Genomic DNA, 284,416 nt, shown 5'->3' with positions numbered 1-284,416 from the left:
CAATGACTGACTCACTGTTTGTATGTGTTTGGAGGACGGCATATGTGCATGACTATATGGATGGATGAGTGTGTATATGTGTGTGTTAGTAAGTGAATGACTGTCTCACTAGTGTCTTTATCAGTAACTACATATGTTTTAATCTAGTATATGTGCGTATTGATGTATATAAGTGAGTATATGTGAGGGTGAGAGATTGAAAGAGTTCTTGTTTAAATAAGTATGTGTTTCTATAAGTGATTGTTTAAGAGAGTAAGTATGTGTAAGTTTCCTTACAAGTAAGGTGGTAGTGTGTATATAGCTTTATATGCAAATAACTGGATGTTCAATAGTTTATTTGCATGTGTGAGTATGTGCGTGAGCAACTTTTGGAAGACTATCGGTGTGTTACAGGATGTATAGGTGTATCACTACATATGATGAGTGAGTATATGTATGAGTGACTATATAGAACTGTTGGTGAATGAGTGGATGTGTATATAAATGATGGAATTTCTGAATTGGTTGTAACTGGTATGGGTATCTCCACTTTTTTGAAAATGTTAGTTTCTATTTTTGAATATGTGTTTCAAGGGTTACTTTACAGTGAAAGGAGGTCTGTCACTCTGTCACAAGGATGGTGTCATCAGTGATGTCATGAGTGATGTCACTGACCATGTCATGAGTGATGTAATATGTTATGTCATCAGCAGTGCATTACACGCGCAAGTTATAGTGAGTCCAACGAACTATAACGTGGGAATTTCAATGGTTTTATGTCAGTAAAATTTCCAGCTAACTATAACTGGTGTCAAACCTATGGTTTTTTCAGTGAATTTAATAGGTTTTTTAAATGCTAATTCCTAACTATAACTGGTGTGAAACCTATGGTTTTTTCAGTGAATTTGAATGGTTTTTTAATAGCATTTCTCTATAGGTATAAAAAGTAAAACATTTTATAACGAATTTTATATTGTATAATTATGTAATATTTATTTATTTATTTATTGCCCCGGAGCGCTCCCGGGGCGCGTACCGGTGAACGCACGGGTAAGCGCAGTGCTTTGGCGCGCCCCGGGGCGCGTACCGGTGAGCGTCCCGTTAGTGCTATTCTCGCGTACGAAATCAACATCGACGCGGAAGCGCGTCGGGTCATGTGACCTGAAAATAAAACTTTTTATTGGTTCATTTAACTTTTGGTTCCCTAATGATGTAAGGCCAGGTCATGTGACCTAAAAATAACACTTTTCATTGGTTCAGAACAGTTTTCTTTTCCAAATGATGAAAGACCCCACCTTTTTTCCTCATTCTACCTTTGTGCTTTGAGAGAGGGAGACCTGCAGTTATTTCAGTAGAAAATGTCTACATTAGCTGCAGCTGCTGGATTTTCTGGACCACCACCACCACCACCACAAGGACCACCACAACTTCACAGTGGTGGAGATCAAGAAGAGGAGGAGGAGGAGGAGAGGAGATTCGTCCGAGAGGACAATATTACCTACAAACCTAAAGAGCACATCATCTGGCAGTTTTTTTCAATCCCCAACGACAAAAAAAAGTAAATGCGCCTAAGGCAACCTGCTTAATAAGTCATCAGGAGCTGTCATGGGGGAATCCCAACAAAAAATACTCCTTTGGCAACCACACCATGATCAGACATATGCAACGGAAGCATCCAAATAACTATGCTAGGGCAGAGGTCAGGGAACTGGCCAGGAACCCTGTCCAATCTTCTGCCAGCACCTCCCAAACTAATGTTTCCACCCCATCGGGACCGGAAGTTAGGGAGATGTGCTCCACCATACAAACAAAGTTTTCCAATTTTAAAATGGTTTGTATTTTTTGTGGACAAACAATATGCTATGGAGAGAAATGCAGCACACTTATTAATCGTGCTTGGGATAACCACAAGTGTCCAAGGAAACATACATTTTTTCCGCTTTTTTTTTTTTTTGCTCCTGTTGAGCCTTTTAGAATTCCTTGTTTTTTGTTTCTCCCCTTAAAAAATACAACAAAAAAATGTTCAGAAAAGTCAAAAAAAGTAAACAATGTTCAAAAAAACAATAAAAAAATATAAAACAACAAAAAGAATAACAACAACAGTTCTTTTTAGAACTACCTCTAATGTATAAAAATAAAGCAACTTTTTTGGGAAACTCTGTCATGCTTTTTTCTCCACGGTACGCTCCCCGGTACGCGTACCAGGGCACGTACCGGTCGCTCCCCCCGCGAAAATCGATTTTTTTGGTGTTTTTTTTTCAGCGCCGGGGCCCTTTTATGTCCCCCACATCAAACCTAGGGGATCAGGGGGGGGTCTACCCTGCCCCCTTTTGGTTATTTCCCCCTTTGTTTTTGGCCCCTCTTGTGTCTCTATCCTACCGAGACACAAGATGGCGGCCGCTCCGGACTGTTTCGAATGTTTACAGACACCCGAGAGCCAATCAGCTTTCCGTGCGCAGATCATGTGGCGCGCCCGGTGCGCGGCCATAGATATATATTCTTTTTTTGAACCTAAATTACTCAAAATCCACTGGAGCACATATCTTGAGACATAGCAAAGGCACATCGGGCTACCAGTCCCTACAATTTTGCCAAGTTTGGTGGAAATCCATTCAGCCGTTCGGGCTAAAAGTGAGTTCGACCGCCCTATGGAAATTAACATGGAGAAAACACGTTTTGGGACCCCCCTTTTATCTCGGCCCCCGCTTGACGAATCCCCCCCCACATTTTCAGGGAAGGAGCGGGCCACCTACTTTGAGAAATTCGCGAAGATTCGTCCACCGGCGCCAAAGTTATTCCCAATAGAATGTTGCGGATTTCCTATGGAAAGTAGATCCTAACTATAACTACCTACTGGCGACCGCCAGTAGGTTATATATATATATATATATATATATATATTCGCTCAATCCCCTGCAGGCTCAAACGCAATAGCTCCAGGGATTCAGATTTTAAAATTGCAGCATCATTATGTATCAGTAGATTTCAAAAGAGAGGCTATGCAATGGGCACCCTACAAAGTGCTTATCATAAAGTCAATGCATTGCAGAGACAAAATCTACTGACAGACAAGAATTGTACTTCCATTGATGAGAAAACCGAAGTGGGTACATTCCGGCTGGTAACTCCATATTCGGCGGAAGCGAATTTTTTGAAATGTTAGCTTAGAAAGAATTGGCATATATTAAAGACTGACAGTTGCATCAAAGATGACATTCCTGATTATCCTTTGGTAACCTTCAAGAAATCCAGGTCTCTAAAAGATATGTTGGTCCAGAGCCATTTACAGAAAATCGAAAGGAAATCCAACACACTCGCTGATTTGAAGGGTTTTCATCCATGTCACCACTGCAAAGCCTGTGCACACAGCAAAAGAGTGAAAAACTATGAGGTACCAAATACAGGAGTAACAAAAACAATCAATAAATACCTTACCTGCAACACTTCCTATGCAGTATACTGTCTCAAATGTCCGTGCGGACTGATGTACATCGGGAGTACGATTAAATCCTTAGTTTTAAGGGCAATAGACAAAAATGACCAATCGTATCCCGTCACCCGACATTTCCAGGATAAACACTCCAGTACTAGACATCAACTTCAATATTATGGACTGGATTACATACCAGAGAACCCCAGGGGGGGAGACAGATTACATATGCTAAGAAGACTTGAGTCCCGATACATCATAGACTTAATGACTAAACATCCCAATGGTTTGAATGCAGGGGAAGAATTGGCATCTCATATTGGATTTTAAGCAAGAAACAGAAGTATAATGAACTGATGCAGACTTGTATCTCAGTAGAAAAATATAATGACCTCAACCAACATATGAATTTCTAAATTGTATGTTAAAAAATCTCATGCGAAGTAACTTATAGAGATATTGGACAAGGTTGCCGAGAACAAAAATATTTGTGCAGTTTTTCCTAATTCCTCTAATATCTTGAAATATATGTTTAATTGAAGTATAACATTAAGGTAAACCTCTGATAGTGAAAGTTCTTGAACCTACGATATATGTTTATGATGATTGACAATTAAGGTAGTGGTAAAACATGTGTAAGTCAAGGGAGAATTGCCGATCCACGGCTTGATTACTTTAAAACATCACTGGAACTGTTAAAGTACAATGGTTACGCCAGCACATGGCTAAACGGCTCATTCTAAGATTGTGTTGCAGTTTTAAGATGGCGAAAAAATTGTCATTGGAAAAGATATTGTACAAACCCTAACTATGCCGAAATAATTTAGCCGATACACGGCGTAGAAATGTTATTGTGGTAATATGCGCGCGATTGACATTTTCATTCCTTGCGCAAAATAAATTTGAGTATATTGTGCTTATGATTGATTGAGCCTGAATAGTGGCGAAATTAAAAAGAAAAGTTACCATAGTATCATCAATGTACTGAAACAATACCTGATGTGTACTCTGAACAACATCCAATATGGCGTATAATTTAGTCCCTTGTTTGTTTCTACCACGTAATCACACGAGAACGCTATTAAAAACATGGCGCCTACCATCAATGTTTGTAACATTGAGGAAGGCGGAGCGCCGAAACGCGTCTGTTGCGAATTCTGAAATAAACAACATCGGAGAACTACCCCCGGAGTGCGTGGTTTCTTGGGCAAATCTGGTGGAAACCCTGAGCTGCATATATATATATATATATATATATACATACACATACACATATATATGTGGCGCACACTCGAGTAAGGTATGTTGAAATTACTTTATTGTAGTCCCTTAGCTAGAAAAACGCGTTTCATCCATGCCGGCCTTCGTCAATTTCAGCACGGCAATGGATTCATAAAGTTTAAATATGTTAATGATAATGTTAATATTACTTGTAAAGCGCAACATTCATCCCAACAGGATATCATGGCGCTAAGATTGAAAGTGTGTACAATGAATTGGTGCGTGTCACTTGAAAGATTAGGGTTTTCAATTTCCTTCTAAAGGTGAGGTAGCAATCCGTGAGCCTTAGATCCATTGGTAGATCATTCCAGATATTTGCAGCCAGATGGGAAAAAGCACGTCCACCCATCCTAGATTTCCTTATTCGAGTGGTGGTGGCTCTTGCAATGAATTGAGAACGGAGATTCCTGGTTGGCGCATAAAATTGAATCCTGTTTTTTAGGATATTAGGGCCTGTCTTATGCAGTGCCCTATGGGCCATGCATAACATTTTAAAGGAAGCTCTTTGCCTCATTGGGAGCCAATGCAAAGCTCTCAGGCAGCTCTTGGCTGAGAAAAATTTATTTTTGTTACAGACTGCTTTTGCTGCAGCATTCTGGACAAGCTGCAGCTTTGTGAACAGGTAGTCTGCCATTCCCATGAACAGTGAGTTTCCATAGTCCAGCCTGCTTAACAGCAGTGACTGAACTAGTATCTTTCTACATTCTATGGGGATCCAAGGAAAGACACGTCACAACATTTTTAACTGAGCAAAACCCTTACCACAAATTGTTTTAACATGCTTTTTCATTGACAAAGTCCTGTCAATCTGCACTCCCAGGTTTCTTGCAAACTCAGTTGGATTGGGGTGTGTGCCCAGAGTGATAGGCCACCAAGTGTTATCCCATAACTGTTGAACTCCCCCAAAAAGAAGAATTTCCGACTTGTCGGCGTTCAATTTTAAGCAATGATTGTACATCCAGTTCGCTAGTTCCGTGAGGCAGCTAAGCAGCCAGTTTTTGGTATCCTTCACCGTTTAGGCTTACCATTAGCTGCGTATCATCTGCGTATGAGCAGATATTAATGCCCCATTTCCTGGCTATGGTTGCAAGGGATGATACGTATACATTGAATAGTGTTGGACTCAATGACTCCCCCTGCGGTACTCCGTACTTGATCTTCCGAGGGGTGGAGATGAAATTACCTAGGCGAACAGTTTGTGATCTATCTGATAGGAAAGATTCCAACCAGCTCAGTGCTTTTGCCTGTATGCCTTTTGCGGCTAGCATTTTTAGTAGTAGTTTATGGGACACGGTATCAAATGCCGCTGATAAGTCCAACAATATTAAAGCGACTGTTTTACCTTGATCCACCTGTAGTCTGTCATCTAGTACGGCCAAAAGTGTTGTTTCCGTACTGTTGTTTATCCTAAAACCGTCTGCGATTTGTCCAGCAGATTGTTAGTCTCCAAAAAGCTGGACAGCAGCCTATTTACCAGTTTTTTCAAAACTTTTGATAAATAAGGCAGCTCTGAGATGGGCCGGTAATTAGCAGGGTCGTTTATATCCGCACCTGCTTTCTTCAATAGGGGGGTGACAACTGCGTTTTTCCAGGTGGATGGAAATTCGGCACGGTCCAGTGATCGATTTAGTACTTGTGTTACTGCCGAACAGTTTACAGGCGTGAGCTGTGAAAAGATATGATATGGACAAGGGTCCAAGGGAGATCCCGATTTAATTTCTAACATAACCTTGTTTACTTCCTCTTCGGAAAAAGGGCCAAAGGTAGGACAGTTAACTGACAGAATGGAGTTTAAATGGTCCTCGATTTGTTCTTGGTTATTGTTGGTAAAGGAGGTATAGATTTTATCTATTTTCTAACAGAAGAACTTGCTTATTTTATTACATCCCTCTTGTGAGGGAGTCAGGTTTGAAGTAAGGCTGGGAGGACTACTGAGTTCTTTAACTTTTTTAAAGAGTTCTTTAGTCGAATTTCTGTTTTCTGATATCCGCCGCGAAAAAAATATTCTTTTTTTTGTTTTCCTTATGGCTGCATTATAGGCTTTCAATTCCCTTTTGTAAACTAGTCTATCGTCCGTAGCTTTACTTAGCCTCCATTTATGCTCTAATGTGGTACATTTCCTTTTGAGAGTTTTTAGGTGTGAGCCATACCATTTTTCAGACAACGTTCGTCTGGGTTTATGGTTGGAGCAAAGTGTTGAGCTATGTTCAAGTGCCTTCCCAATGTCTTTATACAAGAAATGTAGTTCCTGCTCACTGGAGGATCCTGGGTCATAATTGTAGTGAAAATGCTGTTAGAATTTCTCCACAGAGAAATTCTTCCAGCTTCTAGCTTTAGCTGAAGTCTGGGCAGTTGGTCTCGAGTTCTTCATGGGTACATTAATGGTAAGCTCAATCATATAATGGTCAGTCCAAATCAGTGGCTTTATATCATTAACAGTGGTATTTATGATATTAGTGAAAATGAGATCCAACATGTGTCCTGCTCTGTGAGTAGATTGCTCAACTTTCTGTGATAGTTGAACAATGTCCATATCGTCGGTCTGCTGTTGTGGATTATTACTCAAGTCGTAGTGAATATTAAAATCACCTAACACGAGAAAGTTTTTGTGTTTGAGACAGCCCGGAAGAATTTGAGAAAGGAGCTGAGTACTGAATTCCGCCGTACAGCCCGGGGGGTTATAAATGACCGCGCCCCCCAACACTGCCTGGGTATTTAGGAACACAGAGAAGCTCAAAACTTCATGTTTGCCTATTGATGTGGGTACTTCCTCCCGGATACATGAGAAGCTTTCTTTGAATAATAGGGCCACTCCTCCTCCCCTCTTGTTTATTCTATTCAGGTTCAATTTTTTGTACCCTAAGGGGAGTGCAGCTGCTATATCCGGAGCGCTATGATCATCTAACCAAGTCTCAGTGAGAAAGGCCAGATCCGGTTTGTTTTCATATAGAATGTCCCATATTTCAGTAGATTGCTTAGGAAGAGATCTCGCATTAAGGTAAATGCAGGACAATTCAAGATTGAAGGGGCTCTTATACAAGGGGAAGCCTCTAAGGTTACTTTCCCATCTACATTTCCGACAGCCAACGGGGCCCATGGTATTGGCTGGCCCAACCCTTGCACATGTAGAGTAATCATGAGGAACTTTAATATTGAGTTTCATGAGGTAATCTCTGGAATATGTTAATCTAGATGTATTTGTCTCAGTGTTCGCAGGGGTTGTGGCCCCTGGCCCTGGTCGGTCGCGGACGGGCGCAGACGGGCTCGCCTTTGTAGCGCCTTCGGCGCGCCCGTCCGCTGCGCTTCCTAGGTGGGGGATCCATTTTATATCCTACACCGGCGGGAGGGGCCGAGCACTAGTCTGCTTGCCCTAGTCCTCACCCAAGATGGTGGCCGCTAAAGTACAAGCCACCAGGCAGCAGCTAATCGATTGCAAGGAGGTAGAAAACCGGGAATCAGGTCAAGAATAGGCAGGTTAGTGCTGCGCTTTGACTATGGACAGTATTAACAGTTTAGCAGATATTTAAAAACGAGATCTGTGCAAATTGGCAAAAGTGCAAGTATTTAACAAGCATTGGAAATGCAATAGGTCTCGCATTAGAAAAGTTGGAGCTATTGGTCTTGTAAATGAAAAATATTTTATTTATTTGTTGGTTTTTAAAATAGCTAAATTGATAGCTTTGTCATTTACAATGCCAATAGTTATAACTTTCGCGAATGTGACGCCTATATCATTTGGAATGCAACATGTTTTGTATTTACGTGACTTAGATGGCAGCTCTGGTCGTTAGGCCACATCTTTATAGAGCAGGAGAGTGCAGCAGGGGAGAGAAGCACAGCAATGCAATAGTTCTCGCAATAGGAAAGTTTGAGCTATTGGTATTGTAAAGGACACATTTTTTATTTATGTGCTTGTTTAGAAAATAGCCAAATTAATAGCGTTGTTATTTACAATGCCAATAGTTTTATCTTTCGCAAATGTGACACCTATTGCAACACAATATGTGTTGTAGCACTGAGTGGGGTGAGGGGTGTGAGGGTGAGGAGGTGTGAGGGTGAGGATGAGTGGGTGTTTGAGTGTGTGAAGGTGAGGGTGAGTGAGGGGGTATGAGGGTGTGTGAGGGTGAGTGTGTGAGGCTGAGTGAGGGTGATAGGGTTGTGAGGGGGGTGAGGGTGTGAGGGTGAGTGAGGGTGTGTGAGGATGAGGGGGTGAGGATGAGTGAGGGTGGGTGAGGGTGTGAGGGTGGGTGAGGGTGTGAGGGTGGGTGAGGGTGAGAGGATGTGAGGGTGTGTGATGGTGAGGAAGTGTGAGTGTGAGGGTGACTGAGGGTGTGTGAGGGTGAGGTAAAGGACTGCAAAGGTCTGAACCCGACTGTGCGAAGCGCAAGTATAACTGCAAAAATATCTCGTACACAGACATTATAGAAAGTCTTTTTTTAACGATTCTTCAGTTTGTATATTTTATTTATAAATCATATGTTTCTTCTCTTTTTTATATGAACAATATTGTAAAGGTTTTAATTAACTATATACAATAAAAATGAACTACTCTAAGAGTACTCCCGAGCAGGGCTCTTTATAGGTCTACTGGGTTGGTAGTATTAAATTCTTCAGAACTGGCATTCTTTCCATTGAAAATTTTTCAGTCTTCACATTTAAGTGTAGTATATCTCAATTATGATTTTAGCAGCCACTGTTTCTTGAGCACTAGGGCGACATGAGAAGTGTGGACAGTGCATCACTCAAAGAGCAACAGCCGTGGCGAGGAACACAAAATGAGTGGCGACGCAGACTTGTCGTGCATGGTAAAAGGTACAGGAGCCCTTCAATACTCCAATGGTTTTAAATGGGCCACCCACTTGCTTGTTAGGAGGACTGCTGCACTGTGAAACGAGCAATACTGGCAGCTCTGCTCATATCCAGCAGAGCTTCCCATCGGACTTATACGCTGTTTGGTGGGGGAACCAGCACGTACAGGTTAGGTTACTTGCGAGTACCGGCCCTGTCCGGACTCACATCCGTGCACACCCGGTCAAGCAGTATGTTTTAGACACCCAAAAGCCAAAAAACCACAGCGGCAAAATCAGCAACAGTATCAAGTAGACATGTAAGACGGACACGCTCCCTAGCGTTCTACCGATCCGCATATGGCAGATAGCGGGAGCCATCTTAGAGGGGTACCGCATCTTCATATACTACAACAAATTGAGAATGTGCGTACCGCAGGTTTCATAATAGTTTTAACTGTACCCACCATGTGTTGCCGGTAAATAGCCACTGTCAGTTCCATTCAATTCAGAAAGAGCGGAGACCAGTGCTTCGGGTGTTGCCGGACAGGAAGCGTCAGTCCCGGGTAGAGAGCGAAGGACCAAGGCGTCGGGGGAGGGCAAGAAGTGAGCAGATGTGCAGCGGCGGCAGTGTGCAAATTTCCTCTCGGAGGTGCAGCAGCAAGGAAGCAAAGAAACAATTCAGGCGTCCGCGCGCTCAGTGCCTCTCAACCTTGGCAACAGCACTCCCCCTGCTTAGCGCACAGCGCTTCCTAGAACGGAGACAGTGCGATCGATGACGATAACACGTATAGGATAAGGCAGACATACGGCAGAATCAGGGCATGTCCAGAACGTATTAAAATCCCAAGATACTGTGTTACTGTGGAAAGAAAAGAAGTAAAGTAAAATACTCTTCTCACTTCGTACCTCTGGGTTTCTGGTTGTGATTTCCTGGTATTGCTTCAACAATAATTTCCGGTTTCCTGTTCCGGCAACTGTATTAGGAGGACTATTGGCCCATGACAATGAACACAAGACGGAGGGAAGGAAGATAAGGGGAGGGGGGAGGAGAAATGCGACACGGTGGGCAGGGGAGGGGGCGGAGCGGGGCGAGGTGCGACACGGCAGGCAGGGGAGGAGAGTAGGAGGAGGAGGGGGGAGGAGAGTAGGAGGAGGAGGGGGGAGGAGAGTAGGGGAGGCACGGCCTAGCGGCCGTGCAATCAGGAAGTGAGGGGGCGGAGCTGGGGGAGGCTGTGACACAGAGAGTAGGCAAGGCAGGCGGCTGGGGGCATGTGCACGCGCTTTTAAGCTCAATGCGCATGCGCATTGAGCTTAAATTTCTCGTGCACTGCAAGGAATCGCCACGATTCCTTGCAAGTTGGTTCAAGAGTGGATAAGCCCCCATAGTCTCGCAAGCTCGATGCGCATGCGCATCGACAGGCGAGACCTAAAAATGACACAGTTTAAAATAGGCACACGCACACAAGTCCAGGCTTTCCGCCTCAGGACCGTCACGGGCACACACTCAAAATACACGTCAATTGGTTAATTTAAGACCAATATGGAAAACGAACTTGCTTAAAAACATGTTATTTCATGGTAACAGTTGCGGCCATCTTAAGAAGCATAATAGAGAGAGCCTATTTCACCCAAATCATAGGTATTCATCTCCTTGAACCATACATATTACATCATGGCTGTATCGAGATCGATCACTGTCAATAAATAGCCATAAATATAAATGGTTATCAATGCATATCAAAAGTATCAAAATGATGAATAAATATTAATAAATATTGATAATCAGTTACAATCTAAAATACTTTGAATATAATATAATAGCTATCTTGCCAGTCCAAATTTGCGCCCGGAATGGTCAAAAACAATACATCCATTGATAAGATCTTTACAAGAAATGGCCAGCCAATTGATAGCCTCAATCATGCCCTTGATGGGCTAAATTGAGTCCATTTTTGACACCTGTTAAGCATAATCTTTGATAGTAACATTTCCATGTTAATCCATTTCCGACGTGTCAACCATAAATCATATAAAAGAAGATTTCAGATTAAGAAAAAGAGAGCTAATACAAAGCTAATAGAAATGGAGAAAAAAGAAAACTTTTAGCAAATCATTTTTTGCGTATTTTTTTTACAATTTTGTTGAATTCTTTTACAGCATTTTTACAGTTTGTTGCATTTTTATATATATATGATGTTTTCTTCTTTAGTCAATTGATTAGAGACAGTGTTGGGAAATATGAGGGAAAAATGAGGGAAAAGACAGGGGGACGTGTAAGAAAAACTCTTTAACGGGAGGAAGGAGAACTTTTAGAACTGATTAAGTGTGAGATTACATGACAAAATCATAGGGCTATTCCAATTTTGATTATGCCTCCTTTTGTTACATGTCTCCAGTTCACACTATTATTACTTCACTATTGCCTTCTTATTCTAGTGACATTAGTGGCAGGCTCATATAGCATTCACTGAAATAGAATCACACTATACATTCATCAAGTGTTACCCTACATGCACCAATAATTATTCTTCGCAGTTCAGGCCATAGGGGGTAAGGGTAAGCAGATCCACTGTGTATTTTGACTCCCAACTGTCAACATTTTTACTCGGTCCCCTCCTCTTTTTGGCGGGGGAACCTCATCTAGACAGAAAAATTTCAACTGTTGGCTGTTACTATTGTGGTGTTATGCAAAATGCCTTGCAACGGGATAACTATTCTTTTTTTAGTTATGGCACGCATGTGCTCCAAAATCCTCTTTTTAGTCTGTATGTATATATATATATATATTGCCAAAGAAGCTTTAGTTTCCCAAAGCAGAGAGGGTCGCACTCACCAAGGATGTTCAGTTTCAAAATTTTTTTATTTCATGTAGTATTCCATTATTATGCTCCAAACCAGACAGCAAAACAAAGCGCCGACGCGTTTCGCAGCAGCCGCTGCTTGATCACGGCAATACCAATACTTTTCAGTTACTTGCATATAACATGTTTGAAAAAACCAAAAACATTACATCACTTCCTGACATGTGATCCACACACCCCTTGGGCTTATGGGACTTGTAGTCAAAATTATTTTCATAGTCTGTTATGTATTACACCATACACTTTAGGGGATTTTTTCTGTGATTGGCAACAAACCCATCCGACACATAACTATTTCTGATATCTCAGTGTATTACATCGTGCATTATCTTATTATATCCTATTAATACATATTTTTAATTTATGCAATTGTTGTTTATCATGCTCTTATATGTCTCTATTTGAGTCTTGGATTATTTGATATGCACATATAATTCTTCGGACTGATTCAGCCCAAACGGGGTCATAGTCCTGAAATTTAAAATGTGTCGGGATTCTTTTTGACGAAGTATTCTCTCCAGATTTCCTCCTCGTTTGTTCTCTGATACCTGGTCAATGCCATAGAACTTTAATAGTTTCCAGTCCCCGTTGTGGCTTGTTTCCATATGTTTGGCAATGGCATTATTTTTGTCTTTATTAGTGGTTGCACGTGTATGTTCAAGGATCCTTTTCTTTAATTCACATGTTGTGCTCCCTATGTATTTTTTCTTACAGGGGCATTCAACCACGTACACCACATATCTGCTCTTGCATGTGATTAATTTCTCAATTTTCCACATTTTATTGTTTGCCATTTGGACCTCAGATGTTGGCTTTGCTATTTGGCACGTCTTGCAATTATAGCATTTTACAAATCCCTTTGTTTTCAACCAGTCACTGTTTTTATTTTCAGGATTGAAATGGCTTTGTATGAGCCGGTCTTTTAGGTTTGTAGCACGACGATATGTTATTGTGGGGTGATCCCCCACTAAAGTACCAATGCTGCAATCTAATTTTAGGATTTTCCAATTCTTTTTCAGGATTGAGTTTATTTCTTGATAATTTTGAGTGTAGTCTGTTATGAATCTTATTTCCTGTGGGTGCGTTATTTCTTTTTCTTTCACCATTAGACAGTCTTTTCTGGTTTTTTCATTCGCTCTTTTCCAGCAATTGCCCACAGTGCTGGCACTATATTTTCGATTTTGGAGTCTTTGTATTGAATCTTTGCTGTTTTTCAACCATTCATTTTCTTCGCTGCATATTCTGCGTATCCGCAGGAATTCCCCATACGGGATACTCTCAATCAGCGATTTTTGATGGAAACTGTCAGCTTGCAGAGTGGCGTTTGTAGATGTTGATTTACGGTGTAAAGTGGTCTCCAGTTTGTTGTCCTTCACGTATATTCTTAGATCCAGAAAGATAGCTTCACTTTTGTTCATCTGATAAGTGAATTTGATGGTTTCCATACTTGTATTCAGTATGTTGAAATATTCCTGGAATTCCGATGAAGTACCTTTCCATATGATGAATAAATCATCAATAAACCTTGTCCATTGGACTATTTTGGTCACATATTTTTTGTTCGTTGTCTTCCACGCCACTTCTCTTTCCCACCATCCCATGGTGAGGCAGGCATAGCTAGGGCTACAAGAAAAGCCCATTGCAGTTCCATTGCATTGTTTATATATTTCGTCTCCAAATAGAAAAATGTTGCCAGTCAAACATATTTCCAACATTTCAATTATCATGCGATTGTGATTGCATAGATGAATGTCTCTCTCCTGTAAAAAGTATTTGCATGCATTTATTCCTACATCATTAGCTATGGTCGTGTACAATGAAATCACATCCATTGTGATTAAGGAATATGAGTCATCCCATGCAATTGATTCAATTTTGCGTAGCATATCGCTGGTATCTTTGATGTAAGAATCGAGTTTTTCCACAAAGGGTTGCAAGAAGTGATCCACATAGTTTGCCATTGGTTCTAACAATGATCCATTTGCGGAAACAATGGGTCTTCCCGGGGGGTGCACCGCATCTTTGTGCACTTTTGGGAGGAAATATATTGTGGCCATTGTTGGATGATCCACCACCAAATATTTCCTTTCGTCTTCATCTATTAGTTTTTGTGCTGTCCATTGATTTATTTTACGATCAACCTCTTGTTTTAGTTTATTTGTAGGGTTTGTTTGCAATTTTTCATAGTAAGAGGTATCTCTTAACTGTCGGTGAGCTTCTTCAACATATGCTTGTTTGTCTAAAATGACGATATTGCCGCCTTTATCGGCCATTTTTATTATTATGTCTTTGTCATTAGATAAGTTTTGAAGTGCCACTTTTTCCTCTTTAGTCAGATTATCTTTCAGTCTTTGTTGTTTCATTTTATATAGATCGTGTATGACAGCCTCTTGAAAAAGGTCTATTTTATTCCCCGGTGGTAATTGGGGATAAAATCTTGAAGTTGGGTGTTTTTTACTTAGGCCTGCTCCTATTTGATCAAAAGCATCTTGGAGCCTTATTTCTTCATCTTCCAATGCGTTGAGATTCAACAATGTCAGGTAAGCAGTTTCGTCTTTTGCTTGTAAGTTAGATTGGGGGATTGGGTTTTCTTTGCATTCTTTTTTTGGATGTTCAATAAAGAATTTTGAGAGTTTTAATTTCCTTACATAAAGATACAAATCTATCCTTGTTTGTGCGATATCTATAGATTTGGTTGGGCAGAAATTGATGCCTTTTTTGAGGAGATTTATTTCTGATTCATTTAGTTGTCTTTTTGATAAGTTGACTATTTGTAGTTCCGTTGTTGTTGGCATCTCATTTGAGTTAGTATTTAAATTGTTTTCATCCATATTGATATTTATTCTCGTTCCTTCCGTTGGGCCATGCTTCTGGTTGTTGCACCAGTTTTTTCCGTTGAAACACTTGTTCCTTCTGCCTCTCCGCCGCGGTTTTTTCCTTTTGTTTGCCAGGAGCGTCCTCTGCCCCTTCCTCTTGTTTGATTTTGTGCGCCGCGGCTCTGTTCCCATTCCCTTTGGTGAAGAACCAGGCGCAGGTCCCCTAAAAAATCCTGTTTTTCCCGTTCTGCCTGGTTGTCAGATTCCTCTCCACTTAGCAGTCCTGTGGAGGTTAATGAGGAGACACTGCTGGAAGTACTTGCTCTCTCATAGCCTGGAGCATTCTTTCTGAATGAATCAAATTTTCGGGCGAAGGTGAATATGCGCCCTTCTGCATAGTCCACTGTGTCTCTAATGAATTTAGAGTGCTTTCGTTGTCTTACTGCTTCCTCATGTTTTTGTACATGGCCTTCAATTTCATTTTTATATTTCGTCATTTCTGGATTTAATTTCAATGTTGCCAAATCTTTCTCCATTTCACATAACTCTTCCTTTATTTTACTCAATGCCACATCAATATGTTTTACAAGAATCTCCATTAAGCCTAGTGAAGATTTCAGCAAAAAATTGCCCCAGTCCTCCAATAAATCATTTGTTGCGTCTTGGTAGTTAGGCATTAGCATGATTCGAAGGCCTCTAGGTACTCTGCGTACCTCCAGATATTTGTTCAGAGCCAACAACTCCCAAGATTTATTTATTTCCTTTTTACTTAATTTTTCCCAAAGTCGAAGTTTGCCTTTCACATCCAATTTCCCCATTGTGTTTTGTGTTTCCACATCTTTCTGTATTTGGTCTTTTTCAAACATAGAGGAGAAGAACTCCTGTCTATTTTCCTCTCTTTTTTCCATTTTTGCTGTGTTGCTTAGAGTACACTTTCTGATGCCCTTATTTTGATCGTTGTTTTGTTAATTTTGTCTTCTTTGAACACTCTTGTTCGAGATATTTATTTGCATGTCATTCCCCTGTGTTAACTTGCTTGTGTGTATTTTTTTGACACGTTTGCGTTTATTTTTACAGGTTACATGCACAGTCTCGACGGAGAAATGAAGCGTTTCTGTAACGTTAATTTTTGTAGCTTGTTGCGAGTGTGTTACAATGTTGCACGCTGATCCGTGAAAAACAGAGTCGGCTGTGTAGCCGCTTACCTCCGTCAGGAGAGATACAATGTTGCCAGGCGTTGGGTATATATATATATATATCAAAACACAGAAAGGTTGCCCTTGTGGAAACGCCGACACAGTTGGTAAGTAACTCCATGATTTATTCCAGGCAGCAAGCACAGCGTACTTTCTCTCCCAAACAGAAATTGCCAAATGCATTTCGGGCTCCCGGCCTTGTTCACTGGCTGATCACAAGAAAATCAGCAGCTGTGTAGATTAAATATTATTACACCCCGCCCTAGTGGGACTCAATGCTTTCTGGGTGTGGTAGTCCTTATAAACTCCATAGTTAGTGCCGCTGGATATTCGAGCAAAGTTCAGTATTCCCCCAGTGGGTTCCTTGGGAGAGACGCACCACAGTACTTGCCAATGTCAGTCCAGAAATACTGGATTCACCATTCAAGTGCCAAGGTCCGTTATGTAAAGCGGCAGGGCGTTTCCGCGACGAGGCGCGCCGCAAATATATTGGCAAGTACTGAGGCTACAACATCAGCATTGGATTTGAGCTCAGCTTTGGAAAGAGAGCCGGAAATAAACTAAGAAAGAGTCAGCCAATTTAAACTTAAATTATCCTTAGCTGAGGAACTTGATTTTTTACGACAAGACAGAAGAGAAACTCTACACCTGAAAAACAGCAAACCCGGCGTAGGCGTAATAAAAGATGACGGACGGGGAAAATCCAGTCGAAAACGTAAACAACAAGAAAATGATGTTAGAGACGTGAGGATCTCAAAAGCAACAAGATACCAACACAATAATTAATTTGGCGCAAGTCGACTTAAAGGTAGCTGAATTGCAACTGCTATCATTGGGACTATCATTCTGCCCCAAGAGCAATTTCAACTACACACAGACCAGAACCAACGTTTTTAAATTCATACGTAAACTGAAGTTGAGAAAATGTCATTTACTTCAGAAAACCAACCATGATACCAATACTGAGCAGGAAGATAACACATCCTTAATTACAATGAACTTGACGATAGGGGGACCTTCCATTGCTTAAAGATCTCAATGATTTGCAAGGGGAAAGCATCAGCCAAGACTGTGCTGATGAGGCAAGTACACAGCCAACCACCTCAGTTTCATCACTCCAAGAAATATTTGCCAGACCATACACACCTTTCAAGAAGAAATCTATCTTAAATCCAATTATGCCCCGCGATTCTCTAGACATCTTTAACGAACAAGTAGTGGCTCAAATAAAGAAACTACATTTCATTCTCCAGAAAACCAAGCCAACATCTACGAATCAAGAGTGGAGATATCGCCAATTGATTTCCAAACTACAAAATGACAAGCAAATTGTAATCAGAAACTCAGACACAGGTGGGAATATTGCCCTCTGGTCTAGAAAATATTACATGGAGTAGGCACTTTCCCTTCTAAATGACATTGAGTGTTACAAAAGCAATTCCATGCAAGAGGCCAGATGTACATACAACGAGTTCTATACTAAACGTCTGGCCTTGAAAAGTGCTGGATTGCAGAGCCTAGAGGAGAATAAATATTTGAAAGGGAATATCCAGTTATGCCAGTAATCTACTTCATACTTAAGTCCACAAAATATGCGGAGACCTACCGGTAGGCCAATAATATCGTAGGGGGTGCTACTCCACGAGCACCACCTAACCGAATGGACATTTAGGTAACATTCTGCACTGGTGTGCGTTTCCTACAAGCCGCTTTTTGGATATCTCAGGCCAATAATATCGGCATGTGATGGCCTATTGGAAGATCCATCCCGATATATAGATTATTTTCTTCAGGATCATGTCAAAACTCTCCAGTGCTATATTCAGGACCCCAGTGACTTTTTGCAGAAGATACAAGGAAAAGAGTGGCATAACGATAATGATGGCACTTGATGTCACATCTCTATACACTAGCATCAGACACAAAGATGACATCCGTCAATTGGAAAATTTTCTCAGCAACAGATCTCAGGGATTTGCCCAGCACAGTAAAATGCTGGTCAACATGACTTTGTTTTATTTGGAGAACAATCTATTCATGTTCCAGAATCAGATCTACCAACAACTTTGGGTGGTGGCCATGAGGGTCAGCTTCTCTCCCAGCTATGCCTGCTTACGCATGTGCTGGTGGGAGGAGCTTGTCCTCACCAACAAGTCTGCCCATGAGTTAAAGGAACATGTAGCAACAAAGCTTAGATATATAGATGCTTTATTTGTTATATGGCTTGGGACAAAACAGAGTGATTTGGATTTTGTATTTAAGATCAATGAGAATGACATCAACCTCAATTTCCCAGCCACAGTCAGTCCAGAGACAGTTAATTTCTTAGAGGACCAGGTTCATATTGTTAACAACAGATTAGAGACTTCATTACACCATGAGGAAATGGCAGGAAACTCTGTACTGCATGCCACCAGTTCCCATCCTGTGCATCTTATAGAAAGTATACCATACAGTGAGATGCTTAGGCTGAGGAGAATATGCAGCAAGGAGGCAGTCTTGGCTGTGAAACAGACTGAAAGCAAAGAGAGATTTCAAGAAAGTTCCACTAAATGAAATTGATGTAGCAATAGCTAAATCTAAATCACACAAGAGGTGTGAGCTATTACTTGGTAAAAGAAGAGATAAGACCAGAGATGCTGACGTTCAAACTAGTCAGGTAACAGAACCTATAAGATTGATTTTAACATACAACAGACAAGAGAAACAGCTGAGGGGTATCCTCAAACGCAATTGCCCAATAATTTTAGATGATCCCACTATAGGTCACCTTTTACCTCAGACACCCTCAATTACATATAGAATGACAGCATCCATGAATAATTCTCTGGTTAAGAGTAGTCCTGAAACAGAAGAACTAGGGACTTGGCATTCGGCAAGAAATGGTTTCTGTAAATGCACAATATGCAAAGCTTGCAAATTTGGGGTAAACAAAACTACATATTTGACTCCATTTAGTGACGGAGTGCAGATAATCAGTAAACATCTCACCTGTAAGACGGACTATGTAATCTACAAACAGGAGTGCACGTGACCTTCAATATGTTGGAAGTACCAAATTACAAGCTCATAAACACATACTCCAACATATCAGGGCCATTACTAACTCGGACCCAACTTACCCTGTAGCACGCCATTCTAAAGAAACCCACAATGGCAACTTGAACCATCTCCAATATTTCTTAGTAGATGTTGTCCCCAAACACAAATGAGGAGGCAATAGGGAAGTCAAACTTAGGAGGTTGGAAACACGTTTAATCTTAGATTTTGACACCAAAACTCCGGGTAGACTGAACAGTAGCGAAGATCTATATACTTGCTTATAACGGTACTGTATGATTGGAAAGGAATCCAGTTTTGTACTAGATTTTAGTCCTCTATCAATGACTTTTAACAATAATTGTGATACAGCTTTAAATAGATTTTTAAATCTAGAAATTGCACTTTCGCCTGCTGAAAGCTCATTGATGAATTTATTCTAGAATTCATTCTAGCATTGTGAGAACCTGTTCAAAAAGAGAATATACATTTTCTGAGTTTTTAGAGGATTTTCTTCTGCTGCTTGTATTAGGTTAGGTACGGTATAGCACTTTTGCACTTAATTAGTAATTTAATGGTTTCGAGGGTGAAGATGCACATTGGCACTTTCTACTTTAGGCAATTTTATGGAAACTATTGCAGACAGGACAGATCTACAGGGTATTTAACCACAATTGAAATGCTAATTGAACTGATTACAATATACAGTTACACATTTATGTATTTATTTGACTAACATTGCCCGGGATAGCTGAGAGCCAAATAAATATATTTGTATATAATTATTGCATAACTACTGGCATTGTAGCAACGTAAGTCTCTTATCTGTATCCAACAAATTACCATTACGTGTCACTTTAAATTGGTCGATCCTGAATGACAGCGTTGTCATGTGATCAACGCCGTGGGCGGCCGAAACGCGTTATGGCGATATTTATCTATACCTTTTAACCCTAGATGAGTTTGCACCAAAATTACCAGATGCTTTCTATGGTCAGCTAAGGTCTGGCAAACCAGATTTGTGAAGATCCATTCAGGGGTGTAAAAAATAAAAAGTTCAACTGGCGAGCAAAAAACGCTGAACTGGTTTACGCCAAACTGGTGACAATAGTGGAGCTTTACTGTGATCTCATGGGTTTGGTGAAAATTCGTTCAGTAGTTAGGGAGATAAAAGATTTTAAAACAGGTGCACATTGTGCTTTAAAGTGGTAATACCTTTGTATATATGTGCCGTACCATACTTCAGGACATCACATATCTTGTCAGTCACAGTTCCATTTGCTTATCAAATGTGTTTGACTGAAGTAGGGGATTATGTTTTTTCCATCTATCTTGAAATTTTCAAAACATTTTTTAATGAATTCTGTGCTGTGGAAAAAATCGTCCACAGCCATGCAGTGGCCCATGAGATGTGCCCAATCCCAGGGGAGTGTTGGTGTGCACCAGGAGACCTACTAAAATGCACCAAAAAAAACCAAAAGCTGATTTGCTGCAATGAAATAGGGATTTTAATGAGAAGCGCAATCTTCTTGCCATCATTTTGTGAGTAGCAAGATAGGATTTACAATAAAAAATAAATATTTATTTTTCAGTAAAATAAAAAAAGGGAAAATAATTTTCCCATTTAAAATTAAAGAAAAGAAAGAAAAAAACCTGCTGTCCACAGGCTGGCAACCATGTTAACACCAGCAATTTGGATGCTAGAGACCCCCATTTCAATGCAGTGTTATGGAGGATATGTTGGACCTCCTATTTTAACATGTCATGAAGAGTGTGTGAGCATGTCACTTCCCCTAGTATGCACCTCATGTTCTGGCCCACCAGGAATTGTAAATTGTGGTTTTATTGCCAGGAACTCCTTTGCAAGCCATGTGGGTTGAATATATGTATACGCATTTATCTGGATATTGTTAGGTGGCCTGTAAAAAATATAAACAAAAAATAATAAGTATTAAAAATGTTGGCAAGGGTGGATTCAAGAAAACTGCAGAAGAGGATATCTGTTTTACACAAATGTATTTCTGTTATTGCCACCTTTTTTGTAGCACTTAATTAGCATAACCTTACCCTTGATTCCCAAGCATTGTGATACTAAGCAAAACTTTAAATGCAAGATGCTGTTTTCAAGTTATTTGCAAATGTTTGCTAAGGGACATGCACCTCTGGTCAACTAGCCGGAATTCTCTCTTTCTATCAAGGGCCTCAGGTCATTGGACATATAGCACATACGAGATTAACCGCATCCTTTGATCCGCCTCAGAGTTCATCTCTATGTGAAAGTAGCAAAGCATCAGCTTAGTAATTGCAAAGGAATCTGTTTGTTTTCATCTTCATTAGGTATCTAGACTAGCAAAGCAGAATATGCATTGGAGACAGACCACTAAAAATGCCGTAACCTCTCTGTGGCGCCATAAAGAAAACATTCAGTCCAATAGCTGAAACCCAATACCACATACCCGTCTGCTTTGTCTTGGTGAGCTTGGTACTCAAACCAACTCGGGGGATTTCTAGCTGTTAGTCACATGTTTTTCATCTTAAGAGCGTTTGACCCCAGGGTGCAAGTTTTCACATCCAGCGCAGCAAAGGTTTTACACATTGACCTATAAAAGATGAAGGCCATCATTCTGATTCTAAAAACATTCCTCCTGATTTTGATTAGGTAAATATGTCCTCTTCTACAGAAATTCCACTGTGCTGTCTAAACAAAACCAAGGACCAATGCCCTTCTGCCCTCAGGCAGTTGACATATAAGTATCATCTCTGAGTCCTAGCATCTCTTCTGTTAAAGTCCACAAGATGCAAATGATGGTTGTCGCGTCGGCAGATGCTGCTGGCTCATTACTACCAGACACAGCTGCAGATATCGGCAATATCTCTTTTGCAGTTCGCTGGGTAAAAGATCATTAGTGGAGTGCACTACCGATAAGCAAGTTAGGGGGTTTCTTTACTGATTGCTCCTTTTGCTCTGATCCACAAAACAATTAGCTACCTCTGCTTCTGATTCTAATAACTACAAATACATTCACTGTTTCAAATACCCCCATCTCTCTTTCAAGGCCAGGGACATGATACTTAGCTTTCCTTAATAATGTAATATTGTATTATAGTAGGAAGCAAATTTGTGCTCTGTCTTTCTTTCGTTGTACAAATTATGGAAGCAGGAATGTTGAGCGCTCCATTGAAAACAGTGGAATGCTCTGGGCTTCTAATGGCTGGTAGAAGCCCGCAGAATCAACATTCCAATGTTAAACAAAGGCCTTGCGAAGCCCGAGTAGATTTCAACCCCCACGGGCTCCATGAGGCCTTTGTTTTACAAATTATAACATTCTGTCCTCTGAGGATGGAATGTCCTAAAAGCCTTAGAGCCCTCCGTGACTGTCTCTACTGGCCATTGAAGACCTACTCCCTCATTAAAGGCCCTCACCTTCGGCTCTGGCCTTTAATGCTGGAGGGGGCCTTTAATGGCCAGTAGAGCCCGCTACGGCAGGCTCTAAGGCTATAGTAGTTACTGAAGAACTCGCTTTCGATCAAGGTAATATCTATTGCTAATCTTGAAGGCAATGGGGGCAATGAAGGACAAGCTATGGGGGGAGGGGTGGTCGGTATTAGTTGTCTTGCTGATAAAACCTCTTACTCTTAGTTCTACAGGGTCTTGTCCGAAAGTGGTTTATTGGATGGGTTGGTTGGGTGTCCACCACAAATAAAGTCACTGTCTTGTTAGGTCCAGTCGAAGGCTTCAGTAATTTAAACCTGAGTTGAACCCCTGATTGCTGAGCAGACAGGCTTAACTTATAGAAAATATGTAAAGCATTTAGAAGTACCAAAACAGGTAAAAAGTTGAAAACACAATACAATAAAAAAACTCTTCATTATTTTATTTATTTATTTTACCCCAAAGTTAAAAAATGAATAACTAAAATGACACCAAAACAACCAAAATCCAATAAGGGGAACATTAGATTTGATTTTTTTTTTTTTATATTTAAGTGGAAAGAGCACAAGGAAGTGCAAAGTGCCAATGGTAGTCAATGAGTGTGGTAAATCAGGTACAATTTAAGGCTGAGCACGGTAGGATGCACTAAGTATATTGGCCCCGCTCGGGCCTGGAAATAGAGAAGCTCCAACAAGTTTCTAAGTTCAAATCTGAAAAGGAACTTTGGGCCTGATGCATCAACAATCCATTTTGCGAGTTTCTAATTGCGAATTATTGCGATTTGCAATTTGAATATTGAAAAATGGAATGCATGAAAATGTGTTTGAAACTTTGTGCGATTCCTAGGGGATCGCAAATGACCTACCCCATGAATATTAATGATGTAGGTGCAATTTGCGACCCCCTAGGAATCGCAAAAGTCATGGGTATGGTGGCCTGCTGGGGTCAGCTGACCAACATGCCTGTGATTTCTTTTAAATAAAGCAATCTTTTTTTTTGTAATGCATCCCGTTTTCCTCAAAGGAAAACAGGATGCTTTACAAAAGAGAAAATTAAAACTTTTCCTGGCATTTTCTAAGAGCAGGCAGTGGACTGTGGGACCACTGCCTGCTCTTAGAAAATGCATTTACAGTCACTCACAAAGGGGAAGTGGTCCCTTGGGGACCCCTTCCGATTTGCGAATTGGTTACCACTTACTTCAAGTAGGTGGTAAAATGCGAATGTTTTGCGACCGCATTTCGGTCGCAAAATATTCATGCATACCTATGCGATTTGGTTTTCGGAAGCTACGCCCTAAACACGCCCCTTTCTAATGGCAAATCGCAGACCCATTTCATGATTCAGTAACAGGTTATCAAATCACAAAATAGAATTTGCTGCATCAGAATGCGAATCGGCTGTTGGCGAAGGCAAAAAATGCTTGATGCATATGGCCCTTTGTTGTTTTTCTGAGAAACTCTTCTTCATGCGGGGTTAACCTGAAATTCAGTTCCAACACTGTGGAACTGCCTGTTGGGTACTTGCTGTCGTCTGTCCCCTTCAAGCTGTGGAGCAAATGTTTTGAAAAAGTTCCCAAGCTTCTTTTGGTGCCCAAACACCACAGGAGAATAAAGTCCACTTCCCCCCCAAAGCCTTACAAGGAACACCTAGAGACTCTCAGGGTATCAGGCAGGGGGGGAACAGCAAAGCCCATTCCTACTCCAGTTGCCACTAGTTAGCTGGGATTCTTCGCAGTATTGTCCTCTTCAGGTTTTTATGTTCCTGGAGCCACACGGGGAATAAACCTTATTCTCCTTAGATATCTCTGTCCTTGGATTTCAAGAGGAGGGGGTTGCAACCTCCTTAGGTCTTTCTCACAGGTCAGAAAAATGAAATTCAGCAGATTCAGTCCACCTGGTATCCATTTGAAAGTCCAGTAGTGTTCTGAGGCTGGTTGAGGGTCCAGCTCTAGTTTCTCTCTTATCAATGAAGTAGCTTTGTATGATTCTCCAGACTGTGGGTGGGGGGACACCCTGAGAGCCTCCTAGTTCCTCTCTGATCAATGAAGTAAAGTTTACCAGGTCTTGATCTACCTATGTTTGCAGTAGTTCCTGTTTGCTTTACTGCAAACAGGCCCACAGAGCAGTGTGTCAGTACAAATTCAAGTTGGCGAAGATTTTTGGGTATGCTAAACTTGGATTCTGTGGTTGGCTGTGTGAGTGGGGGCTGTAGAGCATGGTAATCAAGTACCCTCCCACATCTAACACCAAAGTCCAGTTTGAAGCAGGCACTGTACCCACAAAAAACAGAGACAGATGTCCAGTAGGACAAAAGCAGGGTCCTTCAGCAACCAGACGGGATATGCAAGAATTGCCCTGTCACCCAGTTTGCTCCTTTTGAGGGGGGCAAAGTATTTACATGTGCTTTATACAGATATGTCAAGAAGTATTTGACACTTTGGTGCCAACAATAGGGGCAAAGTCCCCATCGCACATATTCTGTTGAGCTCAGAGTGGAGTTTTATCAACTAGTAGAAAGTGGCTTAATTGATTTCTAGCTAGTTCATTCCTGAGATACAAAATTTGTATTTTAATCTGTACTCTGCTTTTCTTCATAGGGAGAGCTAGGGCTGCCACAGAGAAAGTTTCCTCTACTTACAGTCCCCTTTTATTGTTTCTTCTATTTGTCAAAAGGTTGTTTGATTGAATCCTAGACTTGAAGACACTTGTCACAGAATAACACGTGTCAGCTGTATCTCAGTACTATTTAAGCCATTTTGGTAATAACCCATTTTAAAACCAAAGCATTGTGCGATTTATAATGACATGAAAGTCAGGCAACCCAATTAACACGATGTATAACTTACATCAGGAAATGATCTTTCAAAGATGAAAAGTTGTTCTCTTGATTCTGTGGAAACTTTTTTGATGCGTTCTAAACTAGAATATGAGTTCCTGCTCTCCTTTTCTAGGCTCTCGAGTGTACAAAAATGTCCTTAATATGAAATAATGTCACTTCTGAGCTTTTGCGCCAGTAGTCTGTTTTTGCTACCCTGTTCATTAGCACTTCAGAAATAGACTGTGTAGTCTTTCAGGTTTCATCCAGTCACCTCACTGCTTCTTACATCTACTTCTTCTATGAAAGCCAAAGTCTATTCATCCAGAGGCTCTCCATGTTCATTTTTCCAGATAGAACACAACAATATATTCTGTATTGTACGTCCATAACGCATTTGTGATTTGACGCGTGTTCCATGCATGCTTTACTTATCCGTTCTCACCAGATGGTTTACGTGGACAACAGTAGAGGAGTTTAGGGAAAAAGGCTTCTTTTTTTAGCTCTGTATTCTGTCTAGATGTTTCTTATAACCAGTGCTCATTCTCCTTAGCTTCTGCTTTGGCTTTAATTTGGGTCTACAATGAGAAAGGGTAGACAGATGTGATTGGTGTGTGCTCGGACCGGGCCCCAGAGATTAAACACAGTCGTCCTTTGTGGCAGATTGCAGTGGGTGGTGCTATGACGCACCCTGCCCTGTCACGTTGCTAGGGTAAGTACAATTTGCATAGATTGATTCCGCTTCACTGAGCAGGAGGAGGAGGAGTCCCGTATTGCCGTCGCTGCAGCTGTCCCTGCTTACCGGTTCCTCTCCCGCGGCTCCCGGCTGTCAACGCTGCTCCCCCCGCATGAGATCGGGAACAGTCCGCCAAGCGGCAACAGGCAAAAAAACAAACAAAAAACAAAATACAAAAAATCTAACGAAGAGATCTCACACTTTAACAAAACAGAGGAAACAGGTTCAAGGGAGAGGCTGGTCTCAGCACCAACCCCGACAACAACAACGCCAAGCCCGAAAAACAAAACAGGGATCCGTAAATTATTTTTCTTAAAGGATCCAATGGTGGCAATATACGCTCCAACAGTTGAAGCCGCTCAGCTACCAAGCCCAATTCTCCCTGGTAATCCAAGAGCTCCCCCTTTACAGACACCCGCAAACTCGAATAATGCATCACAATGGGATCTACTCCTGCAAAAAAACATGGCAGGCTTATATGCGGGAAAGCTTGTAACTACAACAGCCAAGGTGTATCAGACAACGCCCATTACGCCCGCCTCAACACTCACAAACAAATTCGAAGTGACTACCAAAATTTCTAACTCTTATGCACTCGAGCGAGTTAATAACATTGTTCAAGAGTGGGGGTCTGACACTCCCATGGAGGAAATGAGAGAATGGAAAAAATATAACAGCAGCGCTGCAGCTCTCAGATAACTGTCACAGGACCAAAGAAGGAAAAACCTTTAGTAGACCCAAATGAAGAAGGTATTCAGCATAAAAGGGACAAAGGACGAAAACTCAATTTCAATAAAACCTGTAACCCAGGCAGCGCCAACGAAAGAAGCTCCCGCCAAATCATTTTCTATGTTAAATGACTCCAACTTGGTGGAAATCCTGGAAATATTGGAATCCAACAGTCAGGAAAAAATACTCCCAGGAAAGGATCCACAACTAGACTCAAGCAAAAAAACTCCACTGAATAGACCCAAAATAGCGGCATCCACTCCCCTAAGCTCATTATGCAAGCCAGCTCACCAGTATTCTGTATCAGTGGAGGACATGCATAGCTCTATAAGAGCCAAGCAACCAAATGTTTCACCACCAATAACCATCTCATCAGTCAGTAGGATAGACCTTGGGTCAGAGGTCTCGGCGAAGCTTAACGAAGACTATTCCAACACACAATGGACCCAAACCCCGATAAACACCTTGGAACAAGCAATAAGGTTTCTGAATTTCCAGTCAGACAAAATGGACGTCCAAATAGACCTCGTAAATCTTATCGCCGGCCACATATCGGGCATAAATAGTAAAATGGACTTAATAACATCCCTACTAACATGCCGGGGAAATATGGACCAGCAAACAGAATACAACAAACAACCTTCAAATTGTGGCTGCGGCTCAATTATAGAGAAATTGGTAACCCTCCCTGAAATCCTAAAGGATATCCTGGGGGTAGTAAAACAATCCTGTAACAGCAAGCAGCATAATAACTTGCAAAAAACAGCCAATCCAGAGGAAAAAACAAATCCCACTAAATTAGTAACAGAGGAAACCAGTAGCGTCAACAACGAAACAAAGAAAGTGGAGCCCCAAGTCCAACTGGATATAACAGACCACCAAACAGACACCTCACAGCCCACTCCGAAGCCAGAGGTGGTTGCAAAACCTACAAAACGGGAAAGAAAGCGCGCAAGGAAGGCCCGGCTCAAATATAACAGCCAAGTCCAGCTCTGGAGAAAATTTTCCCGCTATTTACTACAAAACTATGGCAAGGGAAAAAGAATAACTCCCCTTCCTGTGGCGCCGCACACTTGGAAATAGATCACTCTAAAGCCCTGCAGGCCTCCAGTGCATCACAACAAAGTACTACGCCCCCCCCCCCCCCGATACTCCCAAAGCTAGGTCAAATCTTCCACACGGACACAGGATCCTCTCCGGAGGGCAAAACAGGCCAGAAAACTACTCAGGAAGCGCCGCAACTAGAAAGCAATGAAGTACAAGAAAAAGGAGAGGGGCGAGGAAAACAATTCACTTGTCTAACAAAAGAGAACCCAGGTGTAATAGAGATCCAAGAATAGATGCACAGGATCGCCCCCAAGAGGAAAGGAAAAAAGGGCTAGATCTGGTAAACCGAAAAGTCTCCCCAGCTAAGAAGTTTCAGGCATTAACAACCTCTCAGGCTGAAATCTTTATCAATCCAATAGAGATCACAATAATTGATACAGCTCGTCATTGCAAATTCCAACATCAGGATTTACAGCCGGTGCAAAAAGGGAAAAAAGCTATCAAAAAATCAGGAATGAAGGAATGGAACACGAGGGAGATAAATGCACCCCCCACGGAGCGCACCATGACCCGAAAAGGTCACCCCATCAACAATAACCAGTGAAACCGGAAGCAAGGAAACTTTATCCCCCAGCCACAGTGACCATAACCAGTCAGAGGGGTTTGAATCGAAACGGTCATTCGTTCACGAATATAAGACCAAAGGAAAACAAGGCATCCTAAATAGAGGGAACCTGTTGAAGCTATTTAATGAAATTCCGGAACTAAAAGGAATCCGTTCTCAAGATCTAATCGCAGTAGAATTCAAACAATCCCCAAGGACGGGAGTCGAAGAGACCCTGACAACCTGGTCCTCAAAGGACGTGGTGGATAAAATATACTCAACAAGCGCAAGGTTTGGAGCCTGGGGAATTATGCTGAAGGTTCATGAACCTCCCAGGTATCCGCACCCCCTCCTTAAAAATCTAAAAGATTTGGGCTCACCAGGGAAAAATCATTACACATGCGTGCACTGCGCCCACTCCAATTCGAACAAAAAGGGAAGTCCTGGAAAAACGGAGGGAAGTTCTCAGGAAAACAGGGATTGGTCCTGGGTCTCAAAAACATTAAACAATAAGTATACCTAATGCAGAAAAAAAAGTGTATCAGGAGAATGGAGGCGGGCCCCCAACATGGAAGAAGTGCGTCCAGCTTACATCACGTTCTGCTCATGGAATGTCCATGGCTTTAAAGATATGGGGCAGGACCATGAAACATAAGCGTTCCTTATTCATCATGACATAGTCCTGCTCCAGGAAACTTTGAATCTGACTCCAACTTCAATCCCCGGATTCATAGAATTCCACATTTTGGCAGAAATATTCTCAAGCTTTGGGCACCCAAGAGGGGGCCTTTCAACTTACGTAACACAAAATCTGGACTGGTCAACAGAAGAATTGGACACGGGGACTAACTGGGTCCAAGTGACCAAATTAAGCTGCAAACAATCGTCTGATGAAAGTAAGTGGCAACTCTTAGTAATCAACGTCTATATCCATCCAGAAAGAAAAAAGCAGAACGAAAAATACACAATTCTAACGAATTTAATAAAATCATTGCAGAAAAGTCATCAGCACTGCCAAATGGTTATTTCAGGTGACTTTAATTGCAACCTCATAGCGAACTCCCTGCACGAAAGTAAAAGGCAAGATAATCTGGGAGCCAGAACACAAGTGGACGAACTAGAACCTCTCGGTCTGACAATCCTGAACGGGAAAATCACGGGTGACATTCATTCTAGCGTCTGCTACATTTTTGAACGGAAAAGTGTCTTCAACAATAGATTTTACCATCATCAGTAACAATTTGCTTTCGCAAATCGACACTTTTTTAAAATTACAGCACGAGTCGAAAGTGATCATCTGCCTCTTATTGCAAGAATGACCATCAAAGTAAAGCTTGCCCAAAAAATTAAGTCCATAGCACAATACCTTGAAAAGTTCAGCCTTCGAAAACTAAAATGGCAGGGAGTAGTGTCACAAGCCATTCAGGAGGCAGCTATGGAATACTTGGGCAAACAGGGCCCACAAGCAGAAGCCGATTGCATCAAAACTTGGGAACAGCTCGCCCAGTTATTAGTCCAAAGATTCCCAGCTACATTAGGTCGGACTTCAAGGATGGCGACTAAGAGAGCCCTGGTTCAATCATGAGCTACTAGATCAAAAAAGAGGGCTTGCAAGAGAGGTGCGACAACAATCATGGGCAGCAAACACGGCAAGAAAAATAAAAAATTGGAAGCTGTGCCAATTTAGGATCAATTATAGGAGGAACCTGAGGAGAGTAAAAATAGCATACAAGGGGGCCATCTGGACACAATTATTGTCCGCAAGCAAAAAGCCCAACAGTAGCGACTTCTGGGGCATAAGAAACAAACTGTCAACTGGCCCAACATTACAGCAAGAAGCGGGATTCGGTCAAGAAACGTGGGTTCACCATGTGAAAACCCTGTACAGCAACATAGTATCAGGCCCTGCAGAACGGCCTAGTGGGCAGCATCCTGATCAAGAGGAAATACAATCAGTTCCCAACCCAGATTATGCGGGAGGCAGAGTAACAAGTTCAGAGGCAGTTAGTAAAGAACCGAACAATTTGACGAACGCAAAGGAACTAAGAGGTCATATTTTAAAACTCAAGTCCAAGGGTGCGGCAGGTCCAAATGGCCTTCCCATCTTTAAGAACGACCTAGACTTCTGGTCCTCCTACCTTACTCCCATCTTCAACAAAATCTACATACAGTCCAATGTCCTGGCTTTTTGGAAAGGGAACATCATCCACCCTATATATAAAAAGGGTGACCACCGTAAGCCGGGTAATTACAGACTGATCTCACTGATAGACGTGGAGGCCAAGCTTTATGCTTCTTGTCTGTTAGCCCAGCTCCAATATTGGATGGAGGAGAAGAACATAATCCCCAAGTTCCAGACGGGCTTCAGGCAAGGGATGGGCACCTCAACCAACCTGGCCACCCAAGCACTCCTAATTGAAAAAGCGTTAAGAAAGAAATCCCGACTCTTTGCATGTTTTGTGGACATCAAATCCGCTTTCGATCGAGTAAGCAGGAGTCATCTCTGGAAGAAACTCAAGGCCTGGGGCTTGCCAGGAGTAATGCTTAACGCCATAACTGCCTTATACACGGATAACTGGGCTATACTAAAGCTGGGTGATGGGTGCAGCACAACCCCGAGCATTCTTACGCAGCGAGGATTGAAATATGGATGCTTTCTAGCTCCCAGCCTCTTTAATTTTTTTCTTTCAGATATAGCACAGCATATTGAAAAAGCCGATTGTCACCCTCCGAACATGGCCGAGGCAGTCGCCATCTTACAATATGCAGACGATATTGTTTTGTTGAGTCAAACTCCTATTGGCTTACAGAGATCAATAAACAATTTAGCATCCTACTTGGATCAGGAACAACTGGAGCTAAACAAAGAAAAAACTAAAATTGTTTGTTTAGTGGATCCCAAAAAAACCAAGTTTAAATGGTCGGCAAAAGGGGCAATTGTGGAAGAGCAGCGCTCATATAAATATCTTGGCATAATAATTGAGCTGGGTGCATTTCACAAGGAACACAAATTGGCTCTAAAAGCTAAAGCCCAATCACTAATTTATGCTTATAGACTACTACGTAAAAAACTAGACTGCCCGAACTACACTCATCTGCTAAAAGTCATGGTTTCACAAATCCAGCCCAGCCTATCGTATGGTTTAGTCACCTGGTGCGGAAAAGATGCAAACTTATTGAATGAGCTCCAGACTAGGATTTACAAGGCCGTTTTTGAGCTGCCAAAATCTGCCTATTCTTCTCAGGTTCAACTGGAATTTGGCTTACAGCATCAGAAATTCCGGGTGATGAGCAGCTTCGTCAAACTTGGTCATAAATTCCGCTGTTCCAACCCTGACACCCTGAACAAATTTATGCTGGGACGAAATTAAGCACCAGATGAACCTAGAAACACCGAGTTCATGAGGAAGCTTCCTGAGAACATCTTTGACTGAGCTGGAACTAAAAATAGCGTGGCAAAACGGGGAATATAGAGTAAGCTTCGGCAAAGCCGCAAACAAAAAGAAATCCTTGTTGGCTGACAAAAAAGCAATCACCAAGCGCCGGGACGGGTGGACAGTCATCAACTCATACACAACCCTAAGGTCCCAAACTTATCTATCCGCTCAATTCAGCTTGCAGTTAAAAAAGAGGTTTACAAACTTCCGCATGGGCTTGCACGACTAAAAAGACCTGCATCCAACCTGGAAAAAGTCTTACCAATCCGCGAATTGTTGACTATGTGGTTTTAAATCAGAATCTGTAACCCACTTATGTGCTTGTCCAGCAGTCCTGGAAATGAGGAGACCGCATTTAAAATTAATCTTCAACTGTTTGAACATTCGTTCAAGCAGACAAGCGGTGATATGCTGGCTGGAAGGCGCTTCCATCATCTTGGGGGTCAAATTCATGACAAAGGTCAATAACCTCTTACGGCAAGCTGATGAAGAGCAAACAAAATAAACAGGATCAATGTCACTTTTCAACAGCCGACCAAATGAACGGTCAGCACGCTTACCTGCGTCTAGCAGCAGGCCGCAAATAGTTGGTCATGAACATTAAAATTTGGAACACTGGGGCTTACTCAATACAATCCTCTTTTCTAAAAGGTCCCCATATTTTTAATTATGCTGCTCCAAGTTTCAAATTGTAGCCCCTTACAAGTTTTTAATGAAAAGCAACAATACCTTTTTTTAAACAATTATGGAACCATGTTAAAATCAGGTGTATTTATAAATGTAATATTTTTACTATGCTTCTATGGACATTGGGGGGGTTTGTAATGATTTTAATTAATCGAACAATAAACTTACTTACTTAGTATTGCGCCATTGTTGTAAATCTTTTTGCTCTCAGGCGACCTCAACCTGATTTGAGCTAATTCTCTAAGGTAAACTATGCGTCAAACAGCTATATCTCAATACGCAGATCTATTTTTTTTTTTAAATCTTTTTTTTAGTCTTCATTTGTCAGTTGTTATTTTTTAGGTGTCAGAAATATCTCGTCAGCTGTAACAAGAGAACAACGCTGGTGCTTGTGAGGTGTGCGGTCTGCCTGTTTGACTGCTGTGCGCCCTCTTAGCAGAGCAGCCTCTGAGTGCGGCACGGCCGGCAGCAGTCTTTTGACTTGCAGGACTGTTTCTCCCTGCCCCCGTTACCTGTTATCCGCAGAGGCAGTCCTAATAGTCAAAAATTGAAAGGTGCGCTGGAGTCTGGCCCCCCCTGCTTTGCCTTGCCTGGAAACGTGCGAGCAGAGCTGTGGTGCGAGATGCAAGCCGCGAGCCGGAGGAGCTGAGGCAGCGAGGGGGCCGAGGGGGCAGTAAGAGCGGTAAGAGCGGTTGCCTGAGGCATCAGGAGGAGAAGGGGAGCGAACCTAGAGCGCAGAGTGACCGCGAAACGCCCAGGAGGACCAGCAGCCAGCTGCAGAGGCAAGCGTAAACAGCGGAATGGACTGGAGTGGATCGGAGCTGAGGTAACCTCGAGAGAGGCTCAGAATTAAAAGAAGGACTGGAGGAACATTTTATCAGAGTTAATAGGCAGTTGCTGCAACTATCTTTCACTTTAGTATCAGCTCGTGCTCTACCAAGTTGCCTTATACTTACTGTTTTTTCCCTTCGTACATCCCTCAGTCTCTCTGTTAAATTCAACCGCAGCTGCCCAGAAGCCACAAAGCAGCCTCAGAACCCACCCGGCTGGGTGCGGCACCGAGTCCACTGTGGCGAAAGAACTGAGAGCAAAGAGAGGCGACTTGTGGAGCACCGGGAGGTAGGAGATAATAAGGAAAAGGAAAACAAGGAAAAGGCAAGACAAACAGGCTGTGAGCAGTGGGCAGTGAAGCAGAGCATGTAACACCCGCCTGCTCACAAACAAACAACATTTATTATTACCCAAAGCTCAATAGTCTAAATTTGGAACTTGGGAAGCTGTCACAGAGTTACTTTAAAAACAGAATCCGAACAGTCTAATAAGGTCTAGTAAAGTCAATCAGGCAATCATGGTCACCTTCGGTTCCAAGGAATATCACAGGACTGGCCCGGTCAGGACTGGTCTGGTCTGACACAGGATCTTTTTCTACCACTTTTGGACAGACCCTGGGACAGACCTTGTTTAAAAACCTGGCTTTTACTGCCCAAGCCGCCACCATCCAAACGCCATTTTCCAGCTGTAGTCCTCCTGCCGCCGCTCCCTACATCAGCGGCCGAGTGGAGGACTACATTTCCCTGGAAGCATAGCGGCAGGAGTCGCCAACGTCATCTCCCGGCCCCGGAGGCGCTACAAAAAGCGCGCACTACCACCTGAGCGGGACACGGGGTGAAGCCCGGGCAAAGGGCGGGCCGTCCGTGGTCGTAAGAGGCTGGGCTCGGACGGTCCACTAACATCCACACCTCGGACTGTATAAGTAACAACCCAGTAAGCCGTTTGTGCCAAACTATATGTGTCTACGCAGTCTGTGTACCGTTTTGTTTGTTACATTTTCTTAAGGTTTAGCAAGGCCTTTTTTACGTTTCCCTTTGTAATTAGTATGCAATATGACCCTGAAGGGAAAAACCGTATCGGCAGGAAGGGAAAACAGAGGAACATTGGATAACTATGTAATTAGAACCTCCTCTGACCTAGATAGGGAATTCTCTCTTGCTGAGCGACGGCTGATCGACGTCGCTCCGTCGAGCTTATTAAGAACAAGCGCTCATCCCTGGGCTCAATGCAGTTAGCCATCTCGCCACAAAATGGGAATCAGACCGAAAGAACGGCCTCTGAACCATCTAGAAATGATAGCATTCCATTGCTTTTGCGGGATAGAACTTCCTTAATAGATACAATCAGTGAACTAAGCGTAATTGTCTCAGCTTCCCTCTGTAACTCGCCACCAGTCGTAGAAATTCAAGCGGCCACGTCATCACCCCTATTAGAGACTGCTCAAAAAAGTGATAAAAACCCCAAGCACACTTGTGACCAAGGTCCGCCACCAAAAAAACGGAGAAAGGGGGGGAGTGGAACACCGATGAGGAAAAAAAGTAAAAACGCTACTGGTAAACCCTCCAAAGGCCCTGCACCAAATGCACCTACGACACCGGTCCTGCTTACACCTCAGCATCACCCAACAAAGGAAAATTCTAACCCCGATATAGTGGGAAGTATTGAACAAATAGTTAGGGCCCTCATCTTACCTTTAATTGAGAGGCTGAAGAGGATAGCTCTTCAGTTGGGGACCCTGGAACAGGTAGTTAGGGAAAACCAAGAAATAACAAAGGCACAATCAAAGCCCGTACCAGCACCCTCAATCATTGTTCCCTCCTTAATTTCCACCACCCAAAAGGAAGGGGCTCCCGTACCCTCAATTATTGTTCCATCTCAAACTGCCTCTACCCTAATGGAAGGAGGAAAAAGTAATAACCATACTAAGCCGAAACCATTAAAACCAAGTGCTCCAAACATACCTCGGCAAAAACCTCTTCATAGGGTAAACAAGGCTCAGGAGGGAGGGAAACAACTACCTTAGGTATTGCTCAAAATCAAGAGGCCGGGGGAGTTTCTGCTAAGGCAATACAGCATAAGAGCCACCAGGTAGAACTGCCCCCAGAAGCGGTTCCGTACGTGGTGGTTCTTACAGGCGTCCCAACACTAGAGGAAGGCAAAAGAGAAACATTTTCTCAGCTTAAAAACAAAGTTGTCTTCTGGCTCAAACACAACCGTCCGCTTCCCCGTACATAAATGGTGAAATTTTATATGTTAGGCGCCTTTCGTGGTTGGGCTGTAGAAGAAAAGATATAACGGGGGATATTATTATTATTAATTTTAGAGACCGTAGAGCTGTTAAATATATTCTAGGTGAGCTCCAGGATAATGGGAGTAACGCCATCACATCACGTGAACTAACCTATGTTTACCCTAGATCCATAACGGCAATCATTCCCAATCCTAGACCATTAACCAGTTACCAAAATGAACGTCTTGTGCCCATCTATAATCGCCACATGGCCCGCAGTAATACCTATGATCCGTACTTCTGGTATCAACCCTTCCAGTTAAATAATAGATTTACTCCTCTGTCCGGTTTAGACGAGAACGACTGACTGGTCACAACAGACCACCATCCAGGGTGTGTGTCTGATACTTTTTCTGATTTCATCAAAACAAATGTAAATTCAAAAACTCAGTCTCTCTCTACTGGTATGGTATCTCAGCAACTCCAACCATTAATGGCGAGCAATTTTCCAACCCAATTAGATACATCTATTACAAATGCGGATTCCTCTGTGCTTTACAATAGCGGAATTATGGCCAGAGCCCAAGCTGTTGTCTCTGATAATATGGTTATGGGAGGTTTGGAAAAAGCCGAATTACATCTCAAACTGATTTTCTGGAATGTTGCAGGTCTGCGCTCAAAGGTAGACCTTCCTTCATGGCTTTCTGGTATCAGACAATATAATATTCTATGTCTGCAAGAAACCTGGCTGACTGCCCCTATCCATTTTCAAGGCTATAAAACTTTTAAGTCTTCTGCCCAACCCTCAGTTTGCGGCAGAGCAAAAGGTGGACTAGCGATATATATTTCCAATGAACTTCCAATCGCAGGAATAAAAGAACTTATTAATGCCCCAAACTTTCAGATCCTTAAACTAATACTTAGCAAAACACACACGTACTATATAGTCAACTTTTACAATAACTTACCCTCTCAAGACGTACTCCCAGTCCTGGAAACTATTTCCCTTTTCCTAATGGAGGAACGGCATAAACATCCCACTACTAGCGTAAATATAGCCTGGGGAGGGTATTTCAACTTAACCCTTTGTAAGGAAAGTGACACCAATAAATGTGGAATTGTAGATGAGGCGGGGTTAAATTTAACACATTTTCCACACACCATGACGGAGAATTGTTCAACTGAGATAATATTTAACCTGGGCTTTGCAAATGAGCTTGTATCCCCATCAGTTGCTTTCTTACCCACGTTTAATGGCAGGGGTCTATCCAGCCTAATTGATTTTATCCTAGTCTCACAAACTATTAAAGATCAACTGTCTAGCTTCAGCACTGGAAATGATCCAATTAGCGATCATTTCCCTAATACTATGACCATCATCATTCCTGCTACCCCTAAACGGCGCAGTATACCGACGCTGTTAACGCAAGAAACACTAAGGGTGAATAAATTGAATGGATACACCATTAAGTGGGACAAAATAGATCCTGCAGAAATTACAGCAAAAGTACTGAGACGCACTCTTCCGCAAGTAGAGGTGTGTCTCAGTCTACATTCTGCACCAGATCAAATATTGGCTAGCTTCTCTGCTATTACTGACGTAATCAAGAACGAACTTCTACGTAAAGATTAAAGGCACCAAACAGACAAAAAAGGGCTGGTTTAACCCCGCAACCAGGAGAGCCCATTCCCTCTTAAAGAAAGCTCTGTCCAGTTCCGTTAGGGATAAAGACGAAGTAGCAAGATTAAGAAAGAACTACAACCAGGAACTTAAACTCTGCAAGAAGGCTATTAAGAAGGGATTATGGGCAAAACTCCACCAGAGTTGCGCCCTCAAGGATTCTACCACCTTCTGGCAAATTGTAAGAACTCCCTTTTTAATTGACCAACAATCCATTCCCCAAATTGAGGTGGCAGTGGGCGAAGCAGCTTGGGTCAGCCACTTCTCTAAGATGTTTGGTATTACAAAGGGTCCCATTCCACAGTCTACCACAGATTCTTTGGGGAAGAGTTACTCGCAAAACTTCTCAAGCCCAACCCCAGGCCTTAATTTTGATCACGAGGAAGTAGTTGCCGCCTTGTTAGCATCCAAATGTGGAAAAGCCCCAGGCCCCGATGTGGTTCCAGTGGACCTTTTCAAATATAATTTAGAACTTTGGTCCCCAATTCTTACTAGGGTTTTTGAAGCAGTCACCAAAATAGGCCCAATCAAGTCATGGACAACCTCCATTTTTCTCCCCATCTTTAAGAAAGGTGACCGTAACAACCCTGCCTGCTATAGACCCATCTCCCTACTAGATGGGGTAGGTAAGGTGGCCGGCCGTCTAGTCCTCCAAAGATTCCAAAACTGGGCGGCAAGCAATCAAATAATATCTGACTTGCAGTACGGTTTTCGTGAGGGTCTGGGGACCGTGGAGCAGGCACTAAACCTTTCATTGCGAACAGGAAAATATGTTGGGGCTCAAAAAGGGAGGTTGCACCTAGCTTACGTCGACCTGTCGGCAGCGTTCGACCGTGTCTCCCATAGCAAACTATGGAAAATTCTTCTGACTATGGGTGTTGACCCGCCTCTAGTAAACCTTATGCAAGACCTCTACTCAGGTGCCTCAGCTAAAGTAAGGTACGGTCTGGGGGGGGAAACTTACAACATCATTCGCTGTGGTTAAGGGAGTCAGGCAGGGTTGTGTACTGGCTCCCTTTCTATTTAATCTCTACACAAATGGTTTGGAGGCTTCTACGTTAGAAGGGAGCCAGGACCTGCCCATGATAGATCGCCGTCGAATTCCCACGTTGCTCTACGCGGGCGATGCGGTCATCATGGCCAGGACGCCTCGCCAATTGCAAACTCTTCTTAATAGATATTGCAATTTTATGGTGAGTATAGACCTAAATGTCAACATCAAGAAAACCTATGTTATGCACTTAGGGAAACGTCTAAAGCAACCAGGAGGTATTTACATTAATAACACCAAGTTGGAATGTGTAAACTCCTACCCCTACCTAGGAATCCTGATAGACGATAAGTCTAGCTGGCGTCCAGCCGTCCTAGCAAGAAAATTGGCGTTCCTAAGAGCAACTACAGGTCTGGTAACGTTTGCACAAAAACTGGGTCAGCGCCCCACACGGGAGTTGCTCCAGATTTATAATGCAAAATGCTGTCAGTGGCTACTTATGGGGCGGGGGTTTGGGGTTTTGTCACCACTGATGTCATCCAAAAAATAGAAAACTGGTTCATACGATACCTCCTGGCTGTTCCCAAAAGCTCCCCGATATACAGTTGTCATTTGGAGTTGGGTTTGGAGCACATATCTGACATCATTGCCGTCCAACCAATACTGCTATGGCACCGTATTTGGCAAACAAGTGAATGCAAATTGACCCGCTCTTTAATCAATGACTGTCTAGCCTTAGAAAACTGGAAAAACATTCATTGGTTGGCATATGTTCACAATTTTTTGATGGATGCAAATCTAGAGTCTTTCTTTAAGATCCCTGAGACCATAGTCGAAGTACCCCGGAAACACCTGAAAACTCTGTGCTTATCACACTTGCATGAGCTTCGATTAACTAAGGAGATCTCTAAGCCCTCAAATCTTCATCTCCTGACAGTGCAAGTTTCATTTGCGATCCAGCCTTACTTATTGTTTACCACCAATGATTATGAAAAATATTTACTGACACGGTTTCGGTTTAACATCTACCATCGGTTACTAACATTTCCGAAGAAAAATGACTGGTCTTTTAATCTTATTCCTTGCCTTTGTGATGGGCAGTCTGAGCAATCACTTTTGCACATAGTCTTTTTCTGCAGTCTCTATGAATACCCCCGTAGGCAGTGGATTATCCCCTTGGTAAAACACATGGGCCTCGACCGCTGCCGCCCAGCACTTCTCGCCTTACAATGTTTAGACATTGAGTACCGTGTTAACCCCATAGTCTGTTTTTTAAAAGCATGCACTAAATATCGTACAAATTATGATTGAAATTCTAAAAAGACTAACAACTGTTTGGTTGTCTATCTTAAAGCTGTTGCCCCATGAGTGTGCCCCTACCTTATTTGTATATTATGGTGGTGGTAAATTGTTTATGACTGTCCTATGTCTATTCTTGCTGCTATTGTTCAGAAAACGTTTTGCACTAGGCTTTTAACAATATTGTATCACCTATTTTCTTTTTATCATGTATGTATTAGTGTATAAAAACTCTCTCCTTTGATGTATACTATGAATTTTTATAATATTTTAAAATTCTTCTTTTTAAGAAAAAATGTGCATTTTATTGACATTTGTGTACTTTTATGAATATAATTTCTCTATCCGAATAAAGTTTTTATTGAATTGAATTGAATTGAACAACTCTGTCTCGCCTTAGAGAAGGGATGTTTTAGCATCCCGAGTTTAGGTCTACACCCGATAAGAAACTGACTCCACTATACAGGTGTGAAAATATGGACCACAAACAGGATGGAAGGAAACACGGCTCCCCCAGCCTTGCTACCTGTATATCAACCTGTTAATCATTGGACCAGTGTTTTAACACAACAGAAAAATATTGAAAATAGACAACAAAAGAAAGGGAAAATAATATAAGAGTAAAAGGGAGAGAATCAAAAAGTCAGTGCCATGCAGTTTTAATCCAATTTTTCCAGAGTTCCCAAAACCTTGTTCTCTCAGTGTTGACTGTGGCGAAATCAAGATTTGCTATTTTTTGTATTGAGCTCTACCTCTGTGGGGAAGTTGGGCGATATCCACTTAATGCACAACTCCCTGCGCGCACAATGGATTAGGGTGAATACAAGTGCTTTATGTATTTTTGTGAAAGCCCTATTACCCTCCCAATCTAGCATCCCCCAAAAATTACTACTACAATTACTATTACCAGGCTCACCTTGATTTCTTGACCCAGAATTCCCAATAAAGTCATATTCACTTTGTGCCAAAAAGTCTGGATTGAGGGACACTGTCAAAACATGTGAACTTCCTTTGTGTTGACATTGCCACACTTAGGACACTTCTTCACCGCCTGGGTTCCCAGTTTGGAGAGTCTGTGTGGTGTCCAATAGGCCCTATGGACAGTAAAGAGATGATTCTTTCTAAGTGTGGCAGACTTCACAAATAGCCTCAAAGGGGACATAGCTACTTGCCATAGCAGATCGAGGTTGTGAGCCAGCAGTTCCCTCCTCAAGATCTCTCTCAACAGAACTTGAACCTCTTCGGTGGCCTGGATCAACATCCAGTACCATTCTGACACTTCTTTCCGCAGAAGGGGACATGAGCATATCCTGGACTCCCAAAACTGATTCCCCCTTCCCATCCTTTCCCAGCGTTTTTGTCCAGCTTGTTAACTGATAATATATAAATTTGGATACCGAACCCCCAGAGAGCTCTAACATATGCTGCCATGAAATTAGTTGAGCATCTTCTAAGAGTAGGCCCCATCTAAGGTTACCACACTCCCTAAGAGGAGTTGCAACTGAGTTGAGAAGACAGGCTGGGGTGCCGGGTGAACTCCAAATAGGTGCATAATCACTAAAGTATGGTATTTGTAAAGATGATTTTATTTAGTACCGAACCTTGCATGCACCCAGCAAGATCTTAAGCGTAATTTAAAAAAAATAATAATTTTGGTGGCCAGGAAGAAGTCGGTGTGGTCTGATGGGCCAACCGTGAGGTCTCTGAACAATGGAGACAGAACAGAGGTGGCCTTCAACAGCGGTCGGAAAATCTTCAAGTGGAAAACACAATAATATTGAAAAAGGTCTGGGCTGGCAATACCGCCACATTCCTTTATCTCTTAAAGGTTCTTCCAGGCAATTCTAGACCTTTTATTTCCCCAAATAAAACTAGTGAATTCCCCTTGTACCTTCTTAAACCACTCCTTCTTAAATTCGAAGGGATTGTCTTAAACAAAAAAGTAAATTTAGGAAGGATTAACATTCTCAGAAGGTTGGATTTGCCTAAAAAAGATAGAGGAAGGTCTCCCCAGGCCTGTAACTGTTTTCTCACACTTGATGCTATATTATCAAAATTCAATTGTGCTAATTTTTCCAAATTGTGCACTACTTGAATGCCTAGATATCTTATACTTTACTATATGGCATACCCGGATACCATGCCAAAACTCTCAAGCGTTTCCCAGATTGCGGGGAGAGACAAAGGCAAGTCTCCTGTAAAAATCATCAAATCGTCCGAGTGTAGCCTGATCTTTTTCTCCCAGCTGTTACAAACAAATGAGAAAATGATCTTGCATTCCAAAGGCTCAATATATATGTTAAAAAGGAGTGGGGATAAGGGGCATCCATGTCTTGTCCCCCTGCCGATATTAAAGGATTTGAAAAGATTCCCATTAACCAACACACTGGCTGAAGGATTTTATACAGGGCTTTAACTTCTATTAAGAAAGTCTCTCCTAGATTAAAGCAGCGATTTATCTCATACAGGAAAGACCAGCTGACCCTATCAAAGGCCATCAAAGGATTCCTGAATTCCTTGGCTAGGTCAGTTACCCCTATCAACTCATGGGTTAATTCATGCAACTGCCTCCCTTTTATAAAGCCTTTCTGATCAGTATGGATCAGGGACCCTACTATCTTATTCAGTCGTTTGGTTAATATATGCAAATAGATTTTATAATCACTATTGAGAAGTGAAATAGGTCTATATGACTCACAACCCCTAGGGTTTTTATTTGGTTTGAGAGGTATAGTTATTGTGGCAGCATCCCAAGAGCGTGGAAAATCTTGGTTGGAGATAAAAGCTGAGTTGAAAAGTTGAAGCAAGATGGGAGCAAGCTCCTCTTTTAATAACATAAATCTCATTAGGGAGAGCATCAGGGCCAGCAGCCTTCCCTTTTTTTAGACTACTTCTAGCTTCAGCAATCTCCTAGATGCGGATGGGACTGTTAAGGTCATCTCCTGAGACCCCCTGGAGAGATGGAAAATACAAATCTTTAAGAAAGGCCTCAATTTGTTCCCCGCTTATAATCATGTCTTTTGTGTATAAATCTTGAAAAAACTGTACAAAGGCATTTTTGATCTCAGTATCATCTGAGATTGTTACCCGAGTTTTGGCATCTAAGGTTTTTAATCAAGTTCCTTGACTGATTGGCTTTGGTCTTTGAGGAAAGCAGTTTGCAGCACCCCTCCCCATACTCATAATGAGCTAGCCTGCTAGCCTCCCATTTCCGTCTGACTATAGCCTCCAGGTAAAGGGCAAGCTTGGATTTTACCGATTGCAATTTCCGTTTGATTTGGGCTATATTAGAAGGAGTGGAGGCCTGCTCTAAGGCTCTCTGAAGAATGTTAGCAGAGGCTTCAAGAGTGTTAATTTCCTCTCTCACCTTCCTATTTTGTGTCGCATTTAGACTAGTTACAATATCTCTTAGGAACGCCTTGTAAGTGTCTCAAATGATGTTCGGGGGGCTGACTCAAGATTAGAGAGAAAGTGCCCTTTTATAGCAGTTTTTAGGTTCTCCACTTCTAAAGGGTCTAAAAGCAAAGTGTGGTTTAAAGTCCATTGCCTCAGGGGAACTCTATTTCTAAGAATAATCTCAAGAGTGACTGCTGAATGGTCAGATAGGTGTTTAGGAACGTGTGTAACTTTGCTGGTATTTTCACTGGTAACTGAATCTACAAGGAAAAGGTCTATCCTAGAACAGTGACCATGTTTTTTGTTATAAAAGGTGAAGTTTTCCCCTTCTGTCCTGTCCCTATCTCCCATGAATTTCCAGATATCAATAAGGCCTATATCTGCTATTAGTTGTTTCAAGGCTATTCTCATGTTGGGAGTTGCCGCAGCTGCCCTCTTGGAAGTTGTCTTGGGACAGGGTCTATGACGACATTAACCCCTTCGATGCTCAAGACGAGCTCAGCTCGTCATGAGGTACACCTCTCGTACACGCATGACGAGCTGAGCTCGTCATGAACAATGGGATATCACCATTATCAGCAATGGAGGAGGATATCATCCGCATCCATGGTGTTAAAGTCACCTCCCAGTATGATTGGTACACTCATATCGACTAACTGCAGAAATAAGGTGCGTAAGGGATCGGGATTGTCTAAGTTGGGGCCATAGTATCGAGCAGAAGTCAGCCTAGGACCGTAGATTTTAACCTTGGCTATTGCCCATCTACCCAAAGATCTACCACATACTCCCCTAATGTGGCTTGGATAGATTTCTTAAAAAGGAAGGCAACCCCCTTCACTGTACAAGACTTGGAAGTACATACACAATGCTCAACCATTTGTAGCCCTTTTAATAGTTCATGCCATTCCTATTTGAGCAAGTGGGATTCCTGAATAAGAAAAACATCGGTCAATAAGCCTCAGATATTTCAGAATTGTCTTCCTTCTTGAGACAACCTTGAGGCCATTAACATTCCAAATTAACATTTTCAAGGGACTAGGCTTATCTAGACTTGCCATATAATAAGATAATACATGTGTGGTGACTTCAAACGTCTAGACAGGCCCTGGGGCCTAAAATAGTTGAAATAATGTCTTGGCCCACATTAACAAACAAGGACAGTTTCTTTTCCGCACATGCTCCCCCACCCAGTGAAAAAGTGTTCTATGAATTTTTCCTTGATATTCTTTTTTTCTTGCGTTTGTCCCTCTACACCTCGGGGGAACCCTCCCTACAAACTGAAGGTAATCTAATGTCTAACTCAAATTGCGCTCTCACGCTACATTACAGCAGTAAACATCAGGTTATTTTTGGTGTACCCTGATCTGTTCAATCAACTCACTGACTTCATTGGGGTCTCTGAAATTGTGCATTTTGTTATTTCGCATTACCCTCAGGGAAGCAGGGAATCGAGTGTTTGTGGTGGACCCCAACCCCCTCAATTCTTGAAGGAATTTCCTTAATTTCCACTGCCTATCATGGGTGGCACGTGAGATGTCTGACCTAATGCGGAAGGACCAGTCCTATTTTTTATATATACTCCTGCTTTAAGGGCCCCAGCAAGAATTTTCTCTTTTAGAGTATAAGACTCAAAGTTCACTAGGATCCTTCTTCGGTTTTTCTTTCCTGGCTTCCTCGTATGTGTTGCGATGGATTCTTTGTATGTCCTCCTCTAAACTACGTTGTTCAATTTCCATATTGAATTCCCTAAAGAGGTTAATCACAAAATCCCTTACGTCTTCCCCTCAAGACCCTCAGGGACATTCAGGATTAGAATATTGTTCCTTCTTTTACTCTTCTCAAGGGCTTCCAGATTGACTCCCAAGATCTTTATAGCCATGTTTAAGCCTCTGAATCTCCTCCTTGTTTGCATTAAATTCTTTTGAGAGATCATCTAAGACCTCTATGGCCCCAACTCTTTCTACCAAGTTGTTTATCTTTTCCTCCAAGGCCTCACATGAACCCTGGATCTTCTGTTGATTCAATTCGTAGTTTGCAAACTTCTCCCTAACCTCACTTAGCAGAGTAGATAAAAGCCCTTCCATATCTAAATTCTTGGGCTGATCTATAACTACAATGGGTGACCCTTCCTGGGCCTGGGAAATATTCTCCGAAATCATGGAGCTAGATCTAGCTTGTTCCGGTGGTAGATTATCTTCTGCTAGGAGGCCAAATCTGTTTTCTAGTCGTAGTTTGTCTCCCCCTATTTTAGAAATAACAGAGTGCTCCATGGCTTTTGGGAGTTATGTATATTCAGAAACCTGAGATGAAACTGCGGGTGAAGGGGTAGCCAGAGTTCCCTGGGCTTAAACTTTAAAATAGAAGCGGAACAAGGGTGTTATTTTAACACTGTCCATTTTCTTTTTAGAGCCTCTGCTCCCTGACCTTTCCGGTGGCTTGTCTGCAGTTGGTCTTTTGACTGTGGAGTAGGGATCTTCCACATGAATTCCTCACCTGGGGGGGTGGGAATGGGGAGGCGGAGGTCGCTCGGGAACGTGATGGCAGCCTGAGCCTGGAACTCTCCCGAGTCATCAAACAAAACATCAATTATCCTGCAGCTATAGTGGCCCCTGTAACCCCTAACACTGCCCCTGCAGCATTGGAGGGGGCGCGGAGCCGAACGGAGGGTCTGGCCCCGAGATTGCCTCACTGCGGATTGCGCCCCGATTACTGAAGTGTTTGCTGCGTCTGGGCCGCGGATCCCTGGCCCACAGTGGTGGCGGTTGCAGAGTAGCGCCACTCGACGGCTAGTTCAACACCTTGTACCCTGGTCGGCGGAGGGCAGCCGTAAGAAGAGCTGAGGGGGGCACCGCTTACACTGGCGATCTGCGGAGGTGGAACGGAGATCTGCTGAGCCCTTACTGGATTTACTGGAGGCCCTGGAAGCTCTCCGGAGGAGCCGTGGTGAGCGCTGTGGGCTGTGAGGCCCGGTTGCGAGACTACAGCGTGTGCAGCCAAAGGCCTGACCGGTGAGACTATTCCGGGCCTACTATGTTTGAGCAGAGGCATTATAATCATATCTTTGGGGCCCTCCCTGTGTGCTGTCTGCGTGAGAAGTGTTCTGTAAACCATTGCACACTGGTGACATAGGCAACCCTCTTCTTTGGCTGAGCTGCTGACACCCTGGACAGCGGGTGTGTGCGACAGGATTGCGCATGGCAGTGGCCTTGACTGTGCATCCCAATATTGGAGCATATCCTTATAAGCCACTGCAAATAGTGCGAAGGCTAGAACGAAAATGGCGTAAGCACTACAATAATGATGATCAGGAAGTTTTTAAGACAGCCAGAAGAAAATACCTTGCACTAATCAAACGCACCAAAATGAACTATTTTAAAAATCGGATTGAAGCCTCACAGAACAATCAAAGGGAAATTTTCCGAATTGTAAATAATTTCCGAAATCCAAAATTTCTATCCCAGGAAATTCCACCCTCACAGACTTTTTGTAACGAGATTGCAAACTATTTCGAACAAAAAATTATAAGTCTTACCAAAGATTTTCCTCAAATCCCCCAAGATGATGAAGACACTGTACAAGACAATAAGCCTGGGTCAGCCAACTGGAACACCTTTGCTATGATTAGTCTTGCAGACTCTTCACAAACCATCTCAAAAATTAAATCTGGCTCGCCACTTGACCCCTGTCCCCCCTCATTGCTTCACGCAATTAAAGAAGAAGTAAACCTCGTGATTAATGCCATTCTCAACACATCACTCCATTCTGGAGATGTCCCTACCGCATGGAAGACTGCCATAGTCAAACCATTGCAAAAAAAGACTCTACATGATCCATCAGTTTTATCAAACGCGGCCCATCTCGCAACTCCCTGCCATATGTAAATGTGCTGAAACCCTTGTCAATAAGCAGCTTTCAACATTTTTGGAAGAAAATAACATCCTTCATCCAAATCTGGCAGGGTTTAGAGCAAGCCATTCCACAGAATCGGCACTTCTGTCAACGACGGAAACCATAAGAGCTGCACTGGATCTAGGCAAGAGGGCAGTTTTAATCCTCCTAGCTCTATCTGCAGCATTTGACACGGTGTCCCATGCCATCTTATTACATCGCCTTGCCAAGGCTGGCATAGGGGGCACCGTGTTAAAATGGTTTAAAAACTTCCTGTTGCACAGAAGACAGATAACCATGCTTGGACAATTCCATTCGGAAGAGAAGAAGATTGGTTCAGGGGTGCCACAGGGCTCAAGTTTGAGCCCTACCTTGTTTAATCTTTATATGGCTCCCCTGATCAACCTTATTGCCTCCTATGACATCAGTACTATAGCTTACGCAGACGACACTTAATTGGTCCTGGTTCTGGATGAAAACTCAGAAAAATCCGAACAGGTTCTGAAAGAGTGTCTGACCGCGACCTTCAACTGGATGCATGATAACCATCTCAAATGCAACTCTGCTAAAACAGAGATCTTACCATTTGGGAAAAACAATCTCTTTTCCCCACACACCTGTTGGCCATCTGATGCGGAAGCTCCACCAAACACCATTAGTGCAACACGAAATTTAGGAATAAAATTCGATGAGATGCTCTCTTTCAAACAACAAACTAGAGAAGTTGCTGCCCTTTGTTTTAATATCATAAAAGGCCTCAGAAAATTCTTTGATTTCCTGCCTCTATCAGCCCGCCGCACTGTCGCAATTGCATTAGTTACATCAAGAATAGATTACTGTAATAGTCTGTATGCAGGGGTGGCAAAATCTACCCTGCACAAACTACAGATGGTACAGAATTCGGTGGCGCGGCTGGTCCTAAGGTGGCCCAGAAAATCATCAGCATCGGCCGCTTTGGACATGCTGCACTGGCTTCCTATTCAGAAGCGTATTTTGTTCAAAGTCCTTGTGATCACCTTTAGGGCCTTTCACAAGCGTGGTCCACAATATCTGTATAACAAGTTCAACAGATATCACCCTACAAGAGAACTTAGGTCAGCTACTGCCAACTTGATGACTGTCCCCAAGTTTAGGCTTGCCACAAAGGAGGAAAATCTTTGGCAGTCTTAGGAGCTAAAGCATGGAACAAACTGCCCTCCCACCTTCGCACAATTACGTCAGAACAGACTTTGAAAAAATCCCTTAAAACATGGATCTATGGGCTAGCCGAATAAGTTTGCAAATCACTTGTCTGATCTTCCTGTGTACAAAACATCTACAATCAGTTAAAACATATCAATTCATTAGCAATGGAGTCGGAGCGCCAGGATGCTCCTTGGAGCGACAGCGCGCTATATAAATAACCCAACATAACATAACATATAACAGGTCGAGGAGCGAGTCCTACTGAACGCATCTGACAGGAGTAGGTGCTCCCTGGCACTATGGGCAAAGGAGATAAGACCCAGACCAAGCTGGCATTTGAACAGAAACGTGCCAAATCACAGGACCCAGCCCCGGATAGACGTGCCAGGGCACCGTCACAAGCACTAGAAGATGAGGAATCGGACATATGCAGCATTTTGAGGGCTATCGAAAAGTCTCTGCAGAGTGGCATTACATCCTTGAGCACAAAAATGGATGCCCTGACATATAGGATGGATGGAATGGCAGAACGCCTGGACAAGCACGCCGAACGGCTAGATATGTCTGAGAGGTGCTTCGGAGGCCGAGGAGGCCCATACCACCCTTGACGCCGACAATAAGCAGCTGGGAAAGGTCCTGCGTGTCCTACAAGACAAGACTGAAGACATTGAAGCACGTTCCCAGCGCTGCAACCTGCGACTCATTGGCCTTCCGGAAACGACAGCTACGGGGAATATGGAGCAGTTAGTCGAGAAGTTGCTGGTGAAATTACTGGGGGATGATGTCTTCTCAGCTATGTTTGTGGTGGAGAGGGCGCACAGAGCTCTGGGGCCTAGGCCTCCACCGGGAGCTGCGCCGCGCCCGATAATTGCAAAGCTACTTAACTACCGGGATCGAGATGCTGCCCTGCGTGTTGCTAGGGAGAAGAAAGTCCTGAGGTATGAGGGCTCGGAACTTGCATTGTATCCCGACTTCACTGCTCGAGTGCAGGAAGCACGCAGACACTTTGTTCCACTCAAGCGACAGCTGTGTGACATGGGTGTGGACTACGCCATGCTGTGTCCAGTGAAGCTGCGGGTAAATAGGCAGGGAAGATCGCATATTTTTACAGACCCTACGCTCTTGCAGCAAGCTGTCAAGAACTGGGCGAAGGAACGGAGGGGCAGCCCGGAGCAGTTACGACCGGAGGAGTCAGAGGGGTCGGCACTGGACAAGCAGGACTGAAAAACTGGACTGGATGATATCAGGGCGGTGAGAGGTCCAGGGGACAGAGGGGTGGGATGGTTTACTGCTTGCAGGTATTTGCCTTTGTGGTGTTGAACAAAGCTAATCCTAGGTATGATGGGCACACTGCGGTCTAACTCCTGGTACAAACGGGGTGGCTGTGGTCCTGGGAATTGGTCTTTGAGAGTGGACGGTTAGCACCCTGGGACAATTGAATCTACAATGTGGGACTGCAGCCTGAGACACTAATGGCCCTCTCTGAGGGTAAGCTGTGTTAGTTTCTTGCAGAGTACTACAGAGGTCGGTTTCTCTGCCTGTGTGGGGTTTGACGTAATAATTCTTAGCTGCTTTTATGGTTACAATGACACGTGGGAGCCGGTGCTGGTTCTCATTGTTGCTGGTCTTTGTTTCCGTTAGCCACGGGGGGCTACCTTCGCTCACGTGTGCCTGGCACTGTTGTTTCTCCCTCCTCCATGAAGGTTAAGGTATGGGGGTTTGGAGTGTTGGGGATCGGGACTGGGATACATGCGGCCATGTTGGGGGAGGTCTCCTGTGGGTGGGGGGTAGGGGGAAGACGAGGGGAGTTTCCCAGGTGGGGGATTTCTGGAAGTTTGTTGTTTCTTAAGCGGATGATGCATGATATGCTAGCTCAGACCAATTCTTGCTACATGATATGGTCTGTATGTGTAGTTATTGGCACATGAAACATTAGATTCCCGGTAGTGTATGGGCGGAATGCTTGTGTTATCCTGGAATGTCAGGGGACTCAATGATCACCGTAAGCTCCGAAGGTCATGAATTATCTCAATAGACAAAATGTGGATCTAACTATCTTACAGGAGACGCATCTTCCTAAAACAAGTCCTATGCTTAGGCGCAGAGCGCTGGAGGGTAACATTAACTCGGCTGGGTTCACTACACATGCCAGGGGCGTATTAAGTTGGATCAACCCCAGGTCATCACTCACACTCCCGATGCTCCGAGAAGATGGAGATGGCCGATATGTCATATCTGAATTCCGGGGTCGGGCTTGGATTTTCTCCTTGTTAATGTATACGGACCAAACTATGACTGCCCTGAATTCTTTGGGGAACTCGCTAAGATTATTTACCAGAATGAGGACACTCAGATCCTGTTGGGGGGGTGACTTTAATTTGATCAGAGACCCAGAACTGGATAGATCGGCGGGCCCTCCTAGATGCTCAGCGGCGGCTGCGAGAAAGTTGGAGGAAGTGGTGATGGTGTGCTTGGACATGTGTGATGTGTGGCGAAGGAGAAGTGGGGAGAGAGGGGGTTATACACATTACTCTGCGTACTATAAACTTGATTATTGGTTGGCATCTACTTCATTGATTAATCTTGTATGGCAATGTATGGTATTGCCGCGCACACTCTCGGACCATTGCTGCAGGTCTTGGACTCTCCTGGGAGGAGATTACCGCCATTCACGTGGAGATTCCCTCCATACTCCTTACTGGACCCGTTATTTCGGGAGGAGATGGCTGTAGCCATTGAAACCTATTTTGACACTAATATAGGCTCCGTAGATAGTTTCCAGACGATCTGGGAAACTTTTAAAGTGTATATTAGGGGTATAGCAATAGCTAAGCATTCGGGTGTGCTTAGGACGATTCGGAAGACCATCGCAGATCTGGAGGGTAATTTGAAAAGCCTAGAGCAGCACAGAATCATAGGGGGGGATGATAATATAGAAGGAGAAATTAAGGCACTGCTAGAGGAATATCATGATGCAGCTGATCGTGAAGTGAAGCACCTGGGCAAGTAGGCCACGGCACGCTCATATGGTGAGGGAGAGAAGCCGGGATCTGTCCTGGCACGACTGATGAAGGCTAGACGCGGTAGGACTAAGGTAAAATGAGATTAAGACGGAGAGTGGTGAGCTCTTGACTGAGCAGGTGGCTGTGGCCGAACGCTTCAGGCCGTATTATGCAGAACTATACAGATCCCGGTCTGAAGGGTCGGAATAGCAGATCGCGGAGTATCTGGAGTATATACAGCTCCCTTTTCTTCCAGATGCGCACAGGGAACTCCTAAGACGTCCGATAGAGAGGGATGAGATTATTGAAGCCTTGGGTAGCATGAAAGCTAGTAGTGCCCCTGGGCTAGATGGTTTACTGTTGCTTTCTGTAAGGCGTTTTCAGAGCAGTTGCTCCCACACCGTGCGGCTCTGTTTGAGGATATGTGTGAGATGGGCACATATCCCCCGTCGATGAGGAAGGCCATGCTGGTTGCCATCCCTAAGCCGGGTAAAGTATTGGATGAATGTAGTTTGTTCCGCCCTCTATCCCTTCTCAATGTGGACACTAAATTGTTCGCTAAAATATTAGCCACTAAACTGGCGCTGATGTCTCATATCCTAGTCGCTCCGGAACAGGCGGGATTCATTTCATTCAGAAACGTAACTTATAATATTCGAACTGTGTTTGGCACGATGCAGCATGTCCGCCAGGAAAATAAAGCAGTGGCTGTTTTCCTGAATATGGAAAAAGCATTTGATTCGGTGAAGTGGTCGTTTCTACGGCAAGTGTTGACGAGAATGGGGCTTGGGGGGGGGGGGGGGGTTACTCCTGCAACTGCTCGGTATTTTATATCATAAGCCCACAGCCCGAGTGCGAATTGGGGACCTGGTCACCGCCCCCTTTTGTATTACTAGAGGCACCAGACAGGGCTGCCCCCTATCCCCGCTCCTATGCGCCCTTGTGGCGGAACCTTTGGCTTGTGCCTTACGGGAGTATCATGGGAATGAGGGCATCGGAGTTCCTTTGTATAGAATAATTGTGTCAACCTATGCTGATGACACGCTCCTTTGTTAGGGAACCCGAAGATAACTTGGCAGCAGTTATTAGAGAGGTGGTCCGCTTTGGGGCGTTATCGAGCCCGAAGGTTAATTGGGAAAAATTGATGGATTCCCGCTTACGCCAGCAACCACAGAATTTGAGATGGAATACCCTTTACAATGGACTGAAGACTCAGTTCGATATTTGGGCATCCGACTACATACTGATGCTGACATTGTATTTTGAGAAAATTATGGCACGGCCATCTCTAAGCTAGAGGACGATGTGGAGCTGTGGTGTCGCCTCCCACTGTCATTTATGAAGATGGTTGTTCTGCCTAGACTCCTTTTCCTTTTCACGAATATTCCCTTGGTTCTGCCGCGCACCTTCTTTCATAGGCTCAGACAATCAATGCTAAAACTGGCTTGGGCGGGTAAGCAAGCTAGGGTACAGTGGGGAGTGCTCACGCTTTCATGCCATCTGGGGGGGGCTTGGCGTGCCAGATTTTGAATTGTATTATAGGGTGGCACAGGGAGCTCACCTCCATGCTTGGATCCACGGTGAAGCAGGCATCCCGTACCTTCGGATGAAGCGACTGTTTGCAGGTCCGATACCTTTGCCGGCAGTCATTATGGCACCTATTGACTGTAGGACTGGTATTGTGGACTCCTTAAACACTACTAGGCATGCTTGGCATTGGCTCCTGCAGAATCAGGCAGGCGCAATACTATATTCACCGGCTATGCCTATTGAGTGGATGAGATGGCTAGGACCTTGCACAGAAAGGGGTGTGATTCTGGCATTGCGCGCAGTGAAACTGAGGTGGCAGGCGACCTCTTTCAAGCGTGGACGGTCTACACTTCAGAGCAACTTATTGGGCCGCCAGTAGGTGGCACACCGTTAAATAAATTCCAATTTCATAAAGTGAGGGGGGCCTTGCGTGCACTGTTGGGTGAAGATATGGAAGAGCCCCCAGAGGTGCATGAGTTGACGCATGTTATTAAAGCTACATCCTCTCGCAAAATGATTACAGCTCTTTACAAGATAGCAATATCGCACAGGGTGCATAAATACACTGCAGCCAGGCTTGCATGGCAGCAAGACTTGAATGTTCAGCTGGATGATGATAAATGGTCCTACTGCTGTATGAATACTAGGAAAATATCCCTACATGGCAGACACAGGTTGGTCCACTTCAAGTACCTTAATAGGATATATTATGCCCCTGAAAGACTATGTAGATAAGGCCTGCGAGAGGATGCTGAATGTGAGAGATGCCACTCTGTTACAGCGGACTTCATGCACCTGGCATGGTTGTTCCCGGGAGTATACTCCTTCTGGGTGGGAGTATTCGAGGGGCTAGGAAGGGTGGTCGTAACTGAACTTACATTGGACCCACTAGTTGCACTCCTTGGGTACACCAAATTGCTCCCAAAGGCAATTCGCAGGTTGGTTGATATGGGTCTGCTTATGGCCAAGAGAAGAGTTGCTATGTGCTAGTTGAGGGGCCCTGTCCCGACGCTGCAGCAATGGTCCCGGGATATGCTGTACTGCTCTACATAGTCGGAGCTCTATAGTGGGCTGCTTCAGCCCAGAAGCCGACCTAAAAACATTTGGGGATTATATACTGTGCAGGGTGAGAAGAGTGACTGTGAGGAAGAGGCAACGAACGAGAGAGTCTCGGAAGTTACAAGTGCTCATGAACCTGCAGGAATTGGCTGATGACTTGCGCTGAAAGCTGGCATCCTCAGATAGATGGATTGATACTGACGTATGGGCTGTCTGGGGAGTTTTTGTGAGTGCTGAATTAGTTAGCATGGGGGAAAGGAGGATAAGTATTTGCTTTGAGAGCTTGGACTGGAGCAGGTTAGCGGAGGCGCACCTAGGAGTACCGCTTCACCACGATCCTGATGTGTGTTATTTGCTGCTGCCCCTATTGCACTGTTATTTAGAATGTACAGAATACCGCCGCCTGCCCACTCTGTGATGTTGGCGTAACTGCTGTGTTAGACAATTAGTGACTGTGCTAGGTACAATTTGTGATGTTGCCATTATGCGTTTTCGTCTGCTGTTACAATTCAATTTAATAAAAAGATTTAAAAAAAAAAAGAATTCCTCACCATGAGACTTTAACAGGTTGCTGAATAAACTCGAACCCAGACCAGGTGCGCAGTATAATTATCGACCGCAAACTGGATATAGCTGCTCAAGTTAATGCTGTCACTGCATCCTGCTTTCTCACCCTGAAGATGCAGAGGAAAATTTTGAAATGGGTCCCAAGCAACACTACAAGTTTCACTCACACCCTATTCTCAAGCAAGTTTGAATATGGGAACACCTTCTATGTCATGATCACCAAGTAGCTCACAGGAAGACTATAAACCATCCAGAACTTGGCAGCTAGACTCATTCTCAACGTTCCACATGGAATTTACATCACACCGAACCACAGGGAACTACAGTGACTCCCGATACACAAACGCGTTCAATCCAAGCTCATCACACGCACACACAAGGCACTACACAACTTAGGCTCCACCTAACTGAACAGTCGGATCTCCTTCCACCAACCACCCGGACACCTCTACTCTGCAGGACTCCTACTCGCATGCACAGAACCAGATCAGGAGGATGAACGTTTTTTTTACATTGCTCCTAAAGCATGTAACAACCTCACACTCCACATCAGAGCCTTCTCTTCTTGAATTTTGCAAGAAGCTGAAGGCATGGCTTTTCAATAAACCGATCTACTGTGAGCAGATGCTCAGCGCCAGATCATCCTTGCAGGTGATAGTGCGCTTTACAAATACACATAACAAAGACAAGTTTTATGTAAACTAAACTAGCTCGAGCGGAACATGTTTCCTCCACTATTTTAAAGGCACAGAATTGCTCACGCACTCTGTTTACTATGGTTAGGAAATTAGCAGGCTCGGACACGTACCCTATCTCTCCTATTCTGGATGAATTACAATGCAACACCCTTGCTAATTGTTTTATAAATAAAGTGGAGCAAATATATTTGTCATTGGATAAAGCCAGTTCAACTGCACCCTTTCAGTCAACTCTTCTTTCTGAGCCAATGTTGCTGCAGAATCTTTCATAAATTTGGAAAAGTGGGTGCCCCTTAACATTAACTCTTTACAAAAAATCTTAAGTAGCATTCAATCTGGATCTCCTTGTGATCTTCTCCCTGCTTCGGTACTCTTGCAATTCGAACAGCCTTCCTTGGAAATTGTTATGGAACTACTTAACTCCTCTCTCCAAGAAGCCTTGGTGCCGTCTGATTGGAAACACGCTATGGTCCTCCCATTGTTGATAAAGGCTAAAGCCGATCCGTCACAGCCATCCAACTTTAGGCCCATTTCGCTACTTCCTATCTTTTCCAAAATTTTGGAAAAATATGTAAATTCACAATTACCAAAGTTTATTGAATCTTCTAATGTTTTACATTTCTCCCAGTCTGGCTTCAGATCAGGTTTTTCAACCGAAACAACTCTTCTCGGGGTTACCAAAATGTTACGACAATGCTTAGATGCAGGTAACCCAGTGGCTCCCATATTATTAGATTTGAGTGCCGCATTTGACTCGGTTTCTCATACCGTGTTAATTAAATCCCTACAGTCTCTTGGCATTACCAGGACAGCACTTGGTTGGCTGTCCTCTTTCTTATCTAAGCGGACTTTTCAAGTTTTTTCATCAAAGGCTATGTCTAAAATCCACTCTTCTCCTTATAGGGTTCTGCAAGGGTCAATTTTAAGTCCTCTCCTGTTCAATGAATATGTTCAACCTTTAGCAGCATTCGCAGAAGAGGCGGGGTTGTCTCTCTTTTCCTATGTTGATGACACCCAAATCATCTTTTCCCTTTCTGCGGAAAAGCTGCCAGGACCTTCAACCGGGCTTGAGTAATATTGCATCTTGGATGCAATTCAATCTAGTCAAGCTCAACTGTGAAAAAACGGAGGTCCTTATTTTTGGGGAAAATACTGACCTTTGGGGTCCCTAACATTGGCCCACAGAAATGGGGCCTTTACCCTTGCCTACCTCTTAAGTCCGCAATTTGGGATTTATCAATGACAGCAAATTATCTATGAAGCAACATGTGGTAAAAAAAACGGCAGCCACCTGCTTCACCATTTTAAAATGGTTGAAGAAAATCATCTGGATGCTCCCGAATGCCACCCAAAGGACTATTGTCCAGGCACTTATAACATCTAGACTGGACTATGGGAACATTCTTTTTTGAGAGCCAATAAAGATGTATTACGTAAGCTCCAGGTGGTACAGAATTCTGCCGCTAGACTGCTTTGTAGAATACCAAGAATGTCCTCTACCTCCAGTGCCTTGAGAGATCTGCATTGGCTTTGAGTGGATAATCGGATAAAATTTAAAGCTCTGAACTACATGTTCAAGATCAAGACTTGTACCGCTCCTCAATACCTACAAAAGCTAGTCTGTCCTTATCAGCCTGCCCGTTTGTGACGTTCATCGACACAGGAAAAATGTGTGATTCCCAGGATCTAACTCACAAGAATGGGTGGCTGTTCCTTTTCTTATCTCGCACCACTTCTGTGGAATTCCCTCCCCACAGTGATCTGCAAAGAAACACTTTATTCCAATTTTCGCAAGCTACTAAAATCATGGTTGTTTAATCAATCATTTTTTTCTTTTCATTTTTCATGGTTCCTCCAGGTTGCGCCGGGAAACCCTTTTTGGGTAGATGTGCGCATTATAAAATTAATTTAACATAACAAACGTTGAAAATTTGCAAGAACTAATAAATACTTGCAAAGACATCCTACAAATTAAACTGAAAACATAAATAACTAAAACGTAGAAAAATGCAAACAGTGGGTGACTGCAGCTACTGCACTGCATCTTCACGTAGGGCAGTGAACGTTGCATGATACATCTTGGGAGCCATTTCACCTCATACAGTGCATGATGCAGTATGGCAGCCATCTTTAAAGTATAGTAAGCAGTGTTTCATTACTTTTCAATTCTTTTAAAGTGTCTGGCCAGACATTAGCGAAGCAAACCACGTCATTCCCTCAACAGTGGCAAAGCAATACTACTCAGCTTTGTATAACCTTGACTTTCAGGAACACTTGCAATTTCTTAATAGCCAACATTTTATCTTTTGACTTGATGTCCACATTAGCCATGAGAATATTTGCCTAGTTTTTTGCCACATGCAGCCTTTTTGGATCGCAGAAACTCTTTGAAACCTGACTTGAACCAGGCATGTGATAATATGCACTTGTCCCTTCAGGGACTCCCACCTTGCATTAGTGTGCCACGCTATTTTTAACTTGACTAGCCTGGCCACTAGCCATATCCTTAAAGCAACCAACAGTGAAAGGATGAGTGTTCGCAATGTCAGCATTTAAGATCAGAAATAATGTACCAACTAAAACACTGTGCAATCCAGCGTGTTCATTGATCGTAGAGGCAAATGCCTGAGGGTTTCTCTCGGCCCTACTTCTTTGGCCTGTTTGCAATCCAGGACCTACTTGGGTTGAAAAGTGCTCTAAATGCTCTGATATCCATTGAATGCATCTTCCAAAGCTACAAGATCGGTGCCTTTCCATAAGCAGGTCCCTGTCAAGAAGCTCCAGAGAGTGTAGACATGCATGTGTTAGGTTTGCACTGCAGTTTGAATGTCACCTCTTCAGCAGATGAGCCTCAGCCAACCCTTGCTTCGCAGGATGTTGTTTTGACGCCATAGGACACCACCGCCAAGTGCATGATCTGTTCCCAGAAGTTGAGAAAATAATGAGTAGCAGAGAAAATTTAGTTTATTTACCATAGTGTTAGCATTACTCGTCCATAGAGTCCAGTGTAATAAAAATATTTGCGATTCATTACTCAGTAAGACTTTTCGTTACAGCTTAAAGAGTCATTTAGGATACTGAAGTGTTAACATGAGTGCATTTCTTGAACATCGAAGGCCTTTAATTCCAAGCCCAGGAAGTAGCAAACGCACATTCAGTCCAATTTCCATACTTCTAAAGGTTCACAGAAATCGATATTAAGAGTTAATCCGGCCATGGACTGGGACCCCCCCCCCCCCCCCAAGGGTCCTTTAGAAGGAACTTCACTTTGCGTCAATTTATCTCCCTAACAGTTGATTGGACAATGAGATTTCCTGGTATAACTCTTAAAGAAAAATGCTAAATTTAGCTACCAATCATTGCGATTTAGTATTTGGCGGGTCCTTTTACCTCCACTATTAAAGTAAGGCATAATGTCCTAAAGTCATATATCGGAGAGCAGTTCCAAAGCACTTGTACTGCTGTACGTGAAAGCCCTATAATCCGAAATCTTTCTTCTTTCTATAATCCCCATAATACTTGCACTGATTGTGTTAGTTAATAATTTCAAATTGATAGTTGTGGCACCATAACCTTAAACCTTAACAATGTTCTGTGGAAACATTTAAAATGTACTTGTATTATTTGTATTTAGCATTCTCCTTTGCAGATACTTCCTAATGTATTGTCTCAAAAACAGAAACTTAACTGTAATTCAATCATTTGTAATCTTAGGAAATTCGTAATATCCACAGTGAAGAACTCATGGGTATCCGAAGAGAAGAGGAGATGGAGATGTCAGATGACGAGCTGGAAGATCCTTCACAGGCCAAAGAGACTGCTGAATCCGGTAAAATTATTTATCATTCAACTCACAAAAATAGAACGTCTGTGCTTCTTAAACTAGCATACTGGTTTATGGAGGCCTACAATGATGTATTGTGTTACAATTGAAGGTAGCCTTTAAAGCACATGTCTAATGGAAACTATTCCCTCTGTGAATGTTTTCTTCGAAGTATCCTAGCCACAGACTGGGACGCCAGCAGCTTCATTGTGCAGTGACAATGTTGGGGAATGTCACTTAGAACCCTGGGGACTGCTCCAATGACGCACGTGAAAAAACACTTGAACATAAATAAGTCGGCATCTAAAAAAGATTTAAAAAAATAAATAAGGCTGCATCTACCCACCCCTTCAGTCATTTAACGAACTTCGAACAACTTTGTGTTTTCATCCATTACCCTTATGCTGTTTAGAGTAAACATGTTGTACGAGGTCAGATTGGAACTTTCGCTGTGAGTATCTCTTGTAACCAGTGCTTAATTTGAGCTGGTAGTTTCCTGTGCTCTGCACCGGCACTTATTTGTAAACACCAGCGCTTGTGACAGTCTGACACAAGGTGGCGCTGTCTGGCTATTTTAGAGATGACCACAACAACAGGTAACTATTCATTCAATCTACATTAAAAATTACTATTTTTTGCCGCCCAAGCCATCCTTATAGTCTTAAAGGCCTGAAATATTTCAAATGGCCACACATGTAGGAGTGTGATGGTTAGTACTTGTGTTGTTACTATCACTGGCATCAAAGCAGTGGCAGTGTGTAGTGCAAGCTGCAGTGTCCTCCTGACCAGAGCGAAGGCACTTCTTTTTTACAAATTAACCACTGCTTGCAACATTCTTTTGACCCTCCTTGCTTTTTCGTCCCGCTTATTGAAAACTGGGATTGCATCACCAGCCTTTTTTTTCTTTTCAAAATGGCTTAAATAAGAGGGTGCTAATCACTTCAGATATAGTGCATCTACTGATGTCTATACTTATTCCAATCACTATGTCCGTGACTAACATTACTTAGACTACCATTACTTCAATCAATCAATCAGGGAATTGTGAGCGCACTACTCACCCGTGATGATCTCAAGGCGCTGGAGGGGGTGGGGGGGCAGCTCTGTTCAGTCGAACAGCCAGGGCTTAGGTGACTTCCTGAAGATGTTTAGGGAAGGGGTGCATCGGATGTCGATCGGGAGCTCGTTCCAGGTCCTGATCGTGATGTAGAAAAAGGCTCTTCCTCCTGTTGCGTGGGGTTTCGGTGCGAGCGAGGTTGGCGGACCTGAGGTTTCTCTTGGGTACATGGATGGGTATTGGGGTCCGGTGTTGTGGAGGCATTTGTAGGCAGGAGTGAGTATCTCCAAGGTGATTTATCGATGGGGAGCCAGTGCAGGTTCCGTAGGTGTTGGGTGATGTTTTCAAGGCGGGGGATGCCGAGGACGAGTCGGTCTGCAGTGTTCTGTATGGTCTGGAGCTTGCGGAGTAGAGACTTATTGATCCCGGAGTAGAGGGTGTTTCCGTAGTCCAGTCTGCTGGCTATAAATGCGTGGGTGACAATCTTTTTTACTCGGGTGGGGGGGGGCGGGGGGGGGAGATAACATTTGAAGTTCTTTCAGAGGATGCGGGGGGTGTTGAAGCAGCTGGAGGTGACGGCGTTGACCTGTCTATTCATAGAGAGGGAGAAGTCTAGTATGATGCCGAGGTTCCGTGCGTTGCCCGTCAGGGTTGGGGGGCTGCTTAGAGTGGTGGGCCACCAGGTGTTGTCCCATCCTGACGGGGAGGTTCCGAGGATGAGGACTTCTGTCTTCTCTAAGTTGAGCTTCAGGCAGCTGTTGCTCATCCAGGATGCAAAGTCTTGCATTCCTTCCTGGAAGTTGAGTCTGGTGGTGGTGGGGTCCTTGGCGAGGGAGAGGATGAGCTGGGTGTTGTCGGCGTTGGACACTATGCTGAAGCCGTGGTGTCTGACGATGAAGGCGAGGGGGGGCCATGTAGATGGTGAAAAAGGTTTGACTGAGCGAAGATCCCTGGGGCACTCCGCAGTGGATTTCTGTAGGTTCGGAGAGGAAGGGTGACAGTTTGACTCTTTAGGTTCTATCAGTGAGGAATGAGCAGATCCAGTCGAGGGCATTTCCTAGTTTGCCGGAGTGGTGGAGGAGTCTGGCAGCGAGCGTGCGGTGGGTGACAGTGTCGAAAGCTGCTGAGAGCTCGAGTAGGATCGAGGAGAGTGCAGATATCGTCTGTGGTGGCGAGTAGGGCGGTCTCGGTGCTGTGGTTGCTGCTGAATTCAGATTGGGAGGGGTCGAGGACGGAGTTGTCCTCGTTGAACCTTGTTAGTTGTGCGTTGATGATCTTCTCAGTGACTTTTGTTGCGAAGGGGAGAAGAAAAATGGGACAGTAGTTTTTTAGGTCTGTGGGGTCTGCTGAGGGCTTCTTGAGCAGGGGTCTGACATCTGCGCTTTTCCAGTCGTCTGGAAAGTGACGGTCTTGAAGGTGGTGTTGATGGTGCGACATAGTTCTGGTGCGATGACGGGGGTGGCTCTGTGGTAGATGTGCGGTGAGCAGTGGTCTGTGGAGGTCCCTGAGTGACTGCTTTTCATGGCCGAGGTCATTTCTTCAGTTGCGACCAGAGTCTAGGAGGAGATGGTGGCCTGGCTGTCGGCGGCGGGAGTGATGGGGGAGTCCGGTGTCTGGTCATTGAAGTTGTCGTACTTCATTCCCTGTGTGCTTAGACAGGTTTTTACTTCAAACTGGCTAATTTTGGCTCTAGAACTATATAGAAGTAAAGGGCAATCTAGATAATAAAGAGTAAAAAGTAAACAGGCTAAGTGATGGTGAGACACGGATTCTATATGTGTGCAGCCATCCCTACACACCCCCTGTCTGCCTTCCCCACAGCAGGCTTTCAGCTCCTAATTGTGTTTTTGCTGGGATGCGCCCTTTGTCTATGCTGGCGACTTGGTTAAATATTATAGGACTTTTGGGACATTTTCTGCGGAATTACCCAGATAAGCTTGGTTGAGACTTCACATTGAATCACTCAAGCAAGCTCCAGTTATAGACACAAATTTAGTTTGCATATAAAAAGGTCAGAATAAGCAGCTGGGGATTATTTTCAAGAGACAATACAATTTAAATGGGCTTTTTACAGTGCCTGCTTGACAAGCTGTCTGATAAGATGCACCCAGAGCAGAAGTACTGCTAAAGATTAGGATGAACATATAGAGCACATCTGAACCTCGTTTTCGGAATTTACAAACTCGCCTCATTAAAGTTTCATGAGTCAAAATGCTAACACGCTTTATGAAAGTACCGTAATAGGCTTTTACAATCCAGGCTGCTCTTTTAGCACATTTTTGTTACATATTACTTGCCATTGCTACGTTTAAATACGTATTAAAGAGAATTTCTCAACCGTGATGCAGAATAAAAAGCAAACCGCCTTCAATCCGCCACAGCACTTTGTCTTGTTCGCCACGTGTCTCCTAATTCGCATGCTATGGGCAAAAATACAAGCACCGAGATTAGCTAAACGATTAAAGTCTTCTGTTAAAGACTGGTCCGCCTCACACCCTTACGTCCCCCGTTTTCATTCTGCAGCAATCTCTGCTGTTAATTCTCTTAACGTACCTTTCACATGGCCAAATAATACACCTAATATTAAAGCACTGGCACAAATAACTGCTCCCACCGCCACCACTTGACCCAGTTAATACCTTCTTGTTTGATAGTCAGTGGTACATCCGCTAAAGGAAAGAGCTTTTAACAACAACCATAATAGATGTGAGGCTGTTCATCCACTGGGCAATTCTTTTTGTGTATGATGGACGTCAGAAGGTCTTTGCATTCTACGTTACTTGATACATAGCATTTGAGGAAATCACTGTATAATCGAAGATGTAAAAAAAAAGAACTATATTCAGATGTATTGCATGGTCTTCTTCCACAATTTGCAACTTTTGTGACATATTCTGGTAATCAAGTCCGAGTCACTAGCCCAGTACCTGAGCATTTGGACAGCCTCACAAACCAGCGTGTGCTATTACACAGTACAGAACTATGTACGGTAGATCTACTCCGTACCCGGGCCCCAGTGAATTGGAATGCCCTCTGCCCTAGCTCCTCCTAGCTTCATTATCTAACCTGGGGATTCAGTCCAGTTTGTTGCATATCTGAATTATTCTAGGCGACCCAGCAGTGCTTCCATTTACCACACAGTTCTAAAACATCTGTTAATTGGTGCCTGCCGTAATTGTCGATTTTCTCCTTTTCGGTGATGGATTACAATTTCCTTTATAATGTGAGGTTTATGATAGAAACTTTTTGTATACCTTGTAGCCCTGAGGAAGTCTAGGCGACGATGCTGCCTTGGGCATAGTTTTTTTTGGGAGGGGGTGGGGTTTGGGGAGGGGGGTTTACCAGGGATTTGAGATGTGAGGCCCCACAAATAAATGCATTCTTAGCTTGGTAGTTTGGTTTGGGAGCCTGGAGTCGAGTCTGCTATGTCTGAGTTGGTTTGCCACTCCCCCCTAAGAGATTTTAACGTGTAAATGTTTTGGTTCGAGAACTTGCATATAGTGACAGTCTTACCATGAAAGTAATAAATCTGCACCCATAGAAGCAATCCTTCTATTGGTGAAAATGTAAACATTTTTTGAAGTTCACAAATATTGGTAGTAGTAGGTTTGGAAAGCTTCATAAATCTCGGCTTTCGATGCGCACTACTGGCAATCGGACACCAAAAGAAGGGCGAGACGAATGCTTGGCCACTGTCCCACTCTAGGCAGAGGTATAATTAATGCTGCTTAGGACAGACCCTCATCCTAGTGGGAACAACCCTTCACACTGCTGCCCTCTGCCTCTTTAGTTGGTCCCCAATCTCATTGACTAAGTCACGCCCCTGGATGCCGGATTAAAAACGTGTTGGCTAAAAGCTCTTTGAAGTACTGGAAAATAAAAATAACTGGCTTGTAGAATTCTGTCTTATTTATGTCCTTTCGTGTGCTTTAAGGGACAATGGCATTTGGATTTTCCCTGAACTTGGGGGTGTTGGGGGGCGGGGGATTGGGGTGATAAATGTGGCTGCTCCCTTCTTTAAGAACCTTAAGGACTTCCGTAGATACTGTTTACCTTGGGAATGAGTTTGTGCTGACACAGCTCTGGCCACCTGTACTAATTTGACTCATCTGTAGTAGTGACTTCTTATGGTGACCATGTTGTAGAACTGAGAATGTGCTGTAACCACGAGAGCCAGATAACTCTGCCTCTTGCTAGCAAGTCTTCGAGGGTTTTGTATTCATTATTGGACCTTGGTCTGGCGTGACTCTGGCCATGAATAACAAAGATATCCTGGCTTGTCATTAATGCTGCTGACTCATAACCCGGCTCTTGAAGTCACATTCAGTGTTGATCGCTGAAGTCCAAGAAGTAAATTATAGAACCTTTTCAGTAGTGGCCAATTCGGAAATGTCAGTGCCACCCCACTTTTCTGTCCCAAACAGATGCATTTTGCAGTGTATGCCTCAGTTGGCACTTCCAGAAAGCACCTACCCAAAGTCACATTAAAATACGTAATGAAAGTAAAGCAAAGTTGCCTTTCTTTGGGTCCCGGACTAGCGTGCTACTCGCCGAAAAAGCGCTTTGACGCCTCGTCAGGGGTAGTAAGCGCTATAAAAATGCAATTACAATACAATATAATTATTTGTGAACTTCCCCATTCCCATTTTTTGGAAGTTAATTCCCTGATAATCATGAAAGAGACCTGTTGCAAACCACTGCGTTCAGTTGAGTATCTCATTCGGAGATTTTATCTTTCTGATGTTAAATGTATCATCATGTGGGAATAAATCATTTGAAGAGCAGGAGTTTATAAAGGTTATTGATAGTTTAAGTACACTATTCTCTGTTCTAATTGCTGTAGCTGTGGCATATTTGTAAAGTCGGACTATTAATGTTCATATCCTAACACAACATCTTCATCAAGGTTCATCAAAGGTGGGCCAAGAGTACATCAGGATGGTATGCTACACTCACATCGCACACGTTACGTTGCAGGTATGTTTTTCCTGTATATGATCGGTAGTACATTGCATTTAAGTTATTATTAAGATGTAAGATCTGTGTGTGTGTGTGTGTGTATATATATATATATATATATATAGAGAGAGAGAGAGAGAGAGAGATATATATATATATATATATATATATATATATATATATATATATATATATATATATATATATATATATATATATATATTCATTCAAAATTCCTTACTCCCGAATATGCAGCCGCCTCCAAAACAGCGGGTGTGCTGTCGTCAAAAAAGACCTCCACAGTCAGGTCTTCAGTATTTCAGCTCTCTCACTTAGCAAAGCAACACGAGTTGACAACACCTTGTGCTGGCCAAAGTAGTTTATTTAAATCGGCCTTTCGGACGCGTTTCGCCTGACCCGCAGACTTGTTCAAAAGCCTGCGGGTCCGACGAAACGCGTCCGAAGGGCTGACCTAAATAAACTACTTTGGCCAGCACAAGGTGTTGTCAACTCGTGTTGCTTTGCTACGTGAGAGAGCTGAAATATATATATAGTTCGCAACTGGGTAGTTTGTTAGCACCGTGTTTCCTTAGGAACAGCATTTTTTGGTTTGCCTATCACTTTGGCACAATTTGACAAGTCTTCACAAAACTTTCCCCCCAAAAACTTTTATCCACCTCTACTCCTTCCTGGAAAGTTCAGAGTAATCTTTCAAGCAAAGGCAAAGAAAAACGGGAGGTCCCAAAACATGTTTTTCCCTTTACAATTTTCCAAAGGAGATTGAAGAACAAACCGCAAACATTTGTAAGATTCATCAAACGGTTTCAAAATTATAAGCAAACCAAAAAAGGTTTTCCTGTAAAAATGCAGCAGTTGTTTCTTGTTCTTGTCTTATGCTCTCCACCAGTCTACATATCATCCCTCGATATTCTTTCCACTTACCCCCCAAAAAATTAATTTTTGTGGGCAGCCTCTTCTCATAAATTTCTCTCTCTGCAAGCATACACCAATCAATAGCGGCCTTTCATTCATTCACCATTGGAGCAAACACTGCTCTCCACATTTGTGCGATATTATGTTTTGCTCCCATGAATCCTAGCGCTACCCATAGACGTTCTCTATTGGTGAGGTCTGAGCTCCCACCATATGTTCAGCAGACACCATCTTGGCGACTTGGTCCCCTCAGCCTTACATACTTCTCTCATGTTTGCCGGTATCATCTCCCAGTATTCTTGGAGGAGTGGGCAACCCCTTATCATGTGGAAGAAAGTGGCGTCCTGTCCGCACCCCCTAGGGTAGACCGGTGAGTCCATCTTCTTCATCCTCATCAGGGTGGTGCAAGCGAAGTAGGCTCTGTGTAGGACCTTTAGTTGCACCAACCTGAAATGCAAGCGTATGGCTACCTCTTTGTGAGAGGCCATTGCCTCCAACCATTCCTCATCTTAAAGGCAACCTCCCAGCGAGTTGGGAGAACTGACAAGTCTTCCGGGCATTATAATTTTACGGTACACCAGGGAGATCACCTTCTTGTCTAAATAGTCATCTAATAATCTATCCTCCAGTGGGGAAGATTCAGCTAGTACTGTCCCCTTGGGTATTGCTGCTTTCAGCGCATGGATAATCAGGAGGTACCTGAAGGTCTCCAACTGTGCCATCTAGTGTTCTTTTTGCAGAGTCTAGAAAGTTTTAATGTCTCCTCTTTCCCACAGGTCGCCCACCATGGAAATTCCAATCAAGTCCAATTTGTCAAACCCTTTCTGTTGCACCAGTAGATCCAATCTCGCGGAGTCCCACAGCTCGGTCATTTGGGAGATCCTATTTTGCAAGCCCTGTGCTTTTGTTCCCTCTTGCCAGATTTGCAGTATGGTCGAGGTCGGCTCGTGGACTGAGCCTGTCTTTTTCCCCCATAGATTGCTCTGAGGTAGCCTCTTGGCTGCATATTGTGACAGTCCATTCTGTACGCAGGATCACCCTGGGGTCTGTGTACCCAGTGATTGATCACAGTAAATTTAGCCACCCAGTAATATCTTAGAAGGGAGGGTAGCGCTAGCCCTCCGTCATACCAATCACTGGTCAATTTTGGAAGTGAGATTCATGATGCTCCTCCTTCCCACAATAGCTGTCTCACTGCAGCATCCATCTGCTAAAAGCAGGGTGGGGAGTACCACATAGGATGTATTATGAAGTGCATATAAAAATCTAGGCAATGCCATCATTTTGAAAAGCGCTGCTCTATCTAGGAGGGAAAGTTGTAATGACTGCCAGTGCTGGATGTCTTTCTGTAGACGCTCCATTGGGGGGATGCTAAATTTAATTCATAGAAAGTTGTAGGTACTCTAGATAACGGGACCTGTTTGCATCTATCTGTATCGTGCATCGTCTGGGGAGGTCTCCTGTCAGAACATACATCAACGACTCCTCCCATTTGATGGTGTAACCCGAGTATTTGTGGAACAGGTCGAATATGTGTAACATCCTATGGATCGTAGTATTGGGGCTTGCCACATACATTAAAATGTCGTTGGCATATAGGGAAATTCTGTCTTCCCACTCTTTGGTCCAACACAGTCCCCCAATTCATGGGATCACTATGTATCCATACCGCCAGGGTCTCTAACACCAGCTTGAGTAACAGCAGGGAAAGAGGGCATTCTTGCCTCGTTCCTCTCTGCTGCGTAAAGACCCTGGACACATTCCCATCCACCAAGGCCTGTGCTAGGGGTTCCAAATATAAGACCTTAATCCAGGCTAGGAATCGTTGCCCAAAGCCCAGTTTCCTCAAAACTGCACATAGAAATGGCCATTACACTGTGTCAAATGCCATACGGACATCCAAAGACACTACCACTGCCTCTTCACAGATATTAGCCGCCCTACTTATAACCCCATGTAGCCTTCTGAGATTGAGTGCTGTGCTTCGTCCATACATAAAGCCAGACTTATCAGGGAGCAACTAATGTTTACACCACATGGGTCAGGCGAGTTCCGAATAACTTGGCCAAGATTTCTATTTCTGCATTCAGTAGTGAGCTAGGTCTGTATGAGCGGCATTTGTTGGGGGTTTACCTTCCTTCTGAATTACCACGATGTTAGCTATTCTTTGATCCCTTGGGAGTATCACTTAGTCACAGCTTTTGTTAAACATTTGCCTTAAAGGGGGCGTGGCCTGCTGTGCAGCGGAATGGGCGCTTCTTGAGCGTGCTCCGCCGGTCGGAGAAATATCCTGCCATTATCCTTGAAGTAGGAGTGCCCTCCCCTCGCACCACCCGGACCACATGCTGGGCTAGTGGGTCGTGTCGTGTCCACTCTGTGCCATCCTGAGTCCCCTGTGTATCGTGGGGCTGTTATCGGAGGGGACAAAGCGCTACTCCGGGCTGCCGCGAGCAAGTGTGGAGACCCGCGGCCAGCCTGATTTACTAATTGAGCCCGCGGCCCCGGAGGCCCTCGCATGTTGCGGGGGAGGGGCTGGTTCCCATCTCTGTGGCGGAGCTGCCGATACCCAACTGTTGGTCTGCAGTGGACGTGAGGGGATGAGGGGCCACCAACACTAGTGCTTTGTGCGACCCCCGGAGACACAGCGGCCGCGACCCGATCCCGACTGTTGGCCTATATACGCCGGAGCTGCCTTGACACAAACTGGTAACGTTGGGTCGCTTGCGCCTATGTGACCTTGCAGTTGATGCCCCGGAATGCACTGCTGAATGCGGGTGGAGGGATTCGAGGCTGTCGAGCACTGGAGCTGCGTCTTGGCGTTGAAGACTGGCAGAATATCGCGACGGCTGCCATTTTGTGTGGTCCCTTCTGCGGCGCCCGGGTAGGTGAGGCGGGAAATCAAGCGCCCGGCCCTGTACATATCTGTGCTAGACCTGCGAGCCGATGATATTCTCCCTTTGGCCCCCTGGAGCAATCTAGACTCCTCTGTGCTTCTTGGAGCGCCTATTAACCTGCCCGCCTGACCTACATCACAGCCCACCAGATTGCGCGCTGAACTTGAGGCCCGCCTGCTGATACTGGGGCCCGGGGACTCTGGGGGAGCCCGCTCTGTAGTGGCGTGGTCCAGAGGGCGGCAGTGCTTGGCTGCCCGGATTGTGTCCCACTGGGTTTGAAGGTGTGGGTGCTGTCTGATACCGGAGGTTTGATGTGCTGGAGCAATCCCTCCTCGCCCTGGGCCTAACTGGTAAGAGGCTACGAGTTCCTCTCTGGCCCGCCACCCCCCCCCCCCCGCGGCGCGGTCATCATGGGGCGGAATGACGCCAAGCAGCCTAAACTTACTTTTGAAAACGAACGTTCCGCTAAGCAGAGAGAAACTGAGTCTGAATCACGGACGGACGACCCAGGGGCCAGGCTGCAGGTGACCAGAGCCCGGATCTTCGGACTCTTATGCTGAACATGCGCTCCAGTCTTCGGACCATAGACGCTAAGCTCGATAACTTAACATCTCAACTGGACGCGGTTAAGTCGCAGGTCACATCGCACGAGGCACGCTTAGATGTCCTTGAAAACCGCCACACAGAATGTCATGAATTCCAAGTTGAGTCCAAAGAGCAACTGCTTCAAATGGACAAGCTCCTAGGTATCATACGAGGCAAAAATGAGGACTTGGAAGCGCGGTCGAGACGCAACAACCTACGCGTCACAGGCGTGCCCGAGACTACCGCCATCACTAAGGTGGAAACATTCATTACAGACCTGCTCCACGAGTTGTTTGACCCGCATCTTTCTGCGGTGTTTGTGGTCGAAAGGGCGCACAGGTCGCTTGGTCCGAGGCCTCTGGTGGGAACGGCACCCAGACCCATCATTGCCAAATTATTGAACTATCAGGACAGGGATCTCATCCTGCGACTAGCTCGGGAGAAAGGCCAAATCACTCACAAGGGAAATACGTTATCGTTCTACCCTTATTTTACACCAGCGGTGCAGGCGGCGAGACGGGAATTTCTACCTGCGAAGCGCATCTTACTGCAAGCACAGATCCCCTATTCTCTACTGTACCATGCGAAGCTGAAGGTGTCTGTGGATGGGAAGCCTCATTTATTCACGGACGCCAAATCAGCAATCAAGTTTGCAAAACATGTAGGGGGGGAAGCCGTCAAAGAAAAAGCAGGCAGAAGCGGGGGCGGCTGGAGGCACTCTGAGTGACAATGACTGATCTGGGTATCGTATGAGCCTTGTGTGTTCTATGTCTTGACTCCCACTTAGGGGACCACCATTGACTGTCTGTACTGTTTTGAGTGGTCCTGCACCTAATTCCCACGAAGTCCCTCATTGTTATTGTATATTGTTATAGTTAGGAGAGTGCTGAGGTCTCCTTAGTCCTTCCGACCTCCTTGTGAAATGCAAAGTAGTTTTCCCATACTGCTACGCCTCCGAGGGAAGGTTCCCAACTTTGATGTTAATGCCATATGGTTTGCATTTGGGGGGGTAATTCACAACCTAATTGGGGTGTTGGAGTGGGTTGGGGGGATGGAGTTGTTTGGTTTTTACCAACAGTAATTTTTCAGCTGGGTACATGGCTGTGGTTTGTTCTATGCAGGTGGTACTTCGTGTCCTGGGTCAATGCTATCAAACACTATATTGTAGACATGCATACATAATGAGCCAACGCTTAATTTTATAACTTGGAATGTGCGAGGCCTCAATGATAACAGGAAAGCGAGATTGGTACATGCCTACCTGACTGGTCATAATGTAGATCTATGCCTCCTACAGGAAACACATTTAAAGAGCGCTCCATCCCCCAGGCTTCGCCACGCTAGATAGGGACATGCTTACTCATCCATATATTCTAACTATGCCTGGGGAGCTGCTCTGCTACTTAAGAAAGGCCTGGATTGGAGGGAGGGTTTTGTACAGGGGGATCCGGAGGGGCGGTTTGTCCTGGTGCAGGGGCTCCTATGTGGTAGATTCATCCTAATTGTAGCTGTATATGGCCCAAATACTGACTCTCCTGACTTCTTCATTGATTTATGGTCCAGAATCAGAGCAACTGGTTGTGACTCGGTCATATGGGGAGGAGACTTTAATTCAGCACTAGATGATGTAGTAGACCGGAAAGGTACAGCCAGGGCCCTGCACCCCGCGGCCACCGCGGCACTCACGGGCTTAATAGCTGAAGGTGACTTGGTGGATATCTGGAGAAATAGACACAAATTGTTGAAGGAAGGCACTTGTATCTCAGATCACCACAATGCATGGTCCCGCTTGGATTTCTGGCTCCTGTCCAGGGACATGGCTGCCTACACTGTGTCGGTCGAGCACCTGCCGAGATCCCTGTCGGATCATGCCCCATGCCTGTTGAAACTGTCTCCCAGATGTGCCGAGATGCGCCTTTTCATGGCGTCTTCCTCCGCATGCCCTACTAGATGGAGCCTTCAAGGAGGAGAGAAGACATGACATTGAGGAATACTTCCAGATCAACACAGGGTCTGTCGATACCGAAAGTGGGAGGCCTTTAAACTGGTAATCCGTGGTAAATGCATAGCTCGGCAACCGGGGGTGTTAAAGGCTATTCGTGGGACCATGGCGTCCCTGGAGTCGGACATCAAAACCATACAGACGCAATACTACACCGGGGGAGACCGCACAACTGCGGGCCTGCTTAAGGATAAATTGCTAGAAAATGCTGAAGAGGCGCATCGGGAGGCTAAATTCCTCGGAAAATATGTAGAGGCCAGGAGGTACGGTGAGGTTGACAGACCGGGACGTACCCTAGCAGCTATGATCAGACCATCTAGAACTGCGACCTTTATACACGAGATACATGACATGGATGGTGTTGTAGTCAGGGGCCAGAGGGAGATCCTACAGGTTTTTCGGGCTTTTATTCTACCCTGTAAATTGCCACTCAGAGCGCTTGCCCAGAGGGATTAGAGTCCTTTCTCGACTCTATTAGCCTAGCCTGGTTTAACAACACATACAGGAAATATATGGACCTCCCGGTATCCGTTGAGGATGTAGCCCAAGTTATCAGAAGTCTGCCACTGGACAAAGCCCCTGGCCCAGATGGCCTCACTACCGCCTTTTACAAGGCTTACACGGAGGAGCTGGCGGTATTCGAGGAAGCGCTAGAGATTGGGAAATTACCCGACACGATGCGCGAGGCCATGATAGTAATGCTGCTAAAGCCGGGCAAATCGAAAGACGACCTGAACTCTTACAGGCCCCTCTTGTTGATTAACATCAATGTTAAAATTCTGCCTAAATTAATTCCTAACCGGTTGCCGCTTCATTTGCCCCTGATAGCCTTGCTCGATCAGTCGGGTTTCATTCCGGGGCGCTCAACGTCACACAGCCTGCGTACTATTTTTTCGACGTTGCACTATCTGCACCCCAGTGTCCACGCTGCTGTGTTTTTTTGGATGAAACAAAGGCTTTTGACACTTTGGAATGGCCTTATTTATTTGTTATATTAACCAGAATGGGGCTCAGTCCGCTTTTCATTAGCAGAATTAAACTGTTGTACACAGCTCCGAGCGCCCGGATCAAGGTGAATGGTCTGATTTCTGACCCATTTTTTATATCACAGGGCACGAGACAGGGTTGCCCCTTGTCCCCGTTGCTCTTTGCTATCGCAATGGAGCCGCTGGCGGATCGCATCAGACAACACCACAATGCACGGGGAATAGGGTTCAGCTCCAGGAGCCTGTTGATCTCATTATATGCAGATGATGTGACCCTCTACCTCGTCAACCCTGAACAAAACCTGGACCCAGTACTACGCGAATTTATTCGCTTTGGGGGTCTGGCCGGTGTCTGTATAAACTGGTCCAAGTCGGTCGTGTTTCCCTTTACGGACAGCACCCCACAAGTGCACTCGGAATTCCCCTTGAAATGGGAAGCTGAAGAGGTTAAATATTTGGGCATTTGGATTAGTAGATCTATCCAAGAAATCTGGAACCTGAATTTCGGTCGAGCAATGACATGGCTTGAGGGCTAAGTGAAAATATGGACGCAGCTACCTGTGTCGCTTACAGGGCGGGTTGCCTTAGCAAAAATGATGGTCTTGCCTAAGTTCCTTTACCTTTTTGTAAATATCCCAATCCCACTCACGTCTCACTTTTTTGCCACGTTGAAATCACAACTTGTGACTCTGGCCTGGGCGGGAGGGCAGGCAAGGATCGCCTGGGTTATACTAACATTGCCCTTAAAGCGGGGAGGACTGGGAGCCCCATACATGCACCTGTATGCGCTATGCGCTCAGGCTCAATTTCTCCATTTTTGGATACATCCAACCCCATTCCAGCCGCACTTTGCTGTGGAGATGGACGCTGTAGCGCCGGTTCCGCTACGGGTCGCTGTGTGCACGAAGGCGAAACGCCCCAGGGAGGATGTGGACACTGCCGACACTCTGCGCTGGGTGTGGGATGAATTGCGGAAGAGGGCAGGTGTTCCATTGATGTATGCCCCCTCACTAGCTTTGGCACATAACCCTCTACTGCCGTGCATTGCGGGGTTTATCGGGCAGTCATTGTAGCGTAAGCTGGGCATCCAAACGTTCGCAGACTTATTCCCAAATGATGAATTCCTCCCCCCGCCAGTGGCCACTGAGGGCCAAGAACCGCCTTTTTCGGAGCTCTTTCTCTACCATAAACTAAAATCAGCATGCCTTGACCTATGTGGCGGCTTCCCGAGTGCTCCCCCGACCTTTCTGGCCCTTGAGTATATTGTGAGCTTCTCATCCCCTAAGAAACTGGTAACTTGTTTATATAAACAACTGCTTTACAGCGGTGCAATGAAAAATTGTCTGCTGCAATTTCTGAAGACCAGTGGGACTTCTGCTGCGGATAACTCACTGAACTGTCCCCCAATTACAAATTGCACCTAATTCATTTTAAGTATTTACACAGGATGTATCGAACACCGATCAGTCTTTACAGAATGGGGCTCCGAGAGGGAGATGGATGTTGGAGGTGCGGTTACTCTCCCGCATCATTCCTCCATACGGCATGGTCTTGCACTAAACTAGAGGACTATTGGCCCTTCATCTTTACAGCTGTAAACCAAATTGTGGGACGCGCTGACGTCCCATCTCCCGTGTTAGGTATTTTGGGATATGTTAAAGACACGCCACCCAAACTCAGGAAATTGCATGCACTGCTACTATTATATGCAAAAAGAAGGATAGCCATACACTGGGGGAGACGTAAGGTGCCTACGATAAAGGAATGGATTACAGATGTTACTTATTGGGAAAGTCTGTTTTCGTCATCTGTATGTTTTTTCTGCGCCTGGGGGGGGTTATTATGGAGACATGTCGAGATGGGAAAGGGGTACTATGGGCTTTTTTGTGTAATGGTCCGCCTGGAACCGTAAACTGTTGATTTGAGGCCTTGATGCAACTGTAATTATTCAATTGTATGTATTCTATTTGACGACAAGAACGCGCTGCTCCCTATCATTGAATTCTCTTCTTCTTTGTTACATGTACCCTACTTTTGAATAAGGCTTCTGATTCTATGTGACATTTTGTGACTGATGGGAGCTGTTACTACAATGTTTCTTGCATGTCGTTTGAAAATGCTAATAAACAGAATTAAAAACTTTTTTTTAAAAAGCATTTGCCTTAGAAGGGGTGCTAATTTTGTAGCGGTTAATTTATACAGGTCAATTGGCAGGCCTTTAGGACCGCTCTCTTTCCCAGACCTTGGGTCTTGGATTGCTCGAGTTATCTCTGCCTCATCAGCTCCTGTTCAAGGAGGTCCCTATCCTCTGGGCCAATGCATGGCATCTGGAGAGTAGTGAGTAACTCCTGAGGCTGTAGAGGTCAATGTGTACAGTCACTCATAATGATCAGAAAATGCTTCTGCTATATTTCCCCCATCACGAACAACAGCACAGTCCCTCCCCTTTACTTCAAACACCCATCTCGATGCTGTTGTCCTCTTGTCTAGCCAAGGCAAGACCTTGTCTGCTCTGTCCCGTACCTTATAGAGGTTGTGCTGTGTTGCACAATATTTGTCTTTTTCTGTCTCCTCAGTCCCCCTGTAAACTCCTCCCATTTGGTGTCTCACCTGAGCACTGTTGTCTATGATCAAGAGAGTCTCCAACTCCTGGAGTTTCCGTTCTAGTGCGTCTAGCTGTGAGCTCTTCTCTCTTTTTTGGCTTGCTATTAGTGAAATGCCATGCCCTCTAATTACTGTTTTATACGCTTCCCAGAGAGTGCAGGTTGAGTCTACCATTCCTTTATTTTCGGAGATATAATGGTTTGTTGCTTCTTAAATTTTTGACTTAATGAGGGGTATTTTGAGATACCAGGGGCTTATCCCACCCATACGTGTTTGACGCGTTTCATCCAGCTCGCAAAAGACACATACCAGAGAATGGTCGGAAACACCTTGGGCGAGGTGATGGGCATCGGGTAGCTGGAGATCCAGGGTGAAAATGTAGTCAACACATGATAGACTACTATGCACCCCAGGGAGGTATGTGTATTACTTTGTAGTGGAGTTAAGGACCCTTCAAATGTCCTGTAGACCCATCACTGATAAGAAATCTTTCAGTACAGTGCCCGTATGGTCATGTTGGCATAGGGCAGTCGGTAAATCATTGAAGACAGGGCCGGATTACAATCCCCTCCTATCACCACCCAGTAGTAGGGCCTCCACCTCCGGCAACACCAGGGACTGCTTTCTGAGAGGGATGTAAAGCGAGATTATATGAAAAGGTTGGACTTCCCAACAGCCAGAGACTGCTGGGAAACATCACTGCGGGTCATTTGTAACCTTTCGGCTTGTGAAGAGGAAGGAGGAGCGCTTCAAGATCTGGCTCCCCTAGAGTCCCTGGTGTAGCCGGAATGCGCCCCACCTATTAGGCGCTCCATATTGTGTTACCTGGATATGTATCTCCTACAGGAGGAGTATGTCTGGTGCATGTCGCTTCAAGTATTTTACTACCCCTCTCTTTATTCTGTCACCTAAACCATTTACATTCCAGGAAAGCATCTTAGACCTTTTATTCGTATTTGGGGTAACATAATATCTGGTGTTATAGAGCTGACTAAGGATAAAATACATCTCTCCCTATTTCTTAAGGCATCAGTGGGTATAGGGCCAGCATTACCAACCTCTGGGTTTTGAGGAATCGTGAATGTATGGGCTCAGGTATCTGGGTAGCCAATTGCTGGTCCCAATGTGTCATCTGAAAAAGTCAACATAACTGGCAGTAAAACACACAAACACCTCACACTTACTCCCATTACACTCCCCCTCTACCTGCACAACAGACTTTAAACTGTCTGCCCCCCAACTATGCAGAGCGCGTTCAAACCCATTTTGATACCTTAACATGTGAGAAGCATGGAGCCCAATCGGCTCCCATCCGCTGCCCCTTCAAACCAAGAACATAACTCCACTGCCATATCTGTTATTCCTTAGTCGAATATCTGGCCTTAGCAGAATCTTTAAAATGTCTCTGTATCGTATCATGTTGTGAGAACCCTCAGATATGTACGCCCCATGGGACTCTCCTTAGAATCTGAATGTTCCGCGTTTCCACCTCCGAACGACTATCTGCACCAACGACTCGGAGACGTTCGCTCAAGGGGCCCCCCTCCCTGTTCCTTCCCACCCATCTATTCTCTGTGGAGTCTGCCATGTTGTGGACCAGATTTCTCTTTATTTCTTCTTCCTGAGGCTCTCCCCCTCTGACCGTGTGCCACCAACTGTCAACCTGGCTGGGAATAGCATTGCATATTTCCCTTTTTTCTCCCTCAAGACCTTCTTCACTTCCAGGAATGAGCATTTTATTTTCTGTACTCAGAAAGTAAAATCGGGGAAGAATGTGATGGTGCGGTTACCGCAGGTGACCGGCGGGGTGCTGCGTGCTGTTTGTAAAATAACTGCAAAAACCACCGTTGATGGACAGAATGCAGAACAATGTCATACATTCACCCCAGTACAGAGATCTGGGCCTAAATCCATCGTTTTTTTGCACTCCACACCACCCCAGTTCAGACTTGGCCATATGCAAATCAGTCTGACCCTGTGCCTCATGGGAACAGTCCAGCCCGAACTGCCAAGCCATGCCTTCCCTGGACCGGAAACAAGCTTCCGAGGACCGGTTTCTGGCATTCCAGCCGTCTTCAGCCCGGCGTGCTTGAATCCAGTGGTGTGGAGAGCATGGGACTCACGTCTAAGTATTTTGCGTTTGTAAAATAACGTCACTGTCCCAATAATTAAAGATGCAGAATATGATTGGGCGTGGGGAGCGCCCTGTTTTGGGGCCACCCCCGCACCCGATGGGCGCGCTCCACCGAAAAATATTTTGTCAGGCTTCTGGGATGGAGGTGTTTAACCCCTTCGCTGCTGATGACGAGCTCAGCTCGTCATCAGCCACGGTGGTCGTGTGCGGATGACGAGCTGAGCTCGTCATGTAATGCGGCTTTTGGAAAAAAGCCGCACAGCGCAAAAATAACGCATGTGCTTAAGCATTAGGTCCTTGACAAACACACCAACTGCAAGGCATTCTGCTCTTTCCGGTATACCAATGATGTGAGCGCTATTTTGCCAGGCTCGTCCTATGGCGTCCTCCAATCTAGTTTCCAAAACCTTTACCACCTCTTTCATCTCTCTGACTTGAGTTGGGAGTGATTTTGTCTCAGTCTGGAAAGCTATGATAGAATCTTCGGTCTCTTTAACCAGTTGGCCAATGTTCCGTAGATCAGTCCGCATTGATGTCATCTCTGTGGTCACTGAGTCATTCTTGCCCTCCAGGGAGGTCTTTACGTTCTGTATTGCCGACATTATGATTATGTCTTGCGATATCAGGGACTCCTCATTTTTCGAACTTTGTTTTATTGCAGGTGGTGGTGGATCCTCAGTTCCCACAGAGGGTGCCTCCACTCTTGAGTGGACATATTTATCCATTTTTGTCTGGAGGGCTGTTCAGTGCCCTTTCACCACCATTGTGTTTGGTATGGTTCCTTCTTATCTCGTTTCCTCCTGGTGGCACACCTATGCCTAAGCTGAGGGGGAGCTTTCTCTGCTGCCTACAAAGGGGTATAGCAACCCCTGTGGCCTGTCGGGTCAGTGCCCCCCACACCTCCGTTGCTGCGCCTGGTCAAGGTCCTGCTGCTTGTTCCACCAGCTTTGCTTTCCCCCTCTGTCATTCAGGGTGTGTCATTAGCTTTGGTATTCAGTGTAAGTGCCCACTTGATACGTCCTGCGCACTTGTGTCCTGGGCGGGGGGTAGGTTTGGTTCTGGTCCATGTAGCAGTACGCCCCTATGTTGTGCAAGAGTCACCAATGCATTAATGTGGCCAACCCGTCCTTATTGTTAGAGCCTGTGTGCAGTAACGAGTTCCCTTAGTGCTGTGGGAGCACTGATCTTCTTGACTATTGGGCGGGCACAGTCCTATGGTATTGTTCTGCCACCACGTCCCCGCTGACCACTCTGTCTATCGGTTTCTGTGTGCGTCACCCCATCTCCATCGCCAAAGCCTGCTGTCTCTGTAACGGACCGGGTTCGCACTTTCAAGTCCACTACCCCGATCTATAAGACAGTGGCTCTCCCTGGGCTCAGGCGGTGTGTGTGGAGTCTCTCCCAGGACCTTGATTCTACTGATCCGCGTTTCCCAAGTTCCTTCTCACCTTACGGTCACCAGGGTTGCTGTGGGCATAGATCTTTTCATCTGGGCTGTGGTCCGGTCCTCAGGGTTCGTAGCCGGCTGCAACGCCTCGTCCAGATCGCAGTCTCCTTTCTCAGCAATCCTTAATTCAGTACTTAGGGGCCACAGCTTCTCGGTCTTCCATCCAGCCACCATCGCATCACACCTCTCCAGCTCACCCAACCGCTTCTCTGTGGTTCTCACCTTCCACGTAGGCCGTTGGGACTCTGTCACTTCCAGTACTGCCCCTTCGGATAATGGCTCCCCTTCAGGCACTCTTGGGATCGTACCCGCTGCTGCAGTCTTGATTGGCAGTTTTTTCTGATAGTTTTGCAGATGTACGGGGGTTTTCCTCTGTGGATAGTCGGAGCTCTACTAAGCTGCGGCTATTACGGTCGACAGTTTGCCACGCCCCCTCATCTCTTTGGTATTGTTGGTAAACGTGCAAACATTACATTGAATGCATTTGTGGTAGGCCCAACATGATTTGTACATTTCTTTTTCTATTGTCAATCATGGACGCTCTTACCAAAAGTTGATTTGGTATTTTACGTTTCTTGAAAGCAAACAATGGTGTGGGGAGTTAGAATTTTTCTAGTATTTTTCAGTTTTTTGTATAGTTCTTTTGATTTTATTTGGTCTGGGGCTATATTTAAAGACGCCCATGAGTAGTGTGCTGATGTTTTTGCTGATAGGTTCTAGTAAGCCTTACCTAGGTATAAGCCATCTTTTAGGTACCCTCGGTTGTTCACATTAATGTATAAGTTCTTAGTATTGACAAAATAATCAATCAGTATTTTTTCTTTCTACAGTGGGTCTAATCACCAGGGGGGGTGGGGGTTTGGGGTATCCTGGCGCTGAGGTTTTGTGGATCTGTTAAGCAGGGTATTGAGTCCCTTCCTGAAGTCTGCCAGTGTGGGTGCTGTTTGTAGGTGAAGGTCGTTCCAAGATTTGGTGACAAGGTAGTAGAATGAGCAACCGCTGCTGTGGGTCTGACGGAAGCGGCGAATGTGTGGGCAGTGGAGCACAGCTGTCTGTTGGGCTGGTAAGTCAGGCGGTGTTTTTTTTTTTTTTTTTTAGTTTTCAAAAACCTTTATTAGCCTCTGAAGGTGATTACACAGCTCATCGCCTACAACCAGATACTGGCCGGCAGCCCCATATTCATAGTTCCAGCACTTAGTGATCGCTCTCAGGAGTAACTCAGTTTAATACAGCATGCCGCCTACAACCACTTCGGGCCGGCCGCGTTTCAAGTCACAAATAATTATATAAATACAGTCTGTGGAGCGTTAGGCCTAGCAGGTACATTTCAATATGTAACAGGAGAACAGACAATAAATGGCATATGCCAATGAAGAGTTACAAGTGACTGTGCACGTGGGGGTCATGTCTATTGTAGGCTTAGCAGACTCATTTAAATGAAAACTTCTCTAACAATGGAGAACTCAAACCAAACCAATACAGCATAGCTATATTAAGAACCAGCATAGGCAGATGTATCCCCTTACAGCCCAACCAGGGGGCATCTATCGAACTGGCGCATGTCTTCTTAATAGTACCCAGTAGCACGTCTTATTGCGCATCTAACTGTCCGTGGCGTGTGCTTGCGGGTGGTAGGTAACCTTCCGATGGCAGAAGGTATGAATATGCCTCAGATCGTCACCCGTACAATAGTGTGGATCCCCAGAATGAGGGAGGGGGGGGAGGAGCAGCTGAAAGAACAGAAAGGGGGGGAAGTAAGCCACCTCCCCACTACAACACCCTTGGGTCTCCAGCAGATCTCTCGTCAGTCAGTCATCTCTCACTGTCCATCTATTGCAGTTACCGCTCCATCTGAAGCGGGAGATGCCGCCCTAGCACGAGCCCATTGGAGAAAGGGCTCCCAGATATCTCGGGGCTGGGATGCAGCAGGCATCAATTCCCAGTATGTACCTAACTGTGTATGGTCATATGTCACATCTGCCAGCCAAGCACTGAAGGCAGGAAATTTCCGTCGCCCCCATCTAAGAGCAATTTGTCGTCGTGCGTACAGCAGTAACAAGGCGTGCAGTTTCCTATTTTTTGGCTCTGTATCGCTAACTATACCTAACAGACCTAAATGTGGGGAAGGGTCATCCGACCTTCCGACTATTTGGTTTACGGTCTCGAATATTTCCAGCCAGTAGCTAGCCAGTCGTGGACAGCTTCAGGCTATATGTAGAAAGGTAGCATTCTCGCTACTGCACCTCCAGACCCAGCGTCCTCACGCAGGCGCATTCGGAACAGACTCATTGGGGTTCGATAGTATCGATGCAGGAATTTAAAATGAATGAGATGCAGCTTGTAATTGGGGGATAGCTCTAACAACTGTTTACAGCAAAACAACCATTGGACGTCGGATAACGGAGGGTCGAGGTCCTCATTCCAGAGTAGCATAGACTTAGGCTTCACAATCGGAGCTTGTTCTTGCATCTCGTTGTATAATCTAATCACCAGCTTCTTGTGGGAAGCACGGGACAGCACGTTCTGTAAGGCATTCAACGTGGGGGGGCCTCTGGAAATCCCTCCCACAGGGACCTGCATGCCGCCTTCAACTGGTGGAAGGCAAAAACCTCTCCAAATGGAATTGTTGTCCCCTCCACCGCCGCCTGTGGGCCCCTGAACTGCCCATCCGGATATAGATCAGCGAAAGTGTTGATCTGGGTGCCACCCAACACCAACTGTCCTCCACAACTCTCCAGGCAGGCTAGCATCGGGTTGTTTTTTAAATGGTATGGCCGAAGCATAGAGAAGCGGGAGCCGTGCCCGCCTCTGTGATTCGCGCCACGCCCATCGTAGAGTGTTGGCGGAGTCTACGTCGGCGGAGGGTCGGGGGCTCTTTCGATAGAGTGCAACCGCCAGGGGCAAGGGTGCTAGCGAGTCCTGTTCGACCGCCACATGCGGTTGGTACGGTGTGGGATACGTCCAGAAGTGCAGATATTGGGCCTGTGCACATAGAGCATACAACTGCATATCCGGAGCGGCCAGCCCACCCTGTCTTAGCGGCAAGGTCAGCAAGGCCAAAGAAACTCGGGCCTGTCCGCCCGACCAAACCAGAGATATCAATTGGGATCGAAGGCAATTAAAAAATTGCTTGGTCAGTGGAATCGGAATGTTCGAAAATAAATAAAGACATTTTGACAAGACTACCATTTTAGACAAAGCCACCTTTCCGGCCACAGATAGGGGCAATTTAGACCATATCACCACTTTACTCTCTAGCCAATCAACCGCTCGTCCAAAATTTAAAGTCCAAATGTCTTGGAGATTACGAATCGGCCAGATCCCCAAGTACTTGACTTCATCAGCCGTCCAGCGCAAAGGAAACTCCGACCGCACCTCAGGGGTGCCGTCCGTCAATGGAAAAATCACGAATTTAGCCCAATTGATCAATATTCCCGATATTCCGCCGAATTTTACGAATTCCCTCAGCAAAGGATCTAGATTAGCTGAGGGCGCCAATAGGTACAGGGTGACATCATCCGCGTAGATAGATATTAGCAAGCTACGGGAGCTGAACCCAATCCCCCTGGCAGTGTGGTGTTGCCTTACTCTCGCTGCAAGAGGTTCCATCGCAATAGCGAAGAGCAGTGGAGATAGCGGGCAGCCCTGTCTCGTTCCCCTAGTTACCTCAAATGGTTCCGATATCATGCCGTTCACGCTCACTCGCGCAGTCGGGCTTGTGTAGAGTAGTCGGATTTGGGCAATAAATAACGGGCTAAAGCCCATGCGTACCATTATCCGGAACATGTAGGGCCATTCAAGGGAATCGAACGCCTTTGTGGCGTCTAGGAATATGGCTGCAGCTTGCACTGACGGGTGGAGGTAGTGCAGCACCGAAAAAAGTGTCCTGAGGTTATGGGACGTGGAACAGCCGGGTATGAATCCTGATTGGTCCAGGAGGGCCACCATCGGAAGAAGAGGCTGGAGGCGTTTAGCCGCGAGTTTAGCATAGATTTTGACGTCAACATTTATCAAGGACAGTGGCCTGTAAGAATAGAATGTTCATCTTTGTCCGGCTTGAGCAATGTCATGATTAAGGCCTCCCTCATGGACGCAGGTAGGATCCCGGTCTCTAAAGATTCGGCATATACTGCCTGTGATCTAGGCGCCAGCTCCTCAGAGTAGGCTTTGTAGAAGGCTGTCGTCAGGCCGTCCGGCCCGGGGGCTTTGTTCAGGGGCAGGCCATTTATTACTTTTCTGATGTCCTCTACTGTGACCGGAAGGTCCATATACTTACGGTGGGCGTCATTAAACCATACTAGTGCGATGGAGTCAAGGAAGTCTTCTAAATGTTCTGGAGCCTCAAGTTGTGTGGCAGTGTATAGGTTGGAGTAGAAGTTCTTAAACTCCTGTAGTATTTCCTCTTGTCCCATAACAGTATCCCCCCCAGATGTATGAATCGTGTGAATACAGGCCGTAGTCCTAGTTTTCCTAATGAGTCCTGCCAGCGTCCGACTTGGCCTATCCCCTTCTCCGTACCTTCTAGCCTCCGCGTGCTTTCCTAGGAATTTTAATTCCTGTTGCGTCTCCTCTGCAAATTCTAGTAACTTCTCTTTAATTGCGGCAGAATTCTCGAGGTTAGGGCCGGTGCAGTAGTCCCGTTCGAGGTCTTTATTTTGCCCCTCCAGTACACTCAGAGTGCCTCTTATGGCCTTTAGCACGCCAGCCTGTCTCGCTATACATTGCCCCCGGATCACGACTTTAAATGCCTCCCATAGTGCCGCCTCCGTAAGCACTGAGCCAGTGTTTAGGTTGAAATAGTTAATAATCTCCGCTCTGATCTCCTCTTTAAAGGCAGCATCCAGTAGTGCATGTGGGGGTAGCCTCCAACTAAACGCCCGTTGGACTGTGCTTGGAGGCGTCAACTCCAGGAGGCACGGGGCGTGATCCGATAAGGACCTGGCAAGGTGGCTAACCTCCGTGGCCCAGGTAGCAATGTCGGAGGACATCAGCCAGAAGTCCAGTCTGGACCGGATGTATGACGGTACAACGCGTACCGTTACAAAGCGCCCCTTTACGACGCAGTTTTAGCAATGCAAGTCGTTACAACGGCTTGCGTTGGGGGAGCGCTGGTATTGAATAGTTTAATTTACTATTCCAACACCACTCCCCGTGGATAGTAGGGAAGGTGTTGGATAGTAAATTAAACTATCCCCTATCCTAGAGCGCCCTCCAGCGAAAGTCGTAACGACTTTCGTTGTTAAAGCTGCGTCGTCAAGGTACCACGTTGTACCAGTCACATTGTAAAGGATGTTTCCCGTCTGGACCAGGCCGCGTGCTGGCTGGAAATGCATGTTCCCTCACGAGAACTTGGGTTACGCGCCCTCCAGATATCAATAAGATTCAGTTCCAGCATTATGTCCCTGAGTGCGAGGCTAGCATGGGGGTGTAACTGTCTAGCGGTCCCCTTTCGATCAAGTGAATCGTTCAGTACTACATTAAAGTCACCCCCCCAAAGAATCGTGGAACAAACCATTGCCTCAACTCGAGCCCAAACCTCCCTGAAAAAATCTGTCGTGTCCGTATTCGGGCCATACACATTTACTAATGTCACCGATCTGCCACATAACTGTCCATGAGCCACGACATACCTCCCCTCTGGGTCTACATATATAAGGCGTTCCCTCCAGTTCAACCCCTTTCGTATCATAATGGCAACCCCCCTGGCGTAGTTGGAGTATATTGCGGAGTAGATCTCCCCCCCATCTACTGTGCCTCAACCTTGCGGACGGTTTAGAATTCAGATGTGTTTCCTGTAGGAGGCAGATACCTATTTTGTGCCTTAGTAGATAGGCATGCATCAATCTTGCCTTTCTGCCATCATTCATTCCCCTAATGTTCCATGAAATTAGCTTAATCACCTCCCTAGTTGCACCCATGGACTTTTTGACATCATCTCTCGTACTTCCCCTAGGGACATTCAGACATATGATTTCGTAGTGTTAATATTAACTCAGCTTGTAGCAACCTATGCCATAACAAACCCTCAATCAACCCCCCCACCCCGACTCCAACCCCCCAATCAGGTTGTGTGATAATCCCCCCGCAAACACGCAATGCGCATGTGTAACTTAACATTGGGATACACCCCCGGTGGGCGAGGATCCCCAGACATACACCCCTATTTGCACAGGGTGGCCATGGAGGGATTATGTGTAGCTCCTTTCGCCGGCGCCCAATATTCCAACATTATACTATATCATTCTGCCCAACTTTGTCCGCCCGGCTTCAGGAAAGCAATCCACATTTGGACAATTAAGTAGCACCAAAAATTATAAACACTCCCTGTGGTATACATGGACATCTACCTCCCCCCCTCCATCCCCCCCCCCGGTCCAATCGAGGAACCAACCCCAACACCATGCAGTATCATCACAATAGTATTTCAGTCATTATCACTTAGCTGTACTTCTTCTGGACTCTGCTTCGCATTTGGAGTTTTATTTCTTGTGCCGCAGATATGTTTGGCAAACTTGAGGGCAGATTTGGCGTCCGTGAAGAAATGTGCCGAACCCTTGTGCATTACCTTCAACTTGGCCGGGTATAGGAGCGCATATTGCTTTTGTGCCTGCAGCAGCAAACGTTTAGCAGGCAAAAAGTCCCTCCTCGCAGCTTGTACCATAGGTGTGAAATCCGGGTAAAAGGAGATGTTATTGCCCTTGTGAGATATTTGGCCTTTCTCACGCGCCAGCTTCAGTATGAGGTCCCTATCCTGATAGTTGAGGATCTTTGCAAGAATCGGCCTCGGTGTACCACTCACCGGCGGTTTCGGGCCCAGCGACCTATGTGCCCGCTCTACCACAAATACTTGGAACAAGTTCGGGTCGAATAGTTCATGGAGCAGGTCAGTTACATACGCCTCCATCTTCCCTATGTTGGTCGTCTCTGCAATTCCCGTAATTCGGAGGTTGTTCCTTCGAGAACGCGCCTCCAAATCATCGTTCTTTGCCTTAGACCATAAGCAGCTTGTCCATGTGGAGTAGTTGTTCCTTCGTGTCGCGTTGGAACTCCACGCACTCTGTGTGTTTATTTTCAAGTCCATCTAGTCTGGTCTCATGTGTAGAGACTTGCGTCTTGACCTGATCCATCTGGGCGGTCAACGTATCCAATTTCGCATCTATGTTCTTTAGACTTGAGCGTACATCCAACATTAATGTGCGAAGGTACTCTTCCCGATCCACGCCAATGTCCCCCCCCCCCCAGTAGCCCCAGTCTCCGCTATTGTTGGCTCCTTAGGTTTCGCAGGACGGGCGTTGTCAAAAGACATCTTGGCCTGTCTCGCGTCGTTTCGTACCATGTTGGTCGTTTGGTGAGACAATCCCAGATCAAGCCGCTATCTGCGTCTCACGTAACTGTCCGCTGCCGCAGCTCTGTCTGCACAAACACCCCCTAGAGCGCCTGAGCAACGAGGCCCAAGGAAACACCGACTCTCTTCAAAGAATGAAACCTCTACCTCCTCTTTAATGACGGAGAAGCAGGGTAGTAATGTGGCTTGCCGCTGGTAACGCAGGGTGGGAGGGGGGACTTCTAGTAGTGCTGGCTATTCGTCCCCAAATCAACAGACGTCCCTCCACCTCCACACCCAGCCCCTCTGCAAAGGGTACAGTTGTGATATGACGCTTGTGTATTCTCCTCTGGTCGGGCAGGAATGATGGAGGCGCTAGTCCCTGCTGGTCGGCGCGAGGGGAGTGCGAACCATGATATTGCGTGACTGCGTCTCTCGCTGCAATTATGCCAACCCCCCTTGCATTCCCTCAGTTGTCGGGTGCAATGTAGAAGTGCTGCCCCAACCACGCGACACCTAAAGCGCATCCGGGAGGAGCGCCCCCAGTTTGTTTCACAGAGGGGGGGACGAGTCGCGTCGCTCCCCCAACAGTCCAGCTCCCCACCCTCCTACCTTCGGCTGGCTGCAGTGTGTTGTGGTATGTAGAGCTCCGTCCCCAGCTCGCCCGGCCCGAAGCCGGAGTCCTCGCTGCAAATCAAGATGGCGCCTCCGGTCTCCTCGGGCCGCCTAAGTCTTCCTCTCGTGTTCTCCCCTGCACTTACGGGTTATGTGTCTATCCGCCGCTCTTTCTCTTGAGGGACATTATTTTACTGGTCTTGTGATGTGACGGGGCAGTTCTCGGTGTCGCACCCGAGGCCCGGTGGAGGGCCTGCAATACCGCAGGCTTTATTTTAAGGCCGTCCGGAGGAAGGGGGTTCCCTGCTCCGGCCGCCATCAGGGGTTTGTTCGGGTGCTGTCTTCTCAGGCCGCTATGCCGCTGAAATTCACCGCCAAGGAACCAGGAAACGCCCGCCACATTCACCAGGCGGACGGGCATCACAGGCTCCGACTTCAGTCCCCGGAGCTCACAGATTGAAGGATTTTGACAGGATTTTAGTCCATGGCCGGCGGAGCTCGCTCTAATGGCGGCCATCTCGCAGTCCGGCTAGCCACTCCCCCAAGTCAGGCGGTGGTTGATGTAGACTGGTCCCTGGTCTTGAAGGTCTTTGTAGACGAGGGTCAGCATCTTGAACTGGCATCTCTCTTCTGTACGGGGAACCTGGGGAGGTTCCTGAGGTGGGGTGTGATGCGGAACCATTTGAGGAGGTTGAGGGTGAGTCTGCTAGCTTTATTTTGGATGGTCTGGAGTCACTTCAGGAGATGGGTGGTAATCCTCTTGTAGAGTGCATTTCTGTAGTCCAGCCGGCTGGTAATGAGGACCTCTGTGACTGTTTTCCTCGTGTTGATGGGGATCCATCTGAAGATCTTGCGTAGCATGCGGAGGGTGTGGAAGCACGTAGAGAAGGTTGCGTTGACTTGTCGTTTCATGGTGAGTTTGCTTTCCAGCATGATTCTGATGTTGCGGGCGTGGTCCATGGGAGGGGGGGGGGGAGTTGGAAGTGGGTCTGAGGTCCAGAGGCCACCAGGTGTCTCCATGGTGAGGTGTTCTTTCTGAAGAGCAGCACTTCTGTTTTGTCTGTGTTGAGCTTCAGGCAGTTGGTCCTCATTCAGTTGGCGATGTTCATCATGGCAATTTCAGGTGTTTTTCCTGGTTCTGGTGGGGTCTTCTGTCAGTGAGAGGATGATTTAGGTGTCATCCGCATAGGAGACTGCAGAGAGTCCATTGGTTCTGGCAATGTCAGCCAGTGGAGTCATGTAGGTGTTGAACAGGGTGGGGCTGAGTGATGATCCTTCGGGGACGTCACAGATGATGTTCTTGGGATCGGAGGTGAAGGGCCGTAGTCAGAATCTCTGTGTCCATCCAGTTGGGAAGGATGCGATCCATTTGATGGTGCCTCCCTGGATGCCGATGTGGTGGAGTCTTTTGATGAGAGTGTGTGGTGGGATATGGTGTCGAACGCCGCTGAGACGTCGGGGAGGATCAGGACTGCTGTTTCACCTCAGTCAAGAAGGGTTCTGGTGTCGTTGGTTGTGGCAATCAGGGCATTTTCGGTGCTGTGGTTGGCGTGGAAACCGGATTGGGAGGTGTCAAATATGTTGTTTCTTTCTAGGTATTTGGTGAGCTGGTGGTTGATGGCTTTCTCGCCTTGGCAGGGAGCTGGAGCAACGAGATGGGTCTGTAATTTGTTTGTTCTCTGGGGTCAATCGAGAGTGTCTTCAGTAGGGGTGTGACCTATGCGTGATTCCATGCTTCGGGAATACGGCTGTGGTGATGGATTTGTTGATGATAGTGGCCAATGCACTGTTGATTTCTTCACGCCTGAGGTTGATGGTGTGGTGAGGTAGGGGTCCAGTGGTGCTCCGGAGTGGGTTGATGTCATGGTGGTGGTTCAGCCAGGTTTCGGTCATGAAGGTCACGTAGGGGTGGTGATGGTGTCTCTGATTGCTGTGGTTTGTTTACAGAGGGATCTGACATTGAGCAGGATACACTGGAGCTTTGTTGGAGTGTTTGAGGGCTGATGGGAGGGTGTGGTGTGCTGTCCTGTAGGTCAGGTGTTGCATGTGAAGTGGCAGCTAAAGCTGGAGAAAGGTCCTTCCATTGATTGAGGAATTAAGATGCAGCAGCTGTTGTTGAGGCGACCAGCGGTCAGGTCCCAGAGCTCAGCGGTGGAGTACCGGTGGGTGGTCGTGGGACCAGGGTTCTTGGCGCTGGGCTAGGGCAAGGCCAGTTGGATTTGCCTTTGGCACGCCTATGGTGCGACAGCGGCGCTGCCGAGCTGCAGCCTCAATTATACAAGTCCTGGGGTGGGAATGGCACTGGACAAATACAGTAGACAGATGAAATCGGTTATAAACAGGTGTGCCCAATTTTCTAGGACCTCTATCCAGGGGCCTGCCATGGGATGCCGTCTCAGTCGTCGAGCATCCTCCCTAGCCAAAGCCCATTCCCCTGCTCTAGCCCAATGTGCCACATCTCTTTTCCAGTCCGTTATAGTTGGCCCTAGTGATGATTTCCATGCTAATGCTATTCTCCTTTTAGCTAGGATTGAAGCCTAATCTGCAAATGTGGAGCCTACCTTCCGTTTGGATGGTTTAGGGAATAATCCCAATATGCAGGTCTCCATTGTGGGTTTGAGCATACGCCTTACTGTTGGCCCCACTCGTTCTACCATTTCATTCCAGAATCTGTTTACTATTGTACAGCCTCATACTATATGAGTGAAATCAGCATTGTGTTTCTCCCCCAAATGTGACCCAAATCCGGTGTGGTGTCATGTACGTCATTTGTGTGTAATTTAACTGTATATATTTGAATCTGGTGTTTCGGGAGAACTGTTTATGATACGCCAATACCTTTTTTCATTCCCAGTCTGTCAATTCCCTGTTCAGGGCAGTCATCCATTTGTCTCGTAACTTTTGAAGTGGGGCATGTGACAGCTGTTGCAGTGCAATATAGAACCATTTCACTTGGCGAAATGCCCCGCCCTGCCTGAGTATGGATTGTAACAAACCATGTGTCTCGGGCTCCTCCTGACCACAATTCCTCAGTTTACAGAATGTGTGTATCAGGGCTTCACATAGAGGGAATTGTCCCGGTCACAGTCCAGTTCTGTCAACCAAGTCCTCACTGGGGCCAGCACTGATTGGTGGTAGCAGTCCCCTACAGTCTCCAGCCCCGCCACAGTCCAGTGAGACAGTTGTTCAGGGGTGAATATCCTCCTAGGGACTCCATGCGGTAGGCCTATCGGGGGCAGGGCAGGTGCATATAGGGGATCTTCATCCGTGTGGCCATGCTGCATCTCCAGCATTGTAATAGTGATTTGAGCAGAATCACCACAGTCGGCTCCAGCATTTTAGCTAATAGCAAGGGGGTGTGGTCCCCTGTATCAGTCAAATCGGTGTTCTCGGTGCCCACGTCCTCTATCCATTGTGTTAGCCACTGTAGTTGAGAGGCCAAATAGTAGTGCTCGAAGTTCAGCACTTCCAGTCCCCCTTCCTCAACTGGGCACATTAGTGTTATAAAGACACTCTCCAGCAGCTCTTCTCCCGGATGAGATCTCGAAGTAGAGTATCTAGTTGTCTAAACCAGCCAGGGGGCACTACTAATGGTAGGTTAGCAAAGAAATACAGTAAGCGTGGTAGCATGACCATTTTTGATAGGGAGAGTCTCGCCATGACCTGGCGACACAAGGAGCACAAAAAAGGTACACAAGTTTTAAGGGAATGCAGTGGGCGTCCAAGGTTTCCTTCTCTCATATATTCTCCAGGGAGTGAAATATCTGGATCCCCAGATATTTGAAGGTGCAGGGAGCCCAATTAAGATCTATAGGCAGGTCCGCTGGGCGGATTGCATCCGGCAACAGCGGAAACAGGTAGGTCTTACTTTTATTGGCACGTAGTCCGGAAACCCGCTCATTTTATCCAGGATATTGAGTGCTGATGTGGCATCACATCCTGTATCTTCCCGGTATATCAGGAGGTCATCCGCATCTAGCAATATAATATGCGAGTGTCCGCCAACTGTTATCCGCAACCCAACACCTCCCTGGCGGAAAAATGCCGACTGACAAGGACCATCTCATAGCTCTCTCTTTTTGTTATTGTTTCTTTCTGAGTTACATTAGCATTTGGTGATTTATAGTTCATTGTATTCTATGTCTACAAATGTATCTATAAGGTCCATGGCATCTCTAATGTAGTCCTTAGTAGACAGAACAAACTTTTTGAGAAAAAAGTCTACATGTTGTCATCCCATCCCTGTTGCAGTCCTTCGTCTGTGATAGAGGCTATTAGATTCTTTAGAGCTATTGTGGGATCCTGGTCTCTTTTCTGTAATGTAAGGGATTCTTAATAATGAATGTTGTTTTTGAAAGGGCTTCTACTGCTTCCTTTTCATAAGAGAAAATATTGGGGTGGAAGTGATTCTGTTGTATTTTGTCAGTGTCTCTTGTCTCATGTCTATGCATGATGGCAAAAGTGTAATTATTCCATAGTCCTATAGTCACTTACATCATGAACTGAATCATTAAGTGATGAGGGCACGAATAGGAAACCCTTATTCAGTACGCTTATTTCTGAGTCAGTCGATGTATTTTGGTAGATATTATAGACAGGTATATTATCCTGACCCATCATCGGTATGTTCTCCATTTTCTTCTGATCCCTCCAGGTTGGGCTAGTGTGCCCAACTTCCTCCTCCCCCTCTTCTCTGCCCCTTCCTCAAATGGTTGTGCTAGGTGAGTTTTGTTATTTGAACCCCCATTGCTGGTGCTCTCTAGGCTGGTTTCTGATGATCTTTCTAAGAATATAATGAAACAATGTCTAGTTCGTCCCATCAATTAGAATTGTGAGTAATTATGAGTGTTGGTAGCAAATAATTTCTTTTTTAACTAATGTTTCGCTGTTATAGTCTTTTATATCTTTCTGAAGCTTGGTGGTTTTCTGATTGATTGTGAATGATTTACGGGCTGAAATTTGTGTATTTGTTTCTTCTAGGAGTTTCTTAGCATCCTGAATGTTTAACCGCATCGCTGCGGCGGCTTTTCCCGCTGTGTGCGACAATTTTCAAAAAGCCGCGTTACATGACGAGCTCAGCTCGTCATCAGCACACGACCGCCATAGCTGATGACGAGCTGAGCTCGTCATCAGCAGCGAAGAGGTTAAATCTCCTAGTATTTCCTTTTCCAGAGATTCTAATTCTTTAAATTCCTGCTCGCTTGTGCGTATGTCAGGTTCTAGATGTCACCGGCTCTCCCACTAGCACACCATCAGGCCCCACGGAGCCGCAGGGTCACCCAGTTGGACTTCTGCTGCCAATCTTTACACCAATGCTGACTGACCTGTTACCGTGCCCATACCAACTCAGGCATTCAAGATTCACGCCTTTTCCTTCTGTGGAGGCACAGCCAGATTCTAATACTCAGTCTCTCCCTTCAAATCACCTATTGTAATGCTTTTTCTCAACGTGCTTACTCTCATATCCCCCACAGCCATTTGTGATGGTGCAGTTTGATTTGAATCTATTCTTGACATTTAACTTCTGTTTTTTGAGTTTTACAACTTTAACAACCACTTAAATCGTGATAACTATGCTGCATCAGCACATTAGTTCTCATGCACCCTACATTGCTAATGATCAGATCCGACAGTTGTGTAATGAACAAATACCTGAATTGGGAACAATAAACAAGCTCCTCATACCTTTGTCCCATATTATACCCCTAGAGCGTATCTTACCCAATTATTTTGTTGAGGTGGAGCCATAAACTCTTAACATTTCTTATGTGCACGCTGTTCGAGCCAGTGTATAGTTGCTCACTATAGCTGCGACAATAAAAACAGTGTTCCATAATGCCATTACCTAAGCACATCCCATAAGTGAACTTTAGGTGTTGGCTGTCAATTTAACCTCCCTCCATCACCACCTTTCCATACAAATTGGTGATGTGACCTAAGACCCTCGTACCCAAGGTAGTATATCCATTTTTCATCAGCCAGTCAATCACTGTGCTTTCATTTTGTGCTTTCCCCCATCTTTCACAAGAAGAGAGGCTCTACCGGTTCAACCCTAAGTGGACTTTAAGCTCTTGCATTGACTGGCCGAAACATCACACATCACTATGTTGGTGAACAGCTCTTTGTGGGCTTCTGAAGCAAAGACAAGGAAGGTGGTGCAAAAGACAACCCTCTCAAGGAGGATTGATTTTTGATTCAGAATCAGGTACACACTGGCTAAAAGCAAACCCCCAGAAGACCTTTGAGCTCATTCCACTCGGTGAAGGTCGCTACAACAACATTTGCAAGAGAGTGGCTGTGGGTTCATGACATTTGTAAGGCCATAATGGGGTCACCTATGCATCCTTGACATCCAGATGCAATGTAGGGCCATTTTTCCCACTCAATCTTGTAGGACTTTTATGATCTAAATCCACTCCTCAGACACTTTACCTTTGGAAGTGGAGAATTTGCAGTTAGAAGTATCCATTAGAAGAACACGTTACTTACGTTCAGTAATGCTCTTACAGATTCCACCTTGCTCTTCCACCACCCAGTTTTCTGGAGTGAACGCCTGAGCGTAATACTTACTAAAAAGGTTCCAAGCTAGAATTCGGCATACTGTGACCTGAATTTTTTGGGAAGGCTCCACGTATCATGGTGCAGAAGGAGAAAGCTGAGAAACTGGCGTCATCCTGCAAGAGTGGCCCTTGTATGGAGCTGCACTATTTCACTTCTGCACAGTTTTTGTTGTTGTTTTTTTAAAATTATTTTTACTGCACAAACTCAAATCACACAGCTGCAGGCCTACAACCTCACGGGCCGGCCGTGTCATATGCATACCAGACAGGTCTTAGACATTGTGTTACACAGCCTGTCGGCCGACAACCCGGGGGTCCGGCGGCGTTTTTCAAGTGGCAGTTATTCAATATCCAGAAGTATTCCCCAGTCGTGTCTGATGCATTCCTCGTGTGCATTTTCTAGCTTTTTCGCCCTCTGTGCTTCCCACTATTCCCCTGCACCATATCGTACCAGTCGAGCAGCGAGGCCTGTAAGCTCATGTCTAAGCAAACTTACTTCAACCCTTAGTGCAATCAATATCCCATCCCCCCCCACCCCTTCCCTCAGGTGATCATCCTGTGCTTCGCCTTTGAGTCCGAAGTTGTGTTAACCTGACCTGTCTCATTGCCACTTCAACTACTCGTGTGCCCCTCAGTAGGGTACGTGTCCCTCCTGTGTTCGGCCTACCTACATGTCTGTGCCTAAGGAAGTGTCTCAACCTAGCTGTGCATGTATTATGTTCCCGATGGTGACATCCCACTTCCCTGCTCCTCACTCGGTCTGCTTCCCCTTTACCTCCCTCTCCAATAGAGATACCCTCACTCCTGCATTCGCACAGCCAGTTTTTTGTGTCAGCATGTTATAGAGTCGAGTTTCCATCCGCCTCCTATCCCAGAGACTCATTGTCTGAGTTGCTACGGTGCTCACGCTGCTGCTCCTGTAAGTAAGATTGGTATAGAGCCCAGAAATTCTTTGGGCGGCTTTTTGGGGGTAGCAATTTGCTGTATGTTTCCGCCTGTGTACTACAGTACAGCATATCTCACGCCCATCTAGTCTTGGTTGGTAACGGACCTCTCATCCAACATTGGGCTACTACTCTCCTGGCCATTAGCATCCCCATGTCCGTGAGCCTGCGAAGCGCAACTGGGAGCCCCCTAGAATTGCCAATGAGTGCCATGCCTGGATCCAGGGCTATATCCACCTCCAGAATTTTGCTCATTTCCGCAAAGATTTCACACCAGAATCCCTGTATGCCTGGGCAATTCCAAGCTAAGTGCATGAAGTCTGCATCTACCATGTGGCAGCGTTCACAATTCGCCGCAGGCCGTATCTATGAAGCCTCTCTGGGGTGTTGTACACCCTTTGTAGGAACTTGTAGTGGATTAGCCAATGCTTTCCATTGAGGGAGATTCGCTTCGTGTTCTCACAGCAATACCGCCATGTCGCGTCATCTTTCGTGGCATTTAGGTCTCTTTGCCAAGCTAATCTAGCTTTCATGAGTTGGTGCTCGCCGTGCGACCTGGCCACTCTATGGAGGTTTGTGAGGAGCTTCTGAGGCTCCTTACGTTTAATAACATATGTCAATTCAGGGATGTCCGGGGATTCCGCCATGTCCGGGCCCAGTATCTCCATGAGAGCACTCCGGGTCCTATGAAAGTGAAAGCTTTGAAGAAGTGGGGGTTCACTACTATCCCCTTGCACCTGTTCCCAGGTTTTGACTACTCCGTCCTGAAATAGATCGCCTGCTTTGCTTAGCCCAAGCTTCGCTAGTTCGCTTGTGACCGCCCTTTCGGCCATGGTGGAAGCCAAAGCATCCATTCTAGCGGCATCTCAGGCGAATATAGTGACGCCCCTCCCTGCCGGAGCAGCTGAGAGTGCCAAGCATGGTTGGTAGAGGTGATGGAGTCTAAAATTCCTGTTCGACAATCCTGCGGCTTGCAAATCGTTGCCGGGAGTGGCAACGGATGTGCAAATAGTCGCTCCATGCGGACTTGTGGGATCAGCCTGTCTCCGTGTATCCAGGTGTGGAGGTGCGATGCCTGGGCCGCTCTTTAGTACAGTTCAAGGTCCGGAGCCGCTAAGCCCCCATACTGTAAGGCTGAGTGAGCATCGTCCATTTGACTCTTGGCTGTTTCCCCGCCCACGCCAGGTTTATCATGAGGCTAGTCAGGCGATGGAAGAAGGCCCTAGTGAGCACTATTGGCAGAGCATTGAAAAGGAACAAGAACCTCGGTAGCACTACCATCTTCGTAATGGCTATGCAGCCCATGAGTGTAAGCGGCAGTTTGCTCCAGATCTCTGTCGTCGTCCAGTTTGCTGACCGCTCTGCCATAGTTCTGACTAATGAGCAGGTCCGGGTTCACGTGAATTTGTATCCCAAGTACCTGATCGGGTCTTCGGTCCACTTTAGAAGAAACTCAGTCTCTACCTGTGTGGTCACCGAAGTCAGGGGCAGCACCATCGATTTTGCCCAGTAAACTTTAAGACCGGATAGCGCGCCAAATTGTACCACCTCTCTCAGAAGTGGGGGAAGTGTAGTAGCAGGGTCGTGCGCATACAACAGCGTATCATCCGCATACATTGACACTACTATTTTGTACGTCGGGAAACGTATACCCTCGTGGCTGTGGTATTCTATTCTGCGGCTAGTGCGTATAGCAGGGGGGATAAGGGGCATCCCTGCCGGGTGCCCCTACCTATGTAAAGGGGTTTCGAGATCGCGTTGCCCACTCGCACTCTAGCCGAAGGACCCTCGTAGAGAGCGCCCACCATTTGTAGGAAGGGCTCACCAAGTCCCATACGTCGCAGCACCTGAAGTAGGAACGGCCATGTCACAGAGTCAAATGCCTTCTCCATATCTAGAAAAAGCGCCACAGCCGGTACATCCTGCTTTACATGTTGGATGGTTCCTAACCCCGTTCTGATATTGTATGTCAGGTTTCTGGTTGGTATGAACCCCGCTTGTTCTGGGGCCACTAAGTCAGGGGCCAGCAGTGCCAGTCTAGTTGCCAGGACTTTAGCATATAGCTTAGTGTCAATGTTTAGCAGCGATAGTGGTCGGTATGATCCGCAGTCGGCGTGTGTTTTACCCGGCTTTAGAATGGTGACAATCATAGCTTCTCTCATTGAGCTAGGCATGCTGCCCTCCAGAAGTGTGTGTATATGCGGCAGTAGCTGTTCCTGAAAGGTTTTGTAGAAGTCAACTGTCAGTCCGTCTATACCCGGCGCACTGCCCGATCGCATTGAGGCTAGGGCATCTCTGATTTCATCTAGCTGTATAGGGCACATGAGGAATTCCCTCTGAGAGTTTGGAAGGAACGGAAGCTTTATGTGATCCAGGTAGTCTAGTATTTCAGCCGACATGTCTCCACTTTTGGAAGAGTAAAGCTCTGAATAGTAGTCTCTAAAGACAGAGGCAATATCTGCCTCGTCTGTAACTCTGTCACCGTCTGCCTTTCTCAGCTCTGAGACCAGCTGCTTCCCCATTCGGCCCTTGAGGAAGTTAGCCAATGCCGAGCCAGGCCTCTCCCCCTCACCGTATGTTCGGGCCGTTGCATATTTGCCCAGGTGCTGAACCTCTCTGTCTGCTACTTCATGGAACTCCACCAGAAGGCGCTTGATCTCCTCCTCAGTGGCGTCGTCTGGTCTAGTACGTCTCTACTCCTAAAGGGCTTGAAGCTGATGTTCCAGCTCTGCTAGCCTACTGCTTGTCGCCTTCAGGACACTGGAGTGTTTAGACATCGCAATACCCCGTAAATAGACTTTAAAAGCCTCCCATGCAGTCTGGAAGTCCTCCACCGATCCTACATTCTTTTCAAAGAATACGTCAATCGACTCCGCTAATTCCCCGCGGAAGATCGGATCTAGGAGCGAGTACAGTGGGAAGCGCCATGTGAAAGGAGTGATCCTTCTCGCCGGGGTCTCTATGACTATTAGTATGGGGGAATGATTCGACAGTGTGCGTGGAAGTACTTTGCATTGCTTAACAGTTCGATTGATCCCCGCAGTGGCAAACCAGTAGTCGATTCTAGTGTGTATCTCGTGATAAGCAGAGTAGTGTGTTAAGCAGTCACGTCCAGCATTCATACTCCTCCACACATCATCCATATCTCACACTATTAGCTTTGCAGTGAGCGACTGTGCGGCCGCCGAGGGCCTTCGAGGGGGGCCCGAGGACCTGTCCATATCCGGGTTAAGCGTTAAATTGAAGTCCCCTCCCCATAGTATGTGAGGGTGACCGTGTCCACCGATCTCACTAGCCAGTGTGTCGTAGAATTCAGGGGAGTCATAGTTGGGGCCGTATATATTGACAACTAGCAGGTCCATCCCCAGACCCCTACAGGACGCGATAACATACCTGCCTTCCGAGTCCACCCTAAGCGTCTGTATTTGAATGTTCGTTTTTGGGTTTACCCATGTAATAACTCCCCTTGCATGAGTGGTGAACCCAGCTACAGCTACATGTCCTTCTAGGCCTCTATTGTATAGCATTCTACTCATGAGTGGTAAGTGCGTTTCCAGCAAAAGTGCTATATCTATATTATGACGTTTGAGGTAGCTTAACACCTTTCTGAGCTTGCTGTCGTTGTTCAACCCTCTGACATTCCTTGTAAGGGCGCTGAGCGAGGTAGGCTGTGCATTTGACTGTACTCTTGTTACATCAGCCATAAGGGCGTGTCGTGTAGTGTGGGAGTGCGGCTCGGTTTACAAGGGTTAGCTGTGACAGCGTGGCACATCCGCGAGTTGGATGCAGTTTGGGCATGTGGTAGTTTATAGCAAGCACTTTGAGACCTCTGAGGAAAAATATACAGTGAATCAACAACCAAACAATAACATTCCCTGTTTCCCTTGAAACCCCCTCCCCCCACCCACAGCAGACCAGCCCCAACACAGCCTAGCATGAGAAAAATGTCCCCCCTCCCCCCTATGACCCAAGTAATCCCAAGCGGGACTTATTTGTGCGAACAGCGCGAGGGCAGAGGTCGCCAAAATCAGTACAGGTAGCAATTGCATACTACATGTCCGCATTGAGAGCCTCTTAGCTCCGTCACCCCTTCAGTGTCTTTGGACTCAAGCCCCCGACCATGAGCCATCGCCCGCCGCCCAGGAAATCCCCAATAACAGCAATGCGGCAACCCATTTCGCCCCCACCCCCCGCCCCAGGGTCAACACGTTTTGGCCGCTCACAACCAGAGGCCGCAAGCCGTCACTTTGTCCAAACATTTCTGAGTGTATTTGCATTAAGACAAAAAAATAACTTGGAGTGATCTCACCAGGACTCGGCAGCACCGCAGCCCTCATATTCCTGTAGGGAGCAGGCTCCATCCGGACCCCAGCCCGCCGGGGGCCTTACCCGACACTGTTCTGTTCTCCCTCGGGAGCCCACTCCCGGCTGATTTCAGGAGTCAGGTGGGCTATAGCAACGTTTTAAAGGCTCTATTCCTGATCTTCCAACCCGCTGGCTGGTTCTTGTTCTCCATCCTGGCTTCTAGGACTGTTCCTCCGTTCCTTAGACCATGTTTTCAGCGCCTTCTGCAGTTCCTTTGGATCGGTGAAAAAATTAGAATGCCCCTGTCGGTTGATGCGTAGCTTTGCCGGATACAGCATAGCGTAGTCCAGCCCTAGGTCTCGGATTTGCTGTTTGTATGGGGAAAAATGACGACGTTCCTCCTGTACCTTTGCCGTGAAGTCCAGGTATAATGAGATTGATGATCCCTCATATTGCAGTTTTCCCTTTTCTCTGGCCAGTCGAAGAGCAGTGTCCCTGTCCCTGTAATTCAGGAGCTTTGCAATGATTGGTCTCGGGGGGGGCGCCCGGGCGCGGTCGTGGGCCCAGCGTGCGATGCGCCCTTTCCACTATAAACATAGTCGAGAAAAGATCGTCTCCTAGTAGCCTGATGAGTAATTTCTCTACGAACAGCTCCATTTTTCCAACTTGCGTCGATTCCGATACGCCCGTAATACGTATATTAGAGCTCCGAGAGCGGGCCTCCAAATCTTCTGATTTATCTTGTATGACCTGGAGGAGCTTCCCAATCTGTTAGCGATCTTTATCTAGGTCCATTTGGGCCTCTTCCATTTCAGTCAGGCGCCTCTCGGACATGTCTAGTCTCTCCGCATGTTTGTCTACTCTGTCAGGCATCCGGTCCATACGATAAGTGAGGGCGTCAATTTTCGTACCTATCGCCGCCATGCTGTCCTGAAGGCCCTTCTCCATGATGACTAGGAGCCCCTTGATGTCCGCATAAAACGAGCTCTCCGGGCCCTTGCTCTGCTGTGTAGGCGAGGATTCCTGTGTTTCCGGGGGTCTCGTTTTGCGCTGCTCGAACGCAAGCTTGGACTGCATCTTATCTCCTTTGCCCATGTTGTCTTTTTCAGTGACTACGATACAGGTTTTCGCCGTGAGCTTTCTAGTTGCTTTGACCAGCCCAGGCTTTGCGCAGCCGGTCTCCCGTTCGCACACTGCTCCTTCCTCAACTGGACTCCTTCCCTGCCCAATCATCCGAGTCACTCACACGCCCCAAGGGTCCTCAGCCAATGTCCACTGTCTGCTGCCACCCAGGGCTCACGATCCAGGGTACCGGAGCAATCCCTCCAGGCCGCAGGTCTAGTCGGCGGATGGGGGGGGGGCCGCGTATCAGATCCCCTCCAATTCCGTAGGTTGTGCGCAGCTCCTGCGTGGGCCCAGAGCCGGATCCCGGGGATCAGAAGGGACACCCGCACCTCTGCGTCTCTCGTTCTGTGCAGTTGCCCGTCCACTCAGAGGGGCCCAACGCAGCATCGCCCCCCCCGGAGCTCTTCAGTGGCCCCCGCGCCGGCAGATAACTTCCACAGTTCCCCAGTGATCCCCGGGCTCATCCGATCTCGCCAAGAGTGTACCGCAGATGAGCTCGAGGCTTTCTCACAGTTGTGGCGCAGCGTCACCAACTGTTGGGTTCGGGCTTCGAATATGTAGAACACTCCGCTGTTCCCTTCTTCACGCCCTCCTGCGCTATAAAGTCAGAGGTTTACTCTGACGAGTTCAGGTGTCAGTCATCTGCATGCCCGCTGAGGCCGCCGCCTCGTCCCTCCGGTCGACCGGTAACCTCAGTGAAGTCCCTCCCAAGTGAAGGATGAAATGGCACCGCGCCGTAATCAGTCGCTTCTCCCCGCGAGTTGTTGCAACGCAGCGGGAGCAGGCAGGCAGGAGTCCCCATCGCACTCGTGGGGGGGGGGGGGTAGGGTTAACAGCACCTACTATGATCCGCTTCTCTCTCGCGGTCCAAACCAAAGGTCCGGACCCTACGCGGTATGGGCCGTCCAGCAGGCCGCACGTCGTGCTACGCACTCCGGAGTGGGAACTAGGCGAGGACCCGGCTTAGCGGCCCAGTCCGCCGCAGCCTCTGCCCGCGTTCGTTCTCCACTCTGGCGGCTCGAAATTGTTCCGCGGCTTCGCTCCAACTGTCAGGCGTCCCCGGGGGCCAGCCAACAGCGTCGCTGCCCTTGGTGCTCGGTTAGATCAGGATTAATGAAGGATTATTGGGAGTGACGGCGCGGAGCTCTCACTTTAGGTGTCCGCCATCGTTGCCGGCAAGTACCGCCCCCCACTTCTGCACAGTTAATAGTCACTACGAAGCCTAAGGAGCTCCTTGGCGATGAGCAGTAAAATTGCTGAATTGACCTGTGGATCCAGTCTGGCACCTAGAAATATTTAAATTTGAGGAATCCACCATGGCCCCTGTTTTTGCCACACCTGCATTCCTAAAATGTATGTTTTTTCTTTAGGGGCCAATATCAATAGCTGTGAACCGGTTTCAGGAGGGACACCAGTGATCCATGACCTGGCGGGCTCAAACACATTTTGCTGATGTGATACCCTCCAAAAACCCTTACTTTAGCCTTTTTCAGTGGTATGTCCGATATGCCTCAAAGTTTTTGATCCCGTTATGTTGGAGGGGATCATTTGGTTTGACCTCCGTTTTACCACAGTGTCCCGAGGGAGCTTTTTTGAACCTCTTAATAGACTGACAAGGGCCATGGACCTGAATGCTAACTGTAATTATAGCGTTTAGTGGTCAGGAGAAATATACTGTTGGGAAGGTATAACTGTTTTCTGGCTTTTTTTACAAATTTTGTGTGCAGTAGTTAATGCTTATATTGGTTGAAGACGGTTTCTTTTCGCAATAAATTACTGATATTGACCTTAATTACTGTTACTGCTGTGTAACCTGCGTTACGAGTGTCTAAAATCACACCACCTCCTTAAGTAACCTTTGGCTGTGATACATTGTTAAAGTCAAATGCTTAAGGTGAGTACCTTAGTAATACAGTGGCTCTAGTCGATTGCACCCCCATTGCTAGCCCAGCCTAACACGGTACATCTGTCTCCTGATTCCTACTCTTCTCTTGTGGTTGAACCCAGCTCCCACTTGTTGCAGGATGCAGCTGACAAAGAGAGCACCAAATTAGCTCATTGAAAGAGAACACAGAAGAAGCTTGCTGCCACTATGCTTGTTTGTCATATTCCCATTCATAGTGACACAAGAGGCTGGAAAAATTGTAGGCAATGGGACATATTAATTCCAATTGAGTCTGTCGTGTCACTCCACCACTGGATAAAGTCTTGTTTGGAGATCGCTAAGCAAAGAAGCAGTACTTGATCCAGTAGTAGGGCAAAGCTCTGACCCAAGTCTCCACTACAATCTCAGCGGGTCATTGCTGGTACTGGTTCCCTTTTGACTCAGTCCACCTCTCTGTGAAGGTGAACTCAATAGCGGACAGACCTGACACCTATATTTCAAACTTATGTGGCCATTACCCTCTCATCCAAATTTAAGACTCATAAATATATTGGGAATGTACTGACGGCTATTATTGTCCCTATTTTTAAAAAGGGCAACAGGGATGACCCCCAGTGCTATCGCCCGATATCATTGATTGATGTATCTGCTAAACTTTTGGATAGGGGGATCCTAAACCGTTTGGCTGAGTGGACCGAGGAAAATAACATCATCTCGGACACTCAGTACGGCTTTAGGACAGGGAGGTCCACAAGTGACCAGTGCTTGAACCTTTACATGCTGACTGCCAAATATACCAAGGCTAGTAATGAATCCATTTACATGGGGTTCATGGATTTGACAGCTGCCTTTGATCACTTGAATAGGGACAAGCTTTGGGACATGATGACTGTAATGGGGATTGAGGTTGGTCTAATCAACATTTTAAGGGAGCTTCATAGCGACACCTCAGCGAAAGTCTGATACAATGTAGAGGGTGGGTTGTCTTAGTCATTCCCTTGTAGAAGTGGGGTACGCCAAGGCTGCATTCTTGCGCCTTTTTTATTTTCACTTTATATAAATAACCTAGAGCAGTTCCTGTTAAAGTTGGGAACAGATTGTCCACGAGTAGGGTCCCAGCATATTCCTGTGTTACTTTACGCGGATATATCGGTATCTACTGTTCCACTCAAACTGGTAAATGAGAGCAGCAAGCGGACCCGCATGATTTAGACGGCGGGACTCCTCGCGGCAGAAGCAACGTGGGAAGCACCTGCTCAGAGTGCCAATCCATCCAGAGACACACGGACCCTCGAAATGAAGACGGTGGTGCCAGACCGTGACCAAGGGCTGGTCACTATTATGTTGAATGCAGATTACCCCTGGATTCACTCCTCTGCACAGGTAGAACCCTGGGTGTGCCGACCATCTTAGGGGTAATCTGCACTCAACATAATAGTGACCAGCCCTTGGTCACGGTCTGTCACCACCGTCTGCATTGCAGGGGTCTGAGTGTCTCTGGATGGATGGGTATACAGAGTGAATCAAACAGCTGGTTTGAAGTGACTCTCTAATCCCTTGATGATTGTTTTTAACGTGTCTTTGATGGCGCCCATTGTGGTGGAATATTAGCACTACCAGTCCCAGAATGCTTTGGTGTATGAATTACATGCAGATTGTTTAAATTAAAGGGATCATGCTGGAAACTGCTTCTGTTTGTCGTCACTTCATGTTAGCTCATGATGAAGGGCGTTCTTTGCCAAAACGCGTTGCCTGAGGTTTGATGAGGATTGTCCTTTACCTACCTGTGCTAACAACATCTTTTTATTTGGTACTGATCTTTACAGAGAGGTACGGCAATGGGCACCTGATTCGCCCCCGGCTATGCAAATTTGCATATGGGCCGGTGGGAGGAGCAGGTGCCACCCGCCAGATGTCCTGAAGAGATGGTTAATAATGTAATTTTATGGTCTCGTTTTATCGATGACCTTATTGTTATCTGGCAAGGTTCAATGAGTTCAGCTGAGAAATTTGTGGAAAAGATCAATGATAATTCCCTCAATCTTAATTTTACTGCCCACTTGAGTCAGCAGTCTGTAGAATTTTTAGATCTGAAAGTATATATAAAACATAGTAAACTGCACACAGTTTTATTTAGGAAGAGTACAGGAGGCAATGCGATTTTGCATACTCCAAGCTTCCATCCTACTAGTTTAAAATATAGTATACTGTATGCAGAAAACTTGAGTGTGTAGAAACTGCAGTGAGGGGGCTGAGCTGGAGGCTGCACAGTGTGAATTGGAACAAAGGTTTTCAGCGAGAGGGTACAACAAGAAAACATTGTGGGAAGCTGGCGAAATAAAATAGAGGGTCAAACTTCTATCCTCAAAGAAGGAACAGAGTGGCTTGGGAAAAGATCTCTGGTTTATCACAAGTTTTAATGATAGACACAGGGAGTTGAGGCCGATCTTACAAAATAACTGGCATCTATTAAGTAGTGACCCTGTCATAGGTCAATAAATAAGTAAGAGGCTGTTGTTGACAATTCATAGGGCCAGATCAATGAGGGATGGTTTAGTAGTCAGTAGCCCAGCGATGTTGGTGGGAGGGACGTAGCTGGGGGCAGAGAAGGTTTCACCAAATGCCACAGATGCAGGCATGCAGATATGGAATTAATAGCAGAATAGATACAGTACCCGGCACGGACCAGTAATGGACAATCTGGCACTCCTTGCATTGTAAGAGTGATCATGTAGTATATGTCTTAAAATGCACATGCCAGAAGATGTTTATAGGAAGTACGATTCTGAGTGTGCATCTGAGGATTTTACAGCACATTAGGGCAATTGTGAACAAGGACCCCTTGTAGCCAGTGACCAAACATTTCAAACAAGTACATAATAGCAAACTTGATAACTTACAGTACTTTTCTATCGATTGGGTACCAGTTTGCAGCAGGGGAGGCAATAGGGAGCGATGTTTAAGACTTGGAGACAAATTATATATTGTGATTTTATCCGAAGGTCCCAATCGGTCTCCATATTGAAGAAGACCCATAATGTGCACTTACAATGGATTATGGCTTTTTTCAACTGCATGTATTATAATTTTGTAACCAGTCTGTGTTTTATATAGATGTAAGCGTGTATGGAATTTTAGTTTTCACATTGAGCACAGAGCACTTTATTTGGAAGATGTAGATGAAATTAGTGAGGATAAGTAAATCAAATACACCGCACCTGAAGGGCACTTGCCCGGTATGGTAGATCGGTAGAAGATATGTATGTGGCACTTTATTTTCAGAAAGTTGAAATATTCATCCAGATTGAGATACCGTTGCCCTGCATGCAGCACTTTAATGTGCAATATAACATTAGGCATGTTGCACTTTACTTGCCTTAATTTATTGTATTTTTAGGGACAAAGGATAATTAAATATGTCTGCATGGGGTTGAATGAAGCAGGTTTGCATTTTATTTTTACCAGTCATTTACACTGAGGAATTGCATTGTTGCACTATGCACTTTGCACTTTAGTTCCCCAAATAATTTAGTCTCTGGGGAAGTAAGTGGGCAATCTCACTTGGATGAGTAGCGAACTGCACCATTATAAACTAGTATAAATGTAAAAGAATAACATGACTGTGTTTGGAGCCACAGGAGGATTTGTTTAACTAGGTTGCGAGACCTGTAGAAATGTAGGTTATGACCAATACGGGCTTTGCGCATAAATAGTGTGAATGATTAAGCAGAATCACGCAGATGGAGCACTGTCTCCTGTTTAGAAATGATAAAATTATATAATTTATAAATTACAATTGATCAATTATTACTGAGTATTTGAATGGTGGCGAAGGGGCAGAGAACAAGAGCATTGGGCTGTTCATATGGGAGGAGAACCAGCACCAATTAGATGCTATAGTGTCTGCATTGGGCAGTGAGTTCAATACCCCATTAATTAGTTAATATCATTATTAAAAGTATTAAGCTGCATGAGCCAATTTGTAAAGGGATCACCCCGGAAGTAAAAATGCTGTGCCAGTGACCTTGCGCATGAAGTCCTGGAGAGGTTTTAAAGAAACGAAATTTAAGAAAACAAAATTTAAAAAACAAAATAAAGACTGACACCCTCACATTGGGAAAGGGGTTAATAAATGAAACAGTACACTGGAATTACAAGTAGTGTGCTCATTGTTTGGTTCTGGAGTTGAACTGAGCGTTGCAAAGAGTTGTGTAATGTACATAAAGCAACAAAGTACTTTGATGAAAACTTTATTGAACATATTTGTTTGTGTAAACTTTATTGTTCAAAGACGTTTTTGAACACGAAATGCACTGGCTCTTTAATAGGTGGGATATGTATTTAAAGCACAAAAAGGCGAAATATAACTGTTGTGAAAGACCATGTGGGCGGTCGAAACGCATTACCAGTTGCCACATTAAAACCGCTGGATAAAAAACCGAGCGTGTCGAGTCATGTTTTTGAGGAGAAACGGGATATTGATTGATATATATTCTTTTCAGGGAGAGACCGCCCGATTTCTCCCGCCCCCACACCCCCGGTCTTAAAAAAATATATAGCTTTTTTAGGGGGGGGACACCACCCCAAGCCTCCTTTTATTAACTACCCTTACCACCCAATGCCTCTACCCACCCCTAAATCCTAACAATCAATTATTGTCCTATACCTCTACCCACCCCATCCCTAAAAATACCTTTACCACCCTATACCTCTACCCACCCGAAATCCTAACAATACCCTTACTACACTATACCCCTACTTTCCCCTAAACACTAACAATACCCCTACCACCCTTTGCTCCTACTCACCCAGACCCTATAAATACCCCTTACCACCCTATACCCCTACCCACCCGTAAACCATGAAAATACCCTTACCATCCCTGAAAAACTTTTATCACTCCATGCTCCTACCCACCCGAAACCCCCACAATACCCTTACCACTCTATATTCCACCCACACCTAAACTACCCTTACCCCTACCCTCCGCTAAACCTTAGAAATACCCTAACCACCCTATACCCCAACTCATCCCGAAACCCTAAAAATTCCATAACCACCCCTTACCCCTACCCACCCCTTAAAAATACCCTTACCACCCTATCCACCTCAAACCCTAAAATATCCTTACCACCCAGTACCCCTTCATCCCCTAAAACACTCTTACCTTACCCACTCCTAAACAAAACCTTACTCCCTATACTTATAATCACCCCTAAACCCACATATACTTACCATAACTAAATATTGCCTGGTAAAGGCATACACATGGTAAATGTTTATGTGGTAAAGGCATTGTGCGGTAACGCCTACGTTGTAAAGGCTGTATCCCGGTTGTAAAGTAGTCCTTCATGTTGGTCAATGCAACCACTCAAATGGAGGCAAAAGGATACACCTAAACAGCCAAGGTGAACACTCACGTGGGCTGAACCATGGCGTGACTAACGGTCTCAAGCCAATGACTGAAAGAGGCTGGTAAAAGAAAGCCAGTGTTTGAATTGAGCGGACCCAAAGCACTCTCTGTGTATATTGTTAGCAGTATTGTCACATGTTTGGCAGCTGCTTTGTGAAAACCCAGACCTAAAAGGAAAATATTATTGTAGCAATAGATGTGATACGTCTTGCTTTGCTACCTTATCAAACAGAAATCTGTTAAAAAGCAAACAAGATGCGCAAGCGCGTAATCCAGCATGGCAGCCGTAGCTTGAGCTCCGTCGTTCGACAGCCCGTTTTTACAGAAAACTACGATTTTTCTGTCACAAACACGGCGCAAATAAGGTCGCTTTGGCAGTAAGGAGGATTCCTACATTGTTCTGGCATTTTGAGGCGTTTGTGTTCACTGGAACTGCCGTTTCATGCCCCCTGCTCCCAGCCTTACAGTTAGGTGCTGCCTGTTTTGTGTGTCCAGGGGGAGGAGTGTTCACCAGGAAAGGGCCTGGCTTGGGCCTAGCCACACCCACAATCCTGTATAGCTGCTGCACCAGTGCTTTTGAACAGTTTTTCATTGCTGTTGTCTTTTCATTGCATTTATCTTACATATTTGCCTTTTAATTCTGTTTAATTGTGGGTTTTACCTCCTCAAAATGGAAAATAAGAATCCAGTCAACAATAAAAGGAGACAGCAAGTGTCACCCCCCCCCCCCAGTTAAATCAAAGGTAGTGGAGTCCTCTGAACCTTCTCTTTCATTAATTCTGGAAGAAATTCAAGCACTTCGCGTTAATACTGAAAATGTTGCGTCAGAAATTAAAAGTGTGCGTAAAGACATGGCTTGTTTGTCTATGAAAATTTCTGATAATTCCACCAAAATTCAAGATAATAAAACTAAACTGGATGCTTTTACACCATTGGTGGAGAAAATACTCTTTATGCATTCTCAGCTTTTGGATATGGAAAATCTTAATAGACAGTACAACCTTCGCATTTTTAATTTGCCTGAAGAAGTTGAGGGTTCCAATTGTCGTTTATATTTGGAAAATTTGATTCCTGGTCTTTTAAATATCAAGTTTCCAGAAAAATTTGAAGTGGATAAAGCTCATAGAATCCCTCCTCATCGCAACCTTCGCAATACTAAACCTAGGCAAATCATATTTAAAGTCCTTTGTGATCATCACCTAGTGTTGATAAGAAAAGCTGCAAGAGAAGTTCCCTCACTGATGGTAAATGGCAATAAAAATTTTATTCGTCAAGACTTTGCCAAAGAAACTGTTGCAGTACGTAAGGATTTTGCTGCCCTTCGTCTACAGTTAAGAAGCCTTGGATTCAAATATGGAGTTTTTGACCCATCTACAATGCGCATATGGAAAGATAACTTCTCCAAATCCTTTCATCGACCGGAAGAATTGCGACACTTTCTTGATCAACAAGTTCAACACTCAATGGATACTCACAACCCTACTACCTGACTCTTTCTAGTGTGATTTTTGCTGACAGATTTATGAGAATTTTTTACATTTTTGGGTTCCAGCGGTTCTGAAAAAGCAAAGATTTTCCCCTGAAACACTTTTGTACAAGCTTGACATGCAGAAATACACCTGTCGACTATATGTTCTCTTTGAATAAAAAACTTTTTATTTATACATCATCCCCTAAAAAGCATTGCATGATTAAAAAAACTACTAGTCGAGTACCTATATTGCTACAGGCTACTAATAGTACATACAATCACATATGACCAGCATAGTGCAGACAACACAACATGTAGGACCTAAACACTTGTCAGTTACAAATTGCACATCAAATTAATCCAATGCAGATACGTTTGTCAACACATTGTAAACCTCAGTATTTAACCAGTTGCGTATCGTCGGTTTGATTGTGCCTGAAACAAGAGCTTCGACGCGTTTCGATGGCTTTCAAACAATTCTATCCATCTTTATCAAGACTGTTGATTTTCGTTGTCTTTAAACTGAGGGAGGTGTGGTAAATCTTCTCCCTGTCGTAGTTGGAAATGCTTCTCTATGCCAGATTATATTCTGTTATGCTGCCGAGCACAACCGCATCTTACCCAGTTGTCGTGGCATCCTTCCCCCACATATATCCGTTGTTTATATGGTATGGCCTGACAATAGTACTAATTCTTTTCATGAGTTTTGGTCGAAAAGCGGCGACGGACCTCTTTGTGGAGGATCTGATAAAGACCCATTTGTCACCATCTGGCCTCAGTAACTTTTTCTCTGTGGAGCGTGCCCACCGGGTGCCGGGCGGCCAGCCAAAGTCGGGCATGGCGCCTAGACCCATCGTAGCACGGCTTCTCAACTTTCGAGACCGAGATGCGGTCCTGCAGGCTTCCAGACGGCATGGTCCGCTTCAGTACCAGAACGCTGAAATACACTTCTACCCCGACTTTACCAGGACTGTTCAGCGACAACGCCAGAGCTATGCGGGTGTAAAACGGCGATTGCGAGATATGGGATATAAATACTCCATGATGTTCCCTGCCAAACTTCGGGTTGAACACGAGGGCCGTGCCCTGTTTTTTGACTTCGCCGAGAATGTTAGTGAATGGTTGGACACTTTGTCGCCGCGTCGAGATGAACAAGAAGGGGATGCAGCTGGTGGCTCGGATCTATGAGACTTGGCTCTACTGTGTAACGTTGGCGTATGGTGACCCGCTTCATGGGACTATCGGTATAGTTTTTAAGTGACTTTGTTGACTTTCCTGATATTACACGGAGGGTGGCGGGAGGTGTTCGCGGAGATTCCTTACTCCTCTGGGACTTTTTGTAGAGTAGTTTATGGGGCGACAGGCACACTGCTGGTTGGGGGGGGCTTTTTAGTCTGATGCAGGGGTGCAGGGTGGGGGGTGAAGTTGTACCGGTTTATTTGTTTGTTCGTTCTCTTTCTCTTCTTCCTTTCTTTAGGCAATGGAATGTATGTACTGATGTTTTTCACTTGACGGCTGGGTTGGCTGGGGTTGGGTGGGACGTGTTGCGGGACGATGGGGGGTAGGAAATTAAAAGTGATCAGTTGGAATGTTAATGGGTTGGGTGACCGTGTCAAGAGAGGGGTGGTGATCCAACTGCTTAAGAGACATATGCCCGATGTTGTGCTTCTACAGGAGACGCATTTGATTGGAAACTCTTGCAAGGCTCTTAACCGCAGAGGCTACAAGATGGTGGCCCACTCTGGTTTCTCCTCGGGTTCCAGGGGGGCGGGGATCCTGGTGCGTGCGTCCCTTCCCCTTGAGATAGACGTCACTGTGATTGATGAAAGGGGACGCTACGCTGCAGTGGCGGGAAGATGGGAGGGGCGTTCCCTTACGCTGCTTTCGGTTTATGTTCCCCCGGGCCTACAATCCAGTACTTTCCAGGATCTTGGTGGCGCCATTTTGTCCTTGCCCAGTGGTCTGTTGGTAGTGGGGGGTGACTTCAATTCAGTCTGCTCTGGTTCCCTAGACCGCCAACCGCCGAGAGACCTCCGCAGCTCTCAACTGTGGCTGCCCTCCTTTCTTGCCTCCTTGGGGTTGGTGGACAGTTGGCGATTGTTACATCCCACGCTCCGCCACTTCTCCTTCCTCTCGATTGCCCATGGCAGTCTTTCCCGCATAGACTACGTCCTTACCTTGGCTGCGCATGCGTCTGCCGTGTCTGAGGCCCGTTTTTTGGCACGGGGTATCTCTGATCACTCCCCGCTGTGGGTCTCGTTTGATTTTAACATCGTCCTCTCTGACCGTCCGGTGGCGGTCAACCCCTGGTATTTCCGTAACTTTAAGTCTCGTGCGCTCCTTGCTAAGGCCATTGATCTCTACTTCTCGGAGAATGTGGGCTCGGTTGGCTCGGCCATTACCTTGTGGGAGGCGTTCAAGACTGTGTTGAGGGGTGAGGCTCTCGCTATCATTGCGGGGACCAGGCGAGTCCGGGATGCCGACCTTGCATATATTGAGGACGAGATTTTGCGCCTCGAGTCCCGACTGGGGCCCGAGCCCGATCCCTCCCTTTTACATGACCTTTCCCTCAAACAGACGGAATACCATGATCTCGCCACAAATGCTGCTCTTACCCTGGCCAAGGAACAGCAAGGTCGTATCTACGACGTTGGGGATAAAGCTGGGAAATTGCTGGCCTGGCTGGACAGGCGTGAGATGGCCAGTCGCGTGGTGCCTGAAATACTGGGTGACGACGGAGTAGCCGTCACGGACCCAAGTGCTATTGCCGAGTCCTTTGCTGATTATTTCCGGGGTGTCTACACTTCCAACTCAGACCGCTCCGAGGCTGACTCGGCTGAGTTCCTCTCGACGATTGACCTTCCCTGTCTTTCTGAGGAGGACCGTGGCGACTTAGATCGAGACATATCCGCGGACGAGATCGCCTTGGCGATTCGTGCACTAAGATCGGGTAAAGCGGCTGGCCCGAATGGTATTCCGGTCGAGTTATACAAAATTCGGCCGGATTTGGTATCCACGCACCTCCGGACTATGTTTCTGAAGGCACTGAGCGAGGGCCTCCTCCCCTTGGATCAGAGACTGGCCACCATTGTGGTTATCCACAAAGAGGGTAAACCGAGAGACGTGTGCCGATCCTATCGCCCTATCTCTCTCCTTAATGTGGAGCCCAAAATCCTAGCCAAACTGCTTGCTACCCGATTGGTAGGAGTCATCGGTGACTTGGTGCACCCGGACCAGTCGGGGTTCATTCCCCGCCGTAACACTGCCCTTAACTTGCGACGACTCCATGGTGTGATGGCCAGAGCCCATACCCTCGAGGAACCGGCGGTGCTTGCCTCTCTTGACGCCACGATGGCTTTCGACTCTCTTGAGTGGAGCTATCTGTGGGCGGTGCTGGCGAAGCTAGGTTTCGGACCGATCTTTGTGAGCTGGGTGAAACTCCTTTACGCTTGCCCGCTGGCTAATGTCGCGGTTAACGGCCGCGTGTCGGCGTCCTTTGCCCTCCACCGTGGTACCAGGCAGGGTTGCCCCCTGTCGCCTCTCCTATTTGCCCTGGCTCTGGAGCCGCTTGCGGCCATGCTACGAACACACCCGGATCTACATGGCATAACCTGGGCTCCGGGCTTTGAGGATAGAGTTTCTCTGTACGCAGACGATATTCTCCTCTACCTTACCTCCCCCTGCAAGTCGCTCATTGTGGCATGCGACGTGCTTAGGCTTTTTGGACGCTACTCTGGCCTGGTTATCAACTGGGCCAAGTCGTCTCTTTACATCCTAAAGGGAGACACACCGCGCCTCCCAAGAGGCTGCAATATCCAGCTGGCAGCACAGGGCTTTAAGTACCTGGGGATATACATTTCCGGCAGTCCCAAGGCGCGTTATGACCACAATCTGCTCCCCCCTCTCCAGCGGCTGCGGAGCGACGTGGACAGCTGGCGCCAGCTCCCGCTTTCTCTCCTGGGCCGGGCTGCCCTGTTCAAAATGATGTCCTTGCCTAGGTTCCTTTATGCCTTGCAGAACACTCAGGACCCGGTTCCGGCCCGCTATTTTCGGGAGATTGAGAGTTTGCAACGAGCCTTGATATGGGATGGTCGACCTCGTGTCGCTATCCAGAAGCTCACATTACCATGGTATGACGGAGGCATAGCCTTACCAGATATACGTCGGTACTACTGGTCTCCTCAGCTCACTGCCATCAACCATGGCTTCTATGGCCCTATTGATAGCCCAGGCTATGCAATGGACAGATGGCTCTTGCGCGGTGGGAATTACTATTGTGCCCTGTATTCTAGATCCTTTGATCGGCGCCTGTCAGGCCCGACCAAGGCGGCGGTTCATGTTTGGCGGACGATCACTAAAGCGCAAGGTTGGCAGGGCAGACTGACTAGGTTTACCCCACTATACGACTCTGATATCTTGGGCAGGCTGTGGCACACCAAGGGCTTCGACAAATGGGATCTCATAGGCATCTCCAGGGTAGACGATATGGTTACCAAAGGCGAAGTCAAGTCCTTTCCTCAACTACAGGCCGAATTCCGTTTGGGTAATACGGAGTTTTTCCGCTACGATCAACTTAGACATGCGTTGCTCTCTGCCAAGCCGATGGAGGGAGAGATTCCCAAAAGCTCCCCTTTGGAGGACAGGATACTGGACGGCCATGTGCCTGATAGTGCTATTTCCCTGTCCTATAAGAAATTGACTAATGTTCGAATTGATCTCCTCCTGGGCTTGCGAGACCAATGGACGGCGGACGGCCTGGAACTTGACGACGAGGACTGGCAAAGTGCGGTGTCCTCCCCTAAGGAGGTCGCTATCTCCTCACGCCTCCGACTGGTGCAATTCAAAATCCTTCACCGGGTATATGTCACCGGCCCTCGGCTTTTGCATATGGGGTTCTCGCCCGATGGACTTTGTCGTCGAGGTTGTGGTGCCCTTGCCACCTTTCTACATATTCTGTGGGAATGCCCCGTCATTGCCCCATACTGGGCGAGAGTGCACCGTATTATGGGAGAGGTGACTGGTGTGGTGTTGGCAGCGGAGGCGAGGAGGTGTCTCCTTAATGTCTGGGAACCGACTGACCATAACACTGCGCAGACCCGTTGGGTGACATTGGGCAATATGATTGCTAAGCGTGATATTGCTCAGAAGTGGGGTGCTGCTACAGCCCCATTAGTAGTACAATGGAAAGCCAACATAGATTGGTGTATGTTCCGAGAAAAGACGGTCTATGCCGCCAGGGGGAGGCCTCAGACATGGAATAAGGTGTGGGGGGCATGGAATGCGTACAGAGGCGATGTGTGCCTGCCACCGGACCCTGTCCATTTGGATGAACACTTATCACCGTAACCTGTGACACCAACTGCTCTATGCTGTTTGTACTTCTCCTGTTTTCCCTCCCCCCCCCCCGTTTTCATCCTACTATTCATCCTGCTCTTTGATACTCTACCTGTCCTCCTCCGCCTTTTGCCGACTCCTTACCGTCTCTGCTGCTCCATTGCCACTCTTATGAGCCTTTTGGCTTTCCTACTTGGTTAGTTCTCTTTCTTTTGTAAAAAACATAAAAACAACCTGCAGAGTCCTGCTGTGAATTATCTTGCACTTTTCTCCTTCTGATTATATGCTGCCCTGCCTCCGGGATGTTGGGCTGAATAGCTGTGTGCTCTTTTATAAATAAAGGTTTTAAAAAATTAAAAAAAAAAAAAAAAAGAACTACCGCCCCATCTCGCTGCTCCCGTTTCCTGCAAAAGTCATCGAGAAGACAGTCAACAAGCAGCTGGCCGCCTTCCTCGAGACGAACGGATCCCTCGACCTCTCGCAGTCTGGCTTCCGAGCCAACCACAGCACCGAGACCGCCCTGATCGCAGCCACCGATGACATCCGAGCACTGCTTGACAACGGAGAAACAGCGGCCCTCATCCTCCTAGACCTCTCCGCGGCCTTCGACACTGTCTGCCACCGTACACTAGTGCAGCGACTCAGCAACGTCGGAATCCAGGAGAAGGCACTGGAATGGATCATCTCCTTCCTCGCCGGAAGGACACAGAGAGTCCGCCTCCCCCCCGTTCAGATCTGAAGCCACCGAAGTCATCTGCGGCGTTCCTCAAGGGTCCTCCCTCAGTCCAACCCTCTTCAACATCTACATGAGCCCCCTCGCAGACATCGCACGCCAGAATAACCTCAACATCATCTCCTACGCCGACGACACCCAGCTGATCCTCTCCCTCACCAACGACCCCGCCACCGCCAGAGCCAACCTTCACGAAGGGATGAAAGAAGTAGCCGAATGGATGAAGAACAGTCGCCTGAGACTGAACTCGGACAAGACGGAAGTCCTCATCCTGGGATCCTCACCCTCCGCCTGGGACGACTCCTGGTGGCCCCCTGCCCTAGGCAGCGCACCCCAACCAACAGACCACGCACGCAACCTGGGCTTCATCCTGGACTCCTCCCTCTCCATGACCAGACAAGTCAACGCCGTCTCCTCGTCGTGCTTCAACATCCTGCGCATGCTACGTAAGATCTTCCGGTGGATCCCCACCGAGACCAGGAAGACGGTTACCCAGGCCCTCGTCACCAGCCGGCTGGACTACGGCAACTCCCTCTACGCCGGAACCACCGCCAAACTCCAGAAGAGACTACAGCGGATCCAGAACGCCTCAGCACGACTCATCCTGGACATCCCCCGTCGCAGCCACATCTCCTGACACCTGAGAGACCTGCACTGGCTCCCGGTCAACAAGAGAATCACCTTCCCCCTCCTCACCCACGCACACAAAGCCCTACACAACCAAGGCCCAGGATACCTCAACACCCGCCTCAACTTCTACGCTCCCAAACGCCAGCTTCGATCGACCGGCCACGCCCTCACCACCATCCCCCGCATCCGAAGAGCCACCACAGGGGGACGGTCCTTCTCCTACCTCGCCGCCAAGACATGGAACTCCCTCCCGACCCACCTCCGCCAGACCCAGGACCACCTCGCCTTCAGGAAACAACTCAAGACCTGGCTGTTCGAGCAGTAGCGGACCCCCCTCCTCTAGCGCCTTGAGACCCTCTGGGTGAGTAGTGCGCTATACAAATGCCTTGATTGATTGATTGATGGTTAACAGATGGAATGCTTTTATAGCGTTTATTAGAGGAACTACTATTTCTATTATGGCCCATGAAAATAAGACTTTTAATGCTAATATTAAATGTTTAGAGAAACAAATAGCGAAATACGAAAGACTCTTTATTTCATCTAGTGATCCACAATACAGAGTTAAGTTACAAAAGCTCTGTTATGAATTTAACACCATTCTTAGTAAGAGGGCCGGCATTCAACTCTCTAAAGCAAACGCTAAATTTAGTTTTAATGCAAACAAATCTGGGAGACTCTTAGCGAATTATCTCCGTATTAAGAAAGATAAAACTCAAATCACTTCTATTCGTAACCCCAATGGTAAAATTGCTTTGTCTATAAGGATATTGTTAATGAATTTTAGATTTCTACTCTAAATCGTATAATAAACCTAATTTTAATGATGATTCTTTGGTAGATTCCTTCCTATCTTCCTGTAATCTGCCTAAGATTTCTCATTCAGACAAACTTTTTTTTTTGTTGTTTTTTTGGTGTTCAACCGTTTATTACCATTTACACATTGTACACAGCTATCGCACCTACAACCCGGGGGCCGGTAGCAGTCAAGGAATGGCAACGATTAGGCGTGTGATGGGAGGACACAGCCATGATACCGACAGCCCGGGGGCCCGGTGGCGTTCAGTATTTACGTACATAGCATATAGTGCACAGTTTGTAAGGCAGAATTAACCCATCTGGACAGTTGAACCTTTTTTGTCAGGAATGGTTTGAGGAAACATGCAAAGCGGATAGGGACATTTTCCAAAAAGAAATAGCAAATAAACAATAAGTGGACAATTGCAATATAACATGGCGGTTCATAAGGTGTCACTTTTAGTCACAGTCAGTTATGGTATCAGCCATCAATCCTACACCAGATGCATGACTAGTAAAGAGATGAGAACCCTCGTCCTGGGTCGATGCCAACCGTGGTCACTCAGGGCCGCACATCCACTCTGCATCAGCAACCATGTGCGTATGTAGGGCACTCCGTGGGTAACAAGACACCCAACCAGAAAAAAAAAGGAGGGAAAATGGGGGGTGGGGAAGAGTGGACATATCCTTCATTCAGACAAACTTGATTTGGAGTTACCTATTACTCAGGATGAAACTTTTTCTGCTATAACATCTCTTAAACTAAATAAGTCCCCGAGTTCTGATGGCCTGCCTGCAGAGTTTTATAAAGAATTTCAATCTCAACTCTCTCCTTTTTTGCTTCAACTTTTTACATCGTTTGGATCCTCAGGTATTTCATCTGGTTCTTTTACTGAGGCTTTAATTATTGTTCTTCCTAAACCAGACAAAAGACCGTTGCCTTGTTTCTAATTATCGTCCTATTTCTTTAATAAATCAAGATTGTAAATGATATGCTAAAATATTAGCCACACGATTATCCCCTGTATTAGATTCTATCATACATCCAGATCAATCTGGATTTCTGAAAAATAGATATTCAGCTAATAACACCAGAACATTGTTACATGTCATTGAACAAAGACATACGTTGACTTGCCCTTCAGGAGTCATAGCTTTGGATGCAGAAAAAGCCTTTGATAAAATTGATTGTCAATATTTATTTCATACTTTACTGTCCTTTAATTTTGGGGATGCTTTTATCCGCATGATTTCAGCTTTATATTGTGCCCCTACTGCTCGTTTGTTTATTAATGGGCAAGTTTCGAATCAATTCTCCCTTTTTAGAGGTACTCGTCAGGGGTGACCCCTTTCCCCACTATTGTTTTTACTTGGTATTGAACCCTTTCTTATATAAGAAATTGCGATGCTATTAAAGGAATTATTTTTAATGATGTTCGTGTGAAGACCTTAGCTTATGCTGATGATGTACTTTTATTTATAAGTGACCCTTCCTCTTCGTTTCCATCATTAGTTGAAATACTAAAACATTACTCTATGGTGTGGATATACATTAAACACTAACAAAACTGAATTTTTTCCTTTAAATGTCCATTGTACTCATGATATGATTCCCATGAATGGCATTATTTCGAAAAAGGACAAATTGAAATATCTAGGTATTTTATTATCTTCTTCTTTAAAATCAACATTAACTTTAAATAGTAATTTTGTTTTAAATTATATTAAAGACAAAACATCTAAATGGTCTTCATTACATTTGTCCTGGTGGGGTAGAATGGAATCTATTAAAATGAATGTGACTCCTAAGATCTTTTACACCCTTTCCTTGATTCCTACTCAATTTACTTAAAAATTTTATAAAGATGTTGATAAACTTCTTTCCAAATTTCAATGTTATCCTAAGTTAAAAATGTCTACACATAATGCTGGTTTTGGCATCCCTGATTTCCTTACTTATCACAAAGCGTTTATTTTAAAACAGAGTGCCATATGGTTTAATCAATTATTTTTTCATAACCCACCTATATAGTTCCTCATTGAAAAATCTATTGTGGCACCTTTTCCATTGCCCACTTTATTAACGGTCTAATAAATCTACCTTTTTTCATAAATCTGCTATCCTCAAATCTACTAAAATGATCTTCAATGACTTAGATTCATTATTTCAATCCCCTATGTGTAGTACTGTCGAATTATCTCTTTGGCATAGCACTGTCATTAAACTGAATAGAAATGTTAGCTTTTGGCTCTCATGGATAAATGCTAGTATTTTTTATCTTGAAGATGTTTATTCTAATAATACTTTGTGCCATTTGAAAATTTGCAGGCAAGGTTTGGACTTGCTCATTCTGAACTTATTAAATATGAATTTTTATGTAATTCAATTTTAGACTCTTTTTCAGTAACTTTCCCCACTAATATTCCAGCTGATTTGTCTATTTATATTCAAACTATATCAATGAATGCACATGGCATCTCTCTTTTATACAAAAAGTTGTCCAATAATTTAGGAAGTAATATACCTAGGATTTCAGCGTTTTGGAATAATGAACTGTTGCTTTCCTTGTCTTCTGATATTTGGGAACAGATATAGCTTAGTAATATATCTGGATGGCTTCCTATTTCCTTATTTCAAACCGATTTGTATATTTTATTTAATTGCTTATGGACTCCACAACGCTTATTTAAAGCTAAACTCCTTCAATCTGATCTATGTTGGCATTGTGATTCCCATACTGGATCACTTCAACATATGCTCTTTTCTTGTCCTTTAATTTGTAAATTTTGGTTAGAGGTTTGGAATGTTATTAAGAAAATTATAAATATTCAAGAAAACTTATCTTATCAAATGTTAATATGTAAATCTGTTGTGTTATCAAAGGATTTAACTGATCTAGAATGTAAGTTTTTTAATTTCTTAATTTCAGCTGCAATAAAATCCATTACTTCTTGTTGGAAAGACGTTTCAAAATTATCAGTTCATGCATGGTGGTCTTGGGTTATTTTTACAAGAAGAGGTGCTCAATTATCTTTATCTGGGGTCTCTAATAATTCTATTTCTCATCATTCTTTTTGGATTCCTGTTGATATTTATATAAGTCATGGTATATGTATTGCTTATTTTCGTTTTTTTGCTCCTTTAATGTTAGAATTGTTAATACAAAGGAGCTCATTTGTACACATTTAGTTTACTTAGATATGTCTTGATTCCCCTTCCTCCCTCTCCCCCTATTTATATATATGTTTACGTCAAATTGTATCCATACTAAATTGAATTCGACTATGTACTCTCATTCATAATGTTTTTTGGATTTTGATATGAATATTCTTTTTTGTATGTCTTGCTTATTGTTTTGTTTATTATAATGATCTTCAATAAAATATTTTGAACTTAAACAAAAAAGGAAAAACACTGACTGGTGATTAAAGGACTTTTCTTTATAAATCTTGTGTGACATTTTAACCCTGTTAATATTTTAAAAATAACCTTATTCCAGGATCAGTTTATTTTTATACAGTTACTAGCTTTAAGAACGCTTACTTGACCTTGCTGGGGCTAATCATATATGCATGTATGGAGCCCTGGTAAGTGTTCAGTATCAAGGATGTTTTCATTTAAAAAGTATCACTTTTAATAACTAAAGTCTGTGACATTTTAATATGAACAGCTTAAACTTGTAATGTTTAAATGTTGTTATTGCCTCCCTGTTAATAAGTTTTGTACCGAATAAACACCATAATCTACCTGTCTTCTAAAACAATTCTTGTTTTTTCTCTTTTGTATCCCAATAGCACTACAGGCTCAGGCAGATGCCCTTAAGGAAGAAAATGATAGCTTACGATGGCAGCTGGATGCGTATAGGAATGAAGTGGACCTTTTAAAACAAGAGCAGGGAAAAGCCACAAGCACTGATGAGGAGCCGAGCAGCGAGCAACAGCTGCAAATCTTGCAGCAGGCACTACAGGGAATGCAACAGGTGAGAGGAGCTGAGCGAACTAGATGAAATGTAGATGCTGCCAGTGTTTATGAAGAGCAATTCAACTTCAGTCATTGCTCTGCTTAAACACTTATTTTCACTAGTTTCACTCAAAATCATGAATTTCTCTAGAGTAAATGCTCATCCACAGTGTGGTCCTGAATCAGGCTCTTAGGCACATAGAGCTGTGTATTCTCTCATTCTACAAAATATACATATAGTTAAATGACCTCATTAGTTTAAAATATTTTAAATCTGCTGGACTGTAAATTGCTGTTGGAAGCTAAATCTGAAAGGTCTGAAAAATACAACTCTTATTTCTCGTAAACATAAGTTGAAGTAGTCAAAGCAGCCTCTTTATAATGTCGGCGCTTTTAGACCCATCATCCATAACTTGTATACCTCCTGAGGAAAGGTAGTACAAGGAGTTGTAGGTAAACACGTTTATATGCACACTTGAGAGGCTTTTAGTGAAAAATCTATAAATTTGCACTTTTTCTGTATTGAATACAAGCCTAATAATTAGCTACAACTGACCGTCTTTGACCTTTGCGCCATCCTTCAAGATAAATGGATCGAGAATATGTATACTAACCTACAAATAGTGACAATGCCATATATAGACCCTCAAACTTATAAGTATGAATGTGATATTTTATGTGTTTGTTGATATATATATTTATTTTTGCGAAGCTCACTCTGGGATTTTAGGCAACTACTTGGAGGCTATAAAAATGCTAGAAGGGCATAAGTGTAACTACGTGTTTTTCACTCAGGCTTTCTATATCCAACATGCACACAGAGATGAATGTGGATTCTAGTGTACACGTAGAGAGGAATGTGGAGTCTAGTGTACACGTAGAGTGGAATGTGGAATCTAGTGTACACCGAGAAGAATGTGGAGTCTAGTGTACGCAGAGAGGAATGTGAAGCCCAGTGTACACACAGAGAGGAATGTTGAGCCTAGTGTACACAGAGAGAGGAATGTGGAGTCTAGTGTACACGTAGAGTGGAATGTGGAATCTAGTGTACACCGAGAGGAATGTGGAGTCTAGTATACACAGAGAGGAATGTGGAGCCCAGTGTACACACAGCGAGGAATGTGGAGCCAGTGTACACAGAGAGAGGAATGTGGAGCCCAGTATACATGTAGAGAGGAATGTGGAGCCCAGTGTACACAGAGAGAGAGGAATGTGGAGCCCAGTATACATGTAGAGAGGAATGTGGAGCCCAGTGTACACAGAGAGAGAGGAATGTGGAGCCCAGTGTACACATAGAGAGGAATGTGGAGTCTAGTGTACACAGAGAGGAATATGGAGCCCAATGTACACAGAGGAATGTGGAGTCTAGTATACATGTAGAGAGGAATGTGGATCCCTGTGTACACAGAGAGAGGAATGTGGAGCCCAGTGTACATGTAGAGAAGAATGTGGAGTATTGTGTACACAGAGAGGAATGTGGAGCCCAGTGTACACAGAGAGGGGAATGTGGAGCCCAGTGCACATGTAGAGAGGAATGTGGTGCAAAGTGTTCACATAGAGAGGAATGTGGAGTCGAGTGTACCTTGAGAGAGAAATGTGGAGCCCAGTGTACACAGAGGCATGTGGAGCCCAGTGTACATGTAGAGAGGAATGTGGAGCCCAGTGTACACAGAGGAATGTGGTGTCTAGTATGTACGTAGAGAGGAATGTGGAGTACTGTGTACACAGAGAGAGGAATGTGGTAGAGTCTAGTGTACATTTTGCAACAGCAGTGAGAATATAATGATGTTTTTCACAGTTCTAATAGAAATGGTTTATAGTCCAGCAACAGTCAGAGGAAAAGAAAGCTCAGTTGAATTTAGCTCTTGTAAAAGTATACTGCGTGTTACCCTGAAAAAGGTCCCAGGATGCTTGTTTCTGGTCCATGGAAACCTGGCTTGGCAGTTCGGGCTGAACTGTTCCCATCAGGAACAGCATGAAGACTGATTTACATATGGCTGGGTTTGAACTGGGGTGGCCAAGTGAGCTAAAGAACGATAATGGATTCAACCCAAATCTGTGACTGGGGGTGATGCCTGAAAAGTTTCTGCGCTCTGTCCAACATCTCCTTGTGTTTGTATCGTGTTATAGCTTCGCCTCTCAATGCTTTGCCTGCCATCATATTCTCAATTGAGTGAGCTTTGGTATTGATTGAGATCAGACTGCGTGACTAAAGTGGTCCAATTATCCGGAGATCTACCAGACAGCTGAAAGTAATAATTGTGGTGTCTGCTAGCAGAAGAGAATTTCAACCACATCTTTCTTTAGATATTCATCCAATTAGACGAAATGTTGGGACCACGAGTAAAATCAAAAGATGGAGCTTCAAAAAAGAATGAATGTACCAGCAAACTAGTCACCTTCACCTCTCAGCCAAGGCTTGTAACCTTAATCAAGCTACAATACATGCAGTTTTTGTAAACAGAGAGTAACTTTCAAGGGTTTCTTCAACATTTATACATCTGCTGTGGCTGAGCTCTCCATGCCCTTCTACGAGAGCTAATGTACTTTTAAGAACTATACCCTCAAAGGATGCCCACTGTTACATCATCTAAACAAGCTAAAAGATTCAATGTGAATATTCACCTTTTCAGAACTCAAGTGCTTACAGTGGAGTAACGTCAAGCAGAACTACAGCTTAATTATTCTGTTGCCTGGGAGCTTTTGTTCTCTCTCCTCCTATCCTGCTTTAATGTTCTTGAGTGCCCAATGGCAATAATATAATATAGAAATACTTGCTCTCTATCAGTGTCCCTGAATTAGCCGCCTAGCTTGGTTTCGAGTGATAGTTTGTTCCATAAATGGGATGCCTACATGAATACTGTTTCTGTTGTTAAATTTCATATATCCCATTGCCTGATCACTGTGGGCCTTCTTGCAAGTGCCCAGTCAAATCACCATCCCTGCGCATGGAACTGTTCCTGCAGGGATCCGAGTTAAAATCGTGCAGGTATCCGAGTTACAAGTGGTGCGATATCTATTGCACCCGGTAATTTCCAGGTAGAATAAAGTTTGCACCCCCGTTACAGTTCAGTCGGTCAAAACTGCTGGAATTTAATGGGTGAAAAATGCAGATAAACAGTAGGACACGTGGATTTTAGTGCAGTAAGCATGTCATGTTATGATGCATTTTCAGGACGCGTATCGGAATAGTCAGTAATTATCGGACCAGAAAAATTCCCACCACCACAGTGAAGGATTGTATTGGGTACCGCAATTATTGACTGAGCACTCGTAATAAGTCTCTCGGCGTTTGTAATGCTCTGCCTGATGTTTCCATATAACAGCCATGAATAATTTATCATTGTTAACGAAGGGCTATCTGAGATAGGTCGGTATTGATTAATTACAAACCCCATGCTGCCCTCTAGTGGAGATGTGGTCTGTCTCCAACATATGGTGGATAATGTTAGCTATAACTTCAAATAACTTGGGCCAGTAGTCTCGTGTTTGCATTGATGACCATGATAATGACGATCCCTTCAGCACAACACAAGTGGGGAGAACTTCAGAATTACTTTGTACCTATGGGTTGGATGTTGGTTTGTTACTTCCCTTTTTTTTAAATCTACCCTTCTACAGAATCCATCAGAAACGTGCTAGCCAGGTTCTTTGAAGCTGGGGCACTGGTAAGGTGTAATAGCTTGATTGGGGATGTGCCAGTTCTTGGCTAGAACCTTCTGTAGGTAGCAGTGATTGCTATTTCTACAGGAAGCCCAGAACAGAGTCACAAGAACTTTATGCGAGTTAGGAGACTTATGTGGTGTACTTCAGATCCGGTAGACTATGGTTTACACAAGAGTAATTAATGACTAGAACAGACAGATGGTAGCAGGTGGTAAGAAGGGCAGCTGATCTGAGCATAAGAAGCTGGACCCAAAGAAAGCAACAGAGAGTTGAACTTAGTAATGCAGGTGATTGGGAACAGTTGTGAAATCGGGAATGATGAAGCAGGTTTCAATACAACAGAGCTGGAAAGATCCTTTGTACACGCTATGTTGGAGCAGTGCATCTCAGTGCATGTGCCTGCCATCTCACATTCAAGTTTGGGATTGGAATACCGAGCAGATTTATACCGGAACACTGCACAATGAGATGGGTGCTATCATGGATACTTATATTGATTTGCAGATGGCTATCCCTAGAAGATCTGTCAGTATGCAATTGTATTTATATAGCGCTTACTACCCCTGATGAGGCATTAAAGTGCTTTTCAGCAAGTAGCATGCTACTCCAGATCCCAGAAAGGATAAGTGGTGGATTAGTAAAGGGAAATTTGAGTTAATTTGAGAGGTGGACATGTCTGTTAGTTGGATTGAAAAGGATAAATGGGGTATAGAAGGGGGAAGCGTCTAGAAAGTGTTTATTGGAAGATCATAGTAATAATATGAGGTTTGGGATGAGTATAAGGAGCGATAGAGGAGAGAAGAATCTCTAGAAATGTATTAGGGAGATCAAAGTATTAAAATGAGGTTTGGGGTGATCCAAGGAGGGAAGAGTCTAGAAAGAGAGTTATTTTGGAGGTGGTAGTAGAATGAGGTTTAGGATGTGTCAGATAGTGGAGATAGAGGATACATTGAGAGAGGTATAAGGTGAAATATAGGGTATTGTATTGGGGAGAGTAAAAAAATTTCGTTTTTTTTACAGCAGGAGTAAAGCAATAAATATATAGATACATAAGTACATATTCATATCAGAAATACACATGTCTTGTTATATAAAATCTAATTAAATGTTTATATACACAGGGATACACTGTACATTTGTGTTTGTGTAGGATGGTTCTGTAGGAACGAGCCAACTCTTGAGTAGTCTTCTAAAGATAAGCTGGTTATGTGTAGATCTTACGGTTGGAGATAATTAATTCCATAGTTTAACGCCTTAACCGTAGCTGTTTTTCTGCCACAGTGCGGGCGTTCTATAGGGTGGGCGGGGCTTCGTCGGCCATTGGCCAACGGCAGCACTTAGGAGGGAGTGCTCCCGTCGGCCAACGGAAGGGGAAGGGGTTAACTGCTTGAACAGCGAAAGATGTGCCACCTATGGTTTTTCTTGTCTTGTAGGAATTTGAGAGGAGCCACCAATCTGGAGTGGAGGTTGCTTTGTTGAATGTATTTGGTGGTTTTATTCCTGATGAAAAGCGGGCCTGTTCTATGTATTGCATTGTGGGTGATACAAATATGGAGTTGATGTGGGCGTTTTTAAAAAGAAAGGTATTTAAAGTCATTGTATCCTTTGCATCTACCTTCTTCAGAAAATCTGGAAAAGTCTATGTAAAGTTGATTCCTCAGCTTTGAGATCAATGGCCATATTATGGATATGGTGCATTGTCTTACTCCGTGCTGCAGCGCATTCCTACGTCTGTGCTCTGGTTACAAAGTGGGGTAGTGCATCCAATTTCAACCAATCCACTGTTCCCAGTGCAGTTGAGAATCTGTGCATGCACTGGCAACTGCACATTAGTGAAAGACAGACGAGCTATCTGAGGCCACCTGTCTGTGTTTCATCGTGCAGGCAGCAACATACCCGGTGTTTGAAAGGAAAGCAGAGGTCCCCCTGCAGGGGGGTGCAGTGAGTGATGACTGGAGGGGTCTTTGGCATCTACTTGCTAGGGGGCTCAATCACTGGCCGCAACCTCAGTGTGTCACAGTCTGTGCGCTCCTTAACACCTTCTTTGTCTCTGAATTTCTTCCGAGATACGGTGCTGGCAAAGAGGCAGAGTATTTACTCATTTACTTTGGGCCATGACCTTATGCAGTTGAGGTAACGCCCCCTTGAAATTGCACAAGTGCAAATAATAGTGCGGGAGTGATCTATATATCATGAAGGGCTGCTCATGTGTCCATGGCCCATTCTGTAATAACGAACTGCCCAGTGACAGAGAAAAAGAGCAAGTACGTCCATTCCGCCCAGGGGCACTTAGTGTAAAACAGCTACCAGATTCTTAAAGATCTAGAGTAGTAATTCATAACATTTTAAATCTGTGGACCCCGACTGAATCACTACTACAAGCCTAACCAATTTCTACTATTTGAACCTCAATACAATACCTAAAAATACAGAAATAAGTATATGTCAAATACAAAATTATACAAATATTTTATATAATTCACAAACCAAAAAATTAAATAATTTTATTTAAAATTCTGTAGATTTCCAAAATTTGGCTTCATGTTTTTTAAAGGCAAAGCAATTTACGTGACATATCTCTTTGTCTACTTTGCTCCTAATGTGTGCTCTCATTTTGTCAAAGCATACCAGTTCTTCACTTGAGGCCACATTTGTCCATATAACCGGTTTTTTTTTTTGTAATTGTGCTGCTCCAACAAATCAAGCAAATGATGCCAACTTATTCTTTAGCCTTTAATTTCAAATTACATCACATATTCAAAGCGGTTTTAAAATATTCAGATTTACATTTTGCTTTTTTATGTATATATATGCTAATATTGACCATTTACCATATAACCTATATTTAGCACCTATAAAATAACTCCCATTCCGCTATTATAAATATATCTGGATGGGTCTTCTCTTTGCACATAGTACTCTGGTAAGGCTACTAAAGATGCCTCCAGTTTGAGGTGAAATAACACCTTCATTTGGCATAAGTTTCTCTCCTCTGGTGTCACCTTGGACCTGTGTCAAAAGACATGCTTAAGTTACCTTTATATATTTTGTATCATATTGAGCACAACAGCATAATTGCATCTAGCTAAAATATGAGCCATGACTAAAAAGTAAAAAAAAAAAAAAAATGAAGATGGTTTGTTAAATTTGTGATTATACCTTTTTTTGAAAGTCATATCATAGGATAGATATCGATCGGAACGGAGTTTGTTTTTGAGCAGGCACATTCATTCAGCCTGTGTGAATTTTGGCAGTCAACACAGCTAATACTATTTGTTGGGACAGATTTTAGGTTATTCTTGGGGAATGTATGCAAAGGTTAATCGGCTGTCTTCTGGCAACCACTGCACCGTCCTTCTGAGATCAAACACAGAGACCATTTCCGCGAGCCAGTTATACGGTCCTCCGTTCTATTCATGTTGTAGTTGTTTTCAAAGATGTGCAGGACGGACCCGAGTACAGGTCAGTTTTGAGTGTCTGTATTTGCGAACTGCTGAACGGTGTAAATGACGAGCAATACAAGGATTGCCAAAGCCAATAGATCTTACTTTAATGTGCCAACAAATGTAAATGAGGTCATTTATAAATGCTATTTAAATGCATTGCTTGCATAAATGCTATTTACCATATTAAAACCTCTTACACTGGCTTTGCCAGTGCTGTGAAAAACTAGCAGAAAGGATTGCTTTCTCTATGGTATCTGTAACATAACGGGTATTTGTAAAGCTCACATTCACCCAAAAATGTATCCTGCTGCTTAATAATAGATGTTTATTTTTACCCAACTCAACTCAATGCTACTTATTTTATCGACATATGAAGGGCGAAAAGCGGAGTGTACCCTCTGAGATTTGAACTTTCTGGCAATGTGGTCAAACAGAGGTCCCTGCAGTTGATGCATCAATCCACTGAGTAAAACCAGTAGGAGAGAAAAAATTGAACAATGCGGAGCGTGATGATTGTGTGTACAATGCTTGATTATCCATTCCGATAGAAACTCGTCCTGGAAGGCAGAATGATACACCAAAAACATTTCCTTCCAACTTGACTTTTGCATTGTTCCTAGAGATAGTCAGTTTTTTCTTTCATTTCTGTTTTTCAGCATCTACTGAAAATACAAGATGAATATAAGAAAAAAGAGGCTGAACTGCTGAAAGTAAGAGAACAACATGTGCTATCCCAACAGCGACTAGCAATGATAACGGTAAGCACAATAGGGGAGAGGAGGTGGTAAGCCTGCTCACATACATTTGAGTCAAAAACACCATAAACTGGTGCAATGGCTAAAACAAGCCAAGCCGTTGTTAGACCTGGCATCCTTGATGTGGTTTCCCCAGTCTTTGCTTCTGCCTCCTGTATTTTTGACTGTATGCTGGGCTTCGTTTTTGCTGTTTTTTTTAACTCTAGGCACCTTTCGACTGCTGATCAGAGCTAAAGTGCAAGTGTCCCGTGTAAATTATGGTTATGATTGGTTATCCATTATTGGCATATTTGATTTACTGGTAAAAACCTAGTAAAGTGCACTGTGCACCCAGGGCCTGCATAGGCTACCAGTGGGCCTGCAGTATTGATTGTTCACGCATGAGTGGCTCTGCAAACCTGTCTCAGGCCTGCCACTGCAGGGTCTGTGACTGCAGATTCACACTGCTATATCGACCTGGCAAGTGCACCTACTTGCCAGGCCCAAATGTTCCCTTTTATTACATATAATGCGCCCCTAAGGTAGGTCTAGGTAGCTCCATGGGCAGGGTGCAGTGTATGTAATCAAGAGGAGATTCTGCCAAGAAGCAGAGCTGGAGGAGCTGTAGGCGGGGAACTGCCACTCTACATGCTGCTGTGTTGTGCTGGCCTGCTGCTTCTGTCTTGAGCAGTAGAAGGATTGGACTTTACTTTCTTATCCTGCTTGTCACAGTTCTTCAAGGGTTTATGTTTGCTTGCCTCCTGTTGGAAGTTTCAGGGCAGTCAAAGGCTTCATCTGCTGCTCCCCTGAAATCCTAGACTGGGAGTTCTAACCTGCCAAGTGGTGCCAACCCCAGTTCTGGCCCTTGGAGGTGGTTTTGCTGCTTCTAGTACTGAAAATCCACGCATCGCCCTTCAGCGTCTGTTTTTCTCGCCTCAGCAATGCCGTGCAGTTGAAAAACCAGCGCATAGCCTCAGTGAGGCTAAAGACTCTACGCACCGCCTGTTGTGCGGCTGAGAGATTGTCGGAGTCCCAGTCCTGGGCACCGTTTTCCTGATTCCAATGCAGGCCCTGCTGTGCAGTTGAAGGAATCAACGCATCACCTTCCTGCGGCTGGGAGAATCAACCGCGTTCGTGGCTTTTTCATGCATCACACCTATGTGTCAAGTCTCCAACTGCGTCATCTTGTAGTAAGGAGCCGAAGCTGCATGTCTGTAATTCGACACAACGCTTCACCTCACGGGAAGGAGTTGACGCATCACTACTCCTGTTGTGCAGCAAAACTTACACCTCCATTCCCCTGGGACTCAAGAATAGACGCATCACTTGTGTTTTCTGATGCTTCCCTCCTCTGCTGATGTTTTATGTCTCAGATTTTGCCGCATCACAGGTACTTTGCACTAAAATCAACACACCCATAGAGTTCTTTGGACTAAACTTGTAAAACCTTTAAAAAGTGATATCTCTGCTTATGTATGTTGGATTTTTGTCGTTTTGTTCTTGATTAGATAAAGATTGTTTATCTTTCCAACTGATGTGGTGTCAATTGGTAGTGTTTTCTCTGTGTTACTGTTAGTTTTATATTCAAATACTTTACACATTTCCTCTGAGATAAGCCTGACTGCTCGTGCCAAGCTACCAAGGGGGTGAACAGGGGTTATCTTGTGTTTGTAACTCCCTTAACCTGACTAGAATAAGGGTCCCTACTTGGACAGTGCGCAAACCACTGCCAACTAGAGACTCCCATTTCTAATAGCCAATTTGGTTAATACCTTGATGGTAGTCTTAGTTAGGCATTAGGAAATGTCCTAGCAAGATACCAATCTTATTGGAAAAGAAAACCTCACCCACTTTTTGTGGCATGCTTCATCATAGGCAACCTCTCCCCACCCTAGTTGTATGATATCAACGGGGTGGACTCAACCTCAGACTCAATCTCAGAAAAAAGGGGGAGGGAGTTATTAAATAAACTTTTACTGTACAGAGCAGGATCTAGACAGCTAGAAATACCTAGAGGTATTTCAGACTATCACCTTTCCACTTCTGGATTCTCTTAGGGGTGTGTTAATGCCTAAGTAATTGCATGTCTCTATTGCCATTTTTTATGGAAGAGACTCAGTCATGTCCGGGTCTTGTCCGCTACCAGGAACCTCCGCCCCCGTAAAAGGAATCTGCAATGGCTTATGTTGTGGCAAGTTAACTTTTGGGTGGGTTATGTATTGCAAAATCTTTATCTTTAAGACCCTAACTACAGCTTTTAGGGCGCTTCACAGTTTCGGCGCTGAATATCTGCAGAGAAGGGTCAATTTCTATCTTCCATCTAGACCTCTGAGATCTGCTGCCCAGGCCAAGGCTATCGTTCCAGCAGTGAAGCGTGCTCGCTGTGGAGGTCGCTCCTTTAGTTACCTTGCACCCCGCCTCTGGAACACACTGCCCTTGACGTTGCGGGTGTGCACCAATCTCTCGGTTTTTAGGAAAGGACTTAAAACCTATCTGTTTGCTTTGTAATGCTGTTATGGTCAATTCTGGTTATGCTTTCTGTTATGGCTGTTTGTTTGCTGCTGGTATTTGGTGTGATGATCTTTAGCGCCGGGACGCTCTTTGGAGCAGCTGAGCGCTCTACAAAACAAACAGTAACATAACATAACATAACATAAAGGGAAAAATGGAGTTCTGTGCTTTTCCCATACCTTTTTTCACCATTATTGTGATGGTCTGGATGTTCTATATGATAGGGCTGTGGGGCCTTATCGTTAAGTACACTCGCAGGTACCCAAAGAAGTTAGTGTGAAGCATTTAACAGCACCAGACAGCAAAATAAGAAATTGGCACACAAAAAAGAAAGACCCAAAAGCAATTTAGAATAGAGCACATTTTTATTAATATTTTGAGACCTTGATCATTAAAATCCACTCGAGGGTTCTGGAGACACGGATTTTAGAACTTTGTAGCACTTTTATGCAACCCGCAACAAGCACTGGCACCATAAAGTTTAAAACTTTTGAAAAGTTTGAAAGAGTTAGTGCGAGTAATCAGCCAGTTTTGGGCGACCAAATCGAGCGGGGATAAGATCTACGGGGGCCAGAAAGGATACTTTGAACAGTTACCCAGCCACCAGAGCGTTTTTTACAGCAAGTTCCAAACTTTACAGGACAACCGCCATAGAAGTCAAAGGAGGGGTCCTGATGCTGAGAGATGCAGGAAAAGACGCTCAGAAGGATGCTCCAGTTGTGGTGCATTCAACAGGTGTGGATCGCTGGTGGTTCCTTGGACCACAGGTGAGGAGGATCAACTTTGGATATTGAGATCAGGGTCTCTTGAAGTACTCTACGCTGCAGTAGTTAGGCGATCCTGCACTACTAATCATGCAGCACCGCTGTTGGATGCAAACTCTTTGGTGGGGGCTGGTGTCCTTTGCATGTGACAAATCCAAACTTGGACAGCACTCCTCGGTCTGTCAGACTCTGGTGCAGGTTTTGGCTATTTCAGACTTTTCCTTTGTGATGCCCGGCGACTGGTAGCTGCAAAACATCTGTGGTGCAACAGCTTGTATGTTTAGGCTCTTTGAGCATTTATTGACCTGGAGCTGGTCTGGGAAAATCACCATTTCCCCGGGTCAAGAGCCGCAGACACAGTCCCGGTCTCACTAGCCCAAATGTGCAGCATGTGCAATCCTCTTGATGGTGCAGCCTTTCCTTGCGCGGTTCAAGGGCAGCAGGGCAGTCCTTCTTCAGTCTTCTTTTCTTCGCCAACATGAGCTGAGGGGAAGAGTCCCAGGGGTGCCCTACTTATCCCAAGAAAGTGCCCCAAGGAGACCATGTGGCCACTGGCCAATGGTATACTGGATTCCCTCCTCATAGTGACAAAGTTCCTGTGATGTATAGAATCTGGCTATCCTAGAGTGCCCCAATCTTGCCCCTTCAGGACGGCACAACTCTTCCTCGATCGTCGGGAGCAGGGTGCCCCACCATATAGGTGTAGATACCAGTGGGCTACACACCCTCTGCAAAACAGTTTGGTCACCGTTTTTCTTCCCATAGTTCTGTCTTTTAATTGTCTGCAGGAACAAAAGGCATCCTGCTCCGGGATGTTGTCACACGCGACCCTTTAAAGGGGGCTTCACCTTTAAAGTCTGCCTTTAGCACTAACACCCTGAGTGACCATCCTGCGAGATGAGGGGACACCTCACTCTGAAGAAACTGTCTTTGTTCCCTGACCTGGGAGTCGTTCACACATCTACCAAGGTGGACAGAACCCGGTCTGTGTTGGTGCCTTTGTGAGGCTACAGGACTAGCTGAAGTGCAGAGTGGCAACTTTGTGAAAGTTGCTTAACTTTAATAGTGACTTAAGTCTGGCCTGGCCTGGCCATCAGGTCGGGTTCATCATTTCAATTAATTTTATACCTTACTTGACTTTTTTTTTGCTGGTCCCATTTAGAAGTTAGCTGGGCAGGGATGCTAGTCGGTAACCCTGTGTTAGCCAATGGAGCTCCTAACCTTTCCACTGTAATACAACAATTTGAAAGTGTTACTGCTAAGACGTCTAGAAAATAATATGTCTTTCCTAGTGAAATACAGCTCCCTGCCATAGGCCTAAGGCCTTCCTTATTGTAGACGTACATACATTACTCAAGGGAAGTGGTGGCTTTGCCATTAGGTGTAATGACAAAGTCGAACTGGCAATGTCATACACTGCCCTGTCAGTCTTCCGTAACCGGCTGGGCTCCATTTTGTCTGTCACACGCAGGGAGGCACAATCAGTGCTGCAGCCCTGGGTTAAGGCTATCTTACATGCCTTGGGTACCTGGGGTACCATACACTAGGGACTTATAAGTGAGCCAGTACTTGCCAATTGGGTGTACCCAATTCAACATAACTTGGTATATGGTTAGAACGCTAGCACTGGGATCAGGTTAGCTCAATCAGTCCAAAAATGTGGGGGTGAATATGCAAAAAGAGGCATGTATCATAGATGCTAGTGACTAAAAGAACCGTGCAAACATCAGTGGAGATCACAGGCATCATATCCATGTTTCCCTTTCATAGAAGACACCTCAGTTGCGTGCGATTCACAAGATGTTTCAACTTTTTTTGCTTTGATTGAAACTTTGGGTGACACTGCTGCTTCCACAGAAACACTACTCACTAAATCCGCCCCATAGCCAGTCTCCCCTTTTTAGCCAAGGTAGTGGAAAAGGCTATGAACTCACAACTCTCAGAGTTCATAGAAAAACTCAACTACTGGACAACACCCAATTTGGTTTCCGCAAGTTCCACGGAACCGAAACTGCCTTAATAAAAGCTACAGAGGACATAAGAGTGATCCGGGACCAGGGAGGTACAGCAATACTCGTACTGCTCGATCTGTCGGCGGCCTTCGACACGGTCGACCATAAGATCCTGGTCGACCGTGCCGAAAACCTGGGCATCCGCCACATGGCTAGAAATCTGCTTTCCTCCTTCTTGGCCGGTAGATCACAGGTGGTCACACTGGGGCCCTTCCAATCGCACAAGCTGTCACTACCGTGTGGGGTTCCCCAAGGCTCATCCCTTAGTCCGACACTATTCAATATCTACGCGTCGGACCTGGCCTCTGTCATCAAGGCCTATGGGATGAGCCTTACCTCGTACGCGGATGACACCCAGCTTGTGTTGGCCATCAACGGGAATGGAGACAAGGTAGCTGAAAACTTCCAAGAGGGCATGCGGGCGATCGGTGAGTGGATGGCCTCTAACTGCCTAAAGTTAAATGCTGAAAAAACGGAGGTCGTCATATTTGGACATCTCTCCCCCGGATGGTCAAACACCTGGTGGCCCCCTACGCACGGAACACCACCTACACCAGCCATCACCGTCAGAAATCTGGGGGTGATTTTTGACGATAAATTAAATTTCATGGCCCACTCAAATAAAATATCAGCAACAGCCCATCACAAACTTCGGCTGATCAAGAAAATCATGCAGTTTCTACCAACCTCAGCAGGTAAGACGCTGGTAAGCGCCCTCGTGCTGTCTTCTCTTGACTATTGTAACGGCTTATTCATCAACGCCAAACCAAGAGTGACCAATAAAATGCAGACCATCCAGAATGCTGCAGCCCGCCTCTTGTCTGGAATCCCAAAGTTCTCACCAATCTCTGAGACTATAAGAGACCTGCATTGGCTCAAGATTCGAAACAGGATCAAGTTTAAAACGCTGTGCATACTCTATAAAGCACTGCACAAGTGTGGTCCACATTTCCCGAAATCCCATCTCAGATACCAGTCCTCCATAAGATCGCTCCGATCTAACAACCTTAAAATCCTTCAAATACCACAAACAAAAACAGTTAACTGGGGCGATAGACGCTTCCTTGTGGCAGCTCCCAGGTTATGGAACTCCCTGCCAGCTTCCATCAAAGACAGCCCATCCCTGATGCATTTCCGCAGAAAGATAAAGACCTGGCTGTTTGATCAAGAATAGTTACCGGCCTAACCTCGGGAATACATTCAAAGTTTCTAGCGCCGAGACGCCTACGGGCAATTGTACGCGCTGTATAAATCTCAAAAATAAATAAATAAATCTGATGTTCCTGCAATCCAAAGTGGCTATGGTGAGAGCCAGTCCTCTCAGCCGCCTCCCTTCAATCACATTATTAAGATACCATAGGTTGTAAGAAGTGGATTTGGCAAAGATTAATCCTGTCTGGTTGTGGTGCCCTAAATTGGTCATGTAATGGTGGCAACATTTGCTAAACTTTTACAGTCATTGTTTACAATAGACCACGGTTAGTAGAGGTAGGATCTACATTGGTTAGAGTCTTTTTTGAGGAGGAGATGTCTTTCTGTGCTCACCTCTTGCTACAACTAATAAACTAGAGAAACTCTTTGTGACATTCATTTCAAAACTTGATGGAATTCACTGTACAGCTTATCTGGACCTAGGACAGGCCCTAAATTGAGCATGAAGATAGACACCTTTATTTCTTCTAAGGTCAACAGGTCATCAGTCTCAGCCACCTCTTTACAACACAAATTTATTAAAAGCATATGTAACCTTATTTGCACAAATTTGGTTAGAGGGTGTGTGCTTCTGGGTGGGTGCATGTGTGGGTGCATGTGTGAGACAGCCACATTACATCTTGAGCGATATACCTTGGGAGTCATTGCAGTGTAGTCAACACATTTCAGATAAGCTTTCATACAAATACTATGGAAATCACTTTCAACATTACATCGCAGGTTAATATCACTATTTAAAATATGTTTATGTTCTGACCCTTAACCCATATGTATATTCAGCAATTCATATATATATAAATTGGCTTTAGGTGTGAAGTATGTTTTTGTTTTCATTGCTGATTATGTATTTTTGTCTACAGGGAATTGAGCCCGGTTTGTCTTTAGAAAGACTCTGTCTGAGCTGAAACACATTGACCGCCACACTGTGTGCATAAGGCGGTGAATTCAGTTACTTAGTGTTTGCTTATTTGTATGTGGAGAAGTTCAGTTGAAGTTGATAGCAAGGTCTTGCGCTCACTAACCAGCACTGACACCATCTGGTGGTGGATGCATCTACTTCTAAACGAGAACCAGACTTTTAAGAATAAGTTAACACACACATTCCCCCAAGAGTTTAAAACTGAGTTTCTAGCTCAAATGCACAAAACCACTGAAGTTTACATTTATGACCCGCAGCACGTCGCAACTCGAATCGCCTACCATGTTAGCCTATTTAACTTTCCAGTGCCGTTTCAAATTGATGTTTTGTGCATGACAGGCGAGTTACGTCATATGTTGTGCATGTTGCACACCATAAGTCGTGAATTTCAGTTGTTTTGTGTGTTTGGGACACAACCATAACTAAATTTGTAACTGTCTTTTTTCCAGTAACTTTGCATGTTTTTTTAAGAACAAACTTTTATACAACCCCTGGTATGCATGGTGGTGGGCTGTGTGCAGCGGGTAAGGGTTGCTGACCTGCACCCAAGCCACCACAAGCCCTCAGCACTCACTGTGCATGCCCACAGGCTTTGCTCTGCAGTGGTTGGCCACATTGCCTGGCCTGAGGCTGAGACGTATATTCAACCCACTGGAGACATCCAACCACAAATGCCCATGGCCATGAGCAGCTAGGATTATTGACAGGGCATCGTCTGTAGCCAATCCCGGCTCTGTCTGCCACGGGCTCACAAGCCCTGCTGCACAAAACCCCCTCTGCGCAAAACATTTGGATCTCCCCTTCTCTGTAATTTTTTTGTTTCTGCCTCTCCCCCTATGTCTTACCCAATATTTTGCAGCCTTTTAAAAATTCACATATCAGATTATCGATTTTTTTGTCTTTTTCTTTAAGAAAACGATAGATGAATCTACTACTTAAAATGATGGCTTGCTTGCACAATTGACTTTTGACTCGTGAATCATCCACTCTTTTCGCCATTTTTCCCTGGCTTTCATAGATTCCTATGCTTTGTATCATTCCCCGTCGTCAGCCTGGGAGCCTCGGTAAACAGAAAGTACCATAGCAGTATGTACAAAAGAGAAAGTAAGGCCTAGGCCTCATATCATTGTGTAGCCTATCTACCTCTTTTTGTAAAAGAGACCAAAAAATTGCGACAACCAATCAGATCAGCCTCACCCCATAGAACCCTCCTGAGAGAGCCTCGGAGCCTCAGATTTTCTCAGCCGGTGTGTAACAGTAACCACCTTTGCTGAAGGCTGAGCTTTCCAAGGGGAGGAGAGTGGACGCATGGGAATCTATGAAAGTTACCAATACTGGGGAACCAAAGTTACAGGTAAGTAACTTGTTTTCTTGCCCCAGTATTGGAACTTTATTAGATTCCCATGCTTTGTATCAGAGTAGCTAGCAGTAAGCCACAAGTGCACATTTTGTTACATGAGTATTAAAATATCTCCGTATAGCCATCTTCATATGACAATCATATACCTTGTAACAATACATTGGAAAATTATGTGATACAAAATGTGCAATCATAGGAAGGAGGGATAGAAGGGAAAGCTCACCTCTCAATGGAAAAGATTCCTCAGGACTGCTTGACCTACTGCTGTTTCGCTTCTTATGAAAGAGTCAAGGCAGTAATGCTTTGTGAATGTATGGGCACTGCTCCATGTAGCCGCCCTACAAATGTCTTTTATAGGAACTCCAGCAAAGAGAGCTGAAGATGAAACTGATCTTGTGGAGTGAGCTCGTACATGTCTCTCCAGCGGTTTTCCTGCCGCTTTGTGGCAATGAATTACACTTGAGATCCAGCGTGAGATTCCTTGTTCTGAGAGAGGAAGTCCTTTTCGAGGGGCACTAAAAGCCACAAAAAGTTGTGAAGATTTTCTAAAATCCTTTGTGCTTTCAAGATAAAATTTGAGACACCTCTGGACATCCAAGGAATGTAGAGACCGTTATGCAGGAGACGTAGGTCGAGGGAAGAAAGACTTTATAACCACTGGTTCGTTCAAATGGAAATCCGAAGGGACTTTTGGAATAAATTTCAGATTGGTCCTTTAAAACAAAGTGTCCTTTTTGAACTGTAGAAAAGGTTCTAAAATGGAGAGAGCTTGCAACTCACCTACTCTCCTAGCTGAAGTGAGGGCTAAAAGGAGAGCTAACTTCCAAGACAAAAATTTTAAGTCCACCTTGTGGATTGGCTCGAACGGAGGTGATACAGAACCAGATTGACATTCCAAGCCGGAGGTGGAGGCCGCACTGGAGGGAAGACCCTGAAAAGACCTTTCAGGAATTGCATGATAATTCTAGCAGACCATGGGAAGGACCAGAAGCGGTTCTTCTGAATCTTGAAATAGCCGCCAGATGTACTTTGATGGAAGAATGAGAAAGGCCTGACTTTGCCAGCGACAGAATGTAAGGCAGTATCTGATGAGGAGCTGAAGAGAACGGATGGATGTTTTCACGGTGACACCACAGGCAGAAGCGCTTTCATTTAGCACAATAGGTTTTATTTGTACTTGGTGCGCGAGCTTGAGTTAAAATCCCCCCCCCCCCCCCCCGACCCCCCAGCACTGCATGAGGTAATACACCTCTCTCGGTGCATCCCCTCCACTGGTAATTTTATTTCCATAGCATTAAAGCCCATTTACAAGTTGGTGGAAAAAAAGTCTACAGAGCTCTTCGCCAGCCAGTCGGTGTTTAAAAAAATTATAGTATGATTCTCAGGAGTAGCGAATCACTGAAAATTAACTTTAAACACCAGAGATATAAAAAAGCCCAAACAGCACCTTTTTAGAATGCTTATTGCTCAAAACTCACTGATCAAATTCGTGCCTAACCAGAGAAGGCGCGTTTTCTGAGTACATTTTTTCCTTCAAAGCCATAGTTGAGGTAATTCCATTCTGCAGCTTTGGCTTCATGTAGAAGCAAAATGAAGGCTAAAATAAGGAGAAAAAACACACCACCAAACCTCCCCACCCACCCTGCGGTGTCAAGGAGTTAACCACCTGCCTCGTATCATCATATGCTGAACTCCGAACCAGTTATTGTTGAGGAGCCTGCACACCAAAAAGCCTTTCCGGGAATCCTCTTTTTAATAAGTGTAGGAGTAGAGCAGGACACATGGCTTCTGTATTGATCATGGATGAGTGATTTGTAAATGTCATCATAACCCAAGAAAGCAATAGAGGAATTTTTAGATTGCTGATTTATTTTGGGTAACTAACACTTTTTTCTTAAAAGTGCAACTTATAATGGCATTGATTAGAATTAGAATATTTAGCTTTTGATTACCTTTCTTGAAGAAATTGTTGTTTAAAAACAAATACAGGCAATGGTGAGGTCTGTGGATTTATGCAGTTCTTTCACTCCAGCATTTACTACATAGTTATGTTTTACTGCATATGCCATGTAATATTTCACATAAATTGATAATTGCATTGTTTCGCCAAAAATATTGTTTCTGTAGTAGGGGATCTCTGTGTATAGGAGGGTCCTTAGGTAACGGAGGCGGTGTAGGTGACCTCGGCTTGGCGGGGAAATAAACTTGTGAGTGCCCAAGCCCGGAGCCTCTTCCCCTCTCTTCGCCTGACCTGAAAGGTAGCCAACCGTGGACTTGTAGTGACCGAAGACACAGTCCTGGCCTTGGAACGCCTCCTGGAGGGCGATGCTCTCCTCCTCGACGCTGAGCGCCTTTTTGACGCCGTTGATCTCCGTCTCGACGCCGTTGATCTCCTTCTCGACGCCGTTGATCTCCTTCTCGACGTCGATGATCTCCATCTTGACGTCGATGATCTTCTCGACGTCGAACGTCGAGTCGAACGACGGCGGCGCCTCGACGTTGACCGCCTGCGCGAACCCTGTCGATGACGACTCGACGAAGAAGCCATTCTCGACGTCTATCTCGTCGGAGGTCTCGACGTCAATCCCCTCGACGTTGCTTCGACCCAGAGCCCTGGGGAGACGGGGAGCAGACGTGGTCATTCCTCTCGACGCCGAGGCTATCGGCGGAGACCAGTGGTGTTTTCTGGCCTTCTTCTTACTGTGGAGTCCCCCAGAGGCCCCAGCACGGGCAGAGGAAGAAGCCCCTCGCTGCCCAGACCCACCTTGACCTTGCTGTCTTCTTTGCTCCAGTCCTTGGAGCTCTGTCCTTCAGGGTCCCACTTGAAAACTGCAGGCAGATCTCACAAGTCCCAGGAACATGAGAAGAAGGGAGACAAAGGACAGGATACAGATCCTGTGTGGATCAGATCTTGCCTTCTTCCTGGCACACTCTGGACATTTCTCAAATGAGGCAGGCATATTTGATAAAAGAGTGGCCAAATCACCAAAAAAGTGAAGAAGAGGCAAAAATACATCAATTGAACACAAAGTTAACAATTTACCCAAAAAGGGAGAGCTCAATGCTCCAGGGTCCTGCTAGCAGGAGCAGGAAAAAAGAACTGAAAGTAAAAGGAAGGGGCTGAGCATGCTGGGATACCGAGGGTCTCTAGAGAGTTCCTTAAAGGCACGGTATCCCTTTTCCAGACACATAATGGCAGCCTATGGAGGCTTGTCTGTCCTTACCTTCCTCTCTATCAGTCCAAGGATTTGGTGAGGGTAGGAAAGTTTCTCTATGGGTGAAACTTGACAGATTGTGTTGAATGTGTTATTGGTGTTATATCCTTGGCATTTCTAGGTGAAGTACTGGACAGTGTAGCCTTGTTGATACAGGCTGCATTATTGTCTTTAATTTTCTCTTAAGTGTCTATGCAGGACTGCAATCAAGACAGCTTAAGAGATTATTTTTGATTGCTCTGGGGTCCACACACATGGGTGGGACTATTCACTAGATTATGACTATAACAGAGATACCCCGACTACAGAAGTGGAGTTACAGGTAAGAAACTACTCCTTCTAGCTCACATGAGTGACACCAATAATTTAGATAACATTACTGTATAATTTGGTCCTCCGTGCCCATAACCTTAGTAGCCCTGACAATGTTAATGCTCGGCATAGTGGTTTGGGGGCTATCATTATGGTGAAGAAATCATTGTTCCGTAAGCAACTTTAAAATATTTTCCATATTTTACAGTTCCCAGTATATGTTTTTAACCACCGCATTTTGTGCAGTAAAAGCACCAAACATGTTATATATATATATATATACACATACACACACACACACATGCATACATAGAATTGAGAAGTAAAATATTCATCCTGAGAAAAACAAAATAAACATATATGTGTGTGTGTATATATTAAGACACTAAAGACATTAAGACATTAAAAATAAATATTAACTAAGTAATGGCACTCTCGATGTAGTGACTCTAGATGTTATTGTATGGAATGTTTGGGCAGTTATCCCTTTAACCCCTTCGAGGCTAATGACGAGCTGGCCTCGTCATGGCGCTTACCTGCCGTGCGCGGATGACAAGGCCAGCTCGTCATAAAACAATGAAAAAGAATAAAACCCAGCGCAGGACGGGAAAACGCCTAGCAGCCATGGGGTTAAGAAGATCTCTATGTTAATGTTGGCATCTTCTTTGCTTTATACCGAATCTCCTTCCTTGTAATTGAGCATTCAGAGCTTTTCCTAACTTCATCTCCATGCATATTTGAGGATCTTTAGTGAGCTTATTTTATTGGTTAGATTGTGTTCTATTTTATTTTATCAGATCCCTGTGACAAGTGGTCTAACATTGCTGTTCGAATTTGTCCACTGTCATTTCTGTTTGAGCTATTTTGTTATCTGTAGACATAGCCCTTTAACTTTGGCTGTTGGCCGTCGCGAGCACTACCTCACTGGTCCTGCGAACGGCCAACGCGGCCCCGCCCACTACACTGAACCGCCACACTGCTGTGACAAAAGGGCCGCGTCTAAAGTGTGAAGATCACCGTTGTTGTTAAATGTTTGTTCCCTATCTTAAGTTGTTCAAGATTTTACAACTGTAGTAAATGTTGCTTTTCTGTTTTTTGTTAGACTTTATCTACCAACTATGTTTGAAGAACCATTTAAATGTCAAGTTATTGGGTCAACTGGTTCATACCAATATGGTTGGTTGAAGGTTTTATTAAATTAGCACAGTTAATTAAAACCATTGCTACAGAGTATCATCATTGCGCAGTTACCACGTTAAAAGCAAAAACTAAAAAAAAAACATCAAGGTTTAAGTTCATATACATATAACTAAACAGACAATCTTGTAGTTACCATTATAACCACATAACAGGATTCCAAGGCCAAGAATAAAATAGATTAGTGCAGGAAAACTAGGATAGGGGACGAAAAAAGTCTGTGATAAATTTTTTGGGGGGGAGGAACTGGAAGAGCAGGGGCCACAGAGGGTAAAAAGAGATTGTCCAGGAGTCTCACATATTTTCCAGTTCTTACAAGCACTTGAGTGTCTAAGGAAGTAAAGCAAAGGGCCAATGCCTCCCAACATGTTCTAATGCCCCATTTTAAATATAAGGGTTTTAAAAGAAGTCTTCTGGGAGCGTCAAGGGACGGGACAACAGCACAGAAGATGCAACCATGATTCGGACCTGTAGTTGCACAGTCTGCAGGCCCCCTACTCACTTGTTGGAGCCCATCGGTTGAAGGCAGTGGAGCGCAGACCTAAGAGACGCATAAACATTATGTTCTTCCGGGCCACTGCGTTCAGATTTTCCAGGAGGTACATTTGAGGTACCCCTGGGAGGAATGAGATATTCAAAGGAAGCAGGATAGTCGATGTTTTTAAAACCTGGGTGTCCATCAGATGGGAAATTTGTCTGACCTGCTTATTGATAACCTTTTTCCAGACTGTGTATGAATAGTGCCTGCGGTTAGTAATGAGTTATCGATGTCCAGCGTTCTTATGGCCTTTATGATTTGATTCCACGGATTCCCAGGGCTGGCACGAGTTTCTTTTAACCAGGCTTTTAGGGTGTTGTCTGCAGCTTTTAGTGTCCATATAAAGTATTTCAGGGTATCAGCCTCACAGAAAATAGATTGTCTTTGAAGTCCCAGCTCCAGTCGTAGTCTTGCCCTGTGGATGAAATTCGGAAGATGGAAGATTTTTTTGTGAATGAAAACTTGGGCGGGGTCGAGACTGGCCGAGCATGTGCCGGGGAAGGTCTGATGCCAGTAGTTTAAGGCGGGGAGAAGAGTTCCTTTAATGGGTTCTGCAGAAGGACTACTCAGGGACTGGTTAAGTCGGATCAAAGAGTATGTTATCGCTCCAGCTCTCTTTTTCAAGGCGGCTAGGTGAGATGATGGTCTAGAGGACTCGCTAAACCAGACCCCCAGGTAATTGTATTTTGATGTTGTTTTGATCTTTGCGGGCCCAATGTTCCACCTTAAACTTTTCTTGTTCTTACAACAGCCGAATATCAAAACCTTTGTCTTTTCCTGGTTGAATTTTAGAGCGATAGCAGTATTATATTTGTGGAGCATGCTTAAAGCTTGTTGAAGGCCAGATTTTGCCTGGTCCATTATAACAATATCGTCGGCATATTGCAAAATGAGCAGGTCCGTTTTTTGGGGGCCCAGTTTTGGTGGAAGGAGATTGCTTTTCTCCAGGAATCTTCCCAGGTCGGCGGTGTAAAGGTTGAACAAGAGGCGGGCAAGAACGCAACCTTGCTTTAGGCCGTCTGAGGTTGGAATTTTTGCAGAGACTGTCGTTGGGCCAGTTCTAACTCTTACCCATGTGTTCTTTTGCAAGGAGATAAGGGCTCCTAGTAGACTCTGAGGTATCCCCCACTTGTCTAATTTCCTCCATAAGGTGTTGTGAGACACTTTATCAAAGGCAGCGCTGTAGTCTATAAAGCAGCAATAAAGAGGGAGATGATTTTTTTGTGCTGCTTGGAGTACTGATGTTGTCTATTGTGGAGGCCGAGGATCGAAACCCAGTTTGAAAGTATGGTAGAATGTTGTTTTCTACTACCCATTTTTCAAGTGACCTGAGAAAACACCGGACATATACCTTGGCTTAAAAGGTCTAATAGGGCAAGGAGTCGATAATTAGCTGAAAGAGACGGATCTCCTTTCTTAAATATTGGGCAAAATATCGAGCCCGTCCATGAGTCTGGTAACCGACGGGTAGTAAACGCGTTGCTGTATAAGGGGACCATAAGCTTAGCCCACTCTTCCAGCGCACATTTGACTACCACAGATGGAAGTCCATTAGGCCCGGGAGCGCCATTGTTTTTCATGGCTTTCAAATACTTGGAGACCTCGGCGGGAGTAGTCCGCTCCTGGGTTTCTATCTGCGTAGTATCGACACAATCTCTAAATTCGCCCACCACGGGGTCCAGGGTGTCACAACCGTATTGTTGAATCACAAGCTGGGTCCAATTTTCTTCATGGACCGCGTTCCCTCTGTTCTTTTTTTTTTTTTTTAAACCTTTATTTTTGTTTTAAGGAAAGAGGACATAGGGAAAAAAAGCGACAATTTCCGCACACCTTCCCACACAGGGGGCAATCGGAGAGAGGCAAGTCGCCAGGATGTTAAAGGCAATAGAGCGAACACTATTCAGCTCGGAGGAACAGACCAGGAGGCAGTAAGATAGTCCAAGCAATGTCTTAAGGGATTCACAAGGCAAGAGTCTCAGCAAGGAGGAACGCCCAGTTAGGTAGAATAGCAACACTAAGATAAATTGCCCGTTGCTTAGGTCCTGTGCCTGCCTCAATTGTCATTCGTTCACTCTGTTCTTATTGGAGGAACGAAGCTTGTTTATGTGGTTCCAAAACTGGGTCAGGTTCATTTCCTTTAACAGGGCAAATATTTTGAGCCACTCATTCTGTTCTTTTTGTCTCCTAGCTTCCCATGATGATTTTTAAAGGCTTTGCGCAGTGAGGCCATATTGTATGCAGAGTGCACAGTGCCTTTCGATTTGTGCAGGCGCACAGCCCTCCTTGGGGCTCTTCTTTGGAGTGGTGCGGCTCACTGGTTAGAGGCGGCAGACCTGGAAGCAGAGAACGGCCTGGGACCAGGGTTCAATTACTGACGCGGCAGGGTCGTGGACCAGGGTCAGCGGACTTGATAATTCTCGCCTCAGTGCCTACTTAACCAGGGATCACACTCGGCAACTCTGGGCATTAGCTTGCCTCATCTCTACAACGGCCCCCTACATTCGCCGGGGATGCCTGGTTTCACCTTGGAGATACCCAGTAGGGACCATCTCACAGGGATAGCCAGGACGGGTTCCCCAGCGGTCTAAAGCGCCACGACGCCTCAGGGCAGCAGTGCGCTTTACAAGACACATACATTTACATTCTTTGGATGGCTAACACCGGGTCAAAAGTCTGCTTCGGGTGAGGCCTGTGGGATCTGTGGTGAGCTTCAGGGCCTGTTAAGAGGTCTCGTAATTTGACAATGGCGTTGTCCCACCAGTGATGGAAGTCTGTAGAGGCATTGTGCGTGGAGTTTGGAGTTGTTCCCATGAGCCAGGTGCCCACCTTATCAGAACCCGAGGTGTCCCATTTAATTTGTCTGACTAAAGTATGGAGTTCGACCTGCATTGAATACCCCACTTCAGTTATTTCAGCAGCGGCAGGCACTTGCAGGTCCATTGTTACAGTCAAAGGGTTATGGTCGCTCTCGGTGCAAGTGGGGACTTCCATCATGATTAATTTTTTGTTTGCCTTGCCGTTAAGTTGCGGTAGATGGGAGTAGCTGCGATCTTGCACCTGTCTTTGATGAAAATGGAGAGACCCCCAGATGGTCTTCCATAGGAATTGGGCTGGGAGGCTGATTGGAAGAGTTTGAAATAGCCGTGGAGAGCCGAAGAAGATAGAGACCCCAGTCTCTTGAAAACAAATGTCACTTTTATTTAGAAATTCCACTGCTGATTTGGATGAGAAGATTGACTTTAACCCCGCTGCATTCCAAGAAGAAATGGTCAGTTTGGAGTCTGACCATTTAGCTTCCCCGTTAGGAGGAGTGCTGCTGGTAGCATGCGGTTGAAGGCTCTCGATGGGAGTACCCATAGCGGCTGTGAGTAGTGTGGGAGACAGGGCAACTGGATTTACAGCTCACCAGACATTGATCGTTATTACATGAGATGTTTATGAGGTTGTCCGCTTTCGAAGCATCTGGAAGCCAGACATGGGTTTCACCCCGAGTTCCCTTCAGTATGCTGATGTATGGCCGCACTGCGTCATCCTGAAGAAGAACATGGGGATATTTTTGTTGTAGAGGAACCCACAGTTCTATGCTCCAGTCTTCAAAGAGGCTGGCTTCCCCAAAGATTGCTTCCCTTAGGGATTTTCGAGACCACGTTGTAACAGTTGCTTCCGAACCCCCTTTGCCTGGTATTGAAGCAAACTTGACTGATGTAAGATCTGAAGAAGTGACCCCAGAAAGCGCCGGAACATGGTTGAATAAGCGGATGACGTTGTTTCTATTGAGGATGTCGTGCGGGCCCTTGTGTGCAAAGTGAGGGGAAAAAACCAAGTTCTGCATCTTTTTCCTGGACTTTGGTATTTGTCTCCCAGCTATTTCAAGTGGAGGTGCGGGGGCCTTGAGATGTTGGGGTCGAACTTCAGATGGATGATTGTGCTCCACCAGTTGACTTTGCCATCCCGAGACATGTATCAATTGGGACTGAGAAGGCCTCTGCATTTGTATATAGTTATCCCGAAGAGTTTTGGTTGGGTCACCTGACGAGTGACACAGAGAAGGGCCCGTCAGTACACCTTCTGTTGTAATTTGGAGGTCTATGTTGGTTTGTTTTGCATTTTCCGAGCATTTGTTTGGGCTGTTCCATGTGTTTGGGACGTCCCATAGGGGCTCGGCTATGTTGTCTTGACTGCCAAGGCTTTGATCTTGAGAGGCTGTCCCCTTGGTTTTTGTTGACAAAGATCCATGCATCGCTTTTGTAGAGTATAGTTCAGTGATTCCGGAGGCCGGGGGCATTCCCTTAGGCAGTTCCTGTGTTAATGGCCGGAGATTATCAGTGGCGTTATTATTGTCCATATGAATCATTCTAGTCTCAGGGGTTTTCATTTTAGATTTTGAGGCCTGGTTAAAAATGGGGAAGTAGGAGAGTCCCCTCGCTTCAGAAGCTGGCATACTAGATGCCCCTGACCCTTCGAGCCCCGATCTCCTTTTCGCAAGACGTTGTTTTTTGTATTGTTTTTTAAGTTTCTTTCTCTCCCTCCTAGACAGTGGTGGTTTCGCAGGAAGATTAGATGGCAAGTAGGCGATGTTTAAATGGGCTGTGTCAGTGAGATCAGACTGTGTAATTGCTGATGGAATAGGCGTTAGACCTATGATGTTAGTGGACTCCGAGCCAGCTTTGGGATCTCTTTGGCCGGTGGCCAGTGACAAGCAAGGCGATAAAGGTGAATTTTTGAGGTCTAATTCCAAGGAAGGAGAGAGAGTTCCTCTCGCTAATGATGGGGCATCCAATTTTGTAATACACCAGGACTCTTCAGAGGAAAAACCGGTTTGAGTCTCTTGAGTGGATTTCGGATTCCCGTTTCTATTGGTGTTGAGCTTCACGCTGTCCAAAAGCATGCCCAGAATTTCTGGAAGGGATGAGAATTTGTTAATTAGTGGACAGCAGGAATAAGAGTTCGAAATATCGGGAGGCCCTACAGATCTTTCGAGAGAGCTTAGCCTGGAGCCCAGGTCAGACAGTGCTGAAGCCAAAGTTTGAATTAAGTCAATCTGTAGTTCCATTTTTTGAGATTGCCATAGCAGAGCTGTTGCAATTGAGTCTTGCTTTACATGAAGGGACATCAATGAGATCGAGATAGGACTTATAGGTCCCGAGTGGGACACTGGTGGTCCTTGGCTTCTTGCACAATGTTGAAGGAGTTGTAGTGAGGGCTGAAGCACGGTGTGTGGGCTAGGAAATCAACTGGTTCATACCAATATGGGAAAATCCTATTCAATAGAGCTGTTATATTATCATATGTTGGGTCAAGTTTATAATGTACGTCTGTACTGACTCTGCTGTCTTGAGATGCTGAAGCAATGTTGACGAATCTGACTAAAGAGTAGAGGTAGATTGTATCTGGTGTACGTGCCTCTGAATCCATATTACTGAAAAGTTATAATAAGTAAAATACTTGTTAGTCAGTGAGGCACAGTGAGAGAGAATTGTTGCCGTTAGCAAGGTTCTGTTTTCAGCAAGTCCTGATGATGTATCTAAACCCTTACCAATTATCAACTCATCTCCCAAAGACACATTATCAACCCATCTTTCTGACAGACCTTTAAAAGAATTAAAGTTGTCCAGATTACTGCAACGTCAGTCTGATATGCAGCACAAATAGCAATGTCTACCCACCCACCCACTTTAAAATATACTAAGATAACATTTATGCAAATGACAAGTTCTATTAGTCTGAATAATTTTACTTAAGTTGCAATACTCAGTAAACTAGTAACCGGAGTTTCTAATAGTCTGTGTTTCTCCTCTGTACATTAATGACCCTTTTTGTTCGAATATTTCTTACACTGAAATTTAGTTTCCTCTGCATATAATTCCAAAAAGCTTCCCAATATTTATTTAAAAAGCTTTTCCTTGCTTCTTAACCTCATCCGTGCGGTGCAGATTTACCGCCGGTGCTGGGCCCTAATGAAAACTGGCGTGGTCATGACGGAACGGTTCCGTCATGAGCACAGCTCGACCGATGCTCATGACGGAACCGTTCCGTCATGAGCATCGAAGGGGTTAAATTGAGTGTAACTCTTTACACTTTATGCAGATCTATGGTATTTTCCAATGTTTGAGAATGGCCCTAAAAGTCACATACAAAACATATGAGTTAGAACCAGTAAACTGAACTTGAATGTTTTGCATTTTAAAATGATCACATTTTATTATCTAAAACTGCTCATCCCATTTAAACATGTTTTGTGATCAACTTTAAATAAGTGGGTGTCCTGTGTCATGATTACATTTTCAGGCATGCCACCATTTTTGTTTCATTCTGTTATTTAACCCTAGGCATTTTACCTAAGACAACAAGTTGCAATTCAATCCCTTGTTAAATGTATCTTCACATTCACACTCGAACATGTCTATATCCCTATCACCTATATTATTCGTGCTTCCATTAGAACCCTTAACTCACAAACTGTGTGCGAAGTCTACTGGATGGGATATCACACTCAATCGTACACACCACGCAGTATAACTTTATGCTGACGACATGATACTGTATACCAGAAGACTACAGACTAATTTAAACAGTACGCCACACATATTTACACAATTTAAGTCCATTGCAGGTTCAGCCATAAATCATGAAAAATCATATGCATTCCCTTTGGCAACGACACCGACATACAAACTATCCCTTTTGAAAACTAAAAGATAACAATAGCGCACACTTTTTCTGCAATCTCGCATCTAATACCCCTGCCAAGGCTAATCTATAGGATTGTAGTCTGTCAGTAATGTCCCTATCTATACTTCCACCTTGCGCCATTAGATTTTGTTCTAACTCTTGAATTTTATCCTCTATTACTTTTATATCTATTTTACATGTCTTCTTATCCGGAAGGATAAAGCTAATGATGAGCATATGTTCATAAGCTGCCCTAGCTAACAACAATTTTGAGGTCTGGTAATAAAAGGTATGGAAGATATATTTGGGTTTGATATTCAGGTGAGCATTTCCTTAATATTTGTTGGCATTTTTCCGAATTATAATTTGTTATCATTAAATATTAATAAGTTATGTTTTTATCTCATCCTATTAGCACGTAGAGAAATTTGTAAATCTTGGATCAAATGTCCCACCCCCCCCCAACCTATCTAGGTTGGCTTAACTCTATAAAATATGTAATGAAATTGGACATAGCCACACGTAAAGAAAATACTAAGAAGAGGGCTTTTTGGACACCATGTATAGAATGGATGGATAATCTTTGAATTAGAGGTATGTTTGTCCAATGATTATGCCTCTACATCATGGGTACTCACAAACTTTCTCTCGGGGGACACATTTACAGTGTGGCTGTTGGCCGAGGGCTGCACTGGTGGGGGCGGGGTCAGCGGGGGAGGGGCGGAGCTAGAGCACCAATAAAACTGACCATGAGGTTGAACACAGGCCCCTGCAACAGTCGTCTTCGTCTACTGAGTCACCAGACCTGGCATACACATCACTCACTCACTCACTCACTCTGTCTGTCTGTCTCCCTCTCTCCCTCTTTCTGTCTGTCCTCCTCCCTCTTTCTACCTCTGTCTGTCTCCCTCCCTCTCTCTCCCTCTGTCTGTCTCTGTCCCTCTCTCTCCCACTGTCTCCCTCTGTCTGTCTCTCTCCCTCTGTCTCACTCTGTCTGTCTGTCTCCCCCCTCTCTCTCCCTCTGTCTCGCTCTGTTTGTCTCCCTCCCTCTGTCTCCCTCCCTCTGTCTCTCCCTCTGTCTCACTCTGTCTCCCTCTGTCTGTCTGTCTCCCTCCCTTTTTCTCCCTCTGTCTCACTCTGTCTGACTGTCTCCCTCCCTCTGTTCGACCTGTCTCTTTCCCTCTGTCTCTCTCCCTCTGTCTCTCTCCCTCTGTCTCCCTCCCTCTCTGTCTCTCTCCCTCTCTTTCACTCTCCCTCCCTCTGTCTCCCTCCCTCTATCTCCCTCCCTCTATCTCCCTCCCTCTCTTTCACTCTCCCTCCCTCTGTCTCCCTCCCTCTATCTCCCGCCCTCTATCTCCCTCCCTCTATCTCCCTCCCTCTCTGTCTCCCTCCCTCTCTGTCTCCCTCCCTCTCTGTCTCCCTCCCTCTCTGTCTCCCTCCCTCTCTGTCTCCCTCCCTCTCTGTCTCCCTCCCTCTCTGGCTCCCTCCCTCTCTGTCTCCCTCCCTCCCTCTCTGTCTCCCTCCCTCTCTGTCTCCCTCCCTCCCTCTCTGTCTCCCTCCCTCTCTGTCTCCCTCCCTCTCTGTCTCCCTCCCTCTCTGTCTCCCTCCCTCTCTGTCTCCCTCCGTTCTGTCTCCCTCCGTTCTGTCTCCTCCTCTCTGTCTCCTCCTCTCTTTCTGTCCCTGCCTGTCCCTGTCTCTGTCTGGCCCTGTCTCTCTGACGCTGTCCCCTCCCTCTCTGTTTCTCTGTCCCTGTCTCTGTCTCTATCTCTGTCTGTCTCTGCCTCTGTCTGTCTATGTCTGTCTGTTTCTGCCCCTATCGGATTTTCCCCTATTGGTCTCTGCCCCTGTCTGCCCCTGCCTCTGTTTGTCTGTCCATATATGTCTCTGCCCCTATCTGTCTCTGCCCCTATCTGTCTCTGCCCCTATCTGTCTCTGCCCCTATCTGTCTCTGCCCCTATCTGTCTCTGCCCCTGTCTGCCTCTGCCCCTGTCTGCCTCTGCCTCTGTCTGCCCCTGCCTCTGTCTGCCCCTGCCTCTGTCTGTCTCTGCCCCATCTATCTGTCTCTGCCACTCTGCCCCTATCTGCCCCTGCCTCTATCTGTCTCTGCCGTGCAGTCAGATCCAAGCCCCCTTGGCCAGTCACCAGAGTACTTCACAGGTCTTTAAAAGACCATTTAATTCTTAATGAGGCCTTGTTGTATTTGACCTCTTCTTAGGCCCCTGCATCTCCACTCTATGCCTGAAATCACCCAGCCCCCATAAATCAATAACAGCGGCGTTTGCACTTTACAAAAAAATATATAACACAGGTACATGTCTGAAAGGTCCGCGGGCCGCACTGGAAGGCTTGCCAAGCCGTACTATGAGTACCCAGGCTCTACATGGAATTACTTCACCACTCAGGTCAGTTCTGGGGTTCACAGATCGAAGAAGAGAACAGACCAATCACGAGAGGTTCTGTGTAAAGTGCAAACCATTAAAATGAGAGCTCTCGCGCTGGTCCCATCTGACAAGGGTGACAGCAGAGGTAATCAAGCTGCTCTGGCAAGATTTATTGGCGTATGAGGACAAAAAAAATATTTAGGAATACAAATATACAGGAGCCAACAAGATCTTATTAAAGGGAATCTGCAGAAAACAATACGCTCATTAAGGGCTCAAATCTCATTTTGGATGTCTTTACCCCCTTCTGTAGCTGGAAGACTAGCAATATCAAAAATGGTAATGTTCCGACACCTACTCTACTTTTTCACGAACCTACCAGTAGTGTTCCCCCAAAGTATTTTTAAAACATTGAACACATTAGTAATTAGTTTAATACGGAGCACAGGTCAACATAGTTTATGTTTAATAAAACTACAACTACCGTCAGATGCAGAAGGGATGGGAGTCCCGGACTTCTATGCCTACTGCCTCGCAACACAACTGCAATGGGTCTCATATTGGCTGATAGGTCGAAATTTACAGGAAAGAGCCGATACACAGCAAATGCTTGCAGTGGCAGATTACATAAATTATTATGTCCCGGTAGCATGATTCCGCCTTCTTCTCAAACGTTGCTTAAGACTGTAATAATATATTGGAAACAAGCATTAAAATACACTAGAAGCACCCCAGCGTACGCCCCAACATACCATTATTAGGCATCCGCACCAACACAGGAACTTTAACCAAGCACCAGTTAGAATCCTGGACACGAGTCGGAGTTAGCACAGTAGGAGATCTGTTTGGAGAAGTGACTCTCCTAACATACACAGATTTTACAAATGAACGAGGTGTTACGGGTACACTGTTTTTAACACACGCAAGCCTGGTAGTTGATATAAAGAGAAACTGGGCTCTCAAGGAGCAGAACCCAAAAACAAATGAGTTAGTCCATTTGATGTACCTTATGGGAATGGGTAACCATCTCACATGCTGATTCTATCTCGGGATACGCACACACCAACCATCCCCACTGAGCCCAATATGCAACAAATGGGAACGAGACCTAAACAATACTGGAATACCCAAAACAGTGTCACGAAACACGCGTTTCAAATTCATTTAATATGTGGTAACCCAAAGGGCATATCTAACACCACATAAATTACATTTCATTTGCCACAGCGTCATGCCCCAGATGTACTGAACAGGCCCAGATCTCGTTCATATATTATGGTCCTGTGCTAGACTGCAAGGATACTGGGGAGGGATATCTATTGCCCTAGAGGAAGGGTTGGGGGATATAGGAGTGCAGACAACGGATGCATGTATATTGGGACTAAATCGAAGACGAAAAGGTCACAAAGTGCAGGCTAAATTTGCAGACCTGGCTCTTATATTAGCAAAACGGGATATCACAACAAAATGGAAATCATCTTCAGCCACTACATTGCACAGCTGTAAGGAAGAAGTTACTAATTTGGGGCTTAGTAGCCACTAAGCCCCAAGTTAATAACTTTGACTCGAATGAGTATGATATAGGGTGTTTCGCTTGCGAGCAATGTCCATTCCTTGATGTTCCGTGACATAATGTCCATTCGACCTGCCATTCTCACATTACAATGTTACTTCAAGATACGATCTGCTTCGAGTCTGCATCCTGTACTACGTGTAATTGGCCTCCTTCGGATTGTGGTCAGCACTCCAAGTGGGAGCCCTCCCATGCCCCCAACAGTCCACCATCACGTCCACCAACGGCACAGGTATTCACTGGACTTGCGCCTTTGCGCATATTTCAAACTCCTCCACCATCGAATTCCAGTCTATGGAAATCGGATGTTTGCGTAGGCCCCTTCGCCCCTCCCTTTGTAGCTCCTGGCCCTCTGCCTTTCCCCATCTTACCACCTCACTACTCCAGGACTCCACACTCGGCGGTTTCACCGACTTCCATTTCATTGCTATCATCCTCTCTGCTAATAACATTGCTAGATCTACGAATCTAGTGGCTACACTCCGCTTCTTTTCTTTGTGTCCCAGCCCCACCATGTTGTATAGTGTTGAATCATAGGGTCTTCCTGGGGCAACCTCCGCTAGGATGTGGTGGATTGTGACCCAGTAGTATCCCAACTTAGGGCAGTCCCAGAACATGTGTAGCATGCCTGCGTCGTCACGGTGACATCTGGGGCATTGGTTGGACGACTCAGGGAACATTGCGTGTATTCTGTGTGGGGTTAGGTACGCCCTATGTACTATCATGAGTTGAATTAATTTGAACTTAGGGTTTCGTAACACTTTCTTGGGAAGCTTTAGTATCGTTTCCCAGTCCTTATCACCAATGTCTCCGCCTGTGTCACCCTACCAACTTGTACGAAGTGGCTGCAGCGAAATAGCTTTACTCGTCCTAATACCCTTATTGAGCCATTTTGTTAAGTGGCTGCCTGATCCCATGAGATATTGCATAGTAAGCAGGGCCATTGTTTCCAGTTCCATGCCTTCTCTCGCCCAGTGTGTGGAAATGTAGTGTGTGACTTGTGCATGTAAAAGAAACATCAACGCGGTGCCTGGTGTAACTGCATAAATTCTGCATGTGTGAGAAGTCTACCCTCTGAGAAGAAGTCCCCCACTTGTGTTACCCCAGCCTCATGCCATGTACTCAGCCTACGTTCTGTGAGCGTTCCAGTACCCAAGGGGATGCCCAGAAGGGGTATTGTGGGTGCGTAAGCCTGTTGGCTGCCAATGTACCTGAGCGCTGCCCTCCATTGCTGTATTGCAAGCTTAAGCAGGGGGGGCCGAGGTTGCTATTTTCGCTTTGGGGAGCAACAGTCGGTGTATGTGACCTCCATTCCTATCCGCTTCTGACATGTTCAATTCGTGCAAGTTACGACCTGCCAGCTAGTAAGCCAGCCACTGAAGTTGGCAAGCTTATCCATATGCTATCATATCAGGTACTCCCAAACCTCCGCCGTCCGTTGGCAGTTGCAGTTTGGCTAGACTTATGCGTCTCCTGTCCGTACCCCAAACCAATTCCGTCAGCAGCGTGTGTAGATGTTTAAAGAAGGCCATGGGTACTAGTACAGGCACATTCGTGAAGCAGTATATCATTCTGGGCAGGACCACCATTTTCGAGATCGCTACCCTGCCTGCGACCGACAATGGTAAAGTGTTCCAAAATCGTACTTGTGGCTTTAGCGCATTAAGGGCCCTACCCAGGTTGCCCTCAAGTAAATCCCAAGCTTCTCTGTATATTTGTATACCCAAATATTTGAATGTTACTGGCGCTATTTTGAACTGGTAGGGTGCAAATTGTACGTGCGTGGTTATCATTGGCCTGTGAAAACTATACCCGTAGGATTTGGACGCGTTAATTGCAAGGCCCGATATCTCTCTGAACACCTCAAACACCTCCGATATCGGCTCTAGTGGGCTTGCTACGTCGCGAAGGAATAACAATATATCGTCTGCATATGCAGAGATGATATGGTGGGTAGTAAGTCGAGCGATCCCCATGGTAACAGCCTGGGTGCGGACTTTTATCAGCAGGGGCTCCAGGGCTAATATAAATAGGGCGACAACGGGCATCCCTGTCGCGTCCCCTTTGCAATGTCAAATTGGGCTGAGATGCATCTATTAGTCCTAACGCATGCTGTGGGTTTGTGGTATAGTAAAGCAATCCATTTTGTGTATGCTTGCGGGATGCCGAATTTGCCTAGTACAGCCTGTGAGAAGTTGGCCTGGTATGTGATGCTCACTAATTCTAGTGATCACCTTGTACCATGCCAAGCAACCCTTATGATGATTGGTTGTAAGTCAACCTTATAGACCAGCTATCCTAGTAGCGTGGACAAAGCAGTCTTAGGCTAAACTCTGTAAAGGCATGTGAAGCAACCTGTTTTACCATACACAATCCCCTTGAATACCAAATGAAAGGACACCACACAGATATATATTGAATATATATATATATATATTTATTTACTACAAAATCCCCTAGACTCTTTATGAGCACAGAAGCAAATGCGTTAAAACAAAACACAGTTTAAATATACAAAAGTTGCACAATATGGATGAGCCCTAGGGGCCACCTAAACCATATACTAAAATAGTGGTATAAGAACCACCCAGCTGAAAGGAAGTAGGCCTATGGCCTGGGGAATCGCTGGAGCTGTTCGGGACTAACAGTGATGAAGTCGGGAAAGGCCCGCGGGACTCGGGTGCAGTGCGGAAAGTGCACGCATATACCAATGTTAAGTCAATGGTGCGTAAAAGTTACAAAGTTAGTTATTAAGGAACCTTCCGAGTGACCTAGAAGAATGAAACTTTAGACACAGACACTAGAGGTGTGTACCAGTGTAGGAACACCGGCGTTGCTGAGTTACCTCACCCACAGGAAGCGGGTGCACAGGTGCGAAGTAGTGTCAGGTTTCGTCACGCAGGTCGATGGTGCTTGGAGCTGAAGATGCTGCAGACGGCTCGATGTGAAGAGTTCCGTTGGATCCAAGTGTGGATCTGAAGTGGTGAAGACCTGAAAGCAGAGGTGACAATGTTCAAAGTCACTAGCCAGTGACTACCGTGGAACCAGGATGGAAGCAGGCGATGTCGGGTGCAAACAGGCGATGAGGTGTAGCTTCTCTCTGCAGCCACGTGGACACGAAGAGGTCGAGGACGTCCAGGAGTCGATCACAAGCTGCCCCACGAAGGCTCTAGCTGATGGCGGTGTCGGCAACATGATCGGTGCAAACAGGCCTTGGCTAATGCAAGCCACACAGGAATCTGGAAAAGCTTATCACTCGGACCAGCTAGGTCAGAGCGGGTGCTCCTTTTTACAGGAGCGAGGGAAAGTCTGGAGCAACCAGACCCGCAGTGTAGATTGTAGGTTTCGTCGCCAAGATGGCCGCTGACCACGTGGCAAGTTGCCGGGATGGCGCGTCGAGTGGCACGATGCAAAGGGGCCCCACGCAGATCGTGGAGATGCTGGGGGGCTGATCTTAGATGCAAGGGCTGCTCGGTTGTGGGGCTTCTCAAACCCCAAAGCACAGCATCGAGGGTGCCTCGGGTGCTGCGCAGTCAGCTTCTCGGGGGTCTTTCGAGATGTCCGGTCCCACGTCTCTCGGTGCCTCCACGGGTCCCTTCTTTGCAGGGACTGTGGATCGGGCGGTGAGGAGTCTGGGTCTCGTCAGGCTCGGGCTCCGGCGGGAGGCAGCGGCAAAGCAGACGTCGAGTTGCTGGATGGTGCCTGTGTTCACAGGGTGGCCACTCCTAGGCCACAAGGGAGATGCTCTTCAGTCTTCTGTGCAGCAGAATGTCGAAGTCCAGTCGTCTTCTTAGTTTCAAGTTGATTCAGGATGATCTGAGGTGCTATGGCACTGCTCCCACTCTAATTCCCAATCTGAGGGGTGGATCACCTGCTAGGTCCCTCCTCTGGGTGGGACCAGGAAGAGGGGCGGTTATACCCCCTTTCCGTTGTCGAGCTCCTCGCCAGGCCTGGGTCTGGAAAGTCCCAGGACCGGTTTGGACTGGCTTATGCACGAGGACACCTTGTGTGCCCCGGGCATGTCTGATTCTATTCAGCCCTGTCCTACCCAATACACAAAATCCTGTCTGCGGTGGTGCTCGCACCTCCCAAGGCAGGAAACCCTTTGTCCAAGCCTCCCTTGCTGGAAGGACTCCCAGCAGCAGGAGGTCAGACTTGAGTTTAACTTTAACCGGGGTTCAGGTTATGTACATGTTGTGTCCCTCTAGAAGGGTGGAATGCTATCCCCGTCGACAGAACTGTCGAGGGGATAGTATTCCAAATCGTATGACACCTTACTCGACATGTTTTGATAAAGCCAAACCAAAGTTAGCATATAACCGCGAGGATTATAATGCACTTAAGAGTATATGGTATGGCAATATCCCGGAACAGCTAAGGGAGTTGTTCCCGACAGCTGCAGACAGGCTCAGCTCATGCTAGAGCACCATCTCACATACAACCAAGCACTCTGCCTCCAGGATTGTTTAGGCCTGCCATAGGAGTGACTTATAGGTTACCATGTGTCCAGTTAGGTTAGATATAGGTATACTACATCTAAGTAAGAGGTGGTTACACCAACTTACCCCAGCTGAGTGATCAGCCAGTTGTGTCAAATATGGAGGCCAGGCCAGGGGTGGCACAATACATGCTGCAGCCCCTGGTAGGCCTTGGCTACACCTATGCTCTGGGTACCTATGGTACACTGTTACAGGGGCCTATAAGGTGAACCAGTCCCAATTTTGTATGCACCTAAGGTACATGGAGTCCATTTTAAGGAGAGAGCAATTAGCTTGGGGCCCTGAATAGCAGGATCCCAGGCTAACTATGTCAAAAACCAGCTAAACACCAGGCAACATTTTTTGGGGGGTAACCATAGTCCGATATCCACCTTCCTACACGGCCAGCATATAATCCCATGTTAGGGAATCAAAGGCCTGCTTAAGGTCCAGTGATATACACCCTTCGTTATTCTCCCCTTCCTCCCCACGGGTCATTAGTTGGCTCAGTCTCCTCAGGTTCAATGCGGTGCTCCTGCCCGGTACAAATCCGCATTGGTCTGGGTGTATTAGGTCTGGAATATATTGTGACAGTCGAGTTGCCAATATTTTGCTAAATATTTCATAGTCCGTGTTTAGGAGCGACAGGGGTCTGTAATTCTCTAAATGTAGCGCTTCTCTCCCTGGCTTCAACAAGGATACTATCAGTGCCTGTAGCGTCGATTCTGGCAGTTCGCCACTTTCCATCGCCTCTTTGTAGAGCACAAGGAGGCGGGGGCCAGGACATCAATATAAGTCAAGTAGAATTCCGCCAGTAGCCCGTCCGATCCCGGTGCTTTGTTTCTCGGCAGTACTTTTATGGTCTGCCTAACTTCTGCCAGGACGATGGGCTTAGCGAGAACCTGTTGTTGTGCATCTGTCAGTTGTGGTATACAAATGTCAGCCAGGAAGGACTCAAGCTCCGGCTCTGAGAGCGATGCGTGCGGGCCATACAGGTCTGCGTAGTATTTCCGGAACGTATCATTTATATCTAACTGGGTCTGCACTCTATCTCCCTCCTGGTCATTCACCTCGGTTATAGGGGTACTGTCTGGAGCATTGCGTGTCATGCGCACCGGCTTTGTCAGCCAGCGTATGTACCCTATTCGTGTATTCCCTAAAATCTATTAACCTTAGCTCTTCCAAAAGTTCAGCATGCTGGATATGCGCCTCCTGCAACTGCGTGAGGTTACCGTCTGTGCCCGCTGCTTCACCCTCCAGCACCGCTAAGCTTCCCTCTACTGCCCTCAACATCTCCAGTACTAGGCGCTTCACTCCAACTTTAGTGCCCATTGCCACTCCGCGCAAAGTTGCCTTGAAGGCTTCCCACTCTTTTTGCCTGCTGCTGACAGTGTTTTCGTTCTCTATGAAGTATTTTGTGCATGTGTCTAGCAGTGAGGACTTGAACACTAGGCCCTCCAGTAGACCCGGCGATAGGCGCCACGTCGGGATGGGAGTGGGTATCCTCCCCCATTGTAATGACAATTCTACCGGATTATGGTCCGACAGTGTCTTACCCATGTGTAAAACTGAGGTGATCGCCCCTCGCAGTGCCCTGGAGCAAAATATGCGGTCGGTCCTGGTGTGTAACCTGTGCGGCGGGGAGTAAAATGTGTATTCCCTGTTGTTTGTATGTAGGACCCTCCATGCGTCATCTAGTTCCTATCCGCTTGCCAAGTGTGCCAGCACCTCAGCCTGTTTCTTACTATCGGTTGTATGCAGTGGTGGGTGTGACCTGTCTAGCGTAGTGTCCAGAACCGCGTTGCAGTTCCCTCCTATCACCCAATGTTGTCCTACCCAGTCCGATAGTACTCCCCTAATGTCATCAAAGAACCTCGCTTGCTCTGAATTGGGGGCGTATATACTGCCCAACACCATACTTATGCCATCCAGCGTTCCCCGTATGAACACATAACGCCCATTCTTGTCCACCCGCTTTTCCACTAGTGTAAACAGCACATTATTCCTGATCCAGACTGCCACCCCCCCTTGAGAATGCTGAGTATTCTGTGGCATACAGTTGACCCTTCCATTTGCGGGCTAGTTTATCTCCCTCCGCCCTATTCAGGTGTGTTTCTTGCAGATATGCTATCTGTGTTTGTCTCCTGTTCAGCTGCGCCCTTACCCTGTGCCTTTTGTGGACCGACCCTATACCTCTTACGTTCCAGGTGCAGAACTGGTAATGGTTGGGTAATGACATTACATGTATTCTCCTTGCTCTCGGACATTGCCCATGCTCCCCATTCATGTGTCAACAAAATGTATATTTTATGTGCCATACTTGTGCTCAACTCCCGAACCTTGTGGTCCCCACCCCACAACTGTGCGGGACCAAACTATAATACCCAACAGGGGTAGGAACTGAATGCAGTCATGCCTTCGCCTGGAGCGTGTGCTCAACCGCTCTTTCTCTGCGGGTAACAGTCAAACGTCCTCCGTAGTATTCCCCATTATCAACATTTGACCTGGTTCCCTTTCCCACCCTCCATACGATTTTCCAGTGCCACATATACATCACCACTCCGCTTCCGCTCCGCCCTCCTTCACATGTCCTCTGCCATCTGCGCCGTTATGCGCAGAGACCGGTGCAGACAAGCGTCCGTGTCTGATGCTACCGTGCTTGAGCTAGCTTGGCTGTTCGACACCATATCAATGTTCTTGTCGTGCTCTGCCAGTGCATTAGTCGTAAGCAACACCAATACGGCCGATTCCCCTCCTCTAGATGCCTGGTTTTGTCCGTCTTGTGCTGATCCTGCCTCCGGAGCTCTGTCCTGGGTCGAGGTGTTGCCCCCATGTGTGGATTGCTTCCGTTTCCACGCGTCCGCGGAATAGCCTCTCGATAGGGGCGTTGGTAGTGCCACTTCAATCCATTCAGACGCTTCCTCCGGGTCATCAAAAAATTAGACTTGCCATCGTGTATAATTTTTAGTCTTGCTGGGAAAAATAGCGCATATTTCATGTTACGCTCTCTGAGTATGTTTCACTCCCCAGAATGACGCCCTGGCTTTCTGTACTGCTTGTGTAAAGTCCGGGTAGATGGAGATCGTCTGGTTGTCCTATTTTAACGCCCCGGCTCTCTCTCGCTGTTTTCAGGATCGTGTCCCTGTCTTTGAAGTGTAGGAGGCGTGCTATCAACGGCCGTGGCGGCGCCCCTGGCCTCGGCAGTCTCGACAGCACTCTGTGCGCTCTTTCGACTCTATACATCTAAGTTAGTTCCGTAGGGTCCACTACTGTCTTCAGCCAATCTTCTACGAACCTGGTCGGGTTGGTCCCTTCGCTTCGCTCCGGCACGCCCAAAATGCGGATGTTGTTGCGGCGCGAGCGTCCCTCTGCATCGTCCACTCTGTCTCTCAATCCCTTGAGCTGCTTTTCCAATACCTCCAGGCGTGTGGAATGTTCCGTCTGCTGCGGTATGAGGTCGGTCAGGGCTAACTTGTTCTCCGCAACTTTTCAGCCAATTTCTTATGGTCATCTTTCAATAGGGAGAGGCCCGTCGACATCGTGTCGATTCTAGCTTCAAGCGCCACCCTAGAGGCATTTATTTCCGTTAGGATAAGATCCAGCTCCGCATCCTGCGCACTCATCCCAGTTGGTGGGATTATATCGTCGTTTGTGGACGCTATCTGGTCATCAGATCCAGAGGAACGCGCCGCCCCATTGGTGACCGGGTCCGGCTGTCGGAGTCTATTTCGTCCCATTGTGACCTTCAGTTTTCCACCTCGCGGGCTGCCTCTGGGTGCCGACCACCTTCCTTTCCGGGGGTAACTGTCTATTTTTTAGGGCAGTCGTGCTTCTACTAGGGGCCTGTTACGCTGTGGGTGTGCTCAAGTGGTGTGTAATCAGTGCAACTCTGGGCCGTAGCGTGCCTCTGCAGTCTGTTTTCTATAATTGGCGTACCTTCCTCCATTAGGGATCTTCCTCACCGCTTGTATCCGCAACCGGCTTCCACTTTAACTTGGGGTGTCGGCAGCGTTGCACACCTCGGACGCCTCAATACCTCTGCGCTGCGCTTGTCTTCGGCGCTGTCAGCCTGTGGCCACCGCCTCTGCCAGACCCAGGGTCCCGTCCTTGCTCCTCTCGGTAGGGGGTCTCCTCTCCACCCGGGTGTGGGCAACCTTCCCCACCTCTCCCTGGGCCGTTGGGCCAGTATAGTCCTTCACGGGGTCGCCCCCTGTTGGGTCCTGTGCACAGCGTTGTATATTGGCAGCATCAACTCTTTCTTCCGTCCCCGGGGCTGGGCCGGTCTTCCCCCTCTACGTCATCTTGTGCAGGATCTGCCCATCGTGCCTCTCCCCCCGACTCCCGACTAACCTTGCGTCGGTTTCTCTGACCCCCGCAGGCCTCTGGTGTGGGGTCCGCCAATCTGTGGGGGCACTGGGGTTGGGCCGGCACCGCCGATCACTGCCAACAGCCCCGTTCGCGCCTCTCAATGGCCGGCTCTGGGGCACCCTCTCACTCGCCGTTTGTGTGCTGAGGCTCCGCTTTTGTCTCTGTGAGGGTCGGCCGCTTAGTGCTTCCACTTCTTGGCCCGTACTCGCAGCAGGAGAAGCGCCAGGGTGTGGACGGTGTTCCAGTGCCCACAGTGTACGGCCTCACTCCCTTTCACTCGCTGTCGGGCGGCCACTTCCGGTCCGGCTCGGCGATACTGTGGGTCGCGGCTTCCAACTGCTCTCCAGGTCTCACCGCGACTCCCGATTTAAACCGCCTTTGTCTCCTTGAGGGTCGGCCGCTTAGTGCTTCCACATTTTGGCCCGTTCACGCAGCAGAAGCGCCAGGGAGTGGGCAGTGTTCCAGTGCCGGTTTCTGGTATTTACCCCTCAGCGTGCGGCCGCGCTCCCTCTCACTCGCCCCCGGGCGGCCACTTCCGGTCCGGCTCAGCGATACTGTGGGTCGCAGCTTTGCCCTGCTCTCCAGGCCTCACCGCGTCTTCGATTTAAACCGTCCATCAGGATGTCCCGGTTGCACCTACGGCTCTCCCGCTCAGCTACCGGCCTTGTTGCGTCTCGGGTGTACTGAAGGTAGAGTTTTAAGCCAGAATCAGGATAATTGACAGTATTTTAGGGGTTTCTCGGACGGAGCTCACTCAGCCCACGTCTGGCATGCTCGGCCGCTAGCCACGCCCCCCTCAAGCAGCACAAGCTAACCTTAATAAACTATCCTTTCTAAAGTTACTTTTCCAGAAAGTTCACAAAAATCTACTTTCACTATTAAATACGATTTTTAAACTAACAAAATAATGAATAATTGTTCTAGTATTTTCCCAGGTGGAAACGTGAAATAAAGATTTTAGTCACAGCTGGGCCTGTTCATGGAAAGTCTAACTCACACAGTTAAAATAGATTTTGTGTATTATTCACAGTGAAGGTCGGCGCCTTTTTCTAATATCTAGGTACAAACTTTTACACATATTGAACTTCTTCCCCATGGGCTTGCGGGGCACACTTTAGGGGCGACTTAGTGTATATATTTTATTACTTTGTGACATTTAATTTTGGAACCGATTTGGTTTGTTTAATAGGTATAGGGTTCAGAAGAGATGCAATCCGACTGATTTCTAACATGCAGTTTTTTTTATGTTACTTGTGCATTGGTAAGATTCTTAAAGGTAGCTCTTGGCTAATGGTACTGTATGATTTTATCTTTTTAATGTGTTCTGCATGTTTTTATGTGATTTATATATATGCCATTATATAGACCTCGGTAAAAAGAAACTTTTTTTTTTCTACTACTAATAGTGTATATAAAATGTAGGTCTTGCTTCACTGCAAAGGCACTTTTCTGGCCATGTGTCTCTTAAGTGCTTTTAAATTGTAGACCAGTCAAAGCACAGTGGTGCTCCTGACAGCCATATGTTTTTTTCCTTTATGTGAGTTGAGTAAATACACACTGAAGCCCGCATACGGCATTTAACTACCATGCCATTGGTGCATTTTTTCTGCCATCTACCTTGGACTTATAGGAAAGTTAAATTGGCCCATTAGCCGAATCCGTGTTAATGCATGTATTGGGGGTATCCATAGGCACTATTACCACTGTTTAGCAGTAGTATCACGCTCAGTTTCGAAGCGAGGAAAAGAAGACTAGAGAAAATTGGGTACTGCGACAGAAATAGTTTTTTCTTGCATTCATCACTATGTGTATGGGGATTATCCCCAGCATTGCATGCTCCACTTCATCCAACATTTTATAACTTTTTTCTGTCATTCTAATGGCTTAACTGGAACTTTGTGATTGTTAGGAATCAGGGCATATATTACAATGTTTCGTGTGCAAGGGGCTCGTCTTTGTCATATATATGATGTTATTTTTACTAAGGAGTAGTTTTATTGCCTCTCAAAGCACCAAAAAGCACATATTGCTCTGACCCATAAAGATTTTCTCGGTAGCCTTACTTTTACTTTTCATTTAATTTAAAATCTGCCTATTCACAAAAGGAGGACAATAACCTGGTTCCCAATTTTAATGTTATTGTGTTTTACAATTTGGACCTCTGAGCCACAACGGAAATGATGTGTTCACCAACCCATGTTCTGAATCTCGTCTACAGTGACATATGAGGTACAACTAAATTAACTTCCTAGCAATAACGTAAACAGTGTTCCTTTATTGCCATGTGCCTCCTAGATTCCATATAAGGTTTAAAATATTAAAGAAAGAAAAATTATAAATAAAGGGGGAGGAGCGGCAGAATAAAGCGTGCAAACGTTTCCCTGCATGTGTCACCATGTTTTTGGTCAGTCTGTAAAGTAATAATCATCGGTTACAGGTGTATGTTTGAGCTTTTTAGGTCGAGCCATTGGCAGTACATGCACTGCTCTGCATGCCATGCTGTATTGGAGTATGAAATAGAAGTCCCGCCCTCTCTCCCCCCATATTTGTTATTCGCTTGTGTCATCGTCCTTCATGAATGCTGGCTTCTGATTCGTTAATAGGCTTGTTGGTCCCTCCTTAGTACCGCCTTGACTTAATTCATAACCTCCCATGAGAACTGACCCTTTAACTTCGGTTGTTACACAGTGAGTCTTTTTTAGTCTGTAAGCACTATTTTCTTTAAGTAGTTTGTCCTAATGCAGGCACTACATGCTTTCCTGCAACATTCAGAACGTCATGCGCGCTTTCATTTTTTAAGCAGCCCGGAGCAATGGTGGCCGCTTCTTTGCATAGGTCTTGCATTTACAAGTGTTTGAGCTATTGGCAATGTACATGACAATTCGTTTATTAAGGCATTGTCATTTAACAATGCCAATAGCTTAAACTCTAGCAATTCCGAGACCTATTGCATTGCTAATGCTTGTTATCTGTCTGTACCTAATTAAAATGGTCAAACGTTCCAAAGTCTCTCTAAAGCCTTGAACCACTGTAGGCGTCATTGATGCGTACCACAGATGGATATAAGCTTAAGTTTGAATTTAGGACGAGTGGATCTGAGGTATTTGGCTATGACTAACTCTGATCTGTGTATTTTCTATAAAACCTGACCAAAAACCTGTTTATATTCAACTTTTTTCATTCGAGTTGCAGGTCGTTAATTTCAAACCGGTTGTACATTTCTTTGTGTTTGCTGTAGTTGATTTTATAACTGAATGCTGATACAAAGATGACCTTGTGGGACAAAAATAGGAAATCTGTTTTGATTAAAATGTCTGATGGTTGCTTCTATTAAAATAAAATCACTCGCCTTCCTTGTGTTATTTGCAAAATAATTAGTTGTATGTATTCTGAAGGTGGAATTTGGAATTCAAAGGTCGAAAGCTGATTGAAATATTTGATATGCTTTGATGCAGATTCTAAACAGTCTTTTTTTAATTGAACACAGCAAGAAGCAGCTGATGAGGATGGCGGAGAGCAAGAGCATAACGAAAATCAAGAAGACACACTGTATCAAAAAGAAACTGTGCACCAAATAACTAGTGTAAGTCTGACATTTGCGCATGTTACTTTAGGCAAAGTGTCACTGCGAGCAACCGCTGACAGTTCATTATAGCCTGATTCACTGCGGGGAGCTTGATTTGCTGCAGAATGAATATGACACAATTGGGTCAGAACAGTAAATGCCCCATGAGACAGCTTGCTTCGATACAAGTGCACGTCAGGAGCATGGCAGGGCACATATCAGTCTAGTTCAAGGGCATATATACAGAGTATTGCACACACACTGGGAGAAGAAAGAGTTCCTTTTTAAGAAAAGGAAGGGATGCAACATGCTCGTGCCACACACTAACTCATGATTTTTCAAGACAAAAGTAAGATAGAAGCTTAGCCAGCCATGACTAGACCTACTTGCACATGAGCAATACCTTTGCCTTGGATTTTTTACGCATTTTTGTGAAATTCTGGTCTCCACCATTGTGTGAAATAACCAAACACACCAACAACAAATAACAGTAGGTCAAAAGAAAAATAATATATCTCTCAAGTATGTATCCGTGTCTGGACCAAGGCGAGAACTAGCCAGTGGAACATCAACCAAAAAGTATGAGTTCCCATCAGTCAACTCACAAGACCGCCCTTCATCACTTGGGGACCGTCACGTTTAGTAGATGGAGTATCCACAATAGATCGGCAGGTTTTAGAAGCCTAATCTATATTAAACGTGTCAGCAGGACAGCGTGTCTTGTGGAAAACTGAGTAGCAGTGCATAAAAAGAAGAAAGAGTGAGTGAATCAGTGAATAGTAAAGCAAAAAAGTTTAAGATTGGGTAGTGATAGGGGAAAAAAACATTTATTCTGTACCCCTTCAGTCCCAAAGTATAAAAAACAGTGCAATAGTAGTGTAACAAAATAACTACTAGGAAGTATCTTAGGTCGACATGTTTCTGCAGACTACTGGAGCCAGGTGGTCTCCCGCTGCTTCTTCAGGACCATTATGTGCTACTGCTAATAAAAAAAGAGTAAGTATCACCTTATACGTGACCAGTTACCATCTTCCTGGCTTCATAGGACAATCACCCGGCATGGAAATCAGATACATACAAGAGAAAAGAAAAGCACAAACAGGGCACTATTAGTATGTGCTTGAATTGCAACAGTAGATGCAAAACCCTTTGCTGACTAATGTATTAATAGCCAACAAAAGACAGTAATAACTTGTCATCGCACTAGTCTGCTCACTCACCTTTGTGGCAGGAAGGAATAGCCCCACCTCACCTGGCTTCAACTCAGGTACATGGAGCACCGCTCTAGCGGAGGGAATAAACATGTATTTACATTCTGAAAACACAAAACTATGTAACAATAGTGCTCAATTGAAATGCTACGACCCACTGGTCGATACAGAGTAGTCTCCCCAGGTGTCTATATTTGGCCAAATAACTATCTAGGTTTTCTGCTTAATGTGACATGACCGTTTGAGGAAGCAGTGTTACCACAGTGTAGATTGAAAACATTAGTAACCACATACACTGACAAACCATGGTGAAGCATAGGTCAATAATGTACAGCTTTTACCAATATGTTCAGAAGACAGCGCTACCGTCGTTCTAATACTGCCAGAATCACAGCCTTCGCAGTTACGTTCGAAATGCCGAGTTGCTGAGGCATGTAGACACCGTCGCCTCAAGCCCTTGGGCCCAGCGTACTGGTCAAGATGCCAAACCAATAAATCATCTCAACGAAAATGCCAGAGGACTTTTAAGCAAAGCGCGGTAATCACTTTCGTTACTTCCATATACTCGCAACACCTATGCTGAATCTGTTTTGCACGCTTGTTAAGCAAAGTCGCTAAGCGCTGCGCACTGACCTCTCCGTCGATACCCCGGGCTTCCCTCTGGGTTGTCTTTTGGGGAGGTACCGGCGCTGCAGAAAACCCTCGGTTTAGTCCGTTCCAGCGTCGGCGTCGCCCTGGCGAGTGACGTCATCAGGGCGTGCCGCGCTGTAAACCATGGGAAATGTAGTCTGACATTCGGTCCGTAGTTCGTACAGGGCATCGTGAGAGCGAGAGTACCGTACTATGAAGCAAGTAGTTTGACATACGATATATTCTTCATAAGAAGCCCAATGACAACGATGGTAAACAGACAATGTCTTTAATTCATGACTCCATATTTGTTGGAGGCGAGGAAATCACAGTCATGACATTTCAGCTGTTCATTGCTCGCCAGTATATTTTCAATCTTTTTCTTGCCATAGCTTGAATGACAACCACAACCTATGCGCTTAAAGGAACTTAAAATTAGAAAAAGGTGTCAAACAGGCTTCAGATGGTAATCAGAGGGTGGCTTTTGTATATGTTATCTGATAATTCTTAAATGCAAAAAGAAAACAAGCATTGGCATAGCAAATAGTTCTCGCTTAGGGGACCTTATAAGTATTTAGTTATGCAGCACAATATCCTTGGTGAAATAACATCAAATGTTGCATAGCTAAAAACTTATACGGTCCCAAAGGCGAGACCTATTGGCTATGCTAATGCTTGTTTTTAGAGGCCTGGCATGCAGTTTTAAATGTACGCTGGTAAGAAAGGTGCCAATCCGAGGGGCAAGGTCTAGAGAGAAATAAGATAGGAAGAGAGGTGAGTTATAATGAGATAGCACAAATAGAAAGGTGAAGCACAGAATGACAGGTCAAGTAAACAAAGTAGTGAGGCAGGTAGAGACGGTGGGATAAAAATAGAAAGATATGAGAAGTAGAGAGAAAAGAGGTGCAGATGAGTTAGAGAGATGAGGCTAATACAGAGGAAGTGCGAGGGAGAAGTAGAGAATGGTGAAATTACAAGAGAGACAGAGGTAAGACAGATGTATTAAACGAGCGAGATATTGGAAGCAGAGAGAGTGAACGGAAACAGTGAAGGAGCTAGAAAGAGAGATGAAAGCAAAGGGAGTGATAGATTGAGACAAAGAGGTAGGGAGAGCATGGTAGAGAGAAAGAAATAAAATAATGGGAAAGGCGAGGGAAACAGGACATCAATAAAAAGAGACATAGAAGGCCAATAGGTGATGTCAATTGAGAGTCTAGATTGTGTATGAGAGGTGGGGAAGAGAGAGATGATGTAGTGAGTTGTGAGGCAGAGAGAGAAAAGTGAGGTAGAAAGAGGCATGCGAGAGGTAGAGAAAGGTATGGTATAGATGGCAAAAATGATAGAAAGGGTAAGATAAAGAGCGATGAAATTAAGAGGGAGGGGAAGTGAATGGAAGAGAAGAGAAATGAATGGGGATGAGATGCAAACAGAGCAGCAAGATGCAGAAAGAAGAGAAAGTAGAGAGAGAGAGAGAGAGAGAGAGAGAGAGAGAGAGGGAGGCACTTTAGGGGAAGAGCGGGACAGAGAGCTGACCGAGAGCTAGAGATCTAGAGGTAGGATCGGAGAGAGGTGGCAAGTTGAGGTCATGAGAGGTAAGTGCTGTGGGGCACTGAGGTTTTTTGAAAGGTGTGACATACAGAGAGAGAACACAAGGCCTGGAGAAAGTGTCCACACTGAACTAGAGGTTGGTGATCAACCTAAATATATTTATTAAAATAAAGCATTAAGAGAGTGCACTTTTACGGATTTCAGAGTGTGCACCATCTTGCATTGAAGATGACAAAAGAAGCCATTTTGGCCCAAAAAACACATCCAGCATGCAACATTTAGAATAATGGAGCAGATTAAGAAATGTGCTTAGGCAGAGGATGAAAAGTACACTACTAATAGGGTGGCTACCGCACTGTGGGTCACAACAGACACTACCTCCAGTCCTGAACTATTCGCCTACAAACAACTGCATTTTAGGTGTGTTAGTGTAATTAGGTCAGTGGAAGATTAACAAGACTACAATAGCCATAATACATTAGGCTATCACACAAAAGTCCAGGAGTGGAAATAGTGTTTCTGGAGGGAGGTGGTCACCGTACATTACACTCACTTTTACCAGCTGCTCTTAGCAAGTGGGCATTAAAGTGTGTGGCTAAATCAGGGTGCAGGCTGGGCTCTGGGTACTTGATAGAGTTTCAGGAGTGAGGACAGGCTTTCCTGTGGCTGATATGACTGGTTCCATGTTCCACTTAGTGGATGATCCAATGCCCGATTAACCTCACTCAATTATCGCATTCTGCCACTCAACCATGCCCACGGATTTAGAACAAACAGCTGTGCAGCAAACAGATGTGCTCAATAATTAAGGTATAGTGTGCACAACTTGCCAATTAAAACCAGCACCATACTGTACCTTATTAATAATTTACAATGCATTGTCAAACAGAAAATGTAGAAGGATCTAAACGACAGCCAAAAAACGTAGCTGCCAAAGTATTAAGTGTTTATGTCTAATTTACAAACTACGTCCTGATACAAATTGAATCTGAGAGAAGACAGAATGTTAAGTATCCCCTAAAATAGGAGCCTGGAGAATTATCAAAATGCAAACACTTATATCGCAAAACACATGCCCACTAAGAGGTTCGAACTTACAACCTTTAGATTATTAGACCGAAGCTCTGCCTTTTAGGCTAGGAAGGTTCAATGAAGAATTGAAATACAAGTTTTTCAGTCGGAGTGCCATGTATTCAAGTTCCCTTCTTCAGTGAGAATACAGCACACAAAAACTTGACTTGATGTGCTGCAACAGTTTTCTGAATAAAAACGTTTGCGCCGATTCATGGTGCTAGCTGAGGCAGTAGAACACTTGATGAGCTCTTTGAAAATGATGACATGTCCTTCCTCCGCTAGGTCTGTTAATTCTGTCCGGTCTTATAACCTTGTGCCTGGGGAATAGGTGTGGTAATGTCGATAGAATCAGCCAGGTTTCTGTGAGGAAGAGCAGTTTCAATGTGTGGTAGTGCAGCAGGTCCCATATTTCAGTAGCGTGTTTATTGAGGGAGGTGTTGTTGAGGAGAAGGCAAACAGGGATGGGTGGGGAGAGGTGTGTAGGGGTGCGTGGCCGAGGGAGAGGTGAGTGTTGTGTGCGTTGCATGTTAGGGTGGTGTGAAGGTGTGGGAAGGTGCAGGAAAAGTGTCAGGTGGAACAGGGAAAGGCACCTTCGCAGTCGACCACCGAGGCGTAGCAGCAGCACTGGAATGTGCATTCAAGGTTCAGGGTGAGGAGAGGGAAGCAGAGACGTAGCAGTGATAGGAGTGAAAGCAAGGGGTCTGGCGCTAGGCACGGGAGGGGCATATACGGGCTGTGCATCCAGGCTGCAGGGGACATGAATTAGGAGCGGGGGTCTCTGGGGCAATGGGTTGGGCTAAGTAACTGGCGGAAACCGAGAAGGGAGTGCGGCGTGGGAGAGGAAGCAGGGAGGGTCGCAAATTCAGGAAAACGACAGGAAGAAGAGCAAAAGAGTGAGCAAAAGGAAGAAGAGGAGTTAAGAGAGCAATTGAGTTCGAAACTCGAAGAGAAGAGCTGAGACTAAAAGAAGCAGCCAGGATTGATTAAAAAGGGGAGAGAAAAATGTTAAAGAATGAAAGGCAAAAGCACAGAAGATCAGCAAAGAATGAATGAGAAAGAGTGGCAGAGGCCCAGCAGATCGGCACAGAATCAGTTTAAAAGTTCAAAAAGCAACAAAGAAAGATTGCGGAGTAATGAAAAAAGCACATAAAAGTGGCAGAAAGAGAATGAGAAACGCACAGAAAAGCAGCAAAGAAGGAATAAGAAGGAAGGAGTAATGCACAGTGAAGTAGCAAAGAAAGACTGAGAAATGCACATAAAAGTGACAAGTAATGAAAGAATGAGCGATGCACAGAAAACAGCCAGGAAAGGGCGAGAAGTGTTCAAGCACGTGCCTGTGCACATGCACTCAAGCTATAGGCCGGCCATTGCAGCATCTTATAGCACTTTTTTTTAAGCTCTTACTAAAAGTCGAGCAATAGCACATGCGCTGCTCTAGGCTCGACCTAAAAACAACCATTGAAGCAGGGAGCATTTTTCTCTTCTCTTGGTTCAATGCGAGATTCACGGATTCCGTTTGAAGATCTGTTCAATCAGATTGGCTTTTAGGAGTTGAGAATTTTTGTTTCGGTTGGTTTTCCTTGTGTCTTTGTTCATCTTTTTCCCCCCTCAATGTTTCTTTCACTGGATGCTCATGTTTCTTGGAGTTAAATTAATATTTAAGTAGTTGCCGTATCCTAGCAACTTGACTAAAAAGAAAATAATAATAAATAGCACAATATGTCAGCATGATTTCTTTAGAGCAAACTTGTTAATTTTTATTTTATTTAACTTTTTCGTGCCTTTGATTTTCTGCAGCTTGAAAACGGTACTTCTGTGCCAAGTATGGCCAACGAGGGTGAGGAATTTCCCCCTGAGAAGCAGCTCAGCAGTGAAAGTCCAGTGAAATCTGAACGCGAGGCACTACTCGTTGGTAGGTTTGAGAATGATTGTGGACAGCGCAGAGTAGTAAACTTTTAAAGTGAAGGGGCAATGCCAGCATTTTAAGGTGAATGGACATCTAGTGGCAGTTCGGCTGCCCCTGTGCTGAAGTATGCACGTGCGTGCATACTCATATCCCCCACCCATACACATACATACTCATACTGACCCATTCATAAGCTCACACCAATGCATTGTCACAAATCCTGACACCCACACGTCCACGCCCATTAAACATTCAGTGCCCCACGTTATCCAGTGGGCCACACGGGTGGTAAGTACTTCATTCCATACAAAAGGTGCACCCCTGCCAAGGCCCCTTGGTGCCTTTCGATCCTTTTGCTGGGCCCATTGGGCACTGACCTGTATATTGCATGTGAATCACGCATTTTGTTGCACTGTCTTTCAATAAAAAGATTTAAACCCAAAAGGTGCACCAGCACGTTGCGGGAGGAGAGAGCAGAGGCCCTTGGAAAAATGACAGCCTAGGAGGAGGGAATTTAGCTGAATATAGCAGGCTAGGACAGTAGAGATCTGTTGGGCCCAGCAGCGTCTATGGTGCTTGAGTGCTAGCGGAAGACAGGGGTGAGGGAACAGGCCGGCTCTGGCCTCAAATTCAATAGGAGGCACTTCCAGAGAAGACTGGGACCCTACTCAGGCAGCAGTGGCAGTGATATACTCTCAGTTCCAGGGAAATCCCACCACCTCCTCCCATTAGCTACACTTGTGAATTATTAGTTAATGTTAGAAGGCTCTTTCCCATCTCGTCACAGGGTGGTTTGTGACACTTTCTGGTCCTGACCTACTCTGTGACAAGTTGGGTAAGGGTGTTGCGGGGCTTCCCTAACTTGCTTCACTAAAGGAGCCCTGAGCTTTGCCAGGCTGATGTCAGATAACTCAAGCTGTGAAATCTTCACGTCCAGCACACCTTTGGCTGGGTTGGGTAGTGTATATATATCCGCGAGGGAAGAATCTAGCTGCGTCTAGCTGCGTGCTTGACCTGGACAGTAATGTTATTTATTGTAGGGTGCTTGTAATGCACATTATAACTCGTGTCGAGTTCCTAGGCACAGTATCAACAGGTTCCTACATCAATTCCTGACAGTGGCCATCTATTGAACAAAAAGCTACGTTTTAAGTAGCCTGCTAAAATTCAGAAGCCTTGCTTCTGCCTCCATGGCAAGCAGTAGAGAATTCCAGAATTGTGGTCAAAGGGTCTGCTGCATAATACTTTTAGTTTGTATTTTGTAAATTAGATTTTGTTAGCAGATCTGAGTGGATGAAAGGAAGTGTTTTCCAAAATGTCTGAGTGGAATTACATGTGTGTGTGTGTGTGTGTGTGTGTGTGTGTGTGTGTGTGTGTGTGTGTGTGTATATATATATATATATATATATATATATATATATATATATATATATATATGAAATGTATTTATTTATTTTTATAGCGCAGGCAAGCGGCTTTGAATTTGGTTTTTAAGGCTACCGGGAACCAGTGCAGTTGTTTTCAGTATTCAGAGACATGGTAATATTTTTTGAGATTAGGAGGAGTCTTACAATGGCGTTCCAAATGTATTTAAGTTGCGTAATGCTTTTTTTTTTTAAGCCCTTAAAAAGGTGGCATTATCAACGTCAAGTAAGACTGTATGGAGACATTGGGGGCCATGGAGGAAACAAAAGAATAGTAAAGAAAGTACTCTTTTCAGTATTGTGAGCTGGTAAAACATAATTTGGTGTCTGCAGTGACTTAGGGTTACAGAGTCTAGTTTATTGCCTAAATTATGCATTTTTGTAATCGGCGTGAGGTAGCTGCCCACTGACAGTGACCAAAAAGCATTGTCCTGTTGTGATTTAAATCAAAAGAATTTCGTTTTTCACTAGAATAAGCCTCAGGAAATGTTTTTGTCATCCAGTTTGCGATGAATGTAAGTATTAAGTTAAGAGTTGTCGCTCAGTCATTGCCAGCAGGCAACTTGAAAATAAATTGAGTTTATTCTGTGTAGTGATTGTTGATTTTCGTTTGGAGATTGTGATGCAGTTGAGTGAGGAAACAGATTTCGTTTGGAGATTGTGATGCAGTTGAGTTTGGAAACAGAGATAGAATGTAAATATTAGTGAGGATAGTGTTAAGCCTTGTGGTATTCTCCGAAGTGGCAGGGTAGTAAGGTTTTCTAGAAAGCTTATTATGATGTGCCTGCAAGAAAGGAGTGTATCCACTTGAGGATATTTCCACCCAAGTCAGCCTTTAAAGGCATTGCTATAGATTTAGTCAGTGGCAACGCAATCCAAAAAAAATCGGGATCCCCTCGCCACCCTCGTCTACCTACCATAATGAGTGTCATCAGTCAGAGACGTGACCACACGTTTCTTACTTCTGATCCTACAACCTGCTTGCTTGGGCTGTAGTAGGTTATTTGACTCAACAAAACTCAGTACTGTGAATGTTCAGCTTGGCTGAGCAGTGGTGAAAAGGGTCAGTAGTTAGCAGGGGCCAGAGATTATATTTAGGATTGGCCTAACAGGCATATTTAAACCAGTCTGGAACCTGTCCTTTGGGTAATTAGAAGTTAAAGATTTCACATATGTTATGGTGTGTTTATTCCTTATTTTACTTCCAGTAAGAGCCTGAATGGGATTATTTGGGGTACACGAAGGTCAGCTCTGCTCCATTAAGTTTTCACAATCTTTGATGATTAGCAGGTTGAATTCTGGGAACTGTGGTCGGGCCTGTTAATACGTCAGTTTGGTTATTATTTAACTGATCTGAAGGCCTTCATTTCTTCTCAGAAAAAAATAGAGTATCCACAATGTCTTACAAGGGGTTAATGTCCTTAGCTTTATTCAGAGGCTTAACCATAAAAATGAGTTCCTACATGATATTAGGGGCATTGAGATTTTTAAAAAAATTTTTTTTTTTTAGTAAAATGCTCTTTTTGTTTTCCTGATTGAATGGTTTTATTTGTGTCATTGTCTGATGTTATGCTGTTTGTCATCTGAATTATGTTTCTTCGGCCATAGATTTTCTAGTTTTTCCAGCCTCAGTTTTTGTAGTTTCAGTTGTGGTGTGTACTGTTTGCAGCCAAATGCTTAAGATTAATAGTTTTGTTTTGCACAGGGCAGAGTTTGTCTAAAATGGAGTTTAGAGTCGAAGTTTCAACTTTTTGTAATATTGGGGATTGAAGGAAAGATTACAACCATCTTGAAGTCTACTGCTGATGGTCTTGAGAGATATTTTGGATCTTGGTTACGTTTTACAGGGTTTTATGTTTAGTCTTTTTTGTAAGTGATGTTTAAAATTTTGAAAGTTAGCAGGTGGTGGTCTGAACAAGGGATTTATTTTTAGGTTCTGTAAGTTACTAAGTTGGCATTAGTGAAGATAATGTTGAAGAGATGGCCCTCTTTCTGATCAGGGCCTACTACATATTGTGTGAGGTTAAAAAGATTTATAAGATTATATTTCTCCTCTGGATTGTTTGGGCTATTTGACCATATATTGAAATCATCAGCCTCTTAAAATTGGCCTGTGAGTGAATTAGGTGCTCTTCAAGCCATGTGGAAGGCTAATTGTCAGAGTAGGGGTGTGGCGGATTAAAATGAAGCCCGTGAATTTATTAAGTACTGGAAGAAGAGTTTCAGGTTCAGGGATTTAGGGTCCTCAGCGGAGCAGCCACAACCAAAATGTCCTTAAAGATGACTGCTTCACCTCCTTCCTTTTTTCTGGGTGACTTTTGTATAATATTATGTATTCTGCCATGATAAGGTCACAGTCGGCGGAGAACCAAGTCTCCATGACGAACAGTAAATAAAGGTTTTTCTTAGTGATATCTGTGTTAATCATATTTAAGTTTTTTACTGCCAGTCTTGTATTGTATTAGTGGGAGTCTTTCTTCTTACTTGAATTTGGGGTTCCATGTTTTAATATGTTGTGAATAAACGTTTTAATTTCTAAGTTTGGGTTTATAGCTCCTGTTCACTGGATAGTTGTCAAAGAAAAGGGATGGAAGTTACTCACTATATTAAGTGAGGAGCGTGCTTGACTACAGAAAGGCTTTCTATAGGTGCGCGTAATGCATATGTCCTCTGTGCTTCTGTGCTTTAAGGCCCTCAGCAAATCATCAGTATCTGATGTCACTGGCTCTGCTCCAAACCAGGCAGGTCAGGCAAGCTAAATCAGGCAAGTTAAATAGACTGCTAAAGAATAAAATCTAAAAGGACAAAGAAAACATACAAGATAAGTGCCCAGGTACACTATGGGGACAAGGAAAGTAATTAAAATCAAAGTGAAAAATAATTAAAGGAAAAGGGATTGCGATGTGCATGCACCCATGAGGGTGGATATGAGGAAATAAAGTGTTATCAGTAGAATTTAAGTTACATTCGCTAAGTATCAATGTGGGAATGGAATATGTCTGTTTCCAATGTAAAGCCCCAAGAAGTGATTAGGATGTCATGTCCCAGGCCCCTCGCCGAGTCGGATGTTCCAGGCAATTAAAAATTGGCAATTAAATAGAGTGCCAAAGAATCAAAGCTAAAATAACAAAGAAAATCAAGATCAGAAGCCTGGCTCTCTCCACGAGTACTGAAGGGGCACTCTGTAAATTATATTGGTAATAAAGTACTGCTATAATTGGGGTGCAATACCCCAACACAGCCCTGGAGCCACTACTGCTGCTTCACTATTGATAGCTTCTCCCTGCTTCGAAGCTAGATGAAACAACTTTGAAAACCGCTTCCCAAACCTTTTTCTTGGTATGGCAAAAGGAGTTGGGGGTATTTTTTTTTCAATCTGCCATTTCAGGGTGAAGGTATATTATAGCTACTATACAAACTGAAAATTTATTGTTACCTATTCAACCATAACTCTCTCCAGTACACTACCTACGATCTGACACATAATGCCACTGATAAACTCATAACCTACATAATTGATTATAACAATTGTGACATAACATTTGTTTAGCATTTGGTCTTTCAATGATTCATAAGCTTCAATCAATACCTGTGGGCCAGTTTGGTGTCCAACAGTACTTTCAACAGTAGTAAACAGTGTTAACATACCTGGAAGGCTGTACAACTATGTATATTCAGTACAACATTCACATCATTGAAAAGGGTTCAGACATCAGTCAGTGAGGTTAATGTGCTCCGAACTCCATTGCCCTTGGAGGCAACCACAGGTCAGATTTCTTTTGCACATCATGCTTCAAGGGAGCGAGGTGCCCTGAGAGCTTTGCTTTACTTTTCAGATAAGTGCTTCAAATAATTTATATTATTTTTTCTGCTTCGTTAGGATTGGCTATACAAATTCTCTAGCAGCTCGCTCAGTCAGGAAATGTTAATTTTCTATATTTGGGTCATGGAGACCAGATTTTCATTTAAAATGGCGGAATCCTCCAATAAAGCCTTGTCCAGGCCTTGTGCCACTCCTAGGCAGAAAATGATCAGAAAAGGAATCAGAAAAGACAACCCACACCAGATGTAAATGTTCTGCCTTTGCCTTAACTACAAGGTTAATAATTGCAAGATCTGCTGCAAATTGTTTCCAGACACTGAAAGACAGGTTGCAGTGTCTCCTTTATTTCCTTGACAAATCTCCCACAGATACCTCTGCCTTAGAGTCGAGTCTGTCTTGGAAGCTGACAAGGAGCACCCACTTTTCTGCCAATGGATCGAGAATTACTCCAGAGGACAATGCACAAAGCTTGCATTTTGTGGCCAAGAATATGATCTGCATGTGGACAAGTCTGCTGTTTAATGAGTTTGTGGATCATAAAGTTTCCACCCATAGATAACTTTATTGTATATGTCACTTTCGTTTATTTGCTCAAAGAATTGTGAGACTGTGGACGATAGTTTTCATGAGAGATGCTCTCCAATGGCAGACCAACATATTTTCGAGGGAAATAAGCAGAGGTCCAATTGTCAGTTTCAAGTATATGAACAGGGCTGTACCCTTAAGGCCTCTTCACTGCTCTGCGGTACGCAGCAAAACCTTGTTCGCCTCCACAGGAGACATCTGATTTGTCTGAATCATTTGTCACTCTTGTGTTTGAGGACAGCGGGATAATTGCAGGTCTTGGGAATACAGTCCCACAATACATTGCCTCTGCATGATAACTGGCACACAGTAAGATTGCCAGTGACACAATGCCACATTCCTGTCCTTCTAGCTGTAAATGCCTTCGTCTAATAATAGGGCACACAGCCTTGAAATGCACATTTGACTATATTATAGTGTTCTCTGTTAATTGCATCGTACTCGTCAAATCAGCAATAAATCATTAATTGAGAACCCTTTCAACAGAGACCGCCTAAGCTAACCATAATGGGCTGCTCACGCATTAAGTGGTAGGGCGTAAAGGTTGGGGTCGAGCAGCCTTATACTCGAACCCCTGGATCTGCATTTCACTGTCTCTTCTAACCAACAAAATCTCTCTCCCCCTGCATGGAACATACTTTCCATCGATGTGGAACAGCCTTTTACCCTCACGCTGATTCTATAGAACAAAGTACCTTCAAGAATATCTTTTCACGTTCACTTCCATAATTTGGTACAATCATTTCACTGTTGCGCCGAAAGTATGACATAACCTTTTGACCTCACTAAGGAGCATCTGCAGCTGCCCACCGTTCGAACATGCATCAGTCCATTTGAAACTTCTCACAATCTTGCTGTTTTTTTTTTTATATACAGCGTTAACTTGACTAGAGGTATCGGAGCGGTTTAAATGACCACCAGTCACATTATACAAGGAAACATTCGTTTTTCTGGGCTAGGGGAATATCATTAGGAGCAAAACGAAATGTGAGTCACCAAAACCAGCTGGAAACCTGCGTGGACTGTGTAGAAGGAACCCCCGGAGGCTTCCGTAGTACTGTCTGTCGAAGTCTTCTGAAAAGTACTGACAAGCAGCCTTCTTGGCATACTTGAGGCATCGATGAGCTGTGGCTAAGGGGCGGCTGCAGGACGCACGCAGGCAGGCCTCGTCCATGAGCCGAGAGCTACCACCACCCAAACAGACAGCTGAGCTGATGAACCCTTCGCTTCAGCTGGCTTTTTGAAAATGGCGACGACTAAAGAAAGAAGATTTATAGAGTAATCCGGCCTCAATAACCTGGCTATACATGCACCGGTAACTGCATGTGTGCAACCCGTTGAATATAACCAGTCTGTTCAGCTTTTACCCATGAGGACTGCCACACACTCCGAAGAGGGCGTTAACAGACAGGAATGGGCAGAAGGCGGCAAGCCGTTCTAGCCATTTTAGCGCACCCTGCACTGACCCCGAGATGAAATCACGTAGGTAGAGCTGGCTCTGAATTTAAACCACCTCTGCTTCAGACATGTATAACTGCCATATGAACAGTGCTTTAAATAGTCATTTGATCAGGTTTGCTGAGCACATGCGCTTCTTTGCACTTCAAGGAAGAGTACCAGCAGTTTAAAGCAGGTGTGCAATAAGTCGCGGCTGCCATCTACAGGGGGGAGCGGGCACGATTATAACATTAAAAATGATAAAGAATATCACTTACCTGGTAATAACAGCACCTCCTTGCTCCGGACCTCGTCGTCGTGACTGTAAAGCAGGCCACGCAAACTCCCTTGACCAATTAGGATGCTGCTCACAGCATGACAGCAGCGCTCTGATTGGAAGAAGCAGCTTGTCTCAGCGCTCCACAGCACACCAGCGGCCTCTACCTAAGGCTTCACACACATTACACCCTAGTGCATGCACATAATCCCAGTAACTAACATTAAATCAGGTTGGCACATGGTCCTTGGGCACTAGGAACCAATAACAAGCACCTGGATGTCTTGATGGACTTCAGGTCTTAAATTCCCTGGTACAGAGCTGGCATGCCCTCCCACTCGATGGTCTCTAGAGGCTACTCTTCCATCTGCTCAGGGCTATCACATATGGTTAGAATTGCCTAACCACTCCCAGCAGGGGCGGTTCTCCATAAGGGTTCTGGGGATGTGCTCTTCTGAAATGTCTCGGTTTCCCTCAAAAAATATTAAATAGATGGGATTGTATCTCTACAGAAATCGATATATTTAAGTCAGGGCTGTCTGCCCTAGGCTGCCTGCCTGCCTTGCCTCGCTCTGAAGCAGGAGACAGAAGCCAGGCAGTAAATCAACGTTCTGCAGTGTGGCACACAACACAAGGCTTACGTTTCTAAAGCCCTTCATTGCCAGTCTATGGTGGTAACTATTGTAGCCCAGTGACACTGTCGGCATCACAATTTCGGGTGTCAGAGTCTGCACCCTGTGTGAGGCCAGACGTCAGGCATTCACCCTTTCCCATTCGTCATACAGTAAGGTAGGACTGGATTTGGCGCCTTGTTATCGGTAATGGTAAGTGCTATAATGCTAATCTTGTGCTATGTATATTGTACTGAAACTCCTGGCCATGCTAACCCCCCCCCCCCCCCCCCCACTGTGACACCCCAGGCCCTGGCTACAGTGTTCTGACCCTTTAGAAGTAAAGCTTCAAAACTTGTTCCCTCGTGAAATTGATCCAAAAGACAAGCAGGCTTGTTGTTCTTTGCGAAGTTGATGTAAATATCCAAGTCAAGCGCAAAGGGAGAAATATGTGCTTCTAGTTAAAACATTTTAATGATTTATGTCATTAAAACTGAGACTGTCATCTTGCCATTAAAATTAATGTCAAACACATAGATTGATTTAGGAGCTATGAATATTAAAAACGTTAAGACAATGCATGTCCGCAATTTAGTTCCTCTTTTATTTCTCGTTTTTCTTAATCTTGTTATTCCCCAATAGTATTAGCTATGTATTTTTGTGTGCATCTTATTACTCTTGTATAGTGCATACTTTGAGTCGTGCCAGATGTTTGAGGGGCTTTGATTGAGAGCCCAGGGGCTGAGCCAGAAGGCAAACCAAAGTGCCTGTCAAGTGGGTTGACCTCTCTGCAGAGCACACAGAACAATGGTCATGTAATCCAGTTGTAATTGAAATACTGTTTAACGCATGTGAAAAGGTTATAGCGATGTCAACATATTTTACAAGGTAAAAGTAAAAAAAATAATTATGTGCTTAAATGTGACTGAGTGCAGTGTGTGTGGGGATGCATTGGGGAAATACAGTTGGGGAAGAGTGAAAAGAGGATGCTGAAAAGGAAAGAGATGAAGTTGAAGATGTGCAGATGGACGAGATGTGCAGAGAAAAAGGGCATACATAGCTAACATAAAGCGTGCATAACTGAAGGCCAATACTCCTTCCTGGTGCCTCAATAATATTTAATTCACAGTCTCTCAATTTCAGAATTGACACATTTCCAATGTTAATTATTTATAGCAAATCATTGTTGTTACTCATTTTTCTTAAACAGCTAACAACCATTGAGAAAGCCAATAGTACTGGCAGGTTTAGGCGTTATGTCACTTGTTGAGTAGTATATCTGAATGCAATAACGTGAGAGAGAAACCGAAATACCGGTTGGGTGTAACACTATGGGAATCACAGAAATGTATTTACATGTTCCCTTTTATTATTAATAAATGGATTTGTAGAGCGCATGGCTACCCAGGAAGGATTTCCCAGTGCTACGCTATAGTGTGGAGCCAAGAGTCTCATCACACCAGAGTTAGAACAACCAAGTTTTTAGCTTTTTGCGAAAGACCGATAAAGAGCGTCAAGCTCTCAGATATTGGGCTGGAGAATTCCATAGCTTTGTTACTAAAAGGAAGAAGGCTCTTCCTACTTGCCGTGATTTCCTGATTTGAGTAATTGTGGCACGGTCCAAGTTACTTGACCACAAAGCCCGGCTGGGTATGTATGGTAACACCAGAGATCTAAGATAGATGGGGCCCGAGTTGAAGAAACATTTGCTCACATAGGAAAGTGCTTTCAACTGAACGCAATGTTCAATTGGTAGCCAGTAAAGTTTGCAGAGCATACTAGTGGGTATAGTATAATTTGGGCGGATGTATGTAGTAGAAGTCTTGCTGCCGCATTTTACATGATCTGGATTTGCCTGAGCAGGCTGTTCTTCACACCCAGATAAAGAATATTTCCATAACCCAGCCTGGATAACAGTTCTTTGTGCAGAGTTAGGAAGATATCCCAAGATTTTCTTAAGCCATGTTAGAATGCCAAAACATGTGGCAGCCACCTTGGTGATTTGGTGACTTATGGATAATCTTTCATCAAGCCAAACTCCCAGATTCTTGACCACAGGAACAGGGGTAGGGGTTGTACCCATAGCCACAGGCCACAAATAAGGACCCCCAAAGGTGGGGGTGGTTGCCCGCCAATAGCACCTCAGTCTTGTCCCTTTTTAGTTTGAGTTAGTATTCATCCAGGATGATACTTGAGTGAGACAGCGGTTCAAAGCCTCTACACTGTGGTTCTCTTGAGATGACAGGGAGACAATGACCTGAGTATTGTCGGCATATGAAAGGCAGGTAAGACCACCATTTTTCTACAGTGTCAGCAAGTGGCATTGCGTACAAGTGACACAGGGTTGGACTGAGAGTGGACCCATAAGGGACCCCTGAAGGTAAAGGGTGTGGCTCAGAGCAATTATGATGCAAATGGACTAGAAAGAACCGATCTTGCAGGAAACAGGCCAGCCAAGACTGGGCCATGTCGTGTATACCCATAAACCCTAGTCTTTGAAGTAAGAAGTTGTGGTACACTGTGTCGAAAGCAGCTCTAAGGTCCAAAAGATACTCCACTTTTTTCATCCCACTTAAATTCCTGACTGCATATATTTCTATATGTCTGATTGTAGCCAGCAGCTGTGGGTGCTTTCCAAAGCCTAGTTGGAGTATTTTCTTCCAAAGTTGATGATGCATGCAGTACAAGACACTTAGCTTGGACATGCTTTTAAGGCCCTGAAGTTGTTGTGCTGCACCATTTGCACTTTACAGTAACTGTTGAACATATTAATGCAGTAAGATATGGGGCCGTTTTTAATGTGTTTAATTCTTCAAGATTATACATTCCCACTACTTTTTAAACCTTAAATTCTCACTTAATTAATTTGCTTTAAAATGCACCATTTACTCGTCTTTTAAAAAAAAAAATCTCGGGACGACCAACAAGGACCCCACATTTGTCCATCAAGCATAGTTGCTACATGTCATACTCACTTTTTACACCTCAACACTTTCAAATGTCACCAGCCGCCCGGCTCTCAGCCTCCCCATTCTCTACTGGTTCCTGGTGAGGGCTTTAAAAAAAAACAAAGTTTTTATTGAAATGAAACCATAAACATGCATACAATCACGATTGTCCTAGTCTACAGTCTTTTCTGTCAGGGCATAATGTTTTTCAAACGTTAAGCATTTAACCCTACACACATATAAGCACTAGAGGGGGAATAGGCTTGCGGGTGGGGTGGGAGAGGGAGGGGGGAAAACCTCATTTTGTGTGGTCTTCTGTAGTGTTGTGTAGCTGTTATGCTGGGGAAGGTGCCACATATCTTCTCTGCATTGGCCCACTGGGGGGCTGCAAGACCAAAGGTCAATTAACCTAACCATTTTCCTTCAGACCGGGGTCTGTCGCACTATTGTGCAGCTGTAATGTCTGGGCCTGCGGAAGAGGGGGAAGCAGGTCCTCCAGGTTTTGGCTGGTGTTAGACTGGATCCGGAAAGTTTTGCGTAGCAGTACCCCTGCACGTCGGTAGGCGTCGTCTGCGGCTCCGCGTCCATCGTTGGCGCCGGGATGACGTCACCGGTGTACTTAGACGCCGCCCTCGCGCCCTGACGTCAGTTCTTCTTTTTTCTCGACAGGTAGCGCAGATCTGGAAAAAGTGGTACCCCTTAGTCAATTTTTGACTAAAGTTTTTCTATCATTTTTGATCCTTTTCGAAGTCTATCGACTCCGAAGGTGCCGGTAGGGATTCCCAGGTTTAAGCCCTGCGCCGACTGCGACCAACTGATGACGGTTACGGACCCCCATCGCCGGTGTCTTCATTGCCTGGGCCTCGGCCACGACGACAAGGCCTGCTCCGACTGCTGGGCCCTGACGTCTAAAGCTAGGCGGGAGCGGTCCCGTAAGCGACTCGAGATCCAGCAGTCGGCCCGCGCCGCTGGAGGTCCCGGTCCGCGAGGAGGTCGAGGGACCGGTCGCGGGGTCGGAGCCACCATAGCTCTGGGAGTCGTCTTCGGGCTCGAAGTCCTCAGGTAAGCACAAGAAGTCAAAGAGACGTCATCGCTCTTCCGACTCCCCCCGACGCTCGCGTGATGCGGCCGGGGCTTGGGTGACACCGCACACGCGGCTCCGACAGAGCCGCGGGCGGCGCGGCCTGCTCCATACTCGTCGGTCCCTGGACAGAACGCGACGCCGGAGGAGATTGAGGCCTTCCTCACGGCCATGAGGTCGCTCACTCCTCCGTCGGGCACTGTGGCGCCTTCGGGCCCAGCGGCCCCGACTGGGGGCCCCAGCGGGTCGGGCGCTTCGGCCCTGACGCCGCCGGGTGCTTCGGTCCCGCCGCCGCCGGTGACTTCGGTCCCGGCGTCGCAGGCCCCCACAGAATGCGGGTCCGGATCCGGGTCGTCGCCGGTCGACCTTATGACCGCGCCGGCCCTCAGGGTTTCGCACCCGGCGCCGTCCCCGATCCCTCCCTCGATTCGGGTCCCGCGCCGGAATGGCGCCGTTCTCAACGCCAATGGGAGATTTCAACTTCTATTACCCGGCCCCATCCTTTGATCCTGAGTCTCAGGTGATGGGTGGCGAGGCGGATTGGGAGGGGTCTGAGGACCCTCTGGCACAGGAGTGCCAGTCTTATCAGGACTGGGCAGGTGAGCTAGGGGACGCCAGTGGTCTGGGCACCTCACCGGACACTGTCTTTGTCTCCCCTCCTAGCGTGGCTTCGGAGGAGGGGGCTGCTTACAGTGTGGTGCTGACGCAGGCGGCCATGGCCTTGGGCCTGGAGCTCCCCGTCGCGACCGTGAGGACTAACCTCCTCACTGAGGTCCTTAAACAGCAGGCAAGCTCGGCCGAGCCACTGCTGCCGTTTAATGAGGCGTTTTGTGACGTTATTCTGGGCACTTGGTCCAAGCCCGCTACAGGTCAGCCTGTAGATAGGAACGTGGCCAGACGCCACCGCCCGGCTCCGGGCGACCCTTGCTTCCTGTCCACCCAACCCACCCCGAGAGCCTGGTCATCCAGGCCTCTAACTCCCAGACCGCATTCCCGACGGCTCCCCCGATTCGGGAATCCAAGAGGTACGAGCAATACGGAAAAAATGTATTCTCATCCCTGAATTTAGGGCTGCGGTCAGTCAACACCGCGTGCCTCTTGGGCCGTTACACCCACTCTCTGTGGGACACGGTCGCGGATGTGCTGTCTGGTGGAGGTCCAGACTAAACTCACCCAAGCCCTTGCGGACAGTCGAGATGCAGCACGGTACTCCATCCGGTGTGGGCTGGATACCACGGACTCACTAGGCAGAGCGATGGCAACGACGGTGGCGATTCGTCGCCACGCCTGGTTGAGGTCCGCCAACTTTTCGGCTGATGTCCAAAACACCCTTATGGACATGCCGTTTGATGGCCGTCGCCTCTTTGGCGACAAAGCAGACCATGCGCTTGAGCGCTTTAAGGACTCCAGGGCTACGGCCAAGTCCTTGGGCCTCTCGGCCCCGCGGCAGCAAACAGCTGCTTTTCGCTCCTTTCGTGGCCAAGGAAGGGGCACCCACACACGTCCTGCCAGCCACGGACCGCAGACTACCATCCAGCGCGGTGGCGGACGTGGAAACCGCCGTGGCGGCGGTCGGGGACAACGGCGAGGCCAGTCCACACCTGCCCCTGCAGCATCCGCCTCAAAACCCTCCTAGTCCGAGCTTTCAGGCCCATGTGACGCCAGTGGGGGGGGCAGGGTTCGCCATCACCACCTCCACTGGCGCACGGTCACATCGGACAGGTGGGTGCTGCAAATCGTCTGAAGGGGCTACTCCCTCCCCTTCGAGGCGACCCCTCCAGCCATGCCACCACAGTACCACCGCGTGTCGGGGGATCACTTGACACTTCTACGAGAGGAAGTTACGGCCCTCTTGGCCAAGGGGGCCATCGAGCGCGTTCCTGGGCCAGAGGTAGGGTGTGGTTGTTACTCCCACTACTTTCTGGTACCCAAGAAGGGCAAAGGGGGCCTATGCCCTATCTTGGACCTGCGGAACGTCACCGGCTTCCTCTGGCAGGAGAAGTTCAAGATGCTGACACTGGCTCAGGTCCTAGCTGCCCTGGACCCAGGAGACTGGATGGTAGCGTTGGACTTGCAGGACGCTTATTTTCATATCCCCGTCCTGCCGGCCCACCGGCGTTACCTGCGGTTCACGGTAGGCCACGAGCAGTTTCAATTAACCGTGCTCCCCTTCGGCCTTACCAGCGCCCCACGGGTGTTCACGAAAGTGATGGCGGTGGTCGCAGATCATCTGCGCAGGTTAGGGGTTTCAGTCTTCCCCTACCTCGACGACTGGTTGTTGAAGGCGGGCTCGCTTCAGACAGTCATCAGCCACCTCCAGCGGCCTACGGCCGACCTCCTGCACCTGCTGGGGTTCTCCATCAATGTGCTGAAGTCGCACCTGTGTCCCTCTCAGAAGCTCCTCTTCATTGGAGCGGTTCTGGACTCTGCACAGTTTCGGGTTTATCCTCCCGAAAAGGGGGTTCGGGATATTCAGGCTCTGATTCCGATCTTTCAGCTGTTATCCCGAGTCTCAGTGAGGTTGACTCTGGGGCTGATGGCCTCCTGCATCCTTCTGGTGCATCACGCCAGGTGGCGGATGCGGGCTCTGCAGTGGGTCCTGAAGTTTCAGTGGGCCCAGCATCAGAGCAACTTGTCTGACCATGTCTTTATCTCGGGGGGCACTGCAAGACAGTTGCAGTGGTGGCTCACGGACCGCGAATGGGTCAGCACCAGATCCCTCTCCCTACCCCAACCGGAGCACGTAGTTGTGACGGACGCGTCCCTCCAGGGCTGGGGATGCCACATGGGAGAGGCGGAGATCAGAGACCTTCTGGAGACCTTCTGGAGCTGCGGGCGATCCGGCTTGCACTGAAGGCATTCCTTCCCTCTGTCCGGGGAGTGTAGTGCAGGTGTTCATGGACAACACCACCGCCATGTGGTACTGCAACAAACAGGGCGGGGTGGGGTCGTGGACCCTATGCCAGGAGGCTTTGCGCCGCTGGCAGTGTCTGGAGCATCAGGGCGTGACCCTGGTGGTTCAACACCTGGCAGGTTCCTGAACGCCAGGGCGGACGAACTCAGCCGTCGGTGCATGATGGATCACGAATGGCGTCTGAACTCGGACGTGGCGCAAGGCCTCTTTCAGCAGTGGGGAGAGCCTTGGTTAGATCTATTCGCCACAGAAGAGAACGCGCAATATCAACAGTTCTGCGCGTTGGAATTTCCAAGACGGCACTCGCTCTGAGACGCTTTTTGTCACGAGTGGAGTTGCGGTCTGTTGTAAGCCTTTCCGCCTATACCACTTCTGCCCAGAGTGCTGAAGAAGATCAGACGCGACCGGGCCCAAGTTATCCTTGTGGCTCCGGACTGGGCACAAAGATACTGGTATCCCGAGCTACTCAGCATGTCTGTCGATCCCCCGATTCGTCTGCTCTCTTCAGGATTGCCTTCTGTCGCAGCAGTAGGGGACAGTCCTCCACCGAACCTGTCCAGTCTCCGCCTCCATGCTTGGAGATTGAGCGGTGACAGTTGAGGTCATTTGACTTGCCTCCTGAAGTTTGTGATGTGATTCTGGCAGCCAGGCGTCCCTCCACAAAGTCGGTATACGCCTGCAGGTGGAACAAGTTTGTGGCATGGTGCACAGCAAAGGCTGTGGATCCCTTTCTGCCCCTCTTTCTGAGGTTCTCCTCTTCCTTCTTTCTCTTGCCCAGCAGGGCTCTGCTCTGGGCACTATCAAGGGCTACCTTTCTGCCCTTTCCGCCTTCTTACGGCTACCTGATCAGCCTTCCTTGTTTAAGTCCCCGGTTGTTAATAGGTTCTTGAAGGGCATCACTCATATGTTTCCCCCTGTTCCTTTCGTGATGCCTCAGTGGGACTTGAACCTTGTACTTACTTTTCTGATGTGCGCTCCCTTCGAGCCACTTCATAACTGTCCTCTCCATCTTCTTACCCTTAAGACTGCTTTCCTGGTTGCCATCACCTCTGCCAGGAGAGTGAGTGAGCTCCAGGCTCTTTCATCCAAGCCTCCATTCCTTTCTGTCCATCCGGACAAGGTTGTGTTGCGGACAAGACCCTCTTTCCTGCCCAAGGTAGTCACGGCCTTCCACATCGGGCAGTCCATCACCTTACTCACCTTCTTTCCGTCTCCGCATCCCTCTAAAGAGGAAGAGCGGTTCCACCGTCTGGACCCAAAACGTGCGCTCTCTTTCTATTTGGATCGCACACGCCAGTTCCGGGTGGATGACCAACTCTTTGTTGGTTACGTGGGCGCTAAGAAGGGGCGGGCGGTGCACAAACGGACCATCTCTCGGTGGGTCGTCTTGTGTATCAAGGCATGCTACTCCTTGGCTAAGAAGGAGCCTCCTGTTGGGCTGAGGGCCCATTCCACTCGGGCCACGGCGGCTACAACTGCCCTGTGCCGGGGAGTCCCCTTGCAGGACATCTGTCAGGCAGCTACGTGGACCTCGCTGCACACGTTTGCAAGACACTACTTCCTGGGCAGCCAAGTCCAGAGGGATGGCTTCTTTGGCCGTTCCGTCCTCCAGGACTTTCTGGTGTGATTATTGGTTCGCAGACCCACCACCGGGGTTGGTATTGCTGGGGTATCTATTCTAAGGTAAGGAATCTAATACTAACCTGTTTCTTTCAGATGCACAAGTTACTTACCTTCGGTAACAATATATCTGTAAGAAACAGTAGTTAGTATTAGATTCCTTACCGCCCCACCCATCCTTCCCGTTCTGCGAACCGATATCTAGTGTTAAGGTCATCCCTTTCAGGGCCCTAGTTTCATGGCACCAGTGTTGGTTTTTATCATGGCTCTGCGTTTCTGGTGCGGAAAAGCTGTGTAAAAGAACTGACGTCAGCGCGCGAGGGCGGCGTCTAAGTACTCCGGCGCAGTCATCCCGACGCCGACGACGGACGCGGAGCCGCAGACTACGCCTAGCGCAGGGGTACTGCCATGCAAAAGTTTCCGGATCCAGTCTGACGCCTGGGGAGATTCTAAGGTAAGGAATCTAATACTAACTACTGTTTCTTACAGATATTTCGTTACCGAAGGTAAGTAACTTGTGCGTTGCATATATTTTGGTTTGCATATCACAGTGCAACTTGTTTCGGAGCCATGAGACCTTCGAGGAGCTATGCTTGGTTTCCCAGTGCAAAGCAATTTCCCTTTTTGCTATCAGTAAATGCTGTGGGGACGATCCTGTGGTAGCACAGCTTTATAACTTTGACTATTCCTAACAGGGCCAGTTTTGGGGAGGTGGGGTGGTGGGGAAATCACATCAGAGAGAGGCTGAAATACATCTGTCCAGTGTGCAGCTATTCGGGGGCATGTCCAAGTCATGTGGGCAAAATCCGCTTCTAAGGTCTGGCATTTGGGGCCATTAGATGGCTTCTTTGAGTCGTATTTGGTCAGTTGCTGCGGCGTGATATATGCCCCATGCCCCAACTGGCGAACTTAAAGTGAAGGAGCTTATGTCTGTGGTTGAGAGATACCCTTTGTATTTGTTCATGGCAATAGGTCCATTCCTTATCAGTTAACGAGTGGCCCAGGTCTTCCTCCCATCGCTGTCTAACCCCCTGTCCCGAACCTGCTTGAGTGCCATACATGCCCGGTACAACTTGGTAACCAAATTGCCCCTTTCTTTATCGGTTATGAATAGTGTGAGCGGTGTAAATTCCTGAGGCGGGGATGGGAATGTAGGGGTGGAAGAGCGGAGCGCCCCAAGCAGTCTGGTTACTACAAATTTGTCCATGTATTTCAGTTCGGAGTGTGCAGATATGTCCATCATAGTTATTGCTTTCCCATTTGGGAATAGGGAATCAAGGGTACAGAGCTGTAATTTGTTGAGAGTATGTTGTACCACCATTCCGAATGTGATTGGCAGAAACAGGTTTTGTGGCAATGAGAGATCCGGGGAATACAAGGAGCCATTACCCACCATTCGACTAAGTCTGCGCCTGGCCCAGCATGTAGTAGAAAGGGGTTGTATGTCGGTTGGGTCATGTGGTATAGCTAATGTAAACAGTGCCCCAAGGGGGGCGGGAGCTGCTAAGTCATGTTTGGGCTTCATGTATGATATACGTGTATCGGGTTGGAACAAATGGAGGGCTAACTGATCTTGCACAACCAAATAGTAAAGATGGAAATCTGGTACTGCGAATCCACCCTGATCGTAAGGGAGTGTTAATGTGTCCCACGCTATCCTACCCGACGGAGTTAGTGCGTTCTCCTAGTCATTAGGCTCTATCAGCAATAGCATGCACATTATGATCCACCATGACTTCTCCAATCCTTGGCTGAGCATACGCAATTGACTGTAGTTGATTCCTGGCTCCACCAATTGTGTTAGCTCTCCGTCTCTTTTATCAGCACGTTTTAACTCCAAATTGTAAATGTTGAAGTAGGGAGAGAGTGTGCTTGCAAAGCAGAGGCACAGCTCACATGCCTTGCACACGTTGATGCTGGTTTCTTTGACGAATCCTCAGGTCTCTGGTAAGGGATAGGGGTGACTTCTTGGCCGTCTCTATCAGCGTCCCTTGACTCATTGGGTTAGCTGGAGGGCTTCCAAGCAGACAAGTCGAGCAGCTAGCCAGGCTAACAGACCTTGAGCAATGCAATTATTTTAGTTCTAGCATTGAGGAAGTGGGCAGCCTGGAGCTCCACATCACAGCAAAATCCAAGTAGTTCTGAATCCGTGTAGATCTTTCCAGAGCTGGAGTGAAGCTCCAGCTATATAATTTGATGTGCTTGGTAGCTGGGCTGTAGTCCTCTGCCAATACATTCTCAAAGTTTGTATTTCTACTTAACCAGTTTGGTGTAGGTTCCCTACTTAAATGTGTTTCTCGAAGGACATGCCGTGGTCGCCACCAACAAGACGTTATAGGGGCTCATGCCTACGTTATACTAGGAAGTTATAAACTCAAGGTTTTTGCTGCAGAGGGAATCCTTGCTTATTGCCCTCAGACAGGACCTAGAGAAAAACAAAGCAGAGCAGAAGAAGGGAATGGGGATCGCATTGTTGCTCTGGGGCAGAAGCCACCCGTTATCGTGCATTTACTATTTTAACTAAATAGATTTTTGCAAACAGTGGTGGGTGACACGAATATCCAAGCGACCTATTCAAATGCTCATCTGTACATAAAGTTCAGGGACACCAACCATTCATAAAAAACGTTACACTTGAAGGAGCCCAGTTTGGCTCAGCCTCTGAGCCTGCATTACAAGGGGATACCAGTAGGTATAACCTCTGCGTTTCGCAGCTTCCCCACTAAAAACGAATGATCCACATTTGGGCAAAGGAGTCTGTAAAATCATGAGTAGACCTTAATCCGTTTAATGCTTCATTGCAGGTGTTCGGGGTATCCTCCGATCACTTGATACCTCTGAACAACTCAGAAAAGCTACCTATTTTGTACCACATGTAGTAAAGCATTCAAACGGTTTCATAGGAATTACTGACATTTGCTTTTTTACCCTATTCTGTCACTACTACATGTCAATTAGAGATCTCTGTGATATCCAGTCCCCATGTTGTCTAGTAATAGTGGACGTTTATTTCCTAGTTTCTGGCTCCGTTGGTATGCAGTCATAATTTATTGTATTTACCAGTGATTACAATAGTTAAAATAGACAAACTTTTTAAAATCTAAATAAATGAATGGAAGAAAACAGTTGGTTTCTTAACTAATATGATTAGATAATAATATTCATGATCTAAATTATTCATAAGTTTACCAATACAAAAGTTCGATTGTGTAGTAAAACACAAATTCACTGCTGCAGTGACTGTTCTTATATTAGCTTCTTTGAAGGCTACCTGTAGATATTCTCTGAGTAAATCTAATAAGTTTGGGCAGAGACAGACAATTTGCATATTAGTTTTGTCCTTATTTCCACAACGTCGGCATCCCATAGAGTCAATGCGATATGAGTTCCATGAAACTCCAAAGTGGGATAGAAGTATGTACAATAGTCTGAGTCGCCAACATTTCCTTTCTACTGCGGCCTCCAAATTTGAATGAAGGCAGGGTCGTTTTAATGTAATTTAAACTACTTCAGAATATTTATATATCGAAGATACTAGATCTGGCTATTTCCCAACAATATTATCTTTATTAGTTTCTTACGAGTATTCCTTGACAAGTCAACTAGAGACCTTAATTGTGTCAATTTTTGATATTCAATTAGTTTGAGTGTTGAACGATCTAAATCGGTTTTCCTAAAGTGGTTTATTTTTCTCACTTCTAGAATTAGCCACTTTAGTGTATTATTTGATTTACTGCAGTCACAGATGTAATTTAGCTTGGCTTCTGTGTGGTGGACCAACAAAGATGTCAAATTTTGTTACAAATGTCACTTACTATGTGGTGTCACAGAGCATAAATCCAACCAAATAGCTGATATTTTGCATATAACTTGTGCTCATACTTATTATTATTTTGTTGTTGCATACTGGTATCACATAAAGAAGTGTGGGAATACGTTTTGTGTTTAAGACATCCAGCGCCTGACCAATCCCTCTCCCTTCATAGATCCTAACAAACCTTTTAATAGATTTGTTAATTATCTCTGTTTTTTGCTTCTTCAATTGAAAATGGGGAGCCCAAGTAAAGTTCTCATCAATAGGTGTGCCTCGGACTCATAGCAATTTACCTTCTCGACTGGTGCCTTGCCATTTGCCAGGTGGTATGCATGCAGTCTTGTTAATTGATATATAAGACATTTCGATGTGAGAGAATGAAAGCTGGCCCTACCTGGGGGTTGTTGAATCAATAGTTGAACTGAGATGTGCAGATATGTATAAGGAAAACAAGAAGAGTGCCTGGATGCAGCCCTGCTTTAGTCCATTCTGTGTTGGCATTTACGGCTATATAGTGTTTTCATTGGACAGTTTAATTTGTAACCATGGCTCAATTGGTGTTACTTTAATATATCATACACATAAGGACTGAACAATTCTTTACATTCGATACTACACGCACAGTACCAGTATTTCATTCATTTTAGAGACCTGCCCCAAAGTCAGAATGTTGGGAATAACTGTTCTTTTCTTTCTCTCTCGTTGTAAGCTTTTCTTCAGTGGCACCACCTAATCTTTTAATACCGTATAATCCATTTGTGCCATTCATTCTTTCTCCGCTTTAGTGCCACTATTCATAGCTTTTGCGGTAGGCCTTTTAACAATGGCCATATACCTGTTCTCCTTAAGTCCTAGGGCCCATAGATTAGCTAGCGTTACAAATGCATTTTGATCATTTCCATGCGAGTTTTAGTTTAAAGGAGACGTCCCCGAAAAGGAAAATAATTTGTGTACCAAAATGGTGCATTAGTACTATTTTTGGGGGGTCTTTGCGTGTCATAATAATAATGTTTCTCCATGGATTGCATTATGATGAGTAAAATATTGTGTTTTTTAGGTATTATTTCAACATTTCTTCATGTCCACCCATTCGGAGCCAGCATAGAATATATTTGCTCTTATTTGCAGTGTCTAGATTCCAAGGTTTGTATAAATGGACTTTATTTATCACTTCAAAGCATGCGTTTTTATCCAAAAAGAAAGTGTCTTCCGTGGTATTTAAATATGTGCTCGTCTTATGATGTTGTATTGTTAAACAGATTTTCGACCATACCATTCCATGTTTTTATGTATATTTCATGTCTGTTGCATTTCACTGTTATGCCTACTGCTACAATTTGTAGGAATAAATGGAACTACTTTTAAGAGATAAATAGGCCCACTAAAAGACAGTGGTCGGTTTGTGTATGAGTTTGATGGACCTGTCTATTAAACATCGTCACATACACAGTCCACGTTCACCACACTAGTCCACCAAACGTAGTGGTGAACTCCAGATGGTCAGGATCTACTTTTGGGGGCAGCCTGGTAAAGGCACACCCCAACTTCCGGTCCTGTTCTGTGTATATTAGTCAGGCCCTTCGTAATATAATGATTTTCCAATTCACTCAGCATTCTCAAAATCGTCTCTTGTAAAAAGGACGCGGTTTTATAAAAGCTCATGCCAAGTTTACTAAACATGTCCTCTCACCTCCTTTTAATTGGTCCCAGCCCTGTTGCTGGACCTAATGAAAAGATGTGCACGGTGCTGCAGGCAAGAAAGTGGTTTACATGCTGCCTTGTGTGAAGTTGTGAACAGCCCAAAGAATCATTCTGCCCTGCCTGCCTCCTGTGTCCCTTTACAGCCCAAGAGCCTTGTGAGACATTAATAATCAGTCTAATAGAACAGTTGAGGAAGGGCAAGCTTTCTCACAACAAACCAGAGATCACACCACTCACTCGGGCAGAGCGTTATCTTAAGATTCAGAGCAGTGTCCCATCTTTAATGCACAGGTCAGAGCATGGATGCCCCCATAAGTGTCCATAAATGCACCCTGCTCTGTCAGTTCTATAAATAATTTCTGCCAGGCCCCCTCTCGGTTCCATACCCTGTGAGCTCTGCATAACAGAAAGGCTCCCGATTGTGTTCAATTTCTCTGCCTGAGATTGGAACTATGTGAGAAATGATTAGAACACCTTTGCGGTTAAAAAAAAAGTTGTAGTAATCCGTTTGGCAACAAGGAGAAAAGAGTAGAAACAATCTGAAACAAAAATGGAAAAAAGAAAAGATAATACTAAGAGCAGAATTATGTTTGAAACACTAGTGTCCTGTAAGAATGAATAGTATGGTATAACTCAAAACCTCAATAGATTAAAGGAGCAAATCTAGCTAGGAGACCAAACAATGAATGACCATTACACATGGTGAGTTAGCATGGCGATGTCCCAAACTCTGCTCTTGCAGCCTTTGTCACAACCCAGCACCTCCCAGCATGTCTGCCTATGCAAGGGATAAACTTGACAGAGGATCTGTCCCAAAGGAGAGGATGGCGGAGGGCACTGCCGAAGTTAATGCAGCCCCTTCACTCCTTCTGATAGAATTTGTGGCCAATATATTGGGGAAGCCTCTTGAGTGGAAGTCGTCCTCCCTCAACTGGAGCGGACAAATCCAAAGCAATGTCTGTTATGATTGTTTGGAAGTTATCAGTCCAATTTTACGAGTAGGAAAGGAAATAGAAAAATAGGTGTGGCTCATTTTCTGAGTCGTGGAAGGGAGGCACGGCGAGATATAGGGCCACAAAAAATGCAGCAAAAAATACAGTAGTCAGCAAGAAAATGTGCTAATCCACTCAACACTTTTCGTGGCAGCTTGTAGCCATAATCTGTTGTTGGTCGGCCAAGATGATAAAAGCAAGCAGGTGTCTGCATTTGACAGGTCCAAGAAGCACAATTTCTACCCCTGCTTGCAACCGCTGTGTTTCTTGGACTGGCCTGGTAGTTTTTGGGGCTTCAAAAATGTAAATGCCCTTTTTTCAGCACATTTTCTAGCATTCATTTAATACAAATGTTCCTTTTCATTTAAATATGTTACCGTGCAACGTTGAAAGTTAAAGTACTATTTTATCTTTGTAAATATTTTTATCAAATTACATTTATCACACCTATAAGCATATTTCATTCTTGCACTGGCATTGCGCCAAATGTCTTTGTTATACCAGTCAGTAAATGTACTATCCCTGAAGTCCACGAATACAAAGTGGACTTTTTGCTTTGGGTAGCATTAGTGACATATATCCAAACAAAGAGTTCACTTGCTTCACTAGAGAAAAATTATAATTTACAGTTATTGTACAATGCTACAGACAGCATACTTCTCTTGTTTCCACAGTGCCATGGGTAGCACATTTTAAAATCCCATAATGCTCCAGAATATGCAGTTCCCGATTTTTTTACCTGCCTCAGTAAGCAAAGAAGGTGGACTGGTCAGACTCTGTTATGTATCAGTGTCTCAGTCGGAGTTTACCCTGCACTGCCTTCTATGCCCACAGTGTACTGGCCATTGGTGCAGCGCCATGCTCGCTGATCTGATATGGACGCCCATCCACCTGGGTGGCACTGACCGGTTATGGGCAGCATGGCAAGTCAAGAGCAGAGATCCCAGCGCAACGCATATTTTCCAGATTTCTCGCTCTCTTTTTTACATGCAACCGCTTTTTCATTAAATTTGATATAATTGTATTTAAATTGTAAGGAATCTAGGAAAAACAAAAGCAGTGTTCAATAATTACATCTTACAATGAAATAAAATGCAACTAAAATTTTGTACAGTTTTTGTCACTCCAGACCCTAAACTATTTTACGACCGCAACCTCAAAGGCCCACTTCAAAGACTCCATAACAACATCTCATATTGGAGATCACTCCTTCTCTCCCTCCCAGGCAGAGCGGCCCTCTTTAAAATGCTAGCACTCCCTCGATTTTTATATGCCCTGCAAAATTGTCCATTTCCCTTAGCTGACTCCTATTTCAATACACTCGAAGGAGACCTCCGCCTCCTTCTATGGGACGGCGGTTCTCCCCAAATTGCTCTCCTTTCACTCACACAGGGGTGGTATGATGGGGGTATCTCCCTCCCAAATGTTCGACTCTACTATTGGGCTACTCAATTGACTGCTACTAATTCCTGGATCTATGGTTCACCCACGAACCTTGCTTTCCATCTAGAGAGATACCAGATGGGCCGCGGGGGTTACCTTGAGGCTCTATATGGCAAACACTCTTGTTCCCGATATATAGGCCCGATGTCCCACACAAAAGCAATTTGGCACCGCGCGAACAAGCGACTCGGGTGGGCTAACACTCTTACATTATCCACCCCACTTTGAACTTCACATAGGTTGGGTTCCCTCTGTCACTACCAGGGCATTGATAAGTGGGACACAATAGGCATTTCCACTTTAGGCGACATGCTTCACAAGGGCAAACTACTGACATTTCAGGAGCTCCAGAAGACACACGACTTAGCCCACTCTGAGGCCTTCCGCTATCTCCAAATTAAACATGCCATACTCGCCAACGTCCCTGATCTCTCTTCGCTTCCGCAATCCTCGCCCCTCGAGGACAGACTCTTGCCCGAACCCCTCCAGGCCAAAGCAATATCCTACACCTATCGTAAATTATGCAACAACCTGCCCAACACCTTCCAGCTTCTACGAGACAAATGGCAGGCCGACATCGGTGTCTTGGAGGAAGCTGAATGGCAGGCGGCACTGATGTCCCCTGCGCGAATCGGCTATTAACCACAGATTTAGGCTTATACAATTAAAGATATTGAACAGAACATACATGTCCGCTCCCCTTCTGGCCAGGATAGGTAGACGAACCTCTGACCTCTGCCTCCGTAACTGCGGTCAGATTGGCACCTTCTATCACATTCTCTAGGAATGCCCGGTGATTCGGGACTTGTGGGAGCGCGCCGCCCGCAAGATGGCCGATGCTCTAGGAAAGTCCATCCCTCTGATTCCCAAATGTGAACTTCTCAATGTGTGGGACCCCACTGATCTCACTGCACTCGAACAGCGATGGGCGGCTCTGGGCTTCCTCTTGCTGAAACGCGAAATAGCAATGCAATGGAGCTCACCATCTAAACCGCTTTTGATCAGATGGATTGCTGCTATGGATGTGTGTATGTTGTCCGAAAAAACGGTTTATAAGGTTAGGGGATGCCCTGGTGTATGGGATAAGAAATGGGGACAATGGAAAATTTATAGAGGTGAACTGTGTACTTCCCCTTCAACTGATATGGCATTGGATCGACCGGGCCCCCCCTCGTAATTGTGCCTGTGATACACTGCTGTAATGTACGTATTCTATGTCAAGATTGTAATTCATGATTATCTGCTCTGCTTTTTGTTCAATAAAAAATAAAAAAAAATAAACATGTACAGTTACAAGAAGAGAAAATATAGAATGCGTAAGTATAATAAAAACATAAGGAGATGAAAGCTGCAGGACTAGTGTCCCCCACACTCAATACAATTTAGAAAAGGATAAAGACCTTGGTATTTAATATGAGAAGAAATAGACCACAGTTTACATATGGCTTCAGCAATGCGTGGCCTGTTTTAACGGATTAAAGTTATGTTATAAAGGAAAGTCTGGAAAACATTCGATAACGATATTGGGTTAGATCATTTTAACTAGGTTTAAGTGACTTCTGGCTTTCCTCGACTTCCACAAACATTTTGCGAGAAGGGGAATCAATTGATTTTAAAAAAATGGAAAATGTATGGGTGGCATGAATACGGCATATAAAATAATAGTAGCTACTATCTTACTAGTGACCTGCCTACCAAGGTAAATATAATGGGGACGATTTCTCACTAAAGTTAGCTATTTTAGTTATAGGGAAATCTGTATTTAGTTAGGCTATGTTGCCTTTTTAGTTGGAATTACCCTCTCTTATTTTTAATTTCCAGATCTGCACCAGTGAAGTGGAGGCACTGATGACGAGGCTACAGCACACTTTTCAGCAAGAGATGAGTGGAGTTGGAGCCAGTTTAGAGAAGAGATGGAAATTCTGTGGCTTCGAAGGATTAAAGCTGACTTGACTCATGCTGCATTATTGCCTTCAATGTGGACATAACAAGTAGACATATGTGCTTCATGTAAGCCAAGGGTGCTCTAACGGCCTCTGCGTAACACGGTCCTCATGTCAACAGCTTTAAAATCCTAGCTATCCACTGGAACCTCCTATGGCTGACTTAACAAAAGTATCCGAGTGCCTGGGAATGGCAGCGGGGACAATATGGAGAATCGAACCTCAAGTGCTGTAATTTTATTTGTTGGTCTAATTTTTCTCTTACCTATTTGTCATGTCTTAAGCTTACCCGATTTTGGAGGTGTTTCATGTATTGTGCCCCTACAATTGCTGTGTGTTTTAAAAGACAGACTTGTTTCTTTTCTTGAAAGGGTAAAGAACATGTTTTACAGTTTGTATGTGGCCGGTGTCTCTTGAACCCCCACTGTTAAATCAGTGTTTGTAACTATCGGAGAATAACATTTGATATGATAGGAGCTCACGTCAATCAGAAACGTCACTCATTTTAGCATCCACGACAGGGAATTGGGTGCGGGAAGGGCAGAGACGTAAATCAATATTTTATACATTTGTAAACTAGAAATTCTGTTGCAGCTGGAGGAATGACATTCTCTGGCATTGATTGTCTACTTAAAGACTGTGATTTCCTCTAAAGCGTTTGGTTTGTGCCTCTTCTGTTTGGCGACAAGGAGGCCAGCCGCATTGCCTCCAAATAGACTGAAAAATAGAATAACTTCATGTAGGTGAAATTAACATGCGCGGAAAACAACTAATGAATTTCAAAGTTGCTTTTTCTGCCCTGTTATTGATGTTATTTTTTGTGAATAATCCTGTTTTAAAGCTGGGGGTCTTCAGTTTATTTCATCAGGGAAAGAGAACAGACTGAAATAAGAACCCCTTTTATTTTGCTATTCCTTGCAGTTATGGCGTTTCTGTCGATTTGTTTCTGCTGTCCTATGGTTGAATCGAACAGCAGCTACTGTCCCTCGTGTCTTTGTAGTTGTAATGTGGAGTTTCATGCTGGAAAGTTCCAAAGAGATGATGTTTGTTTTCACGTTGACCCACTCAGAGCCGGTACAAAGTGCAAACATTATTGCCACCCTATTCGACGTTTTATCTGTGCCCTCTCTCCTGGCTGTAGTGGTCCGATGTGCTGTTGTAGAGGCAGTTTGACAGCTAATGGATTCCAAGGCAACGTCTTGATTACAGCAAGCCCTTAAGCAATAGTCTTACTACTGAGATGGGCCGAAGTTGTTGAGATGGAGTGGGAAAACACTGGTAGGCTAAATATTGGTTGTACACATCTGAAATTAAGAAATCAAATTTACAACATGTGCCTGATTTGTACTCCGTGTCTATTAACCATGACGAGTTTTTACTGTTCTTACCTATCCAGTTTTTGGCAGAAATTTTATTTTTCTGGGTGGATTAGATGATGCTAATTTCCAGTGTAATATTTGTATGTGCCTATCTGCAGCTCTTTCGCTCTCTTGAAGTACAGTTAGTCAGGTCACACTTTTACGATCCCTTGTAGGGTTGTAGGAAGCTCCCATGAATACACACTGGATTGAAATGAGCCTACGGCTGGAAATCGAGAAATGGGCACTGCCATTGCCGTTGTTAGTACTGTCCATGTATGTTCTATGTTGACAAACTTAGTTTATTATTCGAGTGCAGTTGAAATAGTTTCCCCCTTCTCAAGGTATAGATGCTTTCCTTCGGTTTGTTGCCAAAACCAAGCTCTCAGTTTCTTTAAGACAAGGATTTATCAGTTTGCTAGAAGTGGGGGGGTATAAAAATATTCTGAGAGAGAATAGCTTCCTGAGAATTTACTACTGATTATTGTCAGTTCAGATAAATAAGTTCCTCAAGTTCAAAAGGGTGTAAATGCTAGCACTACAGATCCAGTTTTACTTACCTAGGAGTTGCTGGACAAACACACTATTTTCCACCTAAAAATGAAATTAACCTTTGTCTAGTTCATTGAAATCTTTGTTAAAATCTTTTTTACCATGAAAAGATGACCCTTTGGAAGGCAATCCATGTTTCAAGAGGCAGTCTGCCGAAAAGCACTTGGGACTGGCTAAAACTGTCCATAGTGACCTCGAAATTATCTGTTAACGTTTAACACAATTCAGGAATATTTCTTTGTACATTGCTGAGGTCTGTACTGTTTGAAGTTGTATTTTTCAATATAAAAAGCCTTTTTTACAGTTGTTCGTTTTTGAGTGAATATTTTATTACATATGTTAAGATTGTAAAGTCCTCTGCATGGTTAAAACGTATAATCTTGCCCCGAATGCCCAACTGTACTGTTCTCTGGATCCCTAATGCTGATTTGTGTTGTCATAGGCAGACACGAATCATGTATGTGTGCCATGGCATGGGCCTGTCTCAACGGATTGTGGCCATGTTGGACCGGGAGGAGTGCCCAGAGTGCTACCCTTTTGGACGTGGAAGGTTATTGCCTTCTCCAAAGAGTTAAGTAGCACAAGCGCTGTGGTGGCAGCATACTGTGTAGTGATCAGTCGGAGTGAAAAAGTCCTTTTTATCCTGGGTCACTGGAGTAAGGCCTACAGGCTCACTCACCATTTTTAAAAGTGAAGCTACTGTGTGCTTAACTCACCCCTGACCTGCATCCGGTAGATGTAGAGTGCTGCGCAGCATAGGAAAAGTGGCTCTGTGCTGGATGTATGTGTGCCTGGGAAAGGTGCAGTACAGGAATAGAACAATGCTGTGCAGAGCATATGGCTAGTGCATTTAGTGAGTATTTGTATTTCTGCGAAGAATACATTTCAATAGCGATGCAGTGCTGTGCAGTGCATGTGCAATGAAAGCATGTTTTTGGGTGTGTGTGTGCTTACGAGAAGTGCTAAACAGGAAGGGTGAAGTATTGTGCAGCATGCACATGGTGACTGTGTGTGTGTGTTAGCAAATAGCACACCATGGTACAATCCAGAGAAGCTACACTACTTAACAGTGTGCACAGTTTGAACATGGGTGTCTGTGGTGGCATAGTACATGGAGGTAACAGTACCGGTCAGGATGCGTTTTACATACATACACTGGATGCAAATGTGCCTGTAAAGGTGCATTTCATGGAGGACCCTGGGGAGGACATGAGGAGTAAAGGAATCCCCTCAGACAGATTACTATATTGCTGCGTTTTCATGAGCTGTGTGGGACAACCTGGAGGAAGAGAGAATCCCCTTTTACACTTCAAAAGGGTACTCTTTGATTCAGTGAGGTACACTGACAAAATATTGACACTCAAAATATCCCCATACAAAAATATTGAGAGCAAAATATCGGTCAAAAATATCGACATCCTATACTTATAATTGTAAGTACAAAAATATCGGGAACAAATATTGGTAATTAATATAGTTGGGTAGTCAGGGGGAAGTCAGGTGAATATTTAGTGGTGGAATCAGTGAGTGGGATGATTAATGACTTTTCCCAATTAATTTGTAACGTCTGTCTGATTATGCACGCTAGTGGTTCCAGGGCCAGGGCGAATATTAAAGGCGATAATGGACACCCCTGTCTAGTCCCTCTAGTAATATTAAAAGGCGCCGATATGTATCCATTTACCCTTACTCTAGCTACCGGCCTCGTGTATAGTAGAGACACCCAGGAGATATACCGTGCCGGGAACCCCATTCTCTGCAGTATTGTTTGTATGTAAGACCATTCGATGGAGTCGAAAGCTTTGGCTGCGTCAAGCATGACGGCTACTGCTTTAGTCTGGGGGTGGAGGTAGTGAGATAGTGCAAATAACGTTCTCGTATTATGGGAAGTGGCTCGTGTAGGGATGAACCCTGCCTGATCTGGGAGTACTAGGTTCGTCATCAGGGGCTGTAAGCGTTCAGCTAAGAGTTTCGCTAACATTTTAGAGTCCACATTCAGAAGGGACAGGGGACAGTACGATTCGCAGTGTTCTGGCTGTTTATCAGGCTTTAGGAGGGCAATGATCACCGCCTCGCGCAGCGATGGCGGTAGCGTTTTCTGATCAAAGGCCGCGCCATACATCTCAACCATGCGGGGGGCAAGTGTATCAACAAAGGCTTTATAGAATTCACAGGTATAGCCATCCGGCCCCGGTGCTTTCCCGTTTGGTAATGCGTGTATAATGGCGGTCACCTCTTCTACTGTAATTGGTTGTGCCAAGTATTCACGCTGGTTGTCGGACAACCACGCTATTGCTATGTCCTCAAGGTAGTCGCGTGTTTCCTGTGGCGGAGCAGGTTGACGGGAAGTATACAAGTCGGCATAATTACGGACAAAGCTATCCAGTATTCCCTCAGGTTGCGTACATAATTTGCTGTCTCTGTCATGCACTTGTGTAATTAGTTGCGGCTCTCGTCCCTTACATATTGTCCTCGCCAACAGCCTGCCAGGCCTTCCACCCTCCCCGAACCGCCTAGCTAGTGGCCGTTTGTTCACATATTTCAGTTCGTCTTCCGCAAATTTTTGATGTTCTAGGAGGACAAGTTTAATTTTACCCAATAGTTCCACATTACCTGTGTGTGCGTACTCCTTCTCTAGGGTAGACACCTCCCGTTCCAGCCTTGTTATTTGCGCCCGTATGTCTTTGAGTATCCCAGCTGTCGTGCTAATGCAAGTGCCCCTGAGCGTCGCCTTGAATGCCTCCCAAAGAATGCATGGGTCGTCAACTGAGTTTTCATTCAACTGGAAGTACTCCTTTATTGCTTTCGTTATGGTAGTCACGTACAGGGGGTCTAACAGCGCCTGTGCACGGAATCGCCAACTGAATGGAGGGGGAGTGTAGTGTGGGACCTGCAGAGTAAGTTCTACTGGATTGTGATCGGACAATGTACGCGGGTGAAGTACTATCTGTGTAGCCCATAACACCACATTATCTGTCCCCAGCCAATAGTCTATTCTTGACCAGCTACCGTGAGCCATGTTTACATGTGTCGCACCCGGTGTCGACGGGTGCTTGACCCTCCAGACGTCCTTGAGTGCAAGTTCTACTAGTATATCTCCCAGCTTTTCCCTGGCTTTCTTGTGTGGTTCCAAGGAAGCGGCAGAGCGATCCACAGCGTCCCGTAATGCCACATTAAAGTCCCCTCCCCAGAGTATAGTCGTGTCAGTAAATTCCAGCAGGTGATCCCACATTCCTGAAAAAAACCCGGAGAGTCAACATTCGGTCCATACACATTCACTATCGTCACCTCCTGGCCCCGCAACTTTCCTGACACAATAACATATCGGCCATTTGTATCAGAAATTGTACGTGTTATTCTATAATTAGTGCCCTTTTTGATTAGTGTCATCACCCCTCTGGAATAGGAGGAGTATGCCGCCGAGTTGGTTGATTCCGCCCAGCGTGTACCAATTGGTCTATGTGATTTGGGGTCCATGTGAGTCTCCTGAAGCAATGCTATGTCTATGTGGTGCCTGTCAAGACATGCAAAAATGTGCCTGACCTTTTTAGGATTGGTAAGGCCCCTCACATTCCAAGTTAGTAATTTCAGGCTATTCGTATTCATATTAACAGCATCACATTCTGGTTGTACCATATGTAACCTACCCTCTTCCCAATTGTTAGCTCAACCTTGCACAGTGATAGCATTTTGGATGTCCACCTGTTTACAATCATCCCACTTCGGTGTGCAGCAGTGTATCTCGATCGCCCAGGTAATTCAAAAATCAACAAACCCCAACTTTCCCAATACCCACCCACTCCAGCAACCCAATTCTGCTGAAGCCATTGTACCCATAGAACTGTGATTGTCAACATAACTTGTCGGGGACTGCCCTAGTGGAGGTCCGCCAAGGACGCATTACTCCATCCTAGTGAAAGGATGTGGGCGAATCTACGATCTGTGTACAGAGCGCCTGGGCCCTAAAGCATCACCAGTCCCATTTTGCGTCATTGAAGTCATAGGCATACAGAACAGTCTTACAGTATGTGACAGAAAGCACAGCATCCTTCCCTCATGTACATCTAAGTGGTACACTACGGAAGCATAACCAAGTTCATGTTTTGACAGTTTATGTTTCGCTGTCACGTTAACCTCCTTGCATTTCTCCCCAATTAACCAAGCTGCGTGTCTCTCTGACATGGCATCCATACCCAACATTGTCTCATTATACATGACACCCTGTCACTCTGACTCGGCGTGTTTGTCTCTGCGATGGGACCGTTTACCTTTGGCAGCCGTTGTTTTGATGAAATCCATTGCAGCTTTCGGGGTCGAGAAGAAAATTGGCTTGTCCTCCCATGTGATCCGCAGGCGAGCTGGGTATAACATGGCATACGGGATCTGCAGATCTCGGAGCTTGGTTTTAGCCTCGTTGAACTCTTTGCGTGCCTGTTGTACAGCGAACGTGAAGTCTGGAAAAAATTCAAGTTTGTTTCCTTGATACTGAATCTCACCTTTTTCCCTCGCCAGTCTGAGTACTGTGTCCCTGTTGCGGTAATTCAGAACTCTTGCCACAATTGGTCTAGGCGTGGCTCCCGGTTTGGGTTTTGGCGCCAAGGATCGGTGCGCTCGTTCAATAATGAATATTGAGGAGAGATTTTCAGGGCCAAACAGGTCTTTACACAGTTGTTCCACATAGGTCTCCATTCGGCCTGTGTTGGTTGATTCTGGAAGACCCGAAATACGTATGTTATTACGTCTCGATCTGGCTTCCAACTCCTCGGCCTTGGTTTTGATCACCTCTAGTACTTTTTCCATTCCTGTACATTTGGCCGTCGTGGTTCGCGATTCGTCTTCTACCGTCGAGATCCTGTTTTCCGCCGTATCCAAGCGTTCGCCCTGTTTGTCTAGTTTGGCCGCCATGCTGTCTACTCGGCCCGTCAAGTGATCAAGTTTGCTATTGATATCCTGCAGGTTTGCTTGTATGGATTTCAGTATGGTTTCCATGGCACCACCATCTCGAGAGTCAGTTTCCAGGTCGTCTTCCGCAGCACCAGTCTGACTCTTGGGTGCCTTTCGCGCCTCAAAAGTTAGTTTTGGCTGTTGTTTATCTGGTTTGCCCATGTTGCGGGTGTTGAATTGACTGTCTCTGGGGGTTGTTCGCTTTTGCGGCGTGCCGTATAGCGCCTAGCTCTGTAAGGAGGGGATGTGGCACCTATTCTCTAGCCACCTCAAGTGATGCACAAACAGACCCCACAATCGGAATGAGCCCCGTGGTTAAGCGGTGGTGGTGTCTCCGTGGTACACCAAGGCGTCGTTGACCGTCACTAGATAATCGCCAGCAGTTACTGGTGTGGGCATGCGATGTTCACCACCTCCCGGTTTCACAGGTTGTGTCGATAAAGTTTTTTGCCGTTTATATAACCGTTGAAAGAGAATCCGGCTTCTGTAGTAGGGACCTCTTTGTTGCGCTGGTGAGATAGTGTCGTTGTCAGCCTTCAGTGAGGGAGCCTAGCGCAGTGTGCACAACCTATGTAGAACTTGCATTTCCCACTTCCATGCAGGCAGAGAAAAGACGTTTTTATTCCTCGTTATGTGGTGGGTGGCAAGGCAGCAAACAGCCTGCCCACTGGTGTGCTAGGAACCCCGATCCCACGTGTGCATGGACACCGCCGTTGTGCTTCCCGCCGATGTACAGCAGTTAGGAACAGTTCAGGGGGGAGGTGTGAGGGGGAAACGCTGTCAACAGTGGCATTGGTGTACGTGTTCGTGATCCCTAGCTCTTCACCATAAACCACAAAAGCAAGCCAGTTCCGATCTCCCCCCGCCGCTACCAGCACTTGTCCATGTACAGCGCGTTATTAGTGCCAGTCAAGCCCGCATGAAAGGGAGCGTCCCGCCATGACACCCCTGCTCCGTACCTTCTTGCTCGCTGTCTCTCCTCCGTGGTCGCGCAGTTCCCACCAGCAATCCGCCGCGGGCGGCACCCGCTCAGAGCGAGCACCACTGTGTTTTGGCAATCACTCACACGCTGGCACTGGCGCGGTCAGTCGATTCTGCAGCCGATCGCCGCCCGCCATGTTGAATCGCCGAGTCCGTTGGAGTCCACAGCCAATGTCGCATCTCTAGCGCGACAGGGTGCCGATTTCGGGGGCCCTCGTATGCCCAACACTTTCCCCTGTTGAATGGTGTGCCGGTTGGCCTGTGGCGCTCCGATTTAGCGCATATTAAGGTAGCGTTTTAGATACGCCCGGCGGAGCTGCACAGCTAGTCAGCCATTCCGCTGTGCGCCCCCTAGCGCCTCCCCAGTTTTCTGATCTTTTTAATAAGAAAGTGGCTTGCTGACACAGTAGCATTGGTGTGAGTGTGATGGATTAAAGTAAGTTTAGGATCCAACCACACCCCCAAGTTCTTAACTTTATCCGCCGGTCTAGGGGGTTCACCCATCTCCACTGGCCACCAAAGGTTGCCCCAACATGGTTGAACATTGCCAAAAGTCAAGATCTCTGTTTTAGAGGAGTTTAATCTGAGGCAATGGGTGTTCATCCAATAATTGACCGTAAGCATGCAAGTTTGAAATTGTGCAGCGGGAGATGATTCTTTTTTTTTTGTATTGTTATGGAAATCTGAGTGTCGTCAGCATAGGACGTGAGGCAGAACCCAAAGTTCTGAATTAGTGGAGCCAGCTCTGAGACATGCACATTAAAGAGTGACGGGCTCAGGGACGAGCCCTGAGGCACTCCACAAGGGAGGGTGTATGTGTCCGATCGGTAGGCATCCAGCTCAACCATGAGTCTTCTGTCTTTGAGGAAGGAGGATAACAGAGCCAATGCTGTGCCCCCGATCCCTATTCTCTCGAGCCGCTCATGCAAGAGAGAATGGTCAACCGTATCAAATGCGGCTGACAGATCGAGGAGTATGAGCATGGCTGTGCCGCCCCGATCCATCGTCATCCTGATCTTTTCTGTAGCTTTAATCAGTGCTGTCTCCATACTATGCTCACGGCAAAAGCCAAACTGAGATGGATCCAGCAGGTTGTTGTCATTAATGAATTGGATCAATTGAGAATTCATAATTTTATCAATTATTTTGGCTGGTAAAGGAAGCCTGGCAATGGGGCGGTAATTATTAGGGTCAGTGGGCTCCAGTGAAGGTTTCTTAAGCAATGGGAAGATGGAGGTATCTTTCCAGATTGAAGGAAAACAGCCAGTCCTGAACAAGGAATTGAAGATATCTGTGAGACCTGGGCTAACCACATCGCCGATTTCTTTAAGGATTACCGGCGGGCAGGGATCAGAGGGGGATCCGGATTTGGAGTCTTGGGTGTATCTGGCTACGGTCTCAACAGAGACGGGAGAAAAGGCAAGCAAATTGTTAATGTTATGCTCACTGCAAGTGGAATCTGTTGAAGGTAGAGTTCTGAAAGTTATTGAAAATGTTCAACACTTTAGTCTTGAAGGCTGCTGCAATATTATCGCATAACTCTTGGTCGCACTTAATTTCTGGACCTTTTAATGAAGTGAGTATGTTCACCACTCGGAAGAGTTCCTTAGACGAATTTTTTGCTTCCTTGATTTGTCTGGTATAAAAGTCCTTTTAGCTAGCTATTAGGTGATCTTTATAATGTGATAGTGCTGCTTTGTAAGCAGATTTCAGGTTGGGGCAATACTTGGTGTGCCAGCGTCTTTCTAATTGCCGGCAGCTCTGTTTTTCTTGCCGAAGATCTTCAGAAAACCAGGGAGCTGAGGGGTTTTGCCTATTTCCTGAAATTTTCTTTATAGGGACGGTAGTGTTAAATGCGTCGTTAAGCCATTTAAAGTATTTTGGGGCTGAAACTTCAGGGGACCCTAGGAGTGAGGGACAGGACTCTTCTAACAGGGAGCGAAGGGATTGGTTATCCATGAGCTCCCATTTTCTTATGGTAGTAGTGGCGGTCTTTGGTACCTTGGACGATCCCAGGGGGGTGAGAGGAAATGCAAATTTGATCAATGTCTGGTCTGACCACTTTAGAGCCAGAGTTTCCATAGGCGCGAGGTTATTAACAGAGGAAAAAAACCCATCTAAGGTATGGCCAGCCTCGTGGGTGGGGGTCTGAATTTTTTGTAAGAGACCTACTGCTTCCAGGGTCTCTAGTAGTTCTTCCGTCTCCCTGTTGGCTTTGTCCTCGAGATAGAAGTTAAAGTCTCCGAGGATGGTGAATTCATCATTTTGTAGACTGGATTCTAAGAGACTGTCGATGTTGGAGATAAAATGGCTCCTGAATCGGGGAGGCCGATATAGAAGGATACCCTTGAAGGTTTGTTTAGTGTTCAGTTCAATGATGAAGAGTAAGGACTCATAAAGAGATGTAGAAGTCGGGTAAAACCTAACTGGGAAGTGGTCCCGAAGTATAATGGCCACCCCTCCCCCGCGTTCGAGAGGCCTGTCAACCCTTATTGCCTGGTAGCCTGTTGGAGCTGCAGTTACAAAATCAGGGTCAGATGGAGCATCAGCCCATGTCTCGGTCAGGCACAGTACATCCAGATCATGATCAGTGATAAGTTGGAATATTTTGTACTTGTGTTTAGCTAGTGATCTGACATTTACTAGGCCTCCCTTTAAGGTGGAATTCGTCCCAGAGGGGGGGAACATGCTATATCCGAGGGGCTGGGCTGTCTGAAATGCCCTGGTTTTCAAAGGTTCCGGGAGGGAGAAGCCACAGGTGCAGGCTGTATTTGGATTGCCTGGTATCAGTTTACAACAGTTAGGGCCTGCAGTGTTAAGACAACGGAGAGCTGTAGAGTTGTAGTGCCGGAAAAATGTTATGGAAGGGGCAGGGGTTTAGGCACTAGGCACCGGACGGGCGCAGACGGACTTGCCTTTGGCGTGCCGCCGGCGCACCCGCTGCGCGAAGCTGCCATTGCCGTCATTTATGTAGCCCGTCCCCCCTCTAGCCCAGAAGTGAAACACACCTGGCGCTCCCTCCACATCAATCAGGTAAAACCTGTGGTGGACCGGTGAGCGCGAGGCAGCAAAGGGCGTCAGAGAAGGAAACGTGTGCAAAGAGCAAAAAGCGTGACCGGTACAAAACTAGCAGCAATATTTTTCTTTTCTAAAAACGTTTAAAACACAGGAATTTTAAAAGATTTAAAATGCAGGCAGCAGCATAAACGGAATGGGAGCAGAGATGTAAGTGCTCTTACCCCGCGCAGACATGAAATCTGTAAAACCGTTATAAGTAAAAACAAACATATAATTAAATAAAAATTAAACAACTTAAAATTCTTTAAATGTAGCAAATCTTATTTAACACATTAAACATATTAATAATTAAAAATATTATAATTTTAAATAAACAAAAACATAATATAAATTATAACAGCACAAAATAAATTATAAAATGTCATTCATTTACTGTTTCTACTACAATTTATACTAAACTACTCAAACTATTAAAATTAATGTAATAAAAATGTACAACTCCTGAGTCACACAACGCAAAAATAATAAGACTGGTGAACATTTACAAATGTCCTTCCAATAAACACAACAGTTGGATTGCGGAGAAGTAATATTTACTGTACTTATTACAGCCAGTACACCAGTAGCAAAACTGTTTTTGAGTGTGAAGGGATAGATTTGCTATTACCCCTACAATCACTGCAACAGTACGGAATGTGTCCGATAGCAGAGGGGTAAAATGTACTATTACCACCCCAATGAGTGTAACAGTAGGGAAAGTATTGAATAGTGGAGGGGTAACATTTACTATTCCCACCCCAATGAGTGTAACAGTAAGGAAAGTGTTGGACAGAAGAGGGGTAACATTTACTATTCCCACTCCAGTCTGTTTAACATTAAAAACAAACAAAATATCTTTAACAAAATAAAAATTTGAAAACAAAATGAATAATAAATACATAAATATGTTGAAAAATAAAAATATATTTAATAAAAATGTAATTAAACAATTGATATAATTATCAAACTAATAACAATTATCAACTAATTATTAATTTAAAATAAATTACTTCTCCCCCTTAACTTCTATACCCCACAACACACATTTAACAAAATTACACAATTAACATAATTGATTATTATCAACTAATGAATTAGAAATAAATTACTTCCCACCTTTTCCCCTATAACTCTACAACCCACACTACCAAATTTAGACAATTAACATAATTATCAATTAATTAATATTAATGAACAACTAATAATTAATTAAAAATATTACTTCCCACCCTTTACCCCTATAAACCCCTCTACCCACACACAAAATATACCCCAACATTTTTTAAAGCCCAAATAAATATCAATTAAATATTATAATAAAAGATATCATTTATGTATTATAATTAAATTACTTCCCACACTATTCCCCTATAAACCCACAACCCACAACCCATTACGGAACTAAAAAACAAAAATGTATTTAAATTTAATGTAATAACTGCTAAAATTTAACACATATATTAAAAAAACATAACACTTATACAGTAAAATTACATTACATACATTTAAAATAAATACTAAAATAACACTAAGTAAACAAACGATATTTTAAGCAACTATATTTTTGCAAACAATATTAGTACTTACCTTTAAATTAGAGATTCTTCACATCGAGTTTCTTCACAACGATATTTCAAGGTCACAATATTTTAAACCCAATATTCTTGTACATCGATATTTGCAACTCTATATTTTGTTTAAACACCATTCAGTGATAGATCACAAGGAAGAAACCTGGACACATCTCAGGAACGTGATGGGGCTGATATGGGAGTCAGAAAGAATAGGGATGGGACCCCTGGGTTAACTTTTTGATGCACATATCATTGAGACTGGCATCCAGATGTGAACTAAAGTCCCTTGGTCTGTGTTGTGGGTCTCTCAACTTCGGAGGCTTTCCTGTTGTGACAGACAGCCTTTTGAGAAGGAAAGAAGAGAAAGAAAAGTATACACTTCAAAAGAAACAGAACCCCAACATAAAACGTCAAAGGCACAGATCCTAAATCACATTTGGTGTCTGGTAGTGGACTATAAAAAGGGGCAGTTGAGCCTACATCCTTTTTTCATCTGCCAAGCAGCCAGATGGGCTGTGTGAGAAGGGGAAACTATGCAGGACTGCTGTCTGTGACCAGGACAGTGGGCCAAGACCTGCTAGTCTCCCTGCTGGGTAAGGGTACATTTCCCAGGGAAACCAAGATCACCTGCCTTGCAGCTTGGAGCACCCGTGCCTTCCTGCTTGTCAAGACCAGTGTGCCCTGCCTAGATTAGCAGAGCACTAGAGGCAGCAACATCCAGTGGGGAACTCTACCGAGAGGACTCCCTCTTCCAGGTGTGAGGAGAAGGCTGTACATTGATCGGGTTGTTGCGTGTGTGTAGGATTGATTGGGTGACCCCCCTAGGCCAGGGTAGGCCCGCCTTGTGCTGAGTCATGAATCAAGCGATGTGCGAGGAGCACCAAGCCCATACGGCCTCATGCGGTGATCAAGTATTCTAGAGGGGAACCCATTGAAGTAATTGCGCAACCAAAAAAGCAGAGGCAGCGGACCAGAAAAACCTCACCTGACCTGTGTTAAGAAAAATGCAGTTCACCAAAATATTTCAAAGTGTGTGCACACACACACCTCAAGCACCTGCTGCTGTGTGTATACCCGAAGTTTTCAAGTAATAAAAGACAACATAGCAGTGCACCACATCAAATAATGGGATTGATAAAGAGGATTGAAACACTCAAAATCAAATGAGTAATATTTGTGTGATTATTGTCTTTATTTTCTTCTTTTTCTTAAAAATATCACATACATATGCTGAAGACAGCCAACATGTTGCGTCCATAGCAATGGACTTCAACAGGGCAAAAATAAAAACTCAAGGTGTTCAACCAAATATACAGCGTCACGAAGTGCAATTCAAATGGTCCATGAAAGAGAGCTTCCAAGATGTTCACTGGCCGTATGTATCACAGACAGTGTCTTTCCTTCAGGTCCAGATACCACTATTGGACTGTAAATAACGAGCAACAGTAATCCCCAAAGTGGGGGTAGTATAAACAAAGAAGGGTCGAGTAAAGCACTTCAATAGGTGCCCGTGCCACAATAACCCGTCCACTACCCCTGATGAGGCGTGTTTACAGCAAAGGCCAATGTGCCAGGACTCATGAACACCTTTCCGAGGACCCCGTATGCCAGGAGGATCCACCATGGTGAGTGGGATTGCACCGAAGAAGTCTGCGTTGTGTCCAGAGGTACGAGGCAACCCCGTACCTGTACTAAGTTTCCAAAGAGTTCAGGCCTTTGCCTGGGACAAGAGTGGGGCTGCAACCAGCAGGGTGACCAGCGCACATCAAGACCTGCCCCATATCAACTCCTAAGGTCCTTGGAAGACACTGAGGAAGATGTTGCACCCTAGCTGGACTTGGGTTGGGAGCTGGAAGACCAATCCTCCCCCTTGTGAAAAAGACTGACTTACAGAGTCTCCATTCACTGGGGCAAGCCATCTGCACCACTCGGGAGAGAGCTCACGCCATCCGGGTGCTGCCTCTTGTACCATGAGCAGCCCGACTTTGCCGACCAGGGTCAGAGATTGTGTAAGCCTGCGAATAGGGCCCATGCAGACACATTGAACACTTCTGTGCTGCAGGAGTTGATAAGACTTGAATTGGGCTTGTAGGCCCTGGGGGACTCGCTGCTGGAGGTTCTGCCGCACCATAGATACTTTTTAATATTAAATCTCATTATTGACAGATTATAACGCATGTATAAACAACACTTGACCATATGGCCCCAAACCCTCATTACATTATAAGGTAGAAAGCTCAGGTAATAAGACAAACAGAGCCATGTCACACTATAGAGCCAATTCCAGGAATGAGCACCCTGTAGATACGAACAATCTTTATCAAGTACAAAGAAAACCAATAGCAACCAAAACCCCCCTCCTACCACCACCACCCAAGTTCCAAGTCCACTACCCCCCTATATCAAGGGCTCTGTCTCTTTAACCCCTCCCCGGCTGATCCACATTCGACAGGCGAAATAAGCACAGATAGCTAGGACAGGTAACCTCCTGGAACTCCAAGGCTAGCAAGGACAAGAAGGGCTGCCACAGCACAGAGTATTTAGCGCCCTCTCCCGCCAACGTTAAAGAAAGCTTCTCCATGCCCGACACATGCCACAAACGATGAAGCCAGCCCTGAAACGTGGGAGTATGTGCAGTGCGCCAATGTAAGAGAATATTCTGAATAGCAGAACCCTGGGCAATAGCTATTAATCGGCCCCTACGGGAGCGCAGCGGATATGTAATGGGATTCGGCAAACCTAGCAATACATAAGAAGGGAACCGTGGGATCTCTGTGTCAAAATGTGCATCAACCACATCCAGGACCTGCTTCCAATACCCCTGAAGCTGAAAACAACCCCAGAGCAGGTGGACTAGTGTGCTCGTCTCTCTGCACCCCCGCCAACATGTCGCCTTCCTAGAGTGGTCGATCTTGTGTAGCCTCTCCGGCGTGTAGTACCAATATGTTGCGACTTTAGTGAAGATGTCTGTAAGACCCATATGGTATGCGGAATGCCGGGCCCTGTAATAAATTCTTTGTGGCTAAGCGTCAGACCCAACTTCCTTTCCCTGCCTGCCTTCCCCGAACTGTATATGTGCGTAAACTTGGCTTGTAACATTCTGTATAGGTCTGAAATGAGCTTTTTATTGGATTTACGTGTGATTAACCAGTACTCATACGGCCACAAATGTCTGTCAGCCATAGGGCGTACCTGGTCGTTGAGTGCCCAGTGTCGGGCCTGGAGATATCTAAGCCTCTCTGACTCCAGCAGACCATATACCTGTCGAAACGCCGCAAATTATAACACACCCCCTTCCGAATACAAGTGATACAAGAACCAACACCCCGCCGGCCGCCATTTTGCGAAAGCCGCGGAGTCTTGCCCTGGGGTAAAATCCAGGTTATCCATCAAGGATGTGAGGGGCAACGGAAAGGAGGTGAGCTCATGTTTGACATTGGTGCTATCCCATACATCCATAGGGACCGTGGTAATATACGAGGGGCGTACAGGTTGGGGGGTCTATGTTGCTGGCGGTGAAAGGGGATCTCCTGAAGCGGACGACCCGCCACTGCTTGGTCCTGAAAAAGCCAATGCTTCTCAGACTCCCATCTGCTCCACTCTACAAGGAAGCGCAGTTGGGCTGCTTGAAAATAGAGGAGCAAATCTGGGTAGCCAAGTCCCCCTTTCTCGGGGGGGAAGGGTCGCGAGTCTGAGCTTCATCCGTGGCTTTTTACAACTCCAGATAAACTGAGCCAGTTTGGACTGAGTCTGGCGAATCCAGCCTACTGGTGGCCGCAGAGGAATGGTGCGGAATAGGTAAAGAATCTGGGGAAGGATCGTCATATTTACCGCCGCCACCTTCCCCAACCAGGACAGAGGGTAGTGCCTCCATCTGCCCAGCTCGTGCCTGATTTTCTGGCATAACTGCGCATAGTTAATACGAACCGTATAGGGAAGTGTAGGAGCCAGCTGAATCCCCCAGTACGGGATTGCTTCAGTCGGCCATTGGAAAGGAAAGGACCCCTTCAAAAATTCCCGTGTGGGCCCGTCCAAGAACAGGTCCAGAGCCACGGACTTGCTCAGGTTGACCTCAAAGGCAGCAACTCCCTTGGATGGGACAAGGAGAGTAGCACATCATCTGCATACAAACTTATAGTGTGCGTGTAACCACCAAATTTAATCCCCTGCACCTTTGGATCAAGCCTCAGTCTCTGAGCCAGCGGTTCCATATATAGAGCAAAGAGCAGGGGTGACAATGGGCACCCCTGTCTCGTACCCCGTTCAATAGAAAAACGGGGAGAGGTACAGCCATTAACTCGGACCGTCGCAGTTAGAAACTTGTAGCAGTTCATGACAAAGCTGCGGAACTTCTCTCCAATACCGCCTTCACCAGAACCCGCTATAGGTAGGGCCAGTGGACCCGATCAGATGCCTTTTCGGCGTTGATCGCCAGCGACATGAATTCTCCGGTCGTATGTGTGGCTTTCTCGATCAAGTGCAGGGCCCTCTTGGTGTTGTCAGCGGTTTATCACTCCGGGATAAACCCGGCCTGATCTGGGTCAATAAGGCCACTCATAAAAGGTGAAAGCTGTGCTGCTAGGATGCCCGTATAGAGCTTACGGTCAACATTAAGAAGAGAAATAGGGCGGTATGCCACACACTGTGAACGATCTTTCCCTGGCTTGGTAATAACGGAAATAGTAGCATCCAGTAGGTCCCTTGGGATCGCACCTCGCTCCAAAAATAAATTAAAAAGGGCTGTCAGGAGTGAGACTACTTGTGGACAGAATGTCTTATAAAAGCTCGCAGGAAAGCCATCCGGCCCAGGCGCTTTTGCCAGCTTAAGACGAGAAATACCCGTGATGACCTCCTCTGACCTAATGTCACGTTCTAAGAGGTCTGCCTGCTCTTTCGTGAGGGCGGGAAGAGGGATGGAGGCGAGAAAGGACTCCTCCGCGGATATCTCACTGGAGGACCTAGCATAAAGGGTGGAATAAAATTCGCTAAAGGCAGCGGCTATAGCAGCCTCCTCTTTAATTCACCCACCCCCTGCGGAAGGATCTCCTGCCCAGCCTGCCGCTGTCATGCTTCACCCAACTTGTTACCTAACAGGCGCCCACACTGGTCTCCGGCAGTATAATACGTGTGTTTCAGCCGCAGGGCGGCATACTCTGCCCGGTCCTGATCTAACGCTGCCAACTGGTGCCTTGAGTTGGTTCCAAACCTGGGGGGGCCCGGTTCGTTGGTGCATTTGCTCTAGCTCCTTCGTCTGTCGTGTGAGCTCCTCCCTTTTACGCGCGTGTTCGACGTTGTTTGCCGCCGAAATCGCAATGAGCTCACCCGCAACACTGCCTTTAGTGCCGCCCGCTGCGTCGCTAGTGTGGTGTCGGTATTACTATTATGTTCAAGATAGTCTATTATAACCCCCTTGAGTCGTGCAACCACCTCCTTACGGTGCAGCAGCGGTTCCTGCAACCTCCAGCTCCGCGTCACATGCAAAACAGGCGGGAGGGAAAACACTACGGTCACTGGCGCATGATCCGAGAGAGATGCAGTACCTATATCTACATCTGTCGTGAGTGCCTGAAGTGAAGGGGAAGCAAGTAGATAATCTAAGCGTGCATATGTTTTGGGTGCAATAGAGTAATAGGTGTATGCCCTGCTCCCAGGGTGAGAGCAACGTAAGAGATCTACCAAGCCCACCTCCCGCAAACAGGCCAACCCTTCCGCGGAGAGTGTTCCTGACTGAGAGGTACGCTGACATGACCTATCCAAGGTGTTTTCAAAAACTAAATTGAGGTCCCCCCCCCCCAGCAGGACATGGCGGTCTATTGTATTGGATGCCTCACTAAGTGCAAGGTGGAAAAATTTCTCCTGACCCTCATTGGGAGCGTACACAGAGCCTATGGTAAACAATGAAGTGCCCAAGGAGAACCTATATGTCAATAGTCTCCCCCTTATCTCAGCCCCCTTCTGCAAAACCTTACCCCGGAATCTCTGGGCCACCAAGATCGCGACACCTGCGGTTTTCGTGGCAGCGGAGGAGAAAAACTGTAATGGGAAACTACGAGACCTGAGGTCGGTGGCAATCCCTCTGCAGTAGATGTGTCTCCTGTAGGAGGCAAATATCGGCCTGCAAATGCTCTAGTAAGGAAAGGACCGCCTTAAGCTTCCCCGGGTTGTTTAAGCCCCTTACATTTAACGTAAGGACTCTGAGTTCGGTGTCAGGCATTACACACTAGAATCCAGAAAGTGCCCATGGAACATAGCTAACTGCGAATGGAGTGAATGGGGTAGACCTCGCGCCTCGAGGTCGGGTATGGACGGTGCCATGGCCCCTCCCGATGGTGCTCTGTGGACTTGGAACAAACAAACCCTCCCCCAACGAAAACCCCAAAAAGAAACAAGCAATACATGTTCAAATTGTCCTTCATCCTCAGATGACCGTAAAAGTGGTATAACTGGGTAATCCATGAAACTCCAAACAGCCCCCCCCCCCCGCCCGACGACCCCTACAGTGAAAGATAGGAAAGCAGGTTTAGGTAGTTCACGCAAATCAGCCGATCTGGGGTGGGTTAGTGTCCAAGGCGGCCGCCTCAACCGCAGCTCTCTAGCCCTCTGCGATCACGGCCGCCAAGGGCTTCTTCACCCGCCGTCGCCGACCCTGGATACGCCACCGGGGCTTGGAATCAACCACATCAGCCACCTGACTCGCTCTCTCATGTTCTTCCGCAACCGGATCAATGCCCAACAATCGGCAGTTCTCCGTAACTGATTGTAGCTGGTACAGTTTGTTGTCCAATTTAAAGACCAGGCGGAATGGGTGGCCCCAACTACATGACATTTTCTGCTGCTCCAAGTGGGCCGTGACAGGTCTAAAGAGCCTGCGCTTTTGCAAAGTGAGTGCTGAGAGATCTTGGAAAAGGACCGGTGATTGCCCTTGAAATGTCAATAGATGCATCTGCATGGCCCTCTGTAGGAGCTCCTCCTTCGTGCGAAAGTCCTGTATACAGAACAGAATGTCAGGGGGGGGGCGCCAAGGCCCCCGCGGGGTGAGCCCTGTCTAGGCGCAGCTATGAGTCCAGCGGGCGCCCCAAGATATGATCGAAGAGTTCCCTTGCATAGCGAAACAGGTCTTTTGTTTCATCGTTTAATGTCACATTGCAAATCCTTACATTATGCCGCCGTGAGAGTGATTCTCCAGATCCTCCAGATGCGTCTGGAGATCAATCTGCTGGTCGTGGAGCCGTACGATTTCTTGTTGCAGAGCCGCGAGTTCAGTATCTGTATTATCGCTCTTTGTTTCAAGCTCAGCAACCCTTTCCCCAATGCCGTCCACGTCCTTGCTGACCTCTGAAGAAGGAATTCACTAGTGAAATTAGAGAGTATGAATATCATCTCTCAGGGACGTGAACAAGGACTCTAAAAAGGTCTTAGTGATAGGCTCCGAGCCCGTCGCAAGCTCTGATGGTGCCTGTTTCGTGGCAGATGCCATGGCGTCCCGCTGCTGGCTTTCCTGGACCTTGGCAAAGAGATCCTTCACTGTTTTATTTCTGTGCCCCCTGGAAGTGGACATCGCCCACCCCCGACGCCACCACTCTCCTCAGACCAAGCCCCTGTCCAAAGTACACCCGGCCAGCAGGCCCACTGTCCTTATCTCCCGCAGGTCCTCCGGGCCCCTATCCTGCCCGTATACTTCCGCCGCACAAGTGCCAGGCCGGGTCACCCACCTTACTCTCGCTGCGGCGAGACTGCCAATACTCTTCCCCCTATTGAGTTCTCTGTCCCTAGTACTATCCGGGGGGCCTCCACGAACTCGCTAGGTTTCTTCAGGCTCACTTCTCTCGCGGGGAACCACCAGGGCCACAGCAGCTCCTCCAATCATCGGCCCCCCACAACAGAGCGCCGATCCCACAGCACCCACGCTCAGCACTCCAGCCACTCCATGCCTTGGCTCCAAGGTGTGCCCACTCCACAATTAGGGCCTGCCGTTTGCCTCCACCGCGCACTTGCTCCCACCCTCAGGGCCCCCAGCCTCAGTCATAGCACGGTCACCCAGGGTGTACAGTCCAATTCGTATTTCACCAGGCCCGCTGTCGCCACCTGCAGGAGCCGCACCAGCCAAGTCTGTACCTGAGGAACTCAGCGTCAGCTCCCCTAAGCCAGCGCTTGGCGGGGGTTTGCCTCCAACTGACCGCGGCCCAGCTCACTCCTCCTGTAGCGGGGCCCGCCGCCGCCACAATCCGCTTAGGCACACCGCCGAGCAGCCGATCCTGTCCATTCAAACGGCACCGCCACGCTTCTCAGGCGCAGGCCTCCGCTCTCCGCCGTCCCTGGTAGCGCTCCACACGCAGGCTATTTAATGGCAGAACCAGTCGGGCCACCCTCGCCAGCCTACCTGCAGCCAACCACCATTCTACCCTGCTGGTGGGGTACCGCCACTGTTTTCGGCGGGCCCCCACGCCGACCCTCGCTGCAGAGCCGTCTCGGCCCTCACCCGATTCCGACGCCAGAGGCCGCGAATGGCGGCAGCTTTAAGATGGCGGCTCCGCTGCTGCTCATGTCCGCACTCGAGATCCCAGCGGCCTCCTCCCAGCCAGCCGCGACCTACTAACATCTGCAACCAGCATGGACCACCAGCGATAGCCGCTCCGCTTTGTCTGCTCCGCCGCTGCCACCTCCGGTCAGGCTGCGCCGGGCCTCTGCAGCGAGGCCGCTGATCGAGCGCTTCCAGATCTCGGGCGCTAGGCAGGGTCCCAGCAGCCCCCGCCGCCTCCGACAAACGCTCCGAGGCCCCCTCAGACCAAAGCGCCTCCTCTGCTGCTGCCACTGGACACTATAACTTTAAACAAAACAAGAGCCAATACTGGAGTGTCAATTCATCAACTAATAAATTGTGAAGAAAGCTGCTTTGATTGAAGCAAAAACAACCTGTTTTTCTTTTACACCATACAAGTTTTATTCTATTTTAGTAAACGTTCTTTTTTCTTTTTTTGTCACACTATTTGTCGAGCATGGAAAATACAAAATACAAAATGCAATAGGTTTTATATACAATATATACATACATATGAATAAACAGTTTCAAACACACTTGGCCATCCATTCACACACAGACCATTCAAAACAACTGGAAGTAAGAAAACAGTGCGTCCAGGCATCGGTAAATAAATCAGTGGAAAATATTTCTTTTCATATTTTTGCGATCTATTGTAGTTGTAGTTGTCACAAGATCTCTCATGAACCCAAATAAATGCAACGACTGTTCCAAAGTGATACTAGTAACCAGATGCGGGACAAAAAAACTGGTTGACGCGTTTCAAACCCCTTTGACTTTGGTGGGGTTCTCCTCAGGACCGGATTGGTTCTGAAACAATAAAAATAGCTGGCTTGAGCACGTTTGTTCAGAACATGAACGAGTAAATGAAAGAAGGGATCAACTACCTGTGTCCAACTGATGCTCCCTACCTTAATCCAATAGTCAAAAAAAACACAATCAATGGCGGGCGGGTGAGTTTCCAAAGTGAAATTGTATTTCCCAATAGATGTAATCGCAGCAGCTGTGTGAGGAAAAAACAATACAAGCGACAACATTCAATATTGTGTCACACCTACCCAAATCATTCATTCTGATCGTGTGTGATAAGGGGAAGACAAGGGGAACGTTTTAACTTACCCGCTGGCGAACAGCTTCACACTCGCTGCTCTGTCATTAATTTCATGGGCGACCGCTCCTTTACTGCAAAACGGAGCGAAATGGTTGTTAGCTGTCTGGCGTTTCAAACGCGAGCATGTTGATTCTCAGAAAAGCGGGACAACATACCGATGTGGGAGCAAAGCGTCAGTCCTTCTCCTTAGGTGGTGTGCATGGTTCACACGACTGGAGCCCTCGAGTGGAAGTGTTGCCTCGGTACTTCCTGGTTCATAACAGAGGACCGGGGTTTATGGGACTTGTAGTTCTGCGGCGGTTTGGCAAAGAATAAAGGCTGGAAAGGACTATGCAGTCTCTTTCACCAGTCAGGTTCAAGCATTAGGCTTAGAAATTTCGGAGATTTCATTTAATCCCCGCGTGGCGGTATTAAACTTCATTATAAGCATTGCTTCACGTTGTGACAATTTGGCATCAGCGTCACCGCCCCTGGGGACAAAAGTGTGGCCAATTATGTTGTTAGGGCAGCATTACCAATTACCAGGGCTCCTACATTACATAGCCTTTTTGGATTACCTCCACCTAAAGGACACCACAAGTGCGGGACATGCACTTGTTGTATTGAGACCATTGAGGACACAGTTTTTACATTCGACAATATTCATTGGAGACATGACACCTTTACGAATTGTAAATCTAAAAATGTCGTATATGCAATCATTTGCCCATGCCCTCTAGTCTACATTGGGAAAACAACACAAGAAATCAGAAATAGGATCACGCAACACAAATCGCGCATCCGCAGGGGGGTGGAGAATGCCCCATTAGTCAACCATTGGACCAAGTGTAAGCATGCAAACACAGACTTGCGATGGACAGTTTTGTCCAAAATTGAAAAAGACCCCAGGGGCGGTGACGCTGATGCCAAATTGTCACAACGTGAAGCAATGCTTATAATGAAGTTTAATACCGCCACGCGGGGATTAAATGAAATCTCCGAAATGTATAAGCCTAATGCTTGAACCTGACTGGTGAAAGAGACTGCATAGTCCTTTCCAGCCTTTATTCTTTGCCAAACCGCCGCAGAACTACAAGTCCCATAAACCCCGGTCCTCTGTTATGAACCAGGAAGTACCGAGGCAACACTTCCACTCGAGGGCTCCAGTCGTGTGAACCATGCACACCACCTAAGGAGAAGGACTGACGCCTTGCTCCCACATCGGTATGTTGTCCCGCTTTTCTGAGAATCAACATGCTCGCGTTTGAAACGCCAGACAGCTAACAACCATTTCGCTCCGTTTTGCAGCAAAGGAGCGGTCGCCCATGAAATTAATGACAGAGCAGCGAGTGTGAAGCTGTTCGCCAGCGGGTAAGTTAAAACGTTCCCCTTGTCTTCCCCTTATCACACACGATCAGAATGAATGATTTGGGTAGGTGTGACACAATATTGAATGTTGTCGCTTGTATTGTTTTTTCCTCACACAGCTGCTGCGATTACATCTATTGGGAAATACAATTTCACTTTGGAAACTCACCCGCCCGCCATTGATTGTGTTTTTTTTTACTATTGGATTAAGGTAGGGAGCATCAGTTGGACACAGGTAGTTGATCCCTTCTTTCATTTACTCGTTCATGTTCTGAACAAACGTGCTCAAGCCAGCTATTTTTATTGTTTCAGAACCAATCCGGTCCTGAGGAGAACCCCACCAAAGTCAAAGGGGTTTGAAACACGTCGACCAGTTTTTTTGTCCCGCATCTGGTTACTAGTATCACTTTGGAACAGTCGTTGCATTTATTTGGGTTCATGAGAGATCTTGTGACAACTACAACTACAATAGATCGCAAAAATATGAAAAGAAATATTTTCCACTGATTTATTTACCGATGCCTGGACGCACTGTTTTCTTACTTCCAGTTGTTTTGAATGGTCTGTGTGTGAATGGATGGCCAAGTGTGTTTGAAACTGTTTATTCATATGTATGTATATATTGTATATAAAACCTATTGCATTTTGTATTTTGCATTTTCCATGCACGACAAATAGTGTGCCAAAAAAAGAAAAAAGAACGTTTACTAAAATAGAATAAAACTTGTATGGTGTAAAAGAAAAACAGGTTGTTTTTGCTTCAATCAAAGCAGCTTTCTTCACAATTTATTAGTTGATGAATTGACACTCCAGTATTGGCTCTTATTTTGTTTAATAATATTGGTTGGACTCAGCCATTCTGAGTAAGGAGTCAAGGCCCTTTTTGATTCTTTAACTTTTGAGCGGGCAGTTGCTCGCGAGGTCCTGATAGGTAGGAATTTCTACCACAGGGTAGTAGTTGATTGTTGACAATTGTGGTTTGCCCAGCTCGAGGGCAATCGTGCTTGGTGACATAGCTGGGAATCACCTTCCCCCACGGATAATCTTTTCACTTCTATACTTTTCTTTTTACTCACGTTACTCACATTGTCTATGTGTGTTTTGTCTAATTGTTTCACTTGTATGATATGGCTGAAAGGGACACACTAACTTTTAGTGAAGAACATATTCAAAATTTAATTAGGGATCCTCCAGTGTTCGCTTCTGCGGCTCTCAGCCTCACAGCTAATACTCAGAACGAGTCTGACAAACTTACTCGGTTACGTAAAAAACAAATCCGGACAGACCTGCATGGTCATTTTTTACTGCAACACCTCCGGTCTGGCACCATTCCAGCGGGCCTTGTGATCCGTAATATACCAGTCGTATTTACGAACGATCCAGTGTACAAAAAAGGTTTCAGTGGCATCGAAACAAAGTGCAGCAGGGATCTCATGGTCCTTACCATCGAGACTGCACACAGGACATCGCTTAAGGAACTAGAGGAGATAGAAACTCTAAAAAGGGAAATTGAGACCAACCAATCAATCACAGATTCCAAAACTCTCTTGGAGAAAATTGATAAAGAAATACTAGAATTTAAGGACTTCACAGTGACTCAAAAAAACAATAAATTTGAATTGGACAAAAAAAACTTCTCATTAGAATCAATTTATCCATATCTCAACAAGGATTTCTATACACACTCTGATTCACGACGCTACTTGCAGGATAACCAAGGACGATCACGCCGAAAATTTCTAACTTTCTCAGACACTACATCTTCCTCTGGGAGCGAACCAGATAACAGTAATCGACTAAATCAAAACAGGGCAGGAAGTCGACCCAATCAGTACCAACAACAAGCTCAAACCCAACAGCCTTTTTTAGGACGGGGTCAACAGAAATCCAGAGGCCGAGTCCATTACACACAACCATGGCAAATGAGGACGCGCCAGAAATCCTACAACAACTAGAAATTTCACCAATTTACAACTTATCAGATAGGACGCTCTCAGCAGCAGAAACATCCATCCTAACCAAAGGACTTAACTATGTCCCATCAAGACCCACGGATTTCACTAGAATGAAACTTGAGACATTGGATTTCTGCCGAAAAATCCGTCTAAAAACATTTTTTCAAGATGTTATTGAAAATACACATGAGGAAACTACAGGCCTTAAGAGAAAGTGGACATTCTGTCCAAAAGGACCTAAAATCCCAAAGGAAGTTTTAACGTTTGAAACCACTGTGCTATCAGGGATTTCATCATTTGAAAAAAAGAAGTCATTTGTGAAGTTCAATCTTTCTAAAGCTGAAAAAGATGCACTAGTAGCGGTGAAGAATGATAATACCATCGTAGTGAAACAGGCCGATAAGGGCGGAGCTGTGGTTATATGGGACATTAACAAATACAAGCTAGAAGTACACCGTCAGCTCAACGACCAGAACTGCTATAGACGCATCGGGAAGGATCCTACATCAGAATTAAAGAATCAATTATTTGACACCATCCAAAGAGGCTTTGATGAAGGGATCATAGGACCAAAGGAGTTAGCATTCCTACAAAACAAAAATCCCAGGACGCCTGTATTCTATGTGCTTCCCAAATTGCACAAGGACGATAAAAATCCACCTGGACGACCCATAATCTCAGGGTGCGAATCTCTGTTTGAACCTGTTGCCAAATATATCGATTATTTTTTGAAACCCTTCATTCAGACTATCCCTGCTCATCTCCAAGATACCACTGCTTTCCTAAATCGTATTTCCACCATCAAATTTGATCATAACAGACAACTCCTAGTTACACTGGATGTGGTGTCTTTATACACCCAGATCCCTCAAGAACAAGCATTGGAAACCTTGACTGTGTTCTTGGATAAAAGGGAAAGACCGGTAAGAGTTCCCACTAAGTTCATCCTTGACCTTGCACGGTTTGCACTGCAAAAGAACTTTTTTACGTTTGATGCGGAATTTTTTTATCAAATCAAGGGGGTTGCGATGGGTTGCCCCTTTGCCCCAGAGCTAGCCATAATGTTCATGGGGTTATTTGAGGAGAAATTCATATACCAAACTAATCCTTTTGGCGGCAGCATTTCCCACTACATGCGGTACATTGACGACATATTCATGGTCTGGACAGGAGGACATGAAGACCTGGGTCAATTCGTATGTTGGCTGAATTCGAGAACGATTGACATCCAGTTCTCGGTCTCAGCATCAAATGAATCTATCAATTACTTGGATGTTAAAGTGGAACCTTCTGAGGGAGGTTTAAGCACAACATTATTCCGGAAACCCTCCGACAGGAATAAAGCGTTGCATTTTACCAGCAACCACCCTCGTAGCTTGAAACAAAATCTGCCTTATGGGCAATTTTTGAGAATCCACAGAAATTGTTCCAGCAAAGAAGAATATTTTATACATGCTGAACATTTGAAAAATCGACTCATTCAGAGAGGGTACCCAAAAAAACTATTAAAAAATTCCCTCAAACGAGCCTGGTGGACCCCTCGAGAGACATTGTTGGAAAAAAGAATTAAACCAGATGTTAAAAGGATGGTGTGTGTCACCACTTTCTGTCCAGCTGCAAACCTACACAGGAAGCTCATTACGTCCAACTGGCATTTACTAAAGAACCTGCATGAGGATTTCTCAGTACCACCACTTTTTGCTTATAAAAAGGACAAAAGTGTGGCCAATTATGTTGTTAGGGCAGCATTACCAATTACCAGGGCTCCTACATTACATAGCCTTTTTGGATTACCTCCACCTAAAGGACACCACAAGTGCGGGACATGCACTTGTTGTATTGAGACCATTGAGGACACAGTTTTTACATTCGACAATATTCATTGGAGACATGACACCTTTACGAATTGTAAATCTAAAAATGTCGTATATGCAATCATTTGCCAATGCCCTCTAGTCTACATTGGGAAAACAACACAAGAAATCAGAAATAGGATCACGCAACACAAATCGCGCATCCGCAGGGGGTGGAGAATGCCCCATTAGTCAACCATTGGACCAAGTGTAAGCATGCAAACACAGACTTGCGATGGACAGTTTTGTCCAAAATTGAAAAAGACCCCAGGGGCGGTGACGCTGATGCCAAATTGTCACAACGTGAAGCAATGCTTATAATGAAGTTTAATACCGCCACGCGGGGATTAAATGAAATCTCCGAAATTTATAAGCCTAATGCTTGAACCGGACTGGTGAAAGAGACTGCATAGTCCTTTCCAGCCTTTATTCTTTGCCAAACCGCCGCAGAACTACAAGTCCCATAAACCCCGGTCCTCTGTTATGAACCAGGAAGTACCGAGGCAACACTTCCACTCGAGGGCTCCAGTCGTGTGAACCATGCACACCACCTAAGGAGAAGGACTGACGCCTTGCTCCCACATCGGTATGTTGTCCCGCTTTTCTGAGAATCAACATGCTCGCGTTTGAAACGCCAGACAGCTAACAACCATTTCGCTCCGTTTTGCAGCAAAGGAGCGGTCGCCCATGAAATTAATGACAGAGCAGCGAGTGTGAAGCTGTTCGCCAGCGGGTAAGTTAAAACGTTCCCCTTGTCTTCCCCTTATCACACACGATCAGAATGAATGATTTGGGTAGGTGTGACACAATATTGAATGTTGACGCTTGTATTGTTTTTTCCTCACACAGCTGCTGCGATTACATCTATTGGGAAATACAATTTCACTTTGGAAACTCACCCGCCCGCCATTGATTGTGTTTTTTTTGACTATTGGATTAAGGTAGGGAGCATCAGTTGGACACAGGTAGTTGATCCCTTCTTTCATTTACTCGTTCATGTTCTGAACAAACGTGCTCAAGCCAGCTATTTTTATTGTTTCAGAACCAATCCGGTCCTGAGGAGAACCCCACCAAAGTCAAAGGGGTTTGAAACGCGTCAACCAGTTTTTTTGTCCCGCATATGGTTACTAGTATCACTTTGGAACAGTCGTTGCATTTATTTGGGTTCATGAGAGATCTTGTGACAACTACAACTACAATAGATCGCAAAAATATGAAAAGAAATATTTTCCACTGATTTATTTACCGATGCCTGGACGCACTGTTTTCTTACTTCCAGTTGTTTTGAATGGTCTGTGTGTGAATGGATGGCCAAGTGTGTTTGAAACTGTTTATTCATATGTATGTATATATTGTATATAAAACCTATTGCATTTTGTATTTTGTATTTTCCATGCACGACAAATAGTGTGCCAAAAAAAGAAAAAAGAACGTTTACTAAAATAGAATAAAACTTGTATGGTGTAAAAGAAAAACAGGTTGTTTTTGCTTCAATCAAAGCAGCTTTCTTCACAATTTATTAGTTGATGAATTGACACTCCAGTATTGGCTCTTGTTTTGTTTAATAATATTGGTTGGACTCAGCCATTCTGAGTAAGGAGTCAAGGCCCTTTTTGATTCTTTAACTGGACACTATAACGGCTTAAAGGCTGGTGCTATGTAGCCCTCGGTGGGAGCTCTGGAGCTTTCCGTCTGCTCACGCTGCCATCTTGGCCACGCCCCACGATACTTTTGATTAATTCTTAAAAATCAAAGGGGACACTTGGGTACAGCCTACTAGTGAGCATTCCCTGGATGCGGCCACCCGTGAATGAGGAATAACTCCAACCATACTAAAAGGAAAAGGGTGGGACAGGGATTTGCTTGGCTGACACTAAAGCCCTGCCTCAAGGGGATTGTGTTAATGCTTATGAATGTCATTATTCCTTTACTTGTGTAGAGTTAAAAATATAATACTACTTTTTCTTATAAAAGCAAGTATTGGACATTGATTGACTGACATTACTGCATGCACTTTGAGAAATGAGTTGTTCACTAATCTGCATGTACACCCCCCATATACCTTCAAGGGAGGATTTAACTGCTCACCCACAGCTACCACTGAGAGTCAAGTGTAGCAGGGGTACTTGGTCCAGTTGCTGAGGATCCATATATGTCAGGACATGGGACATAAGGAATAAAAAGCCTCAACAACCATTGTCAGGCCCAGTAGCCCCTGCATGCCCTGTGGCCCTCTGAAAAAGGTTCTTATTTCATACTAATGGAAAATAACTTGCTTTACATCAATATGTATACCTCCAATATGAACTTATGAAGAAGGGAGCAAGAGGCTCGTGAGAGGTAACAACAGTACTCAAAACTCCTCTCAGTCTGCCTCTGTCCACTGCTGTATTTATTTTAAATGAATCTTTTGATTGAAAGACACAGGGAATTGATACACATTGAACATGTTTTAAAATTTAAGAAACTTATCATCAAAGTCCATATTTGTATTATACTAAGAGCTAATTCTACTTTTTTGATGTATCTGATAGAATCTTTCATTTACAAAATTCTTGGCCCCATAAGACATCTAAAGGGACTAAAAGGGTAGGGTTTTTTGTGGGAGGTTTGGTTGAAGGCATAAAGGTTGTGAAGAGTAACGTCGCAGGGGTTCAAAAGAATATCACTTCCTTTTGTGTTCAAGCATGCCACAGCCTACAATGCCTTCACCTAACAGGATGCAGTGATCTCCTAGAACTTAAGGTAACAATCAGATGAGTGCTACTTCCCTCAAACCACGTTTCTAAGTCATTCCACCTTCTTTTTTGGGTCTCTTTAGGAGCTCCTCAACTGTGTTAATACACGCAATCATGTCTATGATGCTTTTACTCTTCAGATAAGCCATGTTCGATTGTGGCTAACAAACAATGAAGTACCTTTGATGGGTTTGTAAATATAAGTATTTCACCTCAGTAGGTATCTTGAATAAATGATTGGAAATGTATCTAGTGCACTGTGACCTTAGCCAAGATGGCCCTAAGTAGGAAGATAGGATCCTTCTGCATAGTTACCCCTACTTTTTGCTTGGTGCAATGCTGGTTTTTGACTAGTCAGACTGGGAGCCTGCTAATCAGGACCCCAGTCTGTCTGCTTTCTCCCTGAACTGTTGTGTTCAGTACCTAGGTACATCCCAGATTAAATAGTGTGGTACCCTTGTCAGTCTGTAGTATATGGTACCCATGTACCCAGGACATAGGTACCCCAGATTTCTCACATGGGCTGAAGCATGCATTATGCAAACCATAAGAGACCATTCAAAATGGAACTAAAGGGTTGCCATTGCAGCCTGCGTATGTTGGTGCAGGCACCACTTACAAAAGATATAAAGATATAGGTTCACTATATCTAATGGTCAAACCTAGAAGTCACCCTTATAGCTGGCCTTTACAATCCTTAGGGCAGGGTGCTTTGTTCTAAGTGAGAGGTTGCCCCTGCATGAGCAGGACAGTCCTGAAGCCTACGGAGTCCATTCTCCCTTGTCAGTGAAGCAGCCATATATTACTATAGAGGGCCATTATGCGACAGCATAATGATCAACTCTAAAACGGCGGAACTAAACCTTATCGCGTTTGGTGTCAAACATGTTGGAATCATACCCCCACACTGGTCACCGATGTGGGAGGTATGAATCCACCCCTCAGAAGCATCCTTTGTGGGGTCCTGGTGTCCCTTGTACCAGCCTTCTAGCTCTGGACAGCACAAAATGGTTGCTGCCGACCAGAGACACATTTCTGTTGCTGAGCCAAGCTCAAGCAGGGGAAGGCAGAACAAGAGGTGGGCCCACCTCCCTGACAGGATTTAGTGTGTTAAGGCTTGCTGGGTGCGCTTACCAGTGCCTAAAGGTCTGCATGAGAGGCACATTTGGTGTCTCTTTTCATAGTCCAGTTCAAACCAGTCCTGGGAGCCATTGGCTCCAGCGCTGGCACGAAAATGGACAAAGGACATGGGATTAACGTCCACCTGTCCACACCCTCCCCTGGTAGGGTCCCCTGAATCTTCTCAACACTTTCCCTATGGTACTAAGGGGCTTACCTGGATGTAGGTCCCAAGATTCGTCATGGACAATATTCAGAACTGGAACCACGGCCCTTCATCGCTCTCTGCGCACTGTGGACTTCACAAGACTTCATTTGGGCCTGACTTTGTCTCCCTTTCAGTCTGCTGCATCATCTGTGCACCATACAGGATCCGTGCAGGACCTGTGGAGGATCCAAAACACTTGTAGATAATCTCCCTTGAAGTGAAGGAGTCACTTCCCTGCATTTGCAGGCACCTCAACACTGCAGAACGGTCTGCTGATACCGAGCTCCTGTGGACTTCGCAGGGTTCAACAACACAGGTGGTGATTATCTACATCTCCTGCGGCCCGAGCTCCCCTCTCATCAAGTCTGAGGTCAGAATCCCTTACGGGGGCGGCATTAACCGAACACCTGTGCACCTCTTACTTTTGCAAGTGCATATGCTTGTTGGCAACTCTGCGACAGGTGCATTGGGCTCCCTGTAGCCCCAACCTCCGGCAACTTCTTCCACCAAGAGCTTCAGCCACACACCCTCGTGGGTATTGTGGCCTGCTCCTTTTGATGAGCTGCTCAAGGTCCTCTCACGATCCCTGTGCCTCCGGTCTGTGGGTCCAATTGAGGGTCATCTTTGTTTTCCTTCGTCTCCCCTGATTGCTCGGGGCCTGCCCTGACTGCCCTGCTTGTGGTGAGTCTCCTGGACCTTGCTGGTCCCAACCGCGCACCTTCTTGATTTTCTGTGTGGGTTGCATGTGCCAAGTTTGTTGGTGCTCCCTCCGGACACCAACCCCACAGCACTCGACCTCCTTTGTGGGACACTCGCATCCGAGTCCTGGTCATCCTCTGTGTAGTCTGGTCCTCGCTGCTGTAGGGTCAAGGTCACCGTCATCCTTCCTGAAGCACCCGACATCGAAGGGTATTCGTCTTTCAATTCTCCTGGTCACTCCAGAGTGACATAGACTCTGTCCCCTCTGCTTTCAGGTACTCCTCTTCAAGAATCCACGTTTGGATTCCTCCGGACACTTTCTCATCTTCCAGCAGCGGCACGTTTCTGAAGTCCTCTATTGGGTTCGACTGCGGTTTTTGACGCCATTTCACACATATGCTCCTGGTTTCCCTGGTATAGGTAACTTAGGTACCACGTATACATGGATGTGGTGGCTCTCCAACCTTCTGTCTTCCACTGGGTTTCTTCAGGGTCTACTTGGAGGGGTCCCTAATCTTTAAAATTCCAACCGTGACTTATACATAGACTTGTACGGAGCACGCAGTCATGTTCACACACTTCATACGCTCTCCTTGGGGTCCCTATCTACTCACCTTGGGTAGTTCCTTGGGGTCCCATCAAATCTACTTCCTCTAGACATTGTCCTAACTCGAGTCAGGGTTTTTATACCCCTTTTTTAGGATACGATCTGGTCTTCCCCCGGGGCCCACTGTGTATTAGTGCTATTTACTGTGATTTCATTGCTTAAGTATTGAGTGATTTGTGTCTATCTCTGTGTAGGAGATACTGTAACGTACTAGAGATTGTTATATAATAAATACATATTTTTATACATACTTTGTGTGGTTCCTTTTCATATCATCTATACTATAAGATTGCATTCTGGTAAAACAATCTGCTTTACACGCCTTCAAGACTAAGTCTGAAGGCTGCTCTCCACAGCTACCACTTGGATGGCTTTCTAAGGTTGTCTGAAACCTCTTAAATAACCATTGGCTGAAACTTTATGAGAAGTGCATAAAGCTTTAGAAAGTATCAATTTCCTGACAGCTAACCAGTGTAGTACTCTATATGCTCTTAAAGGGAGCCTTAATACTAATCAAGCTGCAAGATTTTGAATAACTTGCATTAAATTGAAAGCATAATTTGGCAGTCCCAAGTAAATGACCTTGCTCCCAGGGCCCAGGTGTGTCCTTTACTTCATGAAAAGGAGGTTATAGTGTCCTCAAAAATCAGTTGGGAGGCAGAATTCAGTTGCGAGAGCTGGGAATTGAAAGACTTCCCCTAAAAAAATACCTTGATTTCTTGCCTGTGTTAATGGGGCAGGAGCTCAGATGAAGGCCACCACGAATTTGTCCGCACCACATAGGAGAATCTCCGATTTGTCCAACTTGAATTATAAATGTCTATCAGACATCCAGGTTGTATAACCACTCAGACAATTCTGCAGAACAATACGTTGCTGCAAAGAAGTTGATTATTGTCAGTATAGGAAAAGGAGTCTTACTCGTTTGTTATGGTGAGGTCAGCAAAAGGTCACACATACACATTAAACAAATTAAGGCTCACTGCTAATCCTTTTGGAACCCAACAGGGACAAGAGCTAAAAGATGATCAGAAGGGAGGTATTGGCCACTAATTATTCCTTGTCCTAAAGAAATCATCTCAACCAGCCCGGAGCACCTCCTTTTACTCCCAGGTGAAACAGCCTTTCTTTCTAAAGAATGGAGTGAAAGACAGTGTTGAAGGTAGCTGAACGATCCAGGAGAATCAACTTTCTGCACCCCAAGTATACGAATAGCCTGGTGACTTTTAGAACAACCATTAACACTGCTTTAACTCCATGGCCAGGATAGAAACTGGCTTGGTTGGAATGAAAAAATGTATGATTCTCCCAAAAAGTAGAAAGCTGTGCATTCACACAAGCTTCAGTGATTTTTTTTAATGGCTAATGAAGGAAGGCATGAGGCATCTGTTTAACATGGATCGAGGGATTGTCCTTTTGAAAGGCATGTTTAACCAAGACAGCGATGAACTATACAAGCTCTTAAGTCGTTGCACTAAAATATCAGGGATGAGGTAAAGTCTTGGGAGGATATTGGTTCAGTCAAGATCTTTTTTTTTTTTTTTTTTTTTAAGTTCAAGTGAAGGTTTATTGAAGAATTAAAATTGTTGTGAAAACAATACTTCGTACAAACAGTTATTTATCAATGCATAAAGGCATGAAAGATTACTTGAGAATACTGTTAATATACAAAAAAACATCAAGGCAATAAAAGTGTAACGTAGAAGATGAGATGAAAACATTCATAGGTTCATAAATATTGCAAATAGCAGTGCATGTCCACAATACATCATTAAAGGAGTGCAATAGGGATTAACAAAATAATCAGAATTATATACAAGTAAACAGTAGGAAGTCAGGGAGGCTTGGTAACTTCTTGTATTGAGGGCTCGGGGGAGGAAGCGTATTTTGCTGCTGTATTTAAAAAGTGTGTGAGGGGGGATCAGAGGTGTAGTCTTTTCGTAGCTAGAGAGATAGGGTGGACTAGAGCTGTATCTAAGCGGTGATGATGGCATACCATGGATTCAGTCAAGATCCTGATTTGAAGGGTCAGCAATTAATAATGAATTACATTGCCCGCAAATTACATTGCGCATGCTGCAACGCCATTTGCGTTGTCACACGTGCAATGTCATTTGTTTCATTTATTTGTTTATGTACTTCCCTCTGGTCAGCCGTATGCCGGAGTTTACTACCCCCACCCTGCCCCTCTGCCGCCCTGCAACATTCCCACTACGAGGCGCTACTGTTTTTGAGGCTGATGTAATCCAGTTATTAAAAGCTAAGGCTGCTGTAGAGGGATCAGAAAGAAATAAAGCAGGATCAACAAGGCCATTAGAACAAGGCTTGGCTGTTAGTTTAGCCCAAGATAATTTTTATGGTTTTTGAATTCCGTGTGGGCGGGGCCAATATGGTACCCATGTTGAAATCAGTAGCGGCTGGCAGGGAACGAATGAAAACATTTAAAAGACACTTCGCTGCATCTCCTTAGTTGTCTCTCCTACGTCGTCCCTCGTCCTCTTCCCGCCAGAACCAGGAAGCACACAGGCTCCCTTCCCTAAGCCAATCACAACGCTGCAATGCAGCATTGTGGTTGGCCTGAGCTCCGTGGCTCGGCGCTCAGACGGGGAATGGGAGGGTGGGCATGTTCTCCACCAGGCTGTGAAATGCAGCTTGGTGGGGAACATGCAAAGTGCGCTGGCCTGCTTGGCTGGCCCGAAAGTGCTGGCCAAGCAGTTCTGTGCACTTTGGAGTGCAGTAACCACTCCTCCCAGACATCATGGGAATAAAAAAAATAACTTCTGTTATTATCATTTATTTTTTTTACACTGCTCCACGAAAAGTAAGGCAATACTCCTTTGCCTTACCGGAGGAGCTGCCACTGGGTGAAATTAAAATAAACTCTGGTATGGTAAGCCCCGGGGGAGCAGACTAGTCTTGTCATAAATAGAGTAGAAAACAGTCAATGTAAATATATAGACAAGCATGTACCCAGTCACACCCATAAGGTCCAACACAGATTGAACCTAAATTATTAGTGCAAGCCTGAGCCTGGTTGTTAGTCCTACATTGCTAATACAGTCCACTGATGTTAAAATCAGTCAGTAATACAAACTGAAGAGTTTTTCAACACAAGCAGACGAATAAATAAACAAGTGTAGAAGTGCAGTCCGCTGCAAACCCAGCTGAACATTAAAGTAAAGGTAGCAGAAGCCTTAACTTGGAATAAAAGCACTTCAGCATATTCAACAACAGATATTGTATAGGTGAAGCAATTAGACAAGCTTTGCCAATTGTAGCTACTCTCCTGTAAGACTCGAGCAGTGTATTTCATGAATTACATATCTTTCTACACCATTCAAGCAAGGCTAAAGAGCAACATATCCTGAAGCTGCGTTTCATTGGGAAGGAGCACAAGTTTCACCAACTTGAATCTTATGTTTTTCTAAGCAATGGGCAGCTTACCCGGATTGAATGGGAAGAAATCCTGAAATGTAACAAATCCAGGGAGCAGCAAGGGAATCCTGAGAGAACCGTCAGCATGCTGAATGCAGCTAGGCACACAGGCGCTTACCTTTTGAGGCCTGCCACTCCTGCAAATTTACCAGCATCAAGACCCCTACCCCTACCACATCCACTAACCCCAACACAGCTCCGACTCTAACCACCTGAAATGCATCCTGCTGAACACCCGCTCGGTCCACAGGCACGCCACCGAACTCTGGGATCTACTCGACACTACATCACCGGACGTCGCCTTCCTTACTGAAACATGAATGAACGCATCATCAACACCCGATATCGCCATAGCCATCCCGGACAATTACAAGATTATCCGGAAAGACGGCACCAACCAAACAGGAGGAGGCATCGCCATCGTCCATAAAAACACCATCAAAATGACGACCCGCTCCGACGACAATCTTACAACCGCCGAACACCTCCACTTCCAGGTCCACACCGACCCTAGGACCACACTCAGGGGCACCCTCATCTACAGGCCTCCAGGAACCCGTAAACAATTCAGCGAAGACATCAATGACTTCATCAGTCCACATGCCCCCGCCTCCGAGAACAACATTCTATTAGGAGACCTCAACTTCCACCTGGACAAGAAAAACGACAGCAACACCACCACCCTTCTTGACAACCTGGCCAATCTCGGCCTCAAACAACTTGTTGACACCCCCACCCATGTAGCCGGACATACGATCGACCCAATCTTCACCTCCAGCAAACACATCTCCTTCGACCGCACTACAGCTCTCCACTGGACGGACCACAGTTGTGTTCACTTCAGCTACAAAACCACCTCGACCCAAAACCCCCCACAACCTATCCCCCAAAGAAAATGAAACAAAATCACCACCGACCAACTCCTCACATCGCTCAACCAAAACCCACCCGCCCTATCATCGGACCCAAACCAAGATGCCATCAAATTCAAACAATGGATCACTCACAGCGCTGACGAATTAGCACCCTTGGAAAACCATCACACCAAACAAGACAGCAAAAAGGCACCCTGGTTCAACGATGACCTCAAGAAATCCAAAAAGCTATGCCGCACTCTCGAGAAAACATGGAGAAAAAACCCTACCACCGACAACATGACCACCTTCAAGGCAGCCACCCGCAAACACCACCAGCTGATCCGAACCACCAAGAAATCAGCACTCAAGAATCGACTCGACAACAACGCCCATAACAGCAAGGAACTATTCAACATCGTCAAAGAATTCACCAACCCCACTGCAGCCTCAAACGACATCACTCCCTCCCAAGACCTCTGCGACTCGTTATCCTCCTTCTTCTACAACAAAATTGCCGACATACATAACAGCTTCGGAAACAGTTCCAACAAACAATCCTCTCCACCCCCCTCAGAACCTAAACCACCCTCTAACAACCTCAGCGCCTGGAACCCAATCACCACCGAAGAAACCATCCGCCTAATGAACTCCAACCACTCTGGCTCGCCAACCGACCCCTGTCCCCACCACATCTTCAACAAAGCAGACTCCATCATCGCACCCCATCTCCGTGATGTCATCTCTGCCACCTTCCCAGAAAGCTGGAAACATGCCGAAGTCAGCGCCCTCCTGAAGAAACCCACAGCAGACTCCTCTGAACTTAAAAACTACCGCCCCATATCCCTCCTCCCATTCCCGGCCAAAGTCATTGAGAAAGCCGTCAATAGCCAACTCGCCGCCTTCCTCGAATCCAACAACTCCCTCGACCCCTCACAGTCCGGCTTTCGAGCCAAACACAGCACTGAAACCGCCCTCATCGCAGCAATAGACGACATCCGAACACTACTGGACAACGGAGAAACAGTGGCCCTCATTCTACTAGACCTCTCCGCCGCCTTCGACACTGTTTGTCACAGCACACTCATACAACGCCTCAGCAACATCAGCATAAAAGGAAAAGCCTTGGACTGGATCATCTCGTTCCTAGCTGGGAGAACTCAAAGAGTCTAACTTCCCCCGTTCAAATCAGAGGCCACCGAAGTCATCTGCGGTGTACCACAAGGATCATCACTCAGTCCCACCCTCTTCAACGTTTACATGAGTCCACTCGCTTCCATCGCGCGTCAACACAACCTCAACATCATCTCCTACGCAGAGGACACCCAGCTAATCCTCTCACTCACCAAAGACCCCAACACCGCCAAAACCAATCTTCACGAAGGCATGAAAAAGGTAGCCGTATGGATGAAAGACAGCCGCCTTAAACTTAACTCAGACAAAACGGAAGTGCTCATCCTAGGATCAACCCCCTCTGCCTGGGACGACTCATGGTGGCCTTCGGATCTGGGCTCAGCACCCATACCCACGGACCACGCACGTAACCTTGGCTTCATCCTAGACTCTTCACTCTCGATGATCAATCAAGTCAACGCCGTCTCATCCTCCTGCTTCAACGTACTTCGTATGCTCAAAAAAATCTTCCACTGGATCCCCGCCGAGACAAGAAAGACTGTCACCCACGCACTGGTTACGAGTCGACTAGACTACGGAAACACCCTCTACGCCGGAATTACAGCCAAATTACAGAAAAAACTCCAACGCATCCAAAACGCATCAGCGAGACTCATTCTGGACATCCCGCGCCAAGATCACATTACCGGCCACCTGAAAGACCTCCACTGGCTCCCCCTCAACAAGAGAATAACATTCCGTCTCCTCACCCACGCACACAAGGCCCTCTACAAACTAGGTCCCGAATGCCTCAACACTCGACTATCCTTCTACACACCCACCCGCCAACTGAGATCCTCCAATCAAGGCCTCGCCGCAGTTCTGCGTATCCAAAGATCCACCATGGGAGGTAGATCCTTCTCCTACTTGGCGGCAAAGACCTGGAACTCACTCCCCACTCACCTCCGCCTTACACAGAACCACATCTCCTTCAGAAAAGAACTTAAAACCTGGCTATTCGATAAATAATGAACCCCTCCCCAAGCGCCTTGAGACCCTCTGGGTGAGTAGTGCGCTATACAAATTCATGAACTTGAACTTGAAGTTGACTAGGTTCGCCACTTATGCGCCCGTGGCACAGCTGTACACACCCTATTCTAAGATAGTTTACTTTCACAGTAAGAACTCAGGAGTGAGGAGGAGTTTCTGAGGCCGCAAAAGATGAGCAAGGAGGCTTCTAGAAAAAGAAATAAGCAAATGGGAGCCAAATCAACCAAAACTAGAGGGCAGCTAAGGATAGTTGAGGCAGAAACCTTTTAAAAAGTTCAAGGGAATTAAAATATGGCTACATAAAATTAAAATTGTTGTTTGAATGCACACCAACTCATTGTTGTTTACTATCTAGGGAGTCTTGCCGCAATGCAAACAGTTGTGTATGCCACAGTCTAAAATAGCCAGCATTAGAGGTCAGAACTTGGATGTTGGTAGGAGGCTACAAGGCACTCAAAGATGTACAAGGATACTCCTCTGGAGCCCAGTTTCTTTGCTTGAGGAAGCAAGCTCTCTCACTACTTTTCCCTACCGGAAAAATATAAAGACAAGAGAATCCTAAGAAATAAAAGCAAACAAAATAAAGGGATACACTAAAATAATGAAGGACAAAGCACAATAGGAATAAAACAAGCTAAACTAAAAGGTCAATACCAATGAAGCCTGTAACCCCAAAACAACCACATAAAATTAAAACCATGCTTGCGATGCGCAAAGCAACACCAGCACAGTGTAGGTTATCCAATCTGGCATGCCACCATACAAAGGTCAGTCAACCTCTTCTTGAATAACCTCTAAGGGCCAGGATTTCCCGCAGACAATCACCTTGGAGTCAGGCAGCCACAGACATCTCAATACATTCATCTAAAGGCAATCTTGGTTCATCCCATTGACTCCAGTGGTCACCCTGGGGCTGAACAACCATTCACTGTGCTAATCTTTAACCTGAGCAGGGTGTCACTGGTTCCAACCATTAATCAATAACAAGTTGCAGAGAATGCTGCCAATTTTTGTTCATAAGAAATATAGGGCCACATGTATGATGGAAACATTTTGCGAGTTCCTGATTGTGACTTTTTGCGACTTGCAACTTGACATTTTGTGACCACTTGGGAATGGCCTGTAATGACAGGGATGGTAGCCTGCTGGGGTCAGCAGACCACCATGTCTGTGATTGTTTTTTAAATAACTATTATCCGAACAATGGTTCTTGAGCTATGTTAACATACTAGGTAACTAAATAAAATTAAAAGAAGAACCAATATATAAAAGGGTCTGAAGAGAACTAAATGTAAAATCTTCAATGAAAGGGTCAATCGAAGGCTCCGGTCAGGCAATAGGGAACCAAGATATAAAATTCTTGTTAAAGTCCCCGAGAGGTTACACATTTTATTTATTGGAAACCCTCTTGGGCAGTATCCCGTCCTCCATCAAGATGCCGGCATCTTGATGGAGCCTTTCATTGAAGATTTGACATATAGTTATCTTCAGACCAACAAATATTAAAATTGTAGTCGGATAAGGGAAGAGTGCTGTTACGTGCTTTTTCACTCTTGAAGTCTATTGTCCTGATGACCCTCAAAGCAATTTCGGGTTGAAACCTCTAACATGGCCCAAATCAGAGATGACACTATTGTTTGATTGTGTACTGTGTTAAATGTTGTATGTATCTTTTCTCTGCCAGTGTTTTTTGATTTTACACATATCAATGTTTTTTAAGTGTATGGTATGAGTGTAACTGTTTGAGCTCCCTTTGTTTTCATTAAATTTATCACTTATGTACATGGTTATCTGTGAAATTATGTTTATATAAGGTTTTTTTCCTCCCTTCCCTTTTATATATTGTTTTTTCATTTAATTGTATTTAGTTACTTAGTATGTTAACATAGTTTAAGAACCATTGTTCGGATAATACCTAGTGTTACCCTTGGTTCTTGTTCTAGGGTCGCCCTTGTGGTCACTAAATCAATGGTTTTTAAATAAAGCAACTTTTTTAATTGAGACGCGGACCATTTTTGCGAAAACGGGATGCATTTCAAATATGAAAATGAAAAGCTACCTTTTCATTTTTTAAGAGTAGGCAGTTGTTGGTGGGACCAATGCTTGCTCTTAAAAAAAGTGTTGGCGCCCACATTCACAAAGGGGAAACTTTGTGAATTGGTTACAACCTCCTTCATGGAGTTGGTAAAATATGAACATTTTGCAACCGCATTCTGGTCACAAAACATTCATGCCCCTGCGACTCACTGTTATGAAGGGACACTCTTGAAAAGCCCCTTCCTAATCCTGACTTGTAATTCCTATTTTGTGAGTCGATAATAAGTTACTGACTCACAAAATAGTGCATGTGTAAAGACTCTTTAGTGGTTGTAAAAAGGCCTGATTCTCCGTTTGTGACCGCTAAAACGGGTCGTACATGTGACCCATACGCTGAATAGAGTCTTGGGAAACCGAAGCACTTATAATCGAGTATGACACATTATCCTAATAGGAATGCCATCTAAAATGTGGCACTACCTCTAAAACTGCCACCTCCCTGTTCAAAGGAGCTGATATAGCTAAACTACTTGTGTTCTTTGATCAGTCTTGGTCTTTGGGTGGATCAACAACTTGAGAAGTTCAGACGATTCTTCTGTCCATATGTCACAATACGAATATTGACTCTCAAATGAACTAATTAAGAGGGTTGAAGCACAAGATTGGGGCTGTGTGACTCCTAAAACCATTGGTGTCTTTGTAAGACTTAGTCAAAGGCTAATACACCTTCCAAGAGAGTATTCCAGGTTAAAGCTACACAAGTTTATTAAAAAATATGATCATTACAGAAAGAAACACATAATTGGTTAACCCCTTAAACTCTGCGCCCGTCCAGCGGCCAACGGCACCACTACCTCGTGAGTGCTGCCTTCGGCCGTTGGACGTTCCAACTGCACCTGCGCAATGGAACGTTCAGCACTGGAGCTGGACGTTCCAAAGCAGCTAAGGTGTTAATTAGCAATAAGCCCAATCAAAATAGTCAAGGTATATTCTGCAAGAAAACTAACATAAGGTCTTTTTATAAAGGTAGCCCAAGGAAATAAATAATCAATAAATAGACTAGCACATAGTCTACCAGTTAGAAAGCCCTAAAACAACTAAGTGCAAATCAAACAGACAGACAGTCAGCTGTTAGAAGGTCAAAGAAAGTCTAGGTTAAACGAAATAGACTGACTAGCTCAGAGTCTGCCTACAAAGGAAAGTCACAAAGATATGGCTCTTCTCCACAATAAAGTAGCTTTTATAAGGTGTTTGAATTCAGAAGCCACACATATTTCATTATATATGACATGACATAGCAGGGGTGGATCTAGCAATGTTGCAAACACATAAACCAATCAAATTCTAGTAAACGAGATACTTCTAGAAACATGAATTTCCAAATGAGTTTAATTGGTTTGGCTATGTATAAGTAATTAAGGAAACAAATTGACATATTATGTAATGCAGCTATACAACTGATGGATCAGCTAATGAATGAGAGACACAGAATATTGGCAAGCACCCTTGAAAAGTGACAAAAGGAAGAACATCCTATTGCTTCCCGGAAGAACAAAGATATTACATTAAAGGCTCAAAAGTAGAGACTTCTTTTACAATATTTTTCCTGAAATAGAAAACACATAAGCAAACAGAAAGAGAGAAAGGCTTGCAAACATAAAATATATATGCACTATTATTTTGCAAGTTTGAATAGCCGTTACTGCAAGCTAACTGAGGCCAAGTCATGCTAACTGACCCATGTGTAAATTGGGCATTATTTCTAAGTAGTAAAAACTGGCCTACAATCCCTCCTGTGATCATTTTATCAAAGCAATTATCACACTAAACTACTGTAACATTTGCTCCATCATTCTTGATTTTTCTGACTTCTACTTTAAGGCCTTCGGGTCATCAAAAGCTCTTGCTCTCATATCATTAAGTACACGTTTCTCCTTTTTCCTTTGCTTTGTTGACTTCTTCTTTCTGCAATTACAGCTTAAGCCTCCAATACAAATAGATTCTAAATGTTTAATAATTAGTAGGACACCCATTTTAATTAATGTTAGTATTATTATTACTTCAATTAGCAAGGCATTACCCAATTCACCAAACCATGCACCAATCTTCTCCCACGTACTAGGTTCTCTCCAGGGTGAACCTAGTATTGTGATTGTCTCGTTCATAATGTTATTAATACTCCATGTGTTATCAAGGATATAGGTGCAATATTGTTGTACCTTAATTACACAATACACCACCTTCTTTCCCAAAAAGCACTAAGAAAAGAAGACCGTTTTGAATAACCATTCAGCAAATAGCAAACATCTCTTCATTATATTTGGTTAAAGCACCAGCAGTATTATCAGCCAAACATTCTACCACAGTATACAATTTTCTAACCGTAGCATCATTAGGAAAAATCCATACACCAAACCCATCCAACAATGTATATCCGGCATTCTGTTTTTTTCACTCTTCCCTGACACATTACACTCACTTCACTCAATATATTTACGATATACTTTTTGTAAAGCTCAAACTAAATAGCAAGAACCTACCCAACCTTGTGGAAGTGCAAAATTAGTATCTTATTGCAAATATGATAAATGCCTTTAAATATAATGTTAATTTTTCCTAACATACGAAACCTATCTATAATATAACTCTAACCATGTTCATTATTCCCTACTTCAACTGTACTTTCATACACACTAATTCTCATTCGCTTTTCACTTCCAAATTCGAAGGCTAGGATGTTCCTGTGAATTCTCAAGCACTGTAGATTTACATAATTCCATTCCTCTCACGAATCTTTCTCTTGATCTTCTCCTACGGTATTCTCTAATAAATACTACGCTTTACTCAACTAAGGCACACTGCTTGAATTATTGTTTTTAGTATTAGTAGCAGGCAGCGTCAAATGACTCAACAATAGTTATGATGATTCAGGCCTCTTTTTACCAGGTAAATTGTTTATGGACAGGTTATAATCCACATAAATCTTCTGAATAATTGTGGTGATTAATCACAGAAAGATTAACTGCACATGGCAATACATAGCTAAGTGGCATTTGAATAGATCAGACCTTCAGATTTTTTTTTAACTAACTGTATTGCTTTTATTGATACACAGTGCTTATTGTATCCACTATTGCTTAAGACAAACTGTTAATACCATGGGTTACAACGCATCTATGCTTCTACATAAATAAGTTTACAGGAGGAGTAAAGTCCGTGAGCAAATGTGTTTTTGCAAAAACTAGTACATGCCTTATGTAATATGACATATTCATACGTATTCAAAAATAACAGACCCCGCTAAGCCACCCCTTCTCTCCCACCCTCCTCTCCCACCCTCCAGGCTCACTCCTATCTATTCCCATGCGGGTAGAAGATCCCGCCCGTGCTAGATGCTATATTCAGTTTAAGATATTTTGAGTTTGTGTCTTTCCCTTCGACCGGTGGCGTTTGCTAGGCTTAAATTCTCCACCTACAGTACCGAATATGGGGTGTTCTAGTGCACTGATTTGTGTTATATTTTTGAGGTTCTGTGGCTTTAAATGTTTCCAACATCAAGTCCCATTTCATGGAAAATGGCATTTTCTGTAAGCCTCTATATTCTTCTCTGTGTAACTGCACTCTCTGCCCTTCCACATCTGTTCACCGCCTCATGGCAACTTTGTGCAGTAGTGGGCAAGGCCGATTTCCATCTCATGGTGATGGATCGCTTTGCGATAAGTGAGGCCAAGTCTGCAAATCTGAGCTGTATCTTCTGTTTCTTGGGGCGAGAGTGTAATTGAACTCTACAGCGTTCTGCCGAGTCCCAGTAGGAAGTCCCTGACTCAGTTTCTAGTACACTTGTGACATTGACCCAGAAAGCGGACAGGTGTGGGCATGCCCACGTCATGTGTATCAGGTCGGTGCTGTGCTTGTGACATCTTAGGTAGTGTTCATGGGCCTCTGGGTGCATTTTGTTTAGCCGGTGTTCTGTGAGGTAGGCCACATGTAGTGCCATGTATTGTATAAATTTGAATTTGGCATTAAGGGATGGTAAACAGTCACCTCACATGCTGTTACAACGCTGTTGTTGTAACGACGACTTGCGGAGGGGGGAGAAAGAGTTGGATTTAAAATCCAACACCTTCCCTACATGGACTGGAGTTGGAATAGTAAATTTTACTATTCCAACATCCAGCGCCCCCCTCCGCAAGTCGTTGTTACAACTTACGGGGTAATAGAATGCGTTGTTACAACGTGGTCATTATAACAACCGCATTGTAACCACATGCGGGTAATGGTATGCAGGGGAAAAAGAGGCATATTCTTACGGGACACCCTCTTGGGGTATTCCAGAAGAGAGTCCCATTCCTTATCTGATAATTCCCTGCCAATATCACTAGTCCACTTTTCTATAAGTGTCTTGAGGGGCTTGTGTGTAATATGAACAGGGATCATGGTACTCCTTGCTCATGAGTGAAGTGCTCATGATCAATCAGCATACCATCCTCGAATAGCATCCCTACTGTGCTCACTACTTCCCTTTCCCATTTGTGTATGCGCTGCTTGGTTACTGATCCTGTAGGAGTGCTAACCCCAAGCACTGGGGTATTATGGGCATTTGTGAGCCGCTGGTTTGTGAATTGTAATGCTCGGGCCAAGGTTTGGGGCGTATATCCTAGTTCATGTAAAATGGGTCCTGTAAGCCAGTATACAAGCCATTGCAGCTGGCTCGCAAAGCAGTATGCACGGAAATCTGGTGCACCCATGCCCCCTCTGTCCGTTCCCAGCTAAAGCTTTTGCAGTCCTACCCTCTTGCGACCCTTCCCCCATATCAAGTTTGATAAATGTGTGTTCAAGGCTTTGAAAAAAATGGTCGGGATCACTATTGGAAGGTTGGTAAAATAATAAAGTAATCCCGGGAGCAGAACTATTTTGGAAATGGTATTCTACCCACTACTGAAATGGGTAGTGATGTCCAAAATGCTATTTGGGTTCGAAGTATATTGACTGTCCACTAAAGATTACCGTCAAGTAAGTCTTGTGGAGCCCTGTATATTTGGATACCTAAATATCTAAAGGTGATTGGTGCTACCCGGAGCGTAAGAAGCCCACATCAAAATGGTTCTGGTTGTACTTCAGGGTCGAATAGGAAAGCATAGGACTTGGTCTCATTAATGGTAAGTCCCGAAATGTGTTCAAACTTCTTGAATATGCGCGGTATGGGATCTAGATTGTCTCGTAGGTCTCGAGTGTAAAGGATTATGTCATCCTCGTATAATGATTGTGTATGCGTAGTGTTACCAATGCACTCATCATCATCAAACCACTTTATTTGTTTATTAAAAACCATAAAAGTACCATTTAAAAACGATATACAAGTCACATATAACACACAATGAAATACCAATGCAAATGCCTTTTCCCGCTGCCTCTTTCCGAAGTTTTATTGCTTTGTGTTCAAGCTCTAGCACAAATAGGAGTGGCGAAAGCGGGAAGCCTTCACGTGTTCCTCTGTCCAGGTAGGGCATCTGTTTGGGCCCTCGCTGTGGGTACTGTATAAAGTAGTTTAATCCAGTGTACATACTCAGGAAGAATACCAAACTTGCTGGGTGCTGTCAACATGTATTCCCAACTGAAGGTATCAAAGGCTTGGCGCAGGTCTAGGGAAATGCAACCGGCTCCCAGTAGGTTCTTAGGGGTTCCATCCAGAATGCGGTAAAAGCATATATTTAATATTAAATCTGTTTTTATTGACAGAATTTGAAGCAGAGAAACAGAATTGAGTCGCCTTCAGCGCAGCGGGCCGGCTAGTTGTAATCCAGCTGTACAAGCAAGACCGTGATAAGAGTAGGGATTCTCAATGTGAAACACAGCAAGCCTCCTACAACCCATCAGGGCCGGCCACGTCTTAACAGAAAATAGTAACCATCTGGTAGTGCTGTAGGCGGGACCCATGTCATTTGAGAAACAAGAGGCCACAGGAGCCGTATGGCGACCCCCGGAGGCGGTAGGCACTTAGTAGTATTCCGAATTTAAACACTTAATGGAAGAAAAGGTAAAGTGAAACGATAAAGAAATCAAAACATAATCCTCTCCCTCCCCCACCCCTTCTCCACAGTGAGCAGAACAAAGGAAGGGTATATGTCAGCCCATGTGCCCTAGATGGTACATCAGATCCACCACGTCAGGGAGTGGAAGGGGACCAGTGATACGCATTCTTATTTGATGATAGTGGTGTCATCTGGGACCAATGTTAGGATGCAGGGGTATTGTGGGCAGGTCAATTCTCAGAATTCGGTGGAGAGAATAGCTAAGAAAGGGGCTCAGGTTTTGGCATAGTCTTTACTCTTCCCTGCTGCTGCCATAGAAAGCTTCTCCATCTGTAAGAGATTCCATAGCTGGTGTACCCAGTGTATATGCTCCAGTATCTTGTCCGATTTCCACCTTGTCAATATAACCCTGAGTGCAGAGTTCAATGCAAGCATCTGATGTTTAAAGAGGTGCTACGGCCAAGCTCAAAGCGGCACTGGTCCGTGTGTATAAGCTGTGGCAGGAAGGGAAGCAGTCATCAGGCTAATATCTTGCTTAAGATTTTATATTCAGTATTTAAAAGCAATAGTAACCTGAGATATCTGTGGGGTCCCTGCCGGATTTGGGAAGAGAAGTAACTAGGACCTGCATTGAGGTAGGGGGGAGGCTTCCAGATTCTAGCGCTGAATCATACAAGCACTCTAAATTAGGGACTAATTTGTCTGAGAAGGTGTCATAAAATTCTGCTGGAAGGACATATACCCGGTGTTTGTTGCGTGGAAGTTCCCGAATAGCTTACTTGATCTCGGTTTTGGAAATTGGGCCTATTAGGTCTTTTTGGTCTGCCTTGGACAGTTGGGGACAGTTGAGATCACCCAGAAGGGTTTCTATTGTTTCCTCACCTGTCCCTTCGGGGGCCTCTTACAGTGTCTTGTAATATTTGCAGGAGGCTAAGTTTATGTCCTTTTGCGTGTTAACTGTAGTGCCTTTAGGTGTGGTAACTTTGTGTATTGGGGTGGGGGCTGGTGCATCACTTTAGATTCATGTAGATTCATGCGAGGAGAGTGCCCTTGTCATCTTCCCCGTGCCACAGTTGTGTGTAGGATTGGTAATCTATTATACGTAGCCGTTCTAGTAAATCTGCGTGTGTTATGCGTGCTTCTTGTACATCTACCGCTTTAGTTGGATCAGTAACGGATTCCTGCTTTAACTTGTTCAATGTGTTTTCTACCTCTGTCAAGTCTTTGTGAACCGTTTGTCAGGTGCGCTGATAGTTGTACCCCTTCATACCATCTTGAATGCTTCCCACTCTGTTATTTGCGTGGACGCGTGCTGGCTTTTTCAGCAAAATAATTGGTGATGGTTGTGGCCATGGTGCTACGAAACACTGCATCTTCTAACATATGTGGTGGCAACTTCCAGGTGGGGACTCGCGTAGGGATCCTCCCCAAGGACACTGCTCTCTCCAAGGGGTTGTGGTCAGAATTGTCTTCCCCAAGTACACGGTGTGCATGATTTGGGACATGGGAGTAAAGGAGCAGAACGCCCGATCAAGTCTTGTGTGGAGCATGTGGGGTGGAGAGTAGAACGAGTATTCGTGACAGTCTGCATTTTTGATAGCCAAGTGCCCACTAATGACCAACCCCCAATCCACCCACGGAGGGCATTCGCTTGCTTAATGGCAGTCGCTCCTTGCAATGGGGGATGAGAGTGGTCCAAGCTAATGTCTAAAACTGCGTTGTAGTCTCCCCCTAGTTTCCAGGGATAATTTACCCATTCAATTAGTGCTGTGTTTAGCGTTTCTAAGAATGTATCCTGATCGTAATTCTGGGCATATATGCTACCTATAACTACGTGTGTGCCATCTAGCGTACTATGTGTCAGGACATCATCCATTTATGTCTATTCGCTGTTCTAGGGCAAAAAATGGGGTTCCGTTTCTGATCCAAATGGCAGCTCCCCTTGCAAAAGCAGAATATGATGTATTAAACACCTGCCCTCTCCACTTTCTATGCCATTTAATAGCCTCAGAATTAGTGAGGTGTGTCTCCTGCAGGAAGACAATTTGCTCTTTTCTTCTGTTTAATTTGGCATGTATTCAATGCCTCTTGTGCCTTGAGCCCATGCCCCTCACATTCCATGTAATTATAGTATACTTTCCTGGCGTAGCCATAGGTAGGTATATATCTTACCCCCTTTTGTAAGTGTGGACTTCTAAGCCCTATTATGTGGGGTGAGGCAGGTACACAACTTCCCTTATTACAACCCAGTTCAAGGTCTACCCATAGAACAGTGGTGGACCAAACATTTAACCAACACTGTAAACGCTGCAACTGTAACCATCTTGCGTTCGCTACGGGGGATATGGTTACTATGCCTCACAGATGTCTTGTGATCTTGGATGGTATGATTGCAAAACTGCTGACCGGACCTCGGCCGTTTACGAAGCTTGTGTAGAATTGCGAGGTGGGGAGTTTGCCAGGGTGTGTTACTTGTGTACATCAAGGCCAGTTGAGATCAATATTGGTGCCCAGATTGGAAAGTTATCCCAAAGTCGTTCACCGTTTGCAGGGTAATGGAAGGGAACATAGCGAGACTATTTTCAGAGTCTGATTGCATGTTAGTGTCCTCTGAGGAGTCAGCCGAGGAGAGGGGTTCCTGGACTTTGAAAGTTTCTGATGTGAATAATGCTGATTTTCGGCTTCCCTGTACTTGTTCAGGGGATGGGCGTTTGGTTGTGGCCCTCCGACTTATCTTGTTTCAGCGTGTTTTCCTGTTCAATATGGTTGTGAGCCTTGGTTCGTGCTTTGTGAGGATCTCTCTAATGTATTAGGCGAGAATGTCACTTCCACCTAGTAAGCTACCGCCTCTGAGTTCTCAAAGAAATATGTCTTTTGCTCATACATGATCTTGAGGCGGGCTGGGAACAGTAAAGCGTATTTGGGAGTTTCTTTTTTACTTCTTGATAGGAGGCCCTCTGGCATTGGACTGTAACTGTGAAGTCCGGATATAGTGAGATCCATTGATTTTCGTACAGTATAGGGGACTTTTCTCTGGAATTACAAAGCAGTGTGTCATGGTCTTTATAGTTAAGGATCTGGGCGATCATCCGCCGTGGTGATGCTCCAACAATCGGCTTTCACGTGGGAATCCTATGCACTCTTTCGACATACAAGAGCTCCGGGGCCACTGTGTCTCGTAGCCATTGTTCTAGGAATTGTGTTGCTTTGGGTCCCTAACAACGTTCCGGCAGGCCAACAATACAAACATTATTTCTTCATGCCCGGCCTTCTGCAACTCTTAACTCTTTCCTGTAGGCTGGACACCTGGAGCTGCAGTTGTGCTATTTGATCTGTGTGATCTTTGTGCTGTAGGAGTATTTCTGCTATGAGTAGTTTGTTACTTTTCACAGTGTTAGCCAGCTTTTCATGGTTTGCTTTTAGTTGCTAAAGACTGTTGTTAGTGTCCCTATTTGCTGTTCAATTGCTTTTCGTGATTCACTGCAATATGAGATCCAATTTGCCCTGAGCAACGCAACCTCCATATTTGTTGGTGGTGTGCAGTCTGATGTAGGTGCCTGAATCGCACTCTCATATCCATCTTGTTGTGCACCACTGGTTGCAGCTGGTTCTGAATGTTTCCCCTTCGCGCAACCCATAGTACAATGCGCAATAGCTCTTCCACTCGTTTTTGTGAGCTTGGTCAATGGGCCAGTAGCAAGCTCACCAGTGAGTGCTCTTACGGGCTGTTCGCTTCTGCACGTGGCAAAGGTGGATAAGCTGTCTTTGCACTAATCGTCCTTATAATTCCTTATTGCCTCCAAAGGGGGTATTAAGTTGAGTTGCAGTGTCTCCTTGCTCATACAGCCAGCAATTTAGCGCAGTGCTAGTCTGGGGGTATCTTCGTTCACCGCTTCCCTCCTGCAGTATAGCGTCGCCAGGTAATAGCATTCAGCTCAGAAGATGTCCTTCGTATGGAATGGGGGCAGCAGGGGGGAGAGCCCAGGGGGCCACCGACCCACTCCAGTCCTGGCACTCTTCTCACATAGCTCGGGGACAAGCCCCGGATCTCTCCCATCATAAGACCAGGGGGCTAGCCCATTCAGTCCGCTCTCCCTCTCAGGCCCCCCAGCCGCCCACACCAGGGACCGCCCAAACGTTTACGGTGCCCCTTGGAGTCTTCAATCACGTTCTACAGTCCCTGGGTGGCAGGGGTAGCTGCATAGAAGCCAATCCCGCCAGCGCAAGCCCCTTTGCGTCACAGGCAAGAGAAGGCCCTCATCTACAGGTACGACCTAAGCGATTCCCTCAGAGTTTCGTCCGCTCGAGCTGACTTGGCAGACCTAGTGGCCTGGTTGTTTGGAGGGGCACCAACTAAGCAGCATCCCTGACGCAGCCCACTGCGCAGGATGAGTGCTGTTACTGCCCGGCTTTGGCGCGCCAGGCTCCCGGCGGTGTCGTGTTTACCCAGCAACCCGGCCCCGGCAGCGGTGCACACCAATACAGCTGTCTCGCTCTTACCGCAGGGCAGCAGTGCAGTATGTCCGCATCTCTAGGTGCATCCCTAGCTATGCCTATTGGCGGTCTCAAGTCATCGTGAGGCTACAGTCTCTGGTCTCCAGAGCGGCAAAGCCCAGCCCATCAGGGCCCCTGTGCCTGTAGCGTGGTTGTAGTAATCTGTACCTACTGTGGTCAGTACCCGGTGTGTTCTAAGCAGTACGCATTCACTGGAGTCTGCTCTCTTTCCTGCTCCTCGAGGTTGTGGGGTAGGGTAGTGCCTTGGCTGCCCCCACCATGCCACTGATTATTACAGGATTATTTAGCCTGATCGTGGAGCTCTGTTCCGGTGCGACCGCCATGTTCGGCTGTTGACCACGCCCCGACCTTCAGAAACATAATAGGTATTTGTACAGCGCACGTTCACCCAACAGTATCTATGCCCTGAATAAAAGGGGTGTTTTATTACCCAACCGAATGGTACTCATTTTATCGACTTCAGAAGGGTGAAGGTCTGAGAGGACCCACTGGGATTAAACTTGTGACCATGAGCACAAACAGAGGCTCCAACAGTGGATGCATTAGTCCACTAAGTCAGTCATCAGACCTGGCAACAGAACTAAGTTGCTGATTATATATATATATATATATATATATATATATATATATATATATATATATATATATCTCCAAAGAGTTGCCCCCTTGAAGCCATCACATTACTCCAATAAAAACCATCTGTTCTAACACATGCAGTTTTCTGCTTCTTTGCCAGTGATCAAGAGCTACGATAGAGCTCGAAACGCGTATGGTTACATGGGATTGCGAGTGGCCTGCTGCTTACGCTGACGCTTGCGGTTTGGTGTGCATAACCACCCTCTGTGCGTGGTGTTCACACTTGGGCAACCTGTGACTTTTGTTTATAGCGGCTGGTCCGGCCGCGAGAATACCCCGCCGCCTCATGTGGCGGACCACGAGTGCTGGGACTTCTGAGCGCTGTATTGGACAGAGGGAGCCTCATCCGCTTGGAGACTTGCAGCGGAAGCGGGGCTGATGTCGCGCTCCCACCTGACTTGGGATTGTTATTTTTGGGAAGCAGAAACCGCATCCACTTGGTTAATGAACACACGAGTCCTGTCTTGGCAACATATGGAACTACTACAACCAGCATGCCTTGCGCCCATTGGGGCAGGACTCATTACTCCAATAAAAACCATCTGTTCTTACACATGCAGTTTTCTGCTTCTTTGCCAGTGATCAAGAGCTACGATAGAGCTCGAACGCGTATGGCTACATGGGATTGCGAGTGGCCTGCTGCTTACGCTGACGCTTGCGGTTTGGTGTGCATAACCCGCCTCTGTGCGTGGTGTTCTCACTTGGGTAACCTGTGACTTTTGTTTATAGCGGCTGGTCCGGCTGCGAGAATACCCCGCCGCCTCATGTGGCGGACCACGAGTGCTGGGACTTCTGAGCGCTGTATTGGAGAGAGGGAGCCTCATCCGCTTGGAGACTTGCAGCGGAAGCGGGGCTGATGTCGCGCTCCCACCTGACTTGGGATTGTTATTTTTGGGAAGCAGAAACCGCATCCACTTGGTTAATGAACACACGAGTCCTGTCTTGGCAACATATGGAACTACTACAACCAGCATGCCTTGCGCCCATTGGGGCGGGACTCATTACTCATTACTCCAATAAAAACCATCTGTTCTTACACATGCAGTTTTCTGCTTCTTTGCCAGTGATCAAGAGCTACGATAGAGCTCGAAAAGCTGGTTGAGTCTTATTTGCTGTCTTGCTTACAGTTGGGGTTTCAAAGTTTGGTTTTCTTGTTGATTTTTAAAAGTGCGATTTTTTTTTTGAGTTTCCTGTTGTTCTTAAACTCTATTCGTCCCCTCTTGGTCCACGTAGTGAACTGAAGCTTGACTTTAGTTAGTCAATAGTTTGTGTCACTATCTCTTTATTAGTAGTACACACTCTTTTCATGTCGGTTCCATACGGTAAACCTCCACATTTCACAGCAGTATCAGTCTCCACTATGACTTGATAAGGTCTACTCCACCTGGCCTTTACTTTATCACTTTTCTTCAGCAAAACTCATTTGCAAGGCTCTTTATCATGGCAGGGTCCAGAACATGAAGAATGTTTTGCAAACTACCATTGGTGAGAAATGGGCATACTATATCAGCCAGATCTTTCCAGTAATCCAAGACTATCTCATCAGTAATATTCACAAGAACTCCAGGAATTGTTATGGCCCTCTCCATTAGTATTTTATTGGGCGCTAATACCCAGCTTCCTATTTGGGGTGTTACTTAACATGAGAAGGACTGAAAGAAGAACATCTGGTCATTTCAGTGACATTAAGGAACACATCTTGGTTGATTTTTTCCCTATTTTTTCTTTGTTTCATTTGGCCTCTCCACTACTCCTGATACTTCTGGGTCATGGCTAAAATAGACCTTTTTCTCAGTTTTCAGTGCTGTACACAAAATGTTCACGATTTAATTCTTAAAATGTATACCATTATATGTCTGTATCGAAGTCAACAAACCAAGATTTGAGCTCAATTCTCTCAGTAATAATCTGTCCAGTGTCAAGGCATCACACCTTCTTGTTAGACATGCTTAATCCATTTTGAAAATTAACAATCACGAAAATATACTTCAGGCTACTGCAAGGCAGCATTTCTACAAAAGCCACCTACATCCCTGTGAAGGGCAAGTTTTCCAGTGTGACTCATGGTCACTCTAGTTCTTTTCAATGTATTAATTTTCTGGCTTGTGATACATCTCTGACACAAATTTTCTGGAATGTTTAAAAAAATGGATTAAACCAGTACTTTCTAAACTTGTTTATTATTCCATCGCGTCTCACATGTGTGGTCCTGTGTATGTATCTCCCCGTCTGCAGTAGCTGTGAGTCTGGCAAAACAAACTTCTAATCTGTTGATTTCCACAAATAATTTTCATCTTATTCCCATTCTAACTTTTCCCATTTGTTCTTTTTCTTATCTGGTGTCTCATTCTGAAAATCCCATAACTATTTAATTGTTTCTATTGTCATGGAAAGAAAATTTACAATTTCAACATCTGAATCGACTGCTTTTGAATTGTCATTTGAAATTGGTAATGTGGTAGTACACTTCAGAGCAAGGTATTTAGCAGTCTCATTACAGAAGTGACTACCCTATTTCACCATGGCACTACCACTCTTATGTGCAGCACGTTTCACAACAGCAATTCTTTTCAGCAATTTTAAAGCATTCCACAGGTCAAAAATACTTGGCCCATTTTAATTGGTGCGCCAACAGATGTCATGAACCAGCGTTGGTCTTGGCTTGGTACATCATTCTGTTACATCAATGCAGTCATGATCAAAATCATTAATTTCTTCATTGTCATTTTAGCTGGAGTTTAGTACGTAACACCTTCTTATAGAAATGTTTTCTGCAGCCTAGATTATTTGCTAATATTTAAACAATTAGTTGTCAGGTGCCAAGTGCATGTGCGAGTTTTTCAACTGAGTGTGGTGCAAATACAATCAATGTGTGGCCTATTACAATTCTTTCGTTGTGATGGCCAATGCTGTGGCAGTAGTATTTCATACACCCAGGCAGAGGTGCCGCCACTGGGTGTAGTGTTGCAGAAAAATAAACAAAGTGCACACACTTTTTTTAATGAAAAAATAGGTAAAGCTCCTTCTCTTAGTCAGGCATTCCTAGTGCAGGTGCAGTACACAAAGTGTGTCTTAGCTGTAGGAAGGCTTTCATACATTCAACTTCCCAAGATTCTGGAATGGCTAGATCATTGTGCATCAGTCTCTGTAGAGCCTTCGCAATCAAGGAAAAGTTGGAAACCCACAGATAACAGTAGATAACCATTTCTAACACCATCCACACTTCTCTCTACGTAGTAGGAGGGTTCATTCCCAGAATTGCGGAGATATGTTCTTTATACACCCTATTAATTCTTTCCTCGATTTGATGTCCCAAATAAATGACTTGACTGAGTTGCATTTCAGTGGAGGTCACTTATTACCCATTTTGAGCCAAATGATTTAGCAAACCATTTGTGTCCAATTTATAACCCTCTTTTGTTTTCCTGGAGCCATCAAATCATCAATGTACTGCACCAGAACTGAGTCACAAGGCAATTTGTTTTCTATGTTTTTCCTAAGTGTTTGAGAAAAGATTGAAGAACTCTCATTATACCCTTGTTGTTAGACCTGGCTTGTCCTGCGGATTATCCCCAGACCTTTTTGCTTTTTGGCCTTGTTTCTGACCCGCTTTTGTTAGGTTTTATGACTATGTGCACTTTACCACTTCTGATCAAAGCTAAAGTGTATATGATTTTCCTGTAAATTGTTATGCGGGATCGGTGTTTCCATGATTGATTATTTGATTTACTACTAACACCCTAGTACAGTGCACTGTGTGTGCCCAGGGCCTGTAAATCGAATGCGGCTAGTGGGCTTGCAACACTGATTGTGCCACTCACACAAGCAGCCTTGCTATGGGGTCTCAGGCCTGCCACTGCAGTGTCTGTGTGCAGTCTAGTACTGCCATGTCGACCTGGCAAGTGCCCCCACTTGCCAGGCCCTCACCTTCCCTTTTTTTACATGTGAGTCACCTCTAAGGTAGGCCAAAGGTATCCCTGTGGATTTGCTTCTGCTTCTTTGTTTCGCGTGTTTGCAGCTGGTTGAGTCTTGTGAGCAGGGTGCAGTGAATGTAAAAGGGATGACATGCCCTGGTGTGTGCAGCATGTCCTGATAGTGAAATACTGCCAATTATTTTTTTCACTATTGAAAGGTTATCTGTCCCATAGGCTAGACTGGGAGTTTATTTATAACATCTTATAAATATAACTTTCCATTGGGACAAGATAGAAAGATGGAGTTTAGTATGCCTGAAGTATGACTGACTGAAAGATGCATCTTTTATTAAGGATGATTTTTATATTCTGGGTTTGAAAAAGCCAATTTTAGAAAGTGAGTATTTTCTTTCTTAGTCATCCAGTGTGCCTCTGCTAGGTTTGTGTATTGATTGTCTGGCTTTGGCGTGACAGGGGCTGGGGGTGCGCATTCTCTCAAACAGCCACTGGAGGCAGGGGAGGTTATGTATTTCTTTCCTGAATGAGTCAGTCCTGGGCTGAATAGACCTAGAATGCATTCAGAGTAGGGGGGGGAGCTTTATTTCACACCTGAAGGGGCCTGGTCTGCCTTGGGCAATGCTGTCTCCACCTCCTGCCAGGAAACTCGGCCAAAGAGGACAAAACTGCTTTTGCTGAGCACACACACTCTGCCTCCAGAGAACAAAGGATTTTGTACTATAAAAAGTGGGGCCCAGATCCCTGAATTATAGGTCACTTTTTGGACTTCAGGAGGAACCTCTGCCAAGAAGAAGAGCGGGAAGAAACTGGAGGAGGAGTACTTCCCCTTTGCTGTGTGTTGTCTAAGGTTGGCCTACAGTAGCTGTTTCTGCCAAGGAGAGGAACTGTGTGTGTATCCTGCTTGAGAAAGTATCTCCAAGGGCTTTGAAGTGGAGCTTACCCCCATGTTCAAGAGGGCTCAGGAACAGCAAAGACCTCCCCATCCTTCTGGGCACCGTCTCTGAACCACTGGTTTCAGCCGCTGCAGAAGAAAGGAGCAGCCAACACTGTCACCGAGTCTGTCGCAGGTTCCCATTTCGAGAAGGCACTGCAGAAGGCCTCACCGTACTTCTCACCGCATCCTTGGTCTTATCGATGCTGTCTGGATGAGCGTCACCGAGCCGTTACTTTCTTCGTCCTGTGGGCACCGCACTCCGCACCATCTTGCCTCACCCTGCCTGGATCTCACAGACACCATCGCTACATGACCTGAACACCGACCCGCTCCATCGCCTGTACCGCAATATGCCAGCACTACATCAAGCACCGCTTCACCTCGCACCGTAGGCCTTGGTCTCACCGATGCCATCTGGATGATCATCACCAGGTCGCTGCCTGCACTGCTTTGTGAGGGCACCGCACCCCCCACCAGTTCCATTTTTGCAATGCAACTGCAACGGTTTCCCTGACCGACTCGCACCAACATTACGGTCGCAACGAGAAAGGTACTATTCACAAGTCGGTCAAAACTTCAGCTGGTCTGTACCAACACAGTCGGCTAGAATTGTTAGACTCTGTTGTTTGCAGCATCGTGGTAGCCTCGTACTACTTTTTGCAGCATTGTAAGTTGGATTTTGGTAGTTTTTGGTGTTGGATCAGATAAAGTTTTGCTTATTTTTCTAAACTGGTGTGGTGTCTATTTGTAGTGTTTTCACTGTGTTACTGTATACATGCACAAATGCCTCACACACTGCCTCTGAGATAAGCCTGTCTGCTCATGCCAAGCTACCAAGGGGGGGGGGGGCAGAGATTATTTTAGAAGTGTACCCCCTTACCCTGACTAGGAAGAAGGGTCCCTACTAGTACAAAGGTGGAAACCATTGCCAACTAGAGACTCCCATTTCTATACCCTTGTGGAATCCTACACCAAACAAGGATCCTATTTGGAATCTGAATGCAAAAATAAATTGACTAGCCACATGAAGAGAAATAGGGAAAAATGCTGAACACAAGTCGGTAACCATGAACCACTCTGAATCTTCTGGAATTTGGAAAGAAATCCCAGCTGGATTCGGTGGGACTGTACAAAATGGGATCACTGTGTCATTTATTTTGTGCATGTATTGTACTATTCCCCATCTCCCATTTGTTTTTTAAGCCCTTTTTAGGTGTTACATGGACTCCCTAGGACTAGTCTGAAAAAGCCGTGTTCAATCAATTTTTCAATGACAGGTGTAATTCCCTCTGCTTCACAAGCACGTTTTTATTGAGGAGTACGGAGATATACTTCATTCAGTTTTACTGAAATTTCCACTGGCTCTGTACTATTTAACAGTCCAATTTATTTTCCTGTAATAGCCCAACACTTGTTTTCTACTGTGTGTGTTAAGTCTAGTGCTAAGTCCTCAGTTGTGAGAAATTAACGTATGCCGACTTTTATTTCTTGAGAATTTTAAAATAAAGTCGACATCTTCATCTTGTCTGATTACAAATGCCATCCAGTGTGCAAAAAATTATGCAAGTTAGGTTACATAATACATTACAATCTAATTATTTTTTCTGAACTTGGCTCGCTAATTATAAACTCATGATTTGTTGTTGATCCAATTATTACAGGGAAGTTTGCTAACAACTTAACTACTCATTTTTTTATTTGAAAAGCCTATAACTTGGACTTCTTTTCCTGAGAGGGGTAGGTCTGTAAATTCCACTAGTGTAACCATGGATCGGATAGCACATGTATCAATCAAAAATTAAATGGGATGACTATTAAACTCTCCTTACACATATGGACCATCCTAGTCTACCTGTAGGGCTGTACCAAGAATGCAAAACTCCTCTTGCGTCCCGCCCCCACCAAATTGGTCAGTCACTGTGCTTGACTTGGTCCAGAAGGGACTTTGAGTGTAGCTGCAAATAATTAAAAAATTGTTATTAATTACTGAATGTTTTGCTGAGATTTTAAAATTGGTTGACATCTTGTTGAGTCATTCTCTATTGGTTGTTGAAGGACTGGTTCTAAAGACCTATTCCCATGAACCATCTTTTATTCTGCATGTTCTGCACGGATGCTGGAAGTGGTTGGATGAATGATTGCATTATCTCATTCTGAACCTTTGAAATAGGACTACAATTCGTATTCTGCTGCATGGGATTCACATGAGAGACCATGCTGCATGGGATTCATTTGAGAGACCATTAGCTTTTGATTTTGAAATCCATACAACTCCTTTCCAATGCCCTTCTTTACCTCAAATGTGATATGTTCCTGAATGTGTTTGATCATTATTCACATTATTAGCAATTATAGTAAAACCTCGACCTCGAGAAACATCATTTTCAGCTTGCATGGGCCCTTGAAAAGTACCTTGACCCTCTTTCTGATTCTGTGCCACCATCAACTTTTCTTTAGTCTATAATAATTTTTCACATCAAAATATTCACTACAGTACTTCACATAGACAAGAATCCCATCTAAGGACTTAAGTTGCCAGCACATCACACTCTGCTGAGGTGCTTACTGATCTCTGGACACAAACCCAACACATAAGCAGAAACAAATTCCGACACGCTTTCCTTTAATTGATCATCAAACCCACTGTGCTGCCTGTTTATCTGCATCAATCTCTCATAATGTGCATGAACTGAACTGACTCATCTGCATTTTGCTTCGCTCTCATGATTTTTGACCAATTAACTTGTTTGTGCGCAACCTTTCTTTTTAAATGTTCACTAACATAAGTATTCTTTAGCATCACAATCAGTGAAGACTTACCATTAGGACCCTTTCACTGCAGTTCTTCACCATGACCGTTGTACTGCTGTCTTGCACTCAATTCATAAATCTTTAGGCATAATAATTGAAAACAACCCATTCAGATGTTCCTAGAGAACCTTTGAAATAGTAAGCAGATCAGTATATTACTTATCTGATACCTCTCTATGTTTCAGAAAATTATTTGTAAACGTCCCGAGGTAGGGGCAACTCATTGGAACTTGCACATATGCTCCAACAGTCACTTCTCACAACAGGAACTCTTAACTGTCACTTTGCATTCAGAATCAATCACAACTCTTTTTAACGAGTCCAATCATCTTTGTATCGTCTTTTCGATAAGTGTTTCTGATCAAGTCCATTCATTCTCTAGGATTTGTTATGTTTTTGTAATTCAGATTCCAGAAACCACATTCTGAATGTTTAAATTCATGATGCCAGTGGTTTGAATGCTTCCCAAGACACTGGCCTTGTGTCTCCCCCTGGTCCTGCAGTTCACTGGCATCTTTCATATCATGATGCCAGTGTGCAGGATGCCTCCCCAGATACAAGCCTTGTGCCTGCCCCATGTCCTCTAAGAAAGGAAAGCGCCTATTTTGCTTTTATGCAAAGAGCAGCAGAAGTCCTAGATTTACAACTACCCACTATGAAAGTAAAGACTAATGTACTGACGAAAGTACAGGAACGTGGTCACCCTACCATTTAGCTACTTGTGGCTTGACAGGACATGGAGTAGGACACAGTTCGTCCATGCTCCAAATCCCTGTTGGCCTTAAAGCTGACTTTCGCCTGCTTTGCAGTACTGGCCCATAGCTAATTCGCAAGCCGTGTGTTTTCAGAGGTCCCTGAAGCCCAAGAATCGGACGATTGAGGCCCGCGATGAGGCCCCTCGGCAGAAGAGGGGCCCTGCTCTGCCCTCGGGTTCCCGGAGTGCCCACCATTTGGACCACCCGGCTGCCGATATACGCAAGGAGTCTGAAACGGCAGATTCCCAGGGCAGATATCAGGCAGTGGGAGTGAGGAGCCTCACGGGCTGATGAGGCGCTGCCTGTAGGTACCATTGGCAACTCTGCAGATTCCTGGCATACTATCTTGAGCAGACTTGCGGCAAGGCCTACAGCTGCACTGAGCCCCCAGGCGGATCTACAGAGGGATCCTGTAAGCCTCCTGACATCTTTCTTTGAGTATTCCCTAGGGCTTTTTGCTGGCAGTGCAGGAGAGTTGCAACACTGTGTGCGCCCCCCTAACGGACCTTCAGCTTTCTGATCTGCCAGCCTGTATTGCTTTGTACCAGGGGCTGGGCCTGCGGTCGTGCTGAACTCCTGTGTGGGTGGATGGAGTGCTGGCCTGTTGCTTCGCTGGGTTCTCCTGACTTGCCCTAAGGGGTCTCTGGCTGGTGCCTTGCTCACTGCCTGGGTGAGTGAGGGCCTTGAACGCCTGGTGCTGGGGTTCTTACCACCAACCTCCAAATCACCATGCGGTCTAGGCACAGAACTGTGACATCTGATACATTCCTTTGGCAGGTGAATGTGTGCTATGCTCACCTACTGAATGCTGTCTGGGGTTTCTTGGTTGCTCCCTGCCCCTTCCGGGATAGCTTTAATCCCGCACGGCCCAAGGGCTGAACAGTGGAGGCCCAGCGGCTTGCGATACACTGAAGGCCGAGCACACCAGTCGGTCGTTCTCCTTGCATGTAGCCTGCTTTGTTCCTGTAAGGTCCTTGGAGGGGGTGTAGACACCGGACCCCCAGAGACTTATGTAAAAAATGCTGTGGATTGGGACTGCATTGTGGGGACTTCCTGGCCTGACCCCCTTTATCTGATGCCCTGGTGATGGGGGGGGGGGGCCTGTACTGTGCTTTACCTCACTGTGGACCTCCATATACTCTTTGAGATAGCTGCGGGATTTCTCCTGAAGGGGTGTCGACATTATGAGGTGCTGCTGATGCGATCGCCTGGCTGTACCCTTATTTTGCATTGTGATCTGCTCCCCCACTCTGAGTGAGACCCCTGGCTGCTGCATCCTTTCACCAGCTTCATCTCTGGGATCATCCTCCTGTGCAGCTATCTGTGGACCCCAGAGCCTTCTGTTGTTTTCCCACTGCAGAACCCTGCAGCCCTATCCTTCATGCTCATCCAACGATTGTCCTCACGATAATATGCCGACTGGAAAATCCTCCCAGGACTGCTCTGGTTTTTTTTTCCAGCCGATCACCCAGGATTACAAGGCCAAATTCCTAAACTACATTAATCAAGAAACTGACTCCCTAAAAGCAGACTTTAAAAGTTGCATGCAGGACCTGCACAGAGATATCACTGAAGTGAGAACACGCGTAGATGACCTTGAGCGCACAATGGACCTTCGCACGGAGGATCAAGAGATGCTTATGCATTGTTAGTGTCATGGAGGGCCAACATATTGAACTCCAAGCGAAACAGGAAGATTTGGAGAACTGCAGCCACAGAAACAATCTCCGAATCCAGGGTGTTCCACAGGGTGCGGAGGGCGTTCATATTATGATTGTCACTACAGACCTCCTCCAAACTTTTCGAAGGGGTCTCAGCCACTGCTTCTGGACTGGACTCATCGTGTCTCAGCTATGTTGGGCCAACAAGACACCGCCAACATCTAGACAAGAGTCCACTTCTTTCAGGAGGAGGAGGCCCTTCTCAAAGCAGCTAGGTTCAAGGCCAACTTGGTCTTTTGAGCCCATACGCTGCAAATGTTTCAAGACCTCTCGCCAGTGACACTTAAGAAATGAAGGGAGTTCAGGCCAATCACAGAGAAACTAGGGGGAAATGGGCCTCAAATTTCAATGGACACACCCTTTTGGCCTGCTCTCCCAGTTCAATGATAAACAGCAGTTGGTGCACTCCCTCACTGAGGCCAGATGCCTACTGGCTCTGCCAGAGGGGTCGCCGAATCAAGAGTCCTCGCTTTCGCCCCCAGAGGAGGGTGGCACATGGTGCCCGGCATGGAACACAGTGGGCAAAAATGGTAGGGATGGTCTGGGGAAGGCAAAAGTCCTCAGAGCAGCAAAAAAGGACATTATATCTCATCTACAAAATATGAAGCAGGAATCTTCTCAACACTCTGGCTTGGACAACAGACTTTTGCTTGAACAGACTGCACCCGCTCTACCATGGCCACCCTTCACACATTGTTATGTTAACCACTTTCCTTTTTCTCCTGCATTGCCTGTGGCCTCAGGACTGGACTTTTTATTCTTGTATTGCCCTTTGTAGTATTTTGTGCTGCAACTCTAGAGTAGACACAAAGACCTAGATTGCAATGTTGCTTTCTCCTTTTTGCCTTTCTAGCCTCTCCTCCCCCCACCCACTTTTATTGGGGCACTCGTCCACCTCAGGGGACACCTCAATGGATCCGGGGGATTTTCTCATTGGTTCAAGGATGTAAGGCTCCACTGGCCCATTAGTTTTCTGTTAGTTTGTGATCCGCCTTGCCCACTATACCTCATTGATTCTTGGGAGGGGAGTTCTGTTGGTCTGGGATTTTCACTTCTCATGGTGCTGTCGGAGTACTCGGACGGGTTTGTGACTGCAAAGATGCTACTGCATCTCACTTTCCCCTCTTTTCATTGCTAGACTATGGAGACCCTGAATAAAACCAAACTCTTCTCCCCTTATGAGAAGGGGTTGAACACTCCCAGCAATCGAAAACAGTATGGCGCTACTTCCTTCACCATGACCCAGACATAATCTTCCGACAGGGTACTCACCTGCTCTGGGAGGACTTCCTTTGTATTTCACACCCTAAGTACCCTTCCCAATATATGTACACTAAAACACTAGGGGTGGGTATTCTTTTTAAGCGGGGATTTAGTATTAAGTTGCTATGTGTAATCCGAGACCCTGAAGGGCACTTTCTGATGGTGATAGTGGAGCTGGGGCCTAAGATCCTTTCTTCTCTGAATGATTAGGCCCCTAACCAGGCACATGCACCCCTTTTCCATAGGATTCTTAAGGACCAACTCTGTCAGGCCCAGGGAGGTGGTGTTGCGGGGAGATTTTAACTTTGTGTGTACGCCCATGCTTGACAGGAATTCCAATCACTTTCAAGGCATGGGAGCTAAATCGGCTCCGCTTAAGAGGGAAATCACTAACTGCTGCCTAGTTAATGCCTGGTGCTACCTGCACCCCAATGGATTACATCTTTTATTCACCTGTACATCAGCCCTTACTATGTGTTCCTTACGCATTTCCTCCGGAGGAGCCTGGAGACCGGGCTGATTTCCAACGTTTCTATTTTGGACCACGCACACATAGAGCTGACCTGGCCCTCACTGGCGACTCCCACCTCAGCTATTACACAATCCAGTAGATAGAGCTGCCATCAATGATGTGATCCAAGAATACTTTGAACTCATTTGTTTGTTCATAAACTTTATTCGGCTGTGGAAAAGATACAACCTTAAAAGTGCATATAAAAAAGCATACAAATGTAAAAATGCAAACAATAAAAAAAATCCATCATCCAATCGCCAGAATATTTAGTACATAAAACACAATAAAATGTGCAACCCCAATTCTATTACATCGGTATTGTGTAAAAACGGTACAACCAACAAACACCCCATAAAAAGTATACAAATAATCTAGATATTCTATGCAATGGTTAACAATTTAAGTACATTTAAAAAGGGTCAGGTAGAGCAACGAACCATAAAATGTATGGTACTCAATCTGTTAGCTATTGTGATATGCTTTGCTTATATTCATTCAAAAAGGGAGGTTTGGCCCTGGGACTGTAGCGAGGTGGGTCCTTTTATACTGAAAAACTGGGGAAATTACCTTGCTATCATTTAGTGTTCCTGCTCGTTAATTCAACAGGTACACATGACGAACCAGCGTTATGTTATGCTTAGATATTGTTATTTATTTAACCTTTTTTCTTTTTTTAAATTTCTAAATTTCTTATCGATCTTAAAGCGTCTGATCATGACAGAAACACTTTACACATATATACATTTAAAATCATGTATGTGTGGATGATCCCTCAAGATGAGGCGCTAGAAGTAATAGAGATCTACCTTGAAAAGAGAGCAAGACCACACAGGATCCCAACAGATTTTGTTTTACAACTGGCCGAAGTGGCATTGAAAAATAATTATTTTAAATTTGAGGAGTCATTCTTTATGCAAACCAAGGGCATCGCCATGGGGTGTCCCTTTGCACCGGAGATGGCGGTGCTCTTTATGGCACAGTATGAGGATAATTTTGTTTTTAACAACAATCCATTTGGAATGAATATCCTACAGCAGCATTGATATATAGATGACATCTGGTGCTTATGGAACGGTTCTAAAGACACTCTAGACATGTTCCATAAATGGCTCAATAATAGACATCAGAACATAAATCAGCAGGTATCTGACTCAAGAAGCTAAACTTCAGGCAGTCCTTGTCATGGTGATATCACACATTGACTACGGCAACTCCCTATACTATGGCATCCCAGCAAATCTCACTCACCGCCTCCAACTGGTACAGAATCAGGCGGCTAGACTGATTCTACAGGAAAACAAATGCCAGCACGTCACCCCCCTTCTGGAAAAACTTCACTGGCTTCCTATAGCACAAAGATGTGCCTTCAAACTGGGTTGCATCATTTTCAAATCCTTGAATGCCAGAAATCCTAAATTTATAGACAGCATGATCACAAGATACAACCCAACTCGTAACTTGAGATCCGCCCACGTGCATCTTCTGACAACACCTTCCTTCAAACAGAAACGATTTGGAGGATCCAGATTCTCCACACTGGCCCCAAGATACTGGAATTCCATGCCGCTAGAGAAAGGCATACAATTAATTCTAGAATAAATTGCACCACCTTCACCTTTTCCAGTAGCGCCAAGAAACCAATCTGGTGTACGAGCGCTTTTCAAATCAACTATAATATAACATAACATAAAATTTAGCATCACAAAAAGCAGGACCAGCTTGACCTTTTTGGATGTCGAAATTGTCCCACGAGGTGGAGAATTGACCACAACCCTGCAAACGGACCGAAACACGCTTCTACACAGCAGCAGCACACATCCTCGTAAATTAAAAGACAACCTTCCATATGGTCAGCTACAATGAATACATAGGAATTGTTCTCAAAAAGAAGATTTTGAAATCCATGTATCCATATTTTGTGAGCAAATGAAGGAATGAGGATATTCAAAAAAATCCCTACGACATGCAACAAAGAGACCTTGGTTCACACCAGACGAAGTTCTCCTCCAAAAGAAAGTGAAACAGCCAATGGAGCAACTAGTGTGTGTGTGTCCACCTACAGCCCAGCCACTAACACATTTCGGCAAATAATTTCAAAGAGTTGGCATTTGCTACAAGACTTGGAGTGTCCAAAACCTTTATTTGCTATGAAGAAAAATATTTCCATTGGGCAACAAATCATCAGACCTGATTTGCCTTCCGTCCGCCTTACAAGTGATTTAAGAACGCAATGGAAATTGAAACCTGTCCAAGGCCATCATAAATGTGGCAATTGCTCTGTATGCAACTTGATAGAAGGAAGGCACAGACTTCTGCCATGGAACAATTAGATGGAAACATACAGCATTCACGAACTGTAAAACAAAAAATGTTGTGTATGCAGTGATTTGTCCCTGCTCCAAGATCTATATTGGTAAAACTAACCAACAGATTAATCAAAGGATTGTACAGCATCGCTCGAGGATTAAAAAAGAATGTTGCAAATGCGCCCATGGACTCTTATTTCATAGAAAAAAATCATGGAGAAAACGATCTAAAATGGACTGTCCTTGCAGCCATCACAGCAAATGTAAGAGGAGGAAATGTAGAAGAACTGCTCCTCCGTAAAGAAGTTTATTTAATTTTGAAGTTTAACTGTAGCACCTCTGGATTAAACGAGATGACAGAGCTTTCACGGATGTTAGAAGACGCAATGAAAAACTACAATATCCATAATGCACCCGTGTGCTCGGAGTCGTAGCGGTAAATCAGGAGGAATTAGGAAGCCCCAGTTGCTTTCTAAAACGTAAACGCCCAGAAGGCTCAGACGCGAGGCTTGAGGACTGCTAAAAGGAAGAATGCGGTGACGCTGCGGTAAGCAGAAGAGGTATGAAAACTAATGGAGAATACCGCGTTCATTGCAACAACGTAGTGCGAAAGGACAATTTTAGATCAGTATCACACATGTCATCCACAGGTTCGAATCTACGTGACAAGACACCTGGGATTTCGGCTTGGTTCAAACATAATGCGGCCCATTAACAAACAGGTACACACCTTTGCATTCATCATCTAAGGCAGGGGTACTCATAGTACGGCCCGCGGGCCAGTGGCGGCCCGGCAAGCCTTCCCTGGCGGCCCGCGGACCTTGCAGACATCGTACCCGAGTTGTGTTTTTTTTTTTCAAAGGGTGTCTGCAACCAGAGCTCGACTCAGAGACTCTGCTGCTCTGTGGGGGCCGGGCGATTATCGCCATAGTCAGAGTGGGGCTGCAGGGACGCTGAGAGGTGAACAAAGCCTCATTAACATGCTAATGGTCTTTTAATGACCTGTGAAGTGCTCGGGTGGCGCTGTGTGTGTGCGCGCCTGGAAGCTGTCACATTTCCATTTTCCATCGTCTTCATTAATAACCAAATAATCACAAAGGTACATATGTCAGGAGTCGGGCTGTATGCACTGTAGGTAAACTACATCTCCCAGAAAGAGTAGGGAAAAAAGGGACGTTGTGCACTCTCCCATACGATTATGCGGAGGTCAGGTGAGAGGGCGGATTTAAGCCAGCAGCTGTAGTCACTCATTGCTTGGCTTTCAGCGTTTCTCGTGTCATTTTTTTTTTTTTTTGCTCAACTACTTTCACTGGGAGCGATTATGCATCCCTGTTAATCAGTGCAAGCCGTCAACGTTTAGCGGGGGACGCCCCACCTTCCTGGATTACTCTCTGATTTGCGGACGAGTCCAGGCCAGATTTTGGTTTAGCATTATTGAGGCTTTTTTCGACTATTTTCAACACGCAAGTTTGCGCATATACTCGGACATTCGAGTTTCTTATTTTTTGTTTACGCATTCTTCTTCTTCCTTCATAATCCTATCGTAGGAGCGCTCACACGCCTTCCTTTTCCTTTTCCCTGAACACTTTATTACCAGCGTTATTTATTTGCTTTCCACGATATTCCTACACATTCCTGCCTGGGGCTTGCTACAAGTAAGCGTGGAAGGGTGCACAATTGCTAAATTAGCTGTATATGTTCATTAAAATATTAGTACCATTGATTTAGATATATTTTGTTGTTTCCTTTTATATTTTAGCTTGCACTGTCCTGGGAAGCGGCCTCCTCCTTGCTGCCTGTAATAGGGACTTCTTTGATGGTTTTTCTTGGTCCCTTCATTTTTAGGTCTCGCCTGTCGATGCGCATGCGCATCGAGCAAGCGAGACTATGGGGGCTTATCCGCTCTTTATCCACACTGCAAGGAATCGTGGCGATTCCTTGCAGTGCCCGTGACTTTTAAGCTCAATGCGCATGCGCATTGAGCTTAAAAGCGCGTGCACATGGCCCCAGCCGCCTGCCTTGCCTACTCTCCCGCCCCCTCACTTCTTGATTGCACGGCCGCTAGGCCGTGCCTCCCCTACTCCTCCTCCTACTCTCCTCCCCTCCCGTCTGTTCCCGCACTCCTCCCACACCCCCGCTCCGCCCCCTCACTCTCTCTGCCCGCCCGCTCTCCAGGAAGTACTGAAGCATGCTCGGGTGAGCCAGAAAAACACATGTCGGAACAGTTCTCGACTTCCGATTTTGGGCGGTGCACTGCTGACCTTCATTTACAGTTGTATATTGCTCGAGCTCGGCACAAAGGCATTGAAGTGCTTTACATGAGCACTATATTACATTACATTACATAATTTCAGAATCATGTTTAAGGCATGGGGCGATGACTCGATGGATGCTAAGCGGATTTTCCCTTTGTCACTGTGCTTTTAATGGGCAGGACGCCTTCCTCCAATCAAACGGCGCGCTCACTTTTCAAGACAGCCGGGGAAACCCCAATCAACCTCTTTCCACCGCCGCCATTCTCTGATTTTACTCCCAAGGTGCTCCGTGTCTGAAACAAACACAAGTAATTGCCGCCACTTCATTACTAGCGGTTCACACTCAACCTTTCATCCTAAATGCGCACCATTACGCTGGGATATATATATGTCAATAAAAACGAAAGAACTGCTATCCCAAAACGAAGACACCCGCATTAACCCATCCATCACTTACTGGACATGCTTTGGCCCGCTAGTCGTCCTTATGGTTACCGTCCCATCCTTAATATATGCCGTTATCTATTTCAGACCCTGGTATCATTTTTGAACACGTAAATATGTCTACACGTTTTTCATTTCACAACTGTTATTATCAGCACAGTAATATTCAAGGGCAGTGTTACAAGTTCGCTTTTTTATCGAATGTATATTTTAATGCGGCCTCTTCTCCACAATCTTATTTTATCCTCTACTCCACTGTAAAGCGCTTTAACGTGGACTTCACACGATCCGCGCTATACATAACCGGAAATAAATACATTAAAATAAACAAGGGAATGGGTAGCATATAGGGCTACCAGTTATTAATGCCCCTCTACCACCTGCCCCTCCCCCGCCCAATTGCTTCTCTCCTTAAGAGAACTCACTGCACAGGAAAACAGTGCCAAGCCCCCCAGGGGGCCTGCGTGCGCGTGCAGCAGCTTTCACGCCAGGCCCAGGATGACACGCCTTCCTCCAATCAAACGGCGCGCTCACTTTTCAAGACAGCCGGGGAAACCCCAATCAACCTCTTTCCACCGCCGCCATTCTCTGATTTTACTCCCAAGGTGCTCCGTGTCTGAAACAAACACAAGTAATTGCCGCCACTTCCTTCCCACCATTGTCCGCATCAGCGCTGCTGGAGGGGGAGGGCTTCTGCCCTTAAACCCCGCGTTTCTTCACATGTTACTCTTCCGCAGCAGCGTTTGCTTGTCAACGTACATTGGTTTATTTCTCAGGAAATACTTCAAGGGTGTTACTATCCTTAATTTTCAAAACAGGGCATTTCTGGCACGAATTTTACATCCTGGCGTGCACCTCGACGCACGGTACAAAAGGAGTGTCTGTGGCCCAATAACAATTATTCCCATCAAGTATACCAATATAGACACCCCCATTACAAAACTGTGGATGTCACATTCCATTTGACTAGTATTATTACAGCACTGCGAAATGTACATGAGAAAAAACACTGTTTACCGCCTCACAGACTGCATGTTACAATGACCCTACATGTCTTCTAAGAGTGGGAGGGCTCTTCAAAGGGAGATTTTCTTACTGCACACATTTAACCCCTTGCATTCTGGTTTCAGTTATGTACCTTGATTTAAAGCAAATACATTTATTTAAAAAATACCATGGTATAAACCATATATGCAGAGTGTAATAAGTCACAATACCTTAAAGCTATTTTTGAAACGCATAGAAACAACTAAGTATCATACCATTATCGGCACTACAGGTCTTGTGTTGCGGATTGAGTTTCCTTTTAGAGGAAAGTTTGGTTCTGATTTGCATGTGTGCCAACTGGGGCCTCTGGTCAAGAATTGTAACTTCTGTCATTGCACAGAGCCCTAGAACTTTGGGTGGGCTCGCTCACATGGCGGCCATCTCGCAGCTCGGCTAGCCACGCACCCCCAATGAATCACCGAACTTAGTGGAGAATGAATCAAAATAGAGTGGGACATCACAAGAAAAACACACTCACACTCACGCAACGTCACACACCCGAAGCCTCACACCCCCTCACTCACACTCACCCTCACACCCCCTAACGCTCACACCGCCTAACGCTCACACCCCCTAACGCTCACACCCCCTAACAATCACCCCCTAACCCTCACCCCCTCACTCTCACCCCACACCCTCACCCCCTCACCCCCCCACCCTCACCATCCACCCTCACTCACCCTCAACCCCTCACCCTCACACCCTCAACCCTTCACCTTCAACCTCTCACTCACCCTCACTCACCCCAGCCTCACCCTCACTCACCCTCAACCCCTCACACTCACTCACCCTCAACTCCTCACCCTCACTCACCCTCAACTCCTCACCCTCACTCACCCTCACCCTCACTCACCCTCCCTCAACCCCTCACCCTCACTCACTCACCCTCACCCTCAAACCTTCACCCTCAACCCCTCACTCACCCTCACTCTCACTCACCCTCACTCAGCCTCAACTACTCTCACTCACCCTCAACCCCTCACCCTAACTCACCCTCACCCTCACTCACCCTCAACACCTCACTCACCCTCACCCTCACTCACCCTCACCCTCAACACCTCACCCTCAACCTCAACCCCTCACCCTCACTCACCCTCACTCTCACTCACCCTCAACCCCTCCCCCTCACTCACCCTCACTCACCCTCAACCCCTCACCTTCACTCACCCTCACCCACCCCCACCCTCACCCTCACTCACCCTCAACCCCTCACCCTCACACAGTGCAATAGGTCTCGGAGCATTTGAGTTACAGCTTTTAGAATTGTTTATGGCTTTTTTTATTTGTAATTCTTTAGCATTGGCTACAGGAAACAAAAATGCTAAAGATTTACAAAAAAAACCCATAAACAATTCTAAAAGCACTAACTCTAATGCTGCGAGACCTATTGCATTTCCAATGCTTGTTCAGGGATGCAGCTCCTTATAATGTATTTCAAAAACTTCACACTGGGAGACTGTGTGTCTGGGAAAGGGGGGGACATTCTCTTCGCTCCTGGGGAACGGTTAATGGTATTGACCAAGCGAAGGCCAACAACATTATTATATATATATATATATATATATATATGTATCTTTTTACCATCCATTCAGGTAAATAAAATATACACACGTAGCTCCGCTGCAGCCATTCTTCAAAAAATAAGCAAATAAAATAAATGCCAAAGGGGTAGAAATTGTTGGAGCTCGGGAGGGGGGTGTGGGCGGCGGAGGCAGGGTGAGGTGACAGAGGATGGTAGAGGGAGGGAGACCTCCGAGTGAGGAAGACCTCCGAGTGAGGGAGAGGGAAGGAGAGAGAGGGAGACCTCAGAGTGAGGGAGACAGAGGGAAACCTCAGAGTGAGGAAGACCTCAAAGTGAAGGAGAGAGAGGGAGACAGAGGGAAGGTGAGAGAGGGAGACCGAGTGAGGGAAAGGGAAATAGAGTGAGGGAAAGGGAAATGGAGTGAGGGAAGGGGAAATAGAGAGGGAAAGGGAAATAGAGAGAGGGAGACAGGGAGAGAGGGTGAGACAGTCAGAGTGAGTCAGACAGAGGAAGAGAGGGAGTGATACAGTCAGAGTGAGGGAGAGAGTGAGTGAGAGAGTCAGAGTGAGAGAGTCAGAGTGAGAGAATCAGAGTGAGAGAGTCAGAGTGAGAGAGTCAGAGTGAGTGAGACAGAGGGAAAGAGAGGGAGGGAGAAAGAGAGGGAGGGAGACATAGAGAGAGAGAGGTGTGTATGCCGGGTCTGGTGGCTCAGTGGACGAAGACGTCCGCTGCAGGGACCTGTGATCAACCTCATGATCACAGTTTTTTTCGTTGCTCTAGCCCCGCCCCCTTCCCCCCTTCCCCTCTGACCCCGCCCCCACCGGTGCGGCCCTCCGACACAAACCACACTGTAAATTTGGCCCCCGAGAGAAAGTTTGTGAGTACCCATGATCTAAGGGAAAGCAAAATTAATGGAAACGAAAATGCGGCAGAGCAACCGGCAATCACATGTATACCATTCACAGGAAAGAAATTAATGTGAGCGGTGTTGTGAATATTTGAGAAAATGCCGCCTGCTTCGAGTAAAACGACGCCACTATTGACTCAGGTACACATGGTTTAAAAGCAATGCAATGTTACATTAGCTCAGAGAATTCACAGCTAAATAGTTTACGATTTGTCCTCTCACAATTCACAGCCTAGAAAGCACCTTCACATGGATATAAAGAGACAATGTAAATCTGAACACTGCAGGTAATTTGAACAAAGTTCCGCTTTCAGAAAGAGAGCCGAGGGAAGGCTTTTAATGCACTGACACGTTTATTTTTGTTTAGATTTTCGACACATTGAGCCAGATTAAAAAGTGAAAAGCCCTGATGAGAGTGAGTCCCACTGGAATTCGAAAGGCGTCGGCACCTTTTTTGATAAGCTTTTCTTGAAAGAACTGATTGGCTTCTTCTGTTGCTCCCTTATTTTTGGGGGGATCATATTGCCCACGTTTTTTGTTCAAACAATGTGTAATAATGTGTAAAGAGAAGGGTGTATTGTTGTAATTGTTTGTAAATAGTGCACATTCACAGTTATGTAATTTTTGTTAAGTGTTCACTGAAAGATCGTGATTTTGAATGTATATAAATGTAAAGTGTTTATGTCATGATCAGGAGCTTTAAGATCTATAGGAAGTTTTGAAATTTAAAAAAAGAAAAAAGGTTAAATAAATAACCAGATCTAAGCGTAACATAACGCTGGTTCATCATGTGTACCACCTGTTGAATTAACGAGCAGGAACACTGAACGGTAGCAAGGTAATTTCCCCAGTTTTTAGGTCTCGCCTTTTCCATTCCGCAGGAATGGAAAATGGAGAGAATTCTAGTGCTCAAAATACTCATCAAACTAAGGCTTTTTTCTGTGCGGTTTTCTTCGAGTTCACGTGAATCACGTGACCAAACGAGCACGCGCATCAGCCTCCCTCCCTCCCTCCTAATTGCATTTATTCACGGCCGCCACCACATCAAAGGGCTTCTCCCAGCGTGTGCTCTGCGGCTTCTCCTCCCCTAATTATTCATGGCTGGCCGGCCGTACTTTCAGTTTCCCGGCCGCTCTTGTTTCCCTAATTCTCTCTATCACGTGCCCTCTCTTGTACTGTTTTCTCTCTCAACTCCCTCTTTCTCTATATCTTTGTGTCAACTGTGTCTCTCTCCAGATTATTTGCCTACCCGTTTGTTTCATTTCAGTTTGTCTGTCTTATTCGTCCCTTTGTTTTCTCTCATCATATGTGCCAGGCTGTCACCCCTCATCGCTCTCTTTTCTGTTTTCTGCATTTGCTTGACTCTTTCACTTCCGAGCTTATTAAAGCATAACCCAAGACAGAATATAGGCTTGAAATTCTTTCTGCTTTTCCGCTTCCTTGACTGCAAAGCATATATATATATATACTATTAGTATTGTGTAAACAGCCACCGAATGAATTCGTATGCTATAATTTTTATAAATTTTTAAAATCTTTTTTATCTTTATATTGATTAATGATGAAATCTTTATTATTGATTGTGTAAAATGTAATATTTGTGGTCCTCTGTCGAGTACCAATACAAATAAAAATCTTTTTTACTTTTGACTTTTATATATATATATATATATATATATATATATATATATATATATATTCCAACAGTGTTTAAGTCCCCGAAGGAAAAAAAACAAATGGTCACACCTGAAAACTTGATTTCTGCTCCTTTAATGGTGAAAAAACAGCAGCTTGTGGCATAATCCTAACATGTTTCGTTCCAACATGGAACTTCCTCAGAGGTAAGCCTGGCTCTGAGCACAACCAGCATCCGGTTTTTAAAGTCACTTCATTTGCCCCAATGGCATTGTTTCATGGAATCATTTCCGTTTTTGCAATGGCTTGTGGGATTTGTGGTTGCGCTTTTTTTCGTTTATTTTGTCACAGTTCGATTTCTTTTTTGTGTGGTTTTCCGTGTTGTTTCTTGTCTCTCCACTGTTCTTTCCATAATGTCCTTACGTTTTGAGACCTCTGTTCGAAACTGTGATGCAAAGGAAACAGTTTATAATTAAAACCCTCCAGTGGGTAGAGCGTTGTGCTGCTGATTTTTTCAGCGCATGTTTGCACTGTCTGTGTGTCACAGTCCTTTTGTTTCACCATCCGATTGATTTTCAGTTTGTTTTCCGTTTTGCTCATGTGTCCGTCCATGATGTTATTTTCCCCATGTTGATTTGGAATTTACAGACACTTGGCTCGGATCCTTGATGCAAAAGGCTGGCGCTTTCAACATTAGGCAGAATGTTTTCACGGGTCAGTTCACGTTTGGAACTGACTCACAAACCAATACCGAGGTCCAGTCCTCGGCGGCACCAATCCCCCTATGTTCGGTTGTACCGAGTCAAACAGCAGGGTTCTATGCGGGAGACATCAGGCGCTCTTGTGGTGGTGTGGAACCTTCGGCAGAACCGCGCCGATACTTATTCCAACAGTGTTTAAGTCCCCGAAGGAAAAAAAACAAATGGTCACACCTGAAAACTTGATTTCTGCTCCTTTAATGGTGAAAAAACAGCAGCTTGTGGCATAATCCTAACATGTTTCGTTCCAACATGGAACTTCCTCAGAGGTAAGCCTGGCTCTGAGCACAACCAGCATCCGGTTTTTAAAGTCACTTCATTTGCCCCAATGGCATTGTTTCATGGAATCATTTCCGTTTTTGCAATGGCTTGTGGGATTTGTGGTTGCGCTTTTTTTCGTTTATTTTGTGTCACAGTTCGATTTCTTTTGTGTGGTTTTCCGTGTTGTTTCTTGTCTCTCCACTGTTCTTTCCATAATGTCCTTACGTTTTGAGACCTCTGTTCGAAACTGTGATGCAAAGGAAACAGTTTATAATTAAAACCCTCCAGTGGGTAGAGCGTTGTGCTGCTGATTTTTTCAGCGCATGTTTGCACTGTCTGTGTGTCACAGTCCTTTTGTTTCACCATCCGATTGATTTTCAGTTTGTTTTCCGTTTTGCTCATGTGTCCGTCCATGATGTTATTTTCCCCATGTTGATTTGGAATTTACAGACACTTGGCTCGGATCCTTGATGCAAAAGGCTGGCGCTTTCAACATTAGGCAGAACGTTTTCACGGGTCAGTTCACATTTGGAACTGACTCACAAACCAATACCGAGGTCCAGTCCTCGGCGGCACCAATCCCCCTATGTTCGGTTGTACCGAGTCAAACAGCAGGGTTCTATGCGGGAGACATCAGGCGCTCTTGTGGTGGTGTGGAACCTTCGGCAGAACCGCGCCGATACTTATTCCAACAGTGTTTAAGTCCCCGAAGGAAAAAAAACAAATGGTCACACCTGAAAACTTGATTTCTGCTCCTTTAATGGTGAAAAAACAGCAGCTTGTGGCATAATCCTAACATGTTTCGTTCCAACATGGAACTTCCTCAGAGGTAAGCCTGGCTCTGAGCACAACCAGCATCCGGTTTTTAAAGTCACTTCATTTGCCCCAATGGCATTGTTTCATGGAATCATTTCCGTTTTTGCAATGGCTTGTGGGATTTGTGGTTGCGCTTTTTTTCGTTTATTTTGTGTCACAGTTCGATTTCTTTTGTGTGGTTTTCCGTGTTGTTTCTTGTCTCTCCACTGTTCTTTCCATAATGTCCTTACGTTTTGAGACCTCTGTTCGAAACTGTGATGCAAAGGAAACAGTTTATAATTAAAACCCTCCAGTGGGTAGAGCGTTGTGCTGCTGATTTTTTCAGCGCATGTTTGCACTGTCTGTGTGTCACAGTCCTTTTGTTTCACCATCCGATTGATTTTCAGTTTGTTTTCCGTTTTGCTCATGTGTCCGTCCATGATGTTATTTTCCCCATGTTGATTTGGAATTTACAGACACTTGGCTCGGATCCTTGATGCAAAAGGCTGGCGCTTTCAACATTAGGCAGAACGTTTTCACGGGTCAGTTCACGTTTGGAACTGACTCACAAACCAATACCGAGGTCCAGTCCTCGGCGGCACCAATCCCCCTATGTTCGGTTGTACCGAGTCAAACAGCAGGGTTCTATGCGGGAGACATCAGGCGCTCTTGTGGTGGTGTGGAACCTTCGGCAGAACCGCGCCGATACTTATTCCAACAGTGTTTAAGTCCCCGAAGGAAAAAAAACAAATGGTCACACCTGAAAACTTGATTTCTGCTCCTTTAATGGTGAAAAAACAGCAGCTTGTGGCATAATCCTAACATGTTTCGTTCCAACATGGAACTTCCTCAGAGGTAAGCCTGGCTCTGAGCACAACCAGCATCCGGTTTTTAAAGTCACTTCATTTGCCCCAATGGCATTGTTTCATGGAATCATTTCCGTTTTTGCAATGGCTTGTGGGATTTGTGGTTGCGCTTTTTTTCGTTTATTTTGTGTCACAGTTCGATTTCTTTTGTGTGGTTTTCCGTGTTGTTTCTTGTCTCTCCACTGTTCTTTCCATAATGTCCTTACGTTTTGAGACCTCTGTTCGAAACTGTGATGCAAAGGAAACAGTTTATAATTAAAACCCTCCAGTGGGTAGAGCGTTGTGCTGCTGATTTTTTCAGCGCATGTTTGCACTGTCTGTGTGTCACAGTCCTTTTGTTTCACCATCCGATTGATTTTCAGTTTGTTTTATATATAATGTAGGGCGGAGCCTATTCACAGGATTACTAAAGGCTGCGGGACTGCAATGTTACTGTGTAGGAAGCCTCCTGAAATCTTGGGCGCTGAGGAAGGCACTTATGCCGAAATGCATTTGCCATGATTTTAAATAAAGTTGATTCCAGACCGTTCCCCGTTGTGGCCTCTGCTCTTTCGTGAGGAGGAGGAGGGTGTATATATATATATATATATATATATATATATATATATATATATATATAATATTACGGACCACAAGTAGCTTGGTGAAAAAAGAAGTGCTCTATTTCTGCATGACTACCTCTGCATGACGCGTTTCGACCGGGTCTCCCCGGTCTTGATCACATGACCTACTAACAAAAGGCGTGTCTTTAATAGTGCTATACAAAGTGCCACTCCTCCTTCTCAGATGGACATAGAAAACATACTGATTGTAATGCTTTGTACAGAGAGAAAATATACACATATTATAAAACTACATATGGATACGTAGCATTCCAGAATCGACACCCAATGCACAGTATCGCTGTTAAATACAGAATATCGCAATATAGTGTGGACAAAGAATAATCAGGCGTGATGCGCACCAAAGGCATATGTATATCTCCGTAATGACAAATTATGTGGTCAGTATACCATCATGAAGAGAAGTGGCTGCAATGCAAGTGCTTATGAAATGTGAAGCGTGACACGTATAATGTAAGAAATTCTATGGGACATGTTATTTGGCGGTGGGTTGTAGGTATGCTGATGGTAATATAGGGTGAAATTACCTATCCCTGAGGATGTCAAGAAATACAGTACTATAGATATAAAGTGCGAATCAGCGGGAAGCCTTGGCTCAGAGAGCAACTACTTGCGTGTAACTAAGCCTGGTCACATATAAATATGATTTATATATTAGATGCTAGTAGTTGCCTACCCTAGAAGGGGTTGTGCAAAGAATGCAGATAAGGTGCTGAGATATAATAGCATGCGTTGACAATAATGTGCAAAATATATTCAGTCCAATAACTAGATTAATCAATGAAATACCTGAAAATAGCAGCATGGTATCATATTGCTCATACCTGAATGAATCTAGTATGTAACTATTGTGCAAATCAGCTAGACAAAAAGTGCCTGAGTGCAGCAGCGTGGTATGTGTAGCGGAATTATGAACAACATTAAAACATCACATTGTCAATAACATCATAAATAACATTGCAGAATAAAACTATGTAAAAAGTTACCCAGTCACATATGCAGTCTCCAGTACAAAACTTCCAAAAATGCCAATTAATACCAAGTTGTCTAAAAGCCCATCACTACAGTTAAAAACCAAAAATCAGTGGCTAAAAACTGTGTAAGATCGGGGATAGAAAACGCAGTTATAAAAATTGCTTAAAAGAAGTTCTCTGGAATCGATACATAAAAAACTGTGTACACTCATAGTAAATCATCCAACATATACCAGGTCAATGTATTAAATGCAAAGTTGACCACTATAGATGAATACACAATTGATCCTTCAGGACATGGTCTTGATTGTGAATTGGTGTTACCAGAAATTGTGCAAATCTTCGCCCGTGTTTAATCCATTTGGCATCTTAGTGTCTAGTGTCAAGATGTATTGAGACTCTAGCTGACGTAATTGCCTTTCCCTGTTCCCCCCCTCTTGTAAGTTTGGGTACCGCATCAATGATATAATAAGTAAGGTCTTTGAGATTGTTATTATGTAACAGATTAAAATGGCGGGCCACAGGATAGTTATGATCTGAATTGACAATGGCGCGCAGGTGTTATATATATATATATATATATATATATATCTATACTACTATTATAAAGAGAGAACTTGCACCTTTGGGCAAGGTAATCTCGGGAACCACAGCGCCAATCTACACACCCAAGACATCTTAGAAAACCTCAGGGCAAGCAGAAGGACCTAGGCTACATAAAAATAAAAATAAAACGTTGTTTAAAATATTAATAAATGAAATAAAGTAGTCCCTTACAACTAGCGCCGGCTGCGACGTCTGCGTGAGGGGAGGAGCGGCGTTCACCAGAACCAGGAAGAGCAGACGACATGAGCGACGTCTGCGTGAGGGGAGGAGCGGCGTTCACCACAACCAGGAAGAGCGGAGGACAACAGCGCCGGTAGGAGCTGCGGAGCGGCGAGAACCGGAGGAGCAGTGGCAGCGCGGGGAGGAGCGGCGGGAAGCGGAGGAGCAGTGAGAGGTACGTTGCTGGAGATGTTGCTGGGGCGGGAGGCGGGAGGGAGTCGGCGGGTGCACCGCCGACTCCAGACTAGATCAAAGCAGAGATGTTTATTGTCCTACTGAAACCCTTTCACTTTTTGCTGACATTGAATTGCATGGATTACACATATTTGATCCGACTTATAGACAGTTCATTACCCCTAGAGTATGGCTCAACACCGACATTTAGATATTCGGAGGAGATCATACATAACTAAAGAAAGTTGTACATATCTTCAGAATTATTAAGCCCATTCGGGCTTTTGCTGTCAAATTCTAATATTAGTTTGGTATCTAATTGTCTTAACAGCAATTCTCTATTTCTTCCTCTGCGTTGTTTGGGTATAGATGCTACTACAAAGTATTGCAAACAGTTCACATCGTTATTGTGCACTCTTTTAAAGTGACGTTCCACTGGGTATGTGGGATCACTGTGTAAAATAGCCCTGAGATGCTGCAAGATCCTCAAGTGCAACCTGCAATTTAGTGCTGCCGATGTAATTCAATCTAACAAGGGGACCCAAACAGTTAGCTATGGACCGTGGGAGAGTATGCTATGAGGGACAAAGGTCCTTAGCTTATCAAAATCAAGAGAAACAATGTAATATAGGCCATAATAGGAAACTATAGTTTTGTCCTCCTTCCAGCCGGACAGGGTATTTATTTGAAAAAGATAAACAAGAATAAATGGTTAAGAGGCACAGTCCTGTACCATACTCAAGACGGACAAACAACAAATAAGATAGAAATTTACAGGCAAAAAAAAAAGGGGGAGCAATACTGCCCACTTTTAACTCAGTGTTTGGATAGAAGTATTGCCAAAAAGTGTTAGACACAACAGAATGAGACACAATGGTACGGTTGTGAAAACACTATATGGAGTCGACGTTTTGATCCCTTTTGCTCAATTACATGGGACCATCATCAGGACTAAAATTGACAGCATTTGCCTGCATGTAATAATACACAAGCCCTGGTGCAGCGCTTGGGTGTTTATAGCTTGTTACGATTAAATTAACCGCCCACATGAACGATAGGGAACCTGGGTGGTAGGTTACTAGGCGTCCTGGTTACTGTCCTAGTTACGACACCTTGATTTTCTGTTGAATTTAGTACGAGCAATCTTGTGGAGCTCGGAGGTCTGTTGCGCCTCAGCCGGTGTCTCTGGGGAGTACTATGCCTCCATAGGAGTGGTGTCCTGGGATCGGGGGAGCGATGTCCTGTCCGTCCGCTGCTTGCAATACAAGCAGCGGACGAACTTGATTTGATAAGCTAAGGACCTTTGTCCCTTATAGCCGATGTAATTCAAGCCACAGGTGCACATGAGGACATATACAGCAAACTCAGTCCTGCAATTGAAAATTCCCATTATTTTGATTCCACTAGTGCTGAAAGGCGTTTGATACTGGGTCTTATTAACGCCAAATTTGCACGCTCTACATGATGAGCATTTGTGGAAAGCTGGGGTGGGTTTCAGCCAAGTAGAGTTTTGTCTGATCTCCAGACTACCTTGATCTAAAATTGAACCCATATTTCTTGCGCTGCTGAATGTGATGGTAGGAGTTAACGGTAAGCTTGTACGTAATACCGGGTCAGTGAGCACAATTGCCCAATTCTTTTTCACAAAAGATCTGATTTTCCATTCATCCTCACTATATGCAGTTATTAGTCTGGGGCCCTGATTTTCTACTAGCCCTTCTTCTAGGACAATCTGCTCTGAGGATTCTATACTGTCCATAGTGATATTGGGCAACAGACTATTCCTAGATCTTAATTTGGCTTTAGACATAGCGTCATTGAGCATCTTATCAGAATATCCTCGCACTTTGACTCTTCTTGTCATGAATTCTGTTGCGCATCTTTCAAAATCTGCTTCTACGCTGCAAATTCTTTTCAATCGTAACAGTTCCCCGTAAGGGATGCTGGCAATAGGATGTTTCGGATGAGCGCTAGAGGCGTGAAGTGTGAGGCGTGAAGTGTCACATTTCCAGCGGTGGGCTTTCAAACAAAGTTGTTTCCACTTTATTTTGTCTAACATACATTTTGACATCTAGAAATTCTATACTACTTTTATCTATATGAGATGTGAAGTGGAGATTCAATTGGTTGTCATTGATAGCTTTGATAAAATTAAGAGCTTCTGTCTCGCTTCCCTTCCACAAAAAAAAATGTCATCAATGTACCTAAGGAAACAAATTATGTTTTTGTTGAAATGTGCACTGCGTTCTTTTTTGAGTACCTGTTCCTCCCACCAGCCTACCTGTACACACGCGTAGCTGGGGGAGAAACAGGCTCCCATTGCCACGCCTCTAAGTTGTCTGAACCAGTCCCTGACAAAAAGGAAGAAATTATTGTTCTGACACCACTCGATTAAACTCACGATTGCCTTGTTATGCTGGTAGAACTCGCTAGGTCTTTGATCTAAGAAATACTTGACTGCCGCTAGGCCTACACTATGATCTATACTAGTGTAGAGTGATTCTATGTCTAGTGCTATTAATAGCATCTCTTCTGACTATGGTAAATTTTTAGTTTTAGACAGAAAATCCCCTGTATCTTTAATGTAACCTGGTAGCTTTTTGACCAACTCTTGCAAGAAAAAATCTATGAATTGGCCAACCTGTTCAGCAACACTTTTAATGGCAGAAATGATAGGTCTTCCAGGTATGGGAGAAACAGCTTTATGAATTTTAGGTATTAAATACAATACTTGCAGGACTGGACTTTCATTGTTCATAAACTTATATTCATCTTGAGAAATGAGTCCTTCCCTACGCCATTGCCCTGTTTTTTCAAGCTCTCAGTTGCTTTCATGTAATCTTTATGGGTGTTTTTTTCATAACAATCGACATTATTCAATAGTTTTTTGGCTTCTTTGATATAATCTTATTTGGGCCAGATGACCAGATTGCCACCCTTATCAGATTTTTTGATAATGATCTCTTTAGTGTCTCCTAACTTTTTCATAAGGTTGGCATATTCACGCTTTTTGTTGTATCTGTTTCTTTTTTTGTTTTTTTTTAGATTTTACTTGTAAGTATAATTTTTTAATGTCTTCAATAACACAGTCATGGAAAGTATCCACCGCATCCTTGGGCATCATTGGAATGAAGCTTGATTTACTCTTGAAGGGGCTGCTCCCAGCACCTTTCTGTAGTAAGTTTATTCTCCTTAGCCTCGACTGGGTGGCTTCATCAATGTCAATCTGTATATTGCGACTCAGTTGCGTTTAAATCATGCATTGTTAGTAAAGTAGGAATATCTGCAGCTTTTATTGTGGGATTTTGTTCACTAGTATCACCACTATATTCACTAATATTTTTTTCTTTGTCTTTTTTAAGAGCAAAATATTTTCTTAACTTTAATTTTCTGACAAAACGAAAGATGTCTATCTGGTTGAGGCATAGTTGGAAGACTGGCCTGGACAAAAGTTCAAACCCAAGGACAATAGTTATTTTTCAGCCTTAGAAAGTTCTACAGATGAAAGATTAATAATAGATTTATCCAAATCTACTTCTTCCGTTGCCACGTTGTTTTCTTCTTTTTCCTTTCTCCCTTGTTTGCATCTTTTTCTCCTGTCCCTTCTTCGTTTGTTGTTTCTTTTGCCTGTTTTCTTGCCTCGGTCTCAGGGTCCGGAGCCTCTCTTCCACTAAAAAATCGAGCTCCTGTTCCAGATATAATTTGGTAGGTATTAGTTGTCTGCTTTCCCCTTCCAAACTTGATTCGCTCGTAATTGAAATGGTGTCAATACTCGTGATTTCTTCATTGTGGTCAATTGCAGTACCAGACGATTGAGCATGACCAGCATTTTCTCTTTCTTTAACACTGTACTTCTGCCGTTTTTCAGTATTATATTTACGAGAGAATGTGAAAATTTGACCGTTGTTATAGTCGGTTTCATCTTGGGGAAACTTATGTGCTTTCCTGTTTTTGATCTTGTCCTCATGCTTACGCAGCCTCTCGTTAATTGCTTCTCTTGTTTTTTTAATAAAGTCCAACTCTGTAGACTTGTTTAATTCCTCTTCAATGTTTTCAAATTCTTTAAGAATTGCCAAACGGTCAATGGCTGCGTACTTGATGAGGACATGTACCAAATTCATAGATGCAGCCTGCTCTGGCCACGAGGAGTACCTCACGGCTTTCCAGCTGATCCCTGTGTCTTATGTTACAGGGCACAACAGCAGAACAACGTACCTGTTTGGTCTGGCACAAGTCGAGCATCAAGGAGGGCTTGTCCAGTCAATGACCCAACGGGAGCATATTGTGAAAGGATAGAGAGAGCGATAATCACTATGAATGTTAAACTCGCTAAAAGACTACGAGAACCACAGTGCTTAGCGTGCACACGCCCAGTGGGGCGGGACAAATACCTTTAAGAATCACCTGAATAATTGAAGGCGAGATCTTCTCTCCTTCAGATGCACCACGCCACAGATGAAGGGAAACAATATTCTGAAACGCGTATGGCGAAGATGGTGCGAATTTCACGCTGAAAAAGACTATCTTTCCTTGCTGCTGCCTCCCAAATAAAGAAGGTTAATTAAACGTTGTGCGGGTGTCCTCACTGCGAGAGCAACTTTGTCAGATATATATATTCTTTATTCGATCAAAAATATGATCATTTACATCATAAAACAATTCATAAGCATAAAAACTTTTAAAATTACATTTCAGTAATTAATTTAAAAAAATGTGTAATAAAACAGACTTTCACATCTTCCAAAGTGAATGTGAAATACATAAATCCGTTCCCTGGAGTCGGGTCGTCATATATTAACAAGTTACATTCTCAGAGGCAATTTTAATAATTTTTGACCTCTTCCACCAGGCAAAGAGCAGAAATCTCGAGATTGCAAATACAAGCCACCTTGTTGTGTCTGACCTAAAAATACAGAAGGCATCACTGGGACGAGTAAAAGATAATAAGCGGCAGACTGGAGTTATCCAAGTTAGGAGAGACAACAAAAAAGAAAGTGATCAAGAGTCTCAGGAAGATTGTGACATGTAGGGCACAGTGATGTCACAGATGCATTTTCCCAGGTACTTCTTCTTGCGTTTAAGGGGAAAGCTCTGTATCTGAATTGAATATATACTATACAGAGCTCTTGCCTGGGGGGGTTTGTTGTCATCCCGAAATATTTCAAAGCCAAACCCTCCTTTAAAATTTAAAAAAAACTCGCAGTTAAAGTGCCATGTGCATTACATTCTGTACTTTGTAAGTCCACATACTCCCAGTACCTTTTTTTGAGAAGGGGGGCCATTGATTTTTAAATGGACCCTGGCTTCTCCCAAATACACCCCAGCCCTAATTTTAAAAACCTCTCCTTGATCTTAGTGAGCCACTTAATGCGACCTGTTTGTTTATGCAGAGCAATCAGCTCTTCCAGGGCCACTTGCACCGGGACCTGAGTGTTACTAGTCCATATCCTAATTCAGAACTGGAGTGCCCTAAGGATAGCAAAGTGGTCTATAGGTTTTAAACCAAGATAAAGTCTTAGCAGCAAAAGGGGAGTATTCACAGGCAAGTTCAGGGTCCCTCTAATGATGGAATTGCATGTGTTCTGGTATATATTGCAGCACAAACTGTACCCCAAGTGGCACAATCTTCTACTGGAGGAGCCATCTTGATTGGCAAGCAAATTGTTAATATACTTTGCCTTTCCTGAGGGTCTGTATGGGTAAATACTGATTCAAGCTGATTTGTTTTTTGTGCAATCCAAAACTGAATTTCTTCCCCTTTGGTGATAAGTTTCCCTATCACTGCATTTAATGTTTAAGGGCTAATGCCAGGTGTAGCTAATTGGGGTGCTACAGCTTGAACAGTTCACGCAAGAGCGAGTGTTAATGTCCGCATAACAAATTGTGTAAGATTCCTGCATATTGTTAATAAATTATTGTATAATCCCCATATCTGGCCTGCAGTCAGATGATCCACATTGGGATGTGGTGTGTATCTGGCTAGGACTAGCCATGTCTCCCCCTCACTGCCGAGCGTGCCCAGTCTCACATTTTGTATACTATGGGGAAGGGCACCTTTAAACCAATTGGTATGTTCCTGGTATGTTAGAGGAATTTCTACCCTCTCGTAAAGAGTGTATGCGCCTGGTGTTTCACCTTCATATTCGTGAAGCAACCATGTATCATCAACCACAGCAGGGATTTTAACCCATGAGTATAATAGTTCTGTCCTAAATGCCCTGTGTGCCTTTACCACAAAAGTAGTCTCCCCACCATTTAGAGTGAGGCGATGTCGGAATCATTTTTGAGTGACTGCATGTCTGCAGTTCTCTCAAATCATCTGTTCCCATGTTTTACAAAAATGAATTTACAGAATTTGGCTAACACAGTGAGAACAATATCCTTTCAAGCTTGAATTTACCAACAGCCAATACATAGGCTATACCTACTCAGCTGTTCCCTACCATCAAGGACGTGTCCAGTATAAAAGGTGTGTAGGGGTCTCTGAGGAACAATGATTAAGCTACTCATTTGATCTATACAAAAAAAGAAACCAACCAATGTTGGTGGGGCCATGTTGTGTAGTTTCTACCAATCAGTAGGAACAGCGCATTTGTGGTCGACATAAACTTAGGATGGCGCCAGACTGATTCCAAGCACCCCAGTAGGATATGTTGTCCCTTGAACAAGCTAGCTCGCAGTGCCACTGTTAGCCCCTCTAAACCTTAACAGGGAGAGAACAGTTCTTCGGCCGAAAAGATTTCACCATACTAGGTAACTTTAACTTTCATCTAGAAAGGCTCGACAATAAAGATACCATTTTACTTTTGGATACTATGTCAGCATGTGGCTTTGACCAGCTGGTCAAAGGCTCCACTCACCAAGCGGGTCACACACTCGACGGCATCTTCACTAATGATGCAAGGTTATCGATTGAGGAATCCATCCCTCTGTCCTGGTCTGACCATATGGCAGTTCCATTTCTACTTAAGTATCCTAGTATACCTTTGCCCCCTAACATTCCGAGCAAACAGGAACCCCGTAGAAACTACAAGGCCATTTCGAATAGCTCCCTCTCCAAGTGGACATCCAAATGGTGCCCTCCTCTGGAGGAAAGTGCCTCCTCAGCTGCAACACA

General features: G+C 45.2%; 1 protein-coding gene across 1 annotated transcript; it reads left to right on the top strand.

The window, feature by feature from the left end:
* The first annotated feature begins 58,942 nt into the window (after positions 1–58,942).
* LOC147668870 (ecto-NOX disulfide-thiol exchanger 2-like) lies at positions 58,943–199,872 on the top strand. Its single transcript, XM_086948384.1, has 7 exons — positions 58,943–59,065; positions 119,593–119,777; positions 127,527–127,628; positions 164,604–164,699; positions 170,942–171,056; positions 192,642–192,727; positions 197,542–199,872. Exons 1-7 carry the CDS (start codon positions 58,981–58,983, stop codon positions 197,671–197,673), a joined length of 801 nt encoding a protein of 266 aa, XP_086804510.1. The 5' UTR covers positions 58,943–58,980; the 3' UTR covers positions 197,674–199,872.
* Positions 199,873–284,416: the final 84,544 nt, after the last annotated feature.

This window comes from Lissotriton vulgaris, unplaced genomic scaffold (genome assembly GCF_964263255.1).
Source record: "Lissotriton vulgaris unplaced genomic scaffold, aLisVul1.2 SCAFFOLD_2556, whole genome shotgun sequence".
Lineage (NCBI taxonomy): Eukaryota > Metazoa > Chordata > Amphibia > Caudata > Salamandridae > Lissotriton > Lissotriton vulgaris.
Note: the sequence above shows the minus strand (reverse complement) of the source record. Positions and strands in the feature narration are given on the sequence as shown.

Coding starts and splice junctions, on each gene's coding strand:
- LOC147668870 (XM_086948384.1), top strand. CDS start 58,981: ATGGGTATCCGAAGAGAAGAGGAGATGGAGATGTCAGATGACGAGCTG. Junction 171,057..192,641: donor ACGCGAGGCACTACTCGTTG/GTAGGTTTGAGA, acceptor TGTGTTTTTTAG/GTATTATTTCAACATTTCTT. Junction 192,728..197,541: donor TGCAGTGTCTAGATTCCAAG/GTTTGTATAAAT, acceptor TTTAATTTCCAG/ATCTGCACCAGTGAAGTGGA.